Source organism: Lycorma delicatula, chromosome 8, assembly GCF_047948215.1.
Source record: "Lycorma delicatula isolate Av1 chromosome 8, ASM4794821v1, whole genome shotgun sequence".
Classification (NCBI taxonomy): domain Eukaryota; kingdom Metazoa; phylum Arthropoda; class Insecta; order Hemiptera; family Fulgoridae; genus Lycorma; species Lycorma delicatula.
Genome location: NC_134462.1, coordinates 11966862 through 12255219, shown reverse-complemented (window position 1 = coordinate 12255219; position 288358 = coordinate 11966862). Strand labels below are relative to the sequence as shown.

The window sequence follows — 288358 nt, the reverse complement described above, 5'->3', positions numbered from 1 at the left end:
TTGTTTCTCCGCATTCATTTTCTTCTTTTTTTTTCTAGTCGCAAGTTTCTAACCTTTTTCATTCTGGCTTTTTTCAATATGGAATTTTTTCCTGCTGAAATTAATAATTAAAAACTACTCCGTGAATATCGGAGGCATTTTCTCCTAAATATAAAAATATAAGATTTTTGTAATCGATGCTTGTTCGTGAGTATTAAAAAATACTCCATCGTAAAAATACTAGAGGAGTTGAGACACTGTTAACTTTTTTTTGAAGTCAGATATAAACTAGCAAAAATAAATTTTTTTTGTAGAAAGTACTGATTTTAAAGCAATCATTTTATTTACTTGAGAGTATCGTTTTATTTTTACATAAATTTTGTTTATAATATTTTACTTTACTTATAATTGTTCAAAAATTTTTCTTTTAATTAAAATCCTGCTTAATTAGAAATACATGTGTTTTTTTTTTAAATAATTATTTAATTACTACGTGTAATACTTGTTTAATTATTATTATTGTTATTTAAATTTTACTTAGCTATAAAATTTAAACTTTATTTTGACATTTCCTACGTTTTCTAAGGTTGTGTTCTTGTAAAAATACTGGAAAAACATTAATTAATAACTATTCGGAATTAAATTTTTACTTTCCCGTTTAACGCTGTAGTAGAGCTTTTCTCTAGCTTTAGAAGGGAAAGTATTGTAATCGATCCAATTTGGACATACATACTTTTCTCCGGATCTTGACATTTTTAACACCTAAGGATCCCAAAAAACCGGTTATAGATTTTCCAAATGTTCGTATATACGAGTGTATGTTCGATGTTGCCCTCCAAATCACCTTATATTTCTAGAACTACTGGACCGATTTTGATCATATTTGGTCAGATTAGTTTTATATACATGGGGCAGTGATGCCGTTAAATTTCTAACCTAAAAGATCAAGGGGATGAGGTTGTAGAACAAAGTCACCCTCAGTATCTCGATATTTTGCCTAATTAAGAGATCTTACTTTTCTTAGGCGCATTCGTTAACAATTAAAAAATAATATTCGCAAAAATATTTTGCAAAATCGCACCTCCACCCCAATAAATGCTCTAAATAAACAAACGGTTATGTGGGTGTACTGCGTCAATAGTACCCCGTCTCACCACAAGGAGCACAAGTGTAGCACTGACGTACAGCTGCTATAGTCACCTGCTATGTTGTGACGTCACAGATATGCGGTTGAATTAAATAAATGGTAAATATTTAAAGTGTAAAAAAGTATTTAAAGTGGTCGCTAGTACTGCCACACCCGCGCGAATGATATATGGTATGCGCGCACTCTTTAGTGTGTAAGCCGAGAATCAGAAAAAAGCCTTGTTACAGGAAAGTCTATATCTGTGTTGTCAGCCTTTTAATCTATTACAATATGATTTCTCCCCCTCTCACGGATTATTTAGTTATGTACATCTATATGCCTAAATAACCTGTTCAATGTGTATATAGAATGACTTAAAACTTAAAAAGTTACGCATTTAATATATATATATATATATATATATATATATATATATATATATAGGGAACCTATAAACTTCTTTGTAAAATTTATAAGAAATAATAATAATTTTATTTGAACTGAGCATACAACAACAATGTTTTCTACAGAACTCCTTCGTTTCGTTGTATTAATTTATTAACAGAAACAAACAACGTTTAAAATGAAATATTGTACGTTTAGCCTAGAGTGTATAACATCTGAAATGATTTTAATATCTTTGTTTGCCAAGATAGATTTATCTTCTCAAAAGCAAGAAAACATAATATTACTTACGCAGAAACAAATAAAATGTTATACAGTAATTAGAATATCAGTTTGAAATGGAATTTAATTAATTTTCAGTTCATCAAGTCGAACGCTTGGAAAATGAAATGAGATCCGATGAAATGTTACGAAATACAATATCTTTTGAAACATTTTCAAAGTAAATAAATAATTTATTAATTTGTATTAATTTTAGTAAACTTTATGTCGGTTTTATAATTAAGAAATTGTGAACTACTTTAAGATTAAATTGAATTCAAAACAAAGAATTATCATCGGTTAAATAAATCCTTAAAATAAAATCATTTATTTAAATATTAAAGGTAAACAATTGTTTCGCCTGTGTAACTCTGTAAACACCTATCTATCCATTAATTTTTCTAAACAAACATTTTATTAAAAATGAATAATAATAATAATAATAAAAACTTAAGTTGAATTATTAATTTTAAACCGCAAATAGAAAGCGAAAATACAAGGTTTTTTTTTAATACGGAAGAAGAAGAAATTGATCTGATTACTTTTGATGGATCTGTAGTCAATAAATTATTTTTTTTTAAATATTTTTAAAAAAACCGACTTCGTAAACACTGCATTAAAAACTAATAATTTATGAACTCCTATTTAAATCTTTAATTTCATAAATCAAAACTAAATTGAAAAAAAAAGATCCACATTTATTGACACAGACATCAAAATATGTAAATACGTTTTTGAAATTTAGTTTTCAATTTTACAAAAACGATGTTCATATTAAAAAAGATTCTTCCGCAGTTCTGCGCAAGGAGACCAACTTCTCATTATTTTATTTTATTTTGTTTCCTTTTGTAAAAGTATCAACTCATTCTAATCTAAAAATTTACAAAGTAAAAGTTACACGTCAAAACAAAAACACTACAATAAAAAAAAATTAAATAAGTTCCAACTCGCTCACCGCTGAGACTTACAGCATAAGCGCGTGTGGAAAAACATACTACACAGACAACCTCTAATTTTTTTCGTCTTAAATTAAATGTAACTCAAGAATGACTTAACAATTTTCATCAAATTTTCACATGCACAACTTCAGGTACAGTACTACAGCATATCAAAATTTCAATGAAATTCATGCAGTAGTTTTGAGATTTTCGAGCAACAAAATTTTATACACAAGTATATGTATATATATATATATATGCATCTATACAATTATATAAAGAAAAAGAGGGTGTTTTGTTCGGATAAAAAACTACTCAAGTTTTATTACTAAATTTTTACCCATTTCTCTTGCCATAACTGAGAATATATTTTGGATATATTTCACCTCGAAAAAAAACATATATATATGTATATGTATAATGTAGTAGTGGAGATTTGCCGGTCGAAGAACAAACTTTAACGAATTGAATTAATGAACTGTGAATAAGGTTTGAACTGAATGTTTCGAAATATAAAAAAAGGAATAATATTGCATAATATAGAATTAAATTTACATTAAGTAATCTATCTATATCAAGTAATCATTTTTTCATTTATAAAGTTATCATTAATCCACCTATATCAAGTAAGTATTTGCATTAAGTAATCTATATCAAGGGGTAGAAGGTGTTTTTTTTGTTCGGGAAAAATAAAAAATTACTCGATCTATAGATACTAAATTTTTACCCATGTTTCTTGGCATAACTAAAAAGGTTTTTTTGATATATTTCATCTCGAAAAAAAATTTATATATATGTAGTAGTTGAGATTAGTCAGTTGAAAAACAAACTTTAATGAACTGTGAGTATATATAACTGTGCGAGCTGGGTTTGAACCGATTGATTATGAACATCCAAAAGCCTATTTAAAAGTCTATTTCTAAATATTTTGAGTTTCATTCCGAGTTTCAAGGGTTATAATTGATTATTGATTATTTTTAAGCCCTGTTATTTTTTTTTAATTTCTGTGTAACAAATGAAGAAATCGACCTGATTTTGGTGAGTGTAATCTTCATGTCGATAAACTAATTTCTAGATTTTTTAAATTCAACCTTTGAATAGGGTGAAGAAAAGTAAAAATAATTTTGAACAATGATTGTAAATTTTCCCAATTCCCACAATAGAAAACGATATATTCAGTAGATTTCGGCTTACAAATACTCTTCAGATAAATATTTAAAAAAAGATTTCCTTTTTTTTTAATTCCGATTTTTTAAGGGTGCAAAGGTACACGACTCCGTAGCTCAATCAACACCACCGTAATATATATGTGTGACTGGCTATACCTGCCTCCGATTACTTGACTAAAAAACTTAAAATAGAAAGATTGATCGCTACGGGAAACGCAAGTAACTACTATATATCGCGGGCGAAGCTGAGAACGGGAGCTAGTACTCGTATATAAGGAAACACGATTTTAAATAAATAGTATTTTCGTATTCTTCATACTTCAAAACGTAAAGAAAATTCATTTTTACCCCAACTACAATCGCGTTACCGAAGAAAAGTAATACTGTACTTTTCTTCTCAAAGTCGATAAAAAAAATAATTTATAATAAACGCAAAAACAAGCAACTAATAACATAAGTAAAGGAATTCAGAGAAACGATTTAACGATCGATATTGCAAAAGCGAACTAGGCTCCCTGGATTGCGGAAATATTTATTATTTATTTACGTTTATTTAAGTTTTCCAACTTATTTTTTTAGAACTTTCATTTTGGAATACTTTAATTACCAGAATAACTGGGGATACATTCCAATATATAAAATATATATTTTTTAATATAGTTTTATCTTAGATTTGACTTCATTACTATTTTTTAAGTTTATTTTAAGATTCGTATTTTAGGCGTATGATATTACTTCTGTTTTAAATTTTTTATAATACCGCAATACTTCCTTCCTTTCCTTCAATGAAACAAAATCATTGACAATGTTTTTCGAAATAAATTATCATAAGTTTATACAAAAATTTATTTTATTTAATTCGAGAGTATACGAAAAAAATTATTACTTAATAAGTACTATTATAGTTATATTATTAGTTTTTTAACAACTTTCTATCTGTAATGAAGAAAATAATTTAAAGCCGATATTATTATTAATATAACTAATATTATATTATTATAATATTGGTTATATTATATTATATTAATATTTTATAAATTATATATATTATATTAATACAACCAATATTATTCAACATTATTCACCTAATTAATATCCTCCCTCTATGAAATATGAAACCTTGCCGATGTGAGGGGGTTTGAGTGCTCAGTGATACAGAGTAGCTGGACCGAAGGTGCAACCATATCGGAGATTTATTTGTTGAGAGCCAGACTAAAAAATGATTCCTGAAGGAGGGCAGCAGCTCTTTCAGTAGTTATTAAGAGCGTAGGTCAGGAGTAGTTAAACGGCCATATCAACATTACAATCTTCTGAATACTGCGCTGCTGAAAGCAATGGAAAATTACAGCTGTGTTTTTTTTTTCAAGAAAGTGTAACTCCCTGCATTTTCATGTAACAAAGATGGAGGCGCCTTCCTGGTAAAATATTCCGGAGGTAAGTAGAGCTGCATAAAACCAGTCAAACGACAAAAAAAAATTAATATTCTCGTTTACCAATCTTGTTCCGTATTTCCGGTACTAGGAAAAAAATTGGAACTCATTTTAGATTACATCCAACACATGCTAGTTAACCATCGCTAAAATATGCACGCATCATACTGAAGTTTTAGAACTTCAGTATGATGCGTGCAAATTAAAACTTTAATATATTATTAAAACTTCGGTTTTAGATTAGTCTAAAACCGTCCAGAATATATTGAATTTGTCGAATATAATAGCCTATAAGATTCCGGGTTAAAACGTTTTGTACATATTTATTTAGCTATCGACATGAAACTGTGTTGCTACTGAAATATAAAGACGTTTGACGCAGCCTATAATCACAGGCAGTTCTGGCGACCACTTCTGTGCTGAGCACGTAGTAAAGAGGACTCATTTATCATTATGAATAATATGAACAGGTTCAGGAAAACAGCACTAAAACTCCAACAGTAGTCGGAGGTCCACGCACTTATTGATATACACTGATTTATTAAATTACTTCCTAACGTTCTCATAAAAAATAGTGCAGCTATTTTGAAGTTACTGATGTGTGTGTGTGTGTGCGCGCGCGCGGGTGTGTAATTGGTATCCATCATCTTTCCATCACTCGATTACAATACGTACAGATCATTTCAAAAGCATCTTTCCTTTAATTTTACCATTAGGACATGCCGGATTTTCAACAAACAAAGGTTTGTTGAAATTAAATATGTTAATTACAAAGGTTTAGTCAGAATTATAGAACAGGGAAAGCCCTGTGCTGTAATTCCGACCAGGTGTAAATCCAAACATTATTTTACATCGATATAATTTTTTTTTTGTATTTACTAGAATTTTATTCAAATTAAACTATTCATTGAAATACTATCTTTAAATTTGTTTTTTGTTTCAAATTTCATTTACAATCGGTTACACTTGTAGGAACTTACAAAACTAAAAGTAAAAAAACTAAAGTAAAAACTATTTCATACATATTCATATTAAAAAGGAATCCCCCATTGAAATTCTTCAAAAATTACATACCAGCACTTTATAAAACTTCTGAGAGTAGAACGTATAATTTACATAAAATAGTTTTGAAGAACTGTAATATCAGTATCACAGTGGAAAAAAATAAGAATCGAAAAATATCACATTGATTAAATGTTTAGAAAAAAAATTTTTGTTTAAAATTTAAAAAAATAATAATTTTTAAGAAAACATATTGGTGACAAGATACGTCTAAAATATATCATTTTGTTTTTATAAAAAAAAAAAAACAACAACAAAATATATATATACATAAACTTTAAAAAAAAATCATTCAAATACAAATTATAATTTCCTGATTTTAGATGGATATGTTAGCACATGAAAAATCCAACCCCGACCGGGATTCGAATTCGGAATATTGCAGATGAAAGGTTCACCTTTTTTTACACTTTCTTCATTTATTTAAAAAATTTTTTCTTCACAATTTTTATTTTATTTTTAAGGATTATTTTAAAACATGGATGTTTATAATTTCAACATAATGTAATATAATATAATTACATAATGTAGTATATGTATAATTTCTACACAGATTCTAAGCAGGCATAACAACAACCCGATAAGAATAAATTTCGATTTTAATGCAGAAACAAATTAACGGAAGATTTATTTTGTCTTACGTGTATTTGTGTCTTTATCTGTGTGTGTATGACTGTGAATATATATATCCAGTACTAGGAAATGAACCAAGGACTCAATACACTTAAAAAAAAGAAAAGTTGATTATAAATGACTATTACAGACATTAGCAATCAGACTATCTATTAAAATCTTATTTCAACATAAAACAATTTGTTTTTTAACTGAAATTACAAACAAAATAAATCGTACAGTTAAAAAAAAAAAAAAATACAACGATTACCTTTAATAAAAAAAACTTTCACTTAACTTTAACTTATAATGCCAGAGTTTGATAGAAAAAATATAAATTTCAAGAGATTTATCTCTGATGAAATGTAGCACGTCTTTGATATAATAATTTTTACGGTACAATAATCATATTAGTAAATAAAAATATATACAACAAAGAATCTCGTTAACAGTATTTATTCTTCGACTCGATCTTTCGACATAAATTTAGATATTTGGTATTTGATGTGTTTGTACGTATGTTTTTGTCGTGACTGTAAAGAATAAGCGAGTAATGTACCGGTACGGCAATTTGTCTTCGCCAATGATGCGGCAGAACATACACCGACCGTTATACGTTAACTTTTATATATATATATAAAACCGCTGCTAATAATCGAAGTCATCACTAAATCATTAGCATCATTGCTATTTAATTACAATAGTTGTAATAATAATAACAATAAAAATATTAACGGCTATAAGGATAAACACAACAGATCATTATCAGTTCAGTTTATTAAATTCATATTGGTAATGAGACAAATTTTGATACGTAATTAATAGTGTGTGATTGTTAACTAATTTAACTATTAAAAATAAATATCGCTACGTATAAATTATATTATCTGTGTATAAAATCCAACTTTAGCCAAGTTCATTTAAAATTTAGGAACCGATGTGTTAGCCTGAAACTTTTTATTTTACTACTGTTCACACTGATCGTTGAGGATAGTTTTTAGGCATAAATTTATCCCGGTAATTTTATAATTGAACAAACAGTAATGCTTAAAACAAATAGCATAACATATTTTATAGCATACTTTAATATTTAATAAAGTAATGTTTTAATCCATTGACCAAATAATTTATCAGTAATGTATTAGAGATTCCGTAAAAAAAAATTTAGGTAATATATATTATAATATAATATTTTATTTCTATAAAAAATTTACATTTTACTCCCTTGTACGAAGTAAAGTAAGTATTGTGATCACAAAAAATCTCGGTTTCAGATTTCAAAAGAAATATCCATTTTGACCATCCCTGAATCCATTTTGACTAGTTTCGGCGTGACGTATGTACGTACGTACGTATCTCCCATAACTCAAAAACGATTACCCGTAGGATTTTGAACCTAATCTAGTTGTGAACCTCCCGTTTTTATTACGATTGACTGGACCAAAAATGTCCAAAAAAGCCCAAAATCCAAAAAATTTGGATTTTGGACTTTTTGTTAACTGCAATAATAAGCCCTCATTAGGAGCTTTTCAGCGATCGAAGTACTACTTATTTACATTAGTTCCAAGTTATACCCAAATAAAATTTTAATTAATGAAATATTTGGATCTTACAAGGGGAAGGTACATCGGTTCGAATCCGACTTCATCTCTTTTTTTTACCTTTTTTTTAATTGAAATATATTGGTTAAATTAAATATATTGATGTAATATAATTAATAATTATTAACCTCTGATTTTAAAACGTTTTTTACAATAAATAATAATAATAATAATAAATATTAAAAATATCAAAAGTTATTAATGAAATAAAATTTTATGTACTTTTCATTATAAAAAAATTGTGTTTATGTAATTTAATACGCGTACAAAGAAGTCATGCGGGGCTCACATCAAATGTTTTAAATAGAATTTTATTTTGATATTTCATAAATCAAAATCGGATAAACCGGTTTTAATACATCAATAATTCAATTAATAGAAAATTTTATCATTCCACAATTTTCAGTGGTGAGAGAAAAAATACTTTGTAATAAATTAAAAGTATATAAAAATCATACAATTTTAATGTTGTTTTGTAATTCCCCCCCCCCCCAACTACGTATAATTTACAGCTCAATTTATCTAACGAATCTGACGATGAATACAGACACGATCGTCAAAAGAGATATCTTCTATTTTTTCGCTTTTATCTTCTTCCAACTAACATATAAATAAACCTGGGAAAGTATTGCATGACTTTCCCGACTAAGCCGGCCGAGTCATACAAAACCTTGCACAAACTTTTTTTTGTAAAACCTTTCTGAAGCCGGAAATGTTTTGCAATTTAATCAAACATTAAAGCTTATTTTTATTTTCATAGTACAAAGTAAATAACAAAAAAAAAAAAAAACGTTTTCCGAATCTTTTTAAATTTTGGGACCCCCCATATCAATGAGGCTTTTTTCATTAATTATAGTAATTACCAAAATAAGATTTTAGCATCAAAGTTTCCAAATTTCAAATAGAACATTTTTTTATTTATTTTGAGGGCTCCCTTACTCTGCGGAGACAATTAAGTAAACATTTTTTTAAACGTAATCCTTAACAAAAAAGTTAAGATTACTTTTAAAAATATTGAAAAAATAGAGTATTTCTTTTATGATAGTAATTAAAAAAAAAATGCTTCTAATTTCGAGTTGGGAATATATTATAGGGTCAAAACTACAAAAATATTTGGATTATTTATATAGGCATTGTAGATAAAAATTCGCTTTAATAAAGTTTTTTTTAGAATGCCTGTGAAGAAAATCAAAATTGTTTTTTCCCCCCAGCACCTTAATGAATTTTGAAAAAAATTAATATTATCAATGCCACACATACAGAAATATTTGAGGGAAATTTAAAGAAAATTTGTTTGGTTAATACTGAGATGTAAGGCCAAAAGCAGTGCGACAGACATACGTATGATGAAAATAAAAGCTTTCTTCTTGCACGAGGCAGACAATCGCTGTGCAGGGAATCATATTACTATTTTCTCGTAATATTAGTCTCATTCAAAAACCGAGTATTCTGCAATACAGCATGTTTATTTTCATAAATAACAAACATTTTTCCAAAATTAAAATTTATTATCGGTTTGTTAGATTTCAGACAATAATTTCACGAAAAATATTTAGAGTACTTATAAATATTTCGTACTGTACACAGTACAAAAACGAATGGTTTATACTTGCATTAATAGATTATTATTACACTCCTTCCATCAAGCGAGTCGTAAAATGAATGACCACTTTAAACGAACAAAGGTTATCAAGAAGATATTTAATTTTAGTTATATTTACGGGCACTTGTAACGGGTATTAGTATAGTTGATGATGTTTACAGTAATAAACATTATCGTTAAATAATCGGCCTATCTTTCTTTCTCATAAAAAAGGAGGGTGCGTGGGTTTGTTTGTTTATCGTATGTGTATATCACATTTTTATTTTAGCTGCTATTGGCGCAGGACCCGCGTTAAAGCCCATCAGGGCTAGGAACGGGGATGGTGTGGCGATTCCGATCGCCACAGAGATCAGTGATCACTGATCTCTGATTAGAGATCAGAGATCAGAGAAGGTGGGACCACAGAGATGTCATTCCGTACGGTTGGGATGTCCCTATCTGCTAATCTGCTAGGTTGAGGGAAACTCGCGGAACGAGATTGAGTTCAGGGCGACACACGCACGACAGATACTCAGGTTGTGGATTCTTCAGCATAAGATGGTCTTTACTCCCGAGAAGACCGCTATGATATTTTTGAAGGGTCGATCAGTCGATACATGTCAAGCGCGAATATCGATGGTCGGCCTTCCGATTAGGTATATCTCTTCATAAGTATCTGGACCTTGATGAGAATCTTCGACTCAAAAATCACCTCCAGTTTCTTGCATGTGATGCCTTCTTTGGAGTTCGTAGAGCCACCCGTCCCTACTGGAGGTTGAATTTCCGTTCAATGCGCATTCTCAAAGGTGTCTATGAGGCCATAATGTTGTACGCTGTGCCCGTCTGAGCTCATCGTATGCAATTAAAATGTTTTAGGGGCATTTTATTAAGAGCCCAGCGTCTTCTTTTGTTAGTTGTTGTCAGAGGTTGCAGGACTGTCTCGCGAGAAGCAGTCTCAGTAATCGCTGGTATGAAACCGATCGACATTCTTGCTACGAAACGTAGCAAGCACTATATCTCTAAGAAAGCAGGTATTCTTACCTCTAGGCGTATGCGAGAAATTGAAGACCACGACTTAGTCCTGGCAGGTAAGGTGGACCGAATCTTCTACTGATCGGTACACGTGTGTTATCTTCCCTGATGATTCTGAGTTGCAAGCGATTACGTGGGTTTCCCCCATTCGACATACAACACAATTTCTGTCGGGACATGGTACCTTTAGGGAGAGATTGGCTAGGCTTGGTTTGGTCGATTCGGGCCTCTACTCGGATCGTAGAGTTAATGACACTGTGGACCATGTCTTTTATGACTGCCCGCGGTACGAAGCTGAGCGTACCAGAGAAGGTAGAGAACTCCAGAGAGAAATTTTTATCTGGATCTGTGAGTTAATTGGAAAACCCGCAGAGAGTGGTCGATAGTGGCTGGCTTCCTTCAGTTTCTCACTCTGCGACGAACAGCTGAGGGTGTTTAGTATCCCGGGTGGATAAGGATCCGGCTGGGTAGTTTACTTTGGCCAGAGGTAGGCGCACTGGCATCGACCCTCGGTTAGTTAAGTTTTAAGCAATGCGTAGCAGTATGGTGATCGGTGGGGTGATCCCTACCAAAAGCGAACTGATTTGCGGAGCAAATCTCACGAGCTCACAGGGCAGCTCCATTACAGGAGCTGCCCTGAAAGCTCATGAGATCTAACCTCAATTCCCTGGCACACCAGACCAGGGTAAAGTAGATGCCACGCGGGACTCTGTGATGGAGTGAAGTTGGGAAAAGGATATCTTTCCTCGACTCCCTTGTGGACCAGACCGAAGTCTAGAAACCAAGCAAAGTCACGTAAATTCATTATGTGTAAAACTAAGGGAAATAGATCAAAATTACCGTCGTTGCGAATAACAATTTTGTATGGTGTATTTTTTGTACCGAATTAAAACTCATTCAATTCAAAGGAAGTTGAGGCATTTACAGTCACTTGTAGCTAGGAAGTAAAGTTTTGGCCTAGGCGCGGGATTCGCCCTTAGGCCAAAACTTCGGTTTGCTAGTTCGAGGGCAACATAGCAGGACAGAAGAGAGAAGATGTCCGAAAGAAGACTACAGCGAAGGCGAAGGCTGAGCTAAAAATCACCGATGTAAATGTCTACCGAGGCATTTCTATCAATGGCATCCCAACTGAGCCCTGGCTGATGACTGAGATGTATTCGGATAGAGGGTCAATAAGACGACTTCCGTTAAAGCCCATTAGGGCTATGAACGGAGGGGGGTTGGTATTGGTATCTTCACCAACAGGAGATGGGATGCTATTGGAGCAGAGCGAACCAATGGTGGTGGCTTTCCACGGCGACTCTCTCTGAGCCGACTCTCACCCGCTAGAAGCAATTTACAAATTTTTTTTTTTTTTTCATTTCTAAGCGTATTTGATTTTTATTTATATTTTATATTTGTAATTTTATTTATTAAATTTTATTAATGAAAGAAAGGGATTATTAGTTAATATTTAGCACTATAAAAACGGGAGAGAGTTGTTGGCGCGCATCCGACCGACACATCACGTGGTCCACTTTGGGCCAATAACAGCAGCTGGACTGGCTACTAACACTACCTCACACGAACACACACGCACAAGAATAAACGAAGAAGCCCCTGTTATCAACATGGCTAATGTTAAACATTATATTTTTATTAAAAACTATTAAATTCTACATCTACTCATTCAATAATGTTCAGAAAAATGTTCTGTACGCATTAATATTTCTTTTCTTAAAATGTATCTGTAAAATACTTTATATTCTGACAAACATGAGAATATGAACGTCGAGGGTCCAGGGGACAGAGCCCTCACCGGCTAGTACCCTACAAATTGTAATAATCTATTAATAGCTTAGTCATTTTATATATTTATTCATAGAATAGCTAAGTAATTTTTATATTGTCTTGTTGGCTAATATTCAATACTAATGTTTACTTTTCATTTTCAATAAACTGATTTATTCAATTCTTGGCGTGACCCAGCACAAGTTGGAAAAAATTGTTTCCTTCCGTAATGTGTGGCGTTTTAGTAAATTTTTTGTGTATATTACTTGCTGAATTCGTATGTTTTTAGGGGGGGGGGGTTTGTTGTTGTGAATTTCCTTTACAATGGCAGAATTTAAATCATCTAAATATCACTAAATGATATTTAGGTAGTTTTTTTTTAGGGCGATAAACACCTACGCGTTATCTTCGCCCGGATTTTTTTCTATAAAAAAAAAGATTAAAGCTAATCTAAAAGATAAATAAAAACTTACAACTAATATCACAGATAAAATCTAAAATAAAACCAAAAGTAAATAGAGTTTAACAAAGTCAAATGGGTGTACAGGGTGCCCATTCTCAGATAACAAAAAAACAAAAAAAAAACTAAAAAAACACAAAAGCTCTAACATAAAACTTAAAACTAGCTTAAAAACTAAAATAACAAAATTAAATAAAACTTAACTAACACAAACTATATAATAAAAAAAAAGTAAAATAAAACTTAAAACTTAAAACGGTTTAAAACTTCATTATCATTGCAAAAGACACCACGGATGTTTCTGGGTAGTTTAAATTTACGACGCAACGCCGCATAACATATGCAATCTATGAGTATGTGGCGTACAGTGATGTGGCAGTTGCATCGTGCGCATAGGGGTGCGTGTCCTCGTGACATCAGGTACTCGTGTGTGACTCTCGTATGTCCTATCCGCAACGATCGACAAAGAACTACTTCCTCACGACGATTTTTTTGCATGAGGAGTCCCATGGCAACACAGAATCTTTAATCTGCCGGAGTTTATCATCAACGGTAGCCGTCCAGTCACCTTGCCACTTTGCTCTTAGAGATTGTTTTACATAATTAATAAAATCAGAACTAGCAACTCGGGTGGTGAAAGGAGGTTGATTACATACGTCTTTGGCAGCGGAATCTGCATGTTCATTACCCGGAACCCTACGCGGCTAGGGACTCAACAGAAACTTACTTCTGTGTTGCGATTATTCAACTCAGCGATTGGGTTGTAAATTTCGATGACGATAGGATAGCTGGAATAAAGGTTTTCTAAGGCCTGGAGAGCACTACACGAGTCGCTGCAAATAAGGATTTTTCTAAACTTAGGGTTAATTTAGAGCTTTATTTATAGCGTATAGTTCAGCGGTAAACACATTCGTAACACCAGGTAGACCAAACATAAAAGTTCTATTATTGACAACAAATGCACAACCAACGATATCGTTCTGTTTCGATCCATCAGTGTATACCACCTCTTCTGGGTTCATCTTGGATAGAACACACTGAAACATTTGCTGGAAGACAGTAGGTAATGTTGACTGTTTATTGTTTGTCGTAAGGTCAAACGTAAAATTTATAAGGTTTATTCCCCACGGAGGATATGAGCATGGATACAATGAAAAGAATGACGGTGTGTCATCATTTATATGGTGCAGTAGACGTCAGGTACGGACACCTACAGGTGAAGTACAACGAAGATGGTCCTCATACCTTCCTAAATTAGGATTTCTAAGGACTGAGTCAAAAGCCGGGTGATTTGGCTGTGCTTTGAGACGAGCAAAATAAGATAATAAAAGCTGGTCTCGTCTATCCCAAAGTGATGGTTCACCACAGTCTACAAGTAAGCTTGCGACAGGGCCCGATCTAAATGCGCCTGTGGCAAGCCGAAGGAAAGCATAATGTACAGAATGCAGCATTTTAAGCACTGTATGACGAGCTGAAAAGTAGGTGACACAACCATAATATAAACGGGAACGAACAAAGAAATAATAAAAACGTATCATACATGACCGATAGGCTCCCCAATTGGTGTTACTAAGGACCCACATCATATCTAAAATTTTGGAACATTTTGTTTTTAATTCTTTTATATGTTTGACCCAAGTAAGAAGGCCACCAAAAAATAAACCTAAAAACTTGTGGTAAGGAGAGATAGCAATAAGCTCTCCGTTCAGAAAAACTTGCGGAATAGAAGGGTTTCGTAGCCGAGAAAAGACTACACATTTTGTTTTGTCGGATGAAAATGTGAAACCGGTAATCCTGGACCAAGCTTCAAGGTGAGATATAGTGTTCTGTAGAAGTCTCTCTGCTGTGGGTGTTAAACGGATCGCAATACAAACAACAAAATCGTCAAGAAATAGAGAACATGAGACAGGAGCCTGCACACATTTGGTAATACTGTTTATGGCTACAGAAAATACGGTGACACTTAATATACTACCTTGAGAAACTCCATTTTCCAAGATGACACTACCTGAGAGCGAAAAGTCCACACGAACACGAAACGTTCGGTAATTTAAGAATGCCCGGATAAAAGCAAGCATATTGCCCTTGATTCCCCATTCTTTGAGGATGTTAAAAAATACCACGTCGCCAGGCCGTGGCCTGCCAACGCCATTTTTATATCAAAGAAGATAGCGACGAGGTGCTGGCGGTTTAGGAAAGCGTTTTGTATGGCTGTTTTCACTGAGACTAAATGATCAATGGAAGATCGTCCTTGTCGAAAACCACACTGTTCTGGAAATAGAAAGCCATGTCTCTCCAAGTACCATATAAGCCTGTGGTTTAACATTCTCTCCATTACTTTGCACAAAATGCTTGTTAAAGAAATAGGGAGGTAGCTTGAGGGATTGGTTTTGTCTTTACCAGGTTATAGTACTGGTATAATAAATGATTCTGACCAGCCGGATGGTAAAACTTGTTCGGAGAATAAACCATTGTAAATATTCAAAAGATGTTGTAGTCCCGAATTCGGAAGGTGTGAAAGCATACAAAGCGAATTTTGTCCGGTCCAGGGGAAATATCACGTGAGTTTTTAAGTGTGTGTGACAATTCCTTAAATACGAATGGGACGTTTAATTCACCAACCGAATCACCAATGTTTAACGACAATACTTCTATCTATATCTTGTACCTTCAAAAAACGTTATTATATGTCGAAGTGAGAGACACCGAGCGAAAAGATTTTGCTAAAGTATTTGCCACAGCCGAAGATGAAAGGAGTTCTCCTTCATCAATAAGACCGAGAATAGACTGTTTCGGTGATCCGAAAATAGCAAGGAATTTTTTGCACATAGTAGACGTGGGAGTAGTGTGTGAGATAATTCGTCTATGACTTCCTCTTAAAGTTCAAGAATACTCGACGGCATACCGCTCTAGCCCTGCGGTATAAATTTAGATGTTCAGTTGTAGGCCTACGATTAAATTTCGACGGCAAATTAAACGACGATTATATTTCTTTTACGAGGAATCGACGGCAGTGCCTGCCGTCGATTCCTAATAGCATGTTTGCAATCATCATTCCATCACGGAACGGAAGGACATCTAGGATTACCCGATGTTTATGGGATATATCTGTTGGCATTCTCAAGTATCATGGACGTAAAAGAGGAAATTTGGTCAAGGATGTTCGCACCATCGTCATACTGTGATTGGAAGGCTTTATGGTATCCATTCCAATCCGCCTTTTCAACAATCCATCACCGTGCCCTTCTTTTCACCTCGCGGTCTACACCGAAAGAAATAATAATTGGTCTGTGATCACTGCCGTGAAAGTCATCACAAATAGACCAATTAAGATGAGGGAGTAAATTCGGTGAGCATATGGAGATCTATGTTAGATACAGTACCAGATGATAAAGACATGAATGTGTGTGATCTATTATTCAGTAGACAAAGGTCTACTCACTCAAAGGTCTTGTCTCACTCTGTTTATCGTATTTCCTCGAATGGAAGAAGAAGGTTGAGTCCCAGGAAATATGGTGGCCATTGAAGTCTCCTATTATTAACGGTGGAGATGGTATTTGCGTGAGAAGATATGAGATATCTACAGCACTGAACTCAGAGTTCGGTGAGAGATACAAATTGCAGATATACAATTTGAAGGGAATAGAGACATTTACTGCAACAGCAGGAATGAGAGTGGTTAGTTGAATCCTTGTAGCCGACACCCCGTTCCTCATGAAAATAGCCAATCCATCACTCTCTCTACTGCCTACTAGACAGTCGTATCTCTCACAGAAGTACCCTCTGAGTGTTATTGGATCGTGTTGTAGAAGATGTGTTTCTTGGAAACACATGATTAGTGGATCATGTGCGTGCATCCATACTCTAATATTTCCAATGCAAGACCTACGACGCCTAACGTTCCACTGAAAAATGTTCATAAGTATAGATAAATAAATTCAGGAAAACATAAATAATTAGTTGTACATGATTCGGTTTTTCTTTTTTGTATTTTTGATTTTAAAGAACTCCGATGCCCTGCTGGGGGTCGGGTGGTTTTTCAACCATTTCCTCCAGTGTATGAGGTGATAGTCGAGGAGATTTAGTAGAATGGGATGCTGTAGATCACATCCCAGAGGGGGTGGTTATGTGGGTTCCCTCAACAGGGAGCTTATTAGATGGCTTACCACCAGCTGTAATTATCCCTGTCCGTACCGGTAAAACTTTGGGAACAGGAAATTTCATAGGGATCACATTGTTGGATTCACTAACTGCAACCAAAGTCGTTTTATTCATCTTTGTCAAATCTGAAATAGTGGCTGTTGGTGAGACAACTTGATTAGATAACATCTGAACAACTGAACGTCTGGTTTGACCAGGTTTCTTGAGTTAATAGGTTTTTAATATTCTCTGCGTGAAGCCGGAAAAGATAGTTTCTGCTCGGTAGAGATTCTGAGAATTGCCTTTTCTTCCTTAAAAGTTGGGCAATCTCGAGAGCGAGCAGTATGCGAATCACTGCAATTAGCACATTTTTCATCTTCGCAGTTAGCATCATTGTGGCTTTCCTTAGCACATCTACCACAGACTTCTGTTTTCGAGCAAGATGTTGTAGTCTGACCATACCCTAGGCATTTAAAACATCGTCGAGGGTTGGGAATGAAAGGTCGTACTCGAACTGAAAGATAACCAATTTTTATTTTTTCCAATAGGACTGGATGGTTGAAAGTCAGTACAAGAGACGGTGTTGGTTCTTCCATTCCGTTCTGCCTTTTCATTACACGCTTCACTTCTACAACATCTTGAACACGAAGTTCTTCAGCAATTTCGTTTATATTCATTTCCAGAAGGTCGCGGCAAAAGATTACTCCCCGGCTGGTATTTAGGGTCTTGTGGCATGTCGCACTTATGTTTATGCTGCCAATATTGCTGAGACGTAACAGGAAGCGACTCTGCTCATCATTAAATGTTTCTATCAGAATTTTTCCGTCTCGTAGTTTTCTGATGCATGTTCTTCGGAGAACCAATAAAACCGGTGACACATTTGTTAATCAGGAAAGGTGAGAACTTTTGAAGGGAGCCACCCTCCTAATTATTTCGAAGAACAACAAAACGAACATTTTTATATTTGACATTAGAATTTATTATATTCTCTTCTCAAGTAACATTATCTTCGTCAGACAAAGCTGACCGAGGCCTTTTCACTAGACTAAAATTGGTGGTTTTTGCAGATGTACAACCAACCATCATAGAATTTATTGTTGGAACTGAAATTCTGGTCCCACGAGTACCGGCGATATAACGGACCACTCCAGCAGAGCGCACGCGAACTGGAGATAGAGCTAAATACAACTGGGTTTGCCCTAGTGCCCAGAGGACATCGTTCGAGACGTGGAGCCATTCACCCATCGGCACGATAGTTCCCACCTTAAATTACGATTGCGTTTCGTAAGATGTTGCAACACCACAGAGTTTAAATGTAAGAAAAATTGTGTTGAATGTTGTTGTGTAAAGGAATATGTTGTAGTTTGTGTAGTATTCTTGGTGTAGCGTATGTGTATAGTATAAAAGTATTCTGCAGCTCAATGTGTAGTGGGAACAAAAGCTGCAGAGGCTAGGCCCGTGGGGACGCCAACCCCCAGAGTCTTAAAGAATAAGACTCCCCGTCGGGGTTAGGTATTTTGTGATATTTTATTACCTAAGGTTATTACTTGCTGAAGTAGCTTGTTTTGCAATTTTTTTTTTATTTGGATGGGTGAGTAGTTGGCGGATGGTAAGCCAATACCGGGTGTATGTTGGGTGAAGGGTGTGTGGAACCCATATACAAGCTTAAGATAATACTTATTGTACGAGATGTTTATGAAGAGAACAAAAAGCTCCGTTGTCAAAGTGGAGAAAAAGTTAATGATGTATACGATTTTATGAAGAAAGAAGCTGTAAAGTTAGAAAAATTACGAATGACAAATATTAAATACGCATTCAAATATGTGAAGAAAGAACAGCTGCAGCTGTTTCTTCATACCGGGATTTCAAGATCACAAGTTCAAAAACTCCGAAAAGAAAAGCAGGATCTTCTTAAATCTAAATCGCAATAGCGCTCATTCTGCATACCAAAAAAGTACAAACAACGTTCAAAGCCAGTTAGTGGATTAGACAATTTTGATCAAAGCTTTGTAAGACGAACAGTGAACGAGTTTCACGCAAAACATAATGAACTGCCTATATTAAATAAATTACGTGAAAAACTTCAGAAGAGTATTCAATTTAAAGGTTCTAGAACTACACCAGCAGCTATCCTGAAAGAGTTAGGATTTAAGTGGTGTAAAACTGATAATAATAGGAAATCTTTGACTGAGAACTGAGAAAGAAGACATCCGGTAGAAAAGGATAGAATATTTAAGAAAAATGACCGATTGCAGAGAAGAAACTTCTTCAATTGTTTATTTGAAGAATCGAACATTGTAACGTCCCATTCGACGACAAAATCGTAGTCGGATGACAGCGGTGCAAGTGTAAAAATGCCGATTAATAAAAGTGGTCTGTTATTCATAATCCACGCTGGAGGAGAAATGGGATTCATTCCGAACGCGATGTTAAATTAAAAAACGAGTTCAAAAACCGGTGACTGTCACGACAGCGTCAAAAACAACAATTTTATGAAGTGGGCGCCAGAAAAATTAATTCCTGGTCTTTTTCCCCAGTCAATGGTTGTTATCGATAATGCGCCATACCACAATTCACATCTATAGAAGCCTCAGAATTGAAACGATAGGAAAAGTGGCGCGATTAATTGGTTAGAAAAGAACAATAATTCCGTTTAATAAAGCAATATTAACAACCATAATTGTATGATATACTTAAATCACGTAGAAATTAAAAAATAAATTATAATTTTGATGAACTATTAAAAAAAACACGGGCATCAGGTTCTGCGTCTTCCACTGTACCATCCCGATTTAGATAGGATCGAGATGGTATACGGTCGGCTCTGAAAACGTATGTTGGTAGCAATAACACAACATTTTTAACGTCAGACATTAAAAAATTATCTGAAGAAAAATGAATGAAATGAATAACGACGATTGGAAACAATAATGTGAACATGTAAAAAAAAAAAAGCTGCAATTGATATCAGAAGATGGAACCGCTAATCAACGGAATGACGAATAAATTAATCATACATGTAAACAGTAGCAGTGAAAGTGAGTGTCCGATGAAGACAGACAAGATGGTACAATTCTAAATTAAAATTCTTGTTTTTACAATCTTCATTTATTGAGTTATAAAACTAATTACGTAATAATGAATTATAACTAATAAAATATAAAACGGTAATAAAATGAACGTGCATAAATAAAAGTACAACGATTATTATTGTTGTCCTATTGGGTGTAAATGTTTTCAGGTTCGGTAGTAATACAGCTGCAGTCTCGACTTTCTACAACACTAGCTTTTATTTTAATTGTACGCACGGTATATGAATACGAATGTACACATATACAGTACATGTACTCTTATACAGTGTATGTATATGAGTACATTCGTAAAACATAATTATGTTTTTTTTTTTTTTGGCCTAGATGAACTAGTTGAACCCTAAAACGTAAAGATTTGCAAAAAAAACCAACACCCCATTTTTGACAAGATGACCATACTTTCACTTTAATATAGTTATTCTAACTACATTTGCCGGGGAAAAAAATATATGTGTGAAAATTTAGAATGAAAAGAGTATAAATTGTCCGTCAGTTTCAAACGGTAGAGAAAATAAAGTTTTTGTTCTCTACGGATAAGTATTTACCGGCTTAATTACCGACTGTTTCTCCGGTTATTAATTCTTATATATTAATTAGAATAAAACATTAAAACAAAAATTTCAAAATAACTTTTTATAAGAAAGTTGTTTAATTTTTATTTCTTTTATTTATTATCCCCCAAAAATTTTCTACTAAGATATCCCCAACGAATAAAATATTAAAAAAAACTTTTGAAAATGTCAAAAAAGGTTCTATGAAAGTTGTTTAAAATTCTATTTTATTTAATTTTGACTGCTATAAATATATATTTCCTGCAATCTCAGACAGTATTTATCCATGAAGGTTTATCATAATAAAAGCGAAAATATTATATTCCTGATTTCTGACTTTATTTTAAAAATACATTCTATATTGAAGGACACCTATAATCACAGCGATAATCAAGGGTTTCAGACCCTTCGCTATCCCAGATCCCTAAGACTCTCTTCATTTATTGAAAACTGACATACCATATTCTAACCGTCGAGATCCTGGAAAGAGTCTTCTAACATTGAGCGTTGGCACGTGTATATATTTATATATATATATATATATATATATATATATATATATATATATATATGTGTGTGTGTGTGTGTGTGTGTGTGTGTGTGTGTGTGTGTGTGTGTGTGTGTGTGTGTGTGTGTGTATGCTAAGACAGATACTTAACACAAAAATAGGTTATGTAAAGATTTAAAATTGTCATTAAATCTTTGAAAAAATTCATCAAAGGATTGTGGTGACGCAACATAGAAAGAGTGGTCATAGCTCGATAAAAATGCCCAAAGGATAAATTTTTTTCTTATCTATTTATTGGCTTTAACGATTTACTAGTCATAATTTTTTTTTTACATAAAACCACCCCTTTTCTAAAACCTTTACAAGTCATCAGTATTATACTTAAAATGCTGGGATTTAGAAATTCTAATGGACTTAATAGATACTTATTATAGTAAAATATGTTTTTACAAAGGCATAAATGTTTTATTTTGAAAAATATATAATCTTTCTTAGTGTTCGTTTATAAAACAAAGAGGAAACGATATAACAGAGCAGTACTTTAGGACTATACATCTGCTTACGTAAGACTTGCAAATAAATTATGTTGTTATATGCATAAATATTAAATAATTAATAGAATTTAACGATGTAGCATCAATTCCTTACTATAAATCTAACAAGAATTATATATCGGGAAGAAAATCTACTTGGCGCACTAGATCTCTGCTCAGAAGAGTTTAACACTTCATAACAATGGTAAAAAAAAAAAAAAAAAAAATCTGATGTGGACAACACATGACTTCATTGTACGCCTATTAAATTACATATGCACACTTTTTTAAGATGAAAAGTACATAAAATTTAATTACTGATATTTTTTAATTTTATTTTTATTATTATTATTTATCGTAATATTTTTTTTACAATCGGAGGTTAATAATTAAAATATTTAAATTTAAAAAAATAAAGTTAAGAAAAGGAGATGAAGTTTCATTCAACCTACGTACCTTCACAAATATTTCATCAATAAATACTTTATTTGGCTATAACTCTGGAACCAATGAAAATAAGTACCATTTATGATAGATATATCGTTGAAAAGCTCTCAATGAGAGCTTATTACTGCACTTACGAAAAAGTCTAAAATCCAATTTTTTGAATTTTGGGTTTTTTTGGACACTTTGGTCCAGTCGATTGCAATCAAAAGGCAAGATGCACATTAGATGTTACAACAGTCGTAAATACAAAACTTCAACATTCTACGGCTAATCGTTTTTTAGTTATACGAAATATATCATACGTACGTACGTTCGTACAGACGTCACGCCGAAACCAGTAAAAATGGATTCAGGGATGGCCAAAATGGATATTTCCGTTGAAATCTGAAAATCGAAAATGTTCGCGATCACAATGCTTCCTTTACTTCGTACTAGGAAATAAAAAAACAGTCCAAGCTCATATGAAAATTACTTCCCCGACACTAGGTCAACTAGTTTGCCGAATTAAATAACAAAATTATCTTACAAATTAAATTTATTTTATAAAAGTCGGCTATTATTTTACAACGGTAACGTAAAATTTATAATTTTGGGGAAATACATTAGTAACGTTTGAATGAGGCAATGCGCAAAGAAATATCAGTTCACACGGATACTTCAACACAAAGTAAGGGAAGTTGAGGAGGAGAGGGGTTGAGGGAGAGCCCCCTGCGGAGCTGCCGTTTGTCTGTGCTTGCACGGACGGGTGGCAGTGATGAAGCACTAGGACTCCCTCATCCCTTCGTGAAAAAGACCGAGGACCCGGTGCGAGTGCCCTGTACAGAGTGCTCTCACTAGAGGCATTGGCGTCAAGATCGAGTACCGGCTTCTGGGGTGCGTCGAGGAACGACACAGTCGGGCTTGGATACCCCGTCCTAACGGTTAGAGGCAGGCAATGAAAAGATCTAACCGGCGGGCTGACCTGTCGGACTAGAATTATGACCGGCGGATGGGGAGACCCGTTTGAGTAGACAACCCCTTAGGCTGTGCTTTGCTTTGTTGTGAATTCGTCCCGAGAGTAGTGTGAAAAAATAAAATGCAAAAAGAACCTAAGTACACTGCTGAAATCGTCGCGATTTTCTCTAATACATTTGACGTTTTTATCCTCGAAAATGAAACGCAAAAACCGAATTGAAAATCACTATAATATTAAGACATCAAAACGAGTATCGTAGCCCGGTTGCATATGTAACTTAAGACCCGGAATCGGAGGTCTCATAACAGTCAACCTGTTAGTGGGTTTCTATAAGACACGCAATTAAACGATTACTCATTCAGAATATAAGTATAGCGATAACAGGATTATTTTCTATAATTTATGTTTTTCATATTATTACTTTTAAAGTTCATACTATACAGCAGAAAATATTACTTTTGAAAATACAAAAATTCGGGACTAAAGAGTTCAGAACCTGAAAAAAATTAATTAATACATCCTCCGGTTTACAGCAAAGAATTTTTCAAAGATATTATTAAGAAAGGAAGAATTTTAGTTTCTTTTTTTAACGGAATTAGCGAAGCTATAAATAAATCATAAATATATAATGTATAATAGAAAACGGTAAAATTTCGAAAATATTAAGAAGAAAGAAATTAATACACACTCTAACTGTATTTTATACTTTTAGATAAAATAATTTTAAATTATTATGGTTTGTATTATTTGACAAGAAATTCCATGTTCTAACAGTATATTTTTTTTTTAAAGAATAAAAAAAGATACATATAATGTATAATATACACCGTTTCGAATTACACTCACAAAAAGAATTGTTTGGAAGTCGCTCTGAACTTTACTGTATAGAAACTGGCCGGCGTGGAACCGTGAGGGGGTATTCTTATAACATTGTAAGATAACCGGACAGTAAATTGTTGAGAACAAAGCGGTTGAAGATAGAAAGAGTTATGAAGGAGACTGGCAATAAACTAGAGATGAGTCGCACATTCCTCCGGTCAAGTTCTTGGTTCTTCTTGGCCGAGAGCACCGCTTATCGTTCCATTCTTTTAGCCGGAGGCGACTTAACGCGACGACCGCAAACCACAAACTACTTGCTTCTTTAGGACTAATATGTTTATATATAACTGAAGAATGAATTATATATTTTTAATGAAGTAATTCATAAACGATTACGTTCATGTTTATCTTAAATCAAAGTAACTTAATATTTTGGTCGTTTTTTAATGATTAATTAAATTTAAAACAAAATAAAAATTTCGGTAATTTTATCAGTCAGATTAAGTAATTAATTTAATCTTGTTTTTAACAATTGCAAAAGCAACAGAATATGTGGATTTTATATTTTTTGAGGATTTAGTAAATTGTAATGGATTTTTAAAAGCCTTCCGTTGCATTATTGCATTATAGTACCCGTAATATTTTTATTAGCCAATTAAAATATGATAATTAAAGTTATATAACAAAAGAGATTTATTCTCTCCATCAAAATAGATCTAAAATAGTAATATAAAAAATAAAGACGGCTCGTAAAATCGCAATTATTCAATTATTAGAAAAAATTTTTTTTTTTGATTAACTATTATCACCCGAAACAGAATAATAACATATTACAAATAAATTATAAACCGTACTTAATTTTGAAGCAAAACCGAATAAAAGATAAAATTTCAGCGTTCAGAATAAGATAAACCACAATAAAGGGCTGTAAAGGGTCGTCAAAAAATTAAAAATGGATAAAAATCAGAAAAAAACAGAAATTTAAAAACAAAATAAAACAGATAAGCAATAATTTGCGTATCTAAAGTGCACGTAATCTAGAAAGGAATGCGAAGGTCTGTATCCAGAAATAAAAAATAATAACAGATAGAATTAGATTTATTTTGTAAACTTTAACAAATAAACGTATTGTTTACGATTAGTAAATATCATAAATTAACTACAATAACAAAAACTAACCTAAAAGTGTAAAATAATTAACCGATCTTCGTGGTGGAACGTCTCGCCCTTTCATTCGAAGTCCCGGATTCATTCGGAACTCCTCGATCAGACGTACATAAGCTACAAAATTTATTTTCCACGTACAAACTTGAAAGCTTTTGTATCGAATCGCTTAATTAATTCATTAAGAAAAAAATGTCTTGTCACTTAAAAACCAATAGTAACTATTTGGAAAACTAAGTACCCCGTGATGCTGAGACTGTACAAAACTATACTTCATTTACAGTCATACATATCATCCTCTGAAGTATTATTTGAAAGGTAATTACCGGAGGCTAAACGGGAAGAAGAAAGAAAGGTACCCCTCGATGAAAAAAAAACACCCGTTTTAGGGATTACTGTCAGATATAAATTACGAACAAAAAGTGTTTAAAAAAATTATATATTACACAGTAATGTCAAAAACCCACTTTATCGAACTAATTTTTAAATTATTAAAAAAAAGTAATTACAATACGTATTCTTTTACATATTTTCTTGCTATACAATTCCAGCGATGGAATTACATTTTTTTTTTACATTACATTTTCTTTACATTACATTTACATTACATATTCTTTTTTCTTATAAAAACAAATTTAAAAAAGACTTCAAAAATTTTATAAATTCGGTCACATAATCACTTAAAATACCGTTAATTCCGTACACTAATTTTAATTTTCAATAGAAAGCAGCGAAATGTACAGAACGCACCGTTGTGCCACAGTAATCCAAAAAAACGCATCTGAGCACACCAGCGGCTGATACACAATTCGTATCGATTTGTTAACCCGGTTTTCTCCGTACGTAATCAAAAAAGAATAACTTCTTAATAGCCATTGTTCTGTACTGGAACCAACTTCCTTACAATACATACTACAGTAATAAATTCTACTGAGCTGCCTTCAACCGACGTTTTACAAAACAAATATAATAAGAATTAAAAAATAAACTACGACAGTCTGTTGTGTAATAGTTATGTCACGCTTAAAAATCTGATTTATCTATTTGTTGAGAGGAAGATGATTGATTTGGCACACAAAAATTAACAGGTAACAAAAATGATAATTTGATTTTTTTTTTCCAAAACAAACATGAAAAAGCCAACAAAGCTCAGGAGGTGTAGCAGTCGGAAGACTGCTTTTCTATCTAGTTGGTTTTGAATTTGATTTATAATAAGGGTCCGACATTTTTAACGATTAATCTGTGTCGCAATAGTGCTGATGGTTAAAAGGCCGAAACCCGGCTACTGGGGCAGGGTCCAGGAACGGCGTAGCCGGGCCTGGAGTCCCTGGCCTTAGCGGTTAGAGACAGAGGTAAGATGAAAATAAGGAACAGATCTGGAACCGGTGAGCCGACCTGCCATGCCGGACGTACTGCCGGTAGGTGGGGAGGCTCATTAGAGTCGTAAGGACACTCCCCTGGGCTGAGTAATACTTGATTGTTGAGCCGGCTCAGGGGAGCAGGAGAACAAACACAAAAAAAAAATAGTGCTGATGATTAGTGTTACCGTTCAAGGAGTTGAGAGTTCGAGGGTCGATAGTGCCAATGCTATTTTAAAATTAAAGCCGTTTAGCACTGTCTAAAGCCATAATTTTATTGTCGGGTTCTAATTAACGAAAAATTCTGGCCTGACGATCCGGAAATGTAAAAATCGATACCGTAAATTTATACTAAAAATTTTGAAGCGCGTTTATGAAATTTTTTTATTTATTTTGAGGACCGATTTTGTCTAACGATAATTGTATGAGAGCTATTCAGAAAGTAAGGAACGTTTCCACCTGACGCCGCCAGGCGCGCGCCAATCGCGTATATATTGGTGTGCTCGTGCTCGGCACCTCAGTCTTCGGAAGAAGAAGAGGGAGAAGAAGAAGAAGATGAAGACCCTCTACTCGTCCCAACATCACGGACTGGAGTCCGGAACAGAGCCCAGCAGAGATGTGTCCTGAAAGGCAACCATAACAGAACTGGACCAGCAATTGCGACTCCTCCGGAGTAGGGGTCGCATTGCTCCCTCCTGATAGTTAGTGCCCTGTTGTGGCGTATTCCTGCTAGCCTATGAAGCGTTAGCACCGAAAGGACTTCAGTGGACGGTCTGAAGGGGAATTACGTCGGGAAAACAGGTTTCATAAGCCTAGCCTTCCGCGGTCGGCCCATAAAATGGGTTCGATAACGCTGGTTTAACAACGGATTGGAATGCAACTAAATCCGTCCTTAAAATACTAAATAATAAACAAAACTTGAAAAATTAGACACGCCATTTAAAATAAACCTTTTAAAAACACGCCCGATTAGAATCATCCAGCAGCAAGGGACTCTGTCCAGGTTCTGCGATTTGTAGGGAGAAATAAACTCCCGCCAACTTTGCATTCCATTCCATTCCGGCACGTCAGTCAGCGTCCAGCCGTGACAACGGGAACATCTCCGCACTGCCCGTTTCTTTTATATACAAATTTGAAATGTGTGCTGCAATCGAAAATCCCGCCAGTTGTGAGGTGCGGTCTGTGATTCTTTTTTGTCGGCAAAAGACTTAAAACCAATAGAAATTCATCGGGAACTGTGTGAAGTGTACGGGAACAACGTAATGAGTGAAAGTTCTGTCAGGAAGCGGTGCATTCGGTTTAAAAACGGCCGAACAAACGTTCACGATAAAGAGAAGAGTGGACGTCCGAGCATTGTGACTGACGATCGGGTCTCCAAAGTTGACGAAAAGATTCGTGAAAACCGCCGTTTTACAATAACTGAGCTTTCTCTATGTTTCCCACAAGTTTCACGGACTTTATTCTTTGAAATTGTTTCACAGAAGCTAGGCTACCACAAATTTTGTGCAAGATGGGTGCGTCACTGAGTGGTTGAGATCACAGGGGGCAGAATTCTACGACACAGGAATTTCAAAGCTTGTCCACCGCTATGATAAGTGCCTGAATTTGTATGGTGATTATGTTGAAAAGTAGTATTTTAGTTCCTCTTTCACATCTATATAATAAAAAGTTTTACTTACTTTCTGAGTAACCCTCGTATATCTCATTGTGATATTTATATCAGAAATAATGAAAAATGTTAACGAAAATAATTTAATAAACAGATTTGGACAGCTGAATGAACGATATACCTGCAGCTTTATTTCAAAATTTGAGCAGCAGTTATATTTCTTTTTCAATAAAAAAAATCAATTTCTTTTCCCTCGAGGCGTGTTTATTTTGATAAAATTGAAGAAAATAAAAACTAAAGGATTTTTTTAAAGACAACATGAATTTATACGGAGATTCTTTTCTTCCTTTCTTAGAAAAAAAATTTAACTATTCTTAAGGACGATAGATTTTACCAAAAAAATTTTAAATTAAAACAAGTATAATCTACCAATTTCTATAACAAATCACGCATCTTATAAAAACTACGCAAAGCAAGTATTTTGGAAAGACTAAACACTAAATCAGTTAAAATAAAACAAACAGTAACATAGATAGTAATGAAATGATGAAATAGAATAAAGACTTAAAAAGCTATTACCAACAAACAACAAACAACGTACACCCAGATTACAATCTAGCAATCAATAATTTTTTTCTTATTTCAATAAATACGAATAATAGTGTTGATTTTTCATTTATTAATATATAATGTCTAAAGGATATTAAGACAGTTTTTTAATATTCAATAAGAAACTTGAAAAATAATATTTATCACAGAATATCCTTTTTACATACAATAGGATGGTACAATTTAGAAACTTAAAATTCCAATTTATTGAAATTTTTTAAACAAAAGATAATCTTTTTGACGTCAATAAGTCTTATGAATTGTCATAAAGGCAGAGATGCATGTAAAAAATTTCGATGAAACGAAATTATAGCTTTGAGTTACAAATCTAAACGTAAAAATTAAACTTCAGCGAAACAAATTTTGTATCGTTTTAGGGATTGTGTAAAACGATATCAAATTTCCACTTCCACCCGCCATGCGCTTCACTAATTACGCTTGGATTCATCATAGCCACTTTCAAATAACAACAGCGATGTCCAACTGCAATAAATTTAACAATAAACTATAGCAAAACTCTTAAATACTGTGATAGCCGATAATCGGTGACAATAGAGTGAGATTTGTGTAGGGTTTTGTAAAAGATGTTTTTGCTTTTTATTGTCAAAAATATATGTTAAACAAATAACTCATAGATAAAAAAAAAGAATACAAGAGATTAGATCAGAACAAGAAGAAAAAAACAGTGCCGCTTACATCGACTGAATGAGTTAGAGCATTTAGACAGAGGAAAAACTGCGTGCCGCCAATTACGAGCGCTTAACTAAATCCGATTCGTGATGATCTCGCACCGTTGTCATTAAATTCAGTTTTTATCAGTAACTCAGAAAATGATGTAGAAATGTAAAATTTGTCTACAAAATGCCGAAGAGATGATAAATGAACAAAAACATAAATTTAATAAACGGTTCACAGTAATAGACATTTAGAAAATGTGTTCTTGAAAAATGAATACGGCTAGGTATGGAATGCCGCGCCGGTCTCCGTGGCGCGAATGGTAGCCTCAGCCTTTCATCGAACCCGGAGGTCCCGGGTTCGAATCCCGATCAGGTATGGCATTTTCACACAAGTTACAAATCATTCATCTCATCCTCTGAAGCAATACCTAACGACGGTTCCGGAGGTAAAAAAAAGTCCCGGAATAAAAAAAAGGAAAAAAAGCTGAAAACACAGATGTAGGACTTTCCCGTCTCACGCGGCTATTTTCTTACGCCGCAAGGCTTACACAACTTAACTTATAATTTTATTTACAATCAATATAATAACAGCTGTACGTAACTGCTACACTAGCGCTCCTTGTGGTAAGAGAAGGTACTATTGACGTAGTATACCCACTTAGCCAGTAGTTTATTAAGATCGTTTTTTGGGGCAGAGGGTGGGATTTTAGAAAAAAAATTACTGTAACTATTATTTTTTTAGTTGTTAACAAATGTGCGTAAGAAAAATAAGACGAAATCTTATAAAAAAAAAAACGAAATTTCGAGATAATGGCGTGACTCTACTGTACAGCCTCACCTACTTAACCTTTTCTGGTTGAACGTTTAATAGTATCAATGCCCCATACGTGCAGAATTAATCTGACCAAGTTTAGTCAAAATCGGTCCAGTAGTTTTGGAGGTATAAGGCGTGCGACACCGAACACACACTTACATATGAACATCCGTAAAATTTCCATCCAGTTTTTGAAGTTTTTTGGGTTCCTTAGTTGTCAAAACGTCAAGATCCGGTGAAAACCTCATATGCCCAAATTGGACCGATTACAATGCATTTCCTTCTAAAACTATAACTCTGCTATATTGCTAGACGGGTAAGTAAAATTATGTGATCGTTTATGGTTTTTGAAAGATAAGCAACCGTTAATAAACTCATCTGTTTTGGTTTAAGCAGAAGAAATATCCATCCATCCAAATATCGATCATTTAAAATGTATTCACGTAAACACTCTGTAGGTGTATCCCTGTGTTACCGTGTACATCATTTTTTTGTTTTGTTTTTTAATATGAATTAGATAAAATTTAATGCATATATAAACATTCAGTAGAGAATTACGTATCAGTTATCGAACAGGATTTTCTTATTTTAAGTTTTTTTTTTACTTCCCCAAGATCTAAAATTTCTAAAAAGTCGTTAAATAGTTTTTTAAAATAAGTTACTATTTGTATTACTTTGTAGCAAAGATTTAGAAATCAACTCGTTGACTGCAAAACTTACCCTGGAGCAGACATTGATAGCGACCATAATTTGGTGATAATGAAATGTAGATTGGGGTTTAAAAACCTGAAAAAAAGGTGTCAGATGAATCGGTGGAATTTAGAGAAGCTTGAGGAAGAGGAGGTAAAGAAGATTTTTGAGGAGGACATCGCAAGAGGTCTGAGTAAAAAAGATAAGGTAGAAAATGTAGAAGAAGAATGGGAGAATGTTAAAAAGGAAATTCTTAAATCAGCAGAAGCAAACTTAGGCGGAATAAAGAGAACCGGTAGAAAACCTTGGGTTTCAGACGATATATTGCAGCTGATGGATGAACGTAGAAAATATAAGAATGCTAGTGATGAAGAAAGTAAAAGGAACTATCGGAAATTAAGAAATGCTATAAACAGGAAGTGCAAACTGGTGAAAGAAGAGTGGATTAAAGAAAAGTGTTCAGAAGTGGAAAGAGAAATGAACATTGGTAAAATAGACGGAGCATACAGGAAAGTTAAGGAAAATTTTGGGGTACATAAATTAAAATCTAATAACGTGTTAAACAAAGATGGTACACCAATATATAATACGAAAGGTAAAGTCGATAGATGGGTGGAATATATTGAAGAGTTATACGGAGGAAATGAATTAGAAAATGGTGTTACAGAGGAAGAAGAGGAAGTTGAGGAGGATGAAATGGGAGAAACAATACTGAGATCTGAATTTAAGAGAGCATTAAAAGATTTAAATGGCAGAAAGGCTCCTGGAATAGACGGAATACCTGTAGAATTACTGCGCAGTGCAGGTAAGGAAGCGATTGATAGATTATACAAACTGGTGTGTAATATTTATGAAAATGGGGAATTTCCATCAGACTTCAAAAAAAGTGTTATAGTAATGATACCAAAGAAAGCAGGGGCAGATAAATGTGAAGAATACAGAACAATTAGTTTAACTAGTCATGCATCAAAAATCTTAACTAGAATTTTATACAGAAGAATTGAGAGGAGAGTGGAAGAAGTGTTAGGAGAAGACCAATTTGGTTTCAGGAAAAGTATAGGGACAAGGGAAGCAATTTTAGGCCTCAGATTAATAGTAGAAGGAAGATTAAAGAAAAACAAACCAACATACTTGGCGTTTATAGACCTAGAAAAGGCATTCGATAACGTAGACTGGAATAAAATGTTCAGCATTTTAAAAAAATTAGGGTTCAAATACAGAGATAGAAGAACAATTGCTAAAATGTACAGGAACCAAACAGCAACAATAACAATTGAAGAACATAAGAAAGAAGCCGTAATAAGAAAGGGAGTCCGACAAGGATGTTCCCTATCTCCGTTACTTTTTAATCTTTACATGGAACTAGCAGTTAATGATGTTAAAGAACAATTTAGATTCGGAGTAACAGTACAAGGTGAAAAGATAAAGATGGTACGATTTGCTGATGATATAGTAATTCTAGCCGAGAGTAAAAAGGATTTAGAAGAAACAACGAACGGCATAGATGAAGTCCTACGCAAGAACTATCGCATGAAAATAAACAAGAACAAAACAAAAGTAATGAAATGTAGTAGAAAAAACAAAGATGGACCGCTGAATGTGAAAATAGGAGGAGAAAAGATTAAGGAGGTAGAAGAATTTTGTTATTTGGGAAGTAAAATTACTAAAGATGGACGAAGCAGGAGCGATATAAAATGCCGAATAGCACAAGCTAAACGAGCCTTCAGTAAGAAATATAATTTGTTTACATCAAAAATTAATTTAAATGTCAGGAAATGATTTTTGAAAGTGTATGTTTGGAGTGTCGCTTTATATGGAAGTGAAACTTGGACAATCGGAGTATCTGAGAAGAAAAGATTAGAAGCTTTTGAAATGTGGTGCTATAGGAGAATGTTAAAAATCAGATGGGTGGATAAAGTGACAAATGAAGAGGTATTGCGGCAAATAGATGAAGAAAGAAGCATTTGGAAAAATATAGTTAAAAGAAGAGACAGACTTATAGGCCACATACTAAGGCATCCTGGAATAGTCGCTTTAATATTGGAAGGACAGGTAGAAGGGAAAAATTGTGTAGGCAGGCCACGTTTGGAGTATGTAAAACAAATTGTTGGGGATGTAGGATGTAGAGGGTATACTGAAATGAAACGACTAGCACTAGATAGGGAATCTTGGAGAGCTGCATCAAACCAGTCAAATGACTGAAGACAAAAAAAAAAAAAAACTATTTGTATGATCGTATGATATTTTTTTATTAATTACATACAGATAACTTAAAATAACTTTTTACAGAAAATCCCTTTACTTTAATATCTGCAATGGCTACCATTTTGAGAACATTAACTTTTTTACTTTAACATTTCTCGTTTTTAATTCAACAATAAATTACATTAAAATCAGTAGAACAGAAATATTTTATAGCCGAATACATCTACAACCATGACTGACTCCCGGTTATCTAAATTGTAAGGAACGTATATTGCAGATAGCGGTTGACTCTAAAAACTTGTGGATACAATATCGTTTGCCAACAAACGTGTTCGCGTACGCGAGCGCACAAACACGAAAAAACAAATAAAATTATTTTATCTATTACTTATCATATTTTAGAATAGTTCCTATCAGGTGATAAAGTCTAAAAAACCAATTAACATCCAAGAATTTATTGTTATATACTCGTATAAGCGATAAGATCTGTGTATCTATTTTTTGTCCTTCATATTTTTTAGAGCCTATCGTTCCGAAAAAAATTCCGTAATCGGTCAGATCTATATAAAAGCGACTATAATATATGAAGCGACTGAAAAAACCTAATTGATAAAATTAATCCGCTGTTAATGAATATTATAAATCGTAATCGATTTAAACCATTAACCTTAGCTTAAGATCCGTTCTTTGTTTAAAAATATTTTTAAGTTTAGGCTGATATTAAGCAAGATTCATCGTGCTTTTAATATCAAATAATTTAAATTTTAAAATAAAATAACATGTAAAATGCAAAATACTTTTACACTCTTACATTTTTTTTAAAATTATATACCTCGTTGCGGCAAAATACAAAGCTAGAAAAAAATTATAAAATAAAAGATAGGATAAAATGACAACAAATTTCATATGTGTTCTGTTTCACGGTCATTGTTGTTGTTTTTATTTTATTATTTTTTTCTTCATATTAAATACGCTTTAAGGCAAAATAAGTCTTATCTATGCAAATCGGGGAGCCGCATGAAGTAGACCAAATAAGAAAAAAAAATTATCGCTTTCGGCAGTTGCGTGTAAAACTAATTTATTTTTAAAAAATATTTCCTTACAGTCATGTTAATGGTCGCCCACAGCAAATTCAACAACAATTTCTAATGAGCTTTGCCTAAAGTAAAAACTATTAAAACAGTTCTTGTTTTAATAATTCCCACAAGCGGGAAGTAGAAAGAAGAAGGAGAATAAGGAATGATTTTTGAATGGTGTGTTAAGAAATCATAAGTGTGGCAGCAGCCAGTCAACTAACGCCTGAGGTTATAACTACGAAGTAATGATAACACGAGATGAAACAAGAGCAGCGCTCTGGCGGCTAAATCGACTACTATCGCCCTTGTCTTTGCATTGACGTAGTACCTTAAAGCTATGTATATATTATCACTGAAAATATATTCAAAAGATCGGGTGTCAGATAATTTAATTGCCACTCGGTTTACAAATAATAATAACTAGGCCGTCGGTTAGAATTACCCTACCGCAAGAAAATGTTTCGTATTAGGTAGATATTCCCCTTCAGGGGAAAAGTTCAATCGAATGATATTTCTTAAATCGTAAAATAAATTAAAATTATATTGAAAAAAGTCGAAATAATCAATTCAGGACTGCGTATAAAAGTTAGAAGAGTTAAAGGTAAAAAGTTATATATAAAAAGCAACATATTCGATTCTCACTACATCTTTTTAAATTTTCTTCCTACGTAAAAAATTTAAAACATAATCACGATGCAAGTTCTTCACGAATTCTATGCCAAAAAATTAACGACATAAACTTCTGAGAAGGATTTTTAAAAGGCTCATCCTAAAAATTGTTTAAATAGATTTCGTAATTCTTTTCATATGTCTTTTCATATGTCGTACCAAGTTACAGAGTAGCAGCACTGTGACATGATGTCAACCGTTCTATGCAGAGATGTAAAGGGATCTGTTCACAGTCTGGCGTTTAAGTGCAAATCCGCCGGTAAATGTGTAGTCTTGAACAGATTCAGGCCGACCACTCCTGAGAGATAAGATTAATTGAAACCCAACCACCAAAGAACACCGGTATCCACATTCTAGCATTCAAATCCACATAAAAACAACTGCCTTTACTAGGACTCAAATCTTAGACCTCTCGACTTTGAAAATCTGCTGATTTTGTGATGACGAGTTTAACCACTAGACTAACCCGGCGGAGGAAATTATCTAATATTAATAATCGATTAATTTAATCATAGTAGATGGATAAAGGTAAACAAAAATATAATCTGATTTTCCAGGAAAATATTTTTTTATAAACATAACCTGTACTCGCTTATTAAAAAAATAATAAATGTAATTTATGTAAAAATCAAGAATTGTGAAACGAAAAGTAATTTTTAAGTTCATATAAAACATTTAATATAAAATGATTTAGGCTGTTTTTTAAACAATTATTTCGTAATTATTAATTATTTTCTATTATGACATAAGCGTAAAAACTTTAGTGTCATGTTAAAAATATATATGACATACATAAAAATATATATACGTTGAGATACATACTATTATATTAATTATAATCTTAAAACTTAATCGTATAAACATAGAAAATCAAATAATAGAGATAGCATTAGTCAAAAAATACAAAAATTATTACGGTAACCAGAATTTCTTCACTTGTACAAGCAAAGTAAAGAATCATTTTTAATTAATATATTAGGAAATAACATAAAATTACGCTGGGTGATGTGGTGGTGTAGGATTGAACAAAAATATCATTAAAGTTATGTATCGTAGAACAATTAACTCGATAGTTCAAAAAACGGCTTCCCGTACATTTTAACGAGCCATTTAGTTGTTAATAGCTAAAAGCTATGAGAATATGAAGTATCTGTATCGGCATTATAAATAATATATATATATACATACACGAAGGTGATTAAAATATAAACAGGAATTTTCATGTTCCTCTTATAATGAGTGCAAAGTAGACATGAGTCGCTGAATAAAGCATTTGCATGTCTAGATTGACCGTTATTGTTAACTCCTATTCTCTCCTGCGCGTCATTTGTAATTAACACGTTCTGAAAAGTAGATAAGCTACTTTATTTCTCGATGTATTATTAATTTTTTGACAAATAAAAAGGGGTCATTCCAACCTCTGATTAATACGAAAAGTACAAAATAGAGTTGAAAATGAACCGCAGTTCTTCAGTCAGATCGAGTTAGGAACAATTATTGGATAAAGAAAATCACTGAATTATTTTATAATGGAAATTTCTGAAAAATCTGTATGGCGGGATAGAAACATTAATAAAAGATCAACTCAGATTATAAACAAAGCGGGTGTTAGGTGGATTTCTCATAGTTATCGATCCAAACATTAAGACCAATCAATCGTGTCCCACAAATTTGCAATCATATGAAAAGGACGGGAACAAAGTTTTAGATTCTTACAGTTTACTAAGGAAATAGATACATCATTCCATCGAAAAGTCAAAACATACAAACAAGGGTGTTAATCAAGCAATCATGGGAACTATCGAATAATTGCCGTCTTGGTTTAGTACCTTGGTTAGGTTTAATTATTCTAAATCTTTTGTTTTCTTTCTTTTTTCTGTCTAGCCTCCGAAACCACCGTAAGGTATTACCTCAGAGAGTGATATATATGTGAATTTAAATGATGTATAGGCTTGTACAATCTCAGGTCGACCATTTCTGAGAACTGCGGTTAATTGAAAGCCAACCATAAAAGAACACCGGTATCCACGATCAGGTATTCAAATCTATATAAAAGCAACTTCTTTACTAGGATTTGAACCTTAAACTCTCGGCTTCGAAATCAGCTGATTTGTGATAACGAATTTTTTGCCTCCGTGGTGCATCACGGCCTTTCATCCCGAGATCCCGGGTTCGAATCCCGGTCAGGCATTTTCACACGCTACAAAAATTGTCATTCATCTCATCCTCTGAAGCAATACTTAATGGTGGTCCCCGAGGTTAAAAAAAACTTTTGTTTTGCTTGTTCAATTAAATAAATAATAATCTTTATTATTTTATATTGTAAATTAATTTTATTATAATATTTGAACTTGTAATAACATTATTTATACCAATATTGCATTAACACATGTTGAGTCATTGGTGGCTGGCGCATGACTGACCAAAAAAGAGCGTAATAGCGTTAAAAATTCATTTAAAAAGGAGTAATAAAAAAAGTGAGAGATTTAAAAAGAAGTAAAAACAGTGAGGAACCATCATTTAAAAAATTAAATTACTCATTTAAATAACCTCATAACCTTGAGTCGTAACAGAGACAATGACCAAATTTTTTTCTGAAGGAAATAACGCGATCTTATTTTGGAATTCATAATGTAATTCTATATTGTCTATTACACTGAAAAAAGGCTACTGATTGATCCAATTCGACGATTTTAAATCATAAAATGAAGCCTGCAATTTATTTTATAAGGATAATCACTCGATCTTGTTCGTCTCCACACTGTCGCTTTAACTTCTGAAACACAAGAGCTCAAGTATTTTACACAAATATCCCATCTGATCTATAATCTATTCGGCCAAAATAACTACTAATTTTTTCTTCAGAAAAAATTTGATTCAAATGAATCATCGACGCTAACAACAATGTTTGTCAATATAGAACTAAAAGACTCTTCTCTTCCTGAGACAAGTGCGTTATAACCGAAGGAAATTACATCGAGAAATCGAGTTCGAATCATTTCTCATTGCACTAAATAAATATATTAGAGTTTACCAAATTACATCCTAACAGTACATCATAATTAACTTTTTACTAACTGCTTGTACTTCTTCGCAGTTTATAACTTTTATAGCGATCTCTGTTTCGTCAATACTTTTTTTAAACACATATAATAATTAATTTAAAAATATTAAACACATGATAAAAAACAACAACAAAAATATTTAATGAACGACAAATATTTCTGAACATGATGTTTGGATTAGGCAAATAATAAATTTAATTTAAATTACAAAAACCAACAGATTCATATTTTTTTTTTGTGTATTTTTACGGGCATCGACTACTAAGGTCATTAGCCCTGGTCACATTCTTAAAGGAAATTAGTATCACCATGAGGATCGTCATATGTAAGGGTGTAAAGGCCCCTTATATTTTATTTAAAAACATAAACTACACAGAAACATTAAAACACCACAAAAACAAAAACAAAACAACACTTACGGGGTGTAAAGGGCCCCAAAATTAAAATTTGAGATAAAATTCTCAAAGAAGATAAAAGTAAAACTATAAAAACAATACCATACCATTCCATTTATTTTCTTATGCCCGTCTCGTTTAGTTGTTAATTTTAGCACCCTCATTTGACAGTCCCTCATCCCATCATCGGACACACCCCGACTCACGAGCCAGGGCCAGAATGCAGACGAGCCAGAGTGGCCTAGGCAAGAGGGTGCCTACCTCCCGTCACTATACGTGCCACGCTTCGAGACTCCCATATATAAATAAATGAAATTACCTCTTAGAGACTCTATCACAGCTTTAAATTTTTCACTTTTACAGACTTCTAAGAAGTCCACTGGCGTGTAAAAATGCAACTATCTTTTCTTCATTTCCATTATCCAGATCAGCAGTAATATCATTTCTAAGACGGATCCTCTTTTTGAGGTCCTCATATACGGTACACTCTTCTATTAGATGCTTGACTGTCAGTGTTTTATTACAAACACCGCACATTGGTCTCTCTTCGCCGGTTAACAAATATAAATTTGTTAATCGCGTGTGACCGATTCTAAGTCTGATCACAGCTACTTGTTCTCGGCGAGTCAACTTCACGTCGCTTTTCCATTTATATGGAAAAGTTTTAACAGAGTTTAATTTTGTATTTAAACTCCTCCATTCAGTATTCCACTTGTTTTTAACTACGTTAGTTAGACAGTTTTTAACATCTGCCACTCTTACAGGAAATGCATCCAAATCATCGCAGACTGTTGCCTTTCTGGCACCTTCGTCTGCGATTTCATTACCTGTAATATCAGCATGCCCCGGAGTCCATACAAATACGCATCGCTGTCCTCGTTGATTTAGAACGTATAAAATGGACAGGATGTTTGCAATTAGGACATCCTTAATGTTCTTGTTCCGAATTGCGACAAGTGCACTTAGAGAATCGGAACAAATTAGCACTCTCATATTATCTGCCGTATATTATAATAATACAAACAGAATAGTTCATTTATATCAGTGACTGAGATGGTAAACCTCTTTGTAGGTTTTATATCTAACTGTTTATGTATTAAAAAACCTTCTGATAAAGTAGGAATCCCTGCCACAGTGTTAAAATAAAATAAAAAGCAAAAGCAGTACGTGTAAAATATTATTTTTTTTTTATAAATAATGTATTATAGTTATTAAATCAATGTTTATATTAAAAAATCCCTAGAAATAACTCACAAGAAAGATCCAGTCTCAAGCTCAAGTTTTTAAGCGACAGATAATTTCATTTTATTTCCTGAACGATATATTTAAATATTACGAAAATATAATATAGGTATAACTTTAATTATAAATTTAAATCAGGTGTGTAACTCGAATGGTATTTTTATGTAGAATATGTTTTAAATTTTACGTACAAAGATTAATACTTATATTTTTGCCCTTGAAAAGATTTTCATATCTGCCTTAAGTGAAATAAAATTAGATTTTAAAGGAAAAAAACGAAATTACTTGTTTCAAGCAGGCCTTTATAAGTAAAGAGTATGTAATTTATTGTTTGGAAACGTATTTTAATATTTTATTTATTTTAACTAACACAAGCTATGGATATAAAATCACTGAAGAAAAAAGATTAACAAAAAAATTGCATCAGATTAGTAAAATTAAGGATGGCTAAGGATGAGATTGAATATACTTAAAACTAAGAATAAGCTTAGGTGCATATATATATGCATATGTGTATATATATACACACTATATCATAATGACTATTGCCCCTAGAGACTAAGATGGAAATGTAACATAACAGCACAGCAACAATAACAATAAGAAACTTGTAATTTTTCCTTGGTTGAGGCGAGACGTTATCGTGGCCCTCCTAGGGGCTGTCAGGACTCCGCCCCCGCCGTGAGATGGTACTAGACCACCTGATGGAGGTGCAGCCTTCAGGCAAACATAAGATTTATGACTATATACCTTAAGGGCTACTCTCTCAAAACTGACTCCATACATTAAGTTGAATATAAAATACTGATGACTCGTCAGAAAGAAAAAAATAATACAAAAAAATATAAGAAGATAGAGAAAAAGAGCCGACGGTAACATGAATATCATTAAAGGAGGTAACTAGTCTGGTACATATTATAAAGCAAAACGAAACACGTGACAAAGGATCTTACTTTTTTATATTCTTGCTTAAATCCAAATCATCGACAATATTACAAAATTTTATTTTTATCTTAAAATAATATAATATCTACTTTCGCTTTTTACAACACAGGTTAATAAGCAACAAATAAAAATAACAATAATAATAATAATAAAATCCCTTTCAATTAATAATTTTATTAAATTATAAAATATGTAAGTATGTAATGACATAACAAACGTTTATTACTATAATTTAAAAAAACAAACATCTTAGAATAATTCTATTATAACAATTTTAATCCGAATTCGGTTGTAATTTTATTCTGAAAAACGTATAAAACTTTTTAAACAACCCACTTTCAATACTCAGATACCTCTTATAAATTTGCGAGACAATCTTTAAAAGAAAAAAAAAATTGTCATATTTATATAAAAAAAACGTAACCAATCAACATCAAAGAATTAATAGAATCAAGCATGACGATGTTAAATTAACTAAAAATTAGACTACAAAGAAAAAACCGACTGTACATATCGTTTAAAATATATCAGAAAATTACAAAGAAGTTTAAATAAAGAAAAAATATAAGAATTTCAATGCGGTATTCAATTAGACTCCAATAACTACATCCTGATTCCCGTAGGGGAAGACACACGCCTTGGGAAAATCCCGGTCGCCATACCACCCCCTCGTAGTTTGATGGGCTTTATTGGAGGTAGTCTTTTACACCATCTAAACCTGATAACACATCACGGTCTTCAGTCTGGTCTCTGTCATGATGCCACCGATGCAAATGCCTCTGCAGACATTTCCATCAGAGTATTTACGCAATACTATCGCCTCCGTATGGCTTCTTCCAACCACGATCACCTACCGTAACTTATAACCCTCAACTATTAAATTAACCGATTCACGGATGCTCAATCCCCGCACCTTCCTCTAACACAGGAATTCTTCCTGTGGGAAGAATTTTTTTTCACACAAAAATTCTTCCCGCATTTAACTTCAATTAGACTGTGCACTCAGATCATTAATTAAATCTTTAAACACCATAAAACTATTCTCATACCAACAAAACAAGTGTTGACTGAAACAACAATTTTGTCCTACAATTCATATTCACTCAAGTCCTCTGTAATGTCAAGGAATTATACATTTTTTAATTTAAAAAAAATCTTTATATATATATATATATATATATATATATATATATATATATATATATATATATATATATATATATCTTGTGTGCGTGTGTATGAAAGAGAACTCCTCCTAAACGGCTGGACTGATTTTGATGAAATTTTGTGTTTGTATTCAAGGGGTTTCGAGAATGATTTAGATTCACAATTTGGTCCACTGGAAAATAGTTTTTTAATTAATTTTTTATTTATAAGTAGTTGTTGATTTTGGAATGTTTTACATTGGATCCGTCAGATTACACTACCATCGCAGTATCAAATATTCAATAATATTCTATTTTAATTTTAGTTTGTACCGACAGTTGGTGCAACGATCAAATTGAGAAAAATATTTCGTAATTTTGTGTTACAAAAAATCGCGAGAAAACAGATTTTTAATAAATAAGAGGCTAATAAATCAGATGGAAATGTAAACAAAGGAAAACCAATCAGATCAATGCAAGATGACCGCTGTCAAACACAACGACCAATCACAAAGAGCCCGTATGGCCGTTGCCAATGTAAACAAAATCACAACTGATTAAGTAACAAGTAGGCAGCACTGCGATCGCGTTTAGAATTGTGCGCGTATTGAAAAATATGATATTATTATTTATCGAAATAACGTTTTATAGTGTAATTAAAAAATATACATTGTGCAAATTTGTAAGGTACAGTATCGAAGTGAAAATGTTTTTTAATTTTTATGTGTTGTTGATCTTGGGATGGTTAAGGTTCACAATTGGATCCGGTAGGCAGCGTGTGGGTCCGGTAGGCAGAGCGGCGATCGCGTTTTAGAAGTTTTTTTTTAATTTTTGGTCTATCAGTCAAACCCGGAAGTTGGTGCTGCGATCGGATTCTAGGAATTTTTTTTTTTTGTTGCTTTTTCGCATATCAGTTACTTGCGTCGTAGCTTAGTGTTGTTCTTACATTAAAATTCGTATTTAGACAATAGTTTGAATTAAATCCGATAGGTAGTGCTGTTCTGACAATTGGATTTATTTACATTATGAATTTCATAAACTTAAAGGTGAAATTATATGAAGTTCCGTAATGTTGTGTAAGTTTCTTAATGTTCACTATTAATTGTAATGATTTTGCAGCCACAACATTTTCGTTAAAAAATTATTTTCCACCGAATACTGTGATTAGAGAGTGGTGTAAATTAAATCCGATAGGTAGTGCTGTTGTTTTGCCATTTGGATTTATTTACCTTCTGACTTTTATAAAGTGAAAGGTTAAATTTTGTGAAGTTCCTAATGTTCATTGTTTTTAAGGTTTTATGAAACTTTCAATTGTGTTCATTTAATTTGTACGTATACTCAAATCTAGCAATAGCGAAGCAATGCGAGTCTGCTAGAATTGCGCGCTTATTGAGAATATTATTTATTTAAATATCGTTTTAAAGTGTAATTAAAAAATATACATTGTGCAAATTCGTAAGATGCAGTATTGACGTAAGTATTTTACATGATTTTTCATGAATTATAATGATGTATACACGTTGCATCCAATAACAATCAACTTAACCTACAAATTTAAATTGTAAGTTCTCATTTGATTCTATGCAACTTATGAAGTATTGAACGGCTCTTTGAAAATAAAATTTAAGTTTGTAAAATAAATTATAACATTTATAAAATAAAAATATAAGTTTATTTAAAGTTTATATAAAAAATTGAATTTATAATGTTTTAGCTGATTAATTTTATAAAATGTTTTCTAAAATTATTTTTAATTGACAATTACCAAAAATTTGGTAAAATAAATGTTAAAATAAAGAATGAGAAAAATGATAAAAATTTCTACTAACATTTTAACTACGTTGCTTTTTTACAGTGCTTTAATTTTTTATTAATTGATTAATTAAGCTGTTACATGGTTATGAAACATCAAATTTATTAAATAAGAAAAAAAATATATGTAGGAGGTACTTTTTTGGAATGATTTTAAGTGAAAATTAGTAGTAATGTGGATGAAAATTTATTAATTACACTAATTATTAATTTTACGACGTTTCGATTTTTTAATTAAATTTTCATCGGACATCTCATTATTTAGTGAAAATAAATATTAACCATACTACACATAATTAATCAATAAACCCATTACAATAATACAACAATCACAAACTGATAATATCATACTAATAGTCATTTTAATGAAATTTAGAACACATTCCTGCTAATTTTAACTTAATTAAGTTACTTATATAAGCGTGCCTTATATGTTGTTAGGCAAATTTCTTAACAAAAAAATGGCTAACAACATATTTTAAAAAATCGGTTTGAAAGAAAAAGAAACAAATGTTTTTTAACAAAAAATAATTCTTTGCAGATATACAAAATAAGAGGCTACTACTGTGTACGAGCTAAGACTTACTGGTGTGAGCTATGAATAACTCTGGAAAATATTAGCTTTTTTACATCCAAGTAATTTTGATTGAAGTTACCATGGAAATGTTTTTGAATATCAGGCTACGGAATCATTATGCCACAACGATCCAATGCTAAATAATGACATCAAGAAAAAAAGTCATCAACTAGATGATTTCAAAACTTGATGATTGAAAGTTTTATCATTTGATAACGGTAAAATGATTGCATAAAATGCGGTAAATTCTTAAAAAATTACCCCTTCATTTAGTTGTAGGAAAAGTAGAAATTTAAAGAATTGGAAACGTATTGTTCTTAAAAAAACTTTAAAATGGGTGGAGGTTAATACCAATCGTACGCATATTTTATTATTTTCTGTTTATAATTAAGACATACCTACCCGACATCGAATGGATCGATTTCGATTTTGTGAAGGAAGTTCCTTTGGTTGTTCTTTATAAGTCTACTAGAAATTACAAAAGCTGCAAATTATGCGGAAGATTTTTTTAAGGGGATTTCCATTTTTGTAACTAGATAATTTCAAAACTTTTTTTCTTGATGTCATTATTTAGCATTGGATCGTTGTGGCATAATTATCATTTTTTATGCTTATTTTGTCAAAATTACCTTTAATTTTTGTTTGGTCAATTTATATTAATATTTTTATATAAATATTAATATTTATATTTATAAAAAAATATTTATATTTATAACTGTTATAGACAATCTTGTTTATCTTTAAATCGATTAATAAATAAAAAAGTCTGATGTTGATACCCCATGACATCCTTGTACACCTATTAAATTTACATATACACATTTTTTTTAAATGAAAAGTACATAAAATTTTATTTCATTAATTCTGATATTTTTTCATATTTTTATTATTATTTATTGCAATTTTTTTACAATCAAAGGTGAATAATTATTAATAAATCAATATATTTCAATTTCCCCTTCTAAGATTCAAATATTTCATTAATTAATATTTCATTTGGATATAATTCTGGAACAAATGGAAACAAGTACGACTTATGATATATCGTTAAAAAGCTCTTTATGAGAACTTATTACTGCAGTTAAGAAAAAGTTTAAAATCCAAATTGTTTTAGATTTTGGTATTTTTAGACGCTTTTGGTTCAGTCAATTACAATCAAAAGGAGAAATGTACAACAGTCCTAAATTCAAAATTTTAACTTCCTACGAAAATTGTTTTTGAGTTATGCGAGATACATATGTAGGTACAGACATTATGCCGAAACTAGCCAATATGGGTTCAGGGATGGTCAAAATGGATATTTCCATTGAAATCTGAAAACCGAGATTTTCATAATCACAATACTTAAGTAAAAACACTCGTTAATAAAAACAAAATATTCTGTTCGATAATAAATGATTTTTTAAATCTAGTATAAGGTGTAGTTTCCACGGAAACGTTTAAAGAAAAATTAAATAATTTCTTATCCATTATAATAATTTTAAAAATAACCTATCATTTACAAGAATATTTAAGTCGTTATAATTATTATTACGTTGAATACATTGTAATTAAATCTAATGGTTTAAAATAAAATTTTATAAAAATGATTGACAAGAAAATTTACAAAGATAAATCCTAATTTGACCTGTCTTGTCAAAAGTACGCCAGACTGAAACTCTCATAATAGAACCGAGAACAGGGAGGGAATTATAACCTGCTCGTCGGTCGGTATGTCCGTCCGTTCATCTACTGCTATGCAACAATGTAAGTCTGTCATCGACACGGTCGACTAACAGATGAACAATTTTGAAGGGTTTCGAGTTGAGAATCGACAGGGTTTATAAGTTAACGATGAACGAACAACATTTTAATAGGAGGGTCTCTCTAAGGGCCAGTCCGTACGTCTGTCTGACCCGATCTCTGACGTGCCTTAATTAACCCATCAACAACGGCTTCAGAAGTTTAGACTGTAACGTAAACGTATACCTAATGTGCCATTTTCATTTAAATTTTAGCTGTCAAAGACATCCTTCCTCTTTCGTTAACTTCAACAAATCTGAACCTGTAAGCTCGTCATAACTTTTATACGTTAATAATAATAGTTACTCGTCGGTTTATCTAAAAAAAGATTAACACATTGCTGCAACCGTCTGTGAAGAATATAGAAAAAACTAAAATAAATCATAGAAAATACTAAATGTAGAGGTGTTGAAATTCATACTTACGCTACCTAACCGTAACATCTGAGTTATGTACATATATGTGAATTATCAAATAAGATACAATTTGCTTAAAAGAACAAACAAATTTTCTCCTTTTTATGTTAACGTTCTCTACTTTTAATTTCCCTACAAAATATTAACCTGAAATGTTTTTTTTAATTACAGGTTTTACAGAGATTTTTATTTTCAAATTTTTAGCTTAGAAAAAGTGATGATTTTTTCTCAATTTTGCACTTACTCTTTTCTAGCTGGTTGTATATTTTTTTAAATTTTTTATTTGCAAATATAAATCCTATTGTTTTCATATGTCTACTCTAATGTTCTACACCAACGTTATCGATTGCGAATTTATTCAAATAAAGTTAAAACATAATAAATTTTGAATGGGTTATAGAAGAAATAGAAAAATTATAATTACCTCAGCTAAATCTGTTATTAAACTAAATTCAAACTCTCTTTAGATAAAATGTACTTTAGATATTATGACCAGTCGGTTGTAGAAGGCCTCATATTGGACCGTACAAATTCATACAACAGTTACACACCTCTACAGCTACGAGGCCGTTCGGAAAGTCCGCGCCTGACAAAAAAAACAAGATTTTTCGGAATTTTTTTCCGTTTTTCAAAGCAGTCTCTTTACAATTCGATACGTTTAGAACAACTACTTTCCAACTTTTTAAAAACGTCAGTATAATTCTATTCGTGTAACGCTTTAAACTAAGCGGTTGTCTCTGCTATGACCTAATCATTTGAAAAGAATTATCGTCCAATGAGCCATTTCTTCAAGTTTGGGAAGAAAATATAATAGCTGGGATCTAAATCCAAAAGCACTTCGAAACGTAAGTCGAGGGGTTTTGCAACAACCCGAAACATGTCTACATCGTGGTGAAAGAGCGCTTTCTTTTTGGCCAGATGTAGACGTTTAACCTGAATCCCTTCAATCGGTCCAGTAGTGAATTGTAATACTCCCGTTACGGTTCTAATTTTTAACAGTCTATGAGCATCACACCACGAGAATCCTAAAAAATCTTAGCCGTGATTTTTTTGCATATGGAACCGATTTCGCTATCTTTGGCGTACTTACACCTGCGCTTACCCGTATATCATAATGTCAATATTCCATATATCATCAAATGTCAAAAACAAAACCCCGTGGAATAACGTTCAAATAAGCTTAATGACCCTTGTTAAATGTTCAATCGAAGGTATTTTTTATCGATTGTTAACAAAGGTTATTTGTAACGATTTGGTCGGTCGCAGCGGTTTTTGAGCGTTCTAAACGGTCATATTCTTGAACGGAAGTACGACCACGTTTAAATTCAGCATATAACTTTTCTACCTTCGAGAACGACGGGGAAGAATTCTTTAAACTGGAATCTGACGATTGTTTCATATCCATCGAGGTTAATTTTTTTTAAAACAAAGTACTGTATAACAACTCAAACTTCAATTTCAAAATTTTTCAGTAAATTTCGAAACCTGTTAGTTTTACTCGATCGCCACAAACAATCAACCAAACGCACGCATCTAAAACTTCGTAGGGTGCCACCTAAAAGACTATAATTGATAAATATCAGTTATTTTGTCATGTTTACGCAATCGCTAAATCAGGCCAGGAACTTTCCGAACAACCCTAGAAAGAACACCAAGAGCTATACGGCTAGAAAATTACATACTACTATGTTAATTCATTATTTTATCAGCAGGAGGTCGCTATTTAAGTTTTTACAAACGACCACTAGATGGTGTTATTGAGCTGTGACATTACTACTGTTGTAAAATTTGACGTTTTTTAATTGTTATAACAATGGCAGCTCAGAAATCGGACGAATAGTTGTTTTTTTCAGTGTGTTAAAAAAATAGTTTAGTGAAAAAATTGAAATTTCATGTGAATATTTCGTTGGATGATTTTTTACGATTTTAGTAACGACCTAACTCAACAAAAATGCCTGGATTCGCATCGTTCAACCTTTGGTAATGAATCACCAAAACAAAAGATTACTTACAACTGGTTTTCATAATTTCGTCGTGGTCATGCTTCCGCCAGCGATGAATTTTTTCAAAACCGGTTATATTCCAAAAAAAAACATCGCTGCCGTGCGCAACATGATGGAAGAGGATCGGCATGTCACTTACCATGAGATAGAGGCATTTTTAGGCATATCGAAGACTACAGTACATTCGATTGTGCATGAACATTTGGCTGTGAAAAAGATCTGTTCCCGATGGATTCGACATAATTTGACCGAAGCTCAAAAACAGGCTCGCGTCAATTGGTGTAAGAAAATGCTCAAAAAATTCGAAGGAGGAAACGCAAAATCCTTATACAACATCGTCACAGCAGACGAAACTTGGATATATTTTTACAAGCCGGAAAATAAGCAACAATCAACTGTTTGGATGTTCCAAGATGAACCAAATCCAACAAAAGTGGTTTGTTTGCGAAGTACTCGCAAGAAAATGATCGCTTATTTATTCGATTATGCTGGACATGTAGCAACCAATGCTATAGAGGATCAAAGAACAGTTAATGCTGAATGATATACAACAGATTTTTGCCAGACGTCATCAATGAAATCATGAAAGACAACCGAAAACTTCGCATCATTCTTCGTCATTTCAAATACCAGCTCTCACAGAGGACGTCAAAAAATTGATTATTTGAAGGAGAAAAAATTGAATTAACGTCTCACTGCTCATATTCACCTGATTTGTCGCCTACCTATTTCTTTTTGTTCACGAATGTCAAATAAAAAATGCGTAGACAGAGATTTTCATCACCACCAGAAGCAGTTAGATCCTTCTAAAACTATATTTTTAAGGTACCAACTTCAGAGTGAAAAAAATGTTTCGAGAATTGGTTCAAACGTATGCAAAAGTGTATCTTAAAGGCGAATATTTTGAAAAACAATAAAACGAACTGTACAAAAGTTTTCTTTTTCATTGTCTTTGTAAAAGCTTAAACTTTGTAATTGTAATATTAGGTAATGATGAAGTAAAACAAAAGAAAAGTAGAAATAAAGAGCTGCGCTAAACGCTTATTATAATAAATTGGAAAATAACAACGCGATCAAAAATCGATTATAAATAAAATTACATGAATCTTAAAATTATTAATGAAATAAACTTAAATAGATTAATAAAAAAAAGAATACCAAATAAACCTAAGACCTCCCTCAAGTTTATTATGAAGAGATATTAATCAAGTAGTATAATTCAAGATGACAATTATTGATGAAAAATTACTCTGCTGAAAATGATAAAAAATCATCATTTTACAAAATAAAAGAGATGAATTTAATTAAATGTTTGTACTGTCTTTTAATATTAATATATTTAGATAAAATTTACAAAGGTTTTATTTTATAAAAACAAGGGACATATTTTTAAAAGAATCTCTGTAGAAAAGGTTATATCTGTAGAAAAGGTTATATGCTTCTTTTGGAAAACGCCTCAATTATTCAAATTTTAAAATAAAAACCATTCAAAGATAATATCTACGCAGAGGAGAAAAATTACTACTAGCCTGCTCGTAGTGATCAATTCTAAGCAATATTACTAATCTCGAAAAACCGCTTCAGCTTAATCTTATTTCAAAAATTAGTTAATGTAGTTAAAAAAAAAAAACGATAAAGCGTAAAATTTTTCATTAATAAGATTTTTAAAGACAAACAACATACTTGGCGTTTATAGACCTAGAAAAGGCATTCGATAACGTAGACTGGAATAAAATTTTCAGCATTTAAAAAAAATTAGGTTTCAAATACAGAGATAGAAGAACAATTGCTAACATGTACAGGAACCAAACAGCAACAGTAATAATTGAAGAACATAAGAAAGAAGCCGTAATAAGAAAGGGAGTCCGACAAGGATGTTCCCATCTCCGTTACTTTTTAATATTTACATGGATCTAGCAGTTAATGATGTTAAAGAACAATTTAGATTCGAAGTAACAGTACAAGGTGAAAAGATAAAGATGCTACGATTTGCCGATGATATAGTAATTCTAGCCGAGAGTAAAAAGGATTTAGAAGAAACAATGAACGGCATAGATGAAGTCCTACGCAAGAACTATCGCGTGAAAATAAACAAGAACAAAACAAAAGTAATGAAATGTAGTAGAAATAACAAAGATGGACCGCTGAATGTGAAAATAGGAGGAGAAAAGATGGAGGTAGAAGAATTTTGTTATTTGGGAAGTAGAATTACTAAAGATGGACGAAGCAGGAGCGATATAAAATGCCGACTAGCACAAGCTAAACGAGCTTTCAGTAAGAAATATAATTTGTTTACATCAAAAATTAATTTAAATGTCAAGAAAAGATTTTTGAAAGTATATGTTTGGAGTGTCGCTTTATATGGAAGTGAAACTTGGATGATCGGAGTATCTGAGAAGAAAAGATTAGAAGCTTTTGAAATGCGGTGCTATAGGAGAATGTTAAAAATCAGATGGGTGGATAAAGTGACAAATGAAGAGGTATTGCGGCAAATAGATGAAGAAAGAAACATTTGGAAAAACATAGTTAAAAGAAGAGACAGACTTATAGGCCACATACTAAGGTATCCTGGAATAGTCGCTTTGATATTGGTAGGACAGGTAGAAGGAAAAAATTGTGTAGGCAGGCCACGTTTGGAATATGTAAAACAAATTGTTAGTGATGTAGGATGTAGAGGGTATACTGAAATGAAACGACTGGCACTAGATAGGGAATCTTGGAGAGCTGCATCAAACCAGTCAAATGACTGAAGAGAAAAAAAAAAGATTTTACGCTTTCAATTTCTAAACAAAAATACTATAGAATTTATTTCATCTGTATTTCTTTCACTTTAATCCACGGGTCGGATTTTTTTTTCGGTAAAGATTATATATTTATAAATATACAGAGTTTTTTATCCGCCTATTATCTTGAGAAACATTTTTTACAATATATTATAAAAAAATCAACAATCATTATTTACAAAAAAATAAATAAAATAAACAGTTTGAATTTTATATAACCCATATCATTTCTAATGGTAGACTAGCAGCAGTCCATTACCTTATTTTTAGGAGTAAAATTTTAATTCTTACGCGTTGAATATGATCTGATAGCTGATAGTCGCACAAATTTAATCAATTTCTAAACACTCAACACTGATATTTAACTTGGCTTAAGGCATTTTAATTGGAACTTGGACCGGTATATATAACGTTTAATAAACTAACTTACGAGAGAGAGAAATATTACAAAATATTATAACGGAATATACTGTTTTTTTATTAAAAATAGTGCATAGTAAATAAAAACTGAATTTTATTCATATCACAAGATCTGTAATTTTTTCCTTTGAATTGGTTTTTTTTATTATTATTATTATATAAATTATATGGTTTACAGAAATGGAAATTCCAGCAGTTAATAGGAAAAAAACACGTCTTTATTTATTTACTCATGTAAAATTACTGAAACAATATACTCTAAAACAATTCTAATAATGAAACATTAATACGGTACACTAAACTCCAGTTACATTTAGAATTTTTTACTACAGAAAATTTAAAAAAAAAAAAAATTATTTTAAACAATTTAAATGATATTTACTGTTATTACATCAATATGCTAACGATATTTTAAACGTTAAAAATAGTAAATATACTATCTACAGTCGTAGTTATCAAAAAATACGGTGCATAGAAATAAGTAAAAAAAGTGGCAAAGGTTTGCATAACTTTTCCAGGTTTGCTCTTAACAGATTCTTATTTCAAATATACCTAAGGGATTTTTAAATATTGATGACCATTATGCAATATTTATCGTATAACTGGGGAAAAGATCAAAATGCTCAGTAAAAAAAAATTGAATCTGATTTGACCCTTCGAAAATTACGTCTTGACCTAAACATTATTCAGAATTAAAAGAATAATTTAAAAAAATGAAAAGTCTTAGTAAAATATTTTGGGATTCAACTGATACCCTCCATGGATAAATGAAGTTATCATCAAAATTACATTGTATTTAGAGTATATTTGCTAAAAGGGTAAAACATTATCCGCTTGTCGTTAGGGATGTAGACTGGAAATAATGCAGTCTAATATTTTTGCGCCCGTTTCACGTAAAATTTTTGCAACCCGCTTTACACAATTTTACTCATATCTCAACCGATTTTAACAAATGAGATATCATTTTGTTCACAATAAAAGGAATAATACGTAATTTAAACACTAGATTAATAAAACTAATATCTACGGAGCTATTAACGTGTAATAAATATTTAAATTGCCGGCATCCCTGGCGCGACTGGTAGCGTCTCGGCTTTTCATCCGGAGGTCCTGGGTTCGAATCCCGGTCAGGCACAGCATTTTTCATACGCTACATTTCCATATCCCACGCGGAAGCTTCAAGCTTATGCGGCGATATCATCAAGCGATAAAGAAAAATTAATTCTTAAGACAAAAAATTTTATTGAAAAACCACAAAATGGCAGACATAGATAAAATGAGATGCCATCGGACGACTGTCAACATGAACTTCTTTGTTTACTTTATGTCCTAAATCGGTACCTTAAGTACCTCAACAGCTCCTGAAACACTCTGAATAGCTAATGCCGGGGCTAAAAGTATGCGGTACCTGTCGCTGTCTTGTCAGATGAGATCGAAAATAAGGCCAAAGAGCTACCATATATAAAATAGCTGTGCTAAATTTCGACTATTTTGGTTAACGGGTGTTCAAAATACGGGGACAAAAACTGTTTACAAATGATGTTGACTATTTCCATAAATATTTTCGTCATACTTAAGCTCAATTTTCTACGAATACTATTAACAAAATTCAAAATGGCAAAAACTACTCCCTTTTTTAAATTTTTTCAAACATTTAATTCCATCAGTGCTCGTATATAGAAATCTTTTGTAACATTTTCGCAAGAATTTATGTTGAGCTAGTCCGAAGATATTACTATAAAACGTACGCTGAACTGTATCGATAATAATTTCATCAATAACAGCGGCGTTTTGGGCAGATAATTTGTAGCTGGTACGAATAACTAGATAGTAAACCTGTTTTCCAAAGATTGCATAAACTCGGGCTAATTGTTTTTGGGGTCTGGAATCCTACGATTCGGAAAAATTATTTCGTATTCTACTGCAGTAACTGTATCATTAACGTTAAAAAAACCCAAAATTAATACCATATTAGCGTATTTCTCTGTTGTAAATGAGTAGCATTACTTCAATAGCAAAATAATAATTGAAATGCTTTTCACGTTCAAACTAAAATTCACAGAAAATCTACCCTAACGACATAGTTCATAGTTCCCGATATACTTAATATGTCTTACATTATTATTTAAACACTAATGCAGGCACTGCACATTGTTGATCGGCTCTTGCTATTTTATTACCGACTTTGAAATAATAATATTTCAAATAGTTTATTATATTTCTGACATTAATAAAAAGATTATTTAAGTAATTTTTTCTTTATTTTTATTTAAAAATTTCCTGTTGTTTTTTTTAACTTAACAGTAAATTATTTTTTTATAAATTGTTTTCAAAAAAGATCTATTTTTAATAACGGAAATTCGTTTCCAACCAAACAGATATCAGTCAGTTTCAGTTTATTCTATTAAGTAGATTTCCTATTGTTGCCATTTATCTCTTTAATTATTATTGAACGACTCTTTTACATATATATATATATATATATATATATATATATATATGATTATTTATGATTATTATGATTATTTATGAACTTTATAGTAAGAAATTCTATATTCTTTGATAAAATGACGTCTTACAGGTTGGGAAATTTAAAAATCTGATGTGGACACTACGTGACTTCCATATACGCCTATTAAATTACACACAAATTCCTTCTTTTTTTTTAATGAAAAGCACATAAAATTTATTCCATTAATAACTTCTGATATTTTATCTTTTTTTTTTATTGTTATTGAAATATTAGTTATTGTAATTTTTTTTTACAATCAGAGGTTAATAATTATTAATAAATCAATATATTTAAACTGAAAAAAAGGAGATGAAGTCGGATTTGAACCGATGTGCCTTCCCCTTGTAAGAAAATTGGTTCAATTTGGTTGCCATCAAAAGTGGAGGTACACAACTAGATATTGCAACAATCCTAAATCCAAAATTTCAATATGCTACGACTAATCGTTTTTAAGTTATGAGAGACAAATACATACGTACGTACGTACAGACGTTACACCGAAACTAGTGAAAATGGATTCAGGGATGGTCAAATGGATATTTCCGTTGAAATCTGAAAACCGAGTTTTTTTGCGATTACAATTTTGCGATTTTTTACTTTACTACGTACAAGAAAGTAAAAATTCTATTTAAAATCTACGTGTATGCATATCCACTATTATATATGTATTAAATAAGTAAATTTCAAGCACACATAAGTCAGACATATGTCAATCTGACATAAGTCAGATACAAGCACACATGAGAAAAACAAAATTAATTTTACTCATTAACTAGTAATTTTAAATCTTGTCGAATCTTTGAAAAAAATAGTACGCAGTTCCAAGTCATAAAATATATATATATATATATATTTTAAAATAACAAACAATTTAAAGTTTCATTGAAGCAGTGTGTGTGACAAAGTAAAAATTTATAGCTTATTTCTACAAAAACTGAAAATCTTGCAAAATTAAAAGTATAATTTTATTATTATAACTGCCTATGACTTATTATTAGGATTGTTCTGATTTTATTAATACATTTGCAACAGAAAATAAATCTTTTCCAAAAACAATTCTTTCAATAACTAACGTTTTAGGCTTGCAGTCTTAACGCTATCTGGTGGAGAATAAAGGAACTACTGATTTTTTTTATATCCACAACCACGAAAAATGTACTAAACGGTACCATTGCCTCTTTGCTCCACTGTTCCAACTATTAGTCTTTTACGCTTTGTTTCTGTTTACTTTAATATAAATTCTACATCCGAAAATTTTCCAATCATATAAACCAAAACTTTTTATAAAAATACTTTCAAAATTACAAGCTTTTATTAAAAAAAAAATTTTTTTAATGATATTTTAAGTCTAATAGTGTAATATTTTATTTACTGCTTCATCAAAAGCAGTAATTCATTAATGTAACAATCTATTCACAGACAAACCTTCTTAGTTACAATCGATTTTTTTCAAAAGTTAACCACTTTATATAACCACAAATAAATACGTCAAAAGGAATCAAATTCAAAACGTGGAAATTTAATTTCAAATGCTGCTTTAAAAATAAATTGAAGTTAAATAGACTACTACAGGAAGCCACACGTGAAACAACAGTACAATAGAAATAAATCATAAATTAAAACAACCGAAAACTATTCGAAGATATAGAAAATAAAATTGCTTTATATGAGGTGTGTGAGAAAAGTAATGAGATTGGTAACCCTGCGAGCGATCTGGAAGTGCTGTGTCTACCGGTCTGTGCTAGACCGGTTTGTTCATCCCTTCCACATCCTCGGTACGAGTTTCAACTCCGTTCAGCCAACACATTATTTTTGACAGCGCCATCAGTGAAGTTGTGTGTTACGAAAATGGAGCATTGGAATTTAGAGCAACGTTGTGCAAAAAAATTTTGTGTTAATATTGGGGAATCCGCGAGTGTGGCCTTTGAAAAGTTGAAACGGGCCTACGGGGAACATTGCTTATCAAGAGCACAAGTTTTCCGCTGGCATAAATCATTTTTGGAAGGCCGAGAACACGTTAAAGATCAACCTCGCTCAGAGAGATCTTCAACTTCAAAATCTGACGAAAACGTTGAGCGTGTGAGGGTTCTTGTGAAATCAGACCGTCGTTTAACAATAAGGATGATGAGTGAACAGTTAAATTTAAACACTTTTACCGTACATCAAATTTTGACAGACGATTTGGACATGCGAAATCGGTGCCGAAAAACCTCACAACCGAACAGAAGGACAATCGAAGAAACGTGTACGTTCATCTTCTTGAGAGGATTGACAATGACCAAGAATTCTTCAATCGTGTAATCACAGGTGATGAATTCTGGATATTTGTACGATCCTGAAACAAAGCGACAAAGCGAAGAGTGGCACACTCAGTAATCTCCTCGACCGAAAAAATGTCGAATGAGCAAATAAAATATCAAAATCATGCTGAATTGCTTTTTTGACAGTAGGGGTATCGTGTATAAAGAATTTTTTACTCCAGGACAAACTGTCAACCAAATGTTTTACAAAGGTATCCTTGAAAGGCTCAAAAAAAGAGTAATTCGCGCGAGACCAGAAATTGCAGACAAGTGGATGATGCTTCATCATGACAATGCCCCGTGTCACACGGCCATTTCCATCACGGAATTTCTGACCTCAAAACGCATTCCTACGGTTCCTCAACCCCCCTATTCCCCTGATTTGAGTCCTTATGACTTTTACCTTTTCCCGAAATTGAAACATGTCTTAAAAGGACGACATTTTGGAAGTCTGGAGAACATTCAAAAGACTGTGACCGAACAGTTAAGAGCCCTACCAGTTGAAGCCTTCCATCGCTGCTACCAGGAGCGGGAATAACGATTCCGCCGGTGTATAGGTGCCCAAGGGAACTACTTTGAAGGGGATAATATTGTTGTTTGAAAAAAATAAAAACTTTGGTAAGTAAAAAGTCAGTCTCATTACTTTTTTCAACCTAGTACGTAATTAGAGTTATGTAAGTAAAGAAACTACAAATTGCAATAATTTAAGTAAATTATAATGTAATTCGTCGAAGTTTAGAGTTCAGTTGACAGGAAAGGTAAGGATAGATTGTTATACCGGCATTCAGTATAGTGGCATAACATCACTCGAAGAAGCCAACTAGATCCCTAGTTGGCGTTTGGATTGGATCGACTACTAACTCCGTACGCTGCTGTGATTGCCAATGGTTGTCTGATTTCATTAACAAGACGCTTCCACGCATGGCGATCCATGGCCGATGTCCTGGCCTCATTAAGGATTAGCCTGCGGTTTTTTATATAATCATCAATCTGCTTCATCCACGTTTTTCTTGGAGCTGTTTGTTGGATTCTCCAATGGGTTCATGCCAGAGGATTTTGTACGGTAGTCGTTTTCCACTCAATCTACAGACATGGCCAAACAATCCCAGTCTTCGTTTTATCACTCGACAATACATTCTTTTAACATCTTACACTATTAATTTATTTCACATAATACTAACAGCCGCGGAAACGTGTTAACTATTAAAAGAAATCTTACATTATTTGCATAATATATGGCGTATTTTACAAAGTAAAAAAAGCATCCAACATTTAAGGACTAGATTATTAAAGAATATTCTCTTTTTTTTTCTGTTTAGCCTCCGCAACCACTGTAAGGTATTATCTCAGAGGATGAATGAGGGTAATATGTATGAACGTAAATGAAGTATAGTCTTGTACAGTCTCAGGTCGACCGTTCCTGAGATGTGTGGTTAATTGAAACCTAACCACCAAAGAACACCGGTATCCACGATCTATTATTCAAATCCGTATAAAAGTAACTCCTTTACTAGGAATTGAATCTCAAGACTCTCGACTTCAAAATCAGCTGATTTGTGATGACGAATAACCACTAGACCAGCCCGATGGCCTATTCATTTTCTACCTTATCTACATGAATCAATTTTGTTAATCGATAAGATTTAATGCGTAAAATAAGTTGTTTTTTTTAATCTTATCTCTGGTAATTTTTCACACCATAAACTAGCATCAGTTCTTAAATCTTATGTGGCAAAATCTAGTGTTATCTATATGTTAAAGAAATTACAACTGTATCTCGTAATTACTGATATTTAAGGGAAAATAAACAATAATTAGAATTTATTTTACTATCAACTAAAACACCGTAAGAGCGATAAACTATAGATTTTTTTTAATAGAATTTAGTTACGAATTTTAATGGTTTACATGATTTTATTATAGGTAATGATTAAGCCAAACGAGGGAGATATATTATTAATTCGTTTGATACTTTTGAGTTGAGAATTATCCCTTCGAATGTACATATGATTTTCGTTCGTTTAATAAGGGAGAAGTTAAATTTTGATACGTATATTTATATATATTATGAAATAACAGTAATAGTGAATTGCGTTATTTCAGTGTATATGACTCAACAATTTTAGTGCAATTATTTCGGACAAAACATTCGAGCGGCCCATAAAACCGGCTTAAATGTGTTATTAGGCATTAAAATAGCTTATTTTCTAAGAATGAAAAAAAAATCCTACATGGATACTATACACTATACAATTAACCTAAAAATTTTCATTTTTTTTTTCTTTTAATATATAATAAGCACCTAAAAAAACAAAAAAAATATAGGTTATAAAACAATAACAAAATAACACCTATCATTATTACACGAATGTAGTATTTTAATGATTAAAATGATATCGATATGTTAAATCGATTTTTAACATTGTACTCGTTTTTCGTAAATGAATACACAATGGACAACACATAATCGATATAAAAAGAACTTTGTAAAATAATTTTACATATCTCTTATCAGTAAAGAGTAAAAATAAAATCTATATTCCCATTAAAAACAACCGACCAAAAAAAATTATATATATGAACAACACACAAAAAACAAACAGAAATGTATGTTGACATTTTTTAATTATACATATATAGTTATATATATATATATATATATATTTTTACATTTTAGCCTTGACTTTTTAAAGATGCAAAATCTTACTTTAGAAATCCATTAATCTTATTCTGCCTTAAGGTAATTCAGTCAGTTTAGTTGTATTGCGTTACTACACATATCTTATGAACACGCGGGCACTAAAACGTACATATAAATCCAGAACAACATATCTCCTAAAAACCCCTCCTCAAAAAAACCAAATAGAGCTGTACTACTGTTACAAAACGGCATTACTACTGCCATATTAGGCCTAGACTAATTTCCTTTTAGAAATCTTTTCTTTTTTTTCTTTTTTTGGACTCATTAATCAAAAAGCTTGTCGGAATGATAACCATATTAATTACAATAAATTAAGAACATAAATAAATAAAATCGCGATATAATCGAAACGATTTAAAATTGTAATAAAATATAGCCAACGTTTATAAAAAATAATATTTTAGATAATATGTCAATACATAAGTAAAAATTAATTACTAAAAACAAGATTAAATTAATTTCTATATATTTTACCAGTCGACTAATTCGTAAGAACACTTTCTACAAATATGCACAAATTATTCTTTGACATTTTCTAATTGTTTGCCGCTAAATAAATTATTCTTTCTTATAAAGAGCTACTAATTAAAACAAAGGAAAATTAAACGTTAAAAATACTGGTTGAAATGAAATACTAATTTAAAATTATTACAAACTAGCAGACCCGTCGCGGCTTCGCCCGCGCTATACGGTTACTTGCGTTTCCCGTCGCGATCAGAAATGTTAAGCCAGTCCAGGCTGGCTTCACTTGCCGTTCCCGTTTAACCAGGGGGCTCTGCACCCTGGGCTACTCTGTATTCATTAAAATTATAAAAAAATTAAAAAAAACTATAATATATAAAAAATTAAAATCATTAAAAAAATATATGAATAAACTAAACATCTTTTACTAAATTTAATATAGACGTAAATATTGAGAGATATCGTCTAATGTATTGTCATTGTCTATGTCGACCGTTGTCTATGTCAATATCGACTTTTTCAGACAGTAATGTGATTAAATTTTTCTAAATTTCTCGACGCCAGCGCCACCTAGCGGGTCCAAACTAACACAGAAACTTTGCCTGGCATGCGTCCAACCATTCCTCAAAGTTTCATCGCTATCGGATGAACGGTTTAGGAAGGCATAAGAGACGAACAGACAGATGAACATTCATTTTTATTTATATATATATATATATATATATATAGATATATGAAATATGTATGTTTTTTTTAAGACCTTACTGTTCGTCATATTTTCGTTTCGAAGATCGTTTTATATTTTGTAGATTAAATTACTGCAGTAGTTCCGTTATACGTTTTTCCACATATTTCTTATTTTTGTCTTCAGTCATTGGCGGCTGGTTTGATGCAGCTCTCCAAGATTCCCTATCTAGTGCCAGTCGTTTCATTTCGGTATACATCCTACATCCCTAACAATCTGTTTTAAATATTCCAAACTTTGCCTGTCTGAACAATTTTTTCCATCTACCTGTCACTCCAATATCAAAGCAACTATTCCAGGATGCCTTAATAAGTGGCCTATAAGTCTGTCTCTTCTTTTAACTATAATTTTTCAAACGCTTCTTTTTTCATCGATTTGTCGCAACACTCCATCCATCTATTTTTACATTCTCCTGTAGCCCGCATTTCAAAAGCTTCTAATCTTTTTTTCTCAGGTACTCCGATCGTCCAAGTTTCACTTCCATATAAAGCTACGCTCCAAACACATACTTTCAGAAATGTTTTCCTGGCGTTTAAATTAATTTTTGATGTAAGCAAATTATATTTCTGACTGAAAGCTCGTTTCGCCTGTACTATTCGGCATTTTATATCGCTCCTCCTTCGTCCATCTTCAGTAATTCTACTTCCCAAATAATTCAGCGGTCCATCTACATTATTTCTACTACATTTCATTACTTTCGTTTTGTTCTTCTTTATTTTCATGCGGTATTTCTTGCGTAGGACTTCATCCATGCCGTTCATTGTTACTTCTAAATCCTTTTTACTCTCGGCTAGAATTACTATATCATCAGCAAATCGTAGCATCTTTATTTTTTCACCTTGTACTGTTACTCCGGATCTAATTTTTTCTTTAACATCATTAACCGCTAGTTCTATGTAAACATTAAAAAGTAACGGGGATAGGGAACATCCTTGTCAGACTCCCTTTCTTATTACGGCTTCTTTCTTATGTACTTCCATTATTAGTGTTGCTGTTTGGTTCCTGTTCCTGTAAATGTTAGCCATCGTTCTCTGTATTTGAACTCTTAATTTTTTTTAAATGCTGAGCATTTTATTCCAGTCTACATTACCGAATGCCTTTTTCTAGGTCTATAAATGCTAAGTATGTCGGTTTGTTTTTCTTTAATCTTTCTTCTAGTAATTAATCTGAGGCCTAAAATTGCTTCCCTTGTCCCTATACTTTTTCTGAAACCAAATTAGTCTTCTCCTAACACTTCTTCCCCTTTCCTCTCAATTCTTCTGTATTAAATTCTAGTTAAGATTTTTCCAGAGATAAAATTTAAATTGAAAAAAAAATTTTTTTAACGTAAAATTGTATTATCTATGATTACGATTTGAAGAATTTGTTTTATCTTCATTTTTGCTAGGTGTTGAATTATTTTTAACAAGGATATATAGTTCGATTTTTATTCTGATATAAAATGTATTTTCGCACAAATACACAAGAAAATTATTTCGAAAACCTTTAGTAAAAACATAATAGATGTTCTGGCCGCTTTCAAAAAGCCTTATTTTACTCTCAGTAACAGTTTATTAATGTTGTTTAATACACAAAGAGTTTTTAAATGTTAATAAATTATTACGGAATATTTTTAATACATTTCCGAAAACGTCCAAAATGTTAAGTAAAGAAATTTGGATCCGGTTTTACCATAATAATTATGCAGTATTAAAGAAACTAAAGTTGAAAAAACCAAAAATTTTAGAATTAAAAAAAGATTTTTAGTTAACCCCCATAACCGGCCGTAAAAATTAAACTGTATTTAGATATAGTTGTTAAAAGAAAAACAAATTTTTTTATAAAAATTTGGGTTCCATTTGACTCCCTTGCTCAACAATTACCTCATGTAACATTTTTAATAACAGTCATCTCTTGAAAAAACAGATCATTATCAGTTTTTAACAGAAATTATAAAAAATTCAAAGGTATTTTCAATTTTTAACCGAGTATCATGGGACTTCTTTTTTTTTAATGATCCTATGTTGTCAACATTAATACTAACACTAAATAGTGTACGGTTGAATTTTCAATCTTCAGAATTAACGATTAAAAAAACAATATTGAAAAATATTTGTAACAAATTCCATCAACTTTCTTCGTCAACAGTTTTTCAAGATATGAAGCAGAAATTATTTAGAAATAGTATCGAATACCTTCCCACCCCTAAATTCGATCGACTTAAACGTGTGGAATTCTTACATAACATAATAAGTACTTTCATCGTGCTAAAAACCAATTTTCTATGAGTACTATTACGAAATTAAAATTGGCAAAAACTATCCCTCCCCTTTTTAATTTTGCCCAAAATTTATTGCCATCAATACCCTATGTACAGACGTCTTTTGAAGCAGTCCAATGATATTATTAAAAAATACACGACCGTATGTACTTAGTACATTTTCCAGAAATTTCAATAATTTTTGTTTGTGTTTTTGGACTAAGGAAGTCTTGATAAGACGATATTTACAACAAAAAAAAACCTCTGTTACCCAAAATCTTTACCGACCAGTATACTTTCCCTTTACATCTTTGCTGCAGCATCAAAAGAGCTTTAGCCAGGAAAGTAAAATTTAAACAATTCCAAAATTAGCAAACCGCTTATGTCTATTACCATCTTCGTAACGGTATAATATTTTAGAGCGAAATTTTTAGCTAAAAAAAACTTTAAAATGCAAAAACTGGATTTCAAGTAACCGATCAAATTTAAGCATTCAAGGATCTTTTAAACAAATACTTAAAAACTAAATATTCTTATTCTATCCCGTTCTTTAAAAAAATTTCTAATTTTAACGAACGCTACTAAATTTGTTCAAAATTACAACACTAACCGTAACGATTTCGATACACTCTCATATGTTGTACACCAAGACAAATCCTACTACAATGCCATCGTGCTTTTTTTTCTTCTTCCGGTCCATATCAAAATATGTGAAAGGTTCGAAAAAAAGGTTTTACAAAAAAATAATGTACGAAATTTTAAACGAGAACATATATTATACGTTAGTTTTAATTACGTTGTACATAAAAAAATTTTTGTTGAACGAAGCCAAAAAAAAAAATGACTAAAAACAAATTTTATTTCTATTGTACAATTATTTTATCTAACGTGATTTTTGTTTTAAACGATAATTGAATATACGATACTAGTATTTTATGATAAATTATTAGAAGTTCAACGAATTATTCCATTTAACCTCCTAACTTTTAAATTTAATTTGAAAGATTTTCTGAGAATTTTGATACAATATTGAACATCACTTTTATTTAATATTATTTTACATAAATAGCATTTATAATATATAATCTCGTTTATATTAATTACTAAGCATATGTATAAAATTTTATTGTTTTGCAATGTACTGTTGGTAAAATATTAAAAAATAAACGATAGATCTAAATGAAACAAATTTTTTTTAACAAATTTTGTTTAATGAAAAAATTTCATCGTGTAATACCAGGACATTAAATTATTTAAGTCCCTGTAACTCCAGAACAACAGTTCCCAATTTTTACGAAATATATAACAAACGATTCATCACAATTTCGCAAAGGAATTCGATAAATGATGATTTGAAAAACAAGACAAACAAAAAATGGTAGAATGTTGCCGTGTTTTTCAAGTCCCAAAACTAAAATTATTGGAAACTCGTCAACTTTAATATCTAATATAAAAATATATAAAAACGTCCATAACTATAACCAAAATATGAAATTTTAAAATAAATAAATTATAAAAATTAAAATAAATTTTTATAGCTCTTAATAAAATAAATAAAACCTTTTCTTAAAAACCCCACAGGATATATATTGCTGTAGAATTTTAAACACTCTATAAGGTGCAAAGACAATTTGTAGAAAAAATGCGTTGCATAACGGCAGAGATTTTATAACACTAACAATTTATACAAAAATAATAAATTGCGGAAAACCTTTTATAGCTAACCTTTAAACTCCAACAACGATATATTAATAAGATGTTACAGTACAGGGAAATTTAATAACCGTCAGACATAATAAACCATTTCTACAGTATATTGATTGAGGGGGTTTATAGAGACTTAATCCTATTTAAAAAAACTTATATATACACAATATATAAATAAGGGAAAAAGCTGGCAACGATGTTATTGAAATTTTCCGGCACTTGCATGATGCTTATAATTTAATTCTTCTACCAGTAAAGTAAATTTGAAAATTAATAATAACTTTTGGATCTAATCTATTTTCTAATTTATTTATTTATTCAACTCATTTACTACTTTGTCTATAACTTTTTGTACTAATTTCCTTAAATTACCTTGAATGAGAGATAACAAAGTTATCTTAGCACGCAAAGTATAATTTGTTACAACGAATATATAACCTAGTTTTTTGTTGTTTTTTTTTTTTGTTTAACCTTCGGGTCCACCGTTAGACACTGCTTCAGAAGATGAGATGAAATGATCTGTAGCGTGTGTGAAAATACATGCCAGACCGGGATTCGAACCCGGGACCTCCGGAAAGAAAGGCCGAGACGCTACCACTCGCGCCACCGAGGCCGGCATATAACCTATTTTAAAGAATACATCCTTCAGCTAACCAAAGAGGGGATTGACTGTGCATCCGAGCTTATACACCACTCTTTATATATAACGGGTGTTTTTTTGGTGATAGAACTTTTGATAAAGAAAGCTGTCATTTGTTTTGTTTTGATGACATTTTGTTTTGTCGTTTTAAATCAGTGAGCATTGGCAAATGATCATGGAAAAACTGACGCCGCAAACAACGTTTACAAATTACGGATATATTTCCAAAACCGATGTTCTGTTCGCCAAACGTATAGAGCACTTCGTAATTTTTAAGGTGCACATAATGGTCCATCGGAGCAACTTATTCGTCGAACTATTGATAAATTAAAAAAAAAAAACATTTACTCTACTCGATGAAAAACCAACAAAATTGACACTTTGGAAGCAAAAATAACTCGTGTTATTAACGAAATACGTCCCCAATTATTCGAAAAAGTGGTTCAAAACTGGACTGATCGAATCCAATTCATCAAAGCTGGTCGTGGTGGACATATGCCGGGAATTATTTTCAAAAATTAAATGACAGATAGTTATATTTCAGATAAAAACAAAACTGGCTTCAAACTTACCTTTTTAATGTGTTTTATTTAAATTAAAAGTTCTATCACTCTAAAAAAAAACAAAAAAAAACACCAATTTTATATATATATAACTAAAATTTAAAATATCAAAAAATCTGAAATATTTATTATGTAGATTTAATTTATTTATTGATTCATCGGTACGATGAGCAGATATCTAGTGTAATTTTGCTGATTCGGGGTTCATAGGTGTCAGCATAAATTGTTTGTGTATTAATATACCTATAGAATGTTATTTATGAATTGCATCGCCAGAAATTTTTGTTAACTAGACCTTGACAAAGAACGGTGACCAGAGACAGTACGAGCTTTAAATTGCAATGCAATCGGCGAACCTCTACTTTTTTTTTGTTTTTTTTTTAAATGGGAAAGTTAGCGTTAAAGATTTGCCATAACCCGACACTCACTATTAAGACTATTATTACCTATAATAATCCATAAAACTATTCCAGTAAACCTTTTATCAAATTACAACTCGTCATTACTGATTACCAAATTACTAAGAGAGAGAAAAAGAGAGAGATTTAAAAATTATTTTCATTATTACTAATAATCTTCAAAAGTATTTCAGTGCACCTATGTGGATATAGTAAGAACGGGTTAAATAAAGAAGAATTATCTGACTTCCTGAGACGATTTTCATAAAATTTAAATAGCATCAATACACCACCCCCAAATATACTAGTGACAGTAAATTTCATAGATATACGTTCACCCGTTCCAAAGCAAACGAGTAGAAACGCTCGCAACATAAATAATTACAGAAAATATACATAATATTGCAATTTAATTTCTTGTTTACATTTTTGGAATCGAGAACTCAAAACGCAGACATGTTGACCTTTCACGATACTTTTCGTTACAATAGTACGTATTAAAATAGTCGGGAAAATAAAAATAGTTAAATTGTAAATAGACCCCCATGACATATTCCACCCGGTTGTTCTAGTGGTGAATTGGCCATCGCAAATTAGCTGATTTCGAAGAGGAGAGTTCTAAGGTTCAAATCCTAGTAAAGACAGTCACTTTTATGCGGATTTGAATATTAGATCGTGGATACCGGTGTTCTTTGGCGGTTGGGTTTCAATTAATCACACACCTCAGGAACGGTCTACCTGAGACTGTACAAGACTATACTTCATTTAAATTCATACTTTACACTAAAGTAATACCTTACGGTGGTTCCAGCAGCTAAACAGACAAACGTGAGACCCCCTGACGTAAGAAAATGTATTGCACAATTAAAAAAAGAATTAAATAAATTATAATTAATTAAAATAAAATCAAAATTACATCCGAATAAATAAGTAATTATTTTATATATTTTTATGGTAAACTCAAATCTATATAAGCTCGAAGGACATCGTAAATAAATTAAAGAAAAAAGCTGACTAATATCAACCGATTAATCAGATAACTAATTAATCAAAATTAAATTAAAATAAAATTAATTTAATTACAATCGACATCGAACAAAAAAATAACTTTCATCATAATAAAGAAAAAGAGATACGTAATCAAGTTATACACAGATCACTCATTAAAATCAAATTACAAACAAATAAATTACTGTTGTAATAAAATATACATTTACATAAAAGAAAAAAAAATCATTAAGATATGTATAACACAAAAACGCATTGAATAATAAAAACTATATAACTCGAATTATACATCTTTGCGGAAGAGTTTTAAGCTTAATAACTAGCTTTACGACGTAGGTGTAATCAATTTTTTTTTAAATCGAGGTTGATCTTATTTCCTAATATTTTTTATTTTTTTATTTAAGATATTAAATTTCATTTCATTAATGTTATTTCTTATCAAACTCGCTTAATAGAACTACTAAAAGTACCTTTTTTGAGTCATTATAATTTTACTCGTACCTACCTATACCCGTGTGAAACCTGCAAAAAAATACATCCTATTAACTGCCTAATAAAAATAATAGTAATTTTTCTTGTCCCGTTTGAATCATTACTGGACCAACAGTCTTATGATTATCGTTAATTTTTTCAAAAAAACCCGAATTAAAAGTGACATTTTACATTAAACAAAAAAGAGATATAGGAGTATGTTCACAATGATAAATTGTTTTCACATGAAATATTTTATGAGGCGTCTTATCTCCACACAAGAAATACAAGGTATTCATAAAAGAATGGTGGGGTTTCTGTAATTCAGATAAAGGCTGTGAATATTAGATGAATACTAGAATACTTTGAATACTAGATCGTGAATACCAGTGATCTTTGGTAGTCAGGTTTCAATTAACCACACATCTCAGGAATGGTCAACCTGAAACTGTGCAAAACTACACTTTATTTACATTCATACATATCATCCTCGTTCATCCTCTGAGATAATACCTTACGGTGGTTTTCGGAAGTAGCCGAAGTTTTTTCCGACAAAAGTTTTGTTTTTAGTACACTTTAAAATTATATATTCTAACCTTACCCTTTCCATATAAAATTTTTCAATTATTCCACTGGATGCATGACGGATGTTGGTGTCACACTGAAAAGAAGACCGTTTTGATGTAGGGGTGTTAGCCAAATTTCATTTTTCTGTGTTTAATTGTTGAAATGTTATTTAAAGTTTGCCGTACATTATTAACACCCGGTGTACAGATCCTCTTGTTCTTTGCAAAAGTATACCGGGTTTTTCAGCTTTAAAATTAACCGTAGCTGGCTGCAATAAGTATTACATGAAAATTGATCAATAATTAAAAACTTTCTGGTCAAAAAAAACCAAATCGGGTAAGAGCAGTGAGAAAAAATTATTTGCCAGTTTATCATCATTTACCAGTTAATAATATACGCATTTCGCATAATTATAAAACCGACTTAGATTAATGACAACTAAACAAAGGGAACTTTATACTTCATAATTTTTTCAAAGGTTAATTTTATTAACTAAATTAAATCTCGTAACAGAAAATAAAATAAAACAACATTAACATTTTATTTTTATTCTGAACCGACTTGTTAAATCGTTTAGCAAAGAGTATAACGTAACTAGTACATAAGAATGTATGCCGTAACGCATTTCCATTATAAATTACACAAGAGGATCTATGCAAAATCATTCGGATGTAGAAAGGACGCACAAGAATATTAAATAAGGACCCACTTCGCAACCCTACATTATTCACACTAAGCAAATGCACAGGACATAATACGATTAACAAGGGGTAACACTATCAACGGAAGAGAAAATACTGAAGGGGAGAAAGATGACCTTGAACGATCCGTACAAATTACATACAACATAATTTACAAAACAAATATATATATAATAATAATAATAATATGAACCGAAAATAGGCCAGTAATATAAACGTAATCATATGCATATACATTAGTATATATACAAGGGTTATTTTTTTTTCAAGGTCACGAAATTAAAACAACAGAGAAAATAAAAAAATTGTTATTTGTAACAAGTACTTAAAAAGTTAAGCTATTTCTCTATATAGTCGCCACTTCGATGTAGACATTTGTCTTAGGGTGGTACCAACTTTCCAATACCTTCGTCACAGAAGGGAGCCACCTGTGTTTTCAGATTGGTTAAAAAACAAAGAATACGATTGGTTGGAATTTCGTGCCCGGCAATGATAATAATTTTGTCGGATATTTTTTTTCAAGGTCCGATCGGTCACGAAATTAAAACCACAGTGAAAATAAAAAGGTTTTTATTTGTAACAAATACTTACATAGTTACGCTATTTCTCTACATAGTCGCCACTCCGATTTAGACATTTGTTGTAGCATGGTACCAATTTTTCAATACCCTCGTCATAGAACGGAGCCGCCTGTTTTTTCATCAATGTTTCTACGCTGGTCTGCAACTCGATATCTGTACCAAAATGTTGTCCTCCTAGCCAGCTTTTAATGTGAGCAAAGAGGTGAAAATCGGATGGAGCCAATTCCTGGCTGTATGGTGGGTGAATAAGAATAAGCGGAGAGGAACGTTGTCATCAGGCATTGTCTTTTCCATGACAATCGTCGGCCGCACACTACAGCTATAACAACGAAACTCTGCAGCGTTTTCGTTGGGCGTTTCGTTTTCGTTGCACCGATTTTCACCTCTTTGATCACATGAAATGAAACAGTATTTGATCGATCGGACCTTGAAAAAAAAAATAACCGTCGTATATATACACACTACCCCATTGCGTCGCGCTCGCTCTGTATGATTAATTGTGTTTCCCGCCGCGGTCAATTATTTTTAATTTTATGTTTTTTAGTCAAGTAAATGGAGGCAGGAGCAGCCAGCCGCGTCACAGGTACAGTAACAGTGACGGTGGCTGTGTTGGTTGAACCCCCTCGCCGTACACTGTCGCATCCCTTAAAAAAACGAAATTACATTAAACCCGAAAATGTTTTTTTTTTTTTATTTATCTGAAGAATATTTTCAAGCCCCAATCTAGTGAATATCTGTTTTTATACATTCGAAAATGTGGAAAATTTCAGTCATTATTCAAATTTTTTTTTACCTTTCTTCACCCTTTTGAAGGTCGTATCTCGAAAAATCTAGAAAATAGTTTTTAGATATTTACATGAAAATGTACACTAAAAATCAAATTAATATCTTCGTTTATTAACGAAATATTAAAAAAAAAATAGCTGGGTTTCAAAAAAAAATTCAAAAATTCATTTTCCTCCTATAAACTTGAAATTTCAAAAAACCTAAAAATCCGTTTTAGATATTCACATGAAGATTACACATAACAAGTTGATATGATTTATAACAAATAAATTTTTAAAAAAATACTAATTCCTCTGTTACTATAACCGTTTAAATTCGGCATTTCAAAAAATCCTTTTTTCTATGCATTTACACCGTAAAAAGAACAAGTATAAAAATTTACATCCATTTATCTTCAGCAGTTTTTGCTGGTCATAGATAAATCAGTCTAATCAAGCAGGACAAGTTGCTTTATAGGTACAGATATATAATTAAAAATGTACTCGTACTTACAATTATACAAATAAATTGATATCTCTTCGTTCGCCTTGATTATAACTTACGAGTACAATAGTTACAATGAGTAATTATTATTAACGTACAAGATATTACAAGAAGCAAGAAAAATAAATAAATAACATAATACTTACATTTTTGATTGAATATTAACAATTCTAGCTTCAGAAAACTTCCATTTATATATTACCTTATTTCGTAGATTCATTTACAAATTATGAGATATCAAATTCTTTTAGGCCGCTCAGTTTCTATTTACATAACGAAAAAAGTAAAACCACGCACATTATTGATTCTATCTATATTGATAGAAGTCGCTCCACTTGCATTATAAATATCAAGGTCAACAATAACAATATATTATTTTGTCCTTTTTAGAACCGTTCTCTGAAATTTAAAAAGAACAAGAAAATATTAAGTCAACTTAATAATTCTATATCGCAAATGTGATAACTCATTTAAAAAATATAAAATTCTTAACTGCTACAAAAATTGCCTTGTTTTTTTTTTTACTGTAAATTGATTTTGACAGATAGTTTAATTTATTAACTAACTAGTAGATCCGGCAATGCTTCGCTATTGCTATATATATTATATATATATATATATATAGAGAGAGAGAGAGAGAGAGAGAGAGAGAATTTTAAATGAACACAATTGAAAATTTAAAAAAATTAAAAAACTGAACTTCACAAATGTTACCTTTCATTTATTCTCCTTCCCCTTTTCCCTTTCCAACTTCTACCTTTCACCCTCCTCCCTCGCCCCTCTCACAGTTTCCTTTTTACCCTTTCCCCTTTTCTCTTTCCGCCTTTTCCTCTTTTCCCCTTCTCCATTTTTCCCTTTTGCCCGCGCGTAAATCGGTCCATTAGTTTTTTGGTCTTTAGCGGACACACATACGAACATACCTTTTATATATATATATATATATAAAATAAAAAAGTCTGTTTGTATATTTGTTTCGTAAATTTCTCGACACCGGCCCAACCTAACGGGTATAGTTTTTGCAAAAATATTTCTTTTCACGTACCTAATATTCGTATTCTGAATATGAACCAAATCGGTTCATAAATATAATTTTTCTAAATATGTCAACCCCAGCGCCATTTAGCGGGTTCATTTTTTTCAGAGATAATTTATTTTCTTTCCATGTAAGTAAATGTATTAAAAAATATGTATTAACATGTATTAATATCGACGCCAGCGCCACCTAGCAGGTCCAAACTAATTGGGCATGCGCCCAACCATTCCCCAAAGTTTCATCGCTATCGGATGAACGGTTTAGGAAGGCATAAGAGAAATACAGACAGACAAACATTCATTTTTATATATATAGATAAAAATATTAACCAAGATTGTAACTAGTGCTTCTTTCAGTAAAAATAATAAGATGGCAAAAGCTCCATAACTTTCCCGGATTCGCATGATGAATCTATTTCAAATGCAATAATGAGTTTTTAAATATTACTTGTATTAAAATATTACTTTACTTAAAATCGACCAAATAAATTATGAAATAGAAACGATTTTAAAAATCATTTTTAAATAATAAATTTATTAACAATTTTAGAAATCGATTCCTACAGTGTCCGTAGAGGTTCAGGTGATATTTCACTAGCTGCTACCGAAAATATCAATGTTGGCTCATGGAAAATTAATAGCTCGTATATCTCCCTTATAAGGAAACATGAAAACATATTAATTACATCTCTTGCGTTAATATAAAATTTGATTAATGATATTAGAAGAAAACGGATATAAAATCGGATATCGCTATGCCCGCTTGTCTGTAGGGGTGAAGACCGGAAAATATGCAGTCTGACAAAACACCTATTTTCGTGCATAATTTTTGCTTCCGCTTTTAACAATTTCGGTTGTCATATCGCAACTGTTTACCGATCTATTTAAATAAATTATGTATCATTTTGTTCACAATAAAAGAATTAATTTAAGACAAAACATTATTCGATAAAACTATTTTGGGAGTTGTTAATGATTAAATACTTTAAATAGTATGTTCGTTCTCGAATTTAGTTTGTTCGTTCATCAGTTTTCATTATTTAAATAAATGTAAAATTTCTTTAAAATATAAGTTTAATAAAAATTGTTAGCATATTTTAATATACAGAAAAATCGTTTCGTTTGTAATTATAGTTAACAATAGAGAAGCTATTACAATACCGACGTAGTCGCAGACTTCAATTTTAACTTTTGATAAATAATAAAATGACGATCAATTATAATTGAATTATGGTAGTTTTATAAGTTTAATCATAATTATATTCCTCTTGAAGACGGCAGAATAGCCGAAACCGCTCGAAGAAAGTAAATCGGAATTTGGCAAGCTGTTTTTAAAATTATATATAAGTAATTATAACAAACGGTCCCATATTCGATTCTAACTGATAATAAAGCATTTTCAGTTAGGATCAATATGTTCTTTGACCCTGACTGAAAATGATCGATTAGTCGCACAGATATATTTTACGAGGTCAGTAAATAAAGTAATGAGACCGGTTCAGCAAAACATTTTACTTAAAATACGTAGCAGTGATGGGACTCACTGCTACTGAAGGAATATCCTTCAGATGATCGGTTACATTTTATTTTTCTATATTCTCTTCTGTCCCAAAACGGTGTCCTTTGAGGTGTTTTTTTAAACACTGGAACAGGAAAGAGTCGCAGGGACTCAAGTCAGGTGAATAAGGTGGCTGATGAACTACAGGAATGTTTTTTTTTTGCTAAAAATTCTCCCTAGAAGATTGTGGCACACTTCCACCCTGTTATTTCTCTGTTCAACAGTGACGTTTTTTGGGACCAATTTTACACAAACCATTTTCATGTCCGGTTCGTTTGTCAAAATTTGATGGGCTGTGGAATTATTCAAATTCCAAGTGTTCTGCAATCATTCTGATAGTTAATCGCCGGTCGTATCGTATCAAGTTTCTGATTCGGTCAACGTAGTCTTCACTTTTTGGCGTTAACGGTCTTCCAGAGCGTGGATCGTCCGCAACTGATTTCTAGCCATCTGAAAATGCTTTAACCACCTAAAAACTTGGGCTCGTGACAGAAAGTAATCTCCATACGCCCTTTTCAAATTTTAAAGTTTCAGTAGCATTATCGCTAAGTTTAACGCAAAACTTGATTGCACACCGTTGTTCATAATTATTATCACTCATTTTTGTTACGCACAACAAAAAAACTCGTTTCACAAAAAGTTTGTTTATATCTCACGTGGCAACAGTAGAATAAAAATATTAATACCTAATTTCAGTTGTTCATATAACTTTACAATGTTGCCACTTTGGTTGCCAAAAAAAAAAAAACTGTCTCATTATTTTATTTACAGACCTCGTAAATCACAGTTTTCGCATTTTAAGATATATACTGCCTGTTTGTCTAAATTATATTTTACTGTACTAAAAGGATCTTTATTATTTATATACTTTATTATTTTATTATTAGTTGTATATGCTGAATTTAATTCAAATGATTTAAATATTTTATTAAATTTCTTATAGTTTATATTATATTATATTTTAACATATTCTTTTGTTGTATTATTTTTTTGTTTATTTTATCTTTTACGTATATTTTATTTATTACTTTGGTGTATAATTTATTTATTAAATTTGCATTGTATCCATTTCTTACAGCAATAAGTTTGGAATGGAATGGTATACAAAGTTGGCGGGAGTTTATAGTTTCTCCCTACGGATCACAGAACCTGGACAGAGTCCCTTGCTGCTGGATGAATCTATCGGGCGTGTTTTTAAAGTTTTATTTTAAGTGACGGGTGTAATTTTTCAATTTTGTGTTTTAAAGACGGATTTAATTGCATTCCAATCCGTTGTTAAACCAGCGTTATCGAACCCATTTTATGGGCCGACCGCGTTAGGCTAGGCTTATGAAACCTGTCCTCCCGACGTAATTCCCCTTCAGACCGTCCACTGAAGTCCTTTCGGTGCTAACGCTTCATAGGCTAGCAGGAATAAGCCACAACGGGGCACTAACTATATGGAGGGAGCACAATATGTTTAATGTTATTTATTTTTACATTATTATGTTTTAAATATTTTATTGCTCTATAAATTAATGAATTAAAAGTTGCAGTTTTTTGATTCCAAGGATGAAAGCACTATTGCTATATTCGAGAACGACATATTATTTAAATTGCTAACAATAATTAATGATTATCGGGTTGGCCAAACTGCTTATATTATTTTATATTATCATAACTGAGATTACTTTATTGACGACAAGACGTATTCTACTTTAACGTACGAGTTATTTTAATTTTATTACTAAAACGAATTATTACAATATATTTACAAATTAAATAAAAACAAACTAGATTGTTATTTACAAGTAAATATATATAAAGTTTTACTTAATTTGCAGTATTTTATTTCTACTATTTTAAATTAATTTTTACACATCTTATAATTAAATGGATATTCTTGAAGATGGATAATAACCGGTAAGCGCTCGAGTAATCGGTAATCGGTAAGAACGATTTAAACTTCTATATGTTATAAATAATTTAAGTGGCCCCCAGTTAAGAATTTTCAAACTTATTTATTTTGTAGATGTTGTTTACATACACACTTATATTAAAAATATCTAAATCCTTTATAAAATATAAATTTAAACTGTAAAAATACAAAATGGTAAACAGACGAGAAAATGAAGCGAGAAAGGGGATTTGTCCACATTAAATTTTTGTTGTTTATTTTAATGACCTGAATCAGTCTCTTAAGTTTGGTCAAAACCTTCCGGGGCATTCTGTCGAGAAAAATATTAAACGACTGTTATATGGATACTAGGATGCTCCCCTTGTCCGATGGGGTCAAAAATCAGGCCAAAACTGAGATATACATGTGTGAAGATATTTGTGACAAATTTCAACGTTTTTATTCGAGGACTTTTGAGATAATAATTTACAAATAATCTTGAATATCCTCCTACCCCTAACTCTTCACCGATTTGAAATTTTGGATTTTAAATCGGGCCAATACACATACGTACATACATCTTTCAGAAACATTTTTTTTTTAACTCTTGAATTCAAAGGTCCTGAAACCCAACATCAAGATTCTGGACTATATATCGTACTTTCTCTTTACAGCTGCTATATAGCAGCAACAGTTTGCAGTCTATAAAGTTTAAACAACTATTCTGAAAAAAAAAACATGCATACACTGAAATGAAGAAAGTATCTTTCTTCTCTAGAAAGACACTAAGACCAGTATCATTTCATGATGCATGATATTTATGAGGGAAAAATGATTTTTATGATATATTATTCTGACATTTTTTTGACGTAAAAAAAGATCCATTAAAACTAAAATTAGGTTAGGTTTCATTTCATTGAAACAGATAATAAAAATAAAAATTTAAAATAATATTAAAAAAGGTAATTAAACTGATTTTTTTTAACTGCCCTAAAAAATTAAACAATTTTATTTTCGTTTGTTTAAATTTTTACTTTTGTAGTCGATTTAAAATAACAAATCATTTCAAACAACCTATAGTTTTAACATATAGTTTAATTTGACGTAAACTTAAAAAAATTAAAGATGAATTAAAAGTCTATTAATTTTGTCTTTTTCGCTGTGTTTTTCAACTCTGATTTATTACTTCCTTGTACAACAAGGAAATATTGTGATCGCGAAAAATGTCAGTTTTCAGATTACACCGGAAATATCCATTTTGACCATCCCAGAATGTATTTTGACTAGTTTCGGTGTGACATCTGTACGTACGTATATGCGTAGGTATCACGCATAACTGAAAAACGATTAGCCGTAGGATGTTAAAATTTTGGACTTAGGACTCTTGTAACATCCAGTTGGGCACCTCCCTTTGTATTGCAATTGACTGAACCAAAAGTGTCCAAAAAAGCCCAAAATCCAAACAATTTTTTATTTTGGACTTTTTTTTTAACTGCAGTAATAAGCCCTCATCGAAAGATTTTCAACGATATATCAGAAGTAGTACTTATTCTCATCGGTTCCAGAATTATAACCAAATAAAATTTTAATTAATTAAATATTTGGATCTTACAAGGGGAAGGCACATCGGTTCAAATTCGACTTCATCTCCTTTTTTAAACTTTTTTTTTGTAATTTAGATATATTGATTTACTAATAAATTACTAACCTCTAATTGCAAACAAATTTTTACGATAAATAATAACAATAAAAACAAAAATATGAAAAATATACCAGAAGTTATTAATGAAATAAAATTTTTGGCACTTTTCATTTTAAAAACATGTGTATATTAATTTAATAGGCGTACACGGAAGCCATGTGATGTTCACATCAGATTTTGTTTTATTTTAATTTTAAATATTTGTATCGGCGATAAACGAAATTTATTTAATAATTTTTCTTAAAATCGTGTACGATTACCGTACGTGTACCGAGGAATAAGTATTTTAAGAAATTTTCTATCTGTTCTGTAGAATTATATAAAGCTAATCGACCAATCGGCGTGCAGAATCAAGACAATAAACCCAAACTTCTTCCTCTTTTTTAATCAAATATGTTCATTAAAATTCTATTTTCTATACGGAAACTAGTATAATTTAACAAATAAGAAATATTTTTAATAATTCAAGTGGAAATGAAATAAAAGATTATTTCATAAAATTGGAATTCCCACGACGTAACTAACCGGCGGATAAACCAACTAGCGAGCGATTAATAAAGCAACAGGTTTTTTAATCTACATCCAATTGTGTTTTAAACCGAAGCGTAAATGAAATATTTATTACGAAAACAATAGACTACATAAAATTTAACAAACCAATCGTATTTTAAATAGTTATAATTCTTCAACGTGACGTAATATTAGAAAATGCTATCCAGCCAACCTAAGTGCAGAATCGAAAAATCGAATATCTACTATTGCCCCACCGGATTGGTCTAGCGGTTAACTAGTCATCGCAAATCAGCTGATTTCGAAGTCGAGAGTTCTAAGGTTCAAATCCTAGTAATTTTATACAGATTTGAACACTAGATCGTGGATGCCGGTGTTATTTGGTGGAACGGTCGATCTGAGATTGTACAAGACTATACTACATTTACATTCATACATATCATCCTGTGAAATAATCCTTACGATGGTTTCGAAGGCTAAACAAAAAAAGAAAGATTATCTAGAGATAAATAAATTTTTTTCTACGGCTGTATTGTAACGTTGAACTACGCCTCTGGAACTGCATCATAATGAGGGTCATTATGAAAGAAATTTTTATTATGATTCAGGTATTCAACCGATTAAAAACCTATTCTTTTCAAACACTGACCAATCAGAAGCGGATATTGTTTATTGTATCAGACTTTTTTTTTTTTTACTTTTATTTTAATCTTATTTACTGGTTAGCAAGCACAGTTTAATTTTGAACCACACAAATAGGTAACTAAGTTTCTATATTACACTGTTTATCCATCCGTTAGTTATGTCGGATTTTGAACAAGAAATGTCTTTAAGACCGATCAACATTAAATAAAAGGCAGAACTTCTGATTAATAACCTCCTGCCACTGAAATGTTTTAGTGTATTTTTTGACAAATAAAAAAACATATTCCTAAAACATTCTATCGTTGATTTAAATCACTAATCCCAATATTTTTTCAGCCGTAGTAAAAATACGGTATGCAACTCTCTATAATGATCATTAATAGAGTCTTGGGAAGTTTACGAAATTCGCCAAGGCTCATATCGCACGTCACCTCATATAACATTAATGGTTATCATTATAGACTAGTTGCATAATGTACTATTCTTTTCTTTGTTCAAATATTACATTTTTATAAAAATATTATTTTGGTGCGAGAAGTAACAAAATAAAAGTTTATTTTTTTTTAGAAATTTGAATGGAAAAATGTAAAACGTTTTTTAACACATTCTGACTGTCACCGTACGCTTACAAAAATTATTTCTAAACCAATTATATCGTTACAACATTTTGTAGGAATAATTTATGGATTAATGTAATCGGCGTACGACCTTTAATCGAAATTTAGTTTAAGATTTAGAAATATAAATATTATACAAGTTTTTAGCACAACCATTTCAATATGTACATAAGGGAAATTAAGTTAGTGTGAGATATTTCATTATTTAAAATCCTACTTTGCCGTGTACTGTCCTAGTTGAAAGCAAAAGGTTAACGTACGAACTGCATAAATATCAATTTAATTTCATTATTCGGACTGGATAATTTCACCATTCATTCAATAAATTCTTTAAGATATTTTATAAAAATATAAGTTTCCAAGGTCGTTTTCAATATTGTGGTCATTTAAAAAGAAAAAATCCATTTTGACAAAAAAAAGTCGATATACGCGTTTTAATATTACATGATATTGGAGAGCGAGTCGGTAAGTGGTGCAGACAGACATCTACCCTACAATCAAATCTCCAATCATATTTTTCTTATTTTAGTCACAATAAATAACTCAAGTCGATGATATTACTATATAGAGTAGATTAATAAAGAAGCAACTTATTTGAAGTACTGTATATTACGAACCACTTGATGAAAAAATTTTATTTTATACCATATCAAAAGTGTTCTTTTCAGAATTATTCTAGAGAATTTCAATTTACGAAGAAAATTTATAGAAATTACACAAAAAAAAAATACTAAATTTTTCGCCGGTTTTTGTGGTAATATAATTTCAACATTTTATAATTTAGTTAATAATAGCTTACATCAAGAATTACCGTTTAATATTTAAGAACAGTTTACTCTTATTTTTCCGATAGTCCTTTTCAATAAAGTGGCCATAAAAAAAAAGATAGAACATTTCTTTGCATTTTGTTTAAACAAAATTACCGGGCGATTCAAAACGGACTTCACAATTTAAAAGCATATAAAAATTTATTGAGATAATTTACACATTCGGTTCCGGTTTCATTTCATAGAAAAACGCATCAAATTTGTCCCCCGACATTCACTTTGGTTCGATATGACCTCTATTTGTAATGCGACATACATCCACCTGAAGTCAATTTCATTTCAGACTGTAGCCAGCAAGTCGGGCGTTACCTCTGCAGTTGCGGCGTTAATTCAAAGTCTTAGCTCAACAAGATCGGCTAGCAAAGGAGGTACATAAATCCGATCTTTAATGAAATCTCAAAAAAAAATCTAGAGGAGTCAAATCTGGGGAGGATGGTCATGTAATTGGGCATTTACGATCGTTCCACCAACCTGAGAATCGAGAAAATTTGTACTTCTAAGCGGTAGTGAGGTGGTGTCCCCCCTTGCTGATAGTAATGGAGTCCATCTTGGTCATCATCGTCTAACTGGGTAATTAGAAAATTATGAAACACATCCACCCAGATAAACGATACCGTTTGTGGTTGCATCCTGGAAGAATAAGCAGTATAGTCTGTTTGCTCGGGGCGTAAAAATATATTAACCTTAGGGCTATCACGAATGCGTTGCAAATTTTCACGAGCGGTTTCGCTACCCTATATTCGACAGTTGTGGATTTTCACCTTATCGCTTATGTGAAACGTCGACTCATCACTAAAAATTACACGGTATAAAAACGTATCATCTCGGCAATTCTATCCATCATTTCCATACAATACTGTTGCCGAGCAACTTTGTCGTTATCTGTAATGTGTTGAACCACGTTTAGTTTTTATGTCCTCAAGTGCAATCGTTTTCGTAACACGCACCAAACAGTCGTTTGTGGAATGCCAGTCTCACGTGACGCACGTAGAGTTGATTTCATCGGACTACGTGCAAAAAACCTATCTACGAGTTGTTGTTCCACAGCATCTTCAGGGATACGCGGGCGTCTTGGTGATTTTGTATGTTTAACAGAATAATCTCTATCAACACGTAAATAGTACGCTTACTAGGAGGCTCCCTACCGTAGTCTCTACGAAAATTACGTTGAACTGCAGTTGCCGACTGCAAATCGTGAAACCAAAACAAACAGCCATCACGTTCCCCACCAGTATGCGTATCCAATTCTAACAAAACTGGTTACAACGCTGGTGGACGAATTCGGTATTAATGAACTATGCGAATGAAAACTTGGTGTACGAAATGAGATCTCAACCGAATCTGTAAGTTATCTAAATACATTTTTATATGTTTTTAAATCTGTGAAGTCCTTTTTGAATTACCCGGCATTACAGTATAATTTCATAATTTTACAATGGGACTGCTTCATATTTTCCATTAAAACTGCTGATAATCTCGGGTTTCTATAATACAAGATCGTATCTCTTGCTTTACACGGCAACAAATAGAAACCAGCTATATAAAAAAATACAATGTTTATTGTAATTCACGCTGGCGAGAAATGAAATAACAATATACATAAATCACTGTAAAAGAAAACGTTAATGTTTTGGTAAAAAATTAAATCGAATAAAATTATTATTTTAACACATTATTTGCGAAGTCTTAGAAAAATGAAAATAAATAACTTTGTTTTCAACTTAAAAAAAAAAACAGTCCAAATTTTCATACACTGGGTTTCAAAAAACATTTGCTCGGTTTTTATTTTAAAAACCGATCTTAAAATAAAGTATTAAAATAAATATTGTACTCGTAAAAAGACGACAATTGTAACAAAAAAAAAAGTACTAAAACCGATTGAAATTTTTAAATTTTCAGACGAACAGTAGTAGAATCAAATAGAAAGAAATTTTATATTATTTCACGTTTTGTCACCTCTATGATTTATGTATGAAATATGATGAAGTATGAATATCAAAGTTACAGCAGTAATATAAATACAAAGGGTACGAAGGGAACAACAGGAAAGAGGGGGACGAAGAGGGAAAAGATACATAAAGGAAAAGAGGGAGTAGGAGAAATATATATATAACGCCGAGTATAAAACCCCCTTCGTTCTCTTCCATCCGGTACGGACCGAGCATCGCAGCAGACTTCACCGGCCGCAGCCGGCGGCACCGTCATTATCTATGCAGATGGACCGGGTTCTTTGTCTGACGAGTTTAGCTGTCGGCCAGATCAATGGGGGGCCCCGGGATACACTGTCTAACGAGCCCTCCAGGGGCCCACCTGCCCGCTCAACCCTCGACTCACGCCTTTTGTGCATTCTCTTATAAACTTTAATACTAACAGTAATACTACTAATATTACTGCCGGTTCACTTACATAACTCTTCGACATCTATTACATCTACTAACACACGCACAAATCCTTTCAGAGAGAGAGAGATGCCCAGAACTTATCTATTAATCAATTTGCCTAAATTATAAAGTAGTTCCTGATAACCTCTCAATAAATGCTATTCTTGTTTACCGCCTCTGTTTTCTCTTAAAATTAATCGCAAGAAGAGAATTAAATACCCAGCAATTTAAAATAAATATGAAAAAAAATCTACTATATGTTGTTGCTCAATCATTTTCTGTGGAATATATTAATGAAATCTTAAAAAAAAAACGTATATTATATATGCATTAGTTAATACATTATTTTATAAAAAGAGTAATCCATTCACTAAAATAAAATATAAGAATGATAAAATACGTTTTTTAAATCGTTTTATTTTATTAAATAACGTTAAGTAAACTTCAGTAAAAGCCTAAAATAGTATAACAGTTTTTACACAAGGATCTTATCTAGATTAAGCAATCACGAATTATATTGAACGAAATGTTAATTATTTTAAATCAAGATTCTGTAAACAGACTAAATATTACCGTACGTAAAAATATAGATCCGCGGTTCGTACAATTCTAATTTAAAAACATATACTTAATGAGATTCAAAAAAATGTTAAGTTGTATTTTGATCGTAGGATAATACAAAATATAAGGCTTGCTGGAAGAAAGGAGCAAAAATGCGGTACATCGTACTTCTACGTCTTCAATAAAAGCGATTCGTACAATAGATAATGATGAACGAAAAAAAAGTTATTCTAAAATTATTATTAAACGCTAAACTAGATCAAACAAAGTTCGGAAAATTAAAATTATAACTTTAATTAATAATCTTTGAAATATAACTAAAAAATTACCATTCATTACAAAATAATTTAAAATATCGTGGTAGCATAAAGGTTAATTTTCTTTTCTTCATATAAAAGGCTAATAAATCGAGATCTTGCCGTACCTGTCAGTTAAAGGCTGACAGTTTCTTTGTGCTCTCTCTCGTCCACCATTTGTGACCAAGAACAACGAATTCAAAACAGAACGTTAACCTAACATTAACAAATATTACATATACTACTGCTTTACGGGCAAGAAACAGCCAAGAACGGATTTCGACCGAATAATGTTATGACTATCAGATTATCAAACAACTTGCTCACTCATTTTAATTGTAATGTTATTGTGATGATACATATATTACTAATCCGTATTTATAGTATCTTAAAACAATTTAACAAATACGGAAATCAGCCAAAAATAAATTAATTTCATGTCGAAGTTTTTTTAGGGGGAAAAAAACAGTTCCAAACAACATTAATTTAGTAATGTCTCAAGCGGCCAACAACTAACGTAGATTTAATTTACCAAATCATTTATCTTAACCGTTTGGTCAGTACCTTTACAATTGAAACCTAACCCCGATGATAACCTTTAACGCTACAAACTCTTCTCGTGTTACTCATTTTGCAGTAAGGAATAAAATTATAGTTATTTACACATCGGAAATGCAGCTAGAAATCACATTAAAAAAAAGCAATAGATATGACCGTCACAATAATGCACGAACCATCGTTCCTTTCTTTACTAAAGCTAAATTAAGAAAACCAGGATCGAGCAGTCTGGTTTGGGAAATACACAGGTTTCATCCGAACCCAACCATAGCAAACATACTCAACTTCAACCAATTATAGGGTGAGGTACAAACTGTTCCATTGAAACAAATAATATAAATTTGTAAGAAATGGTAACTCAGTTTTGGCAATACCTACGCCTACCTGAAAAAATCAGATTAAAACACTATAAAAATATCCTTTCTTTTTCCTGTTTAGCCTCCGGTAACTACCGTTTAGATAATTCTTCAGAGGATGAATGAGGATGATATGTATGAGTGTAAATGAAGTGTAGTCTTGTACATTCTCAGTTCGACCAATACTGAGATGTGTGGTTAATTGAAACCCAACCACCAAAGAACACCGGTATCCACGATCTAATATTCAAATCCTTGTAAAAATAACTGGCTTTACTAGGACTTGAACGCTGTAACTCTCGACTTCAAAATCAGCTGATTTGGGAAGACGCGTTAACCACTAGACCAACCCGGTGGGTACAATAAAAATATCCGGACAGGGCAGATCTCACCTCTTGCTTGAAACTTAACCTTCCCGCCAATTCTAGGATTAGCAATGGCCCCTCACGAGTTCATATATATAAAAAAAAAACGACCGATCTAGTGGACGAACCTTTTACAATTATCACATGAGATTCCCTTCGGCGAAGGGTGTTAATTACATCCTCCAAAAACTAGGGTCCCATCAGGCGCATTTCTGATAGACAGGCACTAATACGACAGGCCTTCAGGAGAATCGTGTAGGGAAAAAGACGCAAATACATCGCTAGTCTCTCATTGCGTTCCGAACGAACTTTTACACGTTATCTCCACGTCAACCAAGGTTAACAGTCGTCCTCGGTCGTAAGGTCTCTACTGAGGATCAACGGCAACTTGCAATCATATATCCGAGCCGCATCTTCCTGAATTTAGCTCGCTGCACCACCACAAAACGTGAAACCAGTTTTTTGACTTCGGAAATAAAAATGTTGTCATCATTTTTAATTTTTTTGTTGATTATACATCAAAGAAGGGTAATAGAATTTCAAGGAGAATAAAATGAAATACAACATTGATCACTCGACTTGATTAATGTGCAGTGTATATCTTACTTTATTGTACGTAACGAGACAATAGAAACATCGCTCCTGACAACTATGCTGTTGTGAAAAGTACCAACCATGCAAGAAATGTGAGGAATAAAGTCGTTTTAACCTTTTCACAAAGCTGAACTGTAGCACATTCAGACCGGCTCGAAAAACCTTTTAAAATACAATTAACATTCAATCTTTAAGTCACTAATCACAACAGGAACTATCTGCACTAGTTCGGCAAAGAATGTGTCCAACTTATTTGCTTTTCAAGCATTTTTTCCCAAAAAAACCATCTAAGGAGAAATTTTTCAAATTATTACATTTTTTTTTTTTACTTCAATTTAATGTATGAGTATGGTACACGCTAAATTTAATTTAAATTTTTTTATGGAAATTTCAATAAAATCTCCTAGTAAAGTAAGATATAGCAGTAAAGATTTTTTTTGACAAATTACTCCTACGTTTATTAAAAATAAATATTAAATGAGAATTTTCAACAATATTACAGTTTTATCACAGTAATTTTTACATGAATGAAAGATCAAAATGATCCAATCTATTTAAAATTTAATAATTTATGAGAAAAGAAATATTACAAAGAGCTAAAAATAAATAAATATTAAGGAGTAAAATCAAAGAGATATTATAAAATGGTAAATATATGTTTGAATATAATGTTATATTCAAACATGAATCTCATTACCTCTTTACAGTAAAAGGCAAAGAATACGAAAAAATACAAGTGTCAAACGTGAATCTCATTACCTCTTTATAGTAAAAGGCAAAGAATATGAAAAAATACAAGTGTCAAAGTAATGTTATAATGATAAGGAAAACACCATTAAAAATGACATCGCTAAGAAAAAGAGGTAAAGTTAACACAATAAAAAAAGAGAAATAAAGAAGAAAGCAAAGGAAACGAGGAGGAAAGAGAGGTAATGAAAATATGTCTAAGAATACATTATAAGAAAATTTTGTCATTTTATTACACGTTAAAGTTATCAACACTGAACTGATGAGATTCTAAAAGCACGAGTAATAATAAAAGGGAGGGTTTAATCTTGCTAGTTTATAGGGGTGGTGTGTATATATATATATATATATATATATATATATATATATATCAAAGCAAATGATAACTACCTTGATACTGATGAGAAATAATATCTTTCTAATTAGATAATTTTGCAGGCAACTGATCAAACGATAAATGAAAATTTAACCCACCTAGATCTAATACTATTAGTAATAACTTCTATTAAAAGCACATTAAGTAAACCGCACATTAAAATTTTGACTGTTACACATTTGAGTCACAACTGATCAATTTAATAATGCAAAATATATGGGGGTATACGTTCTGCTCTTTTATACTAAATAAAATATCCTGATTTGATAAAATGCAATTAATTTTTTATTTCAATGAATGATATATCAAAATCATGTTACCTACAATTTTTTAATTATCTATATAACAAACAAAAAAATGCTATAGTAACAATGGTAACAGTTTTCACTTTGATAATTAATTAGGTTATTCTACATATTTCTTCAAATTTTTTTAACTTTATTTTATTTAAACAAGAAAGTCATCACCCAAAGCTGAATTGAATTATGACTTAAGTAAAAGGAACAATGAAATACGATGAAAACATTCTTTACAGTTTGCGTTAACGACAGTGGCGGCTCATGTATAGGCACTGTAGAACTGCAGCAACCCCTATTTCCACTTGATATTATTGATAACATTTCTTTTTTTAAATTCCAAGAACACACCTATGATTGCGTTTATGTAGTCTGTATGGTTCAACATTATTCAAAAGATAAGCTTGAAAGGACAATAATCACTTAAAAGTTCTCAATAGCAACACAGTCAGTTTTTATCAGCCATTTCATAAATCACAACCCTACCGACAATTAACGACCAAGTTTGATATTCTAATCATGGCAAAAAGAACCACTTTTTTGATAAAGATCTAAATATGTGTCAAACATTAAAAAAAAAAAAACTTCCAGCAATAACAGTAGCTAACGACAGGATTAGAGCCAAAGTAGTCACTGAAGACAGTCACACAAACAAATAACCTACTCTTACATTTACACATACGCAACAATGCCTATTAAATTACATATACTCATTTTTAAAGTACACAAAATTTTATTTCACATAAACTTCTGATTTTTTTGTTTGTTGTTATTGAATAATTATTTAATGTAATTTTTTTTTACAATCAGAGGTTAATAAATTAATAAATCAATATATTTATATTAAGAAAAAAGGCTGAAAAAAAAATAAGGAGATGAACTATGATTCAAACTGATGTGCCTTCCCCTTGTAAGATCCAAATATTTCATTAATTAAAATTTTATTTGGCTATAACTTTGGAACCAATAAAAATAAGTACCACTTATGATATATCATTTGAAAATCTCTCAATGCGGGCTTATTACTGCAGTTAAAAAAGTCCAAAATCTAAACTTCTGGATTTTGGGCTTTTTTCATCCGGTCGATTGCAATCAAACGGGGAGGTGCACAACTAAAGGTTATAACAGTCCTGCATCTCCTAAATCCAAAATTTCAACATCCTATGGCTAATCGTTTTCGAGTTATACGAGATACATATGCACATACAGACGTAACACCAAAACTAGTCAAAATGGATTCGGGGATGGTCAAAATGGATTTCGGGAATGACCATTGAAATGTGAAAACCAAAATTTTTTATCATCACATTACTTCCTTTACTTCATACACGGAAGAAAAAAGTTCACAAAAATTAAAAAAAAGAAATCAAGTCTTATATAAAAGCAATGCTGTCTCAGTTTATCATACTCCGCAACTGGTTTCATGTAATTTTATGTGTTGTTCTCGAGCGTAAACCTAGCTTTAGCAAGCTTCAACCTTTTGTATATCAAGAAATTTGCAGTTTCTTTAATTATTTATGAACATTATAATCTATTACAACATTTAAATAAAAAAATATACTTTATTTAACACTATTAAAAAAAAAATAAACAACATTAAACATTAGCCAACATGATTTACTTACTGTTATTTTTACTTATATTTTTAAAAAGAACTTTCATAGTTAAATGTTTGGATAAACGTTTAATACAAAAGATACAATTTTAAGGGATTAAACTGTTTAAAAAAAACAGAATGTACATTCTGTTAATAAGAATTGTATCTTTCCCTATCTAGACTGGGCAATTATAAAGCTGGTAGTTGTCACTTGCACAGATACCCAATAAATAATTAAAAATAATTTTAATCAAAATTCCGTACCACAAAAATAATTAGATGGATTATCCTCACTCACTCACTCACTCACTCCCACTCTCTCTTTCACACACACACACACACACACACACACACACACACACACACACACACACACACAACTTTCTCTATTCTCACATAGAGAAATGACTATTTTTATAAGTGTTTTAACCGTTTTAAATTTTTGTAATATTTTTTATTAACCAATTTATTCTATATATTATATAAATAGGGGTAATTTTTATTAATATTTATAGACTCATTTTCCCCAATTGTTAATTATTCCAGTTTTGTCCATTTTTGATATTTCCACATTTCCATTTTAAAATTTTGATCTGGATTAAATTTCTACTCCCATCACCTGGTGTTTTTTATTTTATATGAAGAATTTTCTACAAACAAAATTTAGAAACACACTAAAGCTATTCAGTTTCATCATTCATTTCTAAACATATTATTATCGCTAAAATTGTTTTAAAAATTGATCTTTTTACACATTAATTAAAATAAATGTAGTAATGATGAACTCATGGATCTGGTGGAGCCTGTAGAAAGGACATAATTACTATCTACAGTTCTTGTGTGGAACAGATAAAATGGACCTATATGATCTCTGTTTTAGGGATTCGTTGCAGTAAACAATATTTTTTATATTTCTTCCATTCATAACTTCTCATCGATCAGATTTATGAAATATATTTAGGTTCATGAATAAAATCACCATTACATACTGAATATGTGAAATACTACACATAACTACTTTAAATTTAAGAACAAACATGAAAGTGTAAAACAATAACCAACTGCACTGGTAGTCTAAAATTATACTATTAAGTTTTCCAGAAGCCATAATAATAATAATAATAATAATAATAATAATATAGTCTAATCATTTAGATACCTGAAACAATTGATGATAGTTCTGCATACACAAAAAAAAAGGTTTAGGAATTTCTATCATATTTAAATAGAAGTAACACAGCACACACTATGATCATATAAACCCTGTTACCACCATCAAATCTGAATTAATATAGCCACTATTTTGAAATTTGAACAAATAAAATTTCTTATTTACTTACTTTGTAGAAAATGAGATATGCGATAACAAAATAAACACTACAGGGAATTATACTAAACTAACCTACATAGATGTCTTTGAAATATGAATTCTTAATAAAAAGATCTTTGTTTTTATACACTGAAACAAAAAATGGTAATAAAATTACAATCTCTGTGGCTGAGGGGTAGCATCTTGGCCTTTCATCTGAAGTTCTGGATTTGAATCCCAGTTAGACACAGCAATTTTCATATGCTACAAAATTCTGTTTCCATCTCCTATCCACAAGCTTCAAACTTATGTGGCAAGACCATCAAGAAAAAGAAATACTTAGATGATTTTTTAAATGCAAGAATAACAAATGATTTTATTTTCCTCCTTCAGTAAAATACCTATTATTAATATTCATAATATTGTTTTGTTCAAATAATTTCTCTTAAAAATTTCCTTTTTCTTTAGCCACTATATTATGACAAAAACACAATTTATAAACACAAATCACACTAATTATTTTCAGAACAAATACAAGGGTATTTTGAACACAGCAGTTTAAACACACTGCAGTTTATTTAAAAAATTAAGAATAATGATCCATTCTTCAATGTACGCATTACAAAATAAAATAAAAAAATAATTCATGCATAATCTTTAAATCTAATCCTTAGAAAATCATAACAGAAAAGATCCACACTTTTTCCCCAAGAAAATTAAAAAAAAAACTTTTCCACCTTATTTTATGTATATATTAAAAGTAATAAAAGGTGAAAAGTAATAAGGTTCTTAAATCTTGAAATAACATCAATATAATCTCATAAGGAAAAACAACTGCTTAGCAACAAGTGTCCAATTATTAAAATTTGTTAAGCCTTAACACAGTTCCAGGGAATGCTTTTGCCTCAAACTACCTCTGCAGAACGCAAGATCCCACCCAGGTAGCCAGGACTCAGTCTCTTAATTGCCTGTCATGCCTCAAATGAATGAATCCCAAAAAGATCACCCCACCTGGATGTGGACTTTGGTCTTGACATTACACCTCTAATGAGGAACCCTGAAGGGATCCCCCATCAGGACTACAGTTTTACTTTTTCCCCCAGTTTGAAGTCACAATGGAGTCCCTGTCCAATCACTGAGAGTGGGACACCTAAGCAGCCCACCCCTCCTGGACAGGGCTGTCCGGCGACGGGACTCATTTTTTGTTGCTGGCACTACAGCCACAGCACCAAATGAATGTCCCCGAGCATTGCAAAGGTAGCATTTAGCTCCCATTAGACGGTCTTTCCGTACATGCCCCGCAACCCCACAATTAAAACAGTGCCCCCTTCTGTTAGGATCGCTGTAGAAACCTGCCCGGTGCCCCATTCCCCAGGACCTAATTATTTTCATAATTAGTTAAAAAAATTACTGTTTTCATAAAAAAAAAGAAGTTTTTAAACCCTGAAATTTCATATATTTTATACTTTCCAGACAAAATCTACATAAAAAAATAATAATATTAATAATGAGACACCCAGGTCCAGATTGTCCATCAATTCAACATGGAAAAATAAAAATAAACTTCCATTTTTTTCAGAACTCTCTACAAGGATTGTTTTACGTGTTACTACCCATCTAACAAAGTTATTGTATGTCAAACATAAAAACAGGGGTTTTTAACCCTATTCGTTGGTTTTCACCACAGGTTTCTAAAAGCTACTGCAGATTCGGTTCTGGAACCAAAAAAATTCATTCCGATATTTATCAGTATTTATTGTTTTTATTTAGCTCCCATCTTCAGAACTGTATATAAATATCATGTAAATGTAATATTATACTATATGTAAATTATAAATATTATGCAGGATAACCTTAAAGGTTTTACCCTTAAGTATATTTATTAACTGGAGATATCAATAATAAATATAAGAAATCACAAGAAAATATTAAACAAATCTTCATTGATCTAGAATTAAAATACTTATAATTTTTTCACAAAAATCTGAACATTTGTAGACAGAAAAAAAAATCATTTATACATCCAGTAAAGAAAACGAAATGCTAAAAAAAAAAACCCAACTATAATAAGAAATAACTGCCTCAGAAACCAACTGTTTTAACAGCAAAATGTGCCTACATCACCACAATCAAATAAATGTATAAATGCATAAATGAACTCGCATAGTACAATACTATTTCATATCGGCACGATGTGCAGAGAATGTAAACTTCCTAACCACTCTTGTTAATATTTTCACAGTTAAGTAAACAAAGAGAACACCTTGATGAACTTGCAAGGAATTTGGGCAACACTTTAATCATGATATAGAATGATCAGGATACAACCTATGATAATTAGAATAGATTATTGTTATTCAGAAATTTTATCATTATTATAAACAATGTAAACTAACACTACAATGAAGAATCTCCATACTTTTTAATGATAGCATCTCAACATACTCTGTTCTCATAAACTGATATGAATTTATGCGTAAATTTATTACAAAATCTGTTTGAGCATAACATAAATCATTAGTATTACTATTTAGTACTAACTATATTAACAAAATAACAGATACAAATTCCAGCCACCATCAATTGTTTTAAATGAATTTCCTACATTACTTAAAAATTGAGTTATGAGAAGTCCAACTTACATCCAAAAGTCATATTATAGCATTTTGAACAGCACATTCTATTTCTGATGAATCAATTTCAATTTCATCCAGCATATTCTTTAAAACTTTCAAAGTTCAACCGTTAACGCATAAAGAAAATGTTTCTTAAACATGGTTTCAGCTGATAATATTTTTAATAAAACATAATTAAAAATTTTATATCCACCTTACCAACAAAAAAGATGTGTTTTCTCAAGATCTTTCAGTTTATTTCAAACCATCATCAGGAGATAAAAATAATGTAATAAGTAAAAAATTAAAATAATTACACAGTCATGACTGTTTGACAAGCAATCATGTTTGAAATAAATCGAAAGATCTCAAGAAAATACATATGTTTCGCTTCGCTGGTAAGGTGGATATAAAATTTTTAATTATTTTTTATTCTATAAAGAAAAAGTTTAAAGCTTCAAATGTTTTTGGCATTTCTCTGACAAGTTTTTCAATTAATAATTATAGTTTAAATAAATTTTAATTTACTTTTTTTTTTCACAAATTTTAACATCAGAAAACTTAAAACAAAAGTTCCGCTGCACAATCAATTTTTCCAACAAAACAATAAACTAAAATTAGTTAATGTATATTTATATATATTTCCACAACCGTGTACATAAAAAATGAACCCAGACTTATTGCTTTCCATCGGAAAATAGGTTAATAACACATTTACAACAAACAAAAATAGAAAAATTTTATTCATTATAACACAATAAACTCAAATAAAAGGTTATCACAAAAAATTAACAAGAACAAACAACAAACAAACAAGGTAACAAACAAGAACCACAAATATTTATATTTATAATATACAAAATCAATTCTATAGTAGAAATGGGTTTGAAAGCTGTCTTAAAATAGAACTTTGTTACCAGACGGGACACACTGGCTCAGTTTAAAGAGAGAGTACCCATTGCCGGCATAACTGCCAGCAAGGTTACTATCTAGTGTTATTTTGTACAAAAGGATGGAAGAAGTATTAGGAAAAGAAAAAGTCGGAAAAATCCCTTACTAGAGAGGGAGTGAAATACAGGAGATACCACCACTCTGAAAGTGATGGACTAAGGCTTGAGGATTTAAGATTCATTCAACACTCCTTGACTGTAGCATGACTGAAGAAAACCAACACCAGCAGATCAGATGATCCAAATGAAAAAGGAAACATTAGAAGTACAATATACATATTAAATTACAAAATCAATTTGGCAAATAACATTAAAATTCAAAAAACAGATTTATGGAATAATCATAAAGACTAGTTTAAATTCTAAGAATAAGATATACAGAACCTCCTTAGTAGACAGATCAGCCTGAGATATTTTTGTTCAACCCCAGCAAATTTCCTTGAAAAACTTGCAAGTAGAGATCCTAAAACTAAAAAAAGGCTACCCTAATAAAGGCTACCAGTTAGCATCACAAATAAAGAAAATGATAAATTATCCTCATAACTATATTATATGAATCACAAGGTAATTAAAAACTGCATCTACAAATCAATTGGTTTAGCTAGTCATACAATTTTATATCTCTACGTAAGTTTTTGTGATAAAAATATTTTGTAATAAGACTAGTTTATGTCAGAGAACAGTACATTTACTCATGGTTGTTTACTGAAATCATACTTCCTTAATTTGCAATTGTTACGTTGAGTTGATATTATGCGACATTTATTTGTGGTTTGTGGAATTAATTAGTGGTAAATATAATTAACCAGTTCAAATTGACTCTTTAACGAAGTATGATGTACAAGTACTAATATTTTAATAAAAGTATTATTGCCATAATAATTGCATATTAAGGACTATGCTTATTAAGAACTACCTTCCTGGAAATAATATAATAAACATCAGCGACAATTATAATTCACTGATAAAAACAGGAATAAACTAAGTTAAATCAATATTAAAAAAAACATTCATCTATCAGAAGTTGGTACCAGTGAATAAATATATTAAAAATTCTTTATAAGTAGAAAACAATACTTATGAACAAAATGAAGAACTAGTTTATAAAGATTTGGCATTTTATTATGTTTATTACTTGTACTGCACAGTTTTTTTTTTTTGCATTATTGTGTAAACTTTGGCAGAAAATAAAAACTCAACTGGGACTGAAAAAGGACAATATTAAACTAGACTTATCTAGGAAAAAACCAAAAAACAAATTTCAAAAAAATTACTCATGAACTCAAAAATACTAATCAAAAGATTAAAACAATTTAACAGTAGTACCTATCTCTAGAAAACAATAAACTTTTAAAATAAATCACTGCTTAATCGTATCTCTGGTCAAACAGAAAACAAAATTAAAATAACATTACCATAAAAAGTATGGTTAATAAATATCTGTTACTTATTTTTGCTAAGATAACCTTTACTATACAAAACACTTATTATCTTTCACATAAATGTAATATTTATTTTAAATTTAAACAAAAGGATAAGATGACAAACTGTGATAAAATCATGACTAAACTGCAATATAAAAATAATTCAATTAGTGTAAGAAAAGAATACATTTTCCAAGGACAAAGATGATTATTATTGTTTACAAATTACTTAACATTACAATAATGTAAATTTTATATTACATCTCTACCATATTTCAAGATTTAACGACACAATATAGTACAAAAACTGTATGGCATTTTAGCTACACTAAAAAAAAAGAAGAAATGAATGAGTTCAGGGAAAACAAAGAGATAAAGTTAAGAGGTAAAAGTCCTTTGTACAGTACGGTACTACGCAGTCCTGAATAACTTTTTCCAACTGAAATTAATCACAGATACACTCTTCACCATATATGAATTTCATTCATTTGAAATTCTTATATTTTATTTGGATATTTAGATTTAAACTATTTTAAAATCTATTTAATTAGTTTCAATTTTCTTCACTTAAATTTTGATCCAAAATAATGAATTATGTAATAAAATATAATCAACTAGTAGTTAAACAAAAGTTTTTATTAGGAACAATGTACCCATTCAATACTGTCAATCTTTTACCAACTTGCTTCAAAGGTAAAGGACACAGAACCAGAATTCATTATTACTTTATATTCACCAGTATATAATTGTAATAGATTTAGAAAAACAAAAAAAAATACTCTGAAAGGATATCTTTTACCTAATTAATTCACCAGTAAAATTATACAGCTCTGTAATTCAATTCGTCCATCAACAGATGTCTACCTGCAATTTTTTTTGTTGATAAAAACAAATTTAAATACAGAATTATAAATGGCATAATCAATGTAGTTTCTTAATCTCATGAAGTTTCTATGGAACGAACATAGAAATAAATGATTAGAAAACAACTTTTCAATAAATTAACAAGTATATATATACATATATAACTAAATACATTACCTACATTCATACCTTAATTTCTTTATCACAAATAACCACTTAAGAATTACTGAAATAATATGGTATTAGTTAAGAATACCGAAATACATTTAGTACACAGACTGTATCATCATCAACACATGTATCATAGATAAAAAAGATATCACATATTCTTCCTTAATTATTCTTCTGTAATGGTATATAATTAGGATCTAGATGGTTGTTCGAATCAAATTTAGCAGGATAATAATCATAATCTCTACCTTCACTATCAAGAACACGAGCAGCAAAAATAGCATGGTTCACTGGATGCTGAACATCATCTTCATCTTCATCTAATATCATAAAAATACAATCTGAACAAAACTCCACGTCACATGAGCTGCAATGCCATTTTATACCCACTATTGGTTGTTCTCCACAATTATGGCACTGAAAAACATTTTTTAATATATAAAAAAATAACAAAAACTGGAACAAACCAAAATTAACAAACAACGAACAAAATTAACAATAAATAATACAAAAAATAAATTCAAAGTTACACCTAATCAGTAAAAAGAATATACCTTTTTGAAAGTACATTTTAACATCCAGTAACAGAAATAATTAGTTCCTGTACATTTCATTAAGATTTAACTGGTTAATAGTCAGATTTCATTTTTGCAATCTACATAGCTGAAGCTCTTTTTACGTGGATGTTAAAAGTCATTTTATTTGTGATTTTAAGCATTTGAAAAACCCATTAACAGTTATAAAGTTCTCACATATGACATGACTACAAATTCTCGATAGACCTGTGTATATTCATCTTACTTGCATTTATTTTTATCTTCATGACATCAATAAATATATGGAAAGACCAGTTTGTTTTTATTGATCAATGCAAATAAAACTAGACTTCTTTCTATCTCCTGTATCTCTTTCTATCTCTTTATATCTCCTGTATTTCACATCTGACAATTGCAAATATTACATTTTAAACCTATGTTCTTTTCAGATATGTACGATTAAAAAAAAGTTCTGAAAAGTTGCAATAATAACATACACAGTCAACATCACTTTCAACATTGCAATGGGAGACAAAATCTGAGTATATCATTATGACCCAGAAGAAAAATGGCAGAGCATAGAATATCAGCTCTATAGTCCATTACCATAAAAGAAATACAAATTAACTTTAATTAATTCAAAATTAAATTAACAGTATGCTAACATAACAAATTAACTAATAAAAAGTGATAAACTAGTAAGTTTAGGAAATAAAAATATATCCCCATCTGAACTGATTAATAAATTTCTGACTGAACCAATCTCTTTAAACAATTAAGGCATATTACATAAAATATTATCCTACATTATAAAGAATGACAACTAATTTTAGCAAACCAAACAAATTAATAATAATATTTTTATATACACTTGGACTGCATCTGTTCATCGTGAAATAAAAGTGCATTTAATCATTAATGCGAAGAAAATTTATTCAGAATTAATACAGATGATTACAAATCAAATAAGACACTTTCGGTGGTTTATAAAAAAATTATTTAAAAAAAATTGAGATTATTACTTACATAGTTTAGCAGTAAATTTCTTGAAGTTTTTGTATCTGTGTGTGTTCTACATGAATCGTACAAAAGAAATCAACACAGCAGTTCAATTTATTCCAAACACGTGACAGTATATCCGGCTCATCAATGGCGACAGAACTTATGATACACTGTTAAGTAATCTACATCAACAGGAAGGGAAAAAATGTTGCCTTTTATAAAACCACATAAAAAGTAGTTGCAAGACATTAAGTTTGAACTTCATGGCCAACCTATCAATGAATGCCATGTTTTTTTTTGTATAGCCAATCCATTTCGAAGATGTTCATCCAGATAATTTTGAATCTTCCATGTGTCAGTAATGTGGAGTTCCATTTTCTATGAAAAAGAAATTCTTTTCTTTTGAAGTCTTTCTGGAGTCGTACATACAACGTTTAGGATAAATTCAGTTTGTTAAAAGATATATGTAAAAAAAGATTGATCTTGAACACCTTTTAGCAGGAACAAGCACAAAACACGTTTACTTAACGCAAATCATGTAAATGTTGCAGTGTTTCTGTAGGGTTTTCTGTTCATCATATTCATACAGGGTTTAGTGACTTTTCCACCAATATGAAACATATACTCAACTGAAAATGATAAAGATATCATTTTCAACCATTTCCACGCAGTCTGCTGTGGGATTTGTAATTTTAGATTTTAGATTTTGATCTAGTTGATTTACCTAGACTAATTAGTATATGGTGTAAACATGATAGATTTTTTCTTCTGACACTGGAGCTTCGTCTTCCAGAACTTTTCTTTTTACACAGATACTGTGTTTTCTAATAGCTTTTTCCAGTTGTAGATAGACTGCCTTGTTGGAAAGGTGGGTCATTTACCACAATTTGTTCTGAAAGATTGCAGAACAATAGTAACAGTTTGTTTGAGTAATTCAACTCAAAACAAACTCTGCAGGTGTTATTTCTCTACAGGAATAGCGACCACCTATCCAGATTGGTTACATGATACAACAATTAATACTGACGTCAACAACTGTAGTATATACATTTTAAAAATATTCCCTGAAAAACCATTGTTACTGTCTTTATATAAAAATTTTTTTTTTTATAAACCATCAATAGTGTCTGTATATCATAATCACTCTTCATAAAGAAACAAATTATAGCAGTATTTGTATTTTGATGAAGTTGATTTTATTCTGTGCAATGTTTAGTTAACCTAGATTCTGGTTGAATAGATTTTTACTGCATGAAGGAAATAAAAATATTTTTACCTTAAAATGAAAATGTCGATAAGAACCCGCAGGAGACATCATACTTTCTTTAATTTTTAAAAGTATTTCAAGTTTTCTTTCATTAGTCATCCATACATTGTCTAATTCTTTCACTACCATTTCAGTTTCTGAATTTCTCATATTTTCATTTCCAGACATCAACAAAGAATTGTCATTATTACTATCTGATATTTTATCCACATTATTTTCAGTGTTCAGAGAATTATCATCAGATATTGCAATAGGATCAATCCAGTTTGTAGAATCTTCTGCTTCAGTTTCCCATTCATCACACAAGAAATCAAATCCTAAAACACCTTTAAATTTATTCTTACTTGTACTCTGATTATTCATTGTCATAATTAATTCACAATCGCTTTTAAGTTTTGATTCCTTAGTCAATTTTGGGAAAAATGTAGTCTGAACATGAAGGTTTTTCTTTAATTTACCAGACTGAAAAATTAAAAAAAATCATTACTGTAAAGAATAAAAATTAGTAATTCCAAATACATTTAGTAAGATATAATATGTAAATCTAAAAGATACTTTAAAATTTAAGGTAAAATTTACAAATTTGTAACAAGATTCAGAAAATTACACACACAGAATGGTAAGAGATATATTTAGAGGCTGGATTGAAAACGCTAACGCTGACCCAAGATCAGTAGCCTGGTAAAAAGAGGTGAAAAGTGACGGTGTAGTAGACAGCAACAAATCTTACTTAAAACCTAAATCTTCAAAGGAAAAAAAGATTTGGTAATTTATATGATCTTAGCTTGCAATTTCACTTTCAAACACTGTATTACAATATAATAAACAAGTTTTTAAATACAACTCAAAAAGAAAATTTTTATGAAAATTTATGCAAAAAGAGATGATGACTATAAATGGGAATAACATCAAGGCATGTGAAGACCTTAAGTACCTTAGCTCTATAATATCACAGGAAGGAAACAGTGTAAAAGATTTAAATTATCATATAGCTTTGAGGCGGATGGCTATCCAGAAATGCAATTCTTTGTGGTGATCTGAAGGAATACACAAAGCAAATAACTATAAGTTGTACAAAATTGTTATTGAAAGCATTTTATTGTACGGATCAGAAGCTTGGGAAATTAGAAAGAGGTGAGAGAAGGTTGTTGGCTGTGGAAATGGATGTGATGTGGAGGGGTTGTGGGGTTTCTAGAATGCAGTGCATGAGAGATGAGGAGAGCATAAGAATTGGGCAACCAATACAGTAATTGATATTTTGGAGGGAAGAAGATTACAATGGTATGGACATGTTCAGAGAATGGAAGAGTACAGATGGCCTAGAAGGATGTTGGAATGGACTCCAGGAGAGAGGAGGAAATGTGGATAACCTCCAATACAGTAGATGTCTGGAGCGATAGAAATGATTAAGAGAAAAAATTTGGAAGAAGAAAGTTGGCTGGATAGAAGAGTTTGGTAGTTGGAATATGAGAGACGGCCTTTATAGCTGTAAACAGTCGCCTAGAAGAAAAGCACTTGATCCTAACTTATGTTTACATTGGCAGCTATATTGGATGCTTAGTTTATTGTTGGCCGTCGAAAAGGTTACACATGTTTTGAAATGGTCATCAATTTTTAACTTGTGAAAAAATGGAGCAACGAATTTGCATTAAATTTTGCTTTTGGCAATTCTTCTATGAATAAAACAAGTGTTTACAAGAGGTATAATGTTTCCAAGAGGGCCGTGAAGATGGTGAACACCCTGAACATCCCAGTACATCAACATGGATTTGTAGCAAAACAAATTATAACTATAATGCACCTGCTCGCACTTCACAACTTAGCTTGTTTTTGAATTTTTGGCCAAAACAACACTGTTATGATGCCTCAACCACTGTATTCATCAGACATGGCCCCCTGTGACTTCTTCCTATTATCCAAGCTGAAAAAAAACAATGAAAGATGACATTTTTCCAACACCGAAGAGATAAAAACAGAATTGATGGAGCTACCTTTTTGAAAGCAGAACTTCGTGGGGCTCTTCCAGGTACAACTAATCCTGCTTTCCGCAATTTTAGAAAATACTTCTGAACTCTGCTGCAAACTTGCTTTGGAGTTCGATTGCCTAATAAAAAAATAAACCAAAATCAATAACCAATTTACAAATAGAAAATAATTCTTAAAAAAGCTAGCAAAGATGAAGATCTATTGACTTAAGACTTAAAATTTAACCCTTCACCTATTATAAAAGTTGAAAATTATTATTCGCCTTAAAATTCTAATAAGATAATTAAGCTAGTAGGAAAACAACAAACATAGGATGAAAAACAATTATCATAAAGCTAATAATTTGCTGAAGTAATCTAAATAATAAGAAAAATTCATAAAACCTCAAATGACAGTATTTTGGGCTATTTGAACAAAAAATTAATTTAGCGTATTTTCACCCAGTTAATACCTCACTAAAATAAGTTAATAAAAAAAAGACAAATCTTCTAAAACAGCCAAACTGATTTTTTCTAAAATTTTGTTTTTTATTTATTTTCTATGATATTTCTAATAAAATTATTATTTTTTATACACTACAACACACATACACATGTACAACTACAAAATGAAATTCTATAACTTTCCAACCTACTATAACATCCTCTTGTCAAATATATTAGACGTTTACATATATTAAACACATAAATAAAATTTTCCTCCAACAAAAAGTTATCAAACCAAATTTCTTAATTATAACAATAAGAGATCTTGATATAAAGCCAGATACAACACATATCTTTATATATATATTTCTTCTGTGCGTGTGTACGTCACTGAACTCCTCCTAAACAACTGGACTGATTTTGATGAAATTTTGTGTGTGTGATTAAGTTGATTCGAGAATGGTTTAGATTCACAATTTGATGTGTTGTTGTTGATCTTGCGATGGTTAAGGTTCACAATTAAATCCGGTAGGGAGCGCTGCGATCGTGTTTTAGAAGTTTTTTTTAATTTTTGGCATATCAGTCAGAACCAGTAGTTGGTGGTGCGATCGGATTCTAGGAAATTTTTTTATTTTATTGCTTTTTCACATATCAGTTACTTGCGTCGTAGCTTAATGTTGTTATTACATTAAAATTCGTATTTTTAACAGTCTACTGTGTTTAGAGAGTAGTTTGAATTAAATCCGATAGGTAGTGCTGTTCTGACAATTGGATTTATTTACATTCTAACTTTTATAAAGTGAAAGGTTAAATTTTATGAAGTTCCGTAATGTTTTGTAAGTTTCTTAATGTTGAGTATTAATTGTAATGATTTTGCAGCCACAACCTTTTTCGTTAAAAAATTATTTTCCACTGAATACTGTGATTAGAGAGTGGTGTGAATTAAATCCGATAGGTAGTGCTGTTGTTTTGCCATTTGGATTTATTTACCTTTTGACTTTTATAAAGTGAAAGGTTAAATTTTGTGAAGTTCCTAATGTTCATTGTTTTTAAGGTTTTATGAAACTTTCAATTGTGTTCATTTAATTTGTATGTATACTCAAATCTAGCAATAGCGAAGCTTTGCCGAGTCTGCTAGAATTGCACGCTTATTGAGAATATTATTTATTTAAATAACGTTTTAAAGTGTAATTAAAAAATATGCATTGTGCCAATTTGTAAGATGCAGTATTGACATGAGTATTTTACATGATTTTTCATGAATTTTAATGATGTATACACCGGCATTCAATAACAATCAACTTAACCTACAAATTTAAATTGTCAGTTCTCATTTGATTCTATGCAACTTATGAAGTATTGAACGGCTCTTTGAAAATAAAAATGTCAGTTTGTAAAATAAATTATAACATTTATAAAATGAAAATATAATTTACATATAATAATTATAGTTTAAAGTATATTTAAAAAATTGAAGTTATAATTTTTGTAGCTGATTAATTTTATAAAAAATTTTCTAAGATTGTTTTTAATTTACAATTATCTAAAATTTGGTAAAATAGATGTTAAAATAAAGAATGAGAAAAATTTCTACTAAAATTTTAACAACGTTGCTTTTTTTACAGTGCTTTAATTTTTTATTAATTGATTAATTAAGTTATCACATGGTTATGAAACTTCAAAATTATTAAAAAAAAAAAAAAATGCAGGAGGTACATTTTTAAAATGATCTTAAGTGAAAATTAGAAGTAACGTGGATGAAAATTTAGGCACTTACATATTAACGCCACCGCAGCTACAGCTTTATTTAAAAACAAAGTAGTCAATCGGATTTTGGTGGAAAATGAACAGTCTCTTTATTAATTTTAATAAATGGTTATTTATATTTATTTATTTTATAAATATAATTTAACCAAACTTAACCTACGCTCGCTAACCTTGACTAATTAATACTGTAATTTTTTGAGTATTTATTTAATAAATTCAGTAATTATTGCAATTATTTATTATTTAGATAATCAAAACACTTCCTGTTAATTAGTCAAGGTTAACGAGCGAAGCGAGCGTAGGTTAAGTTTGGTTAAATTATATTTTTAAAATAAATAAATATAAATAACTATTTATTAAAATTAATAAAGAGACTGTTTTGAATCTATGTTAAATTCTATATCGGCCCATTTTCCACCGAAATCCGATTGACTACTTTGTTGTTAAATAAAGCTGTAGCTGCGGTGGCGTTAATATGTAAGTACCAAAAATTATTAATTGCACTAATTATTAATTTTACGACGTTTCGATTTTCGTCAGATATCTCAATATTTAGTGAAAATAAATATTAACCGTACTACACATAATTAATCAATAAACCCATTACAATAATACAACAATCACAAACTGATAATAGTCATACTAATAGTCATATTAATGAAATTTCATCCACATTCTTGCTAATTTTAACTTAAATAAGTTACTTATATTTATGTGTTGTGCATTTATTACAGAACAATGCCACGTCAGGACAACGTCTGTCGGGTCCGCTAGTATTCAATTTTTTTTTAAACCAGACTAGTATTTTTATATCCTATGTTAAAAGTAATCACAACTATGTTTTAGGTAATCTCATATGATTCACAAATTACACCTGAAAGCTGCATATTCTCCAAATTGTTAATTTATAATAAAAAAAAAAAAGATCAAAGGCTCAAAAGAATAAACACCCCAACTGTAAATTAAATAACAACCACTCAGAAAAGGAATACTGCCCAAATAATCTTTGAAAATATGATATATCCAAAAATACTAAAATGAATATAATTTCAAATATATAAAAATCCATTAAGCAATACTTTTCCTTATATGTAGCATATAAGGGAAAGTATTGCTGTAAGGGAAAGTATGTTATATAACATATGTTATAAGTTTGCTGTTAAATATTCTAACAGCCAAGATGGTAATAACATTATAAGAAAAAAAAAAACATGTAAATTATAACTACTATTCTAAAATATTACAGATACTGCAATTTAATGTCTACTTATGAGCCACAAATTAAGGGATTATAGATAATTTTAACATACACAAGCTTCAGTAGGATAGAACCAAATAAGGATAATTCAACTATAATTTCAATCAAGAAATAAGATCAGTTAAAAGAACTGTAGAACTCGATTGCTTTTGAACTGTTTACTGAATCTGAAGCCTATAATTATTAAAGGTAGAAATAAATCAATGCTAAATAGCAATCATGCCTCTTAATTGAACAGAATTATTAAACTACAATTATAAAGTTATAGAAATCCAACATTACTGATGACAGAAAAGATTAAACTATGTTTCTGTTTATGACTGATAAATAGAGAGAAATATCAATAATTTATCACCTTATACAATACAAATCATCATTATTTTGATAATTTCCTTTTGATAGAAGAAATAAAAAGCTGATAATGAAAATAAATAAAATTAGGGCTATTATATCATTGATGTGATAAGAATAAAGACATAGCAATCAGGCCTACTCCTTTACCAATCATTACAATATATCAGGCCGAAACTTGTAATAACTTTTCTACTAATCAGAAGCAAACAAAAATTTTGTCAGTACTCTCTACATAAACTCAACTCATTTCCTGTAAACAATCAATGTGATAACAAAAATTAATGAATCATTCTTAAAGAATATTCACATAAACATGTGACAAGTAGACAGCACTCTATCCCAGTTGGTTGGCACACCACCATGTGACACAAAATTCTAGCAAAGCACATGTATAACTTTCTTAATCCTCCAAGGGTTGTATAGCTCTTGTATAAAAGTTCTGTCTCTCATATTTGCACATGTAAAATACCCAAAACTACACAGTTGGATTATAATTATGTTCCACGAGTTTTACATCTAAAAATATATCTGGAGAGACATGAAAATAACAGTCAGTAATACCAAATCTGTATATTTATAACACTTTCTTGAAACTTTATTAATCCTTTTATCCCAAAGTCAGCAATTTTCTTTAATCAACTTCTAAATGAGCCTAATCTAAGATCAAATTTTGACACTGTACTGTAATTTATTAGAAATAAAATATTTCACATTTTTTCACCGGAATATTAATATGAAAACAACAGTTTTGCAGCTTTCCTAATTAATTCCTGAAAATTTTCTTATCGACAAAAAACTCTTTTTTAGAAAGTGGTTAAAACTTCAAGAATAACGTGTGATTTTACCACAAGTTACGACACATCACTATTGAAGAAAATTAAGTAAAACTGTAATAACATAAAATAATTTATTATAGAATATATACCTAATGCTTTAGCTATTTTTGCCCAACGACGATTTTCAATACGTTCTGGAGGGTATTCAACAAGAAGTTCCTCAAGCCTTGCCTGTTCCTCTTCTGTCCATAACTATAAGGAAAACGGATAAACAACATTAATACTTTTATTAATGAAGTAATTCTGCCTGCCTGTAAACTCTTCAAGCAGTAAAAAGAAACACTAATTTATAAATCACTTAAGACAGAAGTGGATGTTAATATAAACAGAAAGCATTTAATAAAAATTCCACAAAATAATTACAATCTGTATTTAAAATAAAATATATATATATATATATATATATATATACATACACATTATGCATATTATTATATGTACAAGAATTTTTTTTTTCTTAAAGAAATTGCACAGATGATATAATGAAATTAGGTATTTTAAATATATAAACTTGGTAGCCAGCAGTTTACAACTGATTCTCTGAAATAAGTGTGTTAAACTTTTGTTGTTTCCCCAATTTAAGTTTAGCTGTTTAACTGTAACAGTTTTTTTTCAGGTCAGAATACAAATGTATCTTTTGAATATTATCAGCTTTAATATTAAACAAAACAAGATTACATAAAAGTTTTAGACAGATACAGACAGTAAGGAATTTTAAATGTTAGTAGTAACAAGAAAACAAGATTTTCATGCATTTTAGAGAAAATAGAATATAAACAGTGTTTTATTCAATTTTAAGCTTATTATCTTTATTGTATTATGTTACTTGTCTATTGTACTATTACGCATTACCTACTGGATAAGCATAGCAGTAGATTAGCAGCATCAGAAATGATATATCTAATAAAGATTGTCAGAAATATAAGACAGAATTAGAAATAATATAATCACAGAAAATTAAGGCATGGCTTCAGTGGGAGGGCTTGGGTTGATACAGAAATCTGTTGTGAAAGGATGAATAACAGCAAATGTTCAAACACATCTTAGAAACAGAAATAACTAGAAAAAAAGCATTTCTCAAAAAAAAAATTAAAAAATGAAATCTATGACTGGAAAAATCTTTAAATTATTCAATATGATAAGTTTAATTTTTTTCCTAGCAGATTAATCTTTTTTTTAATGATTTATAATATACACACATAATATTTAATAAAATTTTTTGAGGGTACTCTTTCAGCCTTTCCCCCGCCAAAATTTTTCTAATTATCTAACAATATATGATGAATCATATGTATATCAACAAAACCTAAGCTCACTAACCTCATCTAATTAATGTTAAATATACAAATTACATACAACAATCATGCAATCTTTAATGAAGGCTAATAAAGATTACTGGATTCTTATTTATGTGAATTTCTATGGTGTTACCAACACAATAATGAGGAAGATAAGTTCAATTTGATACTTCAATATATAGTGAGTTCATCCTGTAGTAAAATTATTGTTTAGAAATAAATATTGTACTGTGTTTACAAATGTAAAAATTGTAATCATGATTTATAATAAATGTTATATTTAAATATATATTATCTCATATATGAGATTTTAATTATATTCTCATTTCTCCAAATTAATTTTATCTCGTCATTAAAATATATGTATTTTTAATGAATTATGATATTGTACAATATTTCAAGAATGTATCGTTAAAAAAAAATGTTGGGTTAAATTCTGAAAGTGTGCCTTTTTTAGTTTTAGCTGGTTTTAACATTAATAATTAAATTTCAAAAAAATAGATGATGATTGTCATCCGCCATCAGCAATAAGTCAAATCATATGTGTAAGCGTGGACAAGCAATTTTTACGTAATATTAAAAACAATAAAATATGCAGTTTCTATTCATTCTTCCAATTACTTTAAAAAATCTGTAAAAATTTCTAATTAATACTTTTTATTACTATAATAAATACATAAGCAAATATACGTAGAAAATTGTATAATTTTTACTGATCAGTAATTTATCTAAACAGATTTTACAGAAAGAGAAGGTTAATTTATATAATATTTATGTATTTATTTACTTAATGGATATTTTTTTTAATTTTATAGAATTTTTAAAAATGCATTTTTCTTTTTTTGGTTGATGAATTAATTTACCACAGAAGCTATAAAGCTCGTACATGGGAATATAGAAATTGAATTTTGTAGCATATGTAAAATGCTAAGCTTGACCAGGATTTGAATCTAGGACCACCAGATGAAAGGCTGAGACACTACCACTCTGCCATGGAGATTAGAATTTCATCTGTAATCATTTAATAAGTTACAGAAACCTGTAAAAATTTACAGAAAGTAATATTGTAATATTTTATATTTGACATGATATATATGTTGAAATGCAAATAATTATGCACAAATGTTTCATTCCAACATCTTTCTGGCTTCACTGAAATATTTTTGCAACTTACACATTAGATTCTGATTTTTATTTTTATAATAAAATAATCTCACCTTTTTATAAAACAATAACAAAATGTACTAACACAATTAGAAAGCTGTTTTTGTAAACAAATTTTTAATGTTATTAATAAGATATTAAAATGTTAAATATAAGTTAAAAATTGACACTTACAACAAAAATAAAAAATCTGATGTGGACACCACATGAATTCCTTGTACACCCATTAAATTACATATACACAATTTTTGTTTTAAAGGTTAATAATTATTAATAAATTAATATATTGAAATTAAAAAAAAAAGTTAAAAAAAGGAGATGAAGTGATTCGAACTGTGCCCCCTTATAAGATACAAATATTTTATTAATTAAAAATTCATTTGGCTGTATAATTTTGGAACCAATGAAAATAAGTACCACTTATCACTGAAAAGCTTTATTACTGTAGTTAAGAAAAAGTCCAAAATGCAAATTTGTTTTGAATTTTGGGCTTTTTTGGACACTTTTGGTTCAGTTGATTGCAATCAAAAGGGGGGATGTACAACTAGATGTTACAACAGTCCTAAATGAAAAATTTCAACATCCTACGGCTAATTGTTTTTGAGTTATGCGAGTTATGTATGACTTTTGAGTTATGTATGTACAGACATACATATGTACGTACATACAGACATCACACCAAAACTAGTCAAAATGGATTCAGGGGTGGTCAAAATGGATGGATATTTCTGTTGAAATCAAAAAACCGAAGTATTTCAAATTTTAAAGGAAGTATCACGATACTTCCTTTACTTCGTATAAGGAAATAAAAGCATTAACATAAGCAGTTTTTATTACTTTCCAATTTTACTTCTTCAAAAAGATTCTTTGGTCTGTATTAATATAAAATAAGAGCCTTAAAACAAATACCTGTAACAGTTGATATGCTTATTGCTAACTTTTTAAAAATTTATAAATAGAGGTTGAAAAAATATTCATATATAGGTTAAGCTTAACAATCTGCTTAAGTAAAGTTTTTTTTATATATAACTCCTTCAATAAAGGCTAAAATAAGAAAAAGAAAATTTTCAAAAAACCTTTTCTGCATTTTAGGTTTGGGGTCTATAATTTAAAAATATTATAAACATTTCTTGATAGCTATAGATATGATTCAAAAACATTTTTGAAAAATATTAAACCAAAGGAAGAGAGAGCAAAAAAAAATGTATTGTAATTTTTTGATTATTAATATATGCATTGAAAGTAATAAATTTGATTTAATAAAGTTTTCCCTAAAATGCCTCTGAAGAAAATCTCAATTAGTTTTTTCACAATATACTTACACCCCTTAATGAATTTTGAAAAAAAAATTAATATGATCAATGCTCCATATATAGAAATATTTGGGCCAAATTTAAGAAAACTGGTTTGGTTAATCCTGAGATATAAGGCAAAAAGCAAACTTACACAAAAATGTTTTTTTTTTGTCTAGATGAACTAAGTGGACCCTAAAATTTTAATTTGCAAAATATCTAATAACCCATTTTTGACATGATCACCATATACTTTCCCCTTTAATATAGCTATTCTAGCTATATTTTTCAAGGAAATAATATACTGATGCATATTTAGATGAGAGTTGGAAAAATATTACACTGCTAAAATTAAAATGTTACAAAACAATAAATTAAAAAGACTTAGAATAGTTAATATATTAATCTATTTAACATTTTAACTCCCAGGCTTGATACTGTGAAATATATACTTGGACCAATCTTTACGTGAAGTCATAACTGAACCAAAAATTTGTATTGCCAAAGTATGATTCTCAAGGATTAGAAGTTTAGTATTTAGCATAACTGTAGTAATTTATTCAAAGATTCAATTTATTTTTTAATTTAGATAACATAGTACAGTCAAGAAATAAGATTATATGATATTTTTCATACTGTAGCTGAATAATAATAGAAAGATCTATATGCAATAAAGTTTTACTGTGACAGATTGAGTGACAGATATCAAAACAGCATAATATATAATAATAAATAGTTTAACATTAGGATACAAAAAACTAGCAAAACAGATGGCCATAGTACTGAATCAAATTTGATAGAATAACAAAAAGCTATTCTAATAAAAGTACTAACACTATTACATTTCTATAACCAACATTTTTAACAGTTTTACCAAACCTGAACCCTTCTACTAAATAAAGATTATTAGAAAACTAAAATTTAGAACAAGAAAATATCTGATTTAGGCTAAAATGTAAAAAAAAACTGATAGCCAACACTGATTAAAAGTCAAGTGGCCTTTCAAGGAACAACTGGACAATATTAAAACCAACTATTGAAGAAAAAATTAATTTAAAACAAGTTATGTAAAAACATGATTACTGTGCATAAAATATTATATTGTTACTTAGAAACAGAGCACATATTTTAGACAATCTTCTTAATGATACATGCACATCCATCCACAAACATGTCTGTGTATCCTATGCGCATGCACCGACACAGACACAAAATTAAGCTACTGACATATTTCTCACCTTTAATTGTTGTTTGAACTTTTTAATTTCAATCTAGTAAACTTATTCAGTTCAAACAGTAAAATTTACCTGATTAAAAGTTTCTGGTTTTGTTTCATCAAATTCCCTTCCTCGTACAAGAATCTTATCATTTGAATCAGAGTTATCATCATCATCAAAAGATGATGGTTCTTTTCTCTTATGACGAGTCTGAGGTTGTAATAAATTATCAATTAAACTGACATTGCCATTCTCATCTTCTTTCATATTGTATTTTGACCAATCTATTGTAACCTTTAGCAAAGAAGAAAAAATTAATTAAACACACTTGTTAAAAAAAATAATTAAACACACTTGTTAAAAAAAATAAAAATGAAAATTAAGAAAACTAAAAAACAATGTTTAGATTTTTTAACAATCAACACCATTTTACTTTCCCATCTATATAGCACCCATAGCAAAGCTATAGTTATGTAGAAGGGAAATTATGGTGATCGATCAAAATTGGGCATATCCAGTTTTCACTGAATCTTGACGAATTGACGCCTTGGATCCCAGAAAACTGAAAAATGGCATAAAAATTTCCACAACAAAATGTGCATGTATGTTGCCATGTAAATCACTTTATACCTACAGAACTCCTTGACCGATTTTCACCCAACTTGGCTATAATATTTCTATAGCAGGGGCATTGATGCTATTAAATTTCAATTCAAAAGGTCAAGGAGTGGGGGGTACAGGGGAAAAACAAAATCGTCTCCATATTTTGTATAATTAAGATTATTTTTCTTTTTTTTTAACAATTTTGTAAATATTAACTTTATAAAAAAAAATTTTTTTAATCAATTTCACCCCCACCCTAAAAATAGTTTTAGTTTTGAAGACTATAGAAGCCAGTACAGGGGGGGTGATTTTCAGTGCATTTTTTTTATATAAATATATTTTGTGAACAATTAAAAATCTTTTGTGTAAAAGTTTTTTTAGTTAAATTGCACCCCCACTCCAAAAAATAGTAATAATTTTGAAAGTTGTAGAAGGCAATACAGTAGGCCTTTTTCAGTTTTTTCTATTAGCATCTCGCTGGATCCACAAATTTGTTCCCTACCAAAGTGGGGTCTTAATCCAGCCAACCCCCTCAGATACCCATCACACTTAGCGGCCAAACTACTGCTGTAGTTGTCTGCTATGTTATGACGTCACAGGCGAACAGTAGAATTAAATAAATGAATAATATTTAAAGTGGCTATTAGTACTGCCACATCCACGCAAATGAAATACGGTATGTGCGTGCGCTTTTTAGTTATAATCATTTAAATAAATAAACAAAAAATATTGTATTTAAATAAATTAATAATATTTTAAATTAAGTTGTGCATATATGTGTGAGTAAGTCATGCATCAGAAAAAAGCTGTGTTACAGTAAAGTCCTACAACTGTGTTGCCAGCATTTTTTTTTTATTTTTTATTCTAAACCACAGTAAAATCATTTTTTTTTACTCTAATTATTAAACTGCCCACAGCTCCTCTATTTTGTAAGCAAGTACATCTCATCTCGGATATCCACTGGTAACTCAACAAATTAAATACAGTAATTATTTTCGTAATTGTTAATTAAGATATGTTTTCATAAATTTATTATTTATAAATAGCATATAAATTAAAGAAATTAAAATAAATCACAGAGATTAAAACAATACAATTCAGATTATATAATTAAGTCTACTAATCACAAAATCATCTTTAAATTGGATATGTAGTGACATAAAACAACTCATATAATAATAATAACCAGCTATCTAGAACCTTCCAACTAGTGATACTGACCTTGTACATATTAGTTTCATGAGATTCTACATGACTAATTATCCCAGCAGCCAATCCATTAAAAGAAAATAAATAAATTGGAAGACAACAAATAATTAGAAAACTACATTATGCTAACACAAATAGAACTTACTTATGGAGATTCAAAATCAAATTTTAATGTATTAAGTTACTCTTTTAATTTAAACTAAATTTTACTGAATTTCAATGTCTCGAAAAATTTCTGGTGAATTTTTTTTTTTGTAAACGTTTATCATGAAGACCCTAATACAAACACAATCGGTGAAAATTTATAAAAAAAAAATATATATATACATATTAAATCAACATGTATATTAAAAAAAATAAAAAAATGAGTATATTAGTGTATGTAATGACTTGCATATATACATGCCAGTGAAAACTACAAACAAGAGCACTTTCAATTGCTAGTTCCAGGAATGACAGTATTAAGTCAATTTTCAGATGTATCTGATCCTGATTTATTAAAAAAGTATCTCATGGAAAGAATTAAAACAGCAACTGTAATAGAACAGTGTCATCAGGTTGTAGCTATCAAATAAAAATATAACTTTTATTAAACATGTTAAAATTTAATGTGGTGTTATGATGCTGTAGTTAGTTTAATTCAAGAAATAGTATATGTGCTTAGTTAAAAATACTGTGACTAACTCAGAGAAAAAACTTCACCAAAGTGAAAAACCAAGACAAAGTTAACTTTGTAAAAGTTTAAAAACTAAAACGTGAACTTCAGAAAAAAGGGAGGAAAAGATTCAAAAAAGAAAACAGAAATTCTAAGAGCTGAGAAGAATGCCAAAGTCTCCTTGATATAGAGCTGGAATTCAGAGAGCAAGTACAAATTGATACATTAGTATCCATTTTTTAATTTATGATTTTTTGGATACCACCTTCAATCCTAATAAATGATCCATTTTCTTAGAAAGAGATAAAGATGTTTTCCACATCTCTCTTAATGAAATACACCTTCTGTCAGGAGATTTTTTCAGCACACTGAACAAATCAATTTGATTTCTCACTGAGAAACACTATACCACTGACCACCAGTTTATGTTAATAAAATGGTAAATTTTCCAGAATCCAGTAAAATATTAATATGAATTTTAGGACAAAGTCGGATTATTATAACAATCTGGAGTACTATTGCAAGGACAAGAAAAGCAATTAATAACCATTACCTTTGTATTAACCATTATTTATAATAAACATCAATCATTTATTTTTAGTAAATTATTAATTAATTAAGGAGATAGTTACGGCAAGCGATTGTAAATGGAGCAGTCATAAATCTGGATGTCTGCTGTAGTAATAACTAGATGGCAGCCAAAGATGTTCAAAATTATAATTATTTTGTAATTCTATCATAAAAAGTTCAAAATTACCATCAGCTAAATAGTGAATCAGTCAATTATTTGGGACTTACATCATCTTCCACCTCTTCAACTGGAGGGATCACTTCATCCAACTCTCCATTTTCACTCATTTTTAAGACTGCAGCAGATTCATTATCAAGTAATTTACTTACATCACAAATTGCATCAATTCGCTAAAACAGAAATGACATATTCTTAAACAACAGTATTACAATAATATATACCATAAGCTCACATGTAAATAGTCTGAATACAAACTACTCAGGTATAATACTACAATGCTTCCTAATATGTTGTACATGTGGTAAACATTTAATAATGGGATTGCAATGTGATCATGGTGAAATAGAATAATAAATTTGTACATACTCACCACTTAACTACAATCATATAGCTTCCAAAGATATTTACAGAAGAATTACACAGTGTACACTTCTTTTTACAACTTCTGGTTAGCATTGTCCACTTCTTGCTTTGAAGTTATAAATTCTTCCTGTTGGATTTAACCTGGGATCTACTTTCGAAATAATATCACTCCTGTGAACATTAAGAACATCCCTAAGTCTGGTTAGTGGAAGGAAGGTGAAGGTCCATGTGGACGTAAGAATTTTCACGTAAGATTTTCACCGTTTGATTTTCCTCATTTGAGTCTAGAACATACCCCAACCACCAATATCCATCATATTTTCGTATCAAAAACCCAACCACTTCTGTGAATTCAAGATCATCATCAATATTTATTGTGCTTGCTACTGCTGAGTGTCAGAAAATTAAAACACCCTCACTTACACCTGATTCTTGTTCAGTGGAACAAAAGAGTGGAGTCCACTTGCACCTGCAAGAATACAGTACTTAGGCCTGAGTTCACAGAACTTTGAAAATCCTATTATCAGCAATGTATACTTCTGTTTAAGCAATGCAAAAGCTTCACGGAAATTACACAGAATTAATATTTTCTGAACATGTTCTCGTTTTCCATTTATCTAAAAGAAACAAATTTTTTTTTACAGGCGACTTTTTTTTATCATTCAACTTATTTCCTCACTCTCATACAAATCAGTTACTTTTTCTGCTGTTTCAAAATTTAAAGTTCTTTCAGGTTTAGGACACGACGTGAAACCTTTTTCTTTAACCAGACTTTTAGCCTTCCTTGCAATGTAGTCTGATACTCCAAATTCATCATGAATGTCTTTTAAAATTCTCAATATTTGGATCCGGATGCTCTTATCATTTGCAGTATTAAATTTTTCCTTCAATTGGTTGATTATTTCACGTACAGAGGAGAAAGGAATAGCATCTAGTTCGGAATATGAAACCATAATCAATATTTTGCTTTTGAACACTACTGCTGCAGTAGTGCTCAAAAGCACTACTTAGCAGCAGCTTAAGAAAGCTGCTTTCTTAAGCTTTTCTTGAGGGTATTTTCTTTCGCATAGTCATTTTTTCTGAATAGGTGATTCATTTAAAACAATCAACCTTCTGTTCAGAGTATTTACAGCTTCATCTTTTTCTGGGGAACACAAGGATCTAATTGTTGAAATTCTTCATCATTAGTATATTCTTCAGCATTATTTTTAGCAGAGGCTTATATAACTGTTTGCAGCAAGTATCACAAATTTTGTAACCTTATTTAAGAAAAGTAAATATTTGCACAAAGTTCTTGCTTACACTTCTCAGGTTTTTCTCACAAGAATTATGACTTTACTTCTGAAATAGATTGCAGCAGTACATTTTACTTGAAGCTGTACAAGTTGATGGTTTCATGCTAGTCACGGTATTCTGGTCCAAGGCTGTGTTAAATTAGTCATAAAATTCCACTGTAGAGAAAGGCAAGCTCAGTTAACAAAGTGATTGAAAAATGTGAAATATATTTTTTTGCATCACTTTATTGATATGATTAATCCTCTTGGGGAGGACACCCTCAACCTTCTGTTTCAAGAGATGATCCAGACTTGCTTTACTCACCTCAACAGAATGAAACGCGTAGATTCTTTTGCTGGCACTAGGAGTGCATGTCACGGCATGCTACTCTTCTGCCTCATCAAGTGCCTTAGTCTGGAAGACTGGAAGGAGAGGGTTTTCACCGACTGAATCTCAATTGGAATATTCTGCTGAACCTAATTATTACAAAATTATTTTTTAACATAATCCCATTATGAAATGTTTACCACATGTACAACACATTAAGGAAGCAAAGTTTATTTTTTTCAAATTTAAAAAAACACTTTTATATTCAAGGTTAAATAATGTTTTTGGTGACCTTGAACTGTTAATATCACAAAATCTTGCTAAGTGATGTACCATAAAAAATTTCCATTTCACTCACCGAGTGACTGAAAAATATTTTTTTTTATCACTTCATGGGTAGAGGGGCAAACCTGTAAATTCTATTTGAATTACTGGACATGAATCTGAGAAGTGCATTTATTTTCATTGATTTGATGTGGAATGACCCAAAACAAACATAGGCAGCAATTACAATGCATACTCAGGGCATTTTTATTAGCTAACGACCATAGCAGTCAACAGTAGTAAATAAAAAATCATGCTCTTATCAGATCCATTTCAGATATCACTGACATTATTAGTACACTGTTCATAATCATTTCTGGTTGGTGGTCTGTGATTTAATCATTAAAAGTGGAGATTTTCTTTACACCCAAAAGTTATTACTCCGTTAACGGCATACTTGAGAGAAAAAACTGGTTTTTGTAACTGAACATTGGGAAAATATTTAGAAGAGCTTTGCAACAAGTTTCTCTTAAAGACATGTCTCTGTTGGGAAGCTCATTAACCAAGAGCACACTAGAATTTAAACATTATTTTCAGAAGTATTGAACAAGGAAAATTTAACTCTAAATATCTTTCCTAGTTGACATAAGAGATCATAAAAAGGATTTCTTAACAATATCACACCTATTCAACTGACTGAAACTACGTCCAGATTCCTCAATTTGAAACATCAAATTGAGGAATGACCCAATTGAAAACTTTTTTTTCAACTTTTAATGTTAATACTGTTGGATCTTCCTTACAAAAATTTTGAAATTTGTTTCTTCATAGTTTTCATTTGTGTTTGTACACTCAGGCACCCAAACAATAGCAAAAAATCTTTGTTCAATTGAATAAGTGCTTCTGTCTTGTCATTTTAACTTTACACTGCACAAATCAAAATTTTTACAAAATGGATAAAAATAACATAAATTCAAATCTAACAATTTGAGTAATGAAAGCAGCTGATTAATCTTTATAATCACTTGATAACATTTACTATTACCAACCTGTATGTTTATCATGGCAAGCGACTTTATGGCCACTCTGTAGATTTATTTAATGAATCCAAAGCAGTAAGCATAACGAGAATTCATTTACATAAATAACACAAAAACCATTAAAACTAAAAGAATTCAAAGTAAAAACAATACTGTAAATGTAAAAACACATTTAACACCATCAACAAAATATACTGCTGTATAAACATAACTGCTGTCAACTATCGTACATGACAAAAAAAGGGAAATTTATGATATAAAGTTCATAATTTACAATATTTGTATAAATTAGTGTTTTGCACAGTCCTTAATCTATAATTCACAACTAATTATAATAAAATAAAACAAAAATATACAGTACAGTTATAGAGTATGATCCTACTTATCACACAGCAGAACATTAGGTCACATTTTGGAATAATCACAATAGTTTCAATTGAGTTACATATAAAATTCATGGCTCACAAGATCCATGAGTCATGTATGTAACTATTCGGTCTACGCTTTTTTAAAAGATAATATAGGTTTCATTGACCAGTTAATTTCAGGCGGTTAACTGTAACAGTTTTGAGAACTAACAAATATAACACAAGTAACAGTATTTATCTGTTATGTTTACATGTTATGTGATGTGAAATATCAACATAATTTGTAATGTGGCTGAATATTATTACTGTTGCTAATATTATGTACTCATTATACAGACAAATATTGTAAACACACACCAGCAGAAGAAAAGTACACATTCTTAACTAGTATATTTAAAAATATATAATACTTTTACGAAATTTAAACAGGACAGAAAACAGCAAGCACTATTTCATATGAATAGATAATAAAAAATTATTGTACAGTAAAACCTTTTTAATGGTTGGATGAACAAACGTGATATTAAATTATACTTTTGCTTACAAAAACATTTTTTTTTATTTTAAATAAATTCAATTTCAAAATTGAATATTTATAAATATATAAATATGTTTTTTCTATCAATTTTGATAATACTGTTTGCAATAGGGTACACTACTTAAAATAATAAATACATTCTAATTTTATAAAACACAAAAAAAACTAGTTTTAATAAGTTACATTTTATTTTACAAACTAGTGGTTGTGCTTATTATAAGTGGTATGTTCCATTGAACTGAATGTAACACAGTAGAACAGCGATATTTCTAACACAATACAAACTGTTGAAGATCCTACTCAGACGTTAAATACAAACACATCGAATAAGACCATAAACATTCCATAGCTTTTCAAATAACATTAACACACCTAAAATGAAACCACAAAAATGAAAATTCTAAAAAAAATTTCACGCGCAGTTTTACATTGCTATATGAAGATTAAATAAAAACAATATGGAACAAACAATAGAAAGACAAAATATATCCACTATTACCTGGACGTATTTTATTCTTTGGTTTTCCAAAAGGCATAGGATTTTAAGTAGCTTCTGATAATATGGATCAACTTTCAAATCTGGATCATCAGTTGCAAAGCTGAAGTCTTCATCAGTAGCATTTGAATCTACCTTTACCTCCATGATTTAATATCAAAATATAAATTCCTAGTATAATTAAAACTCGCAATCTTCCATTAACGTCAGTGACACTAGCGGCTACTACGATCACGTGTTCGTCCTCTGCAATTCATAGACGCTATTGCGTGCAAAAAGGGTCACATAGAGTATATAATAATTTAGCTTTTTTAATGACGATAATTATTTTATAGTAAATACGGTTATGTTCTTCAACGTTGTCACAAAACGCTAACCTTGTCTCCGTTATTCATTTTTTTACCCCAACGTACATTAATTCCTTCCCGAAATATATAATCTCTTGGGCCATTCAACATAACGAGTTTTCAAGATACAAAACTAAATTCTCGCATAGTTTGGCGCGTTTAATATAGGTCGTGTATGGCAATTTTAGGTAAACTGAAAATTCTAACTTATCATACATTTATATTTACAAATGAATAACCTATGTTAAAAATGACATATTATTAAATAAATAATATCCATCACAATTAAACAAATGTTTTTTTGGTGAATTCCACAATACTTAAGTGTTTGACAAATAACCTTATGTTTCAGTTGCTACTTTTGATAAATTACCAATTCCCAAATAATACCATAAATTACCAAAATTAAATAATTTGCCCACTCATTTATTTAAAGTACATATTTTTTTTACTTTGCAAACACAGTATTTATCTTCAGTGATTTCTTTTTAATAATACCAGTTTATTAAAAAACTTTATTTTCTGCAAATTACACAAAATAATTTTCATTAATGCTTGCTAAATTGTTATTTTGTTATTTTTTTTTACTTACTTTATTTATTTAGTGTCACTGTTTCATGTATTTATTAGATGTTTAAGTTTGTTATATGTTGTTATATTGTTATATTTAAGTCTTAACCATAATCTTTATACTTTTATTTTACAATTAACGGTATATTCTATGAGCGATTTGGATAAAAATTTTACCATAACTTTCCATGATCTCACCATGTGAATGCTGAGGAAACCTATTTTATCTGGTAGAGTCACACACTTACCCATTCTTGATGTTATAAATATAAAAAGTCTATTAACTTAACTAGCCATGTCGCGAAGGATGAGTGAAGCAACTCTTTCCTGGCTAGCCATGGGGCTCAGCCTCCTGGACCCCTGTATTTGTTATTCTCATAGTTTTGAAAATAATAGTGGTAAATAACAATTAAAGCCTGAAAGGTTTTAATTGTTATTAATTGTTGGGGCCAAGGTAGCGAGCTGAAAACTGAATATGTTAAAATGCACAATCTATTAATTTTACGTTAAAAAATTGAATTAAAAACAGTATTAGGTCGTTGTCCTAACAGCAAAATTCTTAACTTAACCCCCAAGGATGCTAGGGTCTCAATCTATGGCTTAACCTTCCCTAGGATCACGAATGTATCCTGAAAATTTGAAAGCAATCTGTTGGTTTTTCTCATGTGAAGCTGTTGAACAGACAGAAACCAAAATTTTTCATTTATATATATATAAATGTAAAAGATTTCAGTCAGTCTTGTAACCACATTCAAAAATTAATACTGCTGTTCTGATCCTCGTGTAAACTGATGTTATTGCTTGCAGATACATCTCTGTATGTACAAATCAAATTTTCAATTTCATTTGAATACCGTACTTTTAAGTAATTTATTTTCTAAAAAAAATTCTCAACTTTGGTTTTAATAAATCTGTTGTCTGTTTATACCTCACACTTGGTCTGAGTAAAACCAATTCATCAATACCCCTTTAAAGATCTAACAAAACATGTATTTCAAAAATATAAATAAACAAGAGATAAATATTAAAAAACACAACTGCCAAAAAAATAACACTGACAAACATTGATTGCTCTTTAGTTTAATTACTAATATAGGATAATTAAAGAATATGTGGGTGAAAATTTTGTATATAGTATAATTCTTTTTCTAATTTTTTTAAATTTATTTAACATATATAAACAGATATTTATATAGTCTTTGACACTCCTGGTAAAGTAAAGATTCCAATGCAGAGTCATACATCTAAATCAGTTCAGCCTTTGTGCTGCTACGGTGGAACAAACACATACATACATACATACATACACCGTAAATACAGAACAGCAAGAAGAAAGAACATGCTTACGTGATCAAATATACTGCCTGTTAAAAAATCATATGATTTTTTAAACATATGTATATATGTTTATTGTGTATATGTATGTATAAAACCATGACATTTCCGGTAATGTAAGGATTCCAACGCGAGAATCATACATCTAAACTGGTTCAGCCATTGAGCTGTTCCAGTAGAACAAAAATACATACATACACCCTAAATACATTACACTCCTTTTTCGGGCAGTTATGTAATAAAACCGTCTTACCGGACAAAAACCATTGCTCTCATAAAATAATAATGTATTTTATTTATTTACTGATACTCAACATAACAAATCCATTAAAAATGTACCTACTTATGCCTACATATATGTACAACATAAATCAAAGAAAAATAATAATAGTAGTAATTATACAAAAAACATAATTCTGACAGTCAAAACAAAATAATAATGTAGAAAAAACATTGAATCCAGTAATTACATCACTGACAATTAAATTTACATATGTTAAAGTATAGTAACTACACTCAATTTTACTTAAACAACTTTTGCAGAGCCGACATATAACTGCAAACTTACAGTAAATACACTGAAATAATATACTAATTAGTCATAACCACAGTAACTTAAAACTGAAAAAAAAAATTTTGAATGGTAAATTATAAGAAAAGTGCAACAGGAAATCTGAAACAGTAATAATATTGTCACTAACCAACCACACTAACATTTTTCCTTTACTTCCTTGTAAGAAGTAATGGAAGTATTGTGATCGCTAAAAAAATTTGGTTTTCTGATATCAACAGAAATATCCATTTTGTCCATCCGTAAATCCATTTGGACCAGTTTTGGTGTGACATCTGTACGTACAAACATATGTATCTTGCATAACTCAAAAACAATTAGCTGTAGGATGTTGACATTTTGGATTTAGGACTGTTGTAACATCTAGTCCCATTTTCATTACAATCGACTGGACCAAAAGTGTCCAAAAAAGCCCAAAATCCAAGAAAATTTGGATTTTGGACATTTTCTTAACTGCAGTAATAAGCCCTCACTGACAGATCTTCAACAGTATATCATAAGTGGTACTTATTTTCATTGGCCAAATAAAATTTTAATTAATGATATATTTGTATCTTATAAAGATAGGGCACATAGGTTCGAATCAAACATAATCTCCTATTTTTTAACTTTTTTTTTTAATTTAAATATATCTATTTATTAATTTATTAACCCCTGATTGTAAAAAAATTATAATAAATAATAATTCAATAATAACAATAAAAAAAATATCAGAAGCTATTAATGAAATAAAATGTTGTGTACTTTTCATTTAAAAAAAAATGTGTAGATGTAATTTAATAGGCGTACAAGGAAGTCATATGGTGTCCGCATCAGTTTTTATTACAGTCATTAATTGCAAAAAATACTTATAAAACAAGATCATCATCATACTGATATGAATATATTAGATTAGCTATTATAATATAACAATAATAAAATTAACATTAAAAATAACAAAACTAATTAATATCATAAACATAAATTAATATCATAAGTAATAAAATGAATGCCAAAACAAAATATCAGTAATATATTACTATAAATTCAATATTTATGCTTTGACGGTTATTATATTATTACTATAAAAAAGATGATAAAAAAATAATAACAGAAGAAAACAAAAATAAATCAGTTTAGTTCAAAGCTTTGATTATTAGAAAATAAATAAAAATCACTAATCGATTTTATAAAATCAATCACGGTCCCACTGTTTAAAATATTAAAATCTTTTGATTCAATTAAAACTCCTCATTATTAAAAAAAGTGGGGAATAAGCAAACATTTCTGTATTAATATGCAGAATATGAAAAAGCCCCTTACAACAAAAATACATAATCCAATACTCCATATCACCCAACTGTAGTCAATTAATCTATTTGTTTTTTTTACAAACATCTCAAATCAGACAGTTATCCTTTTCTATAATTAGTTAATTTGAAACATTTTTTGAAGTGTCTGGCACAGTAAATTAATAGAGGTAAATGTATGTTTTTTTTATAATAAAGAATTATTGAAAAGTGTACTTTAACTTCTTAATTTTACAAATATATTTTGGTAAAGAATTCCTGATTAGATAATTAAACTCTAAATAGTATATAACTGGTAAGCAAAATAACTGTATAAACATCTATTAAACTCCTTTACAAATTAGAGAACAAAATTCCCAGATTCATAACTTCCAGCACTTTCTTAATTTCTTCATTGTTTAATTTGTAAATAAAATCAATAATTTGTTTTTTACAAGTAATTGCCATTTAACATTAAAATTTAGCTATAATTAAACCAATCAAACACATTATCAATATCCATTTGAAATATTCTGCTTTTCTAGTAGAGATCATGTTTCTATAAAGTTTTTGCATCATTTGCAAAAAAACTTAATAATACATTTATTAAGAATTAAGAATACTTAATACATTTGTATTAAGTATTAAGTTATATTAAAAATAACAAAGGCCCTAAGCTGGACCCTGTGATACACCTGAAAAACTGAACAGATTTTAGAATTATAAGATATGAACCAAAAAAGTTAAAATCTTGGCTTGAATTTTATACAAAATTTATATGTCCAGATCAATCCAAAATTTTTAATGTAAAATGAATAAAATTAACTAATTAGTATATGTTGATCATTGTCTCATAAATCCACGCTGGTTATCTCTAAATTGTTTTTTACAAGGATTTATAAATAACATATTCAATATTTTATGTGGAGTAGAAATAATCACATCAGTATTCATTTGACATGCTCAACATTTTCAGTAAAACCACATTTTACTTCATTCAAACTAAAAGCCTAAAGGGAATTTCAAATAATCCGATAAAATAAAACTGTAATAAGTAAAAACTAATTAAAAGTATAAACAACAATATGCATGAAATTAGCATTGCCAGAATCTTATCACATCAATAATATTAACTGTTGCAGAAGTTTTTTTCATTAAGCACAATGTACTTGAATTAAGGAGCAACATTAACATACTTCAGAGGAATGAGGATGATATGTATGAGATGTGTGGTTAATTAAAACCCAACTATCGAAGAACACCAATATCCACAATCTAGTATTCAAATCCCTATAAAAGTAACTACCTTAACTTGGATTTGAATTTTAGAACTCTCAATTAAAAAATCATCTGATTTGCAATGATGAGTTAACCACTAGACCAGCCCCGTGGGCTTAACTATTACACTACTACTATTAACAGTTAAACCAGTACTCTTTGAAGGAGCAGGTGGAATTATTTTCTTTTAGTTTTGACTTAATAATTATTTTTTAGCATCTTACAAGTGAACATTTTTTTTGTCAGAAATTTAGTCCATTGCAACCATAAAAAACATTCTCAAGTGTAAATTTTTGAAAACAAATTTTTCTAACATCAGAAATGAAGTAAAATTACAGTTGTTAAAAAGTTATCAACACTTCATACCAAATAATCTCACACATCATCTGAATTGTTAGAAATACCCATTTTCATTTATTTCTGTTGAAATATTGTTTGAGTTTAACATCCAAGCATATGGCAATCACATATATAGTTGTTTTTTTTTAAATACCTTTTTGACAATAGCATTCATAACCTTTCATGTCATGTCATCATTTTTGTTATAATCATAAAATCTGTTTTTAATTTTTAATTTAATTTTAAAATGTTATTTAAAATAGGCCTTAAACTGCATTTAACTCAGCATGGACAAAGGTTGTCTGAATTTCAATCTTTTATCCATTCTATTTTTAATCAGTCACTACCAAACTGACTTCGTCCACCAATTATTTGTACACAAAAAAATAATCTGTTTTCTTCTAAGGAGAAAGGACTGATCAATTTTTTTTTAAATTCATTTATTTCTAAAAAAAATATTCTAATAAAAGATATTTAGGCATTGCATAACGTTAATGGCCCAGAAAGATATTTCAATGGGCTCCATAAAAAAGAAGACACAGATGACCTCCACGGCAATGGGTGTCTTGAGTGATGAAAGCAATGTAGATAAGGAATATGGGTAATAATTTGCAGGAAAGAAGGGAATGCCAAATGGGATGTGAGAGACAATGTATGTTACTAAAAATTCCTGTCAAAAAAGAAGTGCAATAAATTAACTAAAAATTTAACTGTTTGCAGAATCATAAACTAAACTAAATTTAAAATGTGCAGATAACAGATGATACAGATAGAATTAAGAGAAATTCAATGACCTTCAAGAACTAAAAGTAAAGGAATTTCTTTTAATTATGTAAAAACAAAGTAGGTGAAGGCCTAATTCTAGATTTTAAATTAAATTTTGATTGTCGTAACAATAAAAGAAATAGAACAAGCAGATATGTGGAAGCCAATAGAGTAACATTATTTGAATGTAAGCTACACTGAATAGATCTTAAGCTCATAGAGAAATCACCTCATGTCATTAGAACCTGTCCCACAAATTTCTTTCAGAAAAGGTCAAAACTATTTTTAAGGAAGTTTAACATTTATCATAACTTGTAATTCATCATATATTAAGGATGGATTCAAATGTTAATTAAAAATTATCAAAACTTTTTAATAATCTCAGTATAACGCGATTTGTCTAAATCTGCAAATAATCGGTGGTCTCAGCTTTGACCCTATCATTTGAAATGAATCTTCATCCAGCGAATCGTTTCTTCTGGTTTGCTAAGAGAAAGTAGTCGCTGGGAGCCAATTCCGACACATATAGAACTTCCAAAGCGTAGGTCATGGAGTTTTGCAGACGTGTGAGCAGACGCATTATTGTGATAAAAAAAAAACACTTTCGGCAGATGTGGACATCTAGAATAAACAGCACTCCATCTACTTCTATCAGTCAAATAATGAATAATGCTGCCTAGTGATAGACTTGTCTTTCTACAAGTAGTCTATGGGCACTGCATCACGAAAACCCCAAAAAAATCGTGATCATGACATTTCCCGCAGACGCAACCGTTTTCGCTTTCTTTGACGCACTTTCATCTGCTCCCACCTACTGCTTGGTCTCTGGTATGTAATGGGGGTGAATCTACGTTTCATCTACAGTTATAAAATGTCAAAGAACCTGGCGACGGAATAACGTTTAAATAAGTCTGACCATCCTCGAGATGTGTTCAGTCAAATGCGTCTTTAACAAAAAATAGAGTGCTCTACTATTAAAAAAAGAGGCACCCATGGAGTAGGAAGCTTTAATATCCAAAACTTCATCTAAAATGTAGTGGGTACGCCTTCAGTCGGCCATCATTCAATAAGGTATTGTTGATTTTTGAGAAGATTTCGTCGGTCGTAGCAGTTTTTGGGTCTTCATTTTGAATGGATATAACAACGTAGATTGAGCAGCCCACTTTTTCACTGTCGAAAACAATGGGGAAGAATCATTTAAAATCGAATTTAACTCTTTTTGTATGTCAATTAAATCTTATAAAAAAGATTACTTTATCAATTCATCAAACTTCAATTTCATCCATAATTTTCAGTAAATCCCAAAATTTTTTGCTTCATTCGATTGCCACAAACAATAAACTAAACGCACGCGTATGAAACTTCGCAGCACTCCATCTAAAGAATCATGCTTGACAAACATCATAGTATTTTGGTAATACTTGTGCACACTCTGTCAGGACAAGAATTTTCCATGGGACACTGATAAAATAAAACATGTCAAATTTGTTTTAAAGCTGCCTGAAAAATTTCTGTAATAAGTTCAAAAACATTCCATTTTTGTAGCTCCATTATAGCCAGTATTATGGCATTTGAAAAGGAGACAGTTCTTACACCTGCAGCGTATGCTGTATCACTGACAAAAACCTCATGGCAGCAGAAAATTTTTGGGTTCAATCATCTCTATTCTTGATAGGTAAATTAAGTGCTAGTGACCTTTGTAGACAAAATTTTAATGACAAATTCAGCTACAGAGTACAGAAAGCAGTTTTTCAATCATCAACAACATGGCAAGTCAAAAAATTATCATTAGACGTTTTTACTTAATCACGTTACACAATAAACATCTGATATTTTAAAACATCTCTTTTTGAATTTGTAACATGATTTTTAAAAAATATTTTATAAATTTGTTATACTGTGTAATACACAGTATAACACTTTAATTACTCTACTTTACAATTTTACTCTACTTTATATATTTGTTATACTGTGTGTGTGCTTAAGAGGTATTTACTTCTTAAGCAATAAACATGTCAAAACCCAAGTTTGAGAACTCGATAAATATTATTAAAATTCCTAATGAAAACAATAAAACTACAAATTTAAGCAATTTTTAAAAGTTCTACAAGAACAAACATTTATACAGATAAGTAATATTTTAACTGAGATATCTGCACAATCTTGAATGCTATAAGCTGAGCTTATGTATTTTAAATGACTAGAAGCATTTATTCAGGTAACAATGTAATAATGAAAAAAATTACACTAAATTAAGATAATGCTTTTTATGAAGTCAATATAGAATTTCAGAAAATCTAAAGACTTCACTGTATATCATGAGTAGAAATGTTTTGCATGCAAAAATACAAACCAACGATGTAACCAATAGTTTTACTGCTATAAAATAATCCTGCTAAACCCACTAATTCCTTGGTTTCCAATTTTTTTCTAGTTTTCCAGCTAACAGTACATGCAAAACAACAAAAGCGTGTTTATCAGATTAAATTTTACATTGGGTTTTTGCAAATCTTTATATTTCAAAGCAAAAAAAAATTTTCTTTCTTATTTTGTCATTCCAGGCTCAAAGTTACATTTTTATATTAATTATATTATTCCATTACATTAATATGATACTTTGGTTATACATTTGAAAATTGTATTCAGAGTGAGGGATAATAAGTCTAATTAATTTCCTTGGATTTTTTTTCCAACAGTTATCAGTTTTCTTGATAACTGATTTCTTCTTGAACTTCAAGTTGTTTTTTTATGAAATTTTGTATGATGTCCAGAATACAAGTAGAAGGTTAATGAAAAATATTTTGATACTTGAAAACATCTAGCAGAAACTTTTTTTTATTGTTTAAGAACTCACCAATAGAGTAATATTGTCTAATAAAAAATCATTTAATAAGAAAAAATGAAGTAAGTTTATTCAGTAATATTACTTTGAATCATTCACAGCCGGCAATTATAAATTGATATGAGTCTATATGAAATTATTCACGTAAACATTAATTTCTTATTTATGATAACAGAATGAAAATAATATATACCAGAATGAAAAATGCAATATGTTTTTTTTTTTATACTGATTTCACACATTAATGAATAGGCGAACTTTTGATTTGGTTAAAAAAAATTAATGAACATTAGTTAACTGAAACCCTACTACTTTGATTTGTATTGTGGGTGTTTTTCTAGTATTGTAATTCTTTCTACAAAATTTCTTTTTTGGGGCAGATTAATAAACTATACCTCACTAAAAATTTAGATAATAAATATTGCTGCTTGCGTTAGTAGAAGTTTAAATACCATCAAAGTTACGTTTTACTGAAAAAATAATTATTAAAAAAGAAAACTCAATTCATTTTTATGATCTGAATATTGTAAATTTTAGCACACATATAATAATATTTTTGTAACTAATAAGGTATTATTATAAAAATCTAATATAAGTGTACAAGTAATACAAATATCAGTTACCTTACCATGGTAATGCCGTATAAAATTACAACTCACACATTCAAAGGCGAATTGAACACACGAATAACTTGCTCAAGTAAAGCATTGTTTTTTTATTAATTTAAAAAAAAATCCACTAGAATGCGTTTATAATAACTGAATTGAACAGAATGAACTAGAAAACTATCCTACACAGCCAGTAAATAACGATGTTTACTTAAATATGAAACAATAATTTTTGTTTTTCCTAATTATTTTATCGTATGTTAACTGATTAAATATCTCTCAACTGAATAAATATTCGTTTACCTTTAGCTGTATAACGAGTTAACAATTCAATGACAGCAATTTATGATTTTCCCTTGAAAACATCTCTTATCACCATAGACAGAAACGGAATGATTTCAGCAAAAATTATCTAGTTTAACCTTTCCGAATCCAATAATGCATATGTCAGTAAAATAATCTTTAATTTTTCTAAGAAATTTCCAACCAATTAATGGTTCTATTTTTGTGTGATGTGGTGTGTATGTGTAAATAAATTAAATAATGAATAAATTACTTTAACCACAAATTCAGTAAAATAAATTATGACACATCCACATTGGTTCACACCACATCAGTCTAGTTTTATAATATTTTGGTGAAATCCTCATAAAAATCTAACCATACCCAGAAATTCTAACTAAAATAAGCCTACATGCATTATAATTTAGCTAATTTATAGTCAGACAATAAACAATTTAAGGCAAAAGTTATAAAAATTTACTTGAATATAAATTATCTCTAAGACTCTGATTAAGCTAAACTTTAGCAAATACCACCTCAACACTATATAACTTACCCTTAAACAAATATTAAATAGCACTATAGGTAATTTTTGAAAAAACCAACTAATATTTTGTTAAATATGTGTTTTTTTAATATTAGTCATTAGATTAGTCAGATGCAATTATCAATTTTTTTTGTTAATTTCTGAACTAATAACTTAATCTTCAATTATTTATTTTATCCTTAATCAACAACCTAATTTTTTTTCTGTAATCATTGTGTATTGTTTTTACAATTTGTTTCCAATTTAATTAAACCTAGGTTAGGTACATTAATATAAATATCCAACATACAACATACAACATTCTGGTTTTATTTTTCATCTCTTTTCTATGATTCATCTTAAAACCTCTTCATTTCATACTTTATCAGTGTACAATATTATCAACAACCTCAAAGTAAATCGTATATCAAAACAACATATACATATATTTTCAAAAGTTTGTAACATTCATTTTTAATTTTTTTGTAATTCCTACATCTGCATTTGATATTAGTTAAGCTTGTTTTTCACAGGAATTTTCGGTCCTTGTGCTGCCAGTCTACTTCTAATATGTCTTCCTTACTTTGTCTAACCTTTATAATTTTACTACATAAATTGTAGAATTCTATAATTTCTAAGATGGGAGAACATCCTTATCTTTTTGGTGACATTTCTTTGCCTTTGATTTATTTTTATTTTGTAACAGAATTTCTTTCTAAGCAATGAATCCATGTTATTCAATGTCGTCTTATCTTTTGTTTACATCTAAATAACAATGTTATCAGCAAATTGCAATATCTTTATTTTCTCATCTTTAATGACTCCAGTTTCAATTCATTACAAATAATTACTTAATTGTAGGACAACTTGAGAAGTAATAACAACTTCTTGTTATAAAATCCTATCTTCAGACTTCTAATGAAAGCATTCAAATGAAAACAAAGTTACATTAAGTTTAAACACTTGTTTAGAGAACTACATTTAGATCAGTTTGATATTAAAAATGAATTGTTTTGAATAATTTCAGTAATAAATTCAGATTTTAATCTTGACTTGTGAGTAGTGATTCCTGTAAATTTCTTTTTCTTTTTTTTCTCTCCTGGGTGCAAAATTAAGTGTCATCATTACTACCTCAACACAATATTTATACAATAAAAAATTAAATTTTAAAGATTAACCTAGAAATTAAACAAAAGTAATATAAACACAATACAGTTGGAAAATGCCTATGCCATATGGTAAAAGCGAAATAAAACCAGAGTTAAATACAATAATTAAAACTTAACTTAAAAAAACAAAAATACCTAACGGCATAGATGAAAAAAGATTATATGAATAATCAAATTTTTGAATCCAGATATACGATGTTAAAAAATAGCCAGTCACAGCGAACGCAAATGCATGGATCGGTCTGATTCATCAGAAATCCATGGGTGAGCCTAATGTGCCTATTTACAAATGGTATAATAGCCTCCTCGTGACAGTTATTCCTACATGAAGAGCTCCAGGGTGACACAGTGTCCTTAACTGTATGAAGCTTATTACTGATGGTTGCATTCCATTCATTCTGCCACTAATCACAAACCTCACTCTTCAGAAAACAGATAAGGTCTTTTGAAATGATTTGTGAAAGAAGGCTGCAAACTGGCCTCTTTTGCTCCACAATCATTTGCTGCTCATTTTTAAATTCCAATATGGGGGGATCCAGCAAACAAGTATGTGCTGGAAAGCAGGGCTAAGTATATTAAAGGCCTTGTTAACTGCAAACAGCTCCACGATGAAAACACTGGAAATACTGGGAAGGCCAAACATGTATGTCTATTGCCAACCACAAAACACAACTAACTGAATTATCGTATCTACAGCCGTTTGTATAAATTATAGAATCTGAATTCACACTATTTACAATAATAAAAAAACCATTTTCTGAGATAATCAGCTTCATGTCTTTATTTTCTTTTGCCCAAGATAATGATTGAGTAACAGTAGGTACTGGTGGTAATTATATATTTCAAGATAAGAAAAGGTTCTGACGGCTAGCGGAGCAGTCGATTTTGACCAATCCTCATATCAATTAACATGCTGATTGAAGAATACCACACATCAAAGGTAGGATGATTGATTTATGTCCAAACTGTTGATTTTTTCTTGAGACCTTGACGGCCTGCTATTGATGTCCTAGCAGAAAATTTCACTTCTGCGGTGGTGGCGGCGGCTGAAGCTGCCAACCCTAGAGGCAGTGGCCGGGAACGTATATCTGGTTAGTGATCTCGGAATCTGACGGTAATGAAGCAGTCTGTGAATTGACTCAGAAGGGCTGCGCAACGAGAGCGTAATCCTGATCGGCGTGCGGCCGTAACTGCGGATTACCGCAGTTAATATTTTGTCCTTAATATTTTGTTGAATGATTTTCTCCCGGATAACACTATGGTGGGTGGGAAGTCGCGATTTCCAAGACCGGCTTACAATCTTCTGAGTTCACTGAGGCGGAGGTGCGCCAGATGATCTGTAGTATGGTACGGCACAAGGCCCCAGGCCCCCGGATATGATTGTATCACAGTGGAGCTCCTCGTCCGAGCGCTTCCAGTAGTCCTTGGTCCTCTAACTAGAATATATAATAGGTTGCTCTTCGCAGGCCACTTTCCGGCGTGTTGGAAGCGTGGAGACTTGGTGTTGTTGTTCAAAGGTGACGACAAAAATCCTACTGTTAGTTCTTCTTACCGTCCACTAACGCTCATGACTGTGATTGGCTGGGTTTTTGGTCCTATATTTGCGTATTAATGTTAGATTAGCCGCTAATCATTTGCTAATGAACAACCAGTATGGTTTCCGACCGGGAACGAGCATTGAGGATGCCATACACACGGTAATGGATATAGATAGCTTTCTCTAATCCATGTTAATATGTATTAGGGATTTTTCTGGTCATATCCGAGGTATTTAACAACTTATGGTATCCCTCTGCCCTGTTTCAGATGCAGAATCGTAAGTGTACACGAAATGAATTAGAAGTGCTCTCAAGTTATTTCAGTTATCGGACCGTTTCCTTGCGTGATGACGGTTCGGAAATTTGTAAAGGATGCCCTCAGGGCAGAGTTCTGAGTCCGCTTCTTTAGATCATAGAATTCGATTCCATGTTGCGTTTAAGGCTGTCAGGTGGTTGTCGTGCCGTCGCTTATGCTGACGATGCGCTGCTACTGATTGAAGGGGATTCGCGTAACGAGGCAGAGTTCCGAGCTGCTCATGCCTGTGAGACACTCCGATTTGGGAATCTCTAACATAAGATGATTTTCAGTCCAAAGAAAACCATAATGATGTTGGTTAAGGACCGATTGGCTGCTTCCCGACGAATCCGGGTTCGGATAGCTGGTCTCCCTATTCGGTACGTTACGGCTCAAAAATACTTGGGTGATGAGAATTTTCAGTTTAAGGATGTTCGTTGAGGGTTTTTACGGAATCTGTAAAGTCATTCATCCCGGTTAGGGGTTGAATTAATGTACCATGCGTACCCTTTACAAGGGTGTCAGCGAAGCTATCATGCTGTATGCTGCGCCTGTCTGGGCTCACCCATGGTTTTTAAGTATTGCGCGGACATTTTTTCTGCGGGCCCGGTGACTCCTCTTACTAACTGTTATAAACGGTTATAGAAAAGTCTCGCGGGAGGCAGTCTGTGTTATAGCCGGAGTCAAACCAATAGATATCTTGGCTAATGAGCGTAAGGAACGCTAAATTTCCAAGGTAAATAACCTATTGACGTCAGAACGAAAGCAGGAGATTGAAGACTGGGGCCTTACATCTTGGCAGGTCAGGTGAGACGAATCCCCCACAGGTCGCTACACGCATGGTATTTCGTTTGGTGGACTCGAGTCAATGTTCGGATTTCGGGACTGATGATACACTGAACCACGTCCTCTACGTCTGTCCCGATACGAGGTCGAACGTTCACAAGCTGTTAGGGAACTTGAGAGAATACATTCCTTTCTGGATCTCCGTATTAACTGAATGATCCGCGAGGAACAGTCTATTGTGGCTGGTTTTCTTCGCGCCCTTGTGGTGTGTAGGTCTGCAGAGGGAGTTTAATCGAAGTACTCGATCGGAGTAGGATCTCGGATGGCTAGGGTTTCGGCTAAAGCATTGGATTGGTTGGAGGTAGGCGCACTGGCATCGTGTCATGGTTATATTTGTATTGTTTGTGGTTCGATTTGGGGGCTCCCGTTGGTGGGGGTGGCTGCGCCGCCGGAATATGTTAACCCGTGCGATCGGGGTCGTGGCTTCCCTCCGCCGGTGGCGGTCCTGATCGTCGTGACTTAGTAATGCGACACGAGACACCATGATGGTACTGTGGGGGGTGGGGGGGGCTTGTCCCCGGCTCCTGCGCGGACCTTAATGAGGTTGCATTCCCCTTGTTAGGTGACCTAAACTGGTCAACTTATTTGGGTGTAGGTCTGAATTTCTATGTTGCATAAAACATAATTTTTATTGGTACGAGTGTAGCACTGATTTAACTTTAAACTCGTTCGTTTTCTGATGCATTCACAGTCACGATCGGTGTTGCCAAATCTGTACTAGGCGTGGGGTTCGCGCGGTTTTAAGTCAGTTAGTTAGGTATTTTGAATAGCAAGATTCAATTTAAAGAACAATCAGTAGACAGACGATTTACCTTGGTGGAAACCGCATTGTTTTGGGGCAATTAGAGCGTTTCTCTCAAAGTACTGCAGTAGACTACAGTTTACAATTTGTTCAATCACTTTTCACAGGATACTGGTCAAGGAGATAGTATAACTTGAGGGGCATGATTTATCTTTATCAGGTTTCAGTACAGGACACATCAATGGTTCTAAGCAAGAATCTGGAAAAATATTCTATTATAGATATACAAAAGATGCCATAATGCAGTGTCTGGGAGGTGAGATAACATAATGAGCCTGATATCATTTCCTGGGGAAGTGTCATGGGAATTATTCAAGGCATCCCTTAGCTCATCAAAAGAAAAAAGAATGTTTAATTCATTATGCAAATCTTCGCTATCAAATGACATAGTTTCTACCTGCACTAATACTTTACATATGATTCACATATAGTTTGAACTTTTCTCCACATAACCACCAATCATGTAGTTGTCCAAGAAATGGTCTTCAACATAATTCAGCCATGATTTCTGCCTAGCACACCAAAACGCTCAATAGCAAATAGACCTCGCATTGAGGAAGGCACAGAGCAATTTGGTCATAGGCCTTCAATTGAAATTACGTAAAGCCCTGCAATGATTTCTTAGTGCACGCCTGTAGTCTACAGCAGGCCACCTTGGCTTTCCAGATGTTAAATGGATAAGTTCATTTGCACTATCAGTTATGAAAACTTGGCAAGTTGGTGAATCGAATTACCACTCCTGTCATACTGGCCAAATGAATCCTCATATCCGTTCCAGTTCGCTTTTTGTACCACCCATCTGCAAGACTGATTCTGAGGCAAATCAGTATTACAAACCGAGATAAAACTGTTCTATGATCACTTCCAAAGAATTTTTAGAAACAAACCAAGTAAGATGTGAGACTAGGGATTAACACAAGGGCAGATTGATGCAAAAAATTTAACCCCACTGTTGAATAAGCAAAGATCTATATTCTGTCTCAGTCAATCAACTAAGTGCCTCAGGAAGAAAATGCTGATGAGCCCCATGATTTGTGATGGGCATTGAATCACTAATTATTAGGCATGCTAAAGGAATCTGTGAAAGCAGACTGGACAGAACATCTTCACTAATATCAGAATTTGGCAGAAGATATAAGTTACAGATACTTAATTTAAATGATGCCAATATATTCACTGAAATTGCTAGTTTTTGCATTGTTTTTCGCTAGTGGAATACACATGGTTAATACGATTTCCTTCAGAAAACAGTCACACCTTAACATCCTCTGCCCTCAGTTTGGTGGTTGCATCTTTCACAGATGTAACTGTGGAATGACACATCATCCTGCGGATGAAGGTGAGTTTCCTGCAGACACAGTAAAGTATTTTCTTTCATTAGAAGGATTTCGATATTCTCAAAGTGAGTATGAGATCATTGAAACATTCCATTGAATAATATTTGTACCAATAAAAACTTTTTTTATAACCTCTATTTGCAAATTACTTATCAAATACTATCCAGTTTTTTATTTGGATTTTATAACATTTAATTAGTGCTTTGCTTCTTTAGGTACCTTATCCGCCTCTATATTTTTTTCTGATTTAAAGGTAAAAAAGCATAATAAATTAGTTATTCCTTTTATGATAATATAAAAATCAATTATTTTCACAGTTTACAAAGATTAATTTTTTAAAGAACTGCCTTGTCACTAGGTGTGAAATTGTTTCTAAGATTGAAACATGAATAATTTTACAAAATTTCAAACGGAAAATGTCACATAACTGTAGTTTATCACTAAATTTTTTAACACACATGTAGAAAGAGCAAATAGCAAAATAGAGAGTAAAAAATCAAAGTGTTGTCAGTTTGCTTTTAACATAATATTAAAACTTTAAATTTCACTACAGATTCCAATCTTGAGATATTTATAGGGATTTTATTTAATTTATCATTATCAATTCAGCAACAGACTAATTAAAAATATTCTGCTATTCTGTTGTATTTTATAAAAGAAATGTTATAAATTTGTGTCAAATTACAATTTCTGATAAATGTTTTATTAAAATGCATTCTTGCAGCAGAACAATTTAGTTGTCAAAAATATACCTTCTAAAAGCAAATGTTTTTCTTAATTTTTTTTTATGATGTCCTTTTGAATTTTTGTGCTTATGTCATCCTTGCTCTAAGGATTCTATACCAGAAAATTTAAATTAATTTTTACTGAATGCACTTTTCTTTCTGTTCATTTCAACTATAAGAGCATTTATTTAATTTAAAAATCCTACATTATAATATGTCGCTGATCAAAGGTATTGATCTGTATCATCTTTACTTCCTTAATGTGGAGATTTTGACAATGTGTTTGTGTATTATTTTAGAGAATTTTTTTTTATTGCTAGTATAGTCTCACAAGCAGTGTTTCTATTCATAATCAAAGGTTTAGTTATTGAATTTTACATTGAGATTTAAATTTTAATCATTCAAAAACACACACTAAAAATAAAATAAAATACTCAAAGTATAAAAAAAAATCATTTATTATATTTTATCCTATCAATCAATTTCATGACACACATCTCTTCACACATGAATATATTGTTTCACAAATACATCCAGCAATTGTCTGTACTAAATAATACATACAATAATAATTATTCATATAAAATTAAAATAAAAAATTGAATAGATTGTATGATTACAATTGACATTGATAATAATAATTAATTCTAATTTAGAAATAGAATTTAACAAAGATCTAATTTAGAACTTTGTATCTACCAACAAGTTTTGAACTGTATTTAAAAAATAATACATGTGACGAAACATAAGTATTTAAAAAAAAAAAATTATAACAATATTTTCTTATAGACGAATATAATAACAGTTACTGAAAAAATTTTATAAAAAATTGTACAAACATGAATTTTATAAAAAAAGTATACATATATATCACATTAATTAATAAAGAGAATATGATTGTAGTAGCTATAAAAAAAATACCTTACACTATCAATAACATTAATAATTTTTTTACAATTATCTATTAATTAAATTTAATAGTAAAAAAATATATAATAAAAATAATACTTCTCTAAAGATTCTAATATTAATATATACAAAAAAGGGCAATTTTTATAAAAAGTAATATATAACATATAATTACTTGTTACTTAAGTAATTAACAATAGAATACTGCATACATATTTGCGTGTGACAGCCAATTTTAATTGAATAAATTGACGTGACACAGATTTTTGACATACAACTGACCCTTCATGAGCCGTTAAGTCTTTCTTAAATTATGATCACGATGCGACTGTTGTTATTGTTATTGGTGAAGCATCTGGATTTAAATGAACCGTAGTTGTTTCAGGTACATTTGGATCAGACATATCTTTGGGTGGAGGAACAACTTCCAGTAATACTTGAATAAGCCATGTAAATTTATCTGGAACAAAAAAAATTATATATAAAATCATTACTGACTTATTTTAAAATTAAGAAACTGTACTTTTTTAATTGTATAACATCATATATTTTGTAAATACTTGATTTTATTTATATTTAATTTTCATATAACCAGTGAATTCATATACTATACACTAAGTTTATTTACTTTTTGAATAATTCTTTCTGCTGTACTTTAGTCTACTTAGCTCACTTTTACAAAGTGTATGTAACAAATAAAATACTTCAAAAAGACACAATATCCTTGCACCTGCTGTTAAAATATTTATTAAAGGTAAAAGACTATAACAGTCTATGCCTCTTGAAAAAAAAATAAATAAAAATTTCAGTGATATTTGTTAATAAAAATTAAAAGTTCAGCTTCTAGCCGACACAGAGCAAGTCACTACTTAGTTTAAACATTATATAGTTTTAATTTTGATCTTCACTCATACATTCACATCGCCATTATAAAGCTAAAAATGTAAATTAGAAAACATGATTGTAATGCTCAAAAACCATTTACAAAAATGTCAAAATCTAAAAGCAGATAGGAATTATTATTATTGCTACCTGTAAAATGTAATAATTAATTAAATGAAAAAGACTTCTTTTAATTATAACTAGTTAATATACATTATAAAATTGGGTTTAATTTTTTTTTTAATAAAAGTTGGATATCCTAATATTTCAACACTTAGGTTGAGTCTAAATGCTTATATCTCAATTATTAAACTACCATTATCAATAGGGATTAAGGAAATAGTATGTTCTAAGAAAACAAATATATAAATGAAAATAAAATAAAATATACTAATTTATAAATAAAGAATATTCTTGAAACATTATAAAAAGAATAACTCTAACAGTATTTTAGCATAATATACTAACAACTCTTATTACATTATGTAACCAAATCTAACTATAGATTTAACTTAGAAACATTCAAATCACTAAAAAACTTCTACTCAGATAGCTTACGGGTAGGTAATCTGAATAGGTCATATTTATTATTATTTATTTTCTTTAATATTTATTTGTTCTGCTGATAATAATAGCTGTTAATTTCCTAACTGAAATGGTTTTAGAATTTAGTTATTTCTGTGCAGAGCTTTTGAGCATCTTCTTGTTTTTCTGTTTATTCCATTAACTATTTAATATTTATACAGTAAAAAAAAAATTATACAAATAAATTGTTAATATCTTACCCATAAATGGCAGTCTCTTTTTTAAATACACAAATGGATAATAAACACAAATTCCAAATGCAATAAACGCAACAGCACCAATATACTGCATTTGTGGATGAAACACAATTGGAACTGATGCCAGTACTAATGATAATGTCGCCAAGCAGATAGGAATTATTATTGGTACCTGTAAAATGTAACAGTTAAATGAGAAAGATTTCTTTTAATTACAAGTTGTTAATGTACATCATAAAATTGGGTTTCATTTTTTTACAGACAGATGGAGAATATCCTAATATTTCCACATTTTGGTCGAGTCTAAATGCTTATTAGCTGTTAGAAATGCAGTGCATCAATATTACAATGAGGAGGTATGTTTATATTAGTATATTTTTTACAGTAATAAGTATTAGAGCGTAGAGTAATAAATTCAATCCACTTCACAATATTGTATGGAATTAAAGGCAAAGGAATACTAGAAAGAATAATAGAACTGATTGAACACCATGCAGTAAATGACGACACAATGAAATAAATCAAGAAAAGATAAGTGTATAATACCATAGAAATATATATAATTAAAAAATATAAATTATAAAACACTAATAAAAAATTATGTTACAGGTGGAAGCAGTATTATAAAAATTAAAAAAAGAACTACAACCAAAATGGCAAAGGCAAAGAAAATACCAACCCAAGAAAAAGAGTTAAGACAAGCAATGAACAATGAATGATCATCCTCAGACCAATTATCAGTCGTCATGATAGATGGCGGTGGTAGTGGAGTAAGAGGAGAGGGATACGGATATATATATATATATATATATATATATATATATATACACACACACACACACACAATATCTCCATCATATTATTAGGTATTGAACATATGGAATAAAGGAGGGCAGTCATTCTACAACATAAGACAGAGTCATTATATGTTATTGGACTTCTTGATGGACGAAAACCCAATGCTAATATATTAAGTAGAGGTGTAACATGGGTAAAAGGTGAGATTATGATGGAGGTACAAAATGTAACAATACAAACACTATTACAAGGATGGTCCACAAACTGTACAACATACGACTTCAAAGGAAGTTGAAGGAAGATTTTCCTATCTAGTGATAGGGGAATATGAGAGGCTTCCACTAGAACTAACACTTACTAACAAAGAGAATACTGTTCCAATATATCATTTAAAAGATAACTACTTATTTAGGTAAAGGTATTCTATCCTTACTAGTAAAAGTAGGAAATATCCTTCATATTTCAACTACAAAGAGCAGATTTCAATATCAAGAAGTAGCAATATTTAAATATTAATTTTTTTTACATTTTAATCACCAATAAAAATATTGTAACATTAAATTTTTATGAGTAGTAATTTAAGTAAATACCATATTGAAATACGTCTGTATTCAAATTTTTATGATAATTATTTTCTAAAATTGGTGCCAGAATACATTTGTGCCCTCTGTTAAAGGTAAAATGTCCTATCTTTGAGTCTAAAGATAAATGGTTGCAACCCTGTTTGAAAAAAAAAGGGTTTGTGAAAGATAAAAACTTTGTAATTAATTAGGTTGAGATTAGAAATAGAGCATTAGTCAAGCAAACTCCATTTAGTATAATGCTTGGTTCACATTTGCTGTAATTTTATTTTTCAAAGACAATTATGTTTTAAAATTGTTTATTTAACTGACTTCACCATTAATAGTTTTTCAATATTAGGCAGGATAACATTTAAATCTTGTAACTGATCTTTTTAAGTCAATCTGGTGTTTTATAAAATTATATTAATTACTTCTGTACAAATAGCATTATATAAGAATAGTAACCAGAACATTTTTCTGGTGCTTTCTGTCAGATATTAAGTATTATTATTAAACTAAGCTGTATGAAAATATACATTTTACTGCCCTAAAGGATAAATATTAAACAAGACCTTAAATCATTATAATTTAATAAAATGTTTGTAAGTTATGGCTGGTCTACCAAATTGGAGGATAAATATACAATTAAATATTATTGTAAAATATCACAATAATGTAAAATACACTAATATACTTTAAATATTACAAATATTTTTCTTTCTTGTACTTCTTTTATGTGTTATTCGTGTTTTGTAATTTTACTGTCTAAATAATAATGTTTCTCTTTTTCATGAAATAATTTTGCTATTTTGATACGTTATATCCGTTTCATTTGTAGTACAGGATTTTTAATTCTTTCTATTGTAATTTATTTTCATACTGAATTTCTTTTCAAGCAAAAAACTCATCAGATTTAGAACTTATCAGCAGACTTTAATATTTGTTTTTCCTCAATAAACTGTATTTTTTCCTTACTGCTATGTAACATTTAAAACAACAGAACAAGTTGCACCATAAAAAGTTAACAGTTTTAAGAAATCTTTTTTCTGATTATCTATTGTTAATTGTTAGTGAATCATTGTTTATATTTAAAATAGCTTTATTTGTGAATACTTAAATCCAATTGTTTTCAACTTTTATATAAATTTTAATCAATTTGTTAAAAGATTTTTAGCCAAAAAACAAACATTATTTGGAAAACATTAAAATAAATTTGGTTAAATTTTTAAATAAAAATGAGGATTTGCTACAAATGATGATGAAAATTATTTTAACCTACAAATAAACTTTTGATATAAACAAAACCTTAAAATAAAATATTTTTAGTAATTTATTTTGAAATATTTTCAGTTCCTTTTGTGATCATGCTCAGATAATAAATGAAGAGCCTATTCAAATCTAGCACATTTTTTGACTATGTTCAAGATATGTTCTAAAAAAATCACCAACAATAACATCTACCGATTCTAGAGTAAAAACAGCAGCATTGGTTCAGAATTAGCAAAAGCAAGTAACTGATAAGTTATTAAAAGTACTTTGTTTATAAATAATTTAGTTTTTCGTTTTAGAAATGTATGGTTTTAAATAATAAAAATTAATATTTTTTAGATTTAATAGTAAAGATTAATAATTCATAAAATAATAAATGAACTAATTTTTTGGATACAGTAATTAAATTTTAAGTAATATAATTTTAGTATAATCAAATGAAATTTAATATTGTATTTATATCTAAATTATTATTTTTATCTTCAATTATAAGTCTCTCTCTCTCTCTCTCTCTCTCTCTCTCTCTCTTTCTCTCTCTTTCTCTCTCATATATATATATATATATATATATATATATATATAATTTTTTTTTTCAAATTATTTGTATTTCACTAATTAAAACATTTCTCAATAAGTCAATATATTGAAAATTACTTACCTTGTATGGTCTTCTTGCAAGTGGTTTTGTCCTTCGCAGAACAATGAGTGCAACCATTGCTAAACCATAGAATATCCATATAAGGAAGCTAGCAAATTCAATTAATGTTGTAATATCACCAGCTAATAAGAATATAACAGTTAATAATCCCTGAAATTAAAAAAAAATATATATAGATTAAATACATATGTTATCTTAGGCTTATAAAAATTACAATTTTTTAATAGCCATATGAAATGGAGTTAAAGTATAGAACTGGTTTTTTTTGTCCTAATATTATCTACAGGTTTTTCTTTTTTATCCTTAATATATTAAGACAATGTCTCAACTGTGATAACTTATACACATATATATTACCAAATTTATCATTTAAAAATACCATAAAAATTACAAAAAATGTATGCCTCTTTGACAAGAATCTACAAATTTACATTGGTATAAATATCAGGTCTGATTGGGAAGTAAGAATAGCTTAATATAAAAGAGATGCAAATTACAAGCCCTGTATATGTTTTTTGGGGTCATTTGGTATGTGGAAAGAGAAAGCCATGGTTCATAAATTGAAACTGTACATATTTTTTATCAATGAATGGCGTGTTCGCTTGGTAAAAAAATTATCTAGTGTTCCTCCATGTAAAAGTCATATGTTGTTACTACATGTATGCCTAACTTAATATGCCATCGAAGCCATTCAGTGACAATATAAATATCAAAAGAAGATTACCTGAAAGATTCAAAGTTAAAAAAATGCTACATATAAGAAAGTTGTAAAAAATTTTACGGATTCAATCTTAATTCCATTAAGTGTTTTGTTAAGTGCATTCTGAGTGAGTAAATACTAGAATTTTTTTCTTTTCAGGAAATTGGTGGACCCTGTTTAAATGTTTTAAGTTTAGAAATATATGTACTATATCAATCAGGGTGAAGATCTATGCATCTTGGACATTTCATTAAAATTAATTAACAATCTTACATGTTTAAATTAATGTCATAAAAATGGCTAATTGATTCAATTTTACACAAAATAATATCATAAAACATGTCTATTCCAACCACTGTACAACAAAGATTTATTGAAGTATATAATATTTACATACACAATGGGAATTCAAGTTTTATTTATTGATCAACATGGCTACCAAAACAATTCAAAAAATAAATATAAAATATCAGCCTTTTTGCAGCTTACTTATAAAATGAGGTGACCTTTCAAATAAAATTCTAATTTTTAAGCATTTCAACTAACTAAAATTAATGTTTTTATTGGTGATATTTAAAATTCAGGTTATGACAGTAGTTAAAATACATTAGACATATTATCAACAAATTGTTCAATAGATAAATACTGTCATCTTCCAACAATATGAAGCAATTTGAAGGAAAATGTGTACTTCAATAAATCTACAAACTAATTAAGATGGTTACTGATTAAAGAAGAACCTCTTTAAGTTGTAAGGACTTTTTTTAACATTCAGCATAATTTTTAAATAATTATCAATATGTATAAATAAATGTATGGTATTAGGGTTACATAGCTTTCCTCATTCTTTCTTTTTTGCAGCTTATAAATGTTAATGATTTCTACTTATTGTAGAGTAATGATCTTGTTTCACTGTAAAATAAATTTCGTAATTACTGGAAACTATAGTTTTATCTTAAAAAATTAACAAATTATTTTTATATAAAAAAGGCTATTTTTGATATAGTATTCATGTAAAATATCAGTCAAATTGATTGGTTTATAATACATTCAATCATTCAAGGATATAAACTTCTTCATAAGACAAACTGTACAAGCCCATTTTCTAAAAATGAATTTTTTTTTAAAAAAGCTTCAAAAAATCTTTATGTTCTTGAGAATCTTGAGGTAAAAAAAAGCATAATTTGTTTAAAAGTAAAAGAACACCAATAAATTTTGTTATTTATAAGCAAATGTTTACCCAGATTAAATGAAATAAAAATTTTAGTGAATTTTCCTACCTGTAAAATGACTGCAGGTGCAGGAGTAAGTCTACGAATATGAATATATGAGAATGCTTCGACCATATGTCCTTCTCTACCAGCGGCAAAACATAATCTGAAATTAAAGAATATATAGTTTTCCATTTGCTGTATTATTTTAAATTATTAAACTCTTAATAACTATTATCTTCTTTTTTTCCATTTAGCCTCCGGGAATAATCATCAGGTATTACTTCAGAGGCTGAGTGAGGATATGTATGAGTGTAAGTGAAGAGTAGTCTTGTACAGTCTCAGGTCGTCCATTTCTGAGATGTGTGGTTAATTGAAACCCAACCACCAAAGAACACTGGTATCCACGATCTAGTATTCAAATCCGTATAAAAGTAACTGCCTTTACTAGGATTTGAACGTTGGAAATCTTGACTTTGAAATTAGCTGATTTGTGAAGATGCGTTCACCACTAGACCAACCCAGTTGGTTTAATAACTATTATTTGCACATAACAACAAAACTAACCAGATATGGTCTGAAAAAACAACAGCACAGCTTTTGTGAAGAAATCAACGTATCTTTCAACTTGCTTTGAAGTTTTCATGATCATTAAGTACAGTATCAATTATGGAAGAAAATGGTTGTACATGAAACTTCATGAAATACTTTATTGAAATAAAGATATAAAAATGCACAAAAGACTTTTTAAATACTAATTTTTTTATTAATGGAAAGACTGCACTAGCATGCAAACAGCAAAAAAATTAAAAATTGTTATTTGAAGAAAACCCATTAAGAACTACTGTAAATTGTACATAAAATAATTTAGTTTTTTTAGCTGTTTACCTGCTGATGCAATCTTTTAATTGTATAATTTTTTAAAGAGATTATTATTTTTTTAGCAGTAAGTCTCATCAGCCATTTTAATCCTCTCTTTAAAAAAAGTTTTCTGACAGTCAGTTTCATTAAAAATATTTTTATTTCAACTCTCAGCAAAAATGTTACTTTTTGAGGTGAAATTAAAAAATAAATTTTAAAGATAAAGCAGATTAAAAGAAACACAAATGTTTTATTGTGTTATACCTTGAAACACCAAACTGAACACTAAGACTACAGCTGAATGTCGATAATGCTACACCAAATGGAATAATAATGGCAAATTTTCCCATAACTTTCTCTCCAAATGCCTAAAAAAGAAACAATAAATAAATAAATACTTTCAATAATATTTCTTATCATTAGGTAAAAAAGAAGTTATTATAGATAACTTTATCACACACAGCCAGTCAGTATTATTTAGTAGAAATAAGATAAAAATTGTAAAAATGTAATGTTCTACAAAATCTTCACTGTATTTTTTTATAAGGTTCTAATTTCTGAAAAAATTAATAATTGAAGGCTAATAAATATTTATTCTCGTCTACTATGACAGTCAGCAGTGAGAATTATGTAATGTTATTGCTAATTTTTAAATAACAAAATTAACCAAATTTAAAAATTCAATGGCTGCACCAGTCACTGAATTGACCACAAAAAAACCATTGAATGATTATGCAACAACTCTTAACACAACTAGTTTTAACTAAAAATTTATTATAAATAGATGTAATTGAGGTTTGACCTTCCTCTATCATTAATATAAATTTAATAAAAAAAATTAACATTTGTATATATATATGTATATTATATTATGAATAAAAAAAAAAGATAAACTGTACATAAACACAAAAAATAAACTGTAAATACTCTGCACTCAGACTAAGGAATGGCTAGGTCTGATAGAAAATTATCATCTAGCAGATGTGTACAATTGTTAAGAGGATGACTTTTTAAAACAGTATTATCTAAAATATTTTTTATTTATTTTTTTTATTTAGTAGTTAGTAGGATTTGCTTACGGCAAAACTCACAAGACACAAGATGTCTCGTCTCCTATGTTGTGACATACATCTCTGTAAGTCCCGCACTGTTAAATTGGAGACATTTTCCAATTCATTTTCTCATTCTTGTATTATTTCCTCCTTGCCAGTTGTGATATCTGTTGTCGAACATCTGTTCTGCTGACAGACCTCGAGTTTTTCGAATTTGAATGATGGACTATGAATGTTAATCCACACATTCTATCATTTGAGCCAACTCCTGCTCCTTCTGTTCCATCATCTGATTCAGAAGATTGTCCAATTCCTCCATCATCAAATCCTGCATTTCCATCTGTGTCGTCTCATTCACTTGTTCTTGTCTTATTATGTCTTTGTTTATTTTCAGTTTCAGTCATTTTGTTTATCATCACCTTAACTCTTTTGCTTACTTCACTTTTTTTTGCTACTGGTGGAACAGGATGTTCTGGTGCTTGCGCTGAGTTGTCCCTGTCTGTCATTAGATGAGTTATAAAACTCCGATATTCAAATCTTCATGGAGGAAAGATATTGATTGTCTGTAACAGACAATCCTCTGCGTTTGATTTGGTTATCACAGTTATCATTTCATCTTCTATTGTTGTCTCATATGATTGTATTTCCAGCTTGTTGTGTCACAGTTGTATCTTTGCCACTTTGTTGTTGTTGGTTTGTAGTTTTGTTCTAAAATTGTCAATATATTTGGCCATACTGTCTTTCATATAATTTTACTAAATGTGAATATATTCACAAGCACCAACTAGATAACTTTCCCATTCCGCTCCACCAGGAGTTGGAAAACGAAATCCAGGTCCCTCAGCGGGAGAAAAAAAAGTCCCTCAGCAGATCTGGAGAGAACCAATGGGTGTGAGTGTTTGTTATTATGTCCTTTATGTCATTTAACTGCTCCAGGGTTATCGTTATAGCTGTCATTTTTAAAATCAGTCCAGTTACATAATGTCTCAGAGCAATGTAGATTTTCATCCCATATTTTTTCTTTATTGTCGGGTAATTTTCTTTTTACAGGATCTGATGAGGCCACGACCATGGTTTCATTAATAATGCTAGTCTGTCCAAGTCCATCATTATTTTGTTGAATAATGTTTGTAAATTGTTATATTTGTTCTTCTCTAATGAAGAACGAACTTAAAAAAGAACTAGTTCTTTTTTAAGTTCGTTTACACTTGTTATAAACCTGTTGTATTTGTACATCAAATGTTGTTGTAACCATAATTGTGTTTGTTGTGTACATCGAATGTTGTGGTTTGTACTTATTGTATTTTTTCACTCCATATTCGTCATATGAAAGTCTGCCTCTGTCATGGAAGTTGACAGAGAAAGTTGTCTTGTTTTTCTTTGCTTAATGGAGTGAACTACCCAAAGCACTATTGGTCTTGGTTGCTGCAGTAAATACAATTACTGGTTCTTCATGTTTGCACTCTTCATGAACTAAACATTCGATTTTACTGTCATTTATCATCGTTGGTCAAGTACTGGTTTGTTCGGGGCTGTGCTGCTCTATTTGTACCAGTGGCTAAACATGGACAACATGCAACTAATTCTCTCTGAGTACATATACATTATACATAATTATGTAATTTATATCTTTAAACAGGGGTATAATATAAAGACAGGGGTATCTTTATATTATACCCAGGGGTAAAGACAGGGGTATAACAGGGGGATATATATCTTTAAACAGGGGTATTATAGAGAGGTATTAATTCCCATAATTCCAGCAGATAACATTTGCAAACAATAACAGTGAAATTGTAAAAACTATCATTTATGGGAAAATAAAAAAAATAATTTAATTAATTTTTTTTTTTTAAATATGCATTTAAAAAAAAATATTTTCTTTACATGTTAATAAATAAATACATGCAATATTTTAAAAAAGTTTCTGACATGATATTTTTTATATTCTCTATCAAGAAAAACATTCTGAGCTGTTACTATCAACATATTCTTACAACAATATGTATATATTTATATCACAATTGTATATAAATTGCAAGCAGAGCCTAAAGATGCTCAATATTTAAACAACTCAATTTGAAAATTAAGAAAGAAATAATTTTTAAAAATTGATGATACAGACAATAATAAAGTAAACTAGATAATAATAGTTTATTCATTTGAATTTTGAATGGTAGAGATTTTATTTCAAATAAAGAATACAATGTTGGTGGGTCACGATTAGAGAAGCATTAAGTATTACATGTGAGAGGAAGACTATAACCAAAACGACTAGTTTTTTTTAGTACTAGAAAAAAATACTGACTAATGAATGTCAAGAAGGACTGAGAAATAAAGACAGTGGGATGATGAAGACACTACTAAATGAAATATGAAAAAAATTGAAAAAGATGCAAGCTTGAATAATTGTAGAGAACCAAATTAAAAAAATAATACTAATATTATTCAAATATTGGGATGTTTAAAAAATTATTTCTATTCACCTAACAACTTAGATTAATCAACTTTTAGTCGTTAATTAAATTTAAACATAAAGTACAAAAGTAGTTCTTTAACTAAAGTAATGGTCATCCTAAATAGAAAAAAGATGTTTCACTATTAATACTGAACAGTTTTAACATACCATAACACTATAAATATACCAAACATTTTTTTAATTAATTAAAAATATAAACTTACCACAGCAACAGCCGGAACTGACACCATTTCAGGAATTGTTAAAACAGTCATGTAGGCTACATTCATAAAAAAGTACAGCCCAGTTACCAAAGGTACCCCTATTACAATGCTGCGAAATATATTTCTGAAAGAAAAGATTACACTACTTATTAGAGCAATAAATTTTTTTTTTTAACAAAAAAGTGGTAATAAGTCCCTTTTATGTTCATGAATATACCATTAAAAATTATTTCAAGAATAGAAATAACATGAAATGTATTATATTGGTTTCTAATATTAGCATATGATATATTCAAATGTCAAATGTTTTTATTTTGTATAATACACATAATGAGATTAATATGATTAAGACATCAGCTGATTGTGTTATAAGCTTGGGATTATTGTTAGTCAATATAAAAATATATGCAAGATGGATATCATACATCAAACCAGTACTACGTTATTGCAAGTAAGAAATCCTACAAACCTGATTGACTTAATTATTACAGATAATTGTAAAATTGAAAATAAAATTAGTAAGTAGATAACTGATATGTGTCACTAAATTTATCATAATGCCACAGATATGCTAACATATGACACTGTACGACATGACCACTCCAGAGCAGAGTAATATTCAAGCAGTGAAAGCAAAGTTTAAATTTCATAAATTATACTGATTTTCTAAAATGTTGTATCTTGAATGTCTCCATTGGAAAATAGATTTTTCTCAATTCTGCTCCATAGTTATGTCAACAATAATCAAAAGTTGAAACTTTAAATCACCAGACAGTAATTTTTTTATAGAAGATGCATGACTGCACAGTTATTCATAAGAGGTCAAAGTATAAAATCTTTATCTGATCATTTTGCAAACAGATTCATTAAACAAACTTGAACTCTTTATCTTCATGAACTGCATAAAATTTGTTTACTAAAGAAAAAACAATATTTTGCATACTTTGTATTTATAAAGTTCAGGGTCGTTTTTTTTTTATCAATAGGTTATTTTTTAAGTTCACAAAATAACAAAACAAAGATTACTGATATCTAATGTATTTGTGGTACGTAATAAATGATTGTTATACAATGTATTTTTTCCAACTAATTTATTCTATATAATATCAATTAGAAAAAGGGATATATATATATATATATATTCCTATATCCTATTTATATAGGATATTATATATATATCCTATCCTATTTTTGAGATTATATATATCTCAAAAAACAACATCTTCACCACCAAACACAGTAAGAAAACAAAAACCTAAAAAAACTAATACCAATAGTCGATTTTCACAGGATCCCACATCATCAGTCTGTAATTCTACAATTACATCAATAAAAAAAACAAAAAGAGAAATAATTTAAATATTTAGAAAACATAAAGCTAACAACCACAAAATTTTTCACAACACAACTTCACTGCCATACTGAAATGATGTAAATTTAAAATGTCACACAACTTTGTTGATAAACACTGTTGCTAACTGCTACAACCCACTATGTCTTTAATTAAAACATCACATTAAAAAATGACCTGTTGGTTAATCATTTCATATTTTTGTTTAAATTTATAAATATAATATTTTTCAAATATATTCATTTTTTTGTTGTACAAATATATATTACAAATTTCCAAAATTTCTAAATTATTCTTATAATCAGTAATACCATGCTTACATTGCAACAAATGGTTGGCCCATATTAGACACCTCTCTTTCTATTTCTAAGTACTGTAATGTTCCATACTGTAGATGTTCCATCTTTTTTTAAAAGATCTGTTAATTTTACCAATATTGATTTTATTACATTCATTGTATTTAATTTTATATATTCACGTAAATCTTTTCCATCATTTTTATTATTATTCCTTAAATAGTTTATAATATGGTTATTTGATTGATAAGTTTTTTAAATTAATTTTTATATTAGAAATTTTTTCTATTATTTTATTTGTATAATTGTATTCTAAGAAAAATCTATTAATTATCTCTGTATTATTATCTTGTTGCAATTTTGTACAATTATTGTGTTATTTTATTCTCTGTTTTTTATATACCTTTTCTTTCATTTCACTATCGAAACCATTAAATACTGCTATTTGTTTTATTACATCCATTTCTCTCTTGAGTTTTCATTATTTCTTATATAATGTATAGCTCTAAAAATCAGATTTTTATATGTACCAATTTTTTGTGACCATGGGTATTTACATTTATTGGTATGACCATTTTGGAATTTACATTTATTGTAATGCTATTCATTGTGAGTTATGAAGTTGATATTTCTATAACGTTGTTTTATGTTTATTTCAATCTTAATATCTAAAAAATATATTTCTGTTCTTTTCCATTTTGCATATAAATCTTAAATTATCTAATAATAATTTTTTTTTTTGTTGAAATGATCAAATGTTCATTATCCATAACTGAATTATATATATATATATATATAGTGTGTATGTGTCTAATATATATATATATATATATATATATATATATATGCATTTTTTAGCTTTTATGAATGTAGTTGTGTAATGTTTTAAATTTACATCATCCATTATGGCAGCGAAGTTGTGTTGTTACAAATGTTGTGGTTGTTAGGGTTTATGTTTTCTAGATTTTTATTTTTTATTTCTTTCTTATTTTTGTTATTTGATGAAACTGTGTACCTACTGACGATGCAGGATCTCACAAAAGTCAACTACTGGTATTAATTTTTTTTTAATATATATATATATGTATGTGTGTGTGTGTGTGTGTGTGTGTGTGTGTGTGTGTGTGTGTGTGTGTGTGTGTGTGTGTGTGTGTGTGTGTGTGTGTTTCATTCTAATTCTATACATACAGCATCATTATGAGGATCCAGCAATTAAATATATATTAATTGCTAAAGGATTCATTTCTCCTATACTGCACAGTATGGGTGAGAATGATTAATAATAATATTGTACTAATAAAACACTGTATTCACTGAAGTACTTTTGATGTAAGCCACTCACACTATTAAAATTAAATCATTCAGAAACAAGTATCTAATAGTAAATATTGCGATAAATACAATGTAATTTATACCTAAATAAATAAATTTATGGAAATTTATTTATATAGACCACAACTCATTGAGTGTACTGTCTTAGAATTTACTCAAACCATAAAATAAATAAATGAAAAATATTAATCTGTACCATTTTAATTTGTATTTCAATATTTCAATCAAAATCTATTAATAATTTACACTCTTTGCCAAAATTTATTTAATACCAATTTATGCCAGGTTTTTTTTAATACTAAAACATTATAATCAATAAAGCTAATACATGTTACTTTTGATTAGTAATCAATGGTTTTATCTTTTACTTGAATATTAATCATTTGTAAAAAGATATATGTCTATTAACATTTTGAAGTTACAATCTATGTTAAATTCAATATTTCTAAATTAATTATTTATTTTCATAGAAAGTACAGAACTATGTACAATTACAATAACATGAAAATAAGACGAATTTTATAGCATATGTTAAATACCAAGACAGAACACAATTTTATCCCAAAATATTAGCATGTCACCACAGATATCAATTCTAAAGCATTATTTAATTAATGATAATTAAACAAAATTTATGGTGTACTTTCATTTTACTTACTTTTCTGGATTTTTAATTTCTTCAGCAACAACAGTGACTGAAGACCTGAAAAAGAAATTGTTTATTTATATATCATTATAAGAAGAAAAAACTAAATCTACTACTCAATAATATTTATTAATTCAATATCTATAGAATTTACTATCAACTTTCTTTATTTTTTTAAACTGAATTTTCTACTTTTTTCATTTTTGAGTTTTTACCAACTCAATTCATGAAATTAAATTTTCAAAATTTTGCAATAACTTTAAAAAAGATTTTATATTATTAATTTAAAAATATATACATATTAAACTACATATCTTTTAGAAAATAAGTTGTAGTAGTACTATAAAAAAATACAAGAATATATTATCTTATGGACTCACCACCCGTCATACGCCCAAAGACCACTGTAGAATGCCAATACGAGATCTCGTAATGATGTACTAGAGCCTTCAAAACCTCTATTGAGGTTATGTACATTTCCTAAAATCATACCCAATTTTGTTAATACATTTGCACCTTTTCTTGCTATTAAGGTCTTGAAACCTTGAAGCAAGAACAGAGCAAATAACATGGATGATGAAGAAGCTTGTTCTTGTCCATAAGGACACTGAAGCATGGTGCAAAACATAAAAACATAAAACACATGATTAGATAAGATAAAAATATAAACATAACAGAATATACTCTTCAGTACACCTGAGGATATGCTGAAGAGCATTAATCTAATAACATATGGCCATTACAAATATAATTAACTTAATTAAACACACATAATAACAAAATTAGAACACATGCTATACCGTAAAGGTATTTTTTAAGCAAAAAATATTTAAAGGATTTATTTTATATATGTTATGTGTGTGTAATTAAAACACATATTGCTATACCATAAAGGTATTTTATAAGCAATAATGATACAGTGCAGAAGCAAAACAAAATAATAAATGATAATTAATTGTTATGTTATAATACACTACAAACAACATGAATAGCAATTGATTTTAAAGCAGAATGTAGATGTGTAAATAAATAAACAAAATTTATGTTTTTTTGAAAACATAAAGGTGAGATGTAATTTTATCTGTATATGAATCTAGTTAGAGCAGTTAACCGATTACTAAATTTGGGATTAATTTCTGACTTGGGCTTTAATATATTTTTTAAAGTCAAATTTATGTAGGGTTTACCCATAAAAAAAAATATGATGTGAACGTGAAATTTAATCAAGTGAAACTGCATTGACACAATTAATTATGTTTCACTTCTCTATTAATTGGACTTATAAAAACCATAACTGTAAAAAAGAAATGAAAAAAAAATTTGTACTTACTACAATTGTTTAACCTGTACTGTATAATTTAATACAATTAGTCATTAATTATAATTTGGGAGGAAAAATATAAAGTCATTAATTAATTATATTTTTTCTTTGCAATAAATAAAAGTGATGTAGACACAAAGATCAATTTACTGAAGTGAGGCGGAAAAGTTCCAATGAAGCAGAATAGTTTTTTCACACAAACCTAAAGTAAGCCAATAAAATTATCTAGGATTAATGTATAAAAACTGGAGACTTGCATAAAGACATACATCAAAAAGGGGTAAACTAATGAGATCAGTTAAAGAAATAAGGGAGGTTAATAAACAGCAATATGTAACACAAAAGCTCATAGCAGCAGATGTACTGTCTATAACTTATGAGAAAGTGACATAAGCTAGATCAGTATTTCAGGAATAAGATGCAGAGGCTTATTTATGGTAATTCAAAATTAAATTATGTTCAGTTTTTTTATTACAAATAGTTAATAATTAGTAAGTATTTAATAACATTGATAATAATTGTGAGTAAATTTAGTACAGTAAGCATAGCATAATAGGTTAAAAAATATTAACTGAAATTGATTAATTAATTAATTTTTCAATATGAAGAAAGTTTTCATTGTAAATTATTAACTATTTCAAATTATTTATCGCTACTTAAATATACTTTACATATAAACAATCAACGTATGAGTACAATTTGATTAATTTTAAACAATGAATTATTGTATAACTCTTCATATCATATAAAATAATTATGTCTCTGACAGTTTATCTTTAAAGGTCAGATTTATTATCTATAAAAAATAATTTGTCTGAAGAATGGACTTTCTGATGAATAATAGTAAACTAAAAACATTGTTCCAATTTCTACCAAAATTAGATAGTTCTGAATGAATGCTGAATAACAATGATTTGAATAATTAAAAAATACGTTTAATGAAGTGGGCAAATCTCAACAACAAAAAAATGTAATTTGTGTGAATAGGAAATAAACCTTACAACTTCTAGATTATTAATAAAACATTTTACATTACACAATGAACTCTCTAAATAATGTTCAATAGAAATAAAAACGTTTTTCGAATAGGGTTTTTTATAGTTACTTTTTTCTGCCTACCTTCATCTGATATAGAAAATTGGTAAGGAATTTTCATTATAAAATCTAACACATACGACAAATCAATTTTTTTTATTAATCACAACTACAAACTACCTACCAGTTATAACTGTCTGAAATATAAATGAGATATAAATTTTATAGAATATGAAAAATGCCTAGCCTGATCAAGGGACTTGAATCTAAAATCTCCTGCGTGAAAGGAAATACACTATCGCTCTTGTAAAGATCTAAGCACATTTTATTTCTTTTCTTTGAATTAAATGTACGTATTCACCCTTAACTTTGTAAAAAATTAATTACTTAATGGAGGATAAAGAAAGGTTCTGTAATCTGTTTCAGAAATTTATAAAGAATTAAAAAACAAATTTGTTTCAAATAAGACAGCAAAATCACTCATACAATCAGTAAAAAAGGATTATTTAGTTACCAAATACAATAACAACTAATCAAATACTAATGAAGTGCTTGAATTATTCATAGCAATCTTGTGAAATTTTAATTGTTTAAATACATTTTTAATTCGAGTGCAAGCATAGAATATTACTACCTCAACATAAGAACATTTTATAAGAAAAATTAACAAAAGATAAAAAAAATCAAATCAATAAAAATATTCTTCAAAAGTATTATTAATTTAAGATAAACATGCTCATTAAAGTTAAGTTTTTCATGCACAAAAAACCATAATGCAGTAATGTTTTTAATGGTTTTAAATTTAATGGACTTTTTTTAAAAATATAAATCAAATAATATAGTGATTGGTTTGCTTAGCATTTCTCCTGCCACCACCCCATTCGGTCACCCTAAAGCATAAGACCAAATTTCTGTGCCACAAACGGCTAGTGAGCCTCAAAACAGTTTAGTAATTAGGGTCCTAAATAGCTCCTAGAGCTTACCTAATAGCGTGAGCAGACTAAGCACGGTGCCATACTCCAACAGGTTATGTGTCCCAACTGCTCACTTGTCATATATTTACTAAAATGGGTAAGCACACCCCATTAACTACTAAAAATGTATATAACAACCATAAATTAAAAATTTACTTTGTATAGACAGCAATTCGCTGCCACACCTAGGTTGCTGAATTCCAGCAAGTACCCGTCCACCATATTAAAGCGCTTGGAGCCTTAATTGGCTGGTGGTCAGCCATACATCTCTAGGATAGCTTCCCACAGCATTGCGGTAGGAGTCTTTCCCGTAAGTAAACTACTGATGTCGGTTGAACAAGGCAACCCTTCAATAAGCCACTCATGGCTAAGAATGGAGGGGGTGGTGTAGCAACCAGACACAAGGTGGGTGTTCTTCTCCCTCATTGGGGGGGGGGGGGGGGGGGGGGAATTGAGATGAACAAAGCAACTGCATCAAGGAACTCCCACACGGTCCGACAATGCGGCTCTCACCTCATTGACTTACTGCTTGTGAGTGGCCAATTTTCCCCTTGACCTCTAAGTTCCAGGGTGGCCCAATCTCTGGCTCTCCCAAGAGCAGGGTAGTCAAACATCAGGTGTTCATTTGACTGGACCTCTCCACAGATACACAGCTCATCAGCTGCCAGGCGGAACCAAAACAGATATTGGTTCAAATTAACATGGTTGGTGAGCACGTGAGCACCTGGGCACCTGTTGCCCTTAAAAACTTGTACAGGGATCTTCCCTTAGCTGTGGTGTCCCATTCCCATAAGATAGTGATAGTGCAAATAATAACATATGAAATATGGCAACACATAAGCACGTGTTGCTAATGACAAATAAAACGCTTGCAAATAAATCTTTAGCATAAATAAAGCTTCAGTAAATTAACCTCTATCTGTTATAATGGAATAGTAATCCAAAATTTCCTTCAGTTCTAAGAATATAATAGGACTATACTTTCAAATATGATACAAATTTACAACTGTTACACTTAATATCTGAATAAAATTTAAAAAATTAATAAAGAAAATAATGGCAAAAATGTTATTATTCAAAGCAGTTTAGTTAAAAAAGAAAAGAAAAAGAAAGTTTAGTGGGCACTGTAGGAATAAGTTGTACAGTAGTGTGGTGAAACTTTTTGGACTTCCATCATTCATAAATGTGTTACGCATCAGCAAAATAATATAGAAACATAGAGGGGAAAAATAGTTAAAAGTATAGACGAAACACGAATTATTTGAAAATGATTATCACACAACAAAGAACCAAAATGTGTTAAAAAATATATATATTATGCAACTCCATGCAGTTAAATTTCAAAACATGTTAAATAAAATTAATTACAGATTTTGCACCATTTTTTTTAAACAAGCAACTTTACACCAAAATCAATAAACTTTATAAAATGATATTTAAATTCACATCTATTACAAAGATTATTTTTTCAAAATTTAAAATTAAAAATGACCATGAAAACATACTTAAATATTAAATATAATTTTTAAAAAATAAATAAAAATTACAACCGAGATAAAAATTGTTTCTTTGAACTACGATTTGATTTGATAGTAAATTTGTGTAATATTTAAATATCATGTAATTAGTTTTAACAAATAATTTGTATGAAAATAATATTATAATTTAATTATTATAACTTCAATATAATAATTATAATATTACTTATTCTAGTAACTAATACTATCATAAAACTTAATTACAATTAACTGTATATTACCATTACTAATATTAAAATGTTAGTTAATTATAATTACATTAAATTTATACTATGCTTTTCAATGAGATTAAATTGCATACAACTTATTCTTGGATATATTTTGGGTAATACCAAATATTTGCCTGGACACCAAATATACTATACTGAACACTGATTAAACATCTGAAGTTTTTACAGAAAAAATTTCAAATCCAGTAAGCAGGGAACTCAATAAAGGGCTTTCTTCTTTGCTAATGAAACCTCAGCAAATGAAATTAGTTTAAATGCAATTGAAATTAATGGTAAATGCAATTCTTTTGTATTCTTTAATTGGTTGTGACTAAGATGTAGTCTGAATGTTACCGTTTAATCATTTATAGGCGCACAGATAAATGGGAAAATTAAAATAATAAAATTTTTAACAATTTCATTACATCTTCAAGTATAAAATTGTATATAAAAACAAAATTTTTGAATTTTGGTACTCATGATATACTGTTTTATAAGGGATTTTAAACCAATTAGAATACATATTAAAGTGAAAATTATAAAATTTTATTTTGTTCTAAATCAAGCCTCCACAAACTCTGTAAAAGTCTAATTAAGAGAAAAGCTAGCTCAGGTTCTGATAAGATTTTATAATTATCATATTAAAAAAAAGTAAAATGCAGCCAATTGAAAATATGTTTTAAGAATAAAACATTCAGAAATGCACAAGAAAAAATGCAGACCAAATTAAAAAAATTAGAATAATAATATGAAGGCTATTCGGAAAGTAACTGCTGAGTCATTATTAAAAAAAAACACCAACTGATAAAAACACAATTTATTTTATACATCTTATAGCTACTTTTTTACATAATTGCCATCTAAATTAAGGTACTTCTCATATCTGTAAATAAGTTTTTGAATACCCTCAACATAAAACTCTGCCACCTGTGAATTAAACCAAGTAGTAACACAGTTTTTCAACTGCTCATAATTTTCAAAATGCTGCTTTGTTAACAATCTTTATATTTTCTGGAAAAAGTGATAATCACTGGGTGACAAATCAGGCCTGTGTGGAGGTTAACAACTCCCATTTGAAACTGTCGATTTGGCATTGAGTGTGTACTGCAGGATGTGAATGAGCATTATCATAAAGAAAAACGATACCTGAACTCAGCATGTTGTGTCGTTTGTATTGCATGGCCCTACTCAATTTCTTGCAATAAGTTTCAGTATTAATTGTCATGCCTCTTTCCATAAAATCAACCAAGATCACATCTTTACAGTCTCAAAAAAACTGAGGAGTTGAAAAACGGTGTTAGTACCTGGCTTAATTCACAGGCGGCAGAGTTTTATGATAGGGAACTTATTTACAGATATGACGTGCCTCAACTTGAATGGTAATTGTATAAAATAGTACCTAAAAAATGTAGCTATAAAATATTATATAATAAATTGTTTTTTTATCTACAGGTTTTTTTTTTAACGATGAATTGGAAGTTACTTTCCAAACAGCTCTAATATAATGACACAAAAACTGTACTCCTAAGCACTTTTATTACAATAAACTGGAAGAAGTTAAACTCTCATTAACTACTATAATTATTAATAATCAAAAATTATTCTTTTTGATACTCCAAGACCTGTGGTTAAAATTATTACGTATGAAACAAGCACCGTTACTATTACAAATTTATGCTTGTTGCTATTAAAGTCATTATAAACTAACACTATATTAGGATTGAATCATAATAAATTTTCTAAAACCTTGTCAAGAATAATTCAATGACTTTCAGTGTACAGGTAATGTTCAGGTACATTTATAATAGTGATAACAAGGTAATCGCTATCATAAATTAAATTAATTCAAATAAATCTACTCTAACCAAGTATATTACACGATGATTAAAAAATTTATTTTAAAAATAAATTTCTTGTTAGTTTATAAACAAAGAACTTGCATATTTCATTAAAAAAAAATGTTAATTTACATAAAATTATTATTTATTTTAAATTAAAATGTAACTACAACAGAATTAATAAAATATTGTCTAATAATAATAATATTCACAAATTATATACAATGTTAATGACTGATTATTTTATTACTGATATTTAAATTAAAAATTTTTCAGATAATAAGCGATTATATTTACAGTATTTTATAATACACTAAAATGAATTTAAATTAAATGAGACAATTTTATTTATAACTTTAGCCCTGTTACATTTAAGCAACTATTCAACATGCTAACAATATCAGCAGAGTACATTTTACATGAATTTGCAAAAAGAAGTAAAAAAATGAATATTTAAAAGACATTAGCTTCCAAAAAATTTTAACTAATTTTATGCAAGAAATATTATTAGAGGAAAATTATGTTTACAGATATTACAATTTTTAAAAAAATAAGAAAAGTAAACAGATAAATTAAGAAATAAAGCAAAATATAAAAAAAAATGTCTGGGAATGTTAAGCACTAGTAGAATAACATTCCTAGAAATCTCTTTTTGTAAATAAAATTAATAAAGTTAAACTAATGAAAACGTTTACTGTTATAGCACTAAGTTCTTAGTGAACAAAAGCAAGGTGGTGCTACATCTTCAAAAATATTTTTGCTCTGATGTTGAGCAATTAATGAAGATTAACACTAAGACAATGAATGTTTTTACTAATCTAAATGTTAAAAATATAATTTAAGATTTGTTACTTTAGTATAGATACGATGGGAATTAAGTAATAAACTAAATATTTTACTATCATAAAAATGCATTTAACAGAATAATTTATTTTGTTAAATAACTTCTAACTTATTAATCCACATTAATAGGTCTTGTTAAACTGTTATAATGATTTATTTACTTACCATTTACTGACATAAAAATGAATAGGACCCTAGATTATAAGATGCATAAAATGTTAACCCATTAAATTAGGAATCTATGTATCACCAGAATCATTACAATCATAAAAATCATGCATATATAAATTTGAAACAGAAAATATTACCAGAAAAACACACTTTGATATCTTACTGGTATCTTTTTTCTTTGTAACTTTTATGTGTGGTATGCGTATCTTATTTGTGATCATTATGTACTATTGTTCATTATGTATAATATATTATGCATGTAAATATGCTTGTATATACATAAAAATAATCATGCCAGTTTATGAAAGGACTTACCACAAGTCAGGCTGTATGCACCTCCAACTATAACTACGATGCAAGCTAATATCTTGAAAGATGAAAAGATATTTTGTAGACGAACAAATAATTTAACACTTGAATAGTTTATATATGTAATAACACCTGAAACAAAAATAAATATTTCTGTTTATTATTTTTTTTAAAAATAAAAATAAAAAATCTTCCCAACTTCACAAATCTATTATATATAGATTTTTTTAATAATAATATTCAGAAAGCAACTCCAAATTTTTCTTTTTAAATAAAAAAAACTGCTTCTGTAATGGTAAAAAGTCTGCAATATTCAGTCAAGGAATCACCATGAATATGGTGTGATAACTAATTGCTATGATGAATACTGTAAGCACTCATCATAAGACTCTCATATTATCGTCACTGGTATACTGAGAGATCTGTATTGACTTAATGAATGTGATAACAACCAAAATATATGGCAATAACCATACGCAACATATAGATATACACATTTTTTGAATCATACTATTAACCGCAATCCACCATTACTGAGCTGACAGAATAGAAAAAAGTAGGATTTTATCTATCAAGAGAATGCCATTACAGGATGATATACAGATAGGCAGTAGTCCTTTTTTTACAATAATCATATAAATAATTTTAAGAATCATCAGTTACAGTTCCAATATTTTGGGCAAATAATTTCTGTAAAGTAGAAAGAACATGAAAGTATACCAGGAATTTTTGTAGTGTTTCCGATGATTCTCCTGCATTCAACTGAGAATATAGATTGTAAAAGTTTCTTAAAAAGAAGGTAGAGTAAAGTATCACAAAGAATGAAATTGAAGAACAAGGTTTTACAAACTTGGATAAAATTGGATATTATCACAAAGTGTTTAAAAAATAATGGTAGGTACAAGTATTTCATTAGAGATCATCTTTATTTGGAATAAGTTGTAGAAAAAAGAAAGAGAATGAAATTCCAAATCTCTTTGCTTCATTCAAAGAACAGCTGTTTATGCTATGCAGTACAAAACTACGCTATTAGGTTATGTTTTATGTTAAATAATTAATGCAATGTATAATTATTACTGTTTTCACGAGGATGGGAAGTCAACCAGAATTAAAAGTTTGATTCTAAAAGAGGAAGGGATATTCTTGAAAGTACTTTGTTTTAAGTTAAGTATTTTGTTATGATAAACCACTGAAGGTGAGAATTCAGGTGGATTGGTTAAGATGCAAATTGGGAAAGTTTTGGGATGGGATTATGAAAGGAGCTTAGTATTTTTGTAGTAAAGGATAGAGACAAATTGATGAGCCAAACATTTAGATACTTAGGTTAAATTGTAGTGATGACTGAATTAAAGATGAGGGTTATAAAGGAAGGGGGAGAGAAATATATAAACAGAAACTGAAGAAGTGGGATTGAGATGAATACTTTGACATTGAAAGTGCATGAAACACAAAATAATATTACTTGTAATAAAAAGTAAAAATCAATTAACTAATGATGTAAAGAATATTAATATAGGTAATGATAATAAAATTTTAATTATTACTACCAAAATCATTCATTTATTAAAAATACTTTGATGATAACTTACATAAAGTCATCACAGATAATATTTTCTTCAATAATAATCCATGTTGTGTTATAAGCTCAACGTCAAATATGACTGTAAGAGGTGTATAAACATATTCAGTAAAAGTAAGAATCACAATTGCCACCTCAGCCGGTCGTAAAATTAATACCACTACCCAAACATAAAGAAAACTAGGTAATGGTCCAAAAAATTTATGATGTTTGCTAAATGCAGCTCTAAAGTATGAATATTCAGCTCCAGAACGAGGTACTACTGTACTTAATTCTGAAAATGACAGCGCCCCTGCAAATTAAAAAAAAAATAAAAATTATAAAAAATTCAAAATTACTTATTAATGTTCAAAAATTAAAATTTGGATTATTACACCAAATTTCTACACCATGGCCTCCCTCATCTCATCAACATTTCAACATTATCAATGAATGATGATGTTTAACTAATGTAAGAGAATACCAAACATAGTATTTAATCAAATGATTATCTTTCTTCATTTTTTATCAATTTATTTACTGTATTATATACGATTGAATAGTTTTTTGTTTTTTTTTAATAAAAATAACAATTAAAATTAAATTAACAGAAAATGAAATAAGAAAAGTTCTATAAATATAATAAATGATCTGTTAAGTTGAAGTAATGCAATTGAAACACCTACTGGAAATTTTTTTGTTAAAATTTAATAACTGGCAATTAATTTATAATGTCCTTTACACTGTCCAAATGACAAAAAATCAATTAATCACCTTATTCTTATCTAATAAAACACAAATTTCAAGATTTAATACTTTCTATATTTTATTATAAATAAATTATTTATTTTCATCAATACAAAGTACTAAATCAAATTTATTTCTTTTTTTAATTTTCAAATTACAAAAAATGTCTGAAAAATACAAAACATTTTATATAAAGACAATAATAATACTCAAAACAAGAAATAAAATTAACTGAAACAAAGTGTAGATGTAACTCAAATGATGCAAGATCGATTAAAATTTAGATACCCTAAAGAGATACAAAAAATTGGTTTATCAACAGCTACAACAGAGAGCAAAAAAAAAAAATACTCGGTGGATAATAAACTGCACAAAATAAGTCAAATATACGCTTTATATATTAAAATATATAATTATATATATTAATTCATGCCTTTTGGAGATGCATGTAATTGAATACTACATTCATTACATTGTTATGCTAAGTAATTCTTCTGCATCCTCAACCAGAAGAATGCAAAAATCTTATTTCCCATTTAAATTTAGTACTATTATTCTTGGAATTTATTAAAAAAATCTGATTAATAAAGATCTGATTGAGAAAGATGACTCACCACCACCTACCTAACAAAAAATACTGTAATCAAAATAAATTTGGCAAGTGTCAAATAAAAATTTCTCTAAGATAAAAAAAAACTAAAGATAAAAAATACTCGGTGGATAATAAACTGCACAAAATAAGTCAAATATACACTTTATATATTAAAATATATAATTATATATATTAATTCATGCCTTTTGGAGATGCATGTAATTGAATACTACATTCATTACATTGTTATGCTAAGTAATTCTTCTGCATCCTCAACCAGAAGAATGCAAAAATCTTATTTCCCATTTAAATTTAGTACTATTATTCTTGGAATTTATTAAAAAAATCTGATTAATAAAGATCTGATTGAGAAAGATGACTCACCACCACCTACCTAACAAAAAATACTGTAATCAAAATAAATTTGGCAAGTGTCAAATAAAAATTTCTCTAAGATAAAAAAAAACTAAAGATAAAATATACTCGGTGGATAATAAACTGCACAAAATAAGTCAAACATACGCTTTATATATTAAAATATATAATTATATATATTAATTCATGCCTTTTGGAGATGCATGTAATTGAATACTACATTCATTACATTGTTATGCTAAGTAATTCTTCTGCATCCTCAACCAGAAGAAAGCAAAAATCTTATTTCCCATTTAAATTTAGTACTATTTTCTTGGAATTTATTAAAAAAAATCTGATTAATAAAGATCTGATTGAGAAAGATGACTCACCACCACCTACCTAACAAAAAATACTGTAATCAAAATAAATTTGGCAAGTGTCAAATAAAAATTTCTCTAAGATAAAAAAAAAACTAAAGATAAAAAAGTAATCTAAGATTAAAAAATACTAATAAAACTAGCCAATAAGTTATTTTATTCCCCTGTTCAAGTTAATGGGTACACCCACAATGCAGTTATATAACTTTTCCACACTCTTATTAGGAGTTTCATTTTTCTTCATACCCTGGGAGAGATTTATAAAAATTTTTTATTACAGAATTTCTATTAGCAACCTTCATAGAATATTATGAAAATTATATATTGTTTTAACCTACTGTTTACAATTAAAAAATTAATATTTGGAATAGTGTGTACATTTTAACTTCTGTATTCAGTATTATAAAAAATTCTAGTCAAATGTTTTTGATTAATAAATCACCACTGAAAAATGAAAAAGTATACAAATTTCATAACTATTTAGCTTAAAATTTTAGTCAAGCAAGTTTAGTCAGTTTTCAGTTTGCTGTATGGCTTAACTACTACTAGCTTTATCTTTAGTACTATTTCTTTCCTATTTACATAAAAATACAAGCAGTTCCATATTCCTAATTACTTAAAAACAAGTTAATATACTGTAAAGCTAATTAATAAATCTATTATATTATCTCCTTGTGTTTTTTTAAAATAAAAATGTTTACTAATTAGCTTTTTTTTAGGTCAACTTACCTAACAGTGATATTAAACCACATACAGCCCAAACTACAAGACTAAGCCCTACAGATCCAGAATGTTTAAGTGCACTTGATGGTGAAACAAATATACCAGATCCTAAAAAAAAACAAAGAAAAAATTCTGCTTATTTATTTACAAATTAAAAGTATACTTAAAGAAATTTTAATGAACAGATCCATACAATTTACCAATTTAAACACCAAAAATATACTAATATGAATTTTTTTTCCCTTTAAAACAATGAATATTTATTAAATTTCTATAACTGACTTGAACAAAGGAAAGCTCAATATCAATTTACTTCTCAATACTGAGTTTTTGCATTCTGACTGGCATTCCGTAACAGCTCCAATAGATGGTAATTAAATGAATTTCTGCAATATATTAAAAAATAGCATGCCTGACCACAACTCAAACCCAAAACCTCTGGATGAAAGGCAGTGATTCTGCCATTCCATCACTGAGATTAGCAAATAAAAATAAGGATCAAAAGTTTGTAGAAATTTTTTTTTTCTGAGGCATTTTAATTACTAAAAAATAAAATATTAATTTTTTAATACTAGTACAAAACCATTGTAAAATTAAAAAGAAGTTAAAAAATATATTTAAGAAATAATTCCACTTAATAGGGTAGATATAAAAAATTAATTTTTGTAAATTATTAGTCTCAGTTTAATTATTAATTAATCAATTCAGTGAAATAAATAAATAAATGTCAAGGCTTCAGTTAAGAGGGCAAAGTTATAAATCAATTGTTTGGATATCATACAGGGGGTACATGAAGCATCACGTGTTATACTACACTAATATTTCTTATTGTTGCATCAGAATCTGATTTTGTTAATAATTATATAATGATTTACTTAAAAAAATTACACACAATTTTTAATATCTATACATAGAAAAAAATAAAATTTCTATGAATTAAAATATTACTATATGCAAATAAAATTAAAAAAAAAATTAAGATTTACCTATCATAACACTAACAATAAGACTGATAGCGCTAAATAGTCCTAATTCACGCTGAAGTTGAACATTTTTTGATGAGTTCGAAAGTGATGATGATGTGCTGCTACTCCTCTTCGGTACACCATTGGTAGTCGTTTCTGTTTTAGTAGGCAATTCGTTTTTATTTCCGCTTCCTTCATTTTTGCCATTACTTTGACCTAAAATGTGCAATTAGTTAATTAAAATATTATAAATAAATAAAAAAGAAAAAAATAATGTAGGAGAAAATGTATTACTTTTTTTATTTTATTTTTGTTTGGAGAGAATAAACCAGTAAACCAGAAAACTTCATATTTATTATTATAAAATGTAATGATGGTTGGTGGATAATGTTATATTACAGCCTTCAAAATGTTTCAAAATAAGGTAAATAGAATATCTCAAAAAAATAATAAATAGCTTTATGTTTTTATGCACATAATTAAATGTAGTTAAATGAATTTTGTGTTAAGAGTGGTGCAGATAGTTAATCCTAGCCTTCCAATGCAAAAGGTTAATGTAATAAAACTTGATTGAATTGGTTACATTTCAGTACTCTGCTTGTTGTCATTACTGCTTGTTATTTTAGTGCTACTGCTTGTTGTCATTCTGTTATGTCTTATTAACAGTACATCCTAGTCTAGTGAACCTTAGATTTTCCAAATTTATTCATTATATGGATAAGCAGCTATCAACAGGCTATTAAAAAAGCTGCACAGTTATTTTAAGACTTGCAGAATATCATAAATATGAATGAGGTGCCTTTTCTTAGTTACCATTTCATACCTATCACAAGTAAAAAATACCTGATAGAAATATTCCAAAAATATTTTTCCTGTTATTAAAAAAAAAAAAAACTCTGGATAGGGTCCTGTATAAGACAGTAAAATGTGTCTTTCTATAACCTGGTGGACTCACAACTCTCAAGGTATTGAAAATATATGAAGGAAGAATAAGATAGCTAACAATTAATTTCCATTTATTTTAAAACTTTTTATTTTAATATTATTAACCTAAAGGTGACACCTTCACTCTGTCAATTATAGGGATGAGCTATATAAATACCAATACTCTCAGAGAAAGAAACTCTAAGTGGTGTCTCTAATAAGAGAATTGTTTTAATTGTATAATGGCCACAGCAAACTTCAGACCAGATAATGCAAAGTAACATATTAATATACACAGTAGCAATGACATATTTTTTTTTTTTTTTGAATGAGAAATGAATTTTTTTAGATATGAAAAATGTCAAGCCTGACAAGATTTAACTCGTACAACTGTCTTAGCTCACTATGGAATGTTAAAATAAATGAATAACAATAGAACCCAAAGCCAAAAATAAAGCCTTAGACCTTCAAAGGTTAACATAATGAAAAAAGCGTAATATTATTTATTAAATTTATTTTTTCATTACTTTTTTAGATTAATTAAATTCAATTAATCTAAATTCTTATATTCAGTTAATTTTTACACAACTGAACCAACTAAATATTTTGCAAATAAGTAACTTTCAATGAAACAGTAACATTCTATAAATAACATCGTAAAAATTATTTATTAAAAAAATATTTACTAATTCTAAAAATAAATTTTAATAATTTTTATAAACCAGAAAAGTTTTTTATGTCAACATTTGTAACAGATTAAAATACAATTTCTCAAAATTATAAAAATTCAAGTTTTTATTATTAATATACTAAAAAGTTATGCTTATTATTATATATATATATATATATATATATATATATATATAACTGCTTGGCTTATTATTTATTTCATTTGCAACAAAATTCATTACTAATAATTAAAAAACTAAAACGTAATAAAAAGATTAGAATAATTATAATGGGCTTAGATCTGTAACTACCAGAGTGAGAATAAACAATTTTCTAGAATATTTAAAGGAGAAAATCCATTGTATCTACCCCAACAATTACAAATCCAACTTTGAAATATTTATTATTTGGAATTCCATACAAGTATAAACTAAATCATTTTAAGATTTTAAATATTTAAAATTAAGTATTTATTGATCAAAATTTGAAGTTACTTTTATTTGTTTAAAAAAACGTTTTTCATTATTTTAAATAAGTAAAGCCCTAAAAAAAACTGCCTGTATGAAAAACTTTGTTCATAAGATGTGAAAAGGCAAGAAACTTGCATCTTAGCAAAAATATAAAAAGAATACAGAGAAATTATGTAAACAGAGTGTGTGAATTAAAGCTATCTGAAAATATATATATTTACTTCCTTGTACGAAGTAAAGGAAGTACTGTGATCGTGAAAAATTTCGGTTTTCAGATTTCAACAGATATATGAAATTTGACCATCCCTGAATCAATTCTAACATCACTGTTGTAACATCTAGTTCTGCACCTCCTCTTTTGATTGCAATCGACTGAACCATAAGTGTCCAAAAAAGCCCAAAATCAAAAAACATTTGGATTTTGGACTTTTTCTTAACTGCAATAATAAGCCCTCATTGAGAGCTTTTCAACGATATATCATAAATGGTACTTATTTTCATTGGTTCCAGAGTTTACCCAAATAAAATTTTAATTAATGAAATATATGGATCTTACAAGGCATATCGATTCGAGTCTGACTTCATCTTTTTTTTTTTAATTTAAATATATTGATTTATTAATAATTATTAATCTCAGATTGTAAAAAAAAAATATGAAAAATTATCATAAGTTATTAATCAAATACAATTTTATGTACTTTTCATTTTGAAAAAATATATATATGAAATTTAATAGGCGTACAAGGAATTCGGTCATGTGGTGTCCACATCAGGTTTTTCTAATAATTTTCTTAAAAATGGTAGGTTTTTCTAATAATTTTCTTTTAGGGTGAAAATGGTTTGAATATTACATCAGTTTATATATCAATACCACACAACAATCCAATCCTAAGCAATTAAAACAAACACAATAATAAAACTTTCCACTTAAGTTAGCTGAAAAAAAAAGAACCAGCAGAAGAGATTTCTAAATAAATAAAAAGAGTTATTGAAATTAGTTCATTTGCTGAAAACTTGATGCTTGAATATATGTAAAAAGAACATAAACATTGATCAAACTAAGAATTTTCCCTTTTCATGAAATCTTTAAAAAATAATTTTTCTACTCAATCAAGAACTTGTTTTTTTAAGTCCGTAAAAACAATTCAAAATTCTATTTAAAAATGTATTTTAAGGAAATTGATTATTTAACCTGATTTATATAAGTTATATATTAAACATAAAAAATAGAACAATTTTTTAAATATCTTGAATTTGCATCTAAAACAATCTCAACATATTTTTAATTAATAAAATTCATATGTTAAATTGAAAAATCTACTGTGAAGTTGAAAATAAATAAAAAATAAAAAAAGTTAATTAAAAAATAAATAAATAAATTTGAAACAATTAATTCCTTTAATGCTCCTTTTATTTTTATTTTCATGCTCCTTTAATGTACTTTTATTTTTCATGTTAAATAAAAAGAAATTTGATGTGGACACCAAATGATTTCCTTTTACGCCTTTTAAGTTGCATATACAATTTTTTTTTTTAAATGAAAAGTACATATAATTTTATTTCATTAATAAAAAATTTTATTTGTTATTTTTATTTTTTATTTTATATTTTTATTGTTATTATTGAATTATTATTTATCGTAATTTTTTTTTACACTCTGAGATTAATAATTATTAATAAATCAATATATTTCAATTAAAAAAAAAAAAAGTTAAAAAAAGGAGATAAAGTCAGATTCGAACCGATGTGCCTTCCCCTTGTAAGATCCAAATATTTCATTAATTAAAATTTTATTTGGTTATAAGTCTGAAACCAATGAAAATAAGTACCACTTATAACATCTTTGAAAAGCTCTCAATGAGGGCTTTTCAACTGCAGTTAAGATATTATATATATAATAACAATAAACATAACTTTTTAGTATATTAATCATAAAAACTTGAATTTTTATAATTTTGAGAAATTGTATTTTAATCTGTTACGAATGTTGACATAAAAAACTTTTCTGGTTTATAAAAATTATTAAAATTTATTTTTAGAATTAGTAAATATTTTTTTAATAAATAATTTTTATGTAGATTTTACAACAGCCCTACATCCAAAATTTCATTTTCATACGGCTATTCATTTTTGAGTTATGCGGTACATACGTACGTACAGACGTCACGCCAAAACTACTCAAAATGGATATTTCCGTTTAAATATGAAAACCGAAATATTTCGCAATCGTACAAGGAAGTAAAAAAGAAAATTTAACTTTTAAAGGTTAATCTTAAGAGTTATTAAATCTTAAAAATTCTATAGAATGAAGATCTATATTCCTTTAAATATTGAAATCGACAAAATATTTTTATTAAAATTACAATCTATAAAATCAATGAAAAATTGGATGTTTTTCAAATTTCAATACTTTGTTTTTTACATAAACAAATAATAGAGATGAAGAAAACCATTTAATTTATTTTGATTCAATAAAGGTTAAGAGGTTAGTTATTTATATTCATTAAATCAAATTATTTATTAAATAATAATTTAATAATTTAAAAAATAATATTATTAATAAATTAATTTTAATTTAAAATTAGTTTAATTTTTTTTTAACCTCCGAGACCACCGTTAGGTATTGCTTCAGAGGACGAGATGAATGATTTGTAGCGTCTGTGAAAATCCCATGCCTGACCGGGATTCGAACCTAGAACCTAGAACCTATGAATGAAAGCCCCAAACGCTACCACTCGCGCCACGGAGGCTGGTTTAATATTACTAAGTATATTTATTCGTTATTTTATTTTAGAATTGGTTTAATATTTTAACTATATTTAAGTTGATCAAATCAGATGAGTAAAAGACAAATTCACAAATACTTTTCCAAACAAAACTTAAAATTAAACAAGGTAAAAATTGTTTATTTTAATAAGCTAAAAAAAAATTAAAATTATTTGATTTTACATGGGTACAATTCTGTGTAAAATTATATATAAACTTCAGTAACTGGTAAAATATATTTAAAGATTGAAAGTCTGGTGGTCACAATAGAATTGTTTAATACTAGAGTATTGTTTCAACCTTCAGATGAAAATAAATAAAATTAAAAATAAATTCTAAATAGATTAAAATTCATACAAATTTAACGTAATTAATTTTACAGTTAAATACTAAAAGCGAGATTTAAAAATACAAATGTTTTTTTTCATATAAATAAAATGCATTTTAAGAGATAAAAAATGAAAACCACTGTTTTTATTTTATAAAGTGATCTACTAATAAAAAAAGATGAAATTAGACGCATACATTTATTTCAGGTTAGAAAATTAAACATACCAAAACAAGCAAGAAGTAAATTCCTCATTTACGTTAAACTAATAAAATTTTTCTAATATTAAAAAAGAAAATTACAAAAGAAATTTAATCGCAATGTGAATTTAAAATAGTTTCACAAACACATTAACACTAACACAAACTTAATTTCACACATGCAAAAATCAATGTCTGAGGCAAAATACTCTCTACACCATTAGTAAAGCAATAGTGTCTAATTTTAGGGTTATGCATCTCCTATTTATACTCCCATCGTAGCCACAATGATGAAAATGTTATACAGGATAAGATAGTTATACTTGGTAAACAAGTAACTCAGTGTCAGTAGGCCAATCAGCATCATACAGCTTATAACATATCCACTACTGTTACATCATTTAACTCATTTTTTATTTTTTTTGTGTTTTTAAATTAATATCAATATATCACACCATACAACCAATAAATTGTTAAAAAAATTCAATTTTTTTTTTTTTTTTTTTTTTTTTTTGAGTGGGAGATAATATACAATAAAATAACAAAAAATGTATGCATGATACAAAACTTTTAGCAATGTAATTAATTAATTACAATATATATTTTTTTTATTTTATAATATATAACAAGTTAGTATAATTGATTTTCTATGAAACACAACTTCAGAACTATTTATTTTTCATTTATAATTTTTTTTTTCTATGTGCTAGTGTTTTTATTCACAATGGTTAGCAATGACAATTTGAAATTTAAATTTTTGGTATGATACGCTGAATGAAATTGTATAATAAAATACTTTTTAAAATATTTTTAGTCATTTCTGTGGTTGTCCATAGTGACTGGTATAAAATTACATTCTTAAAATATGTAGCCTAATTAAAAAAGAAAAAAGCATTTTATTTCTTATCTGATACCAGTCTGAAAAACAAATCCACCCATCACTGAGAATGATTGCAAAGATATCTGAAAATGTTTTGAAGTAAACTGTTTTGAAAAATGTTTCATTATATAATTTGGTTCATTGTTTCATTACAGGAGTTTAAAATTCAAATTATAGGTAGTATTGTATCATCTATATTTGTACTTTAGAGATTATAAGGCCCACACTTATATAATAGGAACTTCATTTCTTAATCGTCTTAACCATCTATATGTATGTCTGGTAATGTATCCACACCATAAGAAAAAATTTCCCTAAATTGATTTCTCATCTACCAGTTCATACCATGGATGCGTTGGTGTTACATGCCCTGATATTCTCAGCATAAATATAACAGGATTTTCTACACCCATAGAACTCAAATCTAAGAAGGGATTAAAGAAAACGAAGGATGAGGAATAACAATCTACCTTCAAGAGAAACAACTTTGTCCAGAAGATGGCTCAAGTTCTCTTCAGGAAGCAGGTAACCATTCTGTTCATAAATTCTCTCAAGATTGGTATACTATACAAAGGATGAGAGCAATACATTACTGATCTGAACTGAAATAAAGCCCTGGACAAAAAATTGCTTTTTCTATAGGAATTAAGATTTGTCTAAGAATACATTCAGGATCTGTGAAGGAAGAACCCCACCACAATCATAGAATTATGCGACATATGGAATTACTCTACTAAAATAAGATTGTTATAATTAAAATAAGCCAATGGAAGTGTAATTAAATATGGTCATATGTTATGTTAAAAAAAAACATTATTATTGCCACCTACCTATACACTCACATGCACACATAAAACACAACTACAAAACACACACACACACACACACACACACACACACACACACACATATATATATATATAATTCAGTTAATGGTAGAGTATAGTAGTGGTGCAGAAGATTAACATTTACCTTCCTCTCTTCCTTTGCAGAAGGTGAGCAAGAGAATATGTCAGACCAATTATATTTTAATGCTAGTGGCTTCTTGATACTGCCTACTGATGACCACCACAATGTTGTTACAATCAAAAAACAACTTATCCTGATATCTAAACAAGCTCTTGAACAAGAGTCAAGATTTGTATCCACAGAATCAGTAATAGGGAAGAAGGGATCAAGACTAAAGAAGAAGGTGGGAAATGAAAAGGGGCAATCTACCCATTAGGTTAAGTTAGGTAGTCTACCATCTTGTCAAAGACTCATGAATAATTATCACTAATGATTGACACCTGAAATAGTTGTGCATTACAAAGATGTTAACGAATCAGGTTTGCTGCATAATGCTGAATGAGACATTTTAGAAATGTCAAATCATATATGTCCTGCCAGTTTGATCTGTACAAAACATGAGACAATATTTATTTATTAATTCATTAGGTACAGATAAATGACCCACCCATCAATTTCAATTTATTTTTATGTTTTTATAATTGAAGGACACATTAATGAAAAAGTAACCCACATTTGTTGTCAGTTTGGTAAAGCACACACAAAATGGTAATTTAAACATTTGTGTTTACACCGCGCAAAATGTTTTACTTTGTGTTATTTTTATTTAAAATATCGATATAATTTTCTTGAAACAAGATTTGCCTAATTTATCTATTATATCATAATGACTAAACAGAAAGATTATTCTATGCTAGATTACTGTGATAAATTATGTGATTAATACCAGTTGATGCTGGTGACACTGGTGAATTTGAAGGTATTGATTCCACCACAAAAATAGGTAATGTTGACACAAAATTAAAAACTGATAATAAGTTAATGTTGGTAATACAATTATTCTAATGTTAACACCATTAAAACTTATAGCAAAGAAACTAGAAATCTAGAATTAATCAATATAAAAATTTATAAATGAAAAAATAACAAAAATAAACATAAACTACATGACTAATTTGAACATATGTTTAAAAAAATGTATTGAAACACAATTAAGTAAGAACAAGAAAAAATGATTATTCAATAAAATGAAGTATAAGACAATTGTACAAAATGTCATTTCACAGTTAATTTTTTTATTATATTTAATTAATTTTTTTAAACTAATTTTAAAATTATACTCTGGAAACTTAGTTCTGAGTAGGTTAAGTTAAAAGTAAAATAAAATTCCTATAAGTATCTGATAATCCAATCCCTATGCTGAAACGAATTAACATGTCACTAATACAGCTGATTATCAACCGCATATTAATGAGCTTGGTATTCTGATATGCAAAAATTATATACTTGTTTCAATGAAAAAGGAAATATTATTTTCATAAAGTAATCTGTTCTTTTCATATAACAAATAAAAATGAATAATTACATGCAATTAAATATTTTAAAGGTTTTTAAAAAGAATATATATACGACTCAATAGTAATTATGTGAAAGAAAGAATAAAGGGTTTGAAATTGAATCATTTAATATTTCCCATACTCAATACATAACTGCAATAAATACAGGCTTTCTAAAATCCACACTAACTTATAACAGTATCGATGAATGCAGACAAGATGTTAATATTTTTACATTGCCATATACTGTCTATAACATGTATACTGTCTATAACCATTAATCTGTTAATAACATTAATTTTCTTTCTTATCAGTAAGTTCATTTACAGTTTACAGTTACTTATTTTACAAGTGAGTAAAATAAATACTTTAAAGAGATACTTAGGATTTAGAAAAAAAAAATTTTATCACAGTACTTCCGACTAAGCAACATCTTGTTGCTTAATTACTTAATGCGTCTAATAACAAAAAAAAAAAAAAAAAAACAAAAAAACACAGAGGTAAATAGAGTATTATTTATTATCAGCTTCAATAAAAGAAGTAAGTTCTCAATTCAACCTACATAAATTTTTATCTGTATTCTGACTTTTCTCTCATTAAAAATAAAATAAAATTCATTTTTATTACATTGTATTGTAAAAACTTAAAAATATTCTTCTTATCAGCTAGTTCATTTACTGCATATGTTATTTTTCTCATAATTGTTTGTTTTTTGTAAATAAATATTTTTAAAAAATCTTAGTATTTAGGAAAAAAATGTTTATTACAGTACTTCTGACATTTATGTACATTTATTGCATTAATGCAACACTTTATGCAATTGCTTAAAGTATCTATAGCAAAAAAAATAAAAAACTAAACATAATGAATATTATTATTTTTATTAATTGGCTTCAATAAAAAAGAAGAGGTTCTCAATTCAATCTGCATACATTTTTATATATATTCTAGCTTTACTCTTTATCAAATGATTTGATTTTGATATTCCTTTTTTTATTTTGTAAAGGAAGTCTCTCTTATGGTCCCATTACATATTTATCTCTTATAATAAGGTGGAAATATTTTTTAATTGAAAGATTTATTTTTTCTGCATTTATGATTTACAGATATTTTTTTTTATTTTTCAGCAGCAACATGCTGATACCAGTAATAGTTATTGATGATAATGAATTTTATAGTGTGTGAAAATGCTACACCCTATCAGGACTTGAACCCAGAATCTGGAACCACAGAGATTGGCATATATTCTTCATTTTTTGATGCCATTAATGCTTATTATTATGCTGCGCAATATTATTATTATTGCAGTGATGTGTAGTTTTCTGTCCTTATAATATTCAAAGTATTTTGACATGAAAATTCAAGAAAATCATTTGGAAAACTTCATATAAAAAATTGTATTTTCCTGATTACCAGAAAGCTTTAGCTTAGACTCAGTTGCAATTGCTGTAAAATATTTTTTAACTTTCCTTTTCTTAACAAGACAAAAGTCTATTACCTTTGCATTTCTGACAAGTAGCCATATAAGTAGCATCATTTTTTTGTAGACCATCAAAGTTTGAATAAAAACTAAAATACATAAACATATTTTTTTTTTAAAAGAAAACAGACTTCAAAAAATGTGTACTAAAAACTGACAGATAGTAGTTCTCTTCAAATTTCAAGTTTCTGATTGCTGAACACCAAATTAAAAATAACTAACAATTACTTACAAACTAACTCAATATGACACTAATTTAAAAAAAAATAATTTTTTCCAGTTTTTGTGAAGTTCTTTAAAAAGTTGAACTTATATTTTTACCAATGCTTATTATACCTGATACTAGACATGAGACTTTTTTAAAAGTTTACTTTATTCACTGTGACTTAATTAACCTAAATGCATTGGGGATGGTAACTTGGGACTGAACTAGACCATCTGCTGAGCTTTAATTAGGGTTACAACATTTTATAAAGCAGTTTAATCAAAAGTAAAAATATTAAATAAAAATTAATAGATAAATTCATTCAAACTGAAGTATTCAACAGAAAGTCCCCCTCTAACCAGAAATTAGTTTTTCAGCATTTATTCATTTAGGTTACATTTTTAGCAAAAGAACTAATGCCTTCAGATATATTAACTTGAAAACATTTTAGAAAAAACTATTAACAAGTAAAAATAAAATTTGATTAAAACTTTTGCCCCATTATTTTGCAGCACACCAGACTGGTCTAGCAGTTAACTTACGGTCTCAAATCAGTTGTTTAACACAGATTTTTGAAGTCGAAGGTTCAGAGATTCTAATCCTAATAAAGTTAGTTGTTTTTGTAAAATACACCAAAATACACTGGATACCAGTGTACTTTGGTGGTTGGGGTTCAATTAACCCCAAAAGTCTAAGGAATGGGTCAGTTTGAGTCTGTACAAAACTACACCTCATTTACATAACATCCTCATCTCATGCCTATAGAGGAATTGCTAATTTTTCAGTAGTTGAACAGGCTGCAATGTAAATATTAGGAAAACTAAAAATAATTTTGTACTTTTGACTGAACACTTTAGTCCTAAAAATTTTAGTTTTTAGTGCTAAAAATAGCAATGCTGACTGTTTCCTAATTTAAAAATAAAATTTATTTATTCAATAATTTAAAATTAGAACTAAAAATTTTATGAGTTATATAAAAAATATTTGTAATGAATAACTTAAACACTTTTGAAGCATTCTATTTAATTAAAATAAATCAAGAAAAGTGTGAAGAAAAACTTTTTTATGTATATAACAGATATTCTATAAAGAAAACTTTACTATTAAATAGATTGTAATCTATGTGACCATGAACAGCTCACAAACCTAGAAATCTGTGCTACATACCTAGTTTTAAATGACTAAATTATGTTTTCAAAAATAGATTTACCTAGTTATTGGGCAATTTAACTTTTTACAATAGATTATGTGCACTTACTTATAACATTTTGTTTAATTTTATTATGGATAATTACTTTTACAATAATAGTAAGCAATACATAAATACACAATGTTTACATAATATGCTAGTGGTTTTATTTATTTATTCTCTTAATAGAAATTGCAGGTCTACACCCTATTGGTTAATAATACTTATTTATTAACTACATGCTTCAATTTCTGTTCTTTGATAACACTTTGTAAAAAAAAGAAAGCAGTTGGCCCAATTTTATATCCAGTTGGTCTTGTCTAATTTAGCCTATTCTGAGTCACCACTAATTAAGCAAGGATAAGTAATATTTAAACAAACAAATTAGACGTATGTAAGAAAGTAAAGCCATTCAAATTCTGAGACAAGAAAGCAATCACAATATGTTATTATAGAATTTTTTTTATTTAATCCTGGAAGCAATTATCAAAAAAAAAAGAATAAAAATTAAAAAGAAACTGCTTTATCAAAAAAAAAAAACCAGGAATCAGGTACCTTGACCTCCAACTAATGAACTATTTTAACTGATCAGTTCCAAGTAGGAGACAAGAAATAAACACCTGGTTCAGAAGGCTGTTTATCCCAGATATCTTCTTTTTATTATTTTTTAAAAAAATAATCATCTAATAAAATTGCATATTGAAATAAAAATTGCAAATTGAATATTGTAGCAGTTTGGTGTAAATGCTATGCTTAATAGTGTAAAAAAATTTTACCTGTCAGATAAAATGTTAAGGATCCAGTTAATGTAATATTAAAAAGAGAATGTACATTATATATTAATCATTAATTTGAAAAAAATGTAATAAAATTTTATTTGGAAATTTAATACATTCTTATCATACGATATAATTTATAATTAAAATTTTAAGTATTATGTATAATTAGAACTTACAGTTATTAGCGTGTTTAACCATGAAATCTTTATCAACTGTGCAGGTATCACAGTTATTCTTGTGATCCTAGAAACAAACAAAAAAAATATTAAAAAGACAAATAACCGAGGGAAAATATTTATTTAAATATTTCTCTACCTTCTAATAAAGAACTGCAATCTCTCATTAGCCATGGTGATAAATTCATGATATGAAACAAAAATTATTCATTTTAATTCCATGAATAAATTTTATATAGAGATTGAATCAGACAATCACAAGTACAAAACTTATTAATCAACTCATTACAAAATTAATATTAAATTCATCACTCATATCTTTATTGTTATCATTCTTATCCATCATATTGGAATTATGCATTAATAAAATTCTCCTAAATGATTTTCTGTCAAGCCTTTATCCGAAATTCAACAAGTGTCAGCGATATTAAAAAAAATCACTATTAAAAATATTAAAAAAAGAAAAAATAATAATAATAAAGAAATGATGTAATATTGTAGTCGTTAATTATATAAATATTGTTATAAAAAACAACACAGCAGAAAAATTACAAAAAAAAATTAATAAATGGATCACCTAAATTTATAAATAAAATAGAACGATTGATTGGAAACATCTTTTGGCCCTAATATTACTTTCAGTCTATTTTTTATAACTACTACTCATATGTTCATTTTATTTCCCCTAATAATTTTATAAATATTTTAATCAAGGTTTATCTTCAAATTTACTTTAATTTTTTTTTTTAGGTATAACAATAAATGAAATTTATTAACTCAAAAATTTGAAAAAAAGATGTGGTGTGTGTGCACATGCTGTTATCCTAAATGATTCAGAATGACATTCAATTTTTTACTTCCTTGTACGAAGTATTGTGATCATGAAAAATTTTGGTTTTTAGATTTCAACACGAACATCCATTTTGACTAGTTTCAGTGTGACGACTGTTCATACATATGTATCTCACATAACTCAAAAATGATTAGCTGTAGAATGTTGAAATTTTGGCTTTAGGATTGTTGTACACTTCCCCCTTTGATTGCAATTGACTGAACCAAAAGCGTTCAAAAATGCCAAAATCTAAAACAATTTGGCTTTTAGACGTTTTCTTAACTGCAGTAATAAGCCCTTATTAAGAGCTTTTTAACAATATATCATAAGTGGTATGTATTTTCATTGGTTCCAGAGTTAGAACCAAATGAAATTTTAATTAATGAAATATTTGGATCTTACAAGGGGAGGCACATCGGTTCGAATTAGACTTCATTTCCTTTTTTTAACTTTTTTTTTTTTAATTTAAATATATTGATTTATTAATAATTATTAGCCCCTGATTGTAAAAAAAAATTACAATAAATAATAACAATAAAAAATATATTAAAAAAAAATCAGAAGTTATTGGTGAAATAAAATTTTTATGTCCTTTTAAAAATTTGTATATGTAATTTAATAGGCGTACATGGAAGTCATGTGGTTCCACATCAGATTTTTTTTATATAATAGCAAAAAATTCAAAACAATAGGCACTATATATTCAAGCAGTATTTCATCAACTGATTTTTTTTTTAATTTTGGAATTACAATTACAATTCATGCAATTAGAGCCTAACTTAGCAATTCTTAAGAACGGTTAACATTTGTACAGGCAGCAAACATAAGTTAAAAGTGTACTGAAATCTTCTACACAATATATATTGTTATAATAATTCATCAACACACAAGTCAGCACAAATTTGTCTGCTTCAATAATTTTCTACATTATCAAATTATCAATATAATAAATTTTAGATGACCTCAAAGAGGAAAAATCATAAAATTTCTTTTTAAGAAACTGATCATAACGTACTAATTAGGGAAGATTTTTTACATAAAAAACTAAAATCAGTACATCAATCTTATACATTATATTTCAAAATTACAATCCTTTGCATCATCCTTAAAAAACTAAATAACAAAATAGCATTTAAAACAAATAAAATAAAAAGGCCCCCATAACATGCTCAAAACTACTTATTACAAATAAAACTTAACTATAAATTATGAAATTACAAATAATGACTTTGACAAATTTTTCTTCTGACAGACACATACTTCATTATATATGAGCTAAACACATTACATATAAGCCAAACATTTAAACATCCTAACACACAATCAACTATCCAAAAGTTTTAATAAAATCAAAACACACGCAAACAAAAATCAACTTTAAAATCTTACTTACATTAATTAAACTCCAAAAATTTAATAATTCAGAACAGTTTGATATTCAGTATTAAAGAACAGATTAAATCACAAGTTTAAAAAATCTTTACCTCCTCCAACAATACCCCTAATAAACCCCTCTACCAACAGTACCTCCCCTCCATTTTCAGGTATTTCAAATCAAAATCTGATAATATAGAAGAAGGTTGAAGTTGCTTAACATCAGAACAAATCGCATCTGTTCGTAGATTCTGTAAGTTATTCAGAAACTTTATAAATATAAATTAAATGAATTTTTTTTTTCAGATATATCTTGTGTATTCAGTTAATTTTAAACAAAATTATCATAAATTAACATTTACAAGATATATTCATATGATAAATGCATTTACAAAAGCATAATTATATTACAAACATTTCATAAATAAAAGATTACATTAAATTTTAAAAATAATATTAAAAATTACAAAACAACTTGCATTCAAATTTAACATAAATTACACTTTCAGGGGAATCTTGGTAACTAATCTTTGGAGCAATCGTTTTAGCTCATCCATCAGTGGTAGTTTTATAAATGCTACCATCTTAAAAAATTAGTAACCCCTATAGTACATAATTATATAACATATTTGACCTGAGTTTGTTTTTTTTAATGTTTTTATTTTTTTTCAAGTACAGTGTTTATAAACAACTGATTCTGTTAATCGTGTAAGTCATGATTAGATGTTAATCATGTAATCAGCTTAGTTTATACTGATGAGTCAATACTGAGTACAAGGTAATTCAAAAGATTATCGTAAACGTATATAATTTTATGTTTTTAATTCTTTTAATTATCATTTTAATATATCATTTCTCCATGATTTTAAGCCCTATGTACGAGAAAACGCATTTAGATAATGTTGATCTATGAACTTCCACAAAACCTATTTGTTCAATTTCTTTTGCAATAATTTTGCACATCACAGAAACAGAATAGATATACAAAGACATTAACCACAAAATACAAATTTTACAAATAGCATATAAAAACAAAGATCTCAACACAATTAAATGTTATATCATTCTTATGAAGGGTTACATTAACAAATTGTGTCATAAGTAATTCTACTCAAAAGTAGCTGCATAATTAGCTCTGAAAGGCCATCTGTTAAAATGATTTCCATATAATTTGATCATTACAATTTTAAAGTGTTATTGCATTTTGTCAGACATTTCAATGGATTAAATTATATTAAACAAATATGTATATATATATCTGTGGTTGATCATTTCATTTAATGTATAATTTTATTTTATTTTTAGAATTAAATTGAATAGTATATTTAAGATTATTAGTTATTATAAATAACTTTAATGTTCTTTTAAATACATTTTTAATCAATAATTAGTTTGGTTCAAAAAGAAATCCAGGATATTAATAAATCAATATAAAAATTGATTTGCCAAAATGATAAAGAGTAATATAAAAACATAAATCAGAGATTCTAAAACATGGTTTAATAAACGACGATAATTTTAATTAACAGTGAAATAATTAATAACATTAACTGTATTCAGTGAAAATTCAGAAGAAGAAAATATTATAATTTATTTATTTATAAAAAAAATTAAATTTTTTTTATTTTATTTAAAAAACTTACAAACAAAAAAGTTTTATATAACAATAATACATTATAATAAATCTTTCAGTAATATCTATACTGATATGGCAATTCTAAATGAAAAGCATTAATACATTTTTGCAATTATTAATTTAGACTAAATAAAACTACATAAATTCCAATAAATTTTCAATTCAAAATTGTTTTTTTTAAACAAAAAAACAGAAATACATGTTTAAATGAAATATAAACAAAAAAAATATTTTATTAATTTTTAAAATGTAGGTTAAGAACATTCCCACCTTAGTGGGGTAACAAAAAAAATACATAACAAGTAATAGCTTTTGTAATGTCACCTCACCTACCACTTAGAAGTTACTAGTTATTATCAATGATTCAATCTCAGAATGGATAAATACTTCAATTATTTACTCTATAACTGTATGAAAAACTTAACTGTTGATTTTATACTAACAATGAGAATGGTTTTTAAATATATGTCTAGGTTAAGTTCAATCCTATACATTTAAATTATTCTGAGATGAAAGTAGAGACATGAAATAGTCTACAACACATTGACCTTATTTTATAAATAGAATCACTGAAAATTAATGAAATATTGAAAAAACAACTTAAAAATAATAATAAATTTAATTTATATTAGTAAAAATACTAGGATTGTAATTTGAAGCAGAGGAGAGAATTTCATAAACACTTACTTCTTTTTATATATATAAAAATGTGTGTGCGCGCGCGCGCGCACGTAAAAGTAAACGCAGTTTTACTTTTGTTAAAAATACCTACCTTAATAAAAAAAATTTAAATATGTAAAACTATGTTTTTCATGATGAAACAAAAAACATTTTATTTGTTCATATTTATTTCAGAAATAATTACTCTACTTTTAAATTTAATATTAGATAATAAAGTATACATCATAAAGCTCCTATTACAGACAAAAAAATATAAAACAGATCATTGGCATCATGAATGACAAATAGGGAGCAGCCAGTTCACGAGCACATGTCCTTGACCTATAAAAGATTTCAATTGACCCTCCTCATAACCAAAACATGTGCCAATTTTCTTCAGTTAAAACATTTTTAAACAAACACACACGCACGGGCACGCGGTTAGTTAAATTAAAAGTATGTTAAAATTTTAACAAAAAGAAAAATTGACTATGATGAAAAATCCACATTTTATTCATCATTTTTTAAGAATTATATCAATATATCTATCAAGAAAAGTAATTAGTTATTTTTACTTTGAAAGAGAAATGAGAAAACTTCTCCGTGATTATACAGAAACAAGGCAGAGATTTTCTGCCTTCAGATTTTCGGTGTTTGTTATGTCCAAATTTTTATTTTTCAATGGCATTTAAAAATATGTTTAAGAAACCTATTTTTTCCATTTAAAATCTTTAAATTGCTCCTCACAAAGGCCCCCTGAATGCTTGGGGTGAAATGGTTTCATACCCAAAAAAAAAAATATATATATAGACCGTTATGAGGTAGGAATATCTACAATTTTTCATTTTTTATGTTTAAAAGTTACTTCAGGATTGCCATATTTGATTAAAACTCAGTATATACATACATATAAATATTTACCCGGTTATTAATCCTAAATTACCTTCCTCTTTCTTTTTTCTGTTTAGCATCCAGAACCACTGTAAGATATAACTTCACAGGATAAATGAGGATGATATGTATGAATGTAAATAATATGTAGCCTATGTCTCAGGTTGACCATTCTTAATCTCATAATACCTTCCTTAAAAGTTTAAAATGATTTTTTAATTTAATTTTAATTCGTACTTTTTGTTCTGATTATTTATTTTTTAATATTTTCAAGATGAATTTCATAAACGTATACATTTTAAAAACTTTTAACTATTTTTCATGAAAAATATCATTTCTTTTTTCAAAGTTAACAAACAAATTTTGAAATTCTGTTTTGAAGCTTTTTTTTTTTTTGAAAAAAAAAGTGTTAGTTTTTAGTGTATAATATTAATAGGAGGTAGCCTTTCCCATAATAAATTTTTATATAAACCGTATCATTTAAGTAATTGGCCATCAGGGTGTCTAGTGGTTTACTACTAATCGAAAAATCAGTTTTTTAACAGCTGATTTTTGAAGTCGAAGGTTCTGAGATTCAAAACCTAGTAAAAGTTAGTTGACTTTATGTAGATCTGAATATTACACAGTGGATGGATAATGGTGTACTTTGATGATTGAGGTTCAATTAATCACAGGAATGGTCGGTCTGAGCCTGTAAAAGATTACACCTTATTTGTATGTCCTACATATCATTCTCATCTCTTGATGAGGAGGGTGTTGCTTATTGTACACAAGCTGAACAGATTGCAACGTACATAATAGAAATAATAATAAATTTAAGTGATTGAGATAAATCGCTTAACATTTATACATATAATATAATTCTTATTTTACAATCTTTTAAAAATGAAAATAAAATGAGAGTAAAAAGGATTTAGAAGAAACAATGAACGGCATAGATGAAGTCCTACGCAAGAACTATCGTGTGAAAATAAACAAGAATAAAACAAAAGTAATGAAATGTAGAAATAACAAAGATGGACCACTGAATGTGAAAATAGGAGGAGAAAAGATTATGGAGGTAGAAGAATTTTGTTATTTGGGAAGTAGAATTACTAAAGATGGACGAAGCAGGAGCGATATAAAATGCCGAATAGCACAAGCTAAATGAGCCTTCAGTAAGAAATATAATTTGTTTACATCAAAAATTAATTTAAATGTCAGGAAAAGATTTTTGAAAGTGTATGTTTGGAGTGTCGCTTTATATGGAAGTAAAACTTGGACGATCGGAGTATCTGAGAAGAAAAGATTAGAAGCTTTTGAAATGCGGTGCTATAGGAGAATGTCAAAAATCAGATTGGCGGATAAAGTGACAAATGAAGAGGTATTGCGGCAAATAGATGAAGAAAGAAGCATTTGGAAAAATATAGTTAAAAGAAGAGACAGACTTATAGGCCACATACTAAGGCATTCTGGAATAGTCGCTTTAATATTGGAAGGACAGGTAGAAGGAAAAAATTGTGTAGGCAGGCCACGTTTGGAATATGTAAAACAAATTGTTAGGGATGTAGGATGTAGATGGTATACTGAAATGAAACGACTAGCACTAGATAGGGAATCTTGGAGAGCTGCATCAAACCAGTCAAATGACTGAAGACAAAAAAAAATAAATAAAATGAAAATCGATTCAGTTATTTTGAAGATACAATGTAATATAAACACTACTCGAATATAATAACTTTCCTTATCTAGAAGGATATCAAATAAAATATTATTTAAAACAAAAAGTAAATAAGATGACATATAAAATACAAATAAATGTTAAAAAAATATTATAATTTTTTTTTTTTTAAATCTGAATTGATGTGCAATTATTAAAGAAAGTGAACATACAAATTAATTAAGAAAAAATTAATAAGTAACATGTTAAGCAACCATGAACCACAAAAATATATATATTGAATAAAAATAAAGTATAAAGACATAATGACAAAGCATCAATAATAAGTAATTAAAAAGCAAATTAAAAATTTAGAGAATGATTAAAAAACTGATTAATTTTTATTTTTATCGCGATCATATGACTAATTTTTTTTAAGCCGTTACCACACGCCAAGTTTTAATCATATGATGTATATTTAAATAATCAAATTAAATTGTTATTATTGCAAAATTATCATAATTATAATACTAGTAATAAAGTAAACTTAAGTTAGATAATGTCAATAAATATAAAATACCATTAGTTGTTATTACTGTATTTATTTGTTATAATATAGTAAGGGTCACATGATTATTTCTTATAGATAAAATAAATCATATATAAATCAAGAATAAGCTGTTTTTTTTTAAGATATGGAAAATATGAAATGTAATGAACATAAAGTACGGGTTTTGTCCAGATTCGTATCCAATCTCCCTTAATTGAAAGTTAAAAACCGAAATATAGTGATAACATAGGTAAATAAATAAAAAAAGAAGTAAAAATATTTTAAGAACTAATTTCAATAATAAAAAAAAAAGGAATAACAAATACAGCTTATATCTTTTTGAACAAAATTAATCTAGTTATTAGAACACATTGTTTTTTTTTAATCAAAGAGAAATTTGTTACACATTAAAAAATAACTGAAGGTTCTAAACTCGATATTTTTAATTTCAAGCTTTACTTTTTTTTTTTTAAATGCATCAATTTTTGCACGACTGCCCAAAAAGGAGTGTAATTAATGAATGTATGTATATATATATATTCCACCATAGCAGCTAAATGGCTGAACTGATTTAGATGTATGACCCCACATTGGAATCCTTACATTACCGGGAGTGCCATAGGGTATATACTCGAGTGCGTATATATATACATGTACAGATGATTCAACAGGAAAGGGAAATAAACTGGAAACTGATTACAGAGATTGAAATAAGCGAAAAGTTCATACAAATATATGTCCGAAAATGCTTTGTTATCGAGTTACGGCTAGCGAAAAATTTCGCGTGGATTTCAGTTCCGCCGGTGAAATTTCAGTATATTAGTGGTAAACTCGATGGTATCTTATGTTTTTTGACCTGAAAAATTGAATAAAACAGGTCCCAGAACTATATTTCCCGTAGTTTACATAATATCCAACGTAAAACAGAAAACTTTGGTGACGAAAAAACATTTTTTTTAGGTTTGAAGTACAACTTTGTCAAATGCGTAAATTGTATTATCAAAACGTGTAGAAAATTTTATTCTGAGAAAATTAATTTAATAAAGTCTATGAAAAAACAAAAAAAAAACTTTTATTAATAACAAACATAACAAAAAAATCTGATGTGGACGCTACATGACTTTCTTGTATGCCTATTAAATTATATTATATATACACATTTTTTTTTTTTTTTTTTTTTTTTTTATGAAACGTACATAAAATTTTATTTTAGTAAACTTCTGATATTTTTTCATACTTTTTTTTTATATTGTTATTATTGAATTATTATTTATTGTAAAAACGTTTTTACAATCAGAGGATAATAATTATCAATAGATCAATATATTTAATTTATATAAAAATAGAGTATCCACTTACCAACAATTGTGGGTATTAACTATCCAAGCGCTTTCTGATTATTCCTCCATCATCAGGGATTACTAATTAATTATGAATTTTATAGTTGTGAATATACATTTTTATAAACGGGAATTAAAATGAAAAATAAAATTTTAAATCATTATGATCATAACAGTTACTTGTCAATAGTTAAAATAACACAACGTTAAAAGATAAACGTCTAGTCAATAAGATGTTTACAACTGTTATCTGAATACTTCATACGATTAAGAAAATTGAATCTAAAATATATTTAAATTAAAAAAAAGGAGTTGAAGACTGATTCATGCCTTACCCTTGTAAGATATTAAAATTTAATTTGGCTATAACTCTGGAACCAATGAAAAAAGTACCACTTATTATATTTTTTTTTTGTCATCAGACATTTGACTGGTTTGATGCAGCTCTCCAAGATTCCCTATCTAGTGCTACTCGTTTCATTTCAGTATACCCTCTACATCCTACATCCCTAACAATTTGTTTTACATATTGCAAACGTGGCCTGCCTACACAATTTTTTCCTTCTACCTGTCCTTCCAATATTAAAGCGACTATTCTAGGATGCCTTAGTATGGGGCCTATAAGTCTGTCTCTTCTTTTAACTATATTTTTCCAAATGCTTCTTTCTTCATCTATTTGCCGCAATACCTCTTCATTTGTCACTTTATCCACCCATCTGATTTTTAACATTCTCCTATAGCACCGCATTTCAAAAGCTTCTAATCTTTTCTTCTCAGATACTCCGATCGTCCAAGTTTCACTTCCATATCAAGCGACGCTCCAAACATACACTTTCAAAAATCTTTTCCTGACATTTAAATTAATTTTTGATGTAAACAAATTATATTTCTAACTGAAGGCTCGTTTAGCTTGTGCTATTCGGCATTTTATATCGCTCCTGCTTCGTCCATCTATAGTAATTCTACTTCCCAAATAAAATTTTCTACCTCCATAATCTTTTCTCCTCCTATTTTCACATTCAGCGGTCCATCTTTGTTATTTCTACTACATTTCATTACTTTTGTTTTGTTCTTGTTTATTTTCATGCGATAATTCTTGCGTAGGACTTCATCTATGCCGTTCATTGTTTCGTCTAAATCCTTTTTACTTTCGGCTAGAATTACTATATCATCAGCAAATCGTAGCATGTTTATCTTTTCACCTTGTACTGTTACTCCGAATCTAAATTGTTCTTTAACATCATTAACTGCTAGTTCCATGTAAAAATTAAAAAGTAACGGAGATAGGGAACATCCTTGTCGGACTCCCTTTCTTATTACGGCTTCTTTCTTATGTTCTTCAATTGTTACTGTTGCTGTTTGGTTCCTGTACATGTTAGCAATTGTTCTTCTATCTCTGTATTTGAACCCTAATTAATTTAAAATGCTGAACATTTTATTCCAGTCTACGTTATCGAATGCCTTTTCTAGGTCTATAAACGCCAAGTATGTCGGTTTGTTTTTCTTTAATCTTCCTTCTACTATTAATCTGAGGCCTATAATTGCTTCCCTTGCCCCTATACTTTTCCTGAAACCAAAATGGTCTTCTCCTAACACTTCTTCTACTCTCCTCTCAATTCTTCTGTATAGAATTCTAGTTAAGATTTTTGATGCATGACTAGTTAAACTAATTGTTCTGTATTCTTCACATTTATCTCCCCCTGCTTTCTTTGGTATCATTACTATAACACTTTTTTTGAAGTCTGACGTATTATATATCGTTGAAAAGTTCTCAATGAGGGCTTATTACAGCAGTTAAGAAAAAGTCCAAAGTCCAAATCTTTTTAGACTCTTTTGGTTCAATCAATTGCAATCAAAAGGGAAGGTGCACAACTAGATGTAATATCTAAGTAAATATCAGTCAGTGAATGTAAATATCAGTAGTGATGTAATATCAGTCTTAAATCCAAAATTTCAACATCCTACGGCTAATCGTTTTTGAGCTATGCGAGACACAAACGTACATACAGACATCACGCCGAAACTAGTATAAATGGATTCAGATATGGTCAAAATGAATATTCCCGTTAAAATCTGAAAACCGAAATTTTTCGCGATCATAATACTTCGTTTATTTCGTACAAAAGAAGTAAAAATCTTATGAATTTGTAAAAATTAAAAACAGCTGCTTCTAGTACAGTAAATTTAGACTGAAAAATTAAAATATTTTAAATTTACTTTTAAACAATACTTATTGTGGTTGATACTCTAATAATTTATTTCACGACTCTCCAAAAAGGAGTGTAATGTATTTAGGATGGATGTATGTTTATCCCACGTAGCAACTCAACGATTGAACAGATTTGGATGTATGACCCCGCGTTGGAATCCTTACGTTACCAGGAGTCTCATATGCTATATATTTAAATAGATTTATAAAATTTGAAAACAAACTTGTACTATATACAAAATTGTCACCCGCACGCTCTTTAATTATTTTATATTAAAGATTTTGTCAGCAATGTTTTTTGTAGTAGTCGTGTTTTTTTAATATTTATTTCTTGTAATAAATATGTGTATTATATAGAAAATTACTCAGTTGTACTAAAGTTAAGTTACTTCCAGATTAATTTATTGCAAAATATATATATATAAAAAAAAAAAAAAAAAAACAGTTTGAAAACAAAAGATAATGTGTTATTGAGTAAATGGTCTAAACATACTTTTTGTTCGTTTATCTTGATAACTGCGTGTAATAAAAAATGTGTTCGCGCCACTAAGATCAATGTATCATAATTTTTGTAAAAAAAAAAAAAAAAACTAACAATTGAGGCCTTATCATATAAGAGCAGAAATTTTCAATAATAATTATCAACTACTTTAATACGTAAATATTATAATTATTTCCCTTCCACAGCACTTCATCTAAAATATTATTTTTAATATCAAATATCACTTCATTCCAGTCGTAATAATGATCACTTTAATTACTACTGGTAATAAATAGTTTATTAAAATAAATGCCGAGTAATCTACTAATTCAGTTCGGGTGAAGCGAAGTATTCATCTTCCGGGTTTTGAAACCTGATTCGAGTTCTCCATAAAAAATTAGGGGAGCGTCTTCCGGGAAAAAATTCGACTGAAACATCGGGAACTCAAAAAAGGCGGGACGATGTTTTGAAAAATACGCCCGTCCGAATCGATAGATTACTCCATCGCCCATCCACTTGATTAAAAAATAAATAATAAATAAACTGAATAAATAAAGAGGCTGATAAATAATTTATTGGTTTTTAATTTTTTTAAATAATCATTTGAAGTAGGTATAACTTTACAAATGACCAATAATTCTTAAATCGTTGCCCAAAAAAATTCTGAATTTGAAGAGAACAATAAAAAAATGGCAGTTATTAAGTCATTAACATTTTTCTTTTTTTTGGGAAAGGGGTATTTCATCAAAGTGTAAAATCGATTTAGATTAAAAACATGTCCAAAAGAGGTGTTAAAAACTTTTCTCTCTCTCTCTTTTTACTTCCTTGAACGAAGTAAAGGAAGTATTGTGATCGCGAAAAATTTCGGTTTTCAGATTTCAACGGAAATATCCATTTTAATCATCCCTGGACCCATTTTGACTAGTTTCGGCGTGACGTCTGTACGTACATATGTACCTCGCATAACTCAAAAACGATAGGCGTAGGATGTTGAACTTTGGATCCAGGACTGTTGTAACATCTAGTTGTACAACTCACCTTTTGATTGCAATCGACTGGACCAAAAGCGTCCAGAATTACAGCCAAATAAAATTTTAATTAATGGATCTTACAAAGGGAAGGTACATCGGTTCGAATTCAACTTCATTTCCATTTTTTAACTTTTTTTTAATTTAAATATATTGATTTATTAATAATTATTAACCTGCGATTGAAAAAAAAATTACAATAAATAATTATTCAATAATAACAAAAAAAAAAAAAAATATGAAAAGAAAATAAGAAGTTATTTGTGAAATAAAACTTTTTGTACTTTTCATTTTAAAAAAAATCTGTATATGTAATTTGATAGGCGTACAAGGAAGTCAAGCGGTGTACACGTCAGATTTTTTTTAATGAAATTTCATATATTAACATAAATATGTAATAAAAAATAAATAATCATCATTCATGATATATTCTATTGCTACTATGAAGCGCTTACTATGAAGTTCTAAAATCATCGGTAAAAATACAATTCGAATAGGATTCGAATACGGTATACTGTAATAGCGGATTGTTTTACTGCAGAATTGTATACAGTCAGCAGACTGATTTCGTTGTTACAGAGTATTTTTACTACGTAATCATTTTACGCTGTTTGTTTTCCTTATTTTAAACGAGACAAAGGTTACGCGTCTTTTTGCGTTTGTTGCTTTTTCATACTGCTTTATTTTAAGAACAGCGATTTTTGTTTAATTTACTGTAGTTTAAACAAAATTGAAAAAAATAAAATCCTAAAACCACTAAAAAATTAATAAATATAATAATAAAAATTAATAAATCCAACGAAAAAGACGCAATGATGTATATAATCTTTTTTATTTTTTCTTTAAATTACAAATTTTTGAAGTCGAAACACTAAATTACATTAAAATAAATAAACTGTTGATAGTTATTTGTTTTATAATTTGGCATCAACTTCCGAAAAATTTTTGAAGTATTTTACTATTATTATTATTATTTTTTAGTGCGTTTTTTGTTTTAATTCGGTTTTATTTATTTAGCATCGTTTTTTAAATTCTATTTTATAAAAAATTGGCAAAGTACTGCATGAATTTCCCGGCTACGCCGATCTTGCACAGCTTTTTCGTTGCAAAAACTTACCGGAAAGTTTATACAATTCAAACATTAAGGGTCTAAAATGTAAAAATTAAAAAAAAACCGATACCCCATGAGATGATCACCATACGTTTCCCTTTAATATAGCTATTCTAGGTATATTCGCCGGGAAAATAAATATACATAGTATTTTAATTTTTTCTTTAAATTATAAATCTTTGGAGTCAAAACAATAAATTATAATAAAATTAAATTTTTGACAGTTATTTAACTATCAAACACTTATTGGAATAGTATTTGTAATAATTAAAATATCCATTTTGACCATCCCTGAATCCATTTTGACTAGATTCAGTGTGACGTCTGTACGTACGTATGTCTGTCACATAACACAAAAACGATTAGCCGTAGAATGTTGAAATTTTGGACTTAGGACTGTTATAAGATCTAGTTGTGCATCTTCTCTTTTGATTGTAATCGACTGAACCAAAAAAGGCCCAAAATCCAAAAACATTTAGATTTTTGTCTTTTTCTTAACTGCTGTAATAAGCCGTTATTGAGAGGTTTTCAACGATATATCATAAGTGGTACTTATTTTCATTGTTTGCCGAGTAATATCCAAATAAAATTTTAATTAATGAAATATTTGGATGTCACAAGGGGAAAGCACTTCGGTTCGAATCTGATTTCATATCCTTTTTTTACCTTTTTTTTAAATTTAAATATATTGGATCATTAATAATGAATTATTAACCTCTGATTGTAAAAACATTTTTACGATAAATAATATTCAATAACAAAAAACAAAAAAATGCATATGAAAAAATATCAGAAGTAATTAATAAAATAAAATTTTATGTACTCTTTATTTAAAAATAATGTGTATATGTAATTTAACAATGCGAACAAGAGCCGGCCTCGGTGGCGCAAGCGGTAACGTCTCGGCCTTACATCAGGAGGTCCCGGGTTCGAATCCCGGTCAGGCACGGAATTTTCACACGCTACAAAAATTGTCATTACTCTCATCCTCTGAAACAAATACCTAACGGTGGTACCGGAGGTTTAAATAAAAAATATAAAAAAATAAGCGTACAAGGAAGTCATATGGTGTACACAATCAGATTTTTTTAAATTTTATTTTATAAAAAAAAGGTTTTAATCTGCGGGAAAGTAATGTAATGTACTTCCATTCTTGGAAGGAAAAGATCACTCAGTCTATTACGAAAAAAAAAGTTGACAACACAGTTGTAGAACTTTGCCGTCACGCGGTTTTTCTAATGCTTACACGCACAACTTAATTAAAAATATTTATCATTTAATTTAAATGTAATATTTTTTAAGTTTTTCTAATGTGTGTTCTTACACACACTACAGTACTACACTACTATTATGCTACACATACACTGTGAATTACGATATATTGGTATGACCAATCGATCATTTTTAATTAGAATTAAAAAACGTATTAATTGTATAACAAAGAAATATAAAGACCGTTCAAATTTCGCTAACCATATTTTGGAAACTAAACATAATTATGATCAAAGGAAGTCAGGACTGTCATCTGGGATTGCCTAGGGACAGTAACGACGCGAATAATTGAGGAGTACGGGGCCCCAGCTTTTAGTTGGGTCCTAACTTTTACTCCTATGCAATGTAATCTAATCTTTCAAGACTGGAAACGGATGTGTTAAGGAGTGCGATTCATATATGGGTTGTACAAACATGGGACGTGGTGACGATTAGGGACAGGCAGGCAGCCTTCTTGTCTAGGACAGCTAGGCCCGATAGCACGCAAGAGCTGGAGGGTCGGGCTGCTTCTAATGATGATATGAAGGACCCTGAAGGTGTGAGAGGGCGCGAAAAAGGGAAGGGCATGTGGAACATGTCCGGAACCTGGTAGGTCAGAGACGGGGTGGATAGCTTCCCTGTGGAGGGGCACTGGGACATCCAGAAGAGGAGGTTCGAATGTCTCGAGGAGACCAAGAAGATCCCGATGGGGGCCTGAGAACATGGCCAAGCTAGGGTGGGGCAGTCTGCTTCCACGTCACACCGGGTGTAACTTGAGGTAATGCCGAAAGGCGATCCCAGTTACCCCCGGGGTGGTTTATAAGGATAAAAAAAAGAAAAAAATAAATTTATGGAACTACTCGATTTCTTTAATAATTATTATAATATTTTTAATATCGAAAAATTCCATACATACAATAATCATAACAAATTAATAAATGATCAAATTAAATTCCATGATGACATTTTATATAAACAAATAATAATTAAGTTGGCTAAACTGACTCCACAGTCTACATAGTTCATAACAATCGTGATACTATTACAACACAGACATAGTGACTTTGACTTAAGACTTTAACTTTTACAAAATGACGATGAATTGTTATGTATATAATTTAAATATGTGAGTTTCATACTTTTATATATTTCAATCATAAATTATAATCCCTCCTGAAGATGGCAGAATAGCCGAAAGCAATTGAGGAAAACGAATTATATATTGGTAAGCGATTTATATTATACGTAGTAATATTTTTTGTTTATTTAATTCAATGATTATAACTAAAGCCCGCGCGCATACCGTATTTAATTTGCGAATGTGTGGCGGTACTAGCGGCGACGGTCGGCACTGACTAAACTAATGTAATTTACAACTTACATAGAACAAACGTTGCTTTGCACTTGGACGGTCGGCAGACTGGTGTCTGCCGACCGTCCAAGTGCTACACCAGCAGCCGCAAGGCTTAACACACCAGGTACCGAATCAACCGGGCGATAAAGTTCGAGAACCTGCCAGACCGAGTTAAATTTTACACTTTAAATATTATTCATTTATTTAATTCTAAGCTCACCTGTGATATCACCACATAGTAGTAGTTTAGAGCATTTTTTGGGACGGGGTGTTTTTCAAAAGTTTTTAGAAATATTGTTATTTTTTTAATTTTTAAAAAATATGACCTTAAGTAAACGAAATCTCGAGATACTGAAGGTGACCTTGCTCTATAGCCTCACCCCCTTAACCTTTAAAGTTGAAAATTTAATAGCATCAATGCCCCATATATACAAGTAGTCTGACCAAGTTTGGTCAAAATCGGTCGAGTAGTTCTGGAGATATAAGGTAATTTAGAGTGCGACACCGAAGACACACACGTACATACAAACATCTGGAAAATTTCCATCCGGTTTTTTGGATTCTTTAGGTATCAAAAGGTAAAAAAGATCCAGTGAAAAACAGCATATGCTCAAATCGGGCCGATTAGAATAATTTCCTTTCTACAATTATAGCTCTGCTATACTGTTAGACGGGAAAGTAAAAGGTTTTTACCTGCGAGAAACTAATGAAATTGACTTCCATTCTTGAAAGGAAAAGTATTACTCTAATTATTAAAATATATATATATATATATTTTTTTTTTTTTTAATTTAAAATGTACCCAAAATATGTGCACAAATCTCATAACGAATAGCTACTTAAATATATTTTTACTAGAAATTATTATTATTTACTGATATAAAAAATTTAGAATGTAAAATTTACAATATTTAAAATCGCATTATTTTTAATGAAACAATATTTTTTATAGATTATATCTAAAATAATTACCAATTCAAATTGATAAATTAGTTTTCTTAAAGCACGCGAAAAGTTGATATACTTGAATAAATACTTACAATGTACTCACTCGTATATAGTAAAATAAGTACAATGTAATATATAATTTATTAATATAATTGAAGAGGAACACGTGATGCGTTTCATTGCAAGATGCCCGATACTTAAATGTTTTTCAGATTTATACTAGTACTAGCCGGTCAAGGCTCGCTATGCTTGCCCTTCCCGTCTAGCCTAGATCCTTACTTGTTTATTATCTCATATTTGTGAGAATAATACTAATAAATAACAATTAAAGCTGTTCAATTCATAAACACTATCAATAAACTGTAATTAAATCAGCGCAACAGTTTAGTCGATAGTTTCAGAAGTATGCGGATTTTAGAATAGTTGGCGTCCAACTTAAAAATAGTAGTTATAGCTGGTTACTCATCCTTTGTACGGGTAAAAAAGTATTTTGTACGGTTATTAGCGATTCCAGAAAACACCACAAGGAATGACGTTCTTCGTTTCTCTTCTTTTTTTTTTCTTTATTTTGTTTTTAACTTTTTTGTGTTTTTTGTGAATAACATAATCTAAAGCACCGGTTCTCAACCTTTCAGGCTCTGTGCCCCCCTTTAAATACCGATGTAACGTCACGCCTCCCCAACCACCACCACCATATGTGGTCAATCGGAATATGAAACTGAAGCTGGTTAGGTTAGGTAACGTTAGCTGAAGCTGGTTATTAAATTAAAATTCAGATAATTTTATACGCATTAAATTTATTACTGCACAACTTTATTTTCAATATGTTACTACTAGCAAACGATGTGATTAATTTTTGAACTCAAAGAATCGTAGAATTAAATAAAAATCTATTTATTCTCTCTTATCAAATTAAACACCGAGTTGGTCTAATGGTGAACGCGTTTTCCCAAATAGCGTTCAAGTCAAGGCAACTGCCTTTACTAGGACTTGAATGCTAGTATTCGAATAAAAGTAACTACTTTTGTACGGATTTGAATACTAGATTGTGAATATCGGTGTTCTTTGGTGGTTGGGTTTCAATTAACCACACATCTCAGGAGTGGTCGAACTGAGACTGTACAAAGACTGCACTTCATTTACACTCATACATATCATCCTCATTCATCCTCTGAAGTAATACCTAAACGGTAATTCCTGGAGGCTAAATAGGAAATAGAAAGAAAAAAATATGCTTTAAATCTATGACTATCTTGCATAACTTCCTCCTAGAAAATAAGACTATTATCTTCCAAAATTATAAGAAATTTTACTCATTAAATAGATCGCACAAAATGTATATACTATTAAAAAAACCTAAAATAGTTGAAAGTACAAATAAACAACAAGTTTACTTTAATTTTTTTATTTAAAAGTAATTCTTTAAAATCTTTATCCCACTAGACTGGTCTAGTGGTTAACTCGACGTCGCAAATGTTTTTTCAAGGTCAAAAGTTCTGAGGTTTAAATCCTAGTAAAAGTTAGTTGCTATTATACAGATTTGAATATTAGACAGTGGATACTGGTGTACTTTGCGTGGTTAGGATGCAATTAACCAAATGTTTCAGGAATGGTCGGCCTGAGTCTGAATTAGACTATACCTCATTTACATGTCATACATATAATCCTCATCTCATTAGGCTGTGAGAAGGTGGTTGCTTATTGTTCACTAGTTGAACAGATTGCAATGAACACATTGCGAGAAAAAGATCTTTGAAGTTATTTACCAAGTACGATTGGGTGTTTGTGTGTTTTGTTTTACAAGACAGGTAAAGGAAATGTAATGTAAAAATTCTTTAAGTACATGGTTTTATTGTTACATTTACAAAACGGCCTCATTACGTAAGAGATAAAATTCTTTGCCACAATACATCAAAGAAGAATGGATGTTAATAATTTGAAAACGTTTTATAACAACTTTTTTATTCATAATCCTTACTTCTCTTTTTGACTAAGACAATCCCCAAGAGGTTCCCTGCCAGTATTAGTAACCACAATTATAAATAAGCAGACGGTCTTGTTGAGATCTCAATTTGACCAATTTTTCATTTAAATTAATTTAATTTTAAGGATTAAAATTAAAAAAATAATAAATAAATAAAACAAGGATATTCAAACACAAAACTGTATATATTTAACAAATTCTGTATCACATTAGCAAGTTAATATAACTAAATAATTCTAAAAAATAAAATATTTTAGTTTTTTAATATGGTTGACCATACCAATCTATACAAAAGATTTTTCTTTTCATAATAAATAAGAAAAGAAAAAATATGTACAATATCTTAACGTTAGCTAAAATATATAATTAATTGGTTAAAAGAAAATTCCCGACAAAAGAATTACGAGCTATTGCAAAATTAAGAACTAATAACTATCTTCCAGGCGTAGCTAATAACATGAATTGAATATTATCTAATCAACTTCAGCCCACAACTTTCTCACCCACTTCTCGTTTTCCCTTTCCAACCACAAAGAATACTTATTTTTTAATTCTTCAATTTATAGAATTCATTTACTTTTTTTCTCTTTAAATGTTATCAATAAACTTTTTTAATTCAAGTAACTACAATCTACCTCTTACAATTTACAATTACAATTACCTCTTACCTCTTACAATTACAATTTTGAAATTTTAAATAGCATAAATTTTGTTAAGAAATAACAACTTGATAAGTCCACACGTAGTTATATTTTTTCCACAGATAAGCCTTCAAGGACTGCACAATAATTATTTTATGTAATTTCTTTCTTTTTATTTCAGAAGTTCTTCATTCTTTTGGACTGTTTAGCTCTTGTTTCCATTCTCCTCTACTGAATCTTTTCTTTTCACTTACAGGAACCTTTAATTTTATTTCTGTATTCTTTTCAATCTAGGCAGTCTTTTTCTGTAATGGTGAACTTTTTTCAGCTGTTTCATCTACTTAAACATAGCCAACTTGACCTTCATAATTCTAGTGTAAATTAAAAATTTATTTATTGATTGGTTTATTCTGAATATCTGTCCAAAGAATTTTAGTTGTTTTCTTATTGTTACTTCCAGGTCTTCAATTTTATCATATACCTCTTTATTTGATCTTAGTCTGTGGTCTTCTTGGACCACAAATCCTTCTTAAAATCTTCTTACTATCTGGAGTAGATTTTCTGTTCCAGTCTTACTTGTAATTTCCATGCTGTACAAGATTTACTGGTCTTACAATTGATATATATATATATATATACTGGTCTTACAATATACAATAAAATATATATACATTTATATAATATTAATACATATTTACTGGACTTATAATATGCTGCCTTAATTTTTCATTTATAGATAGCTTCTTTTTATTGTAAATTTTTTTGTGTAAAAATTTAGTCCTAATTTGTGTTTTTTGTTGTTTTTTTTGTCTCAATTACTTGGTTGTTTATCTGTTCTGTTTCTACTAACTACACTGATCAACAATGATTTTGTTAAACAAGAGTGAATAACTGATTCTTATAATATTTTTCATGCTGATTTCAAATGTGAAATCAGAATTCTTCTATCAGGCTTAGTTTTTTGGTAACTACCATTTTTATTTTCAGGTAGTAATATGCATGAACTCCATAAGCCAGCATTTTGTAAATGTATTTTATTATATAATTTATCAACTAAATAGCTTTATTTATTACTATCCTGTATTTATTTTTTCTTTCCGTAGCGGAGGAAAAAGCTCTGCCAGCCCCGCACTGATGGCAGTGCGGGGCTCTCACCCGCTAAAAAACCTCCCCTTCTAACATGCAGGGGCCGGATCTAAGCCATATAGTATGTACAGCCCCTGCATGATCACCCAGGCACTCTACTATCCGAATCCGTGTGACCGGAAGGCGTCCCCAGGGGGCGATCGACGAGCGACGACTCCGAGGAGCCCCCGCCGCCCACCCCCAGAAGCTGGCCTCCCTTGATCACCCGTCGTCGAACTCCAAGCCTCCATAGATTCGCATCAACTCAGCCTGCCATCGCCTCTCTTCATTGGCCTTCTCTCGTATCATTGATGCGATCGTAGTCGAGACACACTCCCACTTGTTGCTATTGCTGAGCATTACCTCGATTATATTGTTGGCCCACTATCCTGTATTTACCTATAAACTGTTGTACAGACTAGAGAAATATTTTTAATTCTCATTCAAGTGCGAGTTCATGTGTGTATAACATACAGTTTAGTAGCTGGCCTTTGTTTTTGTGGGTATATGTTGTTGAGTAATAAAGTGTTTCTTTTTAAACATACTTATTTTAGTTACTGTAATGTATTACCAACATCTTGCTGTTGCATTAATAATTCAAACAATTTGTGCTACATCTGTAGTGGGTAATGTTGAAGTCTCAGAAAAGAAATATAACTCCACTGATAAAAAAGTCTTATTAACTAAGTATTTTGGATGTAAATCAGGTGATCAGGACAAATCTTGGGCTCTCATATTTGCCGTGCTTCTTGTGTAACATTGTTGACCGGTTGGCTAAACGGATCTCGTCACATGCCATTTGCAATTTCAATGGTTTGGAAAGAACCGAAGGATCACACCACAGATTGTTATTTTATGTGTAATAAAGACATCTGGGATAACAGCTAAAACTAGATGTACTGTTAAATACACTGATATTACCTCTGCCATATACCAGTGCCACATAGCTAGGAGCTTCCAAATCCAGTACAACCAGAAACATCGAACTTAGAAGATGAAAATGTCAAATCTTTTACTAACTTATCAAGCAATGAAGAAAGAGATCCAAATTTTTTAGAAAATAGATATATTGAACCCCATTTAATTAATCAATTGGAATTAAATGATCTGGTTCATGATCTAAATTTATCAAAGAATCAAGCAGAAATACTGGCATCAAGACTGAAAGGATAGCATCTTTTACAACCAAATACTAAAATAAGTGCTTTTCGTGACAGATAGTCAGAATTTGAACTTTTTCTCTCTCAGTATGAAAACCGAGTATACTGCAATGATGTAAATCTTTACTGGAAGCTTTGAGAAATATGCAACTTCATGATGAATGGTGACTTTTTACTGACTTGTCAAAGCTTAGTTTGAAAGCTGTTCTACTTCACATAAATACCCATCAATACCATTAGCATACGCAGTTCACATGAAGGAGTCTTACAAACATATGAAACTTGTAATGAGCAAGATTCAGTACGAGAAATATTTATGGCATATTTATGGAGATCTGAAAGTAATAGCGCTTTCACTTGGACTGTAACTTCGATACACTAAGTTCTCTTGTTTTTTGTGCGAGTGGGACAGCAGGAATTGGTAAAACCATTACATAAAAGAGCAGTGGCCAAAGAGACAGGTATTGGCTGTAAAGAGAATGTTGTTAGTCAGGCATTAATAAAACTACAAAAAGTTCATCTTCTGCCACTTTACAGTAAGCTAGATTTATTCAAAACTTTTGTTAAAGTAATGGATCGTAATGTCTGAAGGAGGACAGTCATCTGATTTTTGATACAAAACTAACAAACTGACAAAGCTGTGTGCGCGAGCGCATCGTCGTGGTGAAGGAACCATGAGTTGTCTCATCGCAATTCTGGTCTCTTTTTGCGAATGTTTTCACGTAACCGTTCTAAAACGCCATGATAGTAGGCACGGTTCATTGTTTCACCTCGAGGCAAGAATTCAAAATGCATAATTTCATTAAACTCGATAAAACAGAGAGCATCAATTTGAAATCGGAACGAGACTGACGTGCTTTCTTGGGGCGTAATCATTTGCCAATCCATTGTGATGATTAAAATTTTGTCTCGATATCGTAGCCGTAAATCCAGCTTTTGTCTCTCGTTATGATTCTTTGTATGAATGTTTCACCGACATCGGGTTGTTTAAGAAGTTGCCGGCAAATCGAGGAACAAACTTTGTTGTAACTCGATGCAAGTTCAATTTATCAGTCAAAACATCATAACATGATCCAGCTGAGATGCTAACTTCTTCTGAAGTTCTATGACAGTCAATCGGCGATTTGCACGCGCCAGATTGTTGGCTTTCTGAAGGTAGATGTCATCAATAGAAGTCGAAGGACTTCCTGGTCGAGGGTCATCTTCGATCGACTGATGACCACTTTTAAATCGTGAAAACCGTTCGTAACACTGCGTACGAACCAGAGCATCATCTCCGTAAGCTTGTTTCAAAAGTTTTTGAAAACCTTTTAAGAAAAGGTTTCTGTGAAAGTTTTTCCCAGTTTTACGTAAAATTTTTCGTTGTATCATCGCTCCCGAAAAACGCATATTACAACAATCGCCTCTAACACTTAAACGCGTTGCATTCAAGTAACAATAACATAAGAAGTAAATGAGATATCAACAATCCAACAACATGTGGTTACAGAGGAGGTTACGCAGACCACAATGCTGCCAACCGCACGTCAATAAATATCTGCGTTGGCGCGTAATTAAAAATGTTCGGTTTTTTCTGAAGATACTTCGTAAACTCAAAAGAAAAAAAAATCGGAATTTCTAAACAGAACCTAAAATGAAGTTTCAAGCGATTTTTGTTTAATTTAATTTTTTTTACGTATCAAGATCAAACTTATTGTAAAATAAAATTAATGTATGTTCAATGGAGTAGCCTATCACAAATTAAAAATTACATATTTACAGTGTAACCTTATTAATTTTTTTTTGATTGAACTGAAACTAAAATTAAAAAAATAAATAAATTGTATTTAATCTAAATTATTATGACCTTTTTTATATATTTAACTTTGGACATAATTATGTAATAAAAATAATAACATATTGTAGAAGCATTAAACCGAACTATTATAGTTACATTTTATGACCAAGTCTAGACTAGGCTTAAAATTTTATAAACTTGTTTTCATTCTCTTTTTTTATTAATGACTTATCTCTTATTACGTAAAAAAAGAAAAAAAACATTTATTTAGATTTGTTATTTGTTATTTATCTATTATTTTTTTAATATAGATTGTTTTTGTAAAGAAATATATAAATAAATCTTTGATTATAATAATTTTATTAATTAACACGCGAATTTCTAATTAATATTAAAATCAAATATATAACCGAATAATTACATTACAAAGACATAATGAATAATTTTAATGAGGTTTTACTTTGATAACTTAATATAAATAGATTAGAAGTTTAAATGACTTTCGATACAATATTAAAAAAATGTTCTAGAAAAATCTCGTTTCTTACGATATAAACCTTTTTTTTTTTAATGTCCTCGTTTCATCATCCAAGAATCGGCTTCATTTATCCTAGAGTTAAATAGAAGAGTTGCGCAAAAGTGTGCATGTAGTTACCCAGCACCAAATCGGAAAAACAAATGTACATCGCGGTGTAAAACAGATCAAAACTAGGAAAAAAAAACTCAGTCTAACAAAATCTAATAATAATAATAAATATGTATGTATTGATACTATTTTTTATTTCATGAATTTTTTTTTCTTTTATTCATGTCATTAAAACTTTATAGTTTCTTGCATTCTTATTTTTATTACACAAAAGTTGTTTTTATGTAATGGGTGTCATCAAACTAATTTATTTCTTTAACGAATTTTAAAACTTTTTATAGAATTAATCTATTAAAATGTACTTAAAATCTTTTTCAGCATTTATATAAGATTTAAGAAAATTTACATTTGAATAATATTATAAAATTGTTTTTAAATACTTTTGATAGTTGTGTGAATGGTATAGACTTTTCTCATTTTGTTCTAATTTAACAATTTCACCTTTGCAATGAAATTAATTAATAAACTGAAAATTCTAAAATGATATTGTCGACGTAATTGATTTGAGAGGTTTTTCGATGACTTAAATAATGTTACCGTATGTATTATTAATAATTTAAGCAATTTTTCAATAGTTATTGGATGTCATTGAGTCCTAATTGTCAACAAGTGAAAAAAAAACACCTTTTTTTGATAATAGCTTCACGTGTTTTTTTGCAGGTTTTTTATTTTTAATTTTTTTAAACTAAATTATGTACTGTAAATACAAACGTATAGAAATAAAATTTATAGATATAAAATGTTATGTTACTCGTATATGCTAAGAGCTGCCGTAGTCGGTAACTATCTCTTTCTTTGTATGTTTAGCCTCCAGAACCACGTAAGGTATTACTTCAGAGTATGAAAATAAAAAGTGTAGTCTTGTACAGTCTCAGGTCGACCATTCTTGAGGTGTTTGATTAATTGAAACCCAACCACCAAAGAATATCAGTATCCACGGGCTAGTATTCAAATCCTAATAAAAGTAACTACCTTTACTAGTCGGTAACTATCTGAATAAGGGCTAAAAATCGCCGATCTTTTCAATTACTATACCGGCTGGAATTTTCAAATGAAAAATTTATAAAAAAAAAATCATAATGCAAAGTTTGTTACGTCTAATAGAAAAAAACTCTGCAATAAAATTAAAAAAAGAAAAAAATTGCAAATTCGTTGACGTCTGATTATAACTGCGTCAAAGATATAGAAAAACATGAAATGCTAGAAGGTCAAGTTAAAACAAGATGTTTAGTCTATAAATAATAATAATAAGCATGAATAAATTTTTCCACCGCTAGTGTATTATAAATCGGCTTCGTAAGTGGAAACATAAGCTAATCGTTTGATAATACTCGTAAGTACATGATATGGGGTTCTTAAGGAACTTCCGTAACAAAAAAAGCCGTTAATAAATGTTATCAGTAAACAATGTTCTTAATGTTCATTAATAAAAAAATATATCCGCCTTCATGATCCATAAAGAACAAACAATAAACAAACAAATAATCTTGCGATAGCGAGTCGCTAGACACATAACAACGTAGAAATCGATTAGAACCAAACAATTTGTAGCTGTAAACAAAAATGTAAACAAGTAAACAAAGGTAACATGGCAAGATTCCTGAGATATGTGGTTAATTAAAACCCATCCACCAAAGAACACCACACCGGTATCCACGATCTAGTATTCAACCTTTACTTTTACTAGGATTTGAACCTTAAACCCACCGGGTTGGTCTAGTGGTTAACGCGTCTTCCCAAATCAGCTGATTTGGAAGTCGAGAGTTACAGCGTTCAAGTCCTAGTAAAGCCAGTTATTTTTACACGGATTTGAATACTAGATCGTGGATACCGGTGTTCTTTGGTGATTGGGTTTCAATTAACCACACATCTCAGGAACGGCCGAACTGAGAATGTACAAGACTACACTTCATTTACACTCATACATATCATCCTCATTCATCCTCTGAAGAATTATCTAAACGGTAGTTACAGGAGGCTAAACAGGAAAAAGAGAGGATTTGAACCTTAGAACTCTCGACTTAAAAATCAGCTGATTTGCGATGACGAGTTAACCGCTAGACAAGCCCGTTGGGCTTAGTGGAACTTACTACCCTATATTTTTACAAGGTCCGAAAAATCTTTTTTATCAAAAGTGGAAATAAAGAACAACATTATTATCGGTGAGTACACAACCTACGATCACTAGGGAACTTCATACCAGTAAGACCAAATAAAGAGATATTTCGTAGGTTTTACCTTTACGTAGCTCTTCGACTTTTCAACACTATACCCGATGAAATAAAGAACTTTACGTATACAAAATTAAAATCTAGTACTAAACGATGGGCTTTTAGGAAAAGATAATGTTCAATGTTTATTTCTTTAAGGTGAAATGATGTGTCTTCTGTATATTAACATATACTTTTCTTTTTTATCGACAAACATTTGAACAAATAAAATAAATGAAATTTATGTTGGAATTTTTACCAACATAAATTAACAACAGAAGTTCGAGTGTTAAAGTACTCGAAACTTCCTTTATTGATATATAATTCTGATGGTATCAAGGTTTATCGGTATAGGTTGGTTGTTAATTCTTATTGTAAATAACAATTTAAAACATTACTTCATTTACTTTTGTTATAGACAGCACAATGCCTCTTTATGTTATATTTTTAAAAAAAATTATTCATTTAATGCAATTAAAAATAATGTGATTGTAACTCCCATACAGGTATTTTTTTCTCGGGAGTACCTTTCCTTTCTTTTTCCTATCTTTCTTTTTCCTGTTTAGCCTTGGACGATCCTTGGCCTTTAACTTGGACGATCGGAATACCTAAGAAGAAAAGATTAGAAACTTTTGAAATGTGGTGCTGCAGGAGAATGTTGAAAATCAGATTGGTGGATAAAGTACCAAATGAAGAGGTGTTGCGGAAAATCGATGAAGAAAGAAGCATTTGGAAAGATTTAGTTAAAAGAAGAGACAGACTTATAGGCCGCATATCAAGGCATCCTGGAATAGTAGCTTTAATACTGGAGGAACAAGTAGAAGAGAAAAATTGTCTAGGCTGGCAACGTTTGGAATATACAAAACAAATTGTTAGGGATGTAGGATGTAGGGGGTATACCGAAATGAAATGACTGGCAATAGATAGGGAATCTTGGAGAGCTGCATCAAACTAGTAAAATGACTGAAAAAATTCATCTATTCGATTGAGAATTCCTTTCCGTATATAACTTTAACCTTTCTTTTTCCTGTTTAGCTTCCGGTAACTACCGTTTAGATAATTCTTCAGAGGATGAATGAGAATGATATGTATGAGTGTAACTGAAGTGTAGTTTTGTACGGTCTCAGTTCGACCATTCCTGAGATGTGTGGTTAATTGAAACCCAACCACCAAAGAACACCGGTATCCACGATCTATTATTCAAATCCGTGTAAAAATACTTTACTAGGCTTTACTAGGATTTGAACGCTGGAACTCTCGGCTTCCAAATCAGTTGATTTGGGAAGACGCGTTCACCACTAGACAAACCCGGTGGGAATCTCGGGAGTACCTAATTTCTTTTAATCTTTAAAAGAAGCTGTTACAACAAATCGTGTCAGAAGTAAATATGTTAGAAAATTTAATAATGTTACTAGTTTTTAAGTACAATTAACAAATTGATTTAATCAATTGTAATTAAGTTGATACAAGAATTTCTTTGTATGAAAATATAATGTAGCTATGAAATTATGTAAAAAAAAGGAGAGGAGAAATAATTAATAAATAAATTTGTTATGCTCATGCACATGTAATTTTAGATAAGTATACAAAATTTAAAGTTTCTAGGTTCGAAAATTTTCAAGTTGTAGCATACATAAAATGTTTAAAAATATAGTAATTTAGTTAAGATTCTCTACATTCGTCTTAATAAAACTATCTTAATTTATATTGCATTGTTCCTTGAAATTTGCGTATTTTATTTGTAGATATATTAAAAGTAATAAATATATATAAGTACTGTAATACATTACGAAGAAGGGAGTGTTCTTGAAAATTGTAAAATTGGTCCTGCTCCAAGAGAGTAATACTATTTATAGTTCATTCACACACCGTAGACAATGAACTTAAATATAAGGTTATGACTAACCGCGACTTGGAATTTTCTAGTAGAATTTTTTTTTTCATTAGTGGTAAATAAAGTAATTAATTATATTCAGCGGTTTTACGATTTTTTTAATTTTTTTTATTAAACTGTAAAATGTAATTTTATTAAATAACTTAAAATTCAAGATTGAAGAAGAATAAAATAAATTTTTGTCCTTTTTTTTAATCTAATTTATTATATAACTTGATTTAATACTCCAAAATTGTTTGATGCTAATTGCTGTTTATAATTTATTTCGATTATTCCATAATCATTTTAAACTCTTTGAAATAACATTTTTTCAACGGTAGTTGGTCATTTTTTAAGTAAATTTAATTGTTCACTCAAAAATATGCTTTGAGAAAATAGAAATAAAAATTATTAAAATCCCTTTCGGCACGCCGGAAGGCGGAGGTAGATTTCACCGGTGTTATGCAGGGGATAAACTAAATTTTCCATCTTAAAGTTAAGAAAAACTTCAAATTTTCTCAATACGACAATGGTTGCATGTGAAGAAAAGTTTCACATGTTTAGCATACGACTACTAGCCCCATCTTCTTACAATTCCAGCAAAATTTTGGTCATCCCTTGCTTAAAGGTTGGTCATATCAAAAATTGTTTCAGACAAAAGTTTTAGGTAAATGATTAGAGGACTACCGACCACTTAAAACCGATTCGATACTGTGCCTATTAATGGAGGTATTATTTTTTTGCCTTGCAAACCCGATTTTTCCCACCCCCTGGGCGAATGGTTAGTGATATCAAAAATCTTTACTTACATAAGTTTTAGGCCCTTACCCAAAGAATACTAGGAAGTTAGACAAATTCGTTATTTTACTTAATAAGAAAGTTGTAGCGATATTTTGTTTTTTCAAAAAAGATCCTCCATTTCCACCCCCATGGTCCGATTTTGGCCGTTAACAAATTCGACCGAAATTTTGGGACGAGTTATTTTTATGGAATAATTTGAGAATGATTGGCGCAAAATTACGGCAGTTATCGTGTTCACAAGAAAATGAAATATATATATATATATATATATATATATATATATATATATATATATATATATATATAAACTTTCCGGAAGTCGAATAATGGTACCAATTGCAATAGATAGCTTTGTTATGAAACCTACCTAATAACTTTATTTTTCGTTTTTATAAACCGAATTATAAAAAATTTCCTTAAAAATTAAAAATATTATTATTACGGTACATGAAGGAAGGTAACACTGAAAGAAAAATTTCTTGAAAAAAAAGATTGTTTTACTAGCCGTGGCTTGGGGGGAGGGGGGTTTAAGTAAACGTGCAACTTATGCACATTTCGTACTATTTGTGTTAATATCTTTTTGATACTTCATATTTTTAAATAATTACATATTTTTAGTAATTCAGAAAAATAAAATAAAAAGTTTGGAGTTGAGAAATTACCTTTTGTATTCATGTTCAAATTCTGATTTTGTATTTCACAAGCGAAGCCGCGACAGGAAATGATAGTAAATATACGTAATACATTTGTATAATATTTATACAATATATATAAATATGTTTGAAACTTTCAGTAGCCACTTATAAAAATACTACGTTCAATAAAGTTTTTTTTTTTAATTTAAATAATTAATCTAAATATATATGAACTGTTTATCAGGTATTTAATCATGAGATTTAATAAAAATAATAATAATAACAAACTTTATTTATATAAAATTAGCCAAAAATGAAGTTACTTATGATTATTCATTAGAAAGGAAGGAGACGGAGAGGTCGCCCTTGCAGGAACAATAAAATCTAGAGGGATAACTTAGCCAAATGTTGCGTGGGATATATAGAATTGAAAAAAGGAGAATAATTGTCACCTATGAAATATTATCCGTAAAAAATATGTATAAAGAAGAGAAAGTATTCCAAATAATCATTTTTAATATAATTTTTTTTTTTTTTTTTTTAATTTCCCTCACCAAAACGATATAATTACTCATTTGACTATAATTTTTTCTTCGTCTCATGTTTCTTGTTGCTTAGGTAAATTAATAATTAGTAAATGTGTTATTGGTATAAGTCTTGTCATATTGTGTAAACAATTTGAAACAGCTGATATCAATATCGGTGATAATTTAAACAGTTTTCAAAAAAAACCTTACACTATAGAAAAAATATAATGTTTCTTACATATTTTTTTCATTCTAAACTATTAGAAGAACGTGATAAGTAATTTAGTGAATAAATCATGAAATGAGAAACTTATCAGATGCCTAAAATTTAATGTTTTTGTAATGTTTTTGAAAAGTAAAAGAATGTTTAACGGAGAGAAAGATAATAAAAGGTTTCATCTTATTTTAGAAATGACACAATAAATTTTCTGAAATGAGAAACAATTTTTATGTAAAAAGGATTATTTAAAACTTAAGTTAATTATTTGAATACATTTGGAAAAAATATCTGTTGAAAAATAATCATCTCTTGCCTACTAATAAAATTCGGTACCAATCAAAGAATAACTAACATTGTCCTTGTATATTCGTTATTTAGCATTTATTTGTTTTTTTTGTTGTTTTTTTTTACATATATTGTATATAAATGAAAATGACGCTTGAACTGAAAAATGTTTTAAATTATGTTTTACATAAATATTTTGATTGAAAACTTTTTTTTAACTGAAAACTCCTATTTAGATGAATCATAAAAAAAAGTAGGAAAAGTCTCATTTGTATCTGAATAACTGTGCAACAACCTATTATTGTAACTGGTGAAATATTATATAATAAAATTACTAAATGATGAAAAAACAATAAATCTTCTATCCCGGTATATACATAATAATACAGTGACATAAAAAACGGGAACTTTTGAAATGTGTAGTGGTAGCAATGTACAGTTGGCTGCATTTCTTTATGTAAAAAACGTTGCTACTCGGTCATGGAGCAGTGGAACGGTCAGCGGCGTGCTTACGCAATAAAAAGGTTTAACAAAACCAACGATCGTTTGAAGAGTCCCGCACAAAGGGAGTTCAAAAGTTCCCGTTTTTTTTTGTGTCAATGTACAGTATGCAGATCACATGAGGAATACGTAGATGCTACTTCATAGATAAAAAATGAACTGTCCTATCATTTGCCTGGATGGACAAAAACCGTGGTAAATCTTTGATCCCGATCAGCATTATAAAATACACAATTAATCATACTATGAAAAATAATTGATGTGAATAAGGTCCACCTTAATTATATATATATATTTATGAAAAAACGGGCGTTTTTTCTCAGCTATGGTCATTAATCCGAAGGAAATTAATAGCATATGAAGAGATATCATGCCTGACCGGGAATCGAACCCAAGACTTCCGCATGAATGCCGAGACACTAATACTCAGCTACGGAATTCGGCATATTTATCTTAATATTAAGATAAATACATGAAAATTTTAAGAATATAAAATAATTACAAAATAAATCACTTTTCAAAAAGCATTAATGGAAATTAATCTATACACTTTGAACGGGATGCAGGAAAATTCAAAGGTTTTTTTTTAATTAATATTATTTAAAAGCTTATCGACAGTAATATTATTTTTGTAAAAAAAAATACTTAATTATATTTTAAATAAATGACGGAAGATTTTTACTTCCTTGTACGAAGTATAAGAAGTATTGTGATCGTGAAAAATTTCGGTTTTCAGATTTCAACGGAAATATCCATTTTGACCATCCCTCAATCCATTTTGACTAGTTTCGGCGTGACGACTTCGGCGTACGTACGTATCTCGCATAACTCAAAAACAATTAGCCGTTAGGATGTTGAAATTTTGGATTTAGAACTGTTGTAACATCTAGTTGTGAACCTCTCCTTTTGATTGTAATCGACTGGACCAAAAGTGCCCAAAAAAGCCCAAAATTCAACAAAATTTGGATTTTTGACATTTTCTTCATTGTAGTAATAAGCCCTCATTGAGAGCTTTTCAACGATATATCATAAGTGGTACGTATTTTCATCGGTTCCAGAGTTACAGCCAAATGAAATTTTAATTAATGAAATATTTGGATCTTACAAAGGGAAGGCACATCGGTTCGAATCAGACTGAATCTCCTTTTTTTAACTTTTTTTTTAATTTAAATATATTTATTTATTAATAATTATTAACCTGTGATTATAAAAAAACTTTTACGATAAATAATAATTCAATAATAACCATAAAAAGAAAATATGAAAAAATATCAGAAGTTATTAATGAAATCAAATTTTATGAACGTTTTGTTTTAAAAATATGTAATTTAATAGGCGTACAAGGAAGTCGTGTGGTGTCCACATCAGATTTTTTTAAATGGTTCAAAAATCTATTGAAAATAGGAAATTCGTGTAATTAATAATATATATTATACATCATTAAGTAAAATAAATAAATTTTATTATTAGATAAGAGAAGGACCTTATTTATTTTTTTCCATGAAAGAAAAAAATGTTTAACGATCTGTCTCCTTATAACTGACGTCATGCCCGCCCTGGATTGTAGGTATATTGTGTTTTACGGAATTTTTTTAATTAATATCTGTTTCAGATCATTGTTATTTTTATATCGACTATGGATCACAATAACATTAGAAATATAATTTTAGTTAAGATCTTCATTTCTTTTTTAGAGTTCTTGAGGCGGTTTTGTTTGTTAATTTTATATTTTGTAAAAATCCATCTTAATTTTTCATATTTTTTTTTATAATTTCTACTGAGTTTAAAAAAAGTAATAAATAAAGATATAAAATAATAATATATATGACTAAAAGTTCTTGTTCTACCTTCGTAATAACGATAACCTGAACTTTTAAAAAAGTTATCCTATAACTGAAATTTATAAATAGTTTTATCCTTTGGTATGGTATTTTAACTGAAGAATAATAGTAGATATCTCTAAAGGTCAAAATACAGTTTTAACAAAACTAACAGGAGTAGGGGAAGTCATCCCGTATATTACCTTGACCGCATAGGTGTAGACTGATAATAAAAATCAATAATAATCAATGTCTCAATAAATATATGGTACTAAAACATACGTAAAAACGGAGTAGGATATTCTGCGTGTATATGTACTATAACAGCAGTTCCAAGTTACATACGAGTGAGTGATCTGGCAACAAGAGAACAGCCAAGAGAGATGGAAATATATATCAGGGACACAGACATGTGGTGGGGGAAACTTGTCTTTAATCCTTTACACTTTGTTCTACTGCTAATATTTCAAATAGTGGCTCTTATCTAATGTTGATTTCTTTATATACGTATAAAATAAACAACCTTACCCAATAAAAAACAAAAAAAAATATGCAAATAATCAACAATAGCTAATAATATAAAAACTCTGACCGAAGAAAAAAAAAGCTGACAAAGTTGTAATACTTTCCTGATATAGGTTATTTAATCTTATACAATGAAAAAATAATGACACATAAAAAAGTTACCTAAGATTTCTTTTATTGAATGGGAGCAATTTATGATGAAGTTCTATTGTTAGTTACCTTTAATGTTTAAATAAACCAAATAAATTAGAAAATATTTTTTAGCTAAAGAAGACCGATTTTTACTTCCTTGTACGAAGTAAAGGAAGAATTGTGATCGCAAAAAATTTCGGTTTCCAGATTTCAACGGAAATATCCATTTTGACCATCCCTGAATCCATTTTGACTAGTTTCGGCGTGACCTCTGTACGTACATACGTATGTATCTCTCATAACTCAAAAACGATTAGCCGTAGCATGTTAAAATTTTGGATTTAGGACTGTTATAACATCTAGTTGTGAACCTCCGCTTTTGATTGCAATCGACTGGGCCAAAAATGGCTAAAAAAACCCAAAATCTGGGCCAAAAACCCAAAACATTTGGATTTTTTCTTAACTGCAGTAATAAGCCCTCATTAAGAGCTTTTCAACGATATATCATTTTCATTGGTTCCAGAGTTATAACCAAATTAAATTTTAATTAATGAAATATTTGACTAAAGGGGAAGGCACATCGGTTCGAATCCGACTTCATCTCCTTTTTTTTAACTTTTTTAAAAATTTAAAAACATTGATTTATTAATTATTAACCTCTGATTGTATAAATAATAATTCAATAATAACAATACAAAAAAAATATGAAAAAATATCACAAGTTATTAATGAAATAAAATTTTATATACTTTTCATTTTAAAAAAATATGTAGATGTAATTTAATAGGCGTACAAGGAAATTATATGGTGTCCACATCAGATTTTTTCGTTTCCGACACCCTCACTATTTCGCAGCCAGAAACGCACTGATTTTTAGAATACAAGGAAATACGTACGTTCAATTAACCATTAGATCCTACACACAAGCATCAATTTTCAACTCATTCACCACTGTGACTCATTGGATAAGTGCGTATGAAAAATACACTACTACACATCAATATAACATCAAATTGAGGTTATATTTATGTTATCTACTTTAAATTGCGCGTAACTCAAGAACAACTCAACCAATCTTCATCAAATTTTTAAATGTACGACTTCGGATACTCAGCTACAACATATATAAATTTCAATGAAATTGATTAAATAGTTTTGAAGATTTTCGAACCACAAAATTTTCAAATTTTTTGAAACAATTAAGCTTAACTAAACAACGACTCAACCAATCTTCATAAAATTCTCACATGCACAATTTCAACAGCTTTTTTAAATGAATGATTTTTTTCGTACTCCTCATACCTCAAAACGTACGTCCCCATCCCCCAAAGACACCGTGCAAACCAAAATTAATGCCGTATTTTTTTGGAAAAGTTAGTAAAAATCGGTATTTTTTCTGCTCTCCCAGCTCCAAATTCATCTTCCAAGATTTTTTTTCTCTGTTTATTAGTTAAATGGAAGAAACTAAAAAAAATTTCGCTGAAAAATTTAAAACCAAAAAAAAGTTACCTTTTTGGGGGAATTATGATGAAATTTTATTCTAATATTATTATTAAAAGTTTATAAACGCAAAAAAAGCTTTTTTAAGCTTTGAAAATTTAAAAAATCGATATTTTTTAACTCTGATTGGCTCCCTCATCCCAAAATTGTTCCCAGAGTATTTTTTGGGTCATTATGCTCAGGAAGACAAAAAAAATTCGGTTAAAAAATATGCAATAAATAAAAAGATAGCCTTTTTATTTTTAAGGAAAGGGGAATTTTGGGGCAATACTTTTTTTTTTAAAACGGTAAGATAAGTGTGTACGCATGAAGAGCTTTATATAAATAAAGTGGTGTTATGTTCGCAAAGTTTTGAGAAAATTAACTCCAAAATAAACTTTCATATGATTAAATGAAGTGTTCACCGTCAGACAATGTTAAAATGACAACGAATATCGTATTCTGATAAGAATCTTTTTTAAACATCAGGAACGGTACCTTCCTCTAAATGAAAAATTATTTTGTAATGTTTTATTTTTTATTTTTGATTCGGGTTAAAGATCTTCAAATTGAAATTCGTAAAAAATATTTATCTAAAACATTTGTTTAATTATGACCGAAGTTTTGGGCTTTGTATGAATGATTTTTGGCTATTTCCAATTACAAGAAAATACGTTGCAGGAGCGAAAAAAAAAACCATACTACTTAACTTAATTTCTGAACGAAATACTTTTTTGAAATCTTCTTTGGCCTCCGGGAGGGAAAACAACAAATAAAGCCTACTTTATCTAACATAACTTTTGACTTTATATAAATTCATATTATTTAAACAAATTTATATTAAATATCCGCCTGGAGGTCTCTACCAATCTTACTATGATAAATGGTTTTTATTCCATCTAACACTTCATTTCAACCTCTCATCAACTTTTTAGAAATCGAAAATTTTTAAAAACCAATTTCTAGATTTTTCAAAATTCTACCTTGAAAGTGATGAAAAGAGTAAAAAAAAAAAAACCTGAAAAATAATTGCAAATTTTCCCCAAATCCGACAATACTAAACGAGATATTCACTGGATTGGGGTTTGAAAATACTCTTCAGTTAAACATCTAAAAACCATTTTCAGGTTTTTTTTTTAATTTCAATGTTTTAAGAGATAGGACGGTTTACGGAGCGCGGCGACCCAATAAACACAACCACTGTTACTGTACGTGCGACGCGGCTGGCGGTATCTGCCTCCGGTTACTTAACTAAAAAAAAACATAAAATAAAATAAATTAAAAAACATTTAAAAAAATTAGAAACGATGTGCAGTCACGTCCTAGTGGTGTTAATTTGCTAACGCTAAGAACCTGGTAAAATAAATAAATTTTTACCCGTTTTTGGTACGGGTAACCAGACATAACTAATATTTTTAAGATGAAGACCGATTGTTTTGAAACCCACATACTTAGATCGCTCAAAGTTTCGGTTCTGTATTGTCTAAACTGTTGCTCTATAGAAATTACAATACACTGAAATTTTTTATAAATTAAACAAGCTTTAATTTTTATTTATCATTATTATTCTCACAAGCATGCGTTTAATGAAAACAGAGGAGTCCAGGGGGCAGAGTCCTCCGGCTAGACGGCAAGGGCGACAGGGATGCTAAAAATGACGATTAATAAGTCTCAAGGACAATAGATGAAGTTGGCAGGCACTGACTTAAGAGAGGACTGTTTCTCTCACAGACTATTTTAAGTGGCTTTTTTTCTTTTAGCTTGTTTCCCTACCCCCTGGGCTGGATTCACCGTGAAGCATAGCACAGCCCAGGAGACTGTCCACTCACTCTAACGGATCGTTTCAGTGTCTGCTTTTAACCCCTAGGGCAAGGTATCCAGGCCCGACTATGCCATTCCTGAGCCCCACCCTAGGGGCCGAGACTCGGTCTTGATGCCTTGCCTCCAATATGAGTAATCTACAAAGGGAGCCCGCACCGGATCTCGGTCTTTTAAGAGGTGCCTGCCTCTAACCGGGTCCCCCAGCCGGGTCTCGGTCTTAACAGCTCAAGGACGACGGAGTCCTCGTGTCTCATCGTGGCTTGCTTTAGAGTAAGTTCACGCAATAGCTTATTCATTCTAGTAACACAAAAAAAAAAAATGCCAAAAATTCTCATTAAATGCCGTGACGGAGATTTAATGAAAAACTAAAATCAATATTCTGGATTAAATAATTTTTATTTATAAATAAATAAGTTTGCTATTAAAAAGTAATATGGGTGAAGCCGCCGCGACGGAGGTGGAGGAATACTAGTGTGTGTGTGTGTGTGTGTGTGTGTGTGTGTGTGTGTGTGTGTGTGTGTGTGTGTGTGTGTGTGTGTGTGTGTGTGTGTGCGCGTGTTTGTGTGTGTGATGTACAAAATTTTAATAAAGTATAGAAAGTCTTAAATAACGTTTCAACAATTAAACATGAGAAAATTTTAATTTTTAACAGTTAAATTTAACATTTTAGCTTCTACATCAAAACGATCTATTTTTCGATATGACACCATTATATTCCCAAGTCTCCACGGAGGGCAACCAAAGCATTTTTTAAGTGGAAATAATAGGGTTGTGACATTATTTTAAAGGACATTGGAAAAAAGTCACGTAAAATACATCAGTAACCACCAATCTTACATCAGTATAACCAATATGGGGCCATAAATATTTAATATTTTTCACAGCTTTTTTTCTAAAACAGCCAGAAGTATACCAAAAATATGATCTCATACAAAAAATAAGTAGTTTGAAGGTAGCAGAATTTGCTAAAAATGTCTTTATTGTTTCACTAGTTATTTTTAAGTGTGCCCACACTTTGTTAACACCCTGGTTAAATATATATATATATATATATATATATATATATATATTATATACACGTTACATAAAACTGTAAAATAATTTTATAGCGTGTAATAAAAACGACTCCGTTAAAATAAAAAGTTAACAATAATAATTATATCTTTATTTTATGTTTTAAAAATTAACGAAATCTGATTCGTTTAATTCGATAACTGTCATTAAAATTATTCATTTCATTGTTTTTGCGATTGTTGGTAAGATCACATAAACAAATTCCAAATACAATTTTAAGGAAATTTCCAAACAATATATAAATAAGTTAATATATTTTATAAAATTAAAACATTAAGACGGTGATATCTAATTTGAAAATATAGATGCAATGGTTTGGTCTTACAACACAATTTTTTATAGTCATACATGATGAGTATAAAAAGACATTGTTAATTTATTCAGAGCGATAATCAATTATTTAATAAAATAAAACTGCTATGAAATATATACTTTAACAGGAATATAAACATAAACATCTAAATTTTATTTATAATTCTTTTTTTTATCCATCAGATGTCACTCGTCCATCATTATGTCACTAACAAAAAAATAATTTTTTTTAAATTATTTTACACTATTTAGTTCTACGGCTCCTCCTTTTAGTAAATTAATGTTAAATAATATTTCTTCATAGGGAAACCCCACGTTCAGTTGAAAGAAAATCGATAAACATTCTATTTTTAGGATCATTTGATTAGTCTTAAACAATTCTATTTTTACTAACTACGTCAGAAGAAGAAGAATGAGTTTTAGTGTTATGTTAATTTGTGTTTTCCTTAGTACTCCTGAAGAAATAGTTTTGCAGAACCGATTTACATATGAAATACGTGTCAAACGATTCCTCTCCAGACAGTCAAATTTGTTTTTTAAGTTGGAATAGGTAAAAAAAAAAAAACGCCATCCGTGTTAAAAAAAAATTAATCTGAAAGAAATTAAAAACGGAAAATTTACGTTATTTGCTTCTAATTAATGGATTTTTTTTTAATTACGCCTTTTAGAGTTAATTAACTGTATTTTTTTCCAATGAAGTTTCCAGTACCACTTTCTCACCGAAGATAATTAACAATTTAATTATCTAAAATTAATAATTTAGACATTATTGAAAGTTAACTTTTTTTAAATTTGTTTACCGATTTCTTCCTACGTAACAGAAGAAGTGTTTTCTACCTTTTTCCAGAAAATTCAAATAATTAATAATGAATATTTAAACCGTTTTTACTGGGTGTAATTCCTATTAATAAATATAAATATAATGTTTTTCTTGCACGTAGTATGAATTTTTTGTATTTTTTAATAAGGAAAATAATTCTCGTAGGATAATGCCACAAATTTTCTTTGGCTTGAATAAGATTAAATAAAACCTTAAATAAAAAAATTAAATGTTCCTTAAAGTAAAAATAAGATGAAACTTAAAGCAAAAAGTGGTTTGAAAATAATTCTACCATATTTGACAATTCATTTTTTTTTCTTTTTCCTGTTTATCCTCCGGAAATTACCGTTCAGCTATTAATTCACAGGATGAATGAGGATGATATGTATGAGTGTTTTAGAAGTGTAGTCTTGTAGTCTTATTTCGACCATTCCTGAGATATATGGTTAATTGAAATCCAGCCACCAAAGAACACATACATATTCACGATCTAGTATTCAAATCCATATAAAAGTAACTGCCTTTACTAGGACATGAACGCTGGAAACCTCGTCTTCCATATCAGCTGATTTGGGAAGACGCGTTCACCACTAGACCAACCCGGTGGGTCTGACCGTTAAATTAAATTATATTATGATATATATTTAGTAAATGAAGGAAATTTCTTTTTCCACCGTATTACTTCTAATCCGTTAGCTATATACCGGTATTCTGTTAGTAAGCAAGCCTTTTCATATCGGATATGGACAAGATTTAGATAGGAGACGAGTATTATTGTTTAAAGCCCATAAAAAGAAGGAAATGGGTCTAATTTAAAAAAAAAAAACACAATATTACAAATTCAAAATAATTAGTCAAAGCTGCGTGAAGATATTAATTTTAATTTGAAATCAAATTCTAAAAGTTTACTAAACCTTACAACTTGGCCCAGATATTAAAAAATCGAAATTTAAAGAATAGTATTTTATTTTAAGTTTTGATCAAAAATTTTAACGTTTTGCCTTAAATAAAATGAAACTTAACTTTTTTGGCTTGAAACGTCTAAATTTAAATGATAATCTTGTTATCATATAAAATAAAAATGTATTATGCCTACATGTATAAGTGTACACTGCCATAATGGCACATTTGTGCCATAATGTATTTCTGTCTGAAGTACTTCATCCCTTGAAGCTCCCTCAAAAAGTTAGAACGAGCACTCAAGATAAAAAATTTGACAATCAGATCAATCTGGTACTTATAAATTTTTTTTTTTTGTCTTCGGTCATTTGACTGGTTTGATGCAGCTCTCCAAGATTCCCCATCTAGTGCTAGTCGTTTCATTTCAGTATACCCTCTACATCGTACATCCCTAACAATTTGTTTTACATATTCCAAACGTGGCCTGCCTACACAATTTTTTCCTTCTGCCTGTCCTTCCAATATTAAAGCGACTATTCCAGGATGCCTTAGTATGTGGCCTATAAGTCTGTCTCTTCTTTTAACTATATTTTTCCAAACGCTTCTTTCTTCATCTATTTGCCGCAATACTCTTCATTTGTCACTTTATCCACCCGTCTGATTTTTAACATTCTCCTATAGCACTGCATTTCAAAAGCTTCTAATCTTTTCTTCTCAGATACTCCGATCGTCCAAGTTTCACTTCCGTATAAAGCGACACTCCAAACATATACTTTCAAAAACCTTTTCCTGACATTTAAATTAATTTTTGATGTAAACAAATTATATTTCTTACTGAAGGCTCGTTTCGCTTGTGCTATTCGGCATTTTATATCGCTCCTGCTTCGTCCATCTTTAGTAATTCTACTTCCCAAATAACAAAATTCTTCTACCTCCATAATCTTATAAATATGAATGGTGTAGACCGATATTTCGTTTAATATCCAGTTAAATCTGCCTCATCTTGATGTTTTATTTTTAATAAACATAAAAATTCTTACGTTTGAATTTAGTTTGTATACTTACTGTATTCACACCGTTTTATTCATAATCAAATTTTCTACAAGTTTTATTTAAACATTTTTATGAGCTTATTCTCATTTAACAAAGTTATTTTACACCAAACAGGAAATAGTATGTTTTTCGACCTCAGTATTTTGTCTTTAACCATAAATTTTCCGAAAACGACAATTCTTGGACCTCTTTATTTTTTCAGGTCAAATTTCATATAAAAACACTTCATTTATTCCTTAATTTTGGTGGTAAAAATTACAGTCTGGTTTAATTTTACGGAAGACGAAAAAATTAAGGCAAAATCTTTTGCCAGCGATACCCGGTAACAAAGTGTTACTTTTTTCTTTGTTTTTACCAGTAGAACATGTCCTGAAATTTTGTTACATTCTTTGTGAATCGTTTTAATTTGATGGGCTTTAATTACTTAACAAATAAGTTTTAGAATAAAGCCTGCTCTGTAGGTGAGTTTTTTTTAAATAAAAATATTTATTGAACTTTTACATCATATAATTAAAATGTTTAATTATAAATTGAAAAGCCGTGCGGAAAAACAATTACAACTTTTTTCACACAGATTAATCATAAGACACGACGTAACTCGGTTCCATAGCTCAATAATATTAAAATTTTCATCAGTCTTGCCATCTTACCTTCAAAATTTATACATTCACGGCTCACTTCATCAAACTCGTTTTCATTACTTATAATAAATTTCTATATTTCATCGTTAGAAAAATTTCCAATAATTTCATAATAAAAAAAATTGGGACTAAAAATATGGCGAAATGAGTTAAATGCACTTCTAAATAATAACCTATAAATATTCACATCGGTGAAGATATTATCTCTTTGAGTTAACTATAAACTTATGTTGTTAGTTAGATATTTTACCAAAAGATCGCAACACTAATCAATACAATAACCTTAAACTTACTAGTGCACCGTCTAAATTGAATGTCAAAATCGTAAATACACACGAATCTATCAACAGAGGTATTATTTTTTAATCTTAAAAACGTGCACGCATATTGGTCGAAGGATTAACATTTTAATTTTTTTTATTTTTGTAAGTAATTATGTATTTTAAGATGATGCTCTGATAAAGAAATATTGATAATTATTTAAAAAGAGAACGCGCATTTAAAACTCAATAATTTTGGCATATGTTGTTTACACCGCACTGATTGTATATATACAAAAAAAGTCTTTCTACCGTAGTTTTTAAAATACGCTAGGTTAGCGAGCGTTAGTTTATATTTGATAATATGGTAAGAAGTTCAGATTAAATTTTTGTAATTTAATCGCGTTAACTTTTCATTATAATCTATCAATAACAGAAATCAGTTGCAAATTTCAATTATACTTCATTGAAATTAGTAAATCAAAAAACTGTATTGTTAATTACGTAGTTCGTTAAAAGTTAGGTAGGTATCTAATGATTAGGAGGCTGATAACGGCGGCCACCACATCGACGTTATTGTATGCGGCCCCGGTATGGGGAAATGCAATAAATACACAGAGAAATAAAACTAAACTAAAAAGTGTTCATATACTCGCTCTGCTTAGGGTGGCTGCAGGCTACACAACAGTGTCGTATGATGCGTTGTGTATAATAACAGAGGTTCCCCCTATAGATTTGCAAATTAGAGAGCGGACATTAAGAGCCACGGGACTTCCCAGAGGCGAGACCATAGAGCTAATACAGCAAGAGCGGCAGAGTGCGTGGGCGCACTCAAGAGTTGGGGATTGGACGAGAAGGCTAATCCCCAACATAAATACATGGGTTGGTAAGAGACTGGGTGACGTGAGCTTCTATAGCACGCAACTATTGACAGGCCACGGTTGTTTTGGTCAATATTTATTCAGAATTGGGAAGAGGGCCACCCCACTATGCGTTTATTGTCAGGAGATCGACAATATAGAACGCACCATCTTCGCATGTCCCAGATGGGCTGATAATAGAAGGGAAATTTTAATTAATAGACTGACCCCTGACAATTTAATTAATTGGATGGTGTATAGTCAGGAAAATTGGGACCGGTTCAAGAAGTTCGCGGGGGAAATTCTCCGTATTAAAGAAGACGAAGACAGAAGACGGGGGTCGTAGTTAAAGTAGGGAAAGGAGGACAGTCCCTCCATGGAGGGCCTGCATGATGAGGTGTGCGGGTTCCTGAGAAGGGAGGGAATTCCTGGGGAACTGTGGGGTAAAGTTAAGACCGAGTCCCGGCCGGCGGTGTCGGCCCTGCGGGTGCCTTGGTGCTTAGCGGGGTCGGTGCCGCCGGTTTGAGGCACGGCAAAAGATAAAGGCAGAGACCCGGTTCCCTGCCGAGGGGCTGAGGGACGGCGTTGCCGGACCTTGGCCATGAGGTGGGGGATTAAAGGCACGGCAAATGGAAAATAAAAGATCCGAGACCGGGGAGGCTAACCTGCCGTGCCGGACGTGCTGCCGGTGGGTGGGGGACGCCTTCTTTGAATATATGGACACTCTCCCCGACTGCGTATACTTAAATGGATATCCGGTCGGGGGGAGAAGGGGAAAAAAAAAGTTTTCGAATGATTCCGTGTATCGATTTTGTACGATATCAACATAACCTACCTCTCGTTTCCCTCGCTAACCTCGTCTAATTTAAGGGTTAATTATTAAATTGGCCAATTTTAAAATGTAAATACAAAAGTACTGATAGAAATAAAAAAAGACATTACCCTGGCCGCTACGAGAATATGTAATTTTTTGATTTTTCAGTATAAAACCTTTATAAGTCAAAAACAACAGTAAAGTGACACTAATCCAAATGTTGGAAAAATTTCTTGACAAAAAAACGGTGTGAAAGTTGATATATATTAGAATTCGATATATTACGCCTTAACATAACTCTTGAACCCACTGTCAATTGTACATTATGCGACAGGCCACCACAGTTATTTTATGTTTTTTAGCTTTTTTTCTTTTGGTCCTTTTTTTATCCGAAATGGACCTTTTACACCTATCTCGGACCTTGTTAAATTGTACCTACTTTTGCTTTTATTTTCGATTTTACCTGTGACATTAGTTTAAGTTTAGTTTTAAGTTTTACTATTTATTCGTTAGATTAGTTTTAATTTCTTTTATTTTGTTTTTCGTCCTTAAAAAAACCACAGTTATTGACGTCTACCGGAATGTTATTCCGGTGGGAGTTTTCCCATATGTTACAGTTCTCGTGATTTATCAGTAGCGTTAATCAAATAAATATAAGCTCTGTTTTTTCTTTTTTTTATCATATTAGTTATACTACGATTATATTCATCAAAATTACTAATTCAATAGTAATTTTACTAATTACTAATTTAATAATTGGGAATATTCTTACAGCATTTCTATCTGCAAATTTGTCTATTAAAGGCAAACCTTCTTTCGAAAAGCATTTCAATCGGCCAGTTATCTCATCGCCAAAACGCAAGTTATTTAATAAATCAATGTACTCCATGTCATTTCTTTGTCTCATGTTTACTGTTAGCTCACAGAATGAAAATTGATGTCACAAATTTATTTCTGCTTCGAAGCAAAGAAATTGAACAAAACACCAATGCCCTATGACTGGAGGCAACTGCATTACATCACCAAAAAGGAGGATATTAACCCCGCCGAAATAACGTATTGTAATCAAGACAAGAAAATTATGGAATAATTACGTAAAAAAAAAAAACAAAAAAAAAACCTGAACTGACATCAAAATGCGTTAAAAAATAAGAAATAATTTAATCCAAACACTTACTTGATTATTTAAACACCTTTTTAATTGGCGCCAAAAAACATGATCACACTTAAGTGGTACTTGAATGGACCTATAGATGGCGTATATAGAAATACATAATAATCGCCAACGGAAAAGCAATCAGCATATAAATATGAATTCCACTTATATAATATCGGTATTGGGTTTTTATGAAGTATACATATATAATATTATAGAAAAAATTTATATATATCTATAAATTAATTTTGTAGAAGCAGGTGCCGATTCAAAAAAGTGTCTAAGAAATTAATTTGGACGAAGTTATTTCATACTTTTTAGCGCATTCTGATCTCTGTTCCATTTATATATATATATATTTTTTTTTTTTATTACAATAACTTCCTCTTCACTGACAACAGAATACAAAATATAATGCCATTATTCTTTGAAAACTAGTTTGCTTGAAGAGAAATAATAGTGAGTGAAGAAGAAAAAAACTGTGAAAAAACCTTGCATTCATTGAACAGACTCTTTGACAGTAAAACGGTTACACAATTTAACCTATGAAAAATATTATTGAAAAGTTAAGAGCAACAGATGTATAATACTGAAATCTACGTTACATTTTATTGAAACTAAACCTTATATTTATAAAATTTAACGACTTGAATGAATATCGACAAAAAGAAATGTTATTCAAAAAAAAAATATCAACAGGGGAATTTTACCCTATAAAATGAATATAATACATTTCCCCCATATTAGGGGAATCATTCAAGTACAATAAAAAAGATTTACTTCTTAAGCAGCTTTTATGAAAAATAACAAAGCAAAAAACCGGTTTGTAGTTAACGGATTAGAAGTAATATTGAGGAAAAAGAAATATCCCCGGTTAAAAATATATCGATTACATAATATAATGTAACGGTCAAATATGGCAGAATTATTCTTAAATCAATTTTTGCAGGGGAACAAGCTCTTTTGTAACGAATATGAACAAGAAATAGACGGGAGACAAATATAATGGTTTAAAGCCCATTTGAAAAAGAAAATAGATTAATCTTTTATAATTAAAAAAAAGACAACATTACAAACTAAAAATAATTAGTCGAAGTTGAGTGAAAATATTAATTTTAAACGTTATCAGCACAAGGAAATTTAAAAAAATAATAAACCGGTTTAAAATTCTATACTAAATATAATACTTTGTTTTCGTCATCATTTGAATGTCAACTTCTTGGATTCCGCGTAGAAAACAACTACCAAAAACAAACATACTCTTGGCCCAGATATAAAAAATTTGAAATCTGAAATTTAAAGAATAGTATTTTATTTTATTTAGTACGATTTAATTTTGAAATCGGTTCAATTATTTTTCAGTTTATTTTATTTTAAATTCTGATTACGGTTAAGACAATAAAAACGTTATCCATACAAAAAAGAGTGTCAGCAAAAAAACAAAGCAATAAATCAGCAATAATCAATATGTAGATCCGCAAAAGTCATATGTAACAGCAGTTCTGTATTATTTACTTATTGAAAGAGTAAATAAATTACTTTTATTGAAAAAAAAGAAAAAAAAACCTAATGATTCTTGATAATAAGATACTTTGCCCCGGAAAATCTTTTTAACAGAATAAACAAACATTAGTAACAATAAATTACAAAAGTATAAAAAAGAATAAGAGAAGAATTTTTAGGTAATTAAATATATTTGAATGTAAATATATTTCTTTAACGAAAATTTGGTTTATAAATAAAAAAATTTTAAAAGATTTTTGTTAACAGTTTATAAAAAGTAATAAACAATTTGTGGAATCTCATAAAAGGATCAACAAAGGACAAATCCAATAAACGACTGCAAAACTTCCAGGCTCCGCCCTTGACAAATTTTTATTTCAAAAATACATCATAGGATTTTTAAATTTTAAAATTACTTAATTACGAAATAAGTACAACTGGGAAAAAGATCAAAATGTTCAATAAAAAATGTGGGTCTTATTTGATCATGTGATGTTTTTAGGTTTAAAATTATGCAGTATTACAAATATAATTGAGAAAAAAATAACAATTCTTAGTAATAAACTATGGGTCTAACCACTTCACTGAATAATGTTTTTATAATCGAAATTATACCCTCTTTAAGTACAAGTCCAAAAAAATCAAAATTTTTGAGTACCACGGACCTCCTTTTATTAAGAAATTTCCAATCTGTCTAAATTAACATTATATACATTTAGACTTGCAATATTGAAAATTAAAAGTTAAAAAATATATTAACATATTATTAAAATATATATTATAATTATGGATCATATTCTGCCTTTTATTTTGTTAAGTTTATTTATTAATAATTCAACAAGATTTGGTGCAATTTTATTCAAAAAGGTTAAAAGCATTCTAGTTCACTAAACTCATGTCTACCGTCATGCTCCCTTATCTGATGGAGTCGAAAGTCGACCGTACCTGGTAAATATACATTCAGCCAAACTTCAGATTTTGGTCGATCAGTTTTCAAGATATTAGGCAAGACCTGTTCAGAAACAATTTAGAAAATCCCTCCCACCTTGATGGGGTAGAAAATCAACCAAAGCTGGGATATATATTGTAACAGGACCAGTATAACGGGTCAGAATAACGGATTCCAATTAAGAAGAAAGAAAGAGAAAATAATAATGAAAAGAAGAATCCAACAGGACCTAAAAGGGATTCTTTTCTCAAATTAACAGGACCATTTAACAATTTCTTCTTTGTAATACAATGGCACCTCCAAAAGTTGTTGTTTAGAAGAGTTACCGGACCGGGAAAAGAATTTATAGAAAAACGTAACAGTGCAGGCGATGAAAATTATTATGTTTCAACAACTGAAAGGACGAGGCGGTAACTGGTCCTGCAGGCCAGGGGATATAAATATTGCCGGGGACCAGAGGATGTAGTCAGTAGTTCTGTGAGACCGTGTTCGGCGCAGGGTAAAACAAGCGATAACGGTCAGTAGTTTGATAACAGCGAGTGAACACTACGTCACGATTATTCCAGTGTGGACAGTGGGTGAATACAAGAAGTTGTTCGGTTAATTATTGGCAAACAGTAGAGAAAATTATAGTAATATATTCATTCATAAAGTGTAGGGTATTCTTTAGCAAACAGTAAAGTAATAATACTTGCAAAAATTGAATTACTATGAATTTCAGATTTTTCTAGTGTTATCTTGTTGTTAATGCAATATTAGTTTCTACCGATCTTTATAACGTTTTTAGTAAATTGGACTTATTTTGGTATTTATTAATTTAACTATTATTAAATAAATATTGTATTTTTATCTTTTGTTATATTTTAATTACTTTTAATTAATTTTATCTTTTATATTTTAATTACTACTTTTTGTTATATACACGAATTATGATTATTATTTGTTTTGTTTATATATCTTTAAAGTAATAAATTGTATTTATAAGAAATGATTACGTTTGTTAGTCTCTCAACATCCTTGACAACTGCAAACACGCATCGATATATATATATATAGCCAAATATTTGTACTAAACTTCAAATTTTTAGTCAATCAGTTTTCAAGATATTAGGCAAAAACTGTTCAGAAATAATGTAGAATACACCCCCACCTCTAAATCCGATTGACTTAAAAGTTTGGAATTTTAAGTTCTTTCATCGTAGTAAAACTAAGTTTTCTAAAATCATTACGCAAAAAGTAAAAAATTCAATATGGCCAAAACTATCCCCCGTTGCCCAAAATTTAATGCTAATAATGCTCCATATAAATATACAGATTTTATGAGTTATTTTCGAAGAATAATAACTAAATAACATTAGCTATTAAATAATACTGGTTAAATAATATTTAATCAGGACAGAGATAACAATCGAGATACAGGCCAACATGTAAGACGTACAGTTACAGATGTTTGCACATAAGTTCTTATAATTTCCAAAAATGTCTTTTATTTTTTTTGTGGTTTTTGAACTGAAGGGGTCTCGAAACGCTAACAATTGCAAAAGCTTCGATAAACAGAATTTTTGCCAGCCGCGCTATATTTTCTCTTTGTAGCTATGCTACTGCAACACCAAACAAAGATGTAGCCGGGAAAGTAAAAATAATAATTAAAAGAACGCGTTAATTGTGTGACGACGAACATAACTGTATGTATATCAAAACAAAATGACATCATTCTATGTGGGCTGTTATCGGTAAAAGATAGCGCGCTATCTTCGTTTCAATGTAACGTGAGAAAAAGGATAATTTATGTACTTAAAAATTCTGTCGGTGAATTTTGAGATATGCGGTATCGTATCTCCTACCGTTGTAGGTCGTATATATTTTATAATTCATGATAAAATTTTACAGTTTCTTATTATTCAGAATAACGAAAAATTAAAATGAGAACTAAGTCTTCATTTCAAGATACTAAGTGAATACATGTATTAGTGATACATTTTTCCTAATAAAGAATGAATCTTTTTCAATCAAAAATCGAAATAAACTATTACAAGAATATTTGGAAAATATTAATATAATGCAACGCTTAAAAATTTCCAAAAAATTACAATATGTAATTAGCGATTGTAAAATATTCATTTTCATTCAAAGATAAAAGAATAAGTTGTGATATAATTAAAAAAGAGGTTTTGATTTTCTCAGCAAATATTTTTACTGTCTTTTCGAGGAAAAATACGGTATTACTTTCGATCGCATGGTTGGATTGTTGGGGGGAGGGATTGAATTTTCATTACGTTTTGAGGAACGCGGAGTACGAAAATACCAATCACTTAAAATGTAATTTCCTTACATGTATATATATATATATATATATACAGAGAGAGAGAGAGAGAGAGAGAGAGGGAGGCTAACATATAGAATTTATGGCAACTATTAAATAAATTTAATTGAAATTTAGATACCCTCCAGTAGTATATCTGAAGCTGTGCATCTGAAAACAAAATTTTATGAAGATTGGTTGAGTCGTTTCTGAGTTATGCTCAATTTAAGGTCAGACAATATAACCTAACTTTGAGGTACTTTTTTCGGTCGTATGATGAGATTGGGGGGTGAAAATGAATTTTCTTTAGTTTATGAAGTATAGGAATAACGAAAACACCATTCACTTAAAATGTAATTTCCTTATATATATATATATATATATATATATATATATATATATATATATAGAGAGAGAGAGAGAGAGAGAGAGAGAGAGAGAGAGAGAGAGAGAGAGAGGCTACGTATAAAAGTTCCGGCTTGAAAATCTCCAAAACTGCTATATGAATTTCTTTAAAATTTAGATACCCTGTAGTAGTGTATCTGAAGTTGTGAATGTAAAAATTTGATGAACATTGGTTAGATCGTTCCTGAGTTATCCTCAATTCAAGTCAAAAACAGACAATATAACCTAAATCTGAGATATTTTTTCGGTCGTATGTATCAATTTTATGGCTCGAAAATCTCCAAAACTACTGGATCTATTTCACTGAAATTTAAATATGCTATAGCAGTGTATCTGAAGTTCGTGCAGGTAAAAATCTGATGAGGTTGGTTGAGTCATTCTTGAATTACGCTCAATTTAAGGTCGATAACAAATAACATAATCTCAATTTGAGGTTATGTTGACTTTCTATTGGTGTATTTTTCTTACGCCTTTTCAGTAAGTCACAATGTTAGGCGAGTTCAAAGTTGACGCTTGTGGATAGGGTTTACTCGTTAATCCAACTTATGTAGTGCATTGTACTCACAGATCTCAGCGCGTTTCTGATTGCAAAATAGTGAGACGTCGGAAACAAAAAGTCGTTTTTTTTTTACTCAGGACTGGAAAGGAATTGTTTTCTTTTAAAAAACATAAAAAATAAACATCTTTCATTTTTTTATAATATTGAATTAAGATAAACATAATTTCTGTCACAAGATACATTCATAGTTTAATTACTAATTCAGTAATTAGATAACAAAAAAAATTAAAACAAATATAAATTAAATAACATCTACTTTGGATATTAGTTAACCACATAAATATTAGATATTGAATAATATAAGATAGTATAATTTTTATTAAAATAGAATTATCATGGTATTAATTATCAAACTTACCAGCACTGATAGTGGTATATACTCAAATTTTTTCTCCATTTTTTAAAGGTGATTTTGAGAAATTTAATAAAACCAATTAAAACTTTCACTGAAAACAAACACACACACACACACACATACACAAACAACTAACACAATGTAATCTATTTAATGTTTTATGTATATATATGTAATAAATTAATAAAATTATTAAGAGGTTTTACTGTTTTTGAAAAACATTAAATATTTTTACAACGTGAATTATAATAAAACATGCTCGCTGAAATGCAAGATGTATGTTCTACTTCGCGTACTGCTGTCCTTGTTATATGAGCTAACATTACACCTATCGCAAATCGAAGTGAATAAAGCACCACTATTTTGTAATCTTGCTGTGCTAAAAAAGTGTTTATGTATGTATACACGTGAGCGGTAAAGAGAAACAAAGAGCGATTGTGTGTGTATGTGTGTATTAATATGTTGAATGTTGTACGTAAAAACCAGTTTTACCAACTGTCAAGCATCTATACATAACTGTTCGCATTTAAAATAAAAATTCCCTTTACAGTAATAAAGTAACAAATAGCTTTCATTTTTCCTTTGTTTTATATTTATATATATTTTTTTTTAATCACGAAAGTTATGGCATACACATTTATACTGATATATACAACTACTGCAATAGCATTATAATCTTTTTTTTAATGTTATGATAACTACAAAACTATTTTATATATCGAAAACACAAATAAAAACTATATAAGCTGATTGATAAACAATACATGTAGAAATCTTTATTTTTTTATTATTTATAAATTATTTTTTTTAGTTTTTAATTTTATGCACAGTATTTAATACAGAAGAATGTACCTTAGACATATACTCATACACACACACAAACATAAATTCACAATGCAAACAAATTGGAAAGAGATTGGTAATGAAAGTGCAATAACGGGAGGAACTATGCATACGCCCCTTTCTACATTGTTGATTTTTTTTTAATAAAAATAATTATATTTTAATTATTTTTACTGTAAATTGTATATAAACTCCACTAATTCATATTCTATTATAATACTTGAAATTATCTTATCATTCCTGTTTTCATAATCTAACCTCAAACCACATTTCTATGTAATCGCTTAGGGAGCTTATAATCTGAATTCCAGCATTTTTCCTATTAAAACACGTATTCCAGTTGGTTAAGGAAATATTTATTTTAATTATTGTCTTTATTTTAATAGTACCTTATCGCTTTATTACATTTTCATTAGTTGGAGACCCATCAAATGCCTAACTGGATCCTATTCCACAAAAGTACAAGGAACAGTTAATTTTTAACTGACTTCAACAGAAAAGAGATTTTCAATTCCACCCTTTTATATAAAAATTTTTTTCCAGGTTTAACTTTTCACCAAGTGCTCCAGTTTGGATAATTTTTTTTTAACAATACAGGATATTGATCGTCCAACATTATTACTGGCTGGTAATAATGTTGGACGATCATTATCTAATAATGTCTATCTTAGACTTCTTGATATTAGACGCATTTTCTGTAAACGAGTTTATCTTTCATCAGCTTTTTTTGTTTCGCAATTTTTCTTTTTTACAACAATCTATCAATGCGATCGTTCTTCAGGCGTTTCATTATAAATAGATTTATGAGTCAACGAAAAATGATGTGATATTTGTTAGACCCTTAAGGATCAAATCATATCAATTTTCCCTTTCTTCTGAAATATTTCACATCTACGTATTCGTGCATTTTACACAGCCTTTGCTAATTTATAACCTTGACTCCCAATTCCTACGCATTCTTTCCTTCGAATCTTTCAAAATCGTTATGAATGAACTTATTTTGTTTCAAAAGAACGTTTTTTTCTCTTACGAGCAGTCTCTTTAGTAGGTCTACCCACATATCCACTTTAACTAAGTAAAAAAAATAACTAGAATAATTTGAACAAATTTTGAAAAAAATTGAACCAAACCCAAAAAGAAAAAGTGCAATGAAAAGGAAAAACATGATTTTTCCATTACGACCTCAATACAATCCTTGATATTTTTTTTTTTGTTGAGCATGACGAATTCAAAAGATATCTTGTGTATCGTATTTAAAATTTGGCTCTGACTTCAAAAAATAAGTTTGAAAATTTTTATTGAGAATAGTGGAAAAATTATTTTTTCTTTTTCAATTAATTTTTGTTCAATTTTCTGTTTTTTGGAGTCCGAACAATTTAATTTTATTTTTCAAATAAATTTTACTTAATAAGTGAAGTGAAATCGTTACCAGAAAATTACAATTGAACGCTTGTAATTGTTAATAAAATTTTATAAGTTACTGACATTCTATAAAACTGACAAACAATCAAAATATCTAAAAAATAAAAGTTTGCAATTATTATTCCCCGTAAAACATTTGAATAATTGTTTACAGGTCATCAAAGTTACATCAAAATTTTATTATTTTTATTGATGATTTTGTTGCAAAAGCTTGAAGCTTGTGCGTGGGGATATGAAAATAGAATTTTGTAGCGTATACAAAATGCTATACCTAACCGTAATTCGAGCCCGAGACGTTCAGATGAAAGGCCGAAACGCTACCCCTCCACCACGGAGATGCACATCATTGTCATAAGAAGATGAAACAAGAACAAGAATTTATTATAATTTTAATAGATTCATTGAGTTAAATGAAAGATTTAGAACGATTTCCATTAAATTAGATAATTACACAAACATATATACGTTACTTTATTGTTTTACTAACAGAAATAAAGCTCTACTCCAAAATTGGAATTGCGTATTCCTTTTCAACGGTTTTGAAGCATGAAGAATACATTCTGTAACCGATATGCAAAGTCTAAGTACCATACAGTTCATGCAGCTGTCTATACAATAAATTATGTAAAATTTTCACAAGGAATAAATTAACCAGAGAACATAGTAGACATAGCGGGAAAATGCTATATTTCCAAGATATCGCTTGTTACTGAAATTTTTATTAGAACCCTTACTAACATAGTTGCACCTCAATAAAATAACAGACTACGCAGATCATTCAATAAACTGTATGATAGTTTGTAAACCAGATTATTTATTATTATTTTATCTGATGCACGGGCTTACACACATATACACAAACAATTAAAAATATTTATCATTTTATTTAAATATATTTTTTGTTTAATTCAATGATTCTAACTAAAGCGCGCGCGCAAATCGTATTTCATTCGCGCGGATGTGGAGGTACTAGCGACCATTTTAAATATTATTCATTTATTAAATTCTACCGCTCACCTGTAACGTCACAACATAGCGGTCGAATACAACAGCTGTACGTCAGTGATACACTAGCGCTCATTGTGTTGAGAGGTGGTACTACTGACACAGTATACTTGCTTAGCCGCTAGTTTATTTAGAGCATTTTTTGGGGTGTGGATACGATTTTTCAAATTTTTTTTTGCAAATATTATTTTTTAATTAATAACAAATGTCCCTAAGAAAAATAAGACCTTAATTAGGGGAAATCTCGAGATACTGAAAATGACCTTGCTTTACAGTCCCCCACCTGATCTTTTATGTTGAAAATTTAATGGGATCAATGACCCATACACAGAAGTAATCTGACCAAGTTTGGTGAAAATCGGTCCAGTAGTTCTAGAGATATACAGTATGATCAACCAAACACAAACACATACATACACAAACATCCGGAAAATTTCTACTCGATTTTTAGTTTAGGTGTTAAAACGTCGAGATCCGATGAAAAACCCATATGCCCAAATTGGATCGATTATAATACTTTCCCTGCTACAGCTATAACATTAAAAGTAAGAAAAATATATCTTTTTGTTTAAACTATTTTTAATGAATTTTAATAAAAAAATTCATCCATTGAAAACTGAAAAAATGGAATTGTACCTAAACTTCACAAAAATATTTTTGATGAAATCTCAAATGGGGGGGAGGTTTATTTCACCCATCTTGTGGTAACAAGAATGTTTGTGATTTATTTATTTACATGCTATGGTGGAATTTTAGTGAAAGACTACAGGGAAAAAATAAAATAAAACTAGAAATAATTTTCTTATAAAATATTTTTCTGGGATTTTTTCTGAGAATTTTTACATAAATAAATTATTTTTCCTGAAGGAATTCTGTGTAGATCTGCCAGTATACTGCACATCTATTATCATAAGAAGATAAGATTTAGGATAATTACAAAAGGGAAATAAATCATTGTATCAAATTTCAGCTTTGAATCTTACTGGAAGTTGGTATAATGGCAAACAGACATTAGATTCATAAGTATCTTCAACACATTGTTATCAGGATAAAAAAAATTACAAAAAATAATTTAAATTTTTTTTACTCGTGTAATTAATTCTATAAGAAAAATAATGTAATTAAATAAATTAAATAACTGAATAAAATGTAATTAATTTTTTAAGAAATTAATAAAAAGTAATAAAAATTGAACGGACAATGATCAAACAAAGTAATAAAATTCAACTAAAACATAAGTAGACAGAAAAAAATGAATATGTCTCAACAAAATAATAGTTCATAAAAGAATAGTCTATAACAGTTTTATCTACCAAGCAATAAATTAAATAAGAGGGGTAATTAAAATACAGTAATAGATTATGACTGAATTGTCATAAAATTTAATGTTTAAAAATGATTTATGTTTATTTGCAGATATATACACTTCTTTTTAAAAGAAAAAAAATTATCGAACAATATTATCGTTTAAAAATATACAAAAAGATAATTAAACATCTATAAGGAGTATAACACTTAAAAACTACTTCAGTAATAAATTACATGTAAGATATATTGTATAAAGGAAAAACTGTCATGCATGTTATGATAACAGATTTTCCTTTAATCTGTCAGTTTGAAATATAGATGGAATAATATATGGTGCCCAGTTCTTAAACAATATAGCTACTATTGTCACTGTTACCATATTCAAAACAAAAAATAAATATCAGAATTAAATGACATACCTTACACATTCTTTGGTACTTACGTATTAACGCCACCGCAGCTACAGCTTTATTTAAAAACAAAGTAATCAATCGGATTTCGGTGGAAAATGGGCCAATATAGAGTTTAACATGGATTCAAAACAGTCTCTTTATTAATTTTAATAAATGGTTATTTATATTTATTTATTTTATAAATATAATTTAACCAAACTTAACCTACGCTTGCTTCACTCGCTAACCTTGACTAATTAACAGGAGTGTTTTGATTATTTAAATAATAAATAATTGCAATAATTACTAAATTTATTAAATAAATAGTCAAAAAATTACGGTGTTAATTAATCAAGGTTAGCGAGCGAAGCGAGCGTAGGTTAAGTTTGGTTAAATTATATTTATAAAATAAATAAATATAAATAACCATTTATATAATTAATAAAGAGACTGTTCATTTTCCACCGAAATCCGATTGACTACTTTTTTAAAAATAAAGCTGTAGCTTCGGTGGCATTAATATGTAAGTACCGATTCTTTTGGTCAATATAATTTTTTATGTCATTCATTAACCAATGTTTTTAATTTCATACTTATACCGCTATTTCCACACAGTTTTATTTTTGCAAGTTACATAAATCAAGAAAGCAATAGGGTAAGATTTCAGGTGAATATTATATATCCTATCAAAACAGAAACACAACAAACAATTAGGTTCATTAAGGTAAAAAGAACAAAACAAACCATCGTGAATTACAAGAGAAGCGATTGAAAGATTGAGGAAATAAATGAACAGGAACGATGAAAAATATAAAAGGCTGAAAAAATTATTAAATAATTAATTAAGAGTAACACAAAAAGCAAAGAATTGATTTTGTTTTGTTTTTCTGTTTTACAGATGAATGCTTGGATAAAGAAGATTTAAAATAGGACTATATGAACTTATAATTAAAAAAAGGGAAAACAGTAATTAGAAGATTAGAAGAAATGTGTGGCACTAGAGAAATTTCTAGCAGAACTGGGAGAGTATTTTCAAAAAGAAAGTTTTCTGACATGAAGATTAGGTTGAAATAGAAAGAGACAATGGAACAACAGCATCTTAAAGCGGAAGTTATACAAGCAATAAATGATGTGAAAGTTGAAAGAATTTAGAAATAGATGAGCTGCCAATAAAAAATTCTTTATTAAAAAAGGCTTATACAAGAGAGTAAAAATGTGAAATAAAATCTAAAATAATGGAATGTGACCAAAGACTTTCTTAAAATACCATGATTCCAATTTCCAAAAAGCATGGTAAAGTAAAAAACAAAATTACAAGACTATTAGTTTGATTTCACATTCAGCAAAGATTATTGAATTAACTTTCAGCAGAAGGCAGAATAAAAAAATGGGGCTATGATTACAGAAAAACAATATTGATTCAGGAAGAGAGAAAGCAATTGGTCTAATAGGAACCGAACGTGAAAGGTATACAGAAATAAGAATATATTTCATAAATATAGAAAATCTGTCAAATTGGATATTCTAATGAAAATATGAAATCAAAGATTTTAAATGGAAATATAAAGATTTAAAAAAATATTGTATATTAATCACAAAACAGTTGTAAAAATATAAAATGCATATACATACAAAAATAAATAGCTATAAAAGAGTGCTCAAACTGAATGTTTGACCTAAAAAGACAACAGTGCTGCCTATCAAAAACCTTTCTTAATATGAACACTGAAAATATGATGAAAAATGATCTAGAAGTTAAAGGAATCAGTATTGGTAAAAAAAAAAAAAAGAAAAGTATATAAGGTTCATAGATGATATGGTTTTTTTAGATGATGCGCAAAATATTCAACAAATGTCTTCAAAATTAGAAGACACAATGTGTATGGAATGAAAATGATGTTAACAAAATTAAAGTAATGAAGATAAGAAACAACAAGCCAATAAATAATTTATGTGGAAAAAAGCAACAATTAAACAGGTAGATACTTAGATATTGTGTTAACAGAAGATTCCAAAAGTAAATATATAATAAAAATAAGAATTTATATGGCTAAGAAAAGGTTTAACAGTTATTACATATTAAGATGGAGTTAGAATTGAAGATGCATCTTTATTTTGTGAAGCTTTACATCAGAATATACTTCTGTATTGATATTAAACATGGGTATAAAAAAACAAAAATAGAAAAAGGAGGATTGTAAGCATTTAAGTATGGAGGAGATTGAAGAAAATTAAGTGGACAGACAAATTGAAAAATTAAGAAAGAATAATAATAATAATAAGAACAACTGAGAATAAGAAAGGTAATTGGCTGAAATAGACATAAAAATATAATTCGACAGAATGAAATTGCATTTGGACAACTAACGCATAACAGGAAAGAGAGCAGCGGTGTGAGTGATTACAGAGTTCAGTGCCTCATTATGCATGCATGTGTTCACATATGTGTGTGTGTGTGTGTGTGTGTGTGTGTATTTACAATACAAATTTCAACTAGTGAAAGAACTTGGGTTTGCTCAAATAGTGCCATTATATTTCCAGCAAATACTCATAAAATACAACATTCTCATTCTCATATCAAATAAAAGTTATTGAAGGATCAGTAGAAAATGCAGAAAGAAAGAGGCTGGAAAAGAGTAAAAGTTAAAGATGATTTAAAAGGAAATGGGAAGTAAGAATATTAAAACTTCAGCTGGATATAGAGGAGAATACAGATGGATGTGAATGAGAAAGACATATACATACATGATAATGATGATGTCATTTACTGGCCAAGCTAAATTATTCTTAATGTACACACTGTATTATATATATAATATAATGTGTATTACTTACAAACATAATATAATACAATGTGTAAGTTTTAAAAACAACTGTAGAACTTGTAATATATAATAACTTTATCTGTTTTCATAGAATATGGTCATTCCAGATGATCGGTCATTTCAAATTTCAATAGCATGCACTGAACCTGTACCCAAGAGTCTTTAACTTTGTTGATATTTCTTTTTCTGTTTAATCACCACAAAGTATTACTTGAATGAGAATGATATGTAAGAATGTAAATGAAGTGTAGTGTTGTACAGTCTCAGGTCGACCATTCCTGAGATGAGTGGTTAATTGAAACCCAACCGCCAAAGAACACCGGTATCCACAATCTAATATTCAAATCCGTATAAAAGTAACTGCCTCTACTAAGATTTGAACTTACAACTCTTGACTTCAAAATCAGCTGATTTGTGATGACGAGTTCACCACTAGACTAACCCAGTGGATAACTTTGTTGATCTATGGAAATGGGACTCGAGAGAATCCAGGTGAATGTTGTACTTCTTAATGTACTAGACTGTACACTTTATGTATGTGTGTTTATATATATATATATAAACTTAAAGACTATAGTAAGGAACTGATAATGTTAATATTACTTATATAAAAATTAACCGATAATAATGATAAGAGATAAAGCAGAAAGACAGTGAAAGTTAAAATTAGTCATAATGAACGAAAAAGTATATAATTCAGTTCTATGGTACTTTGTAACAACAGTATATAGAAAAAAAGGCATGAAAAAATTTTTTTTAAATTACTACAAATTTTTTTTTAACAAAAAAAAACTAATTATCTTTATTTTTCAAATGAAATTAAGTTTATTGAAATAAACAGATCATTTTTTTTTGGAATAAGCTGCCTCAAGAAAGACAATTATAGTTTATCTGCTGCTCCTCTCTAGTCAAAGGTTACCGTAACAGTTTAAAGTGCTTTTAAGTTTTACAGGGCTATATATAGATAGAAATGTGTAAGGCTATGAACCTTCTATGATTTTCTCGGCCAAGGAAATAAGCTAAACATGTATAATAGGAATGGAATGGAATGCAAAGTTAGCGGGAGTTTATAGATTCTCCCTTCGGATCGCAGAACCTGGACAGAGTCCCTTGCTGCTGGATGATTCAAATCGGGCGTGTTTTTAAAAGGTTTATTTTAAGTGACGGGTCTAATTTTTCAAGTTTTGTCTTATTTAATATTTAGTATTTTTAAGGACGGATTTAATTGCATTCCAATCCGTTGTTAAACCAGCGTTATCAAAACCCATTTTATGGGCCGACCGCGGAAGGCTAGGCTTATGCAACCTGTCCTCCCGACGTAATTCCCCTTCAGACCGTCCACTGAAGTCCTTTCGGTGCTAACACTTCATAGGCTAGCAGGAATAAGCCACAACGGGGCACTAACTATATGGAGGGAGCAATGCGCCCCCTTCTCCGGAGGAGTCGCAATTGCTAGTTTAAGTTAATTTACATGTAAGTTTTAAGGGAGAGGTTACGTAGAAGTTCTTCATCCACTTCTGTTATGGCTGCCTTTCAGGACGCATCTCTGCTGGGCTCTGTTCCGGACTCCTGTCCGTGATGTTGGGACGGGTAGAAGGTCTTCCTTCTTCTTCATCTTTTTCTTCTTCCGATGACCTCTTCATTCTTCTTTGGTCTACACTTTCCGAGAATTGGTAGTAACCGAAGTTACATACCATTAACCTTAGTATTCCCCAGGCCCCGAAGGGCTGAACAGGGGAAAGTGCAGGTTTCTTCTTTCTTCCATGCTGTCTGTGGCTGCTGGGCTGATGGCTGCTGGGCTCGTTCCCTCATTCTTCTTTCTTGAAAGGAAAGGGAATAGGGAACTTACAATTTGGTGACACCTATTCGCGATCGCGGTTTTGGGGCGGCGATTGCCTTTTCAGAAGCAAACAGTAGTTCTTTACTGTACATAATATTAATCTCCAGACACACGTGTGTCCGGGAAGGGGTTGGGGGGACCGCGTGGCCGCAGTGAAGAAACCATTTGTTTATTGTGGTGGCTGTGGACATGTATAATAAAATACAGTTCAATAGGATTACTTTCTTCTTAATTACTCAAAAGTCCAGTAGAACATCACTGAGTTTCATTTACTAATTAATTAATAGTTCTTCTTGATTGTTATAAATTAAAGAAAACTTCCAATGAAAAGAACATAAAGCAACAAATGAATACACAAAATATAATTCGACTTGCACAACTAATAAAGACAAGGAAAGAGAGTAGTGATGTGAGGGATTATAGAGTTCAGTGCCTCATTGTGTGTGTGTGTGTCGGGTATTATTTCGATACAGAAAAAGTACCTGGCTCTGCCCGACTAGTATCCGTTATCAACTATCCATAAAAATTAAAAATATTATTCAAAAAAAGAAAATTCTATACAGAAAACAAATTAAAAATAAAATGTTGAATAATTGTTTTTATTGCGTTCAAGGATGATTCTGTTATAAAAATTTTTAAAAATGAAGTTGCTTCATTCAAAATATCTATATATAATAGGTTGCTTTAATTTTGTCGGATCTTTTTCGGAATTCCCCTCCAAAAAAAAACCACTTAATTTTTTAACCAATTGGTCAAAAATCGATCTATTTTTAATATCCAATAAGAATTAGGTGGGAATATGCACGTTTCAAAATAGCAGGAAATATTGATATTAACATAACCAGGTTGGAGAAATAACCCAATAACACTAACTTGCTGTTTTATACCGGTCATTTTAAAGATTTTCCATATTAACATATTTTACATATTAAAAATATAATCATTATTGTTTATAATTATAGATATAATCAACCAAACTTAACCTACGTTCGTTTCGAGCGCTAATCTCGACTAATTAACAGTAATGTTTTAATTATTTATTATTAATTCGGTTAAACCGAATACGATATTAAAACCGTGTACCACATTCTTGAATGTGATAAAGTGTAGAATTAGATTATCCTGCTTCCAGCTATTCTACATAATTAATTTTTTCGGTTCTTTTGTTTTACAGAAAACTTTAATCATGGCCTTGAAAAGGGCCAGAAAAAACTTTCTGGATTAGCACCCTCGTTAATTTTAGCTACGAGCCGCCCACTGGAATAAATCTCAATTGAATGTACAGAAATTCTAAGAAACTAACTTGTTGAAAAGTTAAACAAGATAGAATGTTTAAATAACCTGTCACCCGCTACCCTACTTTATTACTGATCGTAGGTTTGTAGGACGGAAGTTGGAGCTATAAATGTGACGGCATACTAACAACAATTATTATTATTAGTCATTTACTGCATTTTATTATTTTATCAAACTTGATTTGTGTACGATTTCTTTTTAATCGCTTTATTTTATTACAGACTATTCCATTTTTATTTCGTTTTGTTCTTACGGGATAAATTTAACACGTGAAATTAAAAGCAAAATCCATATTTCTTTTCCGTTTCCGTAATACGGAGTTTTCTGTCTTTAAGAAATTAATTTCTATTAATAAATTGGGACTTGGGAAACCGTTCATTTTGAGGAAGTTTCATTTTTAAAAGGTTCTGTTTTGCGGAAGTTTCACTTTACATAAGATACGCTGAGAATATATTTGTTCGTCTTTTTCTTCCCATTTCTCCCTGACTTGTTGCTCTGTACACGGCTAATTTAGTTATTCCCGGATTAAAGTCGGTAATTTAAAAAAATGTACTTTTTAATTGAGATTAGTACAATTTGTTAAAAATATTTAAATTTCTCCTCATTTCGCTGTATATTAATATTACTTTTTTATATTAAAAAGAAAACTTAGTAAATTATACCTTCAACTAAAGCTAATTGAAAAAAAAAAATCCTACTCGATTGGTTACATTTACAAAGCAAAGATTTGTAATAATACAAAAAAAATAAATAAATAAACATACCATAAATTACGCTAGTTTTATAAAGTAGAAATAAAATACAATCACTATTAAATTCAACTAAACACTGAATAATATTATTAACTAATTATGATTTAAAATCTATGCAAACAACCAGTGTTTTAATCACTTTTAGGTTAGGTAACTATGTGTACATTGTAAATATAAAGTATAGCTCTTTAATCTTATTTAATACGAAAGAAAACCCTTTTGTTGTTATTTAACTACAAATATCTATACAATAACAATAACGAATATATGCGCATAATTTGTTTAATTAAATAGCCTAGAATTTATAATTATTTAAAAAGTATTTAAAACAGTTAATTACCATAATAGATTCTAATTTTATTTTTTTTTTAATCGATTAACTTTATTTTAAATATTAAAAAGAATTATACTTTTTTTAAAAACTCAATGGAAAATATTTATTCCCTCTTTTTTATATGAATCATCAAGTAACAATGATGTAATAATATTATAATTTATAAAAAAATATTTGTTTAATATCAATAATTTAATCATCCATTAAAAAAGTTAAATAAATTAAAAAAAAAAAATGTTTTTAATTAATTTAATTTCAATATTAAAACTGATCTTCTAATGCTTATATTGAAGACACTATTTACGAAAAAATATCTTCAATTAATATTTTCGATATTTAAAGCGGTCATTAACTTTTATCCCAAGTCTCTTTCTAATAGCGATAATATTAGGTCTTATTATAAGCAAATGACTAACCCCATTTTCTTAATTGTGGTTTTTATGGACGAACAATCAAACAAGTTAATATCATTTATAAAACACAAGCAATAAATGTTGTAATCTGATGATTTATACAAAATAAAAAAAAAATTATGTTTTGTCACACCATTATAATAATGAGAATTAAAAAAAAACCGGCTAAATTTTAATGTTTTGCTCTACTGAATTGAATCAGTGCATAGTAAAGCAAAAGTTTTCTTTCACAATGTCTCTTAAATTGATGTCACAACCCTATCCCATCCATTTAATTTTTTTTTAATTTTTCCTTCGAAAGCCCCCCGGTAGCTTCGGAAGTGGTCGTCTCATACCGGAAAAAAATTTAGATCGTTTAGAAGGTAGGTGCATTTATTAACTTTCATTTCTCTATGTTAAACAACTACTGAAAAGTTATTTAAAACTAGCAGACCCGTCGCGGCTTCGCCCGCGCTATATGTTTACTTGCGTTTTCCGTCGCGATCAGGGATGTTTAGCCAGTCAAGGCTCTCTTCACTTCCCCTTCCGTCTAACCAGGGAGCTCTGTATCCTGGGCCCCTCTGTATTCATTAAACTAATAAAAAATTAAAATCATAAAAAACGTACGAATTAAAAACCTAAAACTTCCTTTAATAAATTTAATGTAATTGTATACATGAAGAGATATCTATATCGATTCTCATTGTCTATATCGATCGTTGTCTATGTCAATATCGACTTCCTCAGACCGTTATTATGTGATTAAATTTTTCTAAATATCTCAACCGCAACGCTACCTAGCGAGTCCATTTTTCGCAAAAATATTTATTTTCACGTAACTAATGTTATATATTCTGAATATGAGCCAAATCGGACCGTAAATATAATTTTTCGAAATATCTCAACCCCAACACCACCTATCGGTCCCAAACTAGCTCAAAAACTTTCGCGGGTGTGCGCACAACAACGCAACAAATCGGATGAATGGCATATGAACGCATACGGGACAAACAAACAAAGATTTATTTTTACTTCCTTGTACGAAGTAAAGGAAGTATTGTGATCGCGAAAAATTTCGGTTTTCAGATTTCTACGGAAATATCCATTTTGACCATCCCTGATTCTACTTTGACTAGTTTCGGCGTGACGTCTGAGCGTATGTATGTATGCATGTGCGTACGTCCGTGCGTAAGTATCTCGCATACCTCAAAAACGATTAGCCGTAGAATGTTGAAATTTTGAATTTAGAACTATTTCAACATCTAGTTGTACTCCTCTTTTGATTGCAATCGACTGAGCCAAAATTGTCCAAAAATTTTGATTTTGGACTTTTTCTTAACTACAGTAATAAGTCCTCATTGAGAGCTTTGTAAGGATATGTTATAGGTGGTACTTATTTTCATTGGTTCCAGAGTTATAGCCAAATAACATTTTAATTAATGAAATATTTGGATCTTACAAGAGAAAGGAACATCGGTTCGAATCAGACTTCATCTCCTTTTTTTAACTTTTTTTTTTATTCAAATTAATTAATAATATAATTTAAAAATAATTATTAGCCTCTGATCGCAAAAAAATACAAAAATAATAATTCAATAACAATAAAAAAAAATTATGAAAAAATATCAGAAGTTATTTACGATATTAAAATTTATATACCTTTCATTTAAAAAAGTAAATGAGTATATGTAATTGAATAGGTGAAGTCACGCGGTGTCCATATCAGATCTTTATGTATATAGATGATTTAAAATCCTTCATCAACATCACATATATTACTGTTGTAATTATTTATTTTATAATTATTTTTATTTTACGGTAAATATATAATGATTATAGAATTAGGTAAGTCTTTTAATTTTAATTATAAACACCTGATAATTTGTAAATGCAGATAAATATGTATTGTAATACAAGAGATAAATCGGGTGATTACTATTTTACTATTGTATTTTTCAATTTAAAATAACGATGAAGAAAAAAGAGTTATTAATTACCTAATGCAAAAACCGTATTGCGATTGTAATTTTTTATCGGCAAGAAATAAAATTCAAGCTACGCGACAGAAGGTTCAGAAAATGGTATCTTATTTGTTCTCACCACAATTGCATACTTTAGAGTAGTAAAAAGTTACTCTTTATCGCTATTAAATGCAGAATAAAATTATATAAAAGATGATGCGACTTGATTTGAAATCGGTTGCATAGTTTTTGTTCTATAGAGCGTTTGAGTGGAGTATACACATTACTCCTGTAATAAATATAACTTATGTACATGAATTTTATATTTCATGTTATGTAGGTTTGATATTTAATGCACGTGTGATCTATGGGACCACAACTATTTGTAAGCGCGGATTCCCTAAAAGTAAATTAAATAAATAAAATGTATAGTATACGAAATATAAATTACTTTTACAAAATACACCATAAGAAACAGAACATCCATTAAATAATAAAATATTTTACTAAATAAGAAGGAAAGACTACTGTGTGGGAAGTTAAAGTTAATTTTAAGGAAGAGATTAATGAAACGTTTTATTTGGAGTGTGATGCTCTATGGAGCTGAAACAGGGAGAAAGGCAGACAGAAAACGAATCAAGGCTTTGAAGATGTGGGTATGACGCAGAATGATAAATGGCAATGGCAAGATCATGTAACAAATGAAGAAGTAATAAGGAGAATTGGAAAGGAAAGGGAAATGCTAAACGTGACTGAATAAAGGAAAAAGAACCGGCAAGGACATTGTATGAGAAGAAAGTGTTTATTAGTGGATGCGATAGAAGGTTTGGTGAATGGAAAGAAAGGAAGAGGAAGGAAGATATTTCAAATGATGAATGGGATTGTAGAAAATGGAAAATATACTGAAACAAAGAGGTTAGCAAAGGACAGAAAAAGATGACAGCAAGCCTACCTGGTCGAGTGGTTAACTCGTCATTCCAAATCAGCTGATTTCGAAATCGAGAGTTCTAAGGTTCAAATCCTGGTAAAGGCAGTAGTTACTTTTATACGGTTTTGAATACTAAATCGTGGATACCACTATAGGTTGGGTTTCAACTAACCACACATCTCAGGAAGGTCGACCACTCTCTTTGCTTATTTTGGGTGAACCTCTCTTTTTCTGTTTAGCCTTAGGAACGACCGTAAGGTATTACTTCAGAAAATGAATGAGGATGATATATATGATTGTAAATGAAGTGTAGTCTTGTACAGTCTCAGGTTGATCTGAGACAAATCCTTTACTAGGATATGAACCTTAGAACTCTCGACTTCGAAATCAGCTGATTTGCGATGACCAGATAACCGCTAGATCAGCTCGGTGAGATAGGAACTGTCGATCTTGACTGTACAAGAGTACACTTTACGAGACATATCATCCTCATTAATCATCTGAAGTAATACCTTACGGTGGTTTCGGAGGCTAAACAGAAAAAAGGTGGAGAACAGCAGCTGTGACAAGACCTGATCTAATGGCAGGACACTGAATGAACGAAATACCGCGTTAAATTGCCAATGAACCGGAAAAATAGATGAAAAATTTATTACACAAAGATGTTTACATTTTATATTTACATTAAATGTTACTTTCTCGGCAAATATAACTAGAATAGCTATATTAAAGGGGAAGTATGGTGATCATGTGAAAAATGGGGTATCTGGTGTTTTAGCAACCAATTTATCTAGACCAAAAATAAAACAACATATGTATGTACGTGTGTCGCACTGCATTTGGCCTTATATTTCAGAATTGACCGAACCGATTTTCTTCGAATTTGGCTCAAATATTTCTACATATAGGAAATTGATCATACTAATTTGTTTAGTTCAAAATTCGTTTTGAAAACAGGTGGGGGGATAACGCAAAAAAAAAACAATCTTGATTTTCTTCAGAAGAATTTTAGAGAAAAGTTAGTTAAAGACTATTCGTTATCTACAATGCATATATAAATAATCCAATTTTTTTTTTTTTTAATAAAATTAACCCCTACATCTTAAAATTTTGAAAGTTTATACTTCATATATATATAGAGCTATCAAAAAAGTGTCTACGACTTTTTTTTTTTTTTTTTTTAATTATAGATTCCGGAACTAAAATGTAAAAGAATTTTTTGAAAATTTTATTTTTGTATAGAATTTATTAAAGGGGGATGTTAGATTTAGAAATAACTTTTCTCAAGTAATTTTTTTTAGCTATAATTTATAAAAGAATATTTTTGAAAAACCTTTTTTAAAATTTATTCCCGACTTCTATAAAAGAATATATATTGTTTTTTTTATTTTGCTCTAATTCTTTTAATGTTTATTATTAACAGCTGGAAAAGTCATACAAAACTTTGCTATCTTTTATTTTTTATTTAAAAAGTAAAACTAGTTTTAATTTTTTAATTCATCACATAAGTTCAGGAGTTGTCCAAGGGAATGCAATATTAATAGTATTTAAAAAAAGAAATAACGACCTTGATCAGAATTTGAACGTAAAATCTTGTAAATGAAAAACGTATAAATTTGTTAATACGTCACTGAAATCCGTAAATTACTTTAGTCTAGAAGGACACTATTACTATCAGTTGTAGTTCATTATAGCCTATTTATTACAAAGACATTTTATCTAAACAAAAATAAAAATAAATGGAAATATATTATCCATGATAAGATTAAAAGAAAAAAAAATACTAAAACCCATAATTTTTTTATCGATTAATCTATGTCAAAGGTTTAAACTTAACGAATCGAAAACAATTAAAAAAAAAGCTTTAAAAATCATTTGCAAATGAGATCAAATAATAGTAAAATTAATGGACAACAGCCACTGTAAGTATTATTTAAAAGGACGAATACTTATTATCTAAATTGACATAGACAAATAAATCAGAATAAAGGGCTTTTTTTTTAATGAGAACAATTAAAGAAATAAAAGAAGTTTTAGAACATTTGTTTAAATTACTGGACCATTATGTACTTAAAAAAATAATTAAAAACAACTCATTCACTACATTAAGTAATTACTGCTACGATTAACAATAACGCTTAAAATTGAATGTAAACCAAACCAGCCAGAACCAAGAGAGTCTAACAAAAGTAAATTATTTTTCAACTATTAAAGTAATCAGTATTTTGAATTTATCATTAATGATATTAATTTTTATTTTATAATAGTTATTTATTTTTTTTAATTAAAGTCTGAATTACATGAAACAATTTTTTCTTCAAATTTATAAAAATTAAATTAAATTTTTGTAGAATAAAATTTTATTAATCTCAAAATTATAAGATATATTAAAATACTAATTATAAGATTCCTTAATATCTTAAAGTATAAGTTTGCATATTATTTTAATGAAAAAAACTTTTAATAAAATAAAATTTCCAACGGATTGACCTAGCAGTAAACTCTTCGTCGTAAATCAGCTGAGTCGAAGATCTCAGATTCAAATCCTAATAAAGGTATTCGGATTTGAATACTAGATCGTGAATACCGGTTTTCTTTGGTAGTTGGATTTCAATTAACCACACGTCTCAGGAGTAGTCGACCTTTTCTTTTTCCTGTTTAGTCTCCGGGAATTACCGTACAGACAATGAATGAGGATGATATGCACGAGTATAAATGAAGTGCAGTTTTGTACAATCTCAGTTCGACCATTCCTGAGTTGTGTGGTTAATTGAAACCCAACCACCAAAGAACACCGGTATCCACGATCTAGTATTCAAATCCGAATACCTTTATTAGGATTTGAACGCCGCTGGAACTTTAGATTTCCAAATCAGTTGATTTGGGAAGACGGGCCCACTACTAGACCAACCCCGTGATTAGGAGTAGTCGACCTTAATTTGTTCAAAACTACACATTTACCAGTACAGTTGCATTACACTACTAAGTCGCGCTAATAACTTTAATAGTTGATGCGACCATAAATAAAGGTATTTAAAAAAATGATTTATATAGTTTATAATCCTTTAGGAATTATTTAATCTTGAAACAATTTTTTTTAAAATCTTAATCTTATTAATAATAAAAGTCATTAAAAATGTATTTTTTTTTTGTCTTCAGTCATTTGACTGGTTTGATGCAGCTCTCCAAGATTCCCTATCTAGTGCTAGTCGTTTCATTTCAGTATACCCTCTACATCCTACATCCCTAACAATTTGTTTTACATATTCCAAACGTGGCCTGCCTACACAATTTTTTCCTTCTACCTGTCCTTCCAATATTAAAGCGACTATTCCAGGATGCCTTAGTATGTGGCCTATAAGTCTGTCTCTTTTTTTAACTATATTTTTCCAAACGCTTCTTTCTTCATCTATTTGCCGCAATACTCTTCATTTGTCACTTTATCCACCCATCTGATTTTTAACATTCTCCTATAGCACCGCATTTCAAAAGCTTCTAATCTTTTCTTCTCAGATACTCCGTTCGTCCAAGTTTCACTTCCATATAAAGCGACGCTCCAAACATATACTTTCAAAAATCTTTTCCTGACATTTAAATTAATTTTTGATGTAAACAAATTATATTTCTTACTGAAGGCTCGTTTCGCTTGTGCTATTCGGCATTTTATATCGCTCCTGCTTCGTCCATCTTTAGTAATTCTACTTCCCAAATAACAAAATTCTTCTACCTCCATAATCTTTTCTCCTGCTATTTTCACATTCAGCGGTCCATCTTTGTTATTTCTACTACATCTCATTACTTTTGAAAAATGTATATATATATATACATGAGTATGAATGTATGTGTATTTGTCTCACATCTGCTCCTAAACCACAGAACCGATTTCAGCCAAATGTAGATTTTTTACTTATTATTTGAGTAAAATTACTGTGGATGTTAGACATTCTTACCGCAACCGTTGCGAAACGGGTGAGGGATGAGAACACAGTTACATTATTACAACTATTTTGGAACACTATTACATTTTGGAAACAATTCAAAAATCTATATTTTGGAAACTTCCTAAAAGTTTCTACAACATTTTGGAGCATTCTATATCATTCTTCAACATGATAGAACATTTTTTAACTGAAACTTCTTGACCTATCTGGAATTTACGAAATGTTTGTAGAATATTCTGAGGCATTCCACCAATAGAGAAGATTTCGAAAGTTCTTTAACAATACAAAAAGAAGTATAAGATGTCATTTGCTTCAGTTAGAACTTAAAAGTACATAAATTAAAATCGGGTTCAAGGTATAAAACTTAGTTTCTTGATAGTGAGTGAATTCAGATCCTAGTGTTCATTAAAAATTCGGACAATATTTACATTTTGAAGTGTGTACACTTTAGGGTAGTGATTTGACCGCCGGTCAAATTCAACCGAAAACGAAGAAAACAGAACTTTTGCAAGCAGATGAATGACAAAGGTTATAATACGGCCGTAGAAAAGAATTCGTAAACTAAATAATGTAATCCTTTAAAAGAAAATCGTTTAACTGTATTTCAAATAAACTGTTGAGAAAATTTAAAAAAAAAAACAAAGAAACGTTCTACATATTTTTGAGGATCATATTTTACACAATAGAAATACTTTTCCTCATATTATATTCCACAAAAGTCAACAAAAAAAAAAGTTTCAATTTCATGTTAATAATCTACATCTAATATCTATACTAAAATGAAAACTACGAATGTCTTTTCGTACAAATCAGATATTTTCAAATTAGAAAAACAGTCGAGATCAAACCTTAAAAACAAACTGACACATGTCCTATATATATATAAAAATTTAATTTATAAAATTAAAAAAAAAGTTGGTAAAATAATTTACGCAAAAAGCGTATTATTATAATAATAAATAATTTAAACAAATAGCAAGAAAGACAAGAAAGAATGCTCGTTTACCTTTGTCCGTGACCCAATTATACGCATGATGGTGGTTGTGTGAAGACGTACGTGTGTCCTGTACCAAACCAGACGGTGGAAAGAGCAGATAAGTGATGATACACACCTCTTATCATAAAAATCAACACCACGAGTCATATATATATATATATATATATATATATATATATATATATAGATAGATAAGACAGTGATTGATAACTAATGTGTGATCGGATTACTATATACTTTGTGGGAGAGCATAACGTAAAGTATTAACTTTATTTACACAACGGAGGAAAATAATACAGGTAGTAATTATAAACCAACAAATATTTACCAAAGATTAAAAAATATTTAAAAAAATTAAATCTTTTGCATCAGCTTAACTAAATTTACTACAGAAAACTGATTTTTATAAATATTAAAATATTGCAATTAGAATAAAGAGAAAACTAAATAAACCCTTAATGTGTCTAAATCTGTTGTTTATTTCGTTCACAATCAAACCCAAGGCTGAACTGATTTAAATTAATTTGTTGTATATATATATATATTTTATCCAAGGTCCCACTATAACACAGGGCCTTTTTTAATTTGCAATCGATTAAACAATTTTTAAAATGCCCATGACTACACGTGATAAAATTAAAAATTTTAAAAACCCACGAAGCCGTTTTGAAGAAAGATATCTACTGCAGCGCCCCTTGGCGGCCTATAATCGTAAAACTAATCTAAGAACCTGCTCTGAGATGATAACAAAAAAATTTGCATCAAAATCGGCCCAACCGTTTTAGAGAAACACATCTACTGCAGTGCCCCTTGGTAGCCTATAACCGTAAAATGTCTAAGAATCTGCTATGAATTGATACCTATGCATTGGAAAAACAACCGCATCGAAATCGGTCCAGTAGTTTTTGAGTAAAATGGTAACAGACATGCAGACACACACACACACACACACACACAACCTCTTACCCCAAATGAATATACCGTCTCCGTTCCGTCGTGGGTAAAAAGACGCTCATGCCCGGATTTTACAGGCGTTTTACAATAAATTTGGTACTGTTTGAATTACAAGTACAACACCAATTCGATTAAAATAAAATAATGGAAACGCGTAGTAGATGTGAAACTAATTTATTAATTAAAATGCGGACTTATAGCGGTAGTTCTATTCAAGTATCGTTTGGATGCAATTCATTACGTAGCGCCAATAAGGAAATTTACATTTTTTTTTTTTTTGTTTTTTTCCAATCGACCTTCTAAGGACCTCTTTGTTTCCCAAAATTTTCCATTTTTCCCCTTAACTTTTCTCTTACTTCTTTGATCTATCCATTATCACCTTTCCTATTTCTCTGGAAATTTAAATTCAAATACCAGTTTTCTGAAAGATTATCTGTCGAAAACTATTTCTTTGAAAATATTTAACAATTTTTTATCTTTTCAGTTTCTTTGAACCGCTTATTTTTGTTTTCGAATAAGTTAAAATATTTTTTTTGGGTCACTCAGTTTCATTCATTCCATATTTTGATTGTAAAATTTCATTTTTTTTCTTTCATTGTTCGGTCTACTTTTTCAAAATGTTGGTCAATTTCTTCTGATTTTCTTAATTTATAAATATTATTTTCAAGTTCTGGGGCATACATTTTTTTTTTAAATTTGATTCAACTTTACCAAATTTTTCTTGAGAAATTCTGTATGCCTTCTGTAAAAAGTAAAGTTTTGTAGCACCTTCATTTAACGTCTTTGGGTAAAAATTTTTTTGTAAATGTCTCTTGTAAGATGATAAGCTATTTCGATTTTTGTGTCCTGCTTTCTATTCCTTCATTTTTTTAAATATTCAAGGTAATTATTTCTACTTTTAGTACTGCTTACCTTTCTTATCTTCATTCTTTTATCTCTTGTTGGCGCGTTTCGGAACCACTCCACTGCTAAAACCTATTGTACTGATACTTTATATTTCTATTAATCTTAATATAGCGTTTATATCTTCATATAGCTTTTAGTGAACGCCCCTCCCTATATTTGACGTCATGCCTTATCTGTCCTTGTTCTTGTTTATTCTTCACTAATGTTTGTACTTATCTTTTAATTTTATTTAACTATTTCCAGCTTTCAATAAATTGAGGTTCTTGAAAATAATTATAAAAATTATCTCACCTAAATGTATTTTTTGACTTTAGTTTCATTCTTCATGTAAAGTTTTCGTTATTTGGATTCTACTTTCATTATTGGCAAACTATTTCGTTTTTCGGATAAAATTTGCAGGCCGTTTTTCTTCACATTTCTTTTAATTCTTGAATTTTGATTTTCTTCTCTATTTTTTTCTAAAATGACCAGATCGTCAGTATATTCTAAAACGTTTACAATTAAAGATTTAGATTCAATCCCCATTTTCGTTTATTTTAAGTCTTTGGATTTCCCTACCCAAGTATACAGCGGTAACTTCTCGCACTGCATGCTGCTTTTCCCGGTATTCCCAGAAGTTGGCATCTATGCCTCCTCTCGTTACTTACATCTAACTTTCCGTCTCTTCTTCTATCTTCGAATTAGTAATAGCCATTTAAAAACACAGTTCGGTAACCCATTCTCTATCATATTGTTTCCTTTCCACCACATCCGCATTACTATCCCGTACGATAATTATTCTTTTAATCTTTCATCTCTATCCCTTAATCTATCTAGGCACGTAAATTTTCAACAACGTCACCAGTAATTCATCTCACTTGATACACCTAACCAACAATTTTCCAGCCAACTTCTCACTATCAGTTTCGTACGTCGCATATTTTTTTAAATCTACATTAAATATCAATATCTTTGTTTTACCATGACGGTATTATATTATTGAAGAACTACATCTTTGTGTCAGTGTCAGACATTGACTTACACAGCTCCTAATATCATAATCATTTCGATCATTAGAAAGCAAATATTTTGTTTCCTGTATTAATTTAATAGTATCTACGTCCGTGACCAATTCAGTTCTAGGAGCCTGACCGCCACACATCGTGACTTTTCTATATTAGTAACCAGACCGTACTACGTTTTCTGGGGCATCTACCTTCGTCATTTGTAACACATCCTCCTCTTCACAGGTATAAACTTGATTAATACCTGATATCTTCTCAGACAGTTCTTCATTGACTTGATCGTCAATGAAGAACATAATTTAAACAAAATCGTCATCCAACTTGAATACAGTACACTAACATTTCTTAGCCAAAACCTTCAAAACCTCATCCAAATAAATAAAAAAAAAAACGGCGGAAGTATAATACCCTTGACTCAATTCTTAACTAAGATTAAACACATCAGATAACATTCTTGAATGTTAGATCGTGGTGTTTTTTGGTGGTTGGGTTTCAATTAACCACAATCTCAGGAATGGTCGACTTGAGACTGTACAAGACTTCGTTCACTACACTTCATTCATACGTATCATACTCACTCATCCTCTGAGTAATACCTTACGGTGGTTCCGGAGGCTAAACAGGAGAGAGAGAGAGAGATAACTTTCTTCACATTTTCACCAGACTAGAGCTTCCGTCAAACAAATATTTGACAGAATTAAACGAATTAAATAAATGTAAAGGAGATTTACACCAGCCCTATGTAACACTTATCAAAACCTATTTACTGGGATCCCACGACAAAAAAAAACAAAAATTAATCTTTCCTGGGTATCAATCAATAGTTACTACATTAAAAAACAAATAACTAGAATTTATACGTACGTTTTACTTTTATAATCTATATAATAAATTAAGTACAAGATTAAGTAATAATCTTTCTTATCAGTGAATCAATCAATAAGAATACGAACACAATATCCATTTTAACTATTAAATATTACCAGAATCTGATTAAATATATTTATTATATCAGGTACTTTCAAATGAACAAAAGCTAGTTTACTGCAGGGTGTCCCATAAGTTTCATAAACATTTTTCCTATGTATGGAAATTTATGGGATTATGTGTACTTCAGCAGTGAAGAACACTCGTCGAAGTGTACTTACAAACATTGGTAGTTATGTAGAAAATATTATATATATATATAAAAATAGTTTTCATTTAAAAAATTCTTACTTTTCTATATATGGCAACTCTAATGGGACACCAATATATAAAGCGTTTCACCCTTACGTTTAGATATTCTACCTGGGTTGGCAGAATCAACCCTCTGTCTCGTTTATTAAACTCAGTTACAAAAAAATCGTAAATATTGAACGTCAAAAACAGTTTAAAAGATTTAAATGTAGCTACACATTTACAGTGTTAAAAAATAATTATCAGTAGATACCGAGAGGGATTATAAAAGGTAAATGTAAATAAAAATTAAAACTTAAATTTAAAAAAAACATAATTATAATTTAAAAAAAAAACAACAAAAAAAACAGTGTTTATGAAACACAAAAAACTAGAGTATTCCTACCGGGTTTATTAAACAAAAAAATAAAAAAAATTAAAAACAAGTATTAACTGAAAAATTATAAAATATTGTTTAGACATCCCAAATAAAAAATAAAAGTTACAGTCTAGATTACTTAAACTGCTGGACTCGGGACAGTGTGGAATAGCCTGAGACATATTTGAACTGATATTGCGGATTTATAACTCGACATTAATACTGAGGTATTATTCGTAGTAATATCCATAATTTAAGCTAAATTTAAGTTTTGATCTGAACTGTCTAAACTATATTTTATGAATTTTTAAATCAAGTCGTTTTTATATTATTATATTCTTTTACATGTAGGGCTAAATATCAGCTGCTTTTTGGTAGTGGGTTTGGCATATCTAACAATAGATTCGGCCCGATGAAGAACTCAACTCACTTCAATCATTTTTTATTCCTTTAGTAAACCTTACATGGGATGCTTGTTATTCCAAGAAATTTTTCTACTATTTTTTTGAAAAAACGAGATTTCACTCCTTTCGCCTACAATTTCTTTAAGCCTCTAATAAAATTGACATTAATTTACAAGATGTATCAATCACATCACATTCTAACAAATAATATATTTGAAAATATTTAGAAAATCTCATACAGCCCCAACCCCCAAAAAATTGATTAAAATATTTGAAATTATTTTTCTTAAGGTAGACGGTATCAGATTGGGAAGAGTTTACAATCCTTATCACGAGTAATTTATACCCCCAATCATAAAAATACGAGTTACTAAATCTTTCATCAAGGAGTTCGATAGAACTTCGTTGGTAAGAGGCGACGAAGTCAAAGAACTACATTTACAGTTCTAAACATGACCTAACCTAACAGTGAAATGAAAATGGGGGAGGGGGAATAAGCGTGAAAACATTATATTTCAGTTCAATTACAGTTGTAATAAAGAATACTTTCAAAAAATTTTTGAAAGTGTATGTTTGGAGTGTCGCTTTATATGGAAGTGAAACTTGGACGATCGGAGTATCTGAAAAGAAAAGATTAGAAGCTTTTGAAATGCGGTGCTATAGGAGAATGTTAAAAATCAGACGGGCGGATAGAGTGACAAATGAAGAGGTATTGCGGCAAATAGATGAAGAAATAAGCATTCGAAAAAATATAGTTAAAAGAAGAGACAGACTTATAGGCCACATACTAAGGCATCCTGGAATAGTCGCTTTAATATTGGAAGGACAGGTAGAAGGAAAAAATTGTGTAGGCAGGCCACGTTTGGAATATGTAAAACAAATTGTTAGGGATGTAGGATGTAGAGGGTATACTGAAATGAAACGACTAGCACTAGATAGGGAATCTTGGAGAGCTGCATCAAACCAGTCAAATGACTGAAGACAAAAAAATATATACTACAGCTTGTTTTAATAGTAAATGCTCTTATGTAAATGAAAGTACTGAAGATGAAACAATTTTTTTTTGTAATTTCCATCACTTTAAAAAAAAAAGTATAAGTTTAAAAGAGATTGTACTAGTTTTATTAAAAAACGAATAAATAAAGCAGAAATAGATTCCATTGGTAAAATCTAATTTAACGATAAAAATCGAAGGTTACACTTAGAAAGTAATAACTGCAATATTACATCACGGTTCTTTGATTTGTAGAGATCATTATTTTTATTATAGTTATAGTTTTATATTAGTTTTATTAAAAAAGGAAAAATACGATATGAAGTGAATGATATAATTACCAACAAAAAAATTGGTCGTGAAATTCAATTTGTTTGTTCTTGAAAGGCAATAAATTTGAATAATAAATGCGTAAGATAACAATCAGTAATTCATAAAAAAAATAAAAGAATAATCTGACAAAACGCAGTGATATCAAAAAAAATTACAATGAAATTGTAAACTGTACGTTAAGAATTTTGCAGATATCATTTCTTCCGCTCAAAAAACAAAAATTTCTGTAATATAAATAAACTGTTTTTTATAAAACGATACTGATATCAAAAAAGGTTAGACACTATATTTCTATTATCAAAATCTGCAATTAATTTAGAATTTTCTTTAAAAATAAACATGTTAAATATATGTAATAGACAATAGATATACAATAATAGATAATAAACAATAGTTAAGTGTTGCATATAATAAGAAAAAAAAGAAACAAATTGTTACAAAACTCTTACCTGCCCGATTTCATTTATTAAACAACGAATATTACATATCACCTTTAAATATAATACAATTCGAATACAATACAATATTAATACAATTCTTATGATTATTCGTTGTTTAAAACATGAAATGGTAAGAGTTTTGTAACAATTTGTTTATTTTTTTTTCTTATTATATGCAATACTTAACTATTGTTTATTATCTATTATTGTATATCTATTGTCTATTACATATATTTAACATGTATTTTTTTTAAAGAAAATTCTAAATTAATTGCAGATTTTGATAATAGAAATATAGTGTCTAACCTTTTTTGATATCAGTATCGTTTTATAAAAAACAGTTTATTTATATTACAGAAATTTTTGTTTTTTGAGCGGAAGAAATGATATCTGCAAAATTCTTAACGTACAGTTTACAATTTCATTGTAATTTTTTTTTTATATAAATAAATACCAAGTTGTATCAGGGAATAAAAAATTTTTCTGCTAAATCTGAATATTTATTGGGTGTATTGACCGAATATATTACTATTTATTGAGAACCTCAAATTGTTAACTATCACACTTAAATAGAAACATTAAAAAAATGTTTAAATTTCAAATAAATTTTAATAGTTAAAAAATTTTCAAATCCAATTTTTGGAAACTGCAATTAACAGAATTTAGCTGAATAGACTTTCATAAAAAGAAGTATACGTTGTTCAAAGTAGTAATTAAATAATGTTTAATTTTAATACAAACACGGTTGATAGCAGGAGGGAAGAAAAGTAATAACAAACAGAAATTACAATAACGAATTGATAATTTCCGATCAAAAAATAAATTACATTCGTTATTTTAGAACTGACCTTAGCGATTAGTTTTTAATAGTTAGACTTTTTACCTTGGATTTATATTAGAATTTACTGAAAAGTAACATTATATTTTTCTATTAGATTTTTAAGGAGTAGGATAACCTATATCGGACGATTAAATAAAATGTATGTACCACAAGCCACAAGCTATTTCTTCGTATTGTATTCGTTCAAATTTTGGACACTCGATACAAAGATGCGTCATAAAAGTTTACTTATTGTAAAATTACCATTTTGGTAAATTCTCGAAATTTTGTTTTCGTTAATTATTTTTACAAATTTTACTTGTTTACTGGCAAGTTATTTACCTTCAACATAAAAAAAAAAAATGTATTTTCTAATCTAACTTTTTTTGTAATTTACAATAATTTTCATGAAGATTAGTAAAGATACAACTTTGGGACACATTTTTACTTCTTTGTACAAAGTAAAGAAAATATTGTAATCGCGAAAAATCTCGGTTTTCAGATTTGAACTGAAATATCCATTTTGACCATCCCTGAATCCATTTTGAGTAATTTCGGCGTGACGTCTGTACGTATGTATGTACCTCGCATAACTCAAAAATGATTAGCCATAGGGTGTTGAAATTTTTGATTTTGGACTGTTGTAACATCTAGTTGTACACCTCCCTTTTTGACTACAATCGAGTGAATTAAAAGTGTCCAAAAAACCCAAAATTCAAAAACATTTGGATTTTTGACTTTTTCTTAACTGCAGTAATAAGCCCTAATTGAGAGCTTTTCAACGATATATATTGTATATTTGTGTAATAAGTGGTACTTATTTTCATCGGTTCCAGAGTTACAGCCAAATAAAATTTAATTAATGAAATATTTGGATCTTACAAGGGAAAGGCATATCGGTTCGAATCAGACTTTATCTCCTTTTATTTAATTTTTTCTTTCTTTATTTAAATATATTGGTTTATTAATAATTATTAACCTCTGATTGTAAAAAAAATTACGATGAATAATAATTCAATAATAACAAAAAAAGAAGAAATATGAAAAAATATCAGAAGTTATTAATGAAACAAAATTTTATGTACTTATAATTTCAAAATAAATGTGTGTATGTAATTTAATAGGCGTACAAGGAAGTCGTGTGGTGTCCACATCAATTTTTTTTAAATCTGTTATAACAATTTTTAACAGTAAATGTTGTTTTTACAAATTTTTGTCATCACCAAAAAAGAATTTGGTTAAATAAAATTAAAATTTTTCTAACTTTTCTTTGTTTTATTCAACTTATCTTACAAGATTTAGTTCAGAATTAAATACCAATTTAACAAGGTTGTTGTACGTCAAAAAATAAAAAATAACACAATTTTTTACCCTAATTTATTGGTTTTCCCCCAGATTTTTAAAAAACCTACTTCAGATACGATTCTAGGGCCTATTTTATTCGATGTTTCACGACAAAAACCACAAGAAATCACTAATTCTGTCCCTTAATTAACGTCCTAAAAAATTTCAGTACGACCTCATTTCACCAGGGTAGCAAAAATCTGAGCGAAATCTTTCACTACCCTTAACTCGTAAACGAAGCATTTTAAGATTATAAACTTTTTCCATTATTTTCACAAGTAGAATAGGTTATGAAAGTCCCGGGAGAACTTTGTGACACACTCCGTATATTTTGAGAACAATTGCATTGTGTACAGATAAGGTAATGTAATTGACCTTATTATTAACAGCTGGATTAACATATTCAATCGAGAAATTAAGAATCATAAAATAAAAGTTGTCTATTCATTAACAGTGAATGTTATCTCTACTGTACAACAATGGGCGGAACATAAATTAGAAGACAATACAATGATCGAAAGTACACTCTTACGTGCGGTTTGCATAACATTAATACATGTCTGTTTATTATTCAATACAATAATGATAATTATTATTATATAGGGTGAGCAACATGAAACCGAACCCGTAACGTAACCGCTGTAGAATCGGTAAGATACGGGTAAATTAAATAAGAAAAACATAAAACGTAATTTAAATGTTGCATTTATTTACCTTATCGTTACAAAAGATGTTCAAAATTACCACCCTAGGCATCGATGCACTTTTGTGCTCGACTGATCATATTGAGAGTCGTCTGACGTAAAACGTTGACAATCGCGTTGATTTCTCGTTAAATGTTCACCTTCACTTCATCAATATTGTGGGGATTAGATGCATAAACTCTCTCCATTAAATAGCTCCAAAGGAAAAAATCGCAAATAGACAACTCTGGGAAACGTGGAGGACACCGTCCTCTGCTGACACCTCGTTCAATTGTGAAAGCTGCCTGAACGCAATTCAATGAAACGTTTGATGTGTGACACGTTGATCCATCTTGTTGGAAGAAGCTGTATTCTTTTTCATTATCAGTTAATTGCGCATAGAATTCTTACAAAATGGCATTATCTGGATGTTAGTAATTCTCCTTTCAATATCAGCAATGGCCTAACGAAAGGTTGCTTATTTCGTTTTGCATTTGAAACCGAACCTGTTGTACGCCATTTTTTAACTAAATCGTGTATTCTATTATTTGCTGGGATACAAGCATTCGGAAATTTTTCTACGAATACTAGACGCGATTCTTCAAACGTTCCAAAACGAATATAGGCCTCAACTATAGCTATCTTCTCCTGGACTGATTAAGGCATTTTATAAAACACAACTTTTCTTTTTTCTGTTTAGCCTCCGGGAATTACCGTTCAGGTATTACATTAGAGGATGTATTTTTTAGCACTATCTACTTCCAAAGTAATATTTATTTCATTATTAATACTGAATATTCGGACGAAAATGTTTAATAAAGACGACAGGATAATTATTTTTGCTTTTTAGTACGGCACCTCTGATGATTACATAAAAGACGAAAGCGCTCAATTTATATATTTTTTTTAAATTTATTTTTAATCTTTATTTCAATTCTAGCAATTCATTTAATTAATTTGATTGATTAATGGCTAAATCTCATAATTTTTATTCCTTTTTTTAAGAAATTTCAGTGTAATAGGAAATTGAACAGATTAGCAGGAAACTACTTGGAGAATAAAGCAAGATTATTTTCAATTCTTTATCATCGATACGAAACGAGTTATTAAGATAACAATTCTTCGAAAATGATAATACGCCAACTGCATTTATTTAATTTATATTAATTATACTTTTTCTCGTAAAAGAATTATAATAAATTTATTAAGAATTCTTGTTAAGAATTTTATACATTCAAATAAATGACTGAAATTATTTAAAAATAACTTTACGGGTTTGATACGAGCAGCCAATATTACGTAGCCTTACATTTGCCTCAGCATTTAAATCGTTCTAAAAAAATCTGTTCCCTATTAAAACAATCCTCAATGTACAATAATACTTCCTTTACTCCGTTACCGGTTTAATCGTCAATTTTTAATTACCGCAAGAGTTAAAGAAATAAAACTATCGTGTTCGATCTTTTACCCGCCCTGTGTCGTACTCTTCTTCCTAATGTAACTTATAAACGAGGTAACGAGACTAGTCTTGACCTTCAGGCTTATTGAACAGCGTTTATGAGGTATCATAACGTTTTGCAGGATGAAAGCTGTATATCATGTCTATACAAAAACGCTGCAAAAGTATAATAAAGAAAATTACATCACAATTAAATTATCGTGTCATATATTATTTATGTTGTAATTAATATTGTTCTTCGTGCGGAGGTCCGAGTTTAGAAACCCGGTCAGGCATATCTTCTTTTAATACGCTACCAATTTCCACTGGTCTAGTGATTATAACTGTTGATGCCCGCTCTTTCATAATAATAAAAAAAATTTGATATGGACACCACATGACTTCCTTGAACGCCTATTAAATTATAAATACACATTTTTTGCTGCACTTCATTTAAATTTATTTCATTTGAAAGTGAGATTCGATCCTCCAATTCTTTAATAAAGTGGACAGTTACACAAATGTATTGTGGTGGACACAACATGATCACATTTTTTTGTGGTGTCCATATCAGTATTTTATATTAGTTTATATATTAATTTTGTTTCACGTCCTTTAAGTAGATATGTGGTGTAAGTAAGAATGTGTCGGATCAGTAACCATGCACACATCGGTTCGAATTCGACTTCATATTCATATATTCTATTTATTATTATTTTTTTTAAATTTAAATGTATTGATTTATTAACCTCTGTAAACATTTTTGAATTAAAATGAAAAGTACATAAAATTTTATTTCACTAATAACTTCTGATTTTTTTCATATATATATATATATTATTGTTATTATTGAATTATTATTTACTGTAAAACTTTTTTTGCAATCAAATTAATAAATCATATACTTAAATTAAAAAAAAGGAAATAAAGTCGGATTCGAACCGATGTGTCACCCCCTTGTAAGATTCAAATATTTCATTAATTAAAATTTCATTTTCCTATAACAATGGAACCGATGAAAATAAGTACCACTTATGATATGTTGTTGAAAAGCACTCATTGAGGCCTTATTACTGCAATTAAGAAAAAGTCCAAAATCCAAATGTTTTAGATTTTGGGCTTTTTTGGCCATTTTTGGCCCAGTCAATTGTAACAAAAACGGAAGGTGCACAACTATATGTTACAACATTCCTAAATCCAAAATTTCAACATTCTACGACTAATCGTTTTTGAGTTATGCAAGATACATATGTACAGACGTCACGCCGAAACTAATAAAATTGGATTCGGGGGTATATCCGGAATATCCATTTTTCCGGATTTTCAAACCGGAAAATGGATATTCCGGTTGAAATCTGAAATTTTGCACGTACAAGGAAGTAAAAATTGTTTATTATTAATTTAAACATTATTAGTATAATGAAAATCTTTTCATTAATATAAACAAAAATATTTATTATAATAATAATAATAATAATTTTTTTTTTATCTCTGATAACTGCAGCATATTTTGTGTAATTAATTCATTGCTAGTATTATTATGCTACTAATCTATTCTAAACTCTTATTAATATTTTACGATAAAGGCGTCTAAAAATTAAAATAAATGGACTTTAACCAATGTGTATGACTCGATTTTATTTTTAATTTTAATTTAAAAAATAATAATAATAATCTGTTGTGTTAACAGATTTGGCATTAAAGGTTTCAGTGTTAACTAGAAGCATTTAAATTAATGAAAGCTGAAATAAATTATATTTTAAACTGAAAGTCGTTAAAATTGTCATAAAATAAAGCAGTGTGTGACAAAAAATTATTTATATCAGAGTTTGTAGGTAGGAATTATGATTTTATTTTATAGTTTGTAATGTAAACTTTTTAAATTGTTTTAACCATATTAAATTATCGACACAAGGAAAATAATAATAAATATGTACGCCATAAGCAAGCCAATAAAGTATCGCGCATTCATAAATAAATGTAACAAATCTCATGCGAAATTAAGGATAAGTAATCGATCCAGGACTATTTTCGTTACTCGCAGAAAATACACTCTCTTTTTTTCCTGTTTAGCCTCCGGTAACTACTGTTAAGATAATTCTTTAGAGGATGAATGAGTATGATATATATGAGTGTAAATGAAGTGTAGTCTTGTACATTCTCATTTCGACCGTTCCTGAGATGTGTGGTTAATTGAAACCCAACCGCCAAAGAACAACGGTATCCACGATCTAGTATTCAAATCCGTGTAAAAATATCTGGCTTTATTAGGACTTGAACTGGAACTCTCGACTTTTAAATCAACCGATTTGGGAAGACGCGTTTACCACTAGACCAACCCGGTGGGTCGCAGAAAATACACTGAAATATTATTCCTCTTGTATTACTGGAAATGTCTATTTGTTGAATTTAAAGTTAAATAAATCGATTCATAATTACTGTAAATAATCAATAGTGAATTATCTATCTTACTTTATTCCCCGATCAACTGGCTGTTAATCTACACAATTCTATTTCAATGTGAAAAAAATCTGCCATCAAGTTCCAGGACTTCGCGTCATGCGGTTAAAGCCGCGACAGTCGGCACTAACTAAACTAATGTAATTAAACCACTTACATAAAACAAATTTCGCTTGTACGGTCGGCAGACTAGTGTAGCCGTGAGGCTTAACGCAAAAAGTACCGAGTCGTCCGGGGATTGAGTTCGAGACCCAGCCAGACCGAGTTACTTTTTTACACGTTAAATTATTCATTTATTTAATTCTACCACTTACCTGTGACGTCAAACTATAGCAGACGACTACAACAGCATTTTTTGGTTTTTAAAAAAATCTTTATTGCAAATATTGTTATTTTTTAATTGTTAACAAATGTGCCTAAGACAATACGACCTTAATTAGGCGAAATTTCGATATAGTGAGGGTAACCTTGCTCTACAACCTCACCCCCTTGATCTTTTAAGTTGAAAATTAATGGCATCAGTACCCCAAACATAGACGTAATCTGAATGAGTTTAGTCAAAATCGGTCCGGTAGTTCTGGAGGTATAAGGTTATTTAGAGGCTAACACCGAACACACATACATGCAATCATTAACATCCGGAAAATTTTCAACCGGTTTTTTGGGTTCCTTAAGTACCAAAAGATCAAGATCCGGTGAAAACCGCATATGCCTGAGTTGGACCGACTACCATACTTTTCCTACTAGAGCTAAGCATCTGCTATAACGCTATCAAGACAGGAGAGTAATTGGCAAAGTAATTGCGTGACTTTCAGAGTCAGAGCCAAAAAATAAAATCAGGATGTATATTTTTTAGAAATGGGGAAAAAAGTTAAAAAAACGTTTTTCTTAAAATATTCTTCATATATAGACTACAGTTTAACAAAATTACTTAAGTAAACTTTTACCGAAATCTAACACCGCCTTTAAAAAAAAATTTCAAAAAAATTGTTCTGCATTTCAGTGGGGGGTCTATAATTTTTTTTTAAAGAATATAAGCATTTCTTGACAACTCTATACATATGAGATATAAACTTTTGAAAAATATTTTAACCGAAGAAAGGAGATGGAGTAAAAATCGAAAAATATATATTCTAATTTTAAGTGATTCTTTGAAAGAAACTGTTTTTGATTATTTAATAGATGCACTGTAGGTAACAAATTTGCTTTAATAAAGTTTTATCTAAAATGCCTCTGAAGAAAATCGAAATCAGTTTCTTCGCGATATCCCCCCAACCACCTACCGAATTTTGAAAAAATTAATCCCATCAATACCCCATATATAGAAATATTTGAGTTCAATTTGAAAAAATTAGTTAAGTTAATCCTAAGATACAAGGGCAAATGCAATGCGACACACATACGTAGATATTTTTATCTTAATGAATTATTTGGACTCTAAAACGTAAAGATATACAACAACAAAAAAACCCTATACATTCTCGTTTAAGTAGCTATATAGAAGGGAAAGTATAGCGATCGGTCAAAATTGAACGTATCCGGTTTTTACCGAATCTTGACAAATTGACCTCTAAGAACCCCAGAAAACCGAAAAATGGAATTTTTGCCACAAAATGTGCGTACGAACACAGTATGTACGTTTGCGTGTAAATCGCCTTATATCTCCAGAACTACTTGGCCGATTTTCACCAAACTATAGTAGAAGCATTAATGCAATTAAATTTTCAATTCAGAAGGTCGGGGCTTGGGGGATATGGAGGGAAAAGAAATCGTCTCCAGATTTTGCATAATTAAGATTATATATATATATTATATAATTATTTATTATTTTATATATATTTTTTTTTTTTATAATTTTGTGACTAGTAATAAACAACTTTTGTAAAAAAGGTTTTGTTAAATTTCACCCCCACCCTACTACGGTTTTAATTTTGAAGAGTTATAGAAGGCAATACAAGCGATGATTTTCGTTGCAATTTTTTTTTAATATTTTTAATTATAAAAGTAACATCTTCTGTGGAAACATTTTTTTGCTAAATTGCACCCCCACTTCAAAAATTATAATAATTTTGAAACAATGTAGAAGGCAGTACGTCAAGTCTTTATCGTTGCAGTTTTTTCTATTAGCCTCTCGTTAGCTCTACAAATTTGTTCCCTATCAAAGTGGGGTCTTAACCCAGCCATCCCCCGTCTTACACATCCTACATCTCACTTACCGGCCGGACTACTGCTGTAGTCGTCTGCTATGTTTTTACGTCAAAGGTGAGAGGTAGAATTAAATAAATGAATAATATTTTTTTTTTTTTGTCTTCAGTCATTTGACTGGTTTGATGCAGCTCTCCAAGATTCCCTATCTAGTGCTAGTCGTTTCATTTCAGTATACCCTCTACATCCTACATCCCTAACAATTTGTTTTACATATTCCAAACGTGGCCTGCCTACACAATTTTTTCCTTCTACCTGTCCTTCCAATATCAAAGCGACTATTCCAGGATGCCTTAGTATGTGGCCTATAAGTCTGTCTCTTCTTTTAACTATATTTTTCCAAACGCTTCTTTCTTCATCTATTTGCCGCAATAATAATATTTAAAGTGTAAAAATTTATTTAAAGTGGCCGCTAGTACCGCCACACCCGCGCGAATAAAATAGGTATGCGCGCGCGCTTTAGTTAGAATCATCGAATTAAATAAACATAAAATATTTTATTTAAATAAAATGATAAATATTTTTAATTAAGTTGTGTGTGTGTAAGCCGAGAATCAGAAAAAAGAAACGTGACGGGAAAGTCCTACAACTATGTTGTCAGCTTTTTTACATGATCACCATACTTTCCCCTTTAATATAGTGCAACAAGACCGGTATTACGGACCTGAGTAACGGATTCCTAAAGTTAAGAAGAAAGTAATAGAAAATATAATAATGGGAGGAATTCAAAAAGGGGCTAAAAGAAACCCTTTTAGTAAACGTAAAAGGTTCGTTTAACCATTGTCTTTTGTAATACTGCCCACTGACACACCTAAAAAAACGTTGTTCCGTGAGAAGAGTTACCGGACCAGCGTAGGAATTTCATGGAAAGGTGTGAGGGCAGACGATCATTCTCACGCTTCGAATTGGGTACGGTCCGGCAGGTAAAGAGGATAGGAGTATAAATACTCCGGGGAAGACCAGTTGAAATCAGTCTAAGCGAGACGTTATGATGTGTCTGTGAGGAGAGTTCTGCGAGATGTCATTCAGGGAAAAGGTCAGTAAAGGTCAACGAGAATTTCTATTGTGTACAAAGTTTGACGCTATTAAGGTGACGTCACAAGTAATTCCAATATATGAAAACAAGAAATGATTCGGTGAGTTACTGTTAGACTATAAGTGAAAGAGATAATGTACTAAATTTATTCATAAATTGGCAGGGTAGTTTTATTTGTGAACGGCAAAGATATTTGCAGTGAAATAACTTTATAGTTGTCTTATCTATTGTATTACTGTTAATATAAGACTAGTTGCTAAAAGTGTTAAGATTAGCGGTTACCCTAAAGTCAGTGAAATTCAGTTGCAATGCAACTGAATTCTGCTTTTCATTATTTATCTATCTGTAAATAAATCCTGAAGATTACTTTAAATTCAGCTTTGTGCGTAATCACTGTTTGTTATTATTATTATCGTTCTGGTTGTGATTACTATGATTATTATTTGTTTATTATTGACATGACTGTTTGCTGTTGTCATTATTATTATTATTGATGCGTCGTTTTATTTATGTTTTTAAACCAATAAATTGTAATTATATAAACTTTTTAAATTGTTCATCTCTCAAAATCCTAATCGAGCCGCATACACGCGACAATAAATATTCTAGTTATATTCCCGGGAAAGTATTCTTTTTTGACTAACATTAAATCTATGCATGCTTTATACCGACTTGAGACTAACTAAAATGATTCTAAAAATATAGCCTATTTAATAACTAAACATTTTTAATTCTCCTCGATCATTACGGCGTTGTTTTTAAAACACCCAAAATGGGCCTTTTTTAAAATTTTAAAAATAATATACTAAACCTAAATATCTATTAAATATAAACATTCCGTTTGTTTAGTAAGGTAGTTGTAAATTACTATTGTACTGCAATCGTATTATTTCTAAATTCTGTTTGTATTACAAGTTACTGCTAAATTTGTCCTACACACCATTGTATTACATTAATTTTTTTTTCATATCATATTACTGTTAAAGAATCTTTTCTGTTGTTACTCTCGCTTTTCGTTATTGTTCCTCTCACATCCGTTATAGAGCTCGAAGAATGAATCAAAGGAGAATACATAGTAAGGCAATATATTAAGTGAAGTACTTACGAGTAAATTGGCTAAATCATTTGAAAAATGTCAATAAAATATCAAAGACGATTTTTGATGGAAGGATCTACGCTCAAAAAAAAAGGAAGGCCATAAAAGATGGCTGGAAGATAAACAGCGTAATCTTTTATAAACCGGTTATGAAGAATTGGAGTATAGTTTCGAGGGATAGAGACAACAATTCGTGATCGTGATGCCTAATCCACAAGAGCTCAAAATACATACGCAAGCACGCGCGGGTCAGTCTAAACTTTAGACTCTAAACCAGGCGTGGCCAATACCTTTTTGTCTCCGGGCCGAATTGGAAAGTAAACTTTTTTCACGGGCTGAACGAAATATTACAATTAAAAAATGTTAAGTATAAAAACTATTCATTTAAGCAAACAAAATGTTATTACGGAATTTGTTGTACTTTTATTTATATTCATTAAAGAAAACGTTTGTTCACAAATATAAGCCGAGCTGAAGATTACTAAACATTTCGTGGCAAGTTTTTTTAAACTTGCTTGCTTACTTAACTTAAAATACTTCGTATTTTCCATTATTCAATCGCTTACAAAAAAGCTAATATTGAAAACTTTTTCGCAGGCCGCATAAATTCATTACGCGGGCCGTATGTTTGTCACGCCTGCTCTAAACCGCAGAAAATATCGAATCATGAGATCAGTTTATTATTACATCGACATTTATTTAGATACTTTTTAAATTTCTCGCTCACTTGATTTGATAAGTCAAATAAGCAATAAAAATCACACTGTAAAATTTTAAAAAATAAATATCGATAATAAAAATGTGATCGATAAAAAAATAATTTAAATGTCCCATCGCACAACTGCTAAAATTTATTGTACCACATGCAAATACAGTAATATTAAATCTGTCAAATCAGTTTTATTGCCTATAGATACTAAAAACTAACTAATAAAACGAAAATAAGATAAATTTAGTAATAAACTCCTGAAATAGTCCTCTAATTAAAGACATATGAATACTATTTTATATCAATTATTTAACAGCAAGACTTGAGTCTATTTATAAATACCGTCCAATTGACTGTAACATAAATAAGTCAATCATTTACTTTCACGTTCCTCATTCTTCTTTCTGTGTAAGCTATCAGTTTTATTTTATCTCAACTTATACTTTTTTCTTTTTCTGTTTAGCCTCCGGAAACACCGTCAGGTATTACTTCAGAGGATAAATGATGATATATATGAATGTAGTCTTGTGTACAGTCTCAGGTCGATCATTCCTGAAACGTGTAGTTAATTGAAACCTAACCACCAAAGAACACCGGTATCCACGATCTAGTATTCAAATCCATATAAAAGTAACTTGCCTTTACTAAGATTTGAATCATAGAACTCTCGACTTCGAAATCAGCTGATTTGCGAAGACGCGTTCACCGCTAGACCAACCCGGTCGGTAACTTATTATACTTCATTTTAATTAATTGTTTCACATACTTTTTTTGTCTTCCTTATTTCATCGTTGTTTTCGTAAATAAAATATATTAAACGATAAAATATATTTTTAAAATACCACATGATTAAAATGAGACATACAGTGCTTGCAATGTTTAGAAAAAACATTAGTCTTACGTAAAACAATGTTGCCAAATCTAGTGTAGTAATATTCAATTACCATTAAAAAACAAAGCGATGGATATCATTTTTTTTTATTCTCTATTTTAGAAAGCTAATCGTTCTTCCTATTAGTAAAAAAAAAATACGTACACGTCCACGAACACGTAAATTAATAAATCCAGTCACAGCAACCGACATGTTTCGTAAATATGTTGTATTATTTCTTTATTAACTAAATCGTCGAGACAATTAGGGAATATGTAGATAATTTAGATAGAACAGAAAATAAATAAATCACAAAGGGAGAATAATGTAGTAATGAAAATGTGAGACAGTGAAATTTGGCAACAGTTGTAAGATTTAGTAGTGTCGTATTACCGTTTATTAAACTTTGCATACAATATTAATAAAATTTTAATAATTACACATTGTAAATTTTTAGGCGATAAAGAACACTTTTATAACACAACTAGAAAATTAATAAAATTATTTAAAAGCAATAGCTTTTCAGATTTAAAACAATCACAAAGAATAATAGTAAAATATTTAAAAAAGATTTGATTTTTTATATTATGTAATTTGTAATACATAACATTAGAGCATGGTTTATAATAATATTAATAAAACGAAGACATTGTAAATTTAATTTGACACGCATTTTTTTTTCTCTTTTTTTTCTTTCTGACTATAGTTATTGCTGCTGCAGCAGCATAATTATAAAAGGAAAATACTACGATCAACCAAAACTTTGCCAAATTTCGAATTTTCAAGACACCCCTTAGTTCAAAAAACACAAAAAAGATTATAGAAACTTCCGTTAGATGTATTTACGAGTGTTAGCCTACATTTTAATTAATTTCTCCGGATAGCCTAAACATAAATTCTTCGAAAATGACTGAAACCTTTTTTATATGTATCGGGGCATTGATGACATTCAATTTTAGACAAAATTAAAAAAGAGGAACCGGCCTCCGTGGCGCGAGCGGTAGCGTCTCGGCCTTTATCCGAAGATCCCGGGTTCAAATCCCGGTCAGGCATGGCATTTTCAGACACGCTACAAATCATTCATCTCATCCTCTGAAACGGTGGTCCTGGAGGTTAAACAAACAAACAAACAAACAAACAAACCCGGTAACTTCCAAAATTGTTAACTTTTTGTATAGTGATTATATAAAGATGAGCTTTAATACGATTAAACTACTTATTAAGTAGTGACGGCACGCTTATACGCACTGTGGAACTGTAGCACTCCCTATTTCCACTTGATATTATCGATAACATTTAATATAATGAGTCCTTTTTTCTTTAATTTTTTCTTTATACTTTTTGAATATATAAGGTTAAGCTTAATGTCAATAGCCATCTACCAGTTTATGATACAAAAATCTTTGTACGTAACTGTGCGCTTCACAGTTCCAGCGGCGTGGTGTTTGGCTATTGTGCGCATACGCACATAACAAACTGCTCGCGATGTTGCGAGGGAGAAGAGCACTGTCACTCCTGGAGTGCCGACCTTGGCGTGCTAGTGGAAGGTAGTTTTTTTTTTACTCTGCGTGTGTATGGAACGTTCCTTGTTCGTTCCCTTTTCTATTTTAGTCGGTGGAAGGGATATGAAAGCGGTTTAGTTGTTTTTTCAGTAGTGATCAGAAGATGGCGGAAAGCAAGAGCCCTTTGTCAAATCTATCCAGAAACACGCTGGAATGGCGAAAAAGAAGGTAATTAGTAAAAACTAATTATGTATTTGTTTCTGTGTACATAGAAATTTTAATTAAGCACCGTTGGACTATAGTGTTTTTAATCGGATATTTTATTAAGTTATTATCTAATAATACTAAAAAATATTAAGACTGTACTGACATTTTATTATTTAATCGATTAAACCGAATACGGTTTTTAAGGACAATCTGCTTAAAAGCCGTATTTGATTCATTTTTTCGGTTCTTTTATTTTACAGAAAACTTTAACTATGGCCTTGAAAAGGTCCAGAAAAAACTTTTCTGGAGCACCACGGTCCACTAATTTTGCCTACCAGTCGCCACAGTTATTAAGTTATTTAAAATATCAAAGTCTTAAGTTGAAAGATTTAGGGGTAAAGGGATATTCAATAATAATTTATAAACAGTTTTTGACTCTGTATTCAAAAACCCGTTGGCTAAAAAAGTTGAAATTTGACACAAATATTTGGCTATACATACGCGCCAGCTATAGTTCGAATTTAGAAGACTTTTTTCGAATTTTAGAAGACATCACAATACCTATATTTTTTTTTCTACTAAATTAAAATATCATCATCTTATTAAATAAATTGTACCAAATAGGGCTGATTTATTAAAGCAAATAAACACTCCGATAAATAAACGTTTAAGCCCACAAAAAACAAGCAGCTGAATGGGACCCGTACTTAAAATATCAGGTTTTTTGACATTAATTTTCAAGTTTGAACATCCAACTGTAAAATACAGTTGACGTGGAACTTTTTTTAAAAAAAAGAGCCCCATGGTATCTAACTTAAGTAATTAAATACTTTTTTTAATCTTTTTATAATTACAGATACTTTATTTGTTTTTCAAGTTGCGGCTGTTATTAAAAATGTTACAAGGTAACAAATAAAGAGCAAGGATTCAAATCGGACACAATTTTTTTTACTAAAAATTTCAACTTTTTTATCAATCATACTCCAAATATAGTTTAATTTTAATGATAAAAAATGTATTTTGATCAGGGGGGTCAATTGGGACCCAAATAGTTTTATTGAAAAAATTTAATTTTTTTTATACTTTTAAATTACATCATTTTCAACATAAAAACGTCATTTCATCAAGCGGGCGATTTTTTATTCTTATTTTTGAGGTGACGGGCATCGAGACTGCTTTGCTAATTTTGCCCTATGAGAAAGGGAATTTTTAGCGTATCCTTAATTACAACAAACTTTTTTCTCCAGGATGTGAAACCAGACATTAGCGTCTGGGGAGCATCACGAATTTACCGGCATTAAAGAGCATGCGCTCGAAGATAGCAGTTTCTTGTTGAAAATTCAGAGGAATCTTCCCTCCAAAGGTAACTTCCATAAGTCTTTGCGCGCATGCGCTTTAATGCCGCTGAATTTTATGATGTTGAGCTCCCCAGATGCTAGTAAAACTAGACTCAGCGACCAATGAGAGAACCTTGTACTCATGTATTACACGATCGTACACTCGTAAGTGATCATGAGCCTACTTCTTTGGCGTACCCCCAAATATCACTTTGCATACTCCTCACTTTTTCTGTTTAGCCCCCGGAACCACCGTAAGGTATTACTTCAGAGGATGGTATGTATGAATGTAATTGAACTGTAGTCTTGTACAGTCTCAGGTCGATCATTTCTGAGATGTGTAGTAGTTAATTGAAACCCAGCCACGAAAGAACACCGGTATCCACGATCTAGTATTCATATCCGTATAAAAGTAAATGACTTTACTAGGATTTGAACCTTAGAACTCTCGACTTCGAAATCAGCCGATTTGTGGTGACGAGGTTAACCGCTAGACCAACTCCATGGGGTTTGGCATACTCCCTTTCTTTTCTTTCTTTTTCCTGTTTAGCCTCAGGTAATAAGGATAAAATCAATTGTAATAAGGATTAAATCAAAACCTAAACCGACAACGATTGATCACGTCTATATGCCTACAAGCGCCCATGATATGATGAGGTAGAGTGTGTATACGAAGAGATTGATGAAGCAATTAAACACGTAAAAGGAGATGAAAATTTAATAATAGTTGGAGATTGGAATGCAAGCATTGGAAAAGGCAAGGAAGGAAATATAGTGGGTGAATACGGGCTGGGCAAAAGAAATGAAAGAGGGGACCGACTTATAGAGTTTTGCACGAAGTATAATTTAGTAATTGTCAACACCCAATTTAAAAATCATAATAGAAGAATATACACTTGGAAAAAGCCAGGCGATACTGCAAGGTATCAGATAGATTATATCATGGTTAAGCAAAGATTTAGAAATCAACTCGTTGACTGCAAAACTTACCCTGGAGCAGACATTGATAGCGACCATAATTTGGTGATAATGAAATGTAGATTGGGGTTTAAAAACCTGAAGAAAAGTTGTCAGATGAATCGGTGGAATTTAGAGAAGCTTGAGGAAGAGGAGGTAAAGAAAATGTTTGAGGAGGACATCGCAAGGGGTCTGATTAAAAAAGATAAGGTAGAAAATGTAGAAGAAGAATGGGAAAATGTTAAAAAGGAAATTCTTTAATCAGCAGAAGCAAACTTAGGCGGAATAAAGAGAACTGGTAGAAAACCTTGGGTTTCAGACGATATATTGCAGCTGATGGATGAACGTAGAAAATATAAGAATGCTAGTGATGAAGAAAGTAAAAGGAACTATCGGCAATTAAGAAATGCTATAAACAGGAAGTTCAAACTGGCGAAAGAAGAGTGGATTAAAGAAAAGTGTTCAGAAGTGGAAAGAGAAATGAACATCGGTAAAATAGACGGAGCATACAGGAAAGTTAAGGAAAATTTTGTGGTACATAAATTAAAATCTAATAATGTGTTAAACAATGATGGTACACCAATATATAATACGAAAGGTAAAGTCGATAGATGGGTGGAATATATTGAAGAGTTATACGGAGGAAATGAATAAGAAAATGGTGTTATAGAGGAAGAAGAGGAAGTTGAGGAGGATGAAATGGGAGAAACAATACTGAGATCTGAATTTAAGAGAGCATTAAAAGATTTAAATGGCAGAAAGGCTCCTGGAATAGACGGAATACCTGTATAATTACTGCGCAGTGCAGGTGAGGGAGCGATTGATAGATTATACAAACTGGTGTGTAATATTTATGAAAAAGGGGAATTAGCGTCAGACTTCAAAAAAAGTGTTACAGTCATGATACCAAAGAAAGCAGGGGCAGATAAATGTGAAGAATACAGAACAATTAGTTTAACTAGTCATGCATCAAAAATCTTAACTAGAATTCTATACAGAAGAATTGAGAGGAGAGTGGAAGAAGTGTTAGGAGAAGACCAATTTGGTTTCAGGAAAAGTATAGGGACAAGGGAAGCAATTTTAGGCCTCAGATTAATAGTAGAAGGAAGATTAAAGAAAAACAAACCGACATACTTGGCATTTATAGACCCAGAAAAGGCATGCGATAACGTAGACTGGAATAAAATGTTCAGCATTTTAAAAAAGTTAGGGTTCAAATACAGAGATAGAAGAACAATTGCTAACATGTACAGGAACCAAACAGCAACAGTAATAATTGAAGAACATAAGAAAGAAGCCGTAATATGAAAGGGAGTCCGACAACGATGTTCCCTATCTCCGTTACTTTTTAATCTTTGCATGGATCTAGCAGTTAATGATGTTAAAGAACAATTTAGATTCGGAGTAACAGTACAAGGTGAAAAGATAAAGATGCTACGATTTGCTGATGATATAGTAATTCTAGCCGAGAGTAAAAAGGATTTAGAGGAAACAATGAACGGCATAGATGAAGTCCTACGCAAGAACTATCGCATGAAAATAAACAAGAACAAAACAAAAGTAATGAAATGTAGTAGAAATAACAAAGATGTACCACTGAATGTGAAAATAGGAGGAGAAAAGATTACGGAGGTAGAAGACTTTTGTTATTTGGGAAGTAGAGTTACTAAAGATGGACGAAGCAGGAGCGATATAAAATGCCGAATAGCACAAACGAAACGAGCCTTCAGTAAGAAATATAATTTGTTTACATCAAAAATTAATTTAAATGTCAGGAAAAGATTTTTGAAAGTATATGTTTGGAGCGTCGCTTTATATGGAAGTGAAACTTGGACGAACGGAGTATCTGAGAAGAAAAGATTAGAAGCTTTTGAAATGCGGTGCTATAGGAGAATGTTAAAAATCAGATGGGTGGATAAAGTGACAAATGAAGAGGTTTGCGGCAAATAGATGAAGAAAGAAGCGTTTGGAAAAATATAGTTAAAAGAAGAGACAGACTTATAGGCCACATACTAAGGCATCCTGGAATAGTCGCTTTAATATTGGAAGGACAGGTAGAAGGAAAAAATTGTGTAGGCAGGCCACGTTTGGAATATGTAAAACAAATTGTTAGGGATGTAGGATGTAGAGGGTATACTGAAATGAAACGACTAGCACTAGATAGGGAATCTTGGAGAGCTGCATCAAACCAGTCAAATGACTGAAGACAAAAAAGTTCGTAGTTGCCTCAGGTAACTACCGTTTAGATAATACTTCAAAGGATGAATGAGGATGATGTGTATGAGTGTGAATGAAGTGTAGTCTTGTACATTCTCAGTTCGACCATACCTGAGATGTGTGGTTAATTGAAACCCAATCACCAAAGAACACCGGTATCCACGATCTAGTTCAAGTCCGTGTAAAAATAGCTGGCTTTACTAGGACTTGAACGCTGGAACTCTCGACTTCCAAATGAGCTGATTTGGGGAGACGCGTTCACCACTAGACCAACCCGGTGGGTTTTGGCATACTCCCGGCTTCGTGTATACCACTTTGGAGCCACTGGTTCAAACCATACTACTACTCTTCACTAAATAGACTAATTTAAATGATAAAAGCTTTTTTTTTTTATTTTGTAGAGAAAACTTCTACGATGATTCTGTTGTATTAACTATCCTCTTCATAATGACAAGAATATATTTTTTTAATGAGTCAATTAAACATTTTTATAGAAATGAATCTAGAAATCAATCTAGACAAACGATTTTAAGTTTTTTTTCTGACGTTATCGTTAGATTTTTACAAGTAAATGGAATATATTTGATATTTTTTTAATTTTATATTACTTAAATCATCCACATATTAAAAAATGTTGACGCAAACACATTTTTAATTAAATTTTAAAAATAGAATTTAAAAAATCTGTTAAAAAATGAAATATTTAGGGGAAAGAAAAAAATATTAAAAATACATATTTTTTAAGAATTATAAAAAAAGGCCTTTTTACATCGGGTAAATTATTCTATTGTAGGCTAAACAAAACAAATTTTTAAATACAATACACAATATTAAAAAACTACACGCGTATGAGTGCACACATACATGCTTATTTATACATTCATTAATCATAAATCTGAGCGTATTGTATGTAACAAAAAAATAAAATAAATATTTTTTATAGCATTAATTAAAAATAGCTTTAGTGTGATTTTTTATTTTAATAACATGTTTACTGGTATTTAATAAAAATCAAATTACTAAATAAATGTTTTGTAATTAAATAGTACTTGTGAGTAATTTATACCTAAATATTTAATATGATTCAAAGTCACCTGATTTGATTTTATAAATACAAAACAATAATAACATATATATGTATAAAATGCATCCATTACTACTATTACAAATTATTTCATTTGATTAGCTGATAAGATGAAAAATAAAACAATAATATTTTTACGAGGATAAGTTACACAATAATAATAATAATTATTGTTATTAACAAAACTTATTTTAAATAAAATGAAATTTAATATAACTGATCAGATCCAATTTTATAAATATATAACAATAACAATGTATTTTTATGTTTTAATTATAAAGTTGAAATTAATAAATTAATATAAACTCAAAAACCACAGGTATAATATATATAAAAAATAAATAAACCAGACTTAAAAAAATACCGTAAACTAAAATCTAAAGTTCTCTTCAATTCTTTAAATTACTAAAAGTCGGTGCCAAATTAAAAAAAAAAAAACTACCTAACCCGTAATTTTAAGTCGAATTCAAAAAGGTATCATTATTACTTATTAAAAAACTTTAATAAAACAAAGTAGTTTTTAATACGACGTGAATTTTTTTGGATCTTTTCGGTAAGCGGATACCACTTATTTTTCACAAAAATAACAATAAAAACGTGCATTTTTAAATATATAAAACAATAACCAAATAAACCGATAATGAAATAACATTTTTACCAAAAAAAGGCCAATTTTCCATATTAACAATCAATCTTGGATTAGTGTACTATATATATTTTTTTTCATTTCTAGTCGTCGATTTTATTCAAACATGGGTCTTCCAAATGTACCTGAGAAAGATCCAATATAAATATTATTGCTTATAATTATAATCTTCTTCCATTTTCCTGTTTAGCCTCCGGGAATTATCGTTCAGGTATTACTTCAGAGGATAAATGAGGATGATATGTAGTCTTGTACATTCTCAGATCGACCGTTCCTGAGATGTGTGGTTAATTGAAATCCAACCATCAAAGAACACCGTTATCCACCATGTAGTATTCAAATCCGTATAAAAGTAACTGCCTTTACTATGACTTGAAAGCTGGAACTCTCGACTTCCAAATCAGCTGTTTTGGGAGAACATGTTCACCATTAGACCAACCTGATGGTTGGTTAAATAGTGGGTCCTGCACTGACCAAACTATTGCTCTGAAGAAATTACAATATCCTGATACTTTTTATAGAGTGAAGAGGCTTTAATTTTTATTTATCATTATTATTTTCACAAGCATGATGAACACATTTTAGCCTGGCCAGGAGGTTCTGCCCCCTGGCCAGGTTAAACATTCCCTGAATGACGCGACTGGAAACGCAGGTAACTATATAGTGCGGTTGGAGCTACGATGAAGATGCCAGTATATATATATATATATATATATATATATATATATATATACTTTTTTCCCAACAGATTTTCTTAAATTGTCGCGCCCGTATTTTTCACTTATTATAATGAGCCCCTACAACTTAATTAGAAAATTTGCAATTGTTTGCTCATTAAAGAGAAATAGAGGTAAATAGACGTCCAATACATATTACTTATAATTATAAATATAATCTAACCAAACTTAACCTACGCTCGTTTCGCTCGCTAACTTTGACTAGTGAGTGAAACGAGCGTAGGTTAAATTTGGTTAGATTACATTTACAATTTCTCTGTAAATAACTCCAAATAACCACGAATTTGGAAGAAAAAACTGCACATTTTCTAATAAGCCTAAAATTGTATGGGCTTATTACAATAAACCTGAAAAATATAAGAATGATTAGAAATTGCTAGAGCCGGGCGCATTGCAAAATGTAGTAGGGCCTTTACAATAAGCCTGATTTTTTCAATTCGCCTACGACATTATATATATATATATATATATATATATATGTTACAAAAACCAAACGTCCGTTTTACAAAAATAATTTTTTTGGATTTTAGAACATTGGAATAAAAAAAATTTCGCAGATTATTTAGAATTTATCAAATTCTATTTTTTTTTTTTTGTTTTTTTGTTAAAATTAAAATAAAAAAATGTTTCCTTAAGGTACAAAACTTAAAAAAGATCAATTTTTTACCGCTCGTATCAGCTTCATTAGAAATTGCTAGATAACTTTCCAATTTGCCGGGCGCATTGCAAAATGACGGAGCTCTTTACAAAAAGCCTGATTTTTCAATTCTTCTACGACATATACATATGTATGTTGGCGAGTACTGGCTCTTATAACTTGACCAGGTACCACTAGAATCAAAGTGGATGCAAGTCGTTATTAAAAACCATTAAATTACATATATATAAAATTTTCTATTAAATTTTTGATTATACTTCCGATTCCGGAGATATTGTTTATTCAGACACGATTCTGTATGACACGATTCCGCACGATTTTATTTGTACACAAAGAAATTAGATGAACCTGTTGACCGATTTTCTTCAAACTTGGTAGGAAGGTACTACCTTCGGGAGGAAAAAATGTATTATTTTTTTGAAAAAATTGGAAAAAGAGGTGAGGGTTTTTTAGACTTAATAAAATTTCAAATCTTTAACGGGGTACTTTAGCAAACAATTTTTTTTAAAAAGTTGAATTTATTTTTATCAAGATCGCAAATTACGAAAAGGTTTTATTTAATATTCCCCCTCACCCGAAAATGACTTTATATATATATATAGATTAAATGAACACAATTGAAAGTTTGATAAAACATTAACAAAATGAACATTACGGAACTCAAAAAATTTAACCTTCCCCTTTTTTCCTTTTATCTTTTCTCCCTTTTCACGTTTTCCTTTCCCCATTTTCATTTTAACATAATTTTTCCCCCGTTTTCCCATTTTCATTTTCCAATTTCCCCTTTACTTTCCTTCTCCCATTATTCTTTCCTTATTTTCCTTTTCCCCTTCCTCTTTCCACTTTTTTCTCCTTTTCCCTTTCCATTTTATTTTCCCGTTTTTCCTTTTCCCTGTTTGCCCCTTTTTTTCTTTTTTCCATTTTCCCTTCTTCCCTTTTACCTTTTTCGATTTTCCCTCTTTTCCCGCGCGTAAATCGGTCAGTAGTTTTTTAGTTTACAGCGGACACACATATCGGAATACTGAAATGAAATCATAAAATATTTAGTATAGCGTGTGTTGCTTTTACGCCCAACAGAGAGCGCTTTTTTTTTAAAAAAAAAAAGCATTTTTTTACCTATCACAGGTGTGACATCTTAGGTATATAAATAGTATGTATATAAAAATAGGGCGCGTATTCAAATGTAACGTTGTGTCAAAATTTCAAAGCAATCGGTGAAGAACTTTCAGAAATTTAAGATTTTGAACAACCGAACATTTACATTTTTATATACATATTTTTTTTTTTTATTTTTTTTTTTGTCTTCAGTCATTTGACTGGTTTGATGCAGCTCTCCAAGATTCCATATCTAGTGCTAGTCGTTTCATTTCAGTATACCCTCTACATCCTACATCCCTAACAATTTGTTTCACATATTCCAAACGTGGCCTGCCTACACAATTTTTTCCTTCTACCTGTCCTTCCAATATTAAAGCGACTATTCCAGGATGCCTTAGTATGTGGCCTATAAGTCTGTCTCTTCTGTTAACTATATTTTTCCAAATGCTTCTTTCTTCATCTATTTGCCGCAATACTCTTCATTTGTCACTTTATCCACCCGTCTGATTTTTAACATTCTCCTATAGCACCGCATTTCAAAAGCTTCAAATCTTTTCTTCTCAGATACTCCGTTCGTCCAAGTTTCACTTCCATATAAAGCGACGCTCCAAACATATACTTTCAAAAATCTTTTCCTGACATTTAAATTAATTTTTGATGTAAACAAATTATATTTCTTACTGAAGGCTCGTTTCGCTTGTGCTATTCGGCATTTATATCGCTCTTGCTTCGTCCATCTTTAGTGATTCTACTTCCCAAATAACAAAATTCTTCTACCTCTATAATCTTTTCTCCTCCTATTTTCACATTCAGTGGTCCATCTTTGTTATTTCTACTACATTTCATTACTTTTGTTTTGTTCTTTTTTATTTTCACGCGATAGTTCTTGCGTAGGACTTCATCTATGCCGTTCATTGTTTCTTCTAAATCCTTTTTACTCTCGGCTAGAATTACTATATCATCAGCAAATCGTAGCATCTTTATCTTTTCACCTTGTACTGTTACTCCGAATCTAAATTGTTCTTTAACATGATTAACTGCTAGTTCCATATATATATATATATATATATATATTCATTTTTTTTTCTGTTTTTTTGCTACATCTTGCAGTAAAGGAGTTAGTAGGAGATTTTTGCATCTATACTTTCGACTTCAATAGGCCTTCAAGCCACTATAAAATATTTTTCCCGTACCATTCCAAGGTCACTGATAACAAAAATTTTTTTTTTTTAATTTTTAAAAAAGTTTATTTTTTAAAATTTAAATCCATCATGTACTTAACGGTATTTAAAATGTACAAATTTTAATTTTTTGATAGCCCTTTCTTTAGTATTTATTGAAAAAAAAATACTAGAAACGTTCACCGCCTTTTTAGAAATTATAACTTTATTTAAAATTATGGTTATATCTTTGAATTGTTTAAATAATTTTAAAAAGTTATTTTTTACATTTATTGTGCAATTAGAGATTATTTTCTTAAAAATTAATTTTACCCAAATGCTTCCCTTCGAGTACGGGAACCCCCAAAATGAAAAAAATTTAATGCTCAAAACTATCTGTTAAATAATAAAGTCACTTAATACCCCTCCTCTGATGGAGAGCTCTCAAATTTAAAAAAGATCGACAAATTTTTTTTTTCTTAATTTCGATTTTAATTTATTTAAAATCAATTTTAGTGAATATTTTATTAATCATTACAAAAAGCTCCCTAATGCATAAGCCCCCCAAATGTTCTTAAGATCGAAAATATATTTTTCGAAATTGTGATTGTAATATATTAATATAAAAAATGTTGGTTTTTGTTTTATTTTTTTGAGCTTCTTGCGTTCAAAAATTAAAATATTTAAATATAATCAAATAACTACTCATATTCAACTTACTAATAAAACTGTGTTATATAAAAAATAATCACCGAAAAAATAAAACCATTTATAATTGTAAAAGAATTTTACAATTACCTTCAATTTAAAATAAAACACTAATTTTAATTTATCTGAAATTATATTTCAAATAAATTGTAAAAAATTATAAAACATTATAAAATCAGTTTGGCCTTATATGGTTTATAGAAAAACCGCTACATTAATACTGGAACATTTCAGAAATATTTACTTTTCACCTCTCGTTTATTTTATTCATCAAATATAGTAGTACTGCAATGTGTTTTTAGTTATTATACTAACAAATGGTGTTATTTTTCAATTTTTTTTCATTCGTACCGTAAAATGTATTGAAAAGTAAACGGCAGTGATCTATTTATTACTTCTTTTTTCAAGAAGTTCGTAAGAACTTTGCCGGTAAGAGTCCGCAGAACTGGACGGCACGGCGAACTCGACGAACTACGTTTAAATTTCCAAACATAACCTAACCTAAAGTGAAATGAAAATGGGGAAAAAATTAAAAAATATGCATGAAGGCATTATATTTCAGTTCAATTAGATCTGTAATAAAGAATATTTTCAAAAAATACCTAGAATTTTGTTAGACACCGTTTTTGTCTTCCGTTTGATGAACCTCGGGACTCGAATACGTCAATTTTTCTTCAAAAAGGTGGGTTTACGAATCGCGCCGCTAGGCAGCAGTACTTGATAGTACTAGGTAGCGTAAAAATATTGATAATGTACTTGAAATAATAAAATTTAAAAGAAAATATACTACAGCTTGTTTTAATAGTAAATGCTCTTATGTAAATGAAAGTACTGAAGATAAAACAATTTGTTTAATCACTTCATTAAAAGAAATAAAAGTATTAGTTTACAAGAGATTATAGCTGCTAATAAAACACGAACAGTAGGAAAGTGTTACAAATGCGGCAAAAAAGATTTGTTGCATAAAACGGAAATAAATTCGATCGGTAAAGTTTTATTCTACAATTAGAACTATTTGAACTAACTGATGGAGAAATAAAAAAAAGTTCATTCGTTTAATAATAATATAAAAAGTGAGCCAACGGATACGATAAAAATCGACGGTTACATTTACAAAGTAATAAGTGCAATATACATCGTCTTCGATTCGTGAAGGTTTATTCTAGTTTTATTTAAATGCCTATAAAGAAAAAAAAAATTGGCTAACAAATTAAAAAAAAAGTTTATTTGTTTCTTCTAGAAAGGCAATAAATTTTAATAATAAATCCATAAGATAACAATCAGTAATTTATAAAAACAAAATAAAAAAAATAATTTAACAAACGCAGCGATCCAAAAAGATTACAATGAAATTGTAAACCGTACGATAAGAGTCTCGCAGATATCATTTCTTCCGCTCAAAAAACAAAAATATCTGTAATATAAATAAACTGTTTTTTTTACAAAACGATACTGATATCAAAAAGGTAAGACACTACATTTCCATTATCAAAATCTATTATTAATTTAGAATTTTGTTTAAAAGTAATACACGTTAAATATGTGTAATAGACAATAAATAACACACAATAAACAATGTTTAAGCGTTCCATATAATAAGAAAAAAAAATTTAAATAAATTACAAAACTCTTACCGGCCCGATTTTATTTATTACACAACGAATAATACATTTACAGAAATAATACAATTCTTATGATTATTCGTTGTTTAATTCATGAAATCGGGCCGGTAAGAGTTTTGTAACAAATTTTTCTATTTTTTGCTTATTATATGGAACGCTTAAACATTGTTTATTATCTATTACTGTATATCTGTTGTCTATTACATATATTTAACATGTATATTTTTAAAACAAAATTCTAAATTAATGTTATTTCACCGAGGTATTTAAATTTTGGAAATCTCTGGATTTCTTGATTTTCATTTATTTTAATTTTGGTTTTTTTATTTTCTTTATCGTTTGTGAACCGTTGCGTTTTTTCAAATGCGATCTATAATCCTATTTTATTTGTGCATTCGTTTAATTTTAGTATTTTAGTTTGTGCTACTTGGTTGTTACTTTATTTAATATATATTTATTTATGACTTAATACTCCATTACACAAAAATATATAATTATAATCTTATCAACTACAAATAATAATACAGAAAAAATACAAATAAAAAAGCTTGCACTCTAACAAAAGAATTGTATTAATTTATTAAAATTAAAAAAAGATTTTGTTAAATTCAAACAGGTTAAATTTAAAAAATTTTCAAAACCTACTTCTAAATTTAAAAATTGTTTTATACATTTAATCAGCTTATTATAATAAAAAAGTAAATCCGTTCTGAAGAAGCAAAACTCTATGGCAAGATTATATATATATATATAGCGTAAATAAAATCAATACTTAATTATTTTATGTAAATATAAATTGGAAAAAATATTTATATAATGAACTTGAAAATATATTGATAAAATCTAATTTTTATATGTTACGAGGTGAACTGAATTTAAATTAGATAAAAGAAAATAATATTAAGAGTCGCTATATAAATGAGATTAGATATAATCCGTAATGTAGTATACGAAAAAAAATCTTGCAATACTATTATATTAAAATTACTGGTCAGTTGGAATATTAAATTAATAATTACTGAGAAATACTTGAAAAATTTTGTTAACTACCAAAAAATTATTTCATTTGGAATTTATTATAAAATCTAATCAACACATTACGATAAAATTTTATTGCAGCGGAAGTCGAACGTGTTTTATTACTATTATAATATAAACATAAACAAATAACAAAGTGATAGTGTATAAAAATAATTTTAATAAAATTAACAATAGTTAAAATTCAATTAATCCTTTTTATACTGTGATAATACAATAGATAAAATGTGTGAAATTAAACCATTTTTACGGACTGTGTTTATTTCTTTTTTTTTAATCATTCATTCTTATTAACAATCGGTGTGAAAATTATTTCATTACCGGACTGAAGAAATGGATAAAAAAGATCACAACTTTTTAGTAAAATTCTGCAAAAAATGAAGAGAATGCTTCGGTCTCATATTTAGACCGAAATCCTTCAATCGTTTGATTAAGGAACGCATCGCTTTCCTTCAATCAAACTATTAGTTCTCCGATGTCAGGTAAACTAAAGAGGAAAATTCTGAAAGGTTCTAAGAATATCTACTGGAGTGGTATCTACTTTTCAGATTCCTCATTTTCGTAGCCTGTTTGTAAAATACCCTCTACATTTGAAAGAAAAATCTATGCTTCCATCTGGATCTTTGACGTTTAGTTACCACATTATGTGTTAAAAAAAAATCTTAAATCCCGTTAAATTCTTTTATAGATGGGTTTTATAATTTTTCACTACTTTATAAAAAAAAAAAAAAATGTTTTGACGCGTTTATTACATTTTTCGTATTAAAAACTGTATCAGTTTCAAAGTTTAACATAAAATTCAATGTATAAACTACATAAAAAAACTAATACAATCCGTAAATAAACATAATAACTTCCAAAAATATATATAGAGAGAGAATATTAATTTAATAATAACCCGAAACTGACCAACTATTGAAATTAAAACGGATATTTTGAAAAACAAAAAGTAATATTTAAAAGAAAACTAGTAATAGTTAACTAAAAACAATCTTCAAAGTTAAAAAGAAAAATTACTTTAAAAAAATAAAACAAAATAAAATTTTTTCAGCTAAAAAAAATTCATTTACATTTTAAATAAAAATTTGTACGTACCTTAAAATTTTAATAAAGTGACAAAAATGTAAATATTAAATCAGTATAAATAAACTCGCTAATACAAAATTGATTCCCACAAATCATTTGAAAAGATTGAAAGCAAAATTATTATTTAAAAGACTTTTTTTAAGTATTTCAACGAGAAAAAGAAATGTAAATAAATGCACTTACCGATGTGATGTAACGGTTAAAAAAAGTGAGGTTATAAATCAACCGAAATGTTGTACCGTATGCGTCGTCCTAGTACAACTAGTGGTTAACTGATCAGTAACTGAATCCCAGCTGTTTAAGGAACCGAGTTTTCATATTATGCAATCAGCTGATAGGGTGAAGTTCGTAATAACAGACAAGGTTTTAGGGCAGAACTAGTGACAATGGAGGGAGTACATCGAATTCATATAAATAGATAACGGGGAGTATAATTGGACGTCAAAATTACCAATAAAATCTGATTTTTATTTTATTACAGTACTTGACCGAAACTAACTTCTTCGACTATATACAAACGGTCGTATATCGTAAATAACCTTAAAAATATATAATTTCACCATTAATGATTTATGTATTCGCGAATTAAATTAACTCAATATTAAAAGATTATAATCTGGTTATAAAATTATTTAATTACAAAAGAATTAATCAATAGTACATATCAATTACTATTGATTAATTTATCAATTTTTATCATATCAATTTGCTTTATTCTAAAAGAAACATGGAGGTAAAAGATGTAAATATGAAACTAGTATTGTACTAACCAGTTTGATGAAATGATAATAGATTTATGTCAAACAAATTTTGTACAATTATTACTTCTAAGAAAATACCAAGAATTTAATGAAGTTTACTGTATGAAAAACATTATTTTATATACCCACAGCAACATGCCAAACAGTGATTTATCAGTTTTAATCGATTTTAAAGAGAAGGAATTCACTTCTGCAGGCTTTCTGTTTATTTCTCTAAAAAATTTGGATTAATTTTCTACCAGAATTATTTATTTCTTTTTCCTGAAAATCTTATTTAAATAGCTTATTGAATTCATTATGAATTAACCAAATTATGTCTTGTGCTACATATGAGATTAAACAAAAGTTAAATACTTGCTTTTTCTTTGAATGGTTAACACATCAACACCCATTTATTGTAATTAATCTTAATATTCTTGTTTTTTCAATGAAACACAATAAAATAACTAAGAGTCATTGAGCAAGGAAACAATGATCCAGTGCGTGGTATTGTTTTATAGTGATTTCCATTTATCTCCCTGCAAGCAAGCCTTATTAGTTTCTAATTAGAACCATTAATTAAGAAATTAACAAGTTAAAACGTCCATCCCTGGACTGGTAAAGCTTATACATAAGCTTTGATCTGGAGGTTACGGGTTAACATCTTTTCTTTCACTTGCTACAAAATTTATTATCATCCATCAGTAATTGTAACTAGGTGTCAGCCTATTGTTGCTTTATAAATAAATATGTAACTCGTCTAATCATTTCATGAAAATGAAATTAAACTATCTATAGGCCTGAATAAATAAAGATGATTCAGACATCTTGATTCAGACCTTCCATTTATCGAATCACTTATCAAATAATAAGGTATCATTAAATTTGTTCCATTTGTTTTCAAAATAAAATGAAGTAATGAACCTACCTGATTACTCTTAGTTTTTATACACATCAGCAGTGAAAACAATGTAAAGGATAAAAAGAAATACAGTAACATTCTGAGCTAGGCTAAGTGATTATTAGTAGAAGAATAAAATTATTAAAATGTGTTTTGCTATTACTAAGTGCAATAGAAAGAAGTAATGTGTTGGTTGAAAATAAAACTAAAATGTAAATAGAAGTTTACATGAGGAAGTTTGTGATACGTGGATCAGAGAATGTGGTCAGTGTGGAAATGAAATAAGAAAAGACTGGAAACTGTGAAAATGGAAAGAACATAAAAAAGAATATGATTAAGTTCAGAAACTACACAAAAATAAAGAAATATTTTTGCCCCATCCCTTTAGAGAGGAGGATTGAATAATAAACACCAAACATCACCAGAAATATCTTAGCTATCTAAAGTATATTAAATATATGAAAAAATTTACCTATCCGTTGAGTAAAATTTTGAGATACCAGAACCTGTATCAAGATAGCAGGGAGATATGAACATATCTCCCCGCTACCTTGACCAATTATGATCAGAAGTAGAAAGCACTAGTGCCCCCTATACAGAAATCATCATACTAAATTTCATCCAAATCAATCCATTCAGTTATAAAATATCAAGCAAAAAATAAGCTGACATACATATATACATTCTTCTGTTATTTTCCAAGACTGTATTTACCTTAAAACAAGCATTCATGCAATATTTTTTGTATTAAATAAAAAATCTCTCAATTACGAAAGTAATATTTTCTGAAGTTTTAGAAGTTACCATTCAATTTATGTTCAATAACTATTATGGTCATAAGTTTTTATATTTCAGTTGTGTGTAATACTTATTTATCCAAAGTGAAAAGTACAAATTTATGATTCAGTGATCAAACTGCCAATTTTCTATGGCAGAGTGGAGCATCTCTGCCTTTCATCTGGAAGGTTCTGGATTTAAATTCCAGTAAGGTTTGGCAATTTTTACATACTACAAGATTCATTTCTAAACAGTCACAAAAAAAATTGATAAGCTGTAATTGGGTATAGGCCTGTTGTTTCTGGAGAGAGAAATAAATAAATAAATTTTTATTCTAATCGAATATAAAAATACATTATGTAGATCACATCAATAAAAGATAAATTATAAATATAAAAGTAAACTCTAAGATAAGAATTAGATGTGTTAAAGTACATATTAATTATTAAAATACAAACTCGTTAAGTAATGTTAAGATAAATTCATTAAATATAAAAATATTACCTGAAAATAATCCACAATTCAGATGTTGCAATTGAAAATTATTTTGAGTACATATTTATGTACATCTTGAATATAATTCAGATAAATTAATGTTTTCTTTTTTAATTATATTATTTATAAATTCATTAACAAAGTAATATTGTTTTTGTAGGAGAAAATTTCTTATTGTATTTTAAATAAACTGGTGGGAAGATTTTTCAAATGGTTTGGCAATTTATTAAAAATGACAAAGGAAGAATAATAGCGCCTATTCACTTAAGCCGAAGTATTACGTTGTGTTATATGAAAACAGCTCTATTGTCTTGTTTGGTAAAAGTGGATTTGTTGTTTTTTTGGCAAAGACTGTACATTCATAAATATAAAAACAAGAATAAGTTAACAAATTTAATTTTTTAAATGTAAGCCAAAACACCTCATACTTATGGACAACAGATAATGATCTCACAATCGATTTATTATAAATAATTTTAAAAAAGTAATAAACTTGATTCTGAACCAATTTATTATTAATCCTTACTTTTTGTTCATTTATTATTTATCCATTTTTCCTTTCAAGATATTACATAGTACACATTCCAGTAGTAGTACATATTGAATTATTTATTATATTTTATTTTAGATAACCTTAATTGTAAAGAAAATATAATCATCAAATTATACAGCTCGGCACGTTTGAAATCGTCTGTTGAATATTCTTTTCTTACCTCCTAAAAAGCCTATGTCAAGTGTGTACCTTATATAATTTATTTTTTCTCCTAACTTGACCCCTTCTTCCAAAGCATTTTTATCAAACTCTCAACTAATTATAAAGTAAGGTTTGTGATAGACAGCACCCTTGTCTTACCCATCTTCCTCGTTCAAAACACTCAGTTAAACATCCTGTATTTTATTAGTTTTTCTAATACATATGTAAAGAATATCATTTATCTTGTATGAAAATTACAGGCTTATACCTAATTACAGTTTCCCTACAATTATATTTTTTTTAATGAATTTTATAGTATGTTAAAAATTCTAAACTGATCAGAAACTTCAGATAAAAAAGCAGAGAATACACCAACCTTACAGCTGTTACTTTATGGTGTAAAGCAAATTTCATCATAACTCAAACACTCCCGTACTTAACATATTCCCAAACAAAAGCACACATAAAACTAAACTAAGAAACTATTTTTTTTCAGCAAAGTTAAAATATTAAGTATAATGATATAAAATTGCATAATAAGGTATTATTATACACCCTCTCTATATTCACAGAAACCACCTAATAATTATAATAATCAGTGAAGATTATGACAAGGTACATGTAAATGACTAAATGGAATAAAATATAGTTATTAGATCTATATTATACATTTTTTTCACTTTGAAAGATTTATTAGTTAACTGAATTTATCATCAATTAAAAAGTTATCGTTAAACAAAGAACATTTTTTACTGTAAACAAAAAATATTAATATTACGACCATCTTACTAGATCTGTTATCAAATAAAATTTTCCTCTTTCTATTCCCCACATAATTAAAAAAAAAAGAAAAAGCATAAAATTCTGATAACAAAATTTTTAAAGGAAAACAATAATCATTAATCCTTTAACCAGTGTGTTTTAAAATGTTAGGTGTACTTACCAAAGTAAGTTTTTGTTTAACAAAAGACTTCCATAAATGTTTTTTTAAAGACGTGAGGCTCTCTGAATTATGAAATGGAAACAAGTGTTCTCTTAATTGGTAAAGAATACAAGTAACAATGATCACAATTTTTTTGTTT

The 288358-nt window shown here is 29.7% G+C and overlaps 2 protein-coding genes across 6 annotated transcripts; both read right to left on the bottom strand.

The window, feature by feature from the left end:
* Positions 1-71092: 71092 nt before the first annotated feature.
* On the bottom strand, positions 71093-127527 carry Atac1 (Ada2a-containing complex component 1). Of its 3 annotated transcripts, XM_075372673.1 has the most exons (8): positions 117314-117542; positions 112687-112809; positions 109512-109715; positions 104540-104642; positions 99816-99928; positions 97834-98286; positions 95268-95436; positions 71093-71191 (listed from the first exon to the last, which is right to left on the bottom strand). In XM_075372673.1, exons 1-8 carry the CDS (start codon positions 117455-117457, stop codon positions 71148-71150), a joined length of 1353 nt encoding a protein of 450 aa, XP_075228788.1. In that variant the 5' UTR covers positions 117458-117542; the 3' UTR covers positions 71093-71147. The 3 variants fall into 3 exon arrangements, with proteins under 3 accessions (XP_075228788.1, XP_075228789.1, XP_075228787.1); XM_075372674.1 differs by lacking the exons at positions 71093-71191; positions 117314-117542 and adding an exon at positions 127254-127527 and having other exon boundaries at positions 92335-95436; XM_075372672.1 differs by lacking the exon at positions 71093-71191 and having other exon boundaries at positions 92335-95436.
* Positions 127528-135193: 7666 nt separating this feature from the next.
* LOC142328683 (b(0,+)-type amino acid transporter 1-like) lies at positions 135194-283870 on the bottom strand. 3 transcript variants are annotated; one of them, XM_075372604.1, is made up of 14 exons: positions 283853-283870; positions 176714-176780; positions 164324-164518; positions 163344-163445; positions 160573-160854; positions 158990-159115; positions 151126-151225; positions 150758-150802; positions 147121-147244; positions 143651-143754; positions 142595-142691; positions 140615-140764; positions 137330-137498; positions 135194-136122 (listed from the first exon to the last, which is right to left on the bottom strand). In XM_075372604.1, the coding sequence occupies exons 2-14, from the start codon at positions 176733-176735 to the stop codon at positions 135980-135982; spliced, it is 1659 nt and encodes a 552-aa protein (XP_075228719.1). In that variant the 5' UTR covers positions 176736-176780; positions 283853-283870; the 3' UTR covers positions 135194-135979. The 3 variants fall into 3 exon arrangements, with proteins under 3 accessions (XP_075228719.1, XP_075228717.1, XP_075228718.1); XM_075372602.1 differs by lacking the exon at positions 283853-283870 and adding an exon at positions 228146-228212; XM_075372603.1 differs by lacking the exons at positions 176714-176780; positions 283853-283870 and adding an exon at positions 169687-169906.
* Positions 283871-288358: the final 4488 nt, after the last annotated feature.

Coding starts and splice junctions, on each gene's coding strand:
- Atac1 (XM_075372672.1), bottom strand. CDS start 117,457: ATGGAGGTAAAGGTAGATTCAAATGCTACTGATGAAGACTTCAGCTTT. Junction 99,929..104,539: donor AAAAATAGCTAAAGCATTAG/GTATATATTCTA, acceptor TTTTTTTATTAG/GCAATCGAACTCCAAAGCAA. Junction 98,287..99,815: donor GAAGTTCTGCTTTCAAAAAG/GTAGCTCCATCA, acceptor TTAATTTTTCAG/TCTGGTAAATTAAAGAAAAA.
- LOC142328683 (XM_075372602.1), bottom strand. CDS start 228,184: ATGGAGAAAAAATTTGAGTATATACCACTATCAGTGCTG. Junction 163,446..164,323: donor TATTGTTAGTGTTATGATAG/GTAAATCTTAAT, acceptor GTTTTTTTTTAG/GATCTGGTATATTTGTTTCA. Junction 160,855..163,343: donor TGGTTTAATATCACTGTTAG/GTAAGTTGACCT, acceptor TTTAATTTGCAG/GGGCGCTGTCATTTTCAGAA.